This window comes from Myotis nattereri (genome assembly GCF_964212035.1).
Source record: "Myotis nattereri genome assembly, chromosome: 6".
Lineage (NCBI taxonomy): Eukaryota > Metazoa > Chordata > Mammalia > Chiroptera > Vespertilionidae > Myotis > Myotis nattereri.
In genome coordinates this window covers 41,216,415-41,504,772 of record NC_138081.1, presented here as the reverse complement: position 1 = coordinate 41,504,772, position 288,358 = coordinate 41,216,415, and the positions used below count along the sequence as shown (strand labels likewise).

At 39.7% G+C, this 288,358-nt stretch overlaps 1 protein-coding gene and 2 pseudogenes across 6 annotated transcripts; 2 read left to right on the top strand and 1 right to left on the bottom strand.

Moving 5' to 3' along the window:
* Positions 1-55,346: 55,346 nt before the first annotated feature.
* On the bottom strand, positions 55,347-274,713 carry BCKDHB (branched chain keto acid dehydrogenase E1 subunit beta). 4 transcript variants are annotated; one of them, XM_081095089.1, is made up of 11 exons: positions 274,476-274,713; positions 258,780-258,857; positions 257,785-257,853; positions 222,490-222,623; positions 222,105-222,260; positions 219,818-219,926; positions 194,918-195,015; positions 192,362-192,472; positions 116,085-116,171; positions 57,070-57,218; positions 55,347-55,631 (listed from the first exon to the last, which is right to left on the bottom strand). In XM_081095089.1, exons 1-10 carry the CDS (start codon positions 274,666-274,668, stop codon positions 57,078-57,080), a joined length of 1,176 nt encoding a protein of 391 aa, XP_080951215.1. In that variant the 5' UTR covers positions 274,669-274,713; the 3' UTR covers positions 55,347-55,631; positions 57,070-57,077. The 4 variants fall into 4 exon arrangements, with proteins under 4 accessions (XP_080951215.1, XP_080951212.1, XP_080951213.1 ...); XM_081095086.1 differs by lacking the exons at positions 55,347-55,631; positions 57,070-57,218; positions 116,085-116,171 and adding an exon at positions 174,849-176,283 and having other exon boundaries at positions 274,476-274,704; XM_081095087.1 differs by lacking the exons at positions 55,347-55,631; positions 57,070-57,218; positions 116,085-116,171 and adding an exon at positions 182,845-184,204.
* LOC308521918 (adenylosuccinate synthetase isozyme 2-like) lies at positions 57,329-58,697 on the top strand (annotated as a pseudogene). The gene has a single exon. The product of its transcript is annotated as an adenylosuccinate synthetase isozyme 2-like (transcript).
* On the top strand, positions 147,089-147,665 carry LOC308521632 (large ribosomal subunit protein uL22-like; annotated as a pseudogene). The gene has a single exon. The product of its transcript is annotated as a large ribosomal subunit protein uL22-like (transcript).
* Positions 274,714-288,358: the final 13,645 nt, after the last annotated feature.

The following is a 288,358-nucleotide window of genomic DNA, read 5'->3' as shown; positions in this document are numbered from 1 at the left end:
ATTTTTTACAGAGAGGAAGGGAGAGAGATAGAGAGTTAGAAACATCAATGAGAGAGAGAAACATCGATCAGCTGCCTCCTGCACATCTCCTACTGGGGATATGCCCACAACCCAGGTACATGCCCTTGACCGGAATCGAACCTGGGACCTTTCAGTCCGCAGGCCGACGCGCTATCCACTGAGCCAAACCGGTTTCGGCGGTATAACTTTTTAAAACAGCAAAGGGTTGAGTTTTGTTTTTACAGTCTCCTCTATACTACTATTTATCCATTAATTGGAATATTTCATGTAAACATTGGTATGTTTTATTTTAAACCCAGCCTATTTTTTTTTCCATTTGTTCCACCTGTTTTGTGTTCCTCTTTTATTTATTTACTTATTTTTTTTGCCTCTTTGGATTAATAAAATATTTTCCATTTCCCTTTCTCTATTAGCTTCTTGGTAACTCATTTATTTACTATTCTTTTAATAAATATTTTAAGGTATGCAATTTTCGTATCCCCAGAGATAAACAAAATCTCTGATCAACCGCTAGCCTGGCAACATTAAGAATCAGCAAATGTATTGGGGAAAAAGCACTAGCTAATGTTTGGCTCACCTTTTTATCAATTTCATCCTCTTCGGGATCTTGACCACACTCATTATGGCTGCCTCCGACTTCACCATGGCCTTCAAACAGATGTTTCACATTTACCCCGCTTTTTTAGTTATTCTCAGAGAAAAGATTGGTCTGTTACAATCTCATCCATAATTCTTAGAAACAGAAGCTTCAATCTTGTATTGTAGAACCAGTAAAAGTATACTTTAAAAACAATTTTTTAACTATAAGCAAGCAAAATCTGAGAGCATTTACTCTAAGAGATCTTTCTTAAAGGAAATTCTAAAGGATGAATTACAGGCAGAAGAAAAGTAATACTCTTTATAAATTAAAAGAAATTGACTGAGAAGAAACATTTAGTCTATTTCTAAAGACAGTAAAGAATTTATTAAAATCTCAGAAAAGGGAAAAAGTCAAATAAAAACTCAGTAAAAGGGAACTACATTTTTAAAAATTAAGGTACTCTAAATAAATACAAATTTATCTAAAACCACAGTAAGCATAAATGTGCTCATTAAATGTAACATTTAGACAAAAGTAGTTGACTAGATTTTTATGCATCTATATGCTGAAGAGACACATCTAAAAGATACAGATACAGAATAAATAAAAGTTAAAGCACAGAAAAAGATACCATAGCCAAATAATAACCAAATAAAATGGGAGTAATTATATTTAAATCAAACAATAAAGACTCTAAGTCAAGGAGTATTATTGGAAATAAAAAGTCACTCAATAATAATAGAAGACTCACTGTAGTAGGAAAATAAACTACTCTAAACTTGTATGTACCTAATAATATAAAAAGACAACAAAAATATAAAAAGAAAAACAACAATACAAGCATAAATTCACAAATCCACTATCAGATTGGAGTATTTTAACATATATTTTTTCAGTAATTGCTGGATTAAACAGACAAAATGCCATTGCGGACACAGAAGACTCAAACAGCCTGTATCCATCAGGCTGTGCTACATCACAGTGCCCAAGCAGGTACAGCTTGAAGCCCCAGTGACTTAACACAATAGAAGTTTGTTTCTCCTTATATCACAGTCACCAAGGATTCAGGGGTTATGACTCATTCAGTTTTGTGGCATTGTAATCTCCTAGAACAGACTGGAATTCCATTGAGCCTACTGGATCCTCTGCATTTAATGGCCAAAAAGAGAGGCGAGAGAAGGCAGGACTTTCTTGACAATGTAAAGGCCAGGACAAAAGTACCTTATATTATTTAACTCATTTTCATCATGCTTAATCAGCCAAGCATTCACCTTAAGGTGTGAGAATAAAAACAGAATCCCCTTCCCCAAAAAAACATAACGAAGGAGAAAAATAAAGATAGGTATAGAAATTAATGGATTATTAAATATACATACAATGCAAAAATTGAACCAAATCAGAAGATAGTTCTTCAAAAAGACAAATACAATCAACAAGTTTCTGGCAAGACTGATGAAAATAGGAAGGACACAAAAAAATATGGCCTTTCCATGACAGCCAGAGAGGGGTTCATACCACATTGTCCTGGTTTTCTGTCATAATTTAAGGGGAACATTTCACAATGTCCAAAACACTTGATGTCCTAGATGAAGGAGATTGTGCTCACATTCCTGGCAGCAAGAACCCACTTAGGTGGCACCAACCTTGACTTTCAAATGGAACAGTACATCCACCAAAGGAAAAGAGCTGGAATCTACATCAGAATTCTGAGGAGGACCTGGGAAGGCTCATGCTGGCTGTTGCTGTCATTGCTGCTATTGAAATCTGTTGCTTGTGAAAGGCCAGACACTAATCTACAACATTTAGAAAGCATGTCCCCACCTCCATAGTGTTTGAAACTATATACACTTTCAGGGACGTAAATGTATGTTTTAAAATAATAAATCAAAGCTTGTGAATGATGTAAAGAAAATTTCAAGTAGTTCTAACTATTGGGAACTAGCATGGGTTCTATTTCTGAAGCTGGTGTTAGAATAAAAACAGATTTCACAGTATTGTTAGAAATATATGTTTCTATATAACTAAAACTATTCAATATTCAATGTTTATATTTTAAAAATAATAAACTTTATTAAGACATACAGATTCAACTGTATTAAAAAGTGCCGGGGAAGAATATTTAATAATATGGAAAAATGCTCAAGATATCTTTTAAGAGACTATAAAGATTACCATTGTATCATAATGTGGTGACACTTAAATTTCTTTATAAGAAACAATAAAACAATAAGCCTCCAAAATTCAACAAGATGGTGGTAATTTCAATGGAGGCCAAGAATAAGAAGGGAAAAGGTATCCATTCATTGCAGGATTAATGTATCCTTGACTTCTATAAAGTCTCAAGTAAACATATTCATCCTGATCCTTAAAGGAGACATTGGGCAAGACTGAGCAGGCTCTGTAAGTTCCCTTTGGCAGATTCCTGTAGTCCTAACAGGGAAAGAAGAAAGAAATTAGAAACCATAGGGGATCATTTACTCCCTGACCCTTCCCTCTGAAGTTCGAGTCCTTAGAGAAAAAACTTCAGATCTGTGCCACCTCTGTTCAATTCAGCCGACATTTGTACTCTCCCTACCTACACAGAATGGTGGAATTCTATTTTTACAAAAATAGATAACATCATGTTGGCCTCAAAGAGGTGACAGTCTAGATAGAAAGGCAATGCTGATGCAAATTTAAATCTCCTCAAAGTGATGCATTTAAATTGGGGCAATTGCAGATCACTTTGTATCTTAGTTGGTTCAAGTACCCTAGACAGTAAATTAGGACAACTGAAACAAACAGAATTGAAGGCAAATTGAAAATATAATCAAAAAAACCCCACACAAAACAACAACTGTGGTCCATCTACACAATGGAATACTACACTGCGGTAAAAAAGGAGTTCTTAGCATTTGCAACAGCATGGATGGAACTGGAGAGCATTATGGTAAGTGAAATAAGTCAGTCAGAGAAAGATAAATATCACATGATCTCACTCATTTGTGGAATATAATGAACAACATAAACTGATGAACAAAAATGATCCAGAGACTGAGAAGCATCGATCAGACCGTCAAACCTCAGAGGGAAGGTAGGGGAGGGTGGGGGTAAGGAGGAGAGATCAACCAAAGGATTTATATGCAAGCATATAGGCCTAACCAATGGACACAGACAACAGGGGGGTGAGGGCATGAGTGGGGAGGATGGGGGGTAATGTGGGGATAATGACACATATGTAATAACATAATAAAAAATTTAAAAAAAGAAAATATAATCAAAAGTATTGTCAGCTGCTGAGCAAGGTGTCACATTTCAGATTCTCTGTAGAACTTTCTGGTAATGGAGACTAACTTGCTTCCTAAGCAATGTGTGCAGTATAATGTACCTTTTATTTTATCCACTTATCTGTACAAGTCTCTGACCCTCGAATCTAAGTCCAAAAATATTTAGCTGGTGAGTCTGAGGAAACTTCGTTGAGAAAACCTCTCCTAACATGACATACCCATGACAGTACCTCAGATTCTCCCTGGCGGTTGATCTTTTCAAAGATTCCTTATACCACTGACTTGTTTGCCACAATTCTGAGAAGCTATTTTGATCTTCTGATCTTGGAATCAAATAACTAGAGAACATTAGAGTTTTAGGGGTCCTCAGATATGATATTCTCTCTTTTGAAGATAATTTTCCTCAGTATCCCTACATTTCCAATCTTGCCCATTCTTCAAGGACCAGAGCAAATGCTACTACCTTCACAAAGTCTTAATTTCCAACCACATGCTTGTAGATACTATATCCTGTGAATACCCACTATGCGTGACCTGTTCCTCATTCACAGCTTATTACTTTATATCAGGCCTTGTATTCAGCACTTGAAAGGATGTATGCCATGTACTACTGTATCTCCCAGAGTCTACCCCAGTAGATGAAACATGCTCAGGAAGTGTTTGTTGAATGGACAAACCATGGCCATGTTTTAGCATCCTTAAGGGCAAATGACACTGTTATCTTTGTACCTGTAGAGTTCATATACTTGACCCAAGTGCTGAGTAAATGAATTGAGTCCAACTATGCTGATTTTGATTCTGAAGAAACAACTTAGCTTCCCCTAAAATATCAGCTTCAGATGCTGGGCATGGTTCTAATGCCGGTAATTCTCATACATTTCCCCACTCCCCCACTCCACCCGCCTACTCTCCCTAATTTCACTAACAAGGCCTGTATAAGTAACCAGTTAGGCATCTTGCTACAAAAGGAAAAAATTAAAGGCATCAAGTCTACTTGGTGACAGGTTCACTGGTAACATATATTTGGATGAGGTAATACTCACGCGAAGTACAATTTCCATGAGAGACCAGGGGCCTAACACCTTCTTGGTAGAGAAAATTGGATTTTAATGGGAAGTGAATACATTACATAGAAAAATTATGAAGCAAACCTGACCCTAAAATGCCCTGATGTTTAACATCTGAGCAAGATATATTTAAACACAGCCAAAAAAAATTCTTGGTTTATTAGTTGATAAGTCCATTTGAAGCACATTTCTGAAGCTGACCCAAGATAGGAAATGAGAATTTCCATAGCTACCATGAGTTCATCAGGCAGATGAAAAGGCCATTAGACATGATGCTGGAAAATATCACTTCTGGAGTCTAATTTTCTTTTGCACTAAAGGCAGTTTTTCTATAGAGGGAAGATTCCATAACAATATGACAGGATGGTGACTCCCTCAGACCCAGCCCCTGATTAGCAGGTTTGACAATTGAAATGGGGAGCCCTTTCTATTATGTTCAAGGTGAAAGCTTTCACTCACCATTTTTTACAACATGTCTAAACTTCTGCCCGGCCAGCGTGGCTAAGTGGTTGAGCATCAACATATGAACCAGAAGGTCACGGTTGGGTTTGATTCCTGGTCAGGGCACATGCTGGGTTGTGGGCTCAATCCCCATTGTGGGGCATACAGGAGACAGCCTATCAATGATTCTCATCCTTGATGTTTCTATCTCTCTCTTTCCCTCTCTCTTCCTCTCTGAAATCAAAATATATTAAAAAAATAAATAAATAAAACTTCTGAGCTCCCATATCTGACATGCACTTTCTCATAAAATTCCAATTTTAATCTAAAATTATTTCATTAATAATACATGTAAAGAGGCAAAACAGATAGTGAGCCTTGAAAGAGAGGTACTTGATTTCCTCCTAGAACTTGTCTTCTGCTTTACGGAGAGCCATAACTTACCTAGTAGAAACAAGACATTTTGTAGGGACTCGGCACTTGATTGAAGGTCCAGTAACTTACGTCTGAGATTCTTCCATTGAAAGCAGGCAATTATGACAAAATAATACATCTGCTATTTATTTATTTTTTTGGGGAACCCTCCTGTTCATTCCCATATAAGCTGATAGTGCCAACCCCTGCGGTTGGTGATGATGTGGTGGCCGCAGGAAGCAATGGAGACCTGGTGCACCTTGGCTTCTCAATCTCTCAGCAAAAGCTTCTGTGTTGGATGTGGCTGGTTCAATGCAAAACTGTACCTGGTTTATAGATTCTTCTATTTCCTCTCCTCCTTCCCCACCAGTTAACAGCATTTTCTGCACAAATACAAACTGAAAACCAAAGACATCAATTCATTTTATCCATATACCCGCTGAATGTGTAATTTGTGCCAGAGAGTGTCCTTGTCACTGTTGGGGAATTGCTGACATGTTTATATTATGGGCCCTTCCTGAAAGAAAAAGGACAGATGTAACCAGAGATAACTGAAGTTTCGAACTTCATGACTTTAGACAACACATTATAAATTATTTTCGGGCTAAGTGAACCACCGAAGATGTACAAATGGTATAGCTCCATTTGTGACTGGAGTTGACATCCAGAGGACGAGACTGACTGAAGAGACCCTATACCAGGGGTGGGCAACCCCTGGCATGCATGCCAAACATGGCACACCAGTAACTTTTGTTGGCACGTGAAACCCTCTCTTTAATCTTCCATTTACAATTTTTTCTTAATATCAACTTTTTTATTTTTCAGATAAATTCAGTGTAGGTGCATCTTAGATAAATAAATAATTTTACATAACAAGTTATCTTAAAGGCCATAGACATGGGTTGACGAGAGAGGGGAAGAGCAATTTCTATGCCTCTGCCTTAACTCTCCCTGCCTTTCTAGATCCGACCAGTGTTTTGGTTTCATCCACATACGCTTGTGAATCTTTGTTCTCAGTGATGAATTTTGTTAAGTCTCATAATAGGAGTAGCCTGACGAATGAAAGTAGTAGCTCGTGCATATCTCTGAAGGTCACGAAATATAAACCTGATGTAAAATCTCTGTTATCAGTGATGCAGCAGCAAAAGTCCCACTGATAATATCAAACAGTGTCATAAAGTTTTCTATCAGACTATCAGTGTACAGGTATACATTAAAAAATAAATGTATTTTTCATCATCATATACTGTGTTTTTGTCGCTCAAATGAATTTTATTATTTCTTTAAGGTTCTTCACATATATACACCTTAAGAGATATCAAGTAGGCGTAACATGTTCTCAAAAAATTTTGAGTCAGAGATTTTGCTGGTTTTGGCATGCACTCACAAAAAGGTTGCCCACCCCTCTCTATACACTTGTAATAAATACTTGGTGGAGGCAGGTTTACAGACTGGTAGAACCCAGGAGGGCACTTCTCTAAGGCTGGGGTGGTGGGTAGTGAACTAGAAAAGGTTCCTGAAAGGGCTGGGCTTTAAAAAAGACATAAGAATTGTTCAGAGAAAGTAGAGAATATAGGACATTTCTAAGGGAGGCAATTGGACCAAGGAGTACTGGGCGGAGTGGTCCAGGTACAGAAAACAACAATTGGGAAGGGCCTGTCTTTGAGCACATCACTTGACCTGTCTGAGCCTCAATGTTTCCATCTGTAAAATGGAGAAAATAGTACTTTTGTAGGGAATTTGTGAATGTGAATGAGACACTGTGTGTTCAATGTTATGATAAATAACACATAGGTGGTCGTTTTTAATTTTAAGCCTTGAAAAAAGCTAAATCCCTGTCTTTCTACTCTTTATGAAGAGGAATTTGAAACAAACCGCTAAAAAATCCAGTCAATTTCAGAATTTAAAACATATTGAAAATCAAAAACAAGTTCAAAATTTCAAAGCTTTTGATTAAAAATTTTTATTAAAAATTTCTATCTTTTAAAATCCTCAGTTGTTTGCTTCACTTAGAGGCAAACTTTGCTCACATCTATTGATTTCCTCCACATCTGCATCACAAGGACTACAGCTTGTGTGTGAGCCTGTTTGAGGTCTACCAAGTCATAAGAATCAAACATTCTTTTCATTGCCAAAGAAAAATATGTTGCCAAACCCAAACACAGCTTGAATTCAGATGGAGTATCCTTTAAATTCAGAGAGCAATTTTTCAATTTGGCTAAAAAGATTAGTATTCCCTCAAAATTCAAAGCTTATCAAAGTGAAAAATCCAGCAAAAACAAGTCTCTTTTTTACTTCACACATAAGAACAAAGCAAAATGGCTTTTTGATAACAAAACCATAATTCTTACCAGATCATTCAAAATATGTTTGCACATATTTAAATCTTACAGATAAATCTAATTTAGAAAAATATGTGGTTCTCAGTTCCTTCCTTACTCATCCTTCTTTTCTGCTTTAATTGTGCATGTGTGTCATTCCTAGCCCTCTGAACAGTCCTGTAGAATTCAGAAACTTTGGCTTTGCTACATGTTTGATAAGTTCCATTTCTCATGCAATGACAGGAAGATGGAGACCTGAGAACAATGTCCATGGTGACTTATTCTCAACGAATCACAGTCTGAAGAGGCCCCTGGCAGAACAATAGATAAATAATCTCAAGATTTATTTGGAAGAAGAAAACTTTATGGAAATATCAAGCCCTCTTGGCAGTCTTTAGCCACTGACAATCTTGATTTGATTCCCACCGACTCATAGAGCATAAGGTCCAAAATTCTGGATTCCACATGAGTTCCCAAAAACATGAATGTGGAGTTAAATATTTCCCTGGCTTCAAAAACTATGGGGCACCTTCAAAAGGCATAGAGAAGACTCCTGGAGTTCTGGTTAAGGACTTGGAGCACATTTGGGGGCTACTAAGCTTTAGTTCAGTTGTTAATTATCTCTTTAGTGTTCTCCTGTCTAGACTGTGAATGGGGGTATACCAGCTATGGAAAGCTGCCAAGAGAGCTTTAGCTGATGCTTGATCACTGCAAAATAAGGCAAAGTCTTTGAATCATGTTCTTCTCCTTGAGTTGTAATTCAACAATTAAGTAGTTAGTTCTAAGGCATATCTACTGAGTGCTTACTATAGACCAAGTACTGGCGAAGGCATTAGGGATACAATGTTGAAAAGATATAGCTCCTGACCTCAAATAGCTCTTGGAGAAAACAAATAAGTAAATAGGCATTGAGAATATTTTTTTGGTAAGTGTCATGAAATGTAAATACATCAGGTATTGCAGAGGTAACAAGGGGGAGCATCTGGCTCAGATCTGGAATTGCAAAGAGGATCAGGGAAGGTTTCCCAGATGAAATCCCTCTCAGGTGCAAAGATGGGTCGGTGTGAGCCAAATAAGGAAAAATTGTTCCAGGCAGAGAGGAAAACATGCAAAAGCTCAGAGGAAAGATAAAAAAAAAAAATGATCCTTTCAGTAACTTCAAGAACTTCAATATGGCTGAGATTAAGAGGGGGTGGAAGGCTCGGTGAAAGAGATTAAGAAGTACAAATTGGTAGTTACAGAATAGTCACAGGGATGTTAAGTACAGCACAGGGAATATAGTCAATAATATTGTAATAACTATGTATGGTACTCGGTGGGTACTAGACTTTTCTTGAGGATCACCTCATAAGTTATATAAATGTCTAACTACGATGATGTACACCCAAAACTAATATAGTATTGAATGTCAACTGCAATTGAAAATAGTAAAAATGAAAAAAATGCTACAGTGTACAGTATGAGGAGAAATCTCAAGAGCTGAACCTAGAGAGGTTAAAAAAAAAACGGGGGTGGGGGAGTCAGAGTATGATTATTTTTGCTAATGCTTGCAAGTTTGAAATTTATCATAAGGACCATGGTAAATTTTTGAAGAGTTTTAGTCAGGGAAATAAATGATCAAATTCTACTTTGTGACACTTCAGAAAAGTCTGGACCATAGAGGAATGAATCAGGGAAAATCAGTTGGGAGTCAGAGTTTGGGATCAATGACAGGAACCTGAACTGAAGCCTTAGCAGTGAATATGGATGGAAATAGATGCACATGAGAGATGAGTCATTGTAGATACAGCAGGTCTTGGAGATTGATTATTTGTGGGGAATAATAGGGGTAGAGGAGTCAAAGATGACACCTAGGTTTTTTAAATTGGGCAATGAAGTAATAGTGTTCATTGAGATCAGAAATAAAAGGGAAAGCAGGACAGAAAAGACTAGATTATTTTGGGGGTATCAGAAGAACATTCAAGTGAAAAATTCTACTAAGAAGGTATAAATACAGAATTCAATTTTAGAAAATTTTGGAAATCAATTTTAGTAGATTTTTGGTTCTCCACCTGATGTGTAATAAGGGATGTGAGTATGTTATGAAACAAGATCCTAACAAATAACACAGGAAGCCCCACTAACTATTAAGGGATCAACTGAGAAAGAAGAGCTATTACCAGGCAGAATGGAGAATTGCCCTGAGAATGAAGGATCTCAGAAGCCAAGGAAGAGTGTTTCATGGAGGAGATTCCAGTGAATAATGTCAAAGGTTATAGAGCAGTCAACTAAGATAAGCCTGAAAAGTGTCCATCTGACTTGGTTTAATTTCAAGCCAAGAAGGCTTGGTTGGTCCAAAAGTAGTATCTCAGCAGAGTTTTGTCTCATTCTGTCTTAGAGCTCACCAGCTTTTTTACAATAGCAACCAATTCTTTATAGTTTTTATTATTCACAGATGAAATATCCCACTGGGACACAGAACTCCAAGTTCCTTCCGCTTTAATGTATTGAGGATAAACCTGAACACTCAACTTTTCCTAAACAAAACAGTTTAGAAGTATTTTTGTTTTTCTTCCTCTATCAAGTAGTGAGACAGTAATTGGTAGTATTCACTCAAGGATGTACTAAATTTATCCTCTGTTTAGGGTGGGGAATTCCAGATTGCTTTCCTGCTGTGTGTCCTCGAAATAAAAGTCAAATAGAGTTTATGGGAAATATAAATTAAGCAAGTGCTTCCACATCACATATTTGTTCCAGAAATATTCATTTTTAATGAAAAAATTTCTCTCCAAGTTTGCTTTTAGAGGATATTGTGGGTAATTTTATTATTTGTTAAAGTATGTGGTCATTGATTCACATTGTATAATACATACTATTATTTGTGATATTTCAATTAAAGAAATAAAACATTTTTCCCCATAAAGTTCAAAGCTTCTGCTATCAATATCTCCCCATCGTTTAGCTAATTTTGAAGACTTAAAATATATAAGTGGTGAGTGTTTCTAATATGAAAGCCACTGGGGTAAAATCATTGTTCTCTGAGAGCTCAGTACAGAACCGCCCTCAAAAACTGTGGGAGCGTATCACAAACATACCTCCTGCCAATTTTTTAAAAAAACTTAAATCCCAGTTCTGTTGATAGTAGATGATCTTTATCTATTTGGGATGGCTTGGGAAATGGCTTATGAGTCCAAGTTGTCACAATGAATTGGAATCACTCAAATCACCGGGTAGTTCCATGCAGTTACATAAACTTGAAATTTAATCTTTGAAAGAGTAGGAACACTAGTTACATATTTGGAAATAAAAGTGATGGAACAATTCTGTCTTCCACGTAGTCAGCTTTCCACAAGGCAAAGCATTGTCAACAGGCCAATAAGAGTGCACCAAACACTTCCATTTAATACAGTTTTGTTCTTTATGAGAGTGATAATTTTCCCTTTTTCTCTCAGAGTGAGCTACTCAGGAACTGAGGTCAGCATTAGGAATAAACCAAAAGATAGGTTATCAGCCTTAACTGTCCCATCCCTCAAAGCCTGCATTTAATCGAGCACCATTAATAACAGCCATCGTCTAATGATCATATCAGTTACTTGGTTAGGTACTTGGTGTTAATAATCTCATTGAATTCTAACCACAACTCCATGGGAATTTCAGTTGCACACATTTGATAAATGAAGCACCTGCAGCTCAAAGTGGTTGAGTGATGTCACACGGACTCACTCAGCTAATATGTAGCCTAGCCAGGGTTCAATCGCTGACTCCACTGTACACACTCCCTGCATCTACAGAACCCCTCATGTCTCTTCTAGCCACTGAACAACAGCTGGAAAATTTAGACATTCATTCACATGCACAAATTCATGTAAAATGCCCAGCCTCTGCAGTGTGCCCAGATGCCTACAAATACTTTTTCTTCAAAACTTCATTCTGGCCATTTGCTTGACCCAGGAGGTGAAATTAGGTTACTGCCGACTAATTTACTATGCATTTTTTTCCTATCCAAGAATAAGAGGCTCCTTCCTTTGATGGTGTAGAAAGTGTGTGGAAAAAATTAATATAACTGGCAAAACAGTCGTTCCTTCAACAGGCTTGGCTTTTCCGGGGGAGTGTGCCCCATTCATTCTTTCAGCAAGCCTGGTCTCTAAGGCTGCATTCAACTCAACCGAAACGAGGCTCTGGGGCAGACACAGAAGAGGCCAGAGACTGGATCCCTGCTCTTAAGGAAGAGTGCAGACCCCTGGGAAGATAGTTGACTTATATCCAATCTATGTTGATATACAAGCCCCAGATAATGCACTCCAAACTACATGCAAGTGCTGAGGACAGCAGAGAGGGGGAAAGGGCTCATATTCCCAGATATATAAGCCTTCTTTTCTCATCTTAAGACTCAGATGAAAGGGATACATTTGCCTTTGATTTCCTGACCATGGGCACTTTCATGTCTTTGCAGTTTGTGAGATGTCTATACCCTGGGAAGCTATAAGAGGGCCGTGAATAGGACTAATAAGTAGCAAGAGGTAGAAAATGGTAAGGATCCATGTCTGGTGTTCTGGTAGATATGACCGATCCCCAGCCTTCAGCCTCATGGTAAACAGGGTTTTCTGCTTTTCTGCAGGACTCTATACACAATTGCACATCAGTTCAAGCGGCTACATTAATACAGGAGTGCTGAGTTGTTCCAAAGAGAGAATGCGGGAGCCAATAGCTACAGCTGGCAGCCAGGAAAGGGAAAATGTACTGTGAACACTCAGTGAGTCACCCCAACAGACAGGAGGGAATATGTGCCAATTCAGCCTGGATGCTGTGCCAAAGCTCACATGCTCGAGGGGGTCAGGATTTGCATGGGAGGTGAGTTCTCCAGAGTCAGGCAGTAGCTGGGGGTGACTGGTGGGTGGGATTTTCCCTAATGTTGCCAGCACTAATTTCCCACTAGTTCTGAGGGTCCAAGGGCTTGCTTTCAAAGAAGGCATAAGGCCCAAGTCCAGCAGAGGTGTCTGGTCATTGAAGGCCCCACTCCCATGTCCCAAATACACACAGGTGTACCACATTCATATACCTCTGGTTGTAAATCACATTCCAGCTGAGGTTACTTCTTCCTGGCTCATTTCCTCCTGTGGTTTAAAATGCCACGAAATGCATCCATATGCTTCATGTCTGCTCTCTAGCTACTTGTTTGAAAGAGGAGTGTGTTGGATAAGTCTACAGTGCAAGAGGTGTGTACAGCCATCTGTTTTTGATGAATAAATCTAATTAAATTATTCTCAAGGAAAATTAAAAAAGAGTTTATCATGGCCAACGTGGACAGTGTATGACTGTCAACACAGCATAATGAACCCATTATGCTTCCCGTGGGAAGGAAGGTGGATCCTGATGGAAGAAGCACTTGGCCTAAGAAGGGAAGAATTCTTTTCTCTCCAACACACAGATGAGAAGATAATACATTTACACTACAGTTTTCACTCTTTTAAGGATCAGAATCCCCTTATGATGATGATGATGATAAGGGAACTTATTATTAAGGCAGTAAGAACCTTCATAGATTCTGATTCAATAAGATTCTATATTTTTAACAAGTACCCACAGTGGTTTTCATGCAGGTCTGAGAACCCATTTGGAAAAATACTGAGTTACAGAATATGGGGCCACTAAGGAGGTAGCATTTAAGGGACATTTGACCGGGCCTTCTACCCAAATATTATCTTTATACTTAAGTGCTTAGCTGATTTACTTTGGCTCTTGGAGACAATTCTGTTTTCTGGTGCGTAATGGAGAAGTGAAGGGAGTGGTCAACGTGGCTTGAGCCATTACAAATAGACTGTATAATATTTAAGAAATTAAATATTTTAATCTTTTAATGAAGAGATTAGGATGGCAATCAGCTGACAGGCTGCAGACAGGAATATGGAGGCTGGAAAGGAAGTGGGGATGATGAGGGAGGTGAGAGAGACATGACACTGTCAGAACCACAGCCTTTTACCTGAGCAGGGAGGTACCTCGGGTTTTTGTTGTTTTCATTACTTTTTCATTCAACTTATAGGCATCAAATATGCCATGAAAAGCACTATGGTTGGTGATCCAAAAGGATACCAAAACAAACCACAAAGTTGGATATGATTATACCACAATGAATAGAAAACTTGCTACTTAAATAACAGCTTGAGCAGCTCCTGCCCCTGAGGGCGTAAGGAGTGTGCCTGATCTCCAGCGTGATGATCTTCTCTTCAGCTTGACACCTTGACTGACTATTTTGCTTTGCGTGTGATGGATGAGGCATTTAGCATGTGGTTGGAAATGTGCAGGTAAGAAAATAGATAGCTAAATTAGTTTGATAAGAAATTAAGGAGAATTGGCCGGGGCAGGGGAGGCGGGGGGGGGGGGGGGGATTTCTGTGCCACTGGAGACATGCAGAGAGGAAAAGTGTAGGGACCATCTCATTGCACAGGGAAGGTCTTGTGGAGAAATGTTAGCTCATGGGAAATCCCTCAACTGAAGGAATAATGCTGAAGGAAAGCAATATCAAATATCCCATGTTTTACTACATGGTGCCAAAAGGAGTCTAGGTACTATTGTGATTTCAATATAGTCGGCTACTGCACATGCTTTATCCCGGTACTATCACGGAAACCAATGCAAAGAAGCAGTTTCCAAGTCTAGGTGAGCAGAGCTGATAAGGAAGTTTTTAGGAGATAAGAAATGTAGGAGATTCAGATAAATAGGAAAATGAGAATGAGAGTAACTAATTATGAGAATGAGGTTATAAACCTCCCACATTTGTACAAATCATAGGGAAGGCCCTGGGCTTCCCAGAGGATGTGAGACAATTTTATGTATGTTTTTAGTAAGTGTAGTAATCCCAGCTGACAACCAAGATACATAAAAGAATGTAATATATCTTTGCACCTCTGCGCTTTCCCTCCCGCTTCCTACACATATAACCCTGATCTTTAAGGATATTATTCTTAGCGGTGTAAAATATATTTACAATGTTAAGTGCAAGATGGCTCAATGTGCATGAGATGAATGGGGATGGGTGGGAGGTGGGGAGAGTTCTGGTCTATGTGTAATATAAGAAATAAGAGGCAAATGCCTTCCAGCCTGAGCAGGAGTGATTAAGGCTGTTCATGGATGAAGTGAGGTCTGAGCTCAATCTTAAAAATGATTAGAATCAACACGGTCTATTAAAGTTGAGGGGATAATGTATATGCATAACAGGAATACTAAAACCACAGTGGAGAGTCATTTACAAGAACAACTTGGGCACAAATGAGGAAAGACAAGCCAGGGCCAGATTGCAGAATGAACTTCAAATGCTTCTAAAAAGTATGGAAAGGTATGAGTCAACCTTGGCGGACCTGGCTGGACAAGGCTGGAGACGTGCAGAGTGGGGCTGCTGACTCAGTGTGTGGTCTTGCAGACAAACCCAGATACTGTACACACTCCAAGGGTCTTCTGGGTCTTAATCTCCTGAGGTTCCATCTGGAAAGATAGTTATGCATCCAGTGTCTTGCAAACAGTACTCAGCTCCATCCAGGTCTCTATGGATGAGCGTTGGCTGTGAGGTCTACAGTCCTGACTTCTATTAGTTAAGAGACTTAGCAACACTCAGCCTATTATCCCACAAACGTTTCATGCCTGAGATTCCTACAGCCTTATTGTTTTATTAAACAAAGTGTAGATTCTCAAGAGTGGAGTGGGTCGTGCATGTGAGCAGCAGTAGCCTCGAGCTCTGTGAGGCCATGAACCGTAGTAGTGTGTGGACAGTAGTTCTTTCTGTCTGTGACTAATTGCAGCTGGAAAGAACAATGATCCAGAAACAGCCTTTGTGGAAGACCAGAGCTGACTGTGAGGTCAAGAGACAGAGGGTAGTCCCAGTCTCCTCATTGCGGTAGGCTTCTGGGGAGCCAGGAGCTTGTCACCAGGGACTCTGCTTCTTGACTTCTCCTCTGTGCTTGTAGAACTGTTCTTTCCCCTTCCTATGTTCACACTGTTGGCCTCTAGGATACCCCTTTACCCAATTCTGATCTCACAGCCACCCTTCCTAAAGTTAAAAGGAAATTGGTCAGGGAGAATATATGCAACAGATTCCTTTAGGAGTCCGTGTTGCATAAATTCATGCTCATCTAAGAAAAGCCCAAATGTTCGCATTACAGAGCTCTACAGAAAGAAGAGGTGAAATGCTAAGCAGAATCTTTCTTAGATTTCTGTTTGTGGTGTGTCAGAGTGAGGAGCCAATTAATCTATTGAAAAAGAATGGAAGTGATGGGAAAGGAGGAGATCAAAGTAACTCTCAGGGTGAAAGAGGAAGAACAGGGAGGGATTGAGAAAAGGTTTGAAAGCACGAAAATCTTTGACGCTTTGAGCAGACGTTGCTCTCTTCTCAAGTCTGAGGTTGTCCTCCGGCTTCCTCTTTGCACCACTTCCTGCTATTCCTTTTCTTCTGTCATGTTCCATCAAACCCACCATCCCAGGGTCCCCCTCCCTCAGGGACTTGCATCTTTCTTCAACTATGTTGTAGTATATTTCTAGCAGGCCCAGACACATAGGACCTCATTGTGTTGGTTCCTAACACCATTCACTGAATACTATGTCTAATTCTTCCCCTTGGGCGAGAAAGCATGAAAAAGAAATAAACCTGTTATTTTCACCCACCAAAATTTTGGGAGTTGTTACTGCAGCCTAACTGGGCCTGTCCAAATTAATATACATATGTATTATAATAGTGATTTTTCTAAAAACAGGAGCAAAATGTATGTGATTTTTATGTAATGGGACTATAGGTTCATGTTTGTGTTTATGTCTGTGTTTTGTGGGGAAAGAAATGTACTTTGAGATAAAATAAGAAGACAGAGCACTGACAGTAAGAGAGAGAGTTAGTTGTATGCTAACGGGTATCATGTTGTGCAAGATTGTTTTTCTCTAAGTCATCCCAAATAATTCTGGTTCTTGAAATTTCTTTTGTACTTGATTTATTCTTAGGACTTCCTTTGCTGCCCACTGTCCCTCCTTTCTTTTGTCATTGCTTGCCTTCAGAGTGCTCCGGGCCCACCACAAGCTACAACTTTCTACTTCTAATTTGTTCCTTAGAATTGAGAGTAAATTAAAAGCAATTAGATTTTAAATGAAGGACTAAAGGAGACCTCTGTGAATAAATAAGGTATCACATATAAACACTTCAAAATAATAAAATTAACATTTCATAATTATTTTTGGTATATTAAGCACTTTTACATTTGTGACCACTTTCAATTCTTACATCCACTGTATGATCTTGACTGTTTAGCAAATGTTTGCATAATGCCATATTCATGTTTCTAGCCCTAGTATGAAGGTTACCGGATAATGGCAATTTATGATAACTGTAATCTTTTCTCAACTATTTGCACCATCCACTTCTCTGTAAAAAAACTTTAACTCCTCACCTTTGCTATGTGGTTTTCAGTGTTTCCTACTGGAGAAACAGCAGTGTCCCAAAAGATGTATACACATTTTGAATAGTTATTAATTCCAATGGGTTAAATTTGAAAAGAAAGAAACATGAATTGAGCTACCAGCTGTTAAGTGTGTATACATGTTTGGGGGGACGCCCTATATTCATCCCTACCCCGTTGATATGGGGCTTGACCGTATGACATGCTTCCACCTATGGAATGTGAGCAGATGTGGCGTAAACCACAGCTGGAAGATTTAAGAGACTTTATCATTTTCCTCCAACTCTTGCACTCTTTCACTTCTACCACCAGACTGTACCAAACTGTGACTATTCCAGTAGCCTGGGTTCCAGAAGGAAAAAACTCGTGGAGTATGGCCCAGCAACCATAGCCAATTTGTAGTCAAAGACCATATTATGAGCAAGGAATAAATGTTTGTTTTTTTAATCCACTGAGAGTTGGAAATTGTTTGCTATAACAGCAAAAGCTGAATATATATATATATATATATATATATATATATATATATACACATACATACTTTAAGCAGGATATTACTAAAGAGCAATATGGTTAACTTTTAAAATACTTTTACATTTCACTTTAAAAAGGGCTGGAAGCAGTGGAAGGAGTAGGCCCTTTGGCATCAAGTACACCTGCCACTTTATGAACTGCTTCACCATGACTAATATCAAACACTCTCCCAACAATGTTTTCTCCTCTTCAGCTATTTCTGCCAAAGGTAACTTTTCCCTTGCATCCCACTCAGACTCTTGTTAACCAACTTGAACATTATTATATTAAAATACATGAGTTCATTATAATACTCCAAAATAGGAGAGCCAAAAATAAACTCATTAGTCACCATTGAAATAGTTTTGGCACTAACTTCTTATTGGAAATTAATGGAGAAAAGTGAAATGCTTAAATGTTTCAATATGAACTGTATGAACTGTTTTTACAGTAAAAAAAAATAGTACTGGTTGATGAGGGGATGTTCTTTTTTACAGAAGAATTTTAGGTAATAAATCACGAATAAACAATTATTTATTAATATTATACAATCACAATTTTAAAACCACTAATGAAATCACCATTTCAGGAAATGATTCTAAAACCATTTGGTGAAAGATTGGTGGGGAGCTGGATATTTATTCGCAGGATGACAAATCATTACTATATAGACTGATGGCTAGTGATAAAGAAAATAACAACTTCACCCTGGAGGGGTCAGGCTGTTCATGTCATGATCTCTAAATGTGGAACAACTAGCTATGATGAGCCCCTGATGTGATGTAAACGAAGTCCACAAACCAGTGATGAAGGATTTTTGTCAGAAAAGTAAACCTAAGTCTAATCAAGCCTCTGAATATAAATAAGTTCATAGAATATGGGGAATAGTAAGTCCCATTTGATATAGGCTTATCTTAGTTTTCTGTATTCGTTAATATTATTAAGTTTTATTTGTTTATTTTTACTATCCATCTTCCCCTATGAAATATAAGCTCTGAGAGCACAGGGACCTAGTAAAGCCAATTTACCATTCTATTCCCAGGTCTATTATCCTGTTGGTACATCTTAGGTGTTCAGTACAAATGTGTGAAACACACAAATGAATGAACAAGTAACTTTAACCTTGTCAAACTTGTTTCCACATCTGTAAAATGAAGATGACAGCTTGCCTTAGAGGGTTCTTGTAAGGGATAAATGAGGTAATGAACAGGTGCCTGGTCCAGTTCCCGGGGCACTGCAGATGTTCAAGAAGTGCCATCTATTTGTCTCACATATTTCACGCATGTAATGCTCACAATAACAGTATGTTATAGGGCAGGAATTTTTGCTCTCATCTGGCAGATGAGAAAATTGAGGCAAGAAACACAGGTCAGAAAGATAGCTCTCCCTTGGACTTCAGTGGACAGCCAACCACACCCAGAAAAACTTGGCTTTTATTTTTCAACACCTGCAATGACCCTCACCCAGGTTTGCAAGATTCATCACCCATCCTCCTCCCTTCCACTCAGCCCTGTGCATTCCTGGGGTGGGAGGTGCTGGGCCGGTTGCTACCTGGAGGGCTGCCTCTCAGCACAGAGTTAATGCTCCACACATTCCAAGGGCCCCGCTGAGTGCTGCCTACGGAGCCACACAGGTTTTTTTTATAAGTTTTTTTATAAGTCGTCCTTGCGCCAATATGCTGCTTTACAAATACAGGAAACCATGTAAATGTGTTCTGTACCTTCTTGGGAAGGGCTGTGGGGGAGAGCCCAGTTACCCCACCACAGCAGACAACGCCCAGAGTCCAGGCTGTGGAGCTGAACGCAGGTGCACATGTGCTCACACACAGTTCCAAAGCCCAGCAACAATGTCAACTTTTTATGCAGTGTGGCCTTCATGATCCATCTCAACTGCCTTAACCTATATAGATAGTGGTCCTTTCACTTACATTGGGTTTGGAGGGAGTGAGTCCATGTTTAATTTCTTCCACAGTCACTTTAAAAAAAAATACATTTTTATTGATTTCAGAGAGGAAGGGAGAGGGAGAGAGAGAAACATCAATGACAAGAGAGAACCACTGATTGGCTGCCTCCTGCATGCCCCCCACTGGGGATGGAGCACGACCCAGGTATGTGCTCTTGACCAGAATCGGGGACCCTTCAGTCCACAGGCCGATGCTCTATGCACTGAGCCAAAGCGGCTAGGGCTCAACAGTCACCTTTATGCCATGAATTCCAGAGGTTATTTTCACTCCTAGTGCCTCCTTGATTCTGGTGCAACCTCGGCCACTGAAATTCCACGGAATCCATTTTTCCTAATAAGCTTGTTCTCCGGATCCCCATACGTCTCACACTTGAGTCTTGCTGCACCATCACCATTTCCTGGACATTCTTCCGAGCAGTCCCTTTCCAAACCTGTGTCTGTGTTCTCTGTCTCCTCCCTCTCAAAGTGCTTGCCTGTAGTCAGAAAAGTTAAGATACTTTTCCCCTTCCTCCAGGCCTCACCTTCCCTCTTCCAAACTCCATTCTCATGGCTAACTTCAATAACGGTCAATGTTAGCTCTTGTGCACAGAGAAAAACCTATGAAATCCCTAGGCTCAGTTCTTGATGTTGAATGAGAAGAGAATCCTAAAAATCCTTATTCTCTCAAACCTATTGCCTGCCGGCAGATTCCTTTTTTGAATGTCTAAAGCTGAATATTAACTTTATGGGATTCAAATAAGATTGCTACAAAATGTCCCAAAATGCCCTGTTATAAATGTCATGTTCTTCTCTACAGTTGTGTATTTAAGACAGGCTACTTATACATGCGATGGCCATCACTCCACTGCTCCTTTCCATATTTGGAGATAATCCTAGGCAACCCCTAACGACTCTTTAATATGTCACTTCCTCTGTGAAACTATTTACAACTTAGAGGGATTTTTCTGCCCTTACTTGGGACCCAAAGCATTTTGAGAGTATCACTTATAGTGCTTTCACATTATAAGTATTATAATGTGATTAATACTCTCTTTCCCTTTAAGGGAAATCTGCTGCTTATTTAACTTTCTCTCTCTAAATACATGTTGGGATCCATGAGTAGGTGTTGAATGAATGCCTGAGAGCATGGTTGCTTTTCCTAAGCTGTATTACTGTTCAGTGCTGGGTTCATTGTCACTGCTCTCCTGGGTGCTTTGGCAGAACTGTCCGAACCACACGTGCCGAGCACTGGCATTTCCCAGCGGAGTCTGTGGAATAACCTTTGGGTGGAAGCTTCATGGTAGCTTATTTCAATTATTTTGAAATGCCCACTAGTAATATCACTAGATGAGAAGAGGAAGGTTTGGGTATTGTTTTATTTTACTTCATAGTTAAGAGCATTTAAAATAATATTTGAGTTGATATAACTGAATTTGAACTTCTGACTCTTCCTGTTGCAGTTGAGACCTACCCAAGTGCTCACACTAAAGCTGGCCCTGGATACGATATGGAAAACCAACACAAGGTTCAATTAAAAAAAAAAAAATTTCCTTAAGCAATTAAAACCACAGTTCAAGGTGTTACACTTTAATTTTTGTTTCTGAAAAGGAAGCTTCTAAATAGTATCTGTTCTTTGTGAACCTAACAAGAGATGTATGTCTACCTCCCTTTTTGCAAAGGGACTTCCTTTTAAAAAGCCTCTTTAGAGGGCTTGCCTGCTCCTTGACCGGGTGTTGCATTCAACTCCCTTTGGAACAGCCGTCTCCCAGCTGGAGCCCAGGAGCCTCTCCCCAGTATTCCCAAATTCACCAACAAGGAAGCTACTCTGTTCTCACAGAAAAGGCCAAAAGCTGCTTGAAGAGCTCCAATATAAGTCATATTTTCCATTTTTATTTCAATTTCTTTCTGACCCGGACTCGTCCTCTTTGATCGACTGCTTTCCTAGAAGCCCGTGGTTTGGAGATATTAAATCCCACTGCAGCATTAGCACCGACACTTTAAAAAGCTCCTATGGTGCGTACATTTTCGCCGAACACTTTAAATATTTTGTGGTTTTTAATGTCATGCTATATTGGAGTCAAGGAGCCATGGGACTTATTTAAAAAGTCAAAGAATAGAGGAGTATATAGAATGGAAAAAACGATAGCTCCCCTGTGCGGTCCAATCCAGCCGCAAATCCCCTTGGCCCTGTGCGAGGTAACCTTGCCGCCTCATCTTCCTATGCTCTTCCTGTGCAACCACAGATGTATTTACTCATGTGGATGCGGCTTTTTACACGTTGGATGAAAGCAAGGGTGAGGTGTGTTATATATAGGTCAACATCTGGCTTCTATTATGTGTTGGATGCTGCAGACAATGAAGGAGCACAAATGCCAACTGCATTATCTCTGCCTCTCGTTCTTCCTCGGATCACACACTCTCAGAAACACACACATACACGCACAGGCGTTGTTCACTTAAGTGGTGTCTAATATGCACACTGTGTGTGACACGCTGATCTGCTCCCCCGTCGTCTTCCCTGTCAGAGCATGCGATCATTCCTCGTGATTTCTGGAAGGCAGGTTTCCAGAAGGAACCCAAAATGATGCGTGCTTTTGTTTCCGATTGATACCACCAAATAGCTTCCAAAAGACCACAACAACTGCATTCCATTTTGTGTATGAAAGTCCAAGATTCCTTACACTCTCATCAACACTGGGTGAGGGAGAAATCCTTATGTTACGTATGTATGGAGAAGTAAATTTATGAAAAATAGACACTGGTGTTTGTATCTCCAATCAGAGAAGAAACACTTTCAAAGTCTATTTGTTTCTTAAGTTTTAAAGCCACACATAAACTTTCACATAACCAGTACACATCATTTTCTGATTAAATGGAGTTATAACAGTGTTAGTTATAGTAAATGATGCGCTCCTCTAATAAAGAGGATCCAAAATACAGTGGCTTAGAGAATATGGGCATTTCTTTCTCGTGTAACAGAACTGAAATGTGTCGTTTAGCTGGGCACAGATCTGCCACATGCGGTCACTCAGAGACCAGGTTCCTGCCACCCTACTGCTTGTGTTCCAGATGTGTTCCACCATCTGGAACACAAAAGAAGCTATATCTCCATCACATCCAGCGAGAGTCTGGAGGTGTTCTGCCCAAATTTTAATTTCTAGACCCAGACACTTCATTGACTGCAAGGCGGGGCGGGGGGGTGGGGGGTGGCGGGTGTCTAACAAAGAGGCTTGGATTCAACCTCAACTCTATGCTATGTTTCATAACATAAGAACAGATTCGGTGGAATTATCAGTCTTACCACACTAAATTCTCAAATATCATAGTAATGATCCAGGTAACTGAACTCAGTGAAGGAGGTAGCGTTTCCTCAAGTCAAAACCCAGAGAGTATTGCAAGTATTCAAAAGGCAATGTTTTTACATAACATGTGCTTTAAATTACACAGAAACTTTCTTCCAAAGATACCTTTTTAAAGTGTTTACTCCTATTTGGTCTATTCTAGGGCATCTACAGTAACTGGTCCTTTCTCCTTATCTGCGGAAATGTCCTATAAAACTTGCCATGACTTAGAACAAAGTTCCCAGGACACACCGCTTGTTAGGGTTGTGTTGTTGTTGTTTTACCTTCAATTTGTGGCAATTTCATCCCATGTTCCATTATGGGCCACTTTTCAAAAGGCTAGACCAAAATCAATTTGTAATGACATTTTGAAAGTATACACAAATAAGCTTAAAGAGAATTTGGTGTCTAGAATAAAATTCACCAAATGCATGCTTCACAGCAAGAAGTCCATTTGAACACTGGGCCTGAGACAGCGGGTGGAGGAGCCATAAAGCCCTCTGGTTGGACTCCAGCCCGCACTGGAGGACATGCCTAACTTCTGTCTCGCTGGCACAATGAACATATTTAACTAAATGCATACAAAAGGGCCTTTATTGTTTTCTGGAAGATGATAAGACCAGCTGAATAGTTTAATGCCTTTTTTGGCACTGAGAGATGGAGTCAGAGAACTTTGGCAACTCAAGGGGAGCAATAAAATGGCCACGTGAAAAGGGCACTTTGGAAATACAGTAATGACAGCAATATGAGATGCATTTGCTGTCAAGATTTACTGCTGGAGATGTTACCACAGCGTCTGATGTGCTGTCATTCTCTACTGAAGCAGGCAGTTTGCTGTTAGAGGAGAAGGGGGTCTATCATTAAATACCAATAAAGGTGACTTCAGGACTGCAGCTTGCAGCCTACTTCATTCTGACCTCATAAATAAGGTATTCTGTGGAATGTCCGCCTGAGCCAAGGACTGTATAAAAGGTGATACAATGACTAAGTACTCGACATAAAACAGAAGAGCAGGTAGTTTACCGTTCACTTTACCAGATGGCTTCTTTAAGCACATCATAAATAATAAGTGAATGCTATATAAAAAGAATCAAAGGAAGAGAACGGGTGGACAAGTTTTTGTTGTTGCTTTTTTAGCATGTGCATTTTACAAGATTTCTAATGTTTTAAAGAAACTTTGCTCGTTTTTCTGCAGAAGGTCACACCTCAATCCTGTGTCCCATCTAGATGACATTGATTGGTCTCTTCCATGCCCATAAATGCTCCGCGTGCCCATGCTTGTGACCTAAACATACATTTTACTTCTGGTTTAAGCTTGGTACAGTTTCCTTTCCCAAATAGTGTGCCTTGGACTTTCCTTCATTGGTAATTGTTCTTTCAGTTGAATACCACTCACCCATGACCAAGGACTCATTCGCTACTTAATGGGAAACAATATCTATAAAGAAAACTGTGCCCAGGCCAACTGCCTGCTCCAGGGCCTGGCTTTAATTTCTTGCCACCTCAACCTCCATCGCTCTTTAGGAGACGGATGACAGGGCTCCAAGTAGATTGTTTGTTTGATGGCTTTCTGATAGGGAGACAGTTCCGAGAGAGTCAGGAGTGAGATGGCTCATCTTATGCACACGTGTGACCCAAGCCAAATGACGGTCCAGATGGCTGGTGGTGTAGGACAACACATTAACCTGCGGTGACATTTGTTCAGCCGACACACCTCTTCCTGAACTGGAAAGGGCTGTTTCCTTTGAAATATTTATGGCCCTGAAACTAAAGGTCATTCAATTCTTGTCTTTAACTTTACATGTTGATGAAAACTGACACAAAATAATGAAATCACTTTCCAAAGCAGAGAGTAAACTCACAAAGACGGGCCCTTTCTGCCATGAGAGAAGTAAAGGAAAGGAACATACAGGATCCTGAAAGATTAATCTTCACCCGATATTAATGGGAGTTTTATTCCAATACCCAAGTGGGAGTTAATCCATAGAAACCGTTGAACGTATTGCCTTTTTCTATTCTGTATGTGTCCTTTTAATTGTCAAACTCTGGAGCCCTGAAACAAGTGTGCCAGTAAAACTGAAAGAGGTAAATATCACAAGAGCGCCTGCCACGAATAAAGGTCCTCTGTGTGCTCATCCTCACAGGCATGGTGATGGCCAAATTACTTATAAAAAAGTGTAATTGTTTTACCTGACACTTTAGATTTATTTTTTTTAATTTATAAGAAAAAGTGATCAAGCGTTAAAAGGATTTTTCATATTAAAATAAAGTTAGTAACTTAAACGTGGGTTTCTTTTTTATTTTCTCTGCCCTTTTTGCAGTATTTACTCCCCTGGGGCTCTACTGTCTTTCCCCATCAATCCATTGAAATTGCTGTCAACGTGTGTGTAAATGGCTCATTTGCTATTCAATCTAAGTGACCTTTCTCAGTCCTTAACCCATTTTACCTCTTATACATCCAAAAATACTTATCAAATATCTAATAAGTGCCGCCATTGCATTAAATGCCAGGAAGAAATGTTGAGGTGAAATCTATTGTGGAATAGAGGAGATGAATATTAAACAGTTACAGAAACAATTATTTTATTATAGTTGACTAATAACAGAATGGATATAGTATGTCCTTAGAGTGTTTAACTTGGAAAATATAATTTAATCTGAGTTGCCAATATCAGAAAAGTTTCCCCGAGAAAATGACTTCAAAGTTGAAATCTAAAGCTTTACTTATTCACCCAAAAATAGCTGTGCACAACTATGTAGCTTACTGACCTTCCATTCAACCCGTCAAAAACATCCACTCGCCTACATATCACACAGTACGTTAATATTTATAATGATAATCTTGGATGATAGAAAAACCTCCAGTACCCTCTGGATTATCAAAGTTGAATCACACTTGGCTAATATAGTTTTATTGTTTAGTGTATTTTAATGTTCAAAACTTTTGAAAAAATTTATTCGCATGCAGACTATATGATATTTACATTATTATTAGTCCACCCTATTTCTTAACCAGCTTGTACAACAGTATACTGAATTATCATATCAGTTTTTTTATGTAAGAGTTAATATATGTGTATAGATGTCAGTGTATGTGTGTCTGGTGTGTGTGTGTGTGTATGTACAGACACACACACATCAACTATACAGTTGAAGCTATGCATGTAAAGAATTCAGAATAAGAAAACATTCACAGGTCTCAAATAAATTCTACTTACCAATATGACATGCTAATGATGTTAAAATAATTACAATGGTGTTAAAAATAGCCATTCTAAACACTTGTTGCATTCCTACCACATATCAGGCACTGTGCTAAGAATTTTATGCATATTACTTTTTAATCTCCACCATGACCTGGTAGAGTTTATCTGTTAGCTTTTTCTTATAACAAACTACCCTAAAACAGGGGTGGTACAGAGACTTAAAACAATAGACATTAAATTTAATCCTCAGTTCTGCAGGTTGACAATTTAGATTAAGCTCAAGTATGCATTTCGTCTGGTGTGAGCTAGGCTCAGTAGATCTTACGGTAGCTGGGTTCACTTAGCTCAACAAGCAGAGGCTAGAATATAGTATAGTACCTGGTACATAATAGGCTGCTGGGCAGGCTGGGGCTGGCTGGTTTACAGTGACCTTGACGAGCAGGTTGAGATAACTGATGCTTTTTTCCATTGAGTCTCTCATGCTTCAGCAAGCCAATGGGGGCCTTTTCACTTGGCAGGCACAAGGTTTCAAGAAAGAAAGGGGAAACCTGCAAAGTCTCTTAAGATCCAGGCTCAGAATTCATGCACATCACTTCCACCACAGTATATACACCAAAGTGAGTCATGAGGCCAGCCCAGATGTAATAGGTAAAGAAGAGTCTACCTGTTGATAGGAGAAGCTACAAGTTCACACTGCAAGATCATGCAAAAAGCATGAAGGAACTTGTGGCCATTTTTGCAATCTATCACAATGAGGTAAGTATTATTTCTCCCTGTTTTATAGATTATAATATAAAACCGCAATGTAGCACAATGCCTGGCACAAACTAGACACTCAATAAACACTATAAAAATTAAAAAAGGAAGTCATGAATAAATTAAAAAATTAAATTAATGCATATTTTAAACAGAGCTATGAATCAGGTCTGGGTTGTCTGTTTCCCTGGCCTGATTCTTTCTCATTACTCTATACTGGCTCCTATATATAAACAATAAAATGACAAATACAAGTTGAGGAACGACATGACAAATTTTAGTAGAATCAGACTGTGCCCAGCTGGAGAGTCCTGTTGCTAGCCATGAGAGAGCTACATATAAACCAGTGACTTTAAAACATTGGGTAACAGTGCAGGACCATGATCCCCGAGAGAAGAGGAATGCATGAGGAAAACTCTACACGTGTTCTGAGTTGTTGCCCAGAAGTTTCCAGACTGCAATGCAGAATGGGGAAACCCAAATAGAACCTCCCCAAGTTTGAGGTTAGAGTTCAAAAAGGCCAAGATAGTTGGAATTTGTAGAAAAGAGTACTGGAGAGGAAAGAGCTGCACAGCAGAAAGCTCCAAAGATCTATAGAAAAATCCCCTGGTTGAGTACACATCTGTGAATGCGAAAGAAAATACCCAAAGCCAGAAAAAGAAACACTGAAAAGCGTAGGCTGAACAAGTTGTAAAGCTCAAATAGAGCTGAGAATAGTTCAAACTCCCACCAGCCAGAGTAGAGAGATTTTGTAATACACAGGAAAATGAATAGAGTACCCAGACGGGTATTGCCTTAGTGGTGGAGCTAAATTAGCTTGAGAAAATAGGCTTCTCGGGATGGAAGTCTGAGAAGAATCAAACTGGTTTCAAAAACCGTACATGTACACCAGAACGAACCAACCCTCTAGAAAACCCAACAAAATAATCACAATATCAAACATCCAATAAAAAATCACCAGCACACAAGAATCAGAAAAATATATACCCCATAATCAAATAAAAATCAATCACCAAAAACAGACACATATATGACAGAGGTAATGAAATTACAAAGACTTTAAACGAGTTACTATGAATACGATAAGTATGTTGTATGTATTCAAGAATTAGAGAAAAACATTAAAATATAAGAGAAAAATGAAAGACATAAAAGAGAGAGTCAAATGTAAGTTTGTGAGATGAATACAGCAATATTTAAAATTGAAAATAGATATTGGATATAATTAAAAACAGATTTTTTTTTTAGTTGCACACAATACATTTACAAAATATATATATTCCAGGCCATAAAAATCTCAATAAATTTCCTAAAAATAGATTTCTTACAAAGTATGTTCTCTTGCCACAAGATTGGTAAACTAGAAATTAAAAACAGAAAGATATTTGAAAACTCTCCCAAATTTTTGAAAATTTAAAAACATGCCTCTAGATAACCCAAGGGTCAAAGAAGACATTCCATGAAAAATTTAAAAACATTTTGAACTTAATGAAAATTAAAATACAACATACTAAATGGTAGGAGGCAGCTAAAGCAGTGCTTAGAGGAAACTTTATAGCTTTATATGAATATATTGCAAAAGAAGTTCTCAAATCAATTATCTGAGCTTGCCCCTTAATAAGCTAAAAGAGCAAATTAAACAGAAGAAAGCAAGTAATAAGGGTAAGACCAGAGGAAAACAGAAAAACAATAGAGAAAAGAATTGAAACTAATCTAGTTTTTAGAAATGATTTTGTCCATCCAAGGAGGCAAAATGGATTCAACAGATAATAGGAAGCAGTATCAAATCATCTCCCTATACAAATATTATCGCTAATTACAGGAAAAAACCTCAGCTCCCAGAAGACAACATTTACTGTTCCTCCTTGTTACTAAAAAGCATTTTTTTCTTCCTGTTTTCCAGAAAGTCTGGTATAGATATAAGTAGCCCTTTATCTTGCCTGGTATCAAACTGGGGTGATTATACATGTAGGAGCTGCATTTAGAATACTATTCTGCTAAAGTATAACCTGGGAGGAAAATACCAGCCTGTACCAGACCCATGTCTGCAGTAAGCCTTTGCCAAGAAGATCTGAAGTGAAACAGAAAGTAGGTTTTGTTTTTCTCAGATAAAAGTTGAAGAAAACATTCCCCTCAGCCTCTAAGTGTGCAAATCCTCTTACTTTGGAAGCCACTTGCCTGTCACACTTATCTCATTTGATTTTCAAACCAAGAGAAAGAGGTTTCAACTCACAACACTATCCCCCTTCCCATTTACAGTACACAGTGCTGTGGACATTTTTAAATTTTACTGGAATGTGGCCACCTGAGATGGTAGGAGTAAGATCTTGCAGAAGATCGTGTTGAAATGATTAGCTTTCTTAGGTTTCATTGTCATCACTGCCGTGGTATCTAAGTGTCCAAAGTTGCTGGTGCTTTCTTGGGAATAAACTAACCTATCTTCGTGCATGCTATTTTAAGTCTTTCTACTTAATACTGCTTTTGAAATGACTTATATTTTCACGCCAGATGTAATCCCTTCTCTGACCGCACAGTGGTTTATTTTGAAAAGGCTGTAAAGAGCAAATTCTTTGAATCCATAATTTCTCAGTTGACACGACCAAGCTGTTACAATCTCAGTGACATGTGACAGTTGCATCTGTAACAAGTCATAACCGAAGGAAACTCTGGCAGCTCAGTGGTAGCACAATTTATATTCCACCATTGGAGGAATTAAGTATTTGGGTCTTGAATCCCAGTGTGGCCTGAGGAATGTTAGCCGTCTCTTTTTCCAGAGCTGCGGTGTGCACACAACCCAGTTAAGTCCTTACACCGGGCTTAGTCATGATCCACTGTATACTGGGAGAATGTTTTGTGTGTGGCAAATAAGTGTAAACTCATCCTTGTTTGGCTTCTTCCAAGCTGTAATCCATTAAATTCTCGATCAGTGAGTTGTCCCACTTTTTTAGTTTGGGAAAAGTCTTTTCCAGACAGCAATGTTGGCCATTCTTCTTTGCATAAGTACGTTTTAATTAGTCATAAAACACCACAGAGAGGCCCTTCCAGGCTCACTCAGAGGCTTCAAAGCCAGGAAAACACAAGCTTTCCTTGAGCTTCTTTTCGTTCTCCACTCCAGAGCCCAAAGCCCCCCATGTTAGGGACCCAAAAACGAATCAAGTCCTGAGTCCTCCAGACAACCTGAGAACTGCCCCTAAACACACCCGTTACTAAAAATCCTAATTGCTTCCAATAGACCAAGATGTTTATTGGACTTACTAGAAATAATGCTGGCCAAGAGGCTACCAAACAAAGATACCTCCTGTCCCAGGAAACTGGTAGAAGTCGCAAATGGAATTTCCAGAACTAGCCTTCCATAGCAACCATCAGTCACAAGATCACTTAGAACTTAAAATATGGTGTTCTGGTAAATACAACCAAGATTTATAACTAATATATCTCTGTTACTCACTTGCTGGCTGTATATAAATCTCTATCTTTCAGGGTCTCACATCTTTAAGATCTTTCTGGCTCTCAAAATCTATGGTTCTAATAATATAAATATTCAAGGAGTAGGTTGAGAGAATTTAATTATTTTCTACTTATTTTATTTTTAAATCAGTAAAATTTACATAAAAATTTCCACTTTATTTTAAGTGTACATTTCAAGTATTAAATACATCTGCATTATTGTGCAACCATCACCATCATTCACCTCCAGAACTTTTTTCGTCTTCCAAAACTAAAACTGTATTCATTATACATTACCTCTTCATTTTTCTCTGCTGCAGTTCCTTGCAAACACCATTCTACTTTCTGTCGCTATGAATTTGATTACTCTGGGTATCTCATCTAAGCAAAATAATACAGCATTTGTCCTTTTTTGACCAGTGTATTTTAGCATAATGTCTTCAAGGTTCATTCATGTTGTAGTATGTGTCAGAAACTTCTTCCTCTTTTAAAGCTGAATAATATCCTATGTATATATAAATACCACATTTTGTTTATCACTTGTTGATGGAAACTTAGGTTGTAAGAAAAAAATTGTTAATTACTTGCTATAGTGTTAATTTCCTTTCAGATTAGGTTCTTAACTACATGTCAAAATCACCTAGGAGTTTTTAAAACTACGGAGTCCTGGGTTTACCCCTAGAATTGCTAGATCAAAATTTCCAGAGTGGGGCCTAGGAATCTGTGTCTTAAGAAAACCAAGGGACTAGGTTCTCATAAAAAAGTAACTGCAGGGCTGTCCCTCCTACAAAGGAATTTTGTGTGGGGTGATGTGCATATGGATCTCTATAGCACACCCAATGTACTCTCAGCCAGTTGTAGTTACAACTTAAACATGAAACAAATCAAGAAGAAATACATGTGTGGAGGTGATAAGTGACTCATTCTTCTACCCAGAGGACAAATGCTGGAGTTGCAGCAAAAACAGAAAAACCCTGGCAGCAGTACATGATGGAAGACTGGCTTTTACTTCACTTTTTTGGTTCATGGTATTAAGGGACCAAATCGTGGAGGTAGAATAGAATTGCACTTTAATGCATCAAAGCAGCTCCATATGGATGCTGACCAGATAATGAAAACCTTCCAATAACTGAGAATTCTAGAAAGTGATTCCTCCATAAAAATAAGTGTAGAGTTAGCATAGCCAAGGGGAAAAAAAGCACACAGCCTGTCTTTTGACATTACACATTTTAATGCATGAGTAAGAGACAAAAATTAACATGGAACTAATAAATATGACAACACAGGGGAATAACAACATCATATGAAGACAGACAATAGAGAGAATTAAAAAAAGCTGGCCATTCTCAAAAAGGATGTCAAAGACATGACTTACAAAAGAGAGGCAAAAAACTAGTGTAATGAGCAAATACCAGATAGGCTCTGAATATTAGTTAAGATAATACTTACTGCTCTGGCAAATAAAGAACCCACATTTCAGTGGATCAAAAATTAGTTTATTTCTCTAGAATGTGAAGTCCCTGATTAGCAGATGGCTCTTCTCCAATTGGCAATTCAGGGAACCAGGATCTTTCTACCATGTGGCTCCATCATCTTCAACACACGCTTTTAAGGTTGCCATGGAATGGGAAATAGCATGGAAGATTGCATGTGGAAGCTTTTATGGGCCAGATCTGGAAGTGGTTTAGATTGGTTCTTCATATATTCCCTTGGCAAAAATTGATGATAGAGACATACCTAACTTCAAGAGGGGCTGGTGAATGTTGTCTAGTGGATGCCAGGAGGAAGGCAAAGCAGGTTAGGTGACTAGCTAGTCAGTCTCTAGCACTGTGACTACAAAAAGCCTATACAATAAAATGCACATATAAGAACCCAAGGGGAAGCAAGTGCTCAGTGAGATAAGGAAAGATCATGTGGAAATAACAGAGAGCAAAAACAGAAATGAAACCCAGTTCAGGAAGAAAAGAGCAAAACAGAAATGGCAGGGTATGGAACAAGCTTATGAAGCTTTCCCAGAACATGAAAGAAAATGAAAAGGATCTAAAAATACTAAGAGAATATGATAGATATGTGAAGAGTAAAGAAGTGAGAACAGAAATTTTAATCTGAAGATACTCCAAAAGAAGAAACCAGAACAAAGAATAGATAGAAGTAACAGAGACATAACTGAAGAAAATTTTTAACACAAGAGACCCAGCTCTGCATCTATGAATAACCAACCATGGCCAGGTAAATGAAATGAAGAGCTATGCATGCCAAACTCATTGCTTTTATGATGTGTAAATATCTTCCAATTGACTAAGATAGTAAAATCACAAGTTTATGAATGAGAAAACAGTGATATAAAAGTATTGGCAAATAAAATATGATTTTTCTAAATTATTCCAAATCTATATTCTTTACAAGTAAATACAGAAAAAATAATTTTCAAGGTAGAATGTGTATAAAAAAACATAATTCTCTCTACATTAAGCCCATATTAACCTATACCTTTTGAATTTTGAACCAAATGAGTGTACTACCCATCCAAAAATCATTAGAATTTTTTTTTTAAAAAAGACAATAGAGATGAATATTTTGAAAAAAGGATGCTAACATCACAAAGACAAATTTTAAGTGAGTTAAATAATTAAATGTAAAATTTAAATCTATGAAACACTTGAAAGTTATTGGTAAATTAACTAATTTTATTATGCATAAGGGTATAAATATAATCATTTGTAGAATGAAGTATTTATATATAATTTATATAATTGGTTATATAAAAAGATTAAGTTTTATATGCATTTAATACCAAATTGCAATTGAAAGCAAACTAGGAAAATGCTTATAAAGATTATGGAATATAATGCTAATATTCTTATTATATGCCAGGAACTCATAATAAATCAGTGAGAGAAATATCCTACATTCTTTTAGAAGAGTTAGTAAAAAAATAAAAAAAGAAAGAAACAATAATTCATTAAAGAAAAAAATGAACAGGAACCTATGCTAAATAGTGGACCACATTTTAAATTTAAGATGTGCCTAAGTAAAAAGATGCCATTTTCAACCTGTCAGGCTAATGTAGGTTATAAAATGGGCAATCTTATAAACTGTTTGTTGGTGAGATCATAAAGCAATTTTCCAGTATCTGTTAGCATATTTTAAAGGGCACGCTCAGGTTGCTGTCTGTAAGTAATAAGCACTATGCATCACTAGTTTAAGCAACAGAAATTTTTTTCTTATACGGCCAGAATTCAAAGATGTGGTAGACTCTAAGTTGGGTGCATTCAATATCCCAAACACAATATTAAGAACCCGATTTCTTTTCACCTGTCCATTGTTTTGTTCCCAGTGCGTCAAAGAGAGCTGAGCCTTTCCAAACATCAGAGCCACAGGGAGAAAGGGGATTGCTCTTCAGTAGGAGCGAGAAAATAATCTTCCCAATAAATGGCACTGAGACGAATGGATAAGCATATGTACCAGTGAGAGAATGAAGTTGAACTCTTCACACCATATACAAAAATTAGCTCAAAATGGATCAGACTTAAATGTAAGAACTAAAACTGTAAAACTCTTGGAAGAAAACACAGGAGTAAATCTTTGTGACCTTGGATTTGTCAAATGATACCAAAAGCATGAGCAACAAAAGAAAATATAAACTGGACTTCAAAATTAAAAACTTTTGTGCTACATAGTACATAATAAAAAAGTGAAGAAAATCCACAAAATGGGAGAAATCTAATTTGCAAATCATATATCTGATAAAGGAATTCTATGTATCAAGAATAGGAAGAACTCCTCCAAATCAATATTTTAAAAAACAACCCAATTAAAAATGGACAAAGGATCTAAATAGACCTTTCTTTTTTATAGTTTTTATTTTGTTTTTTAATTTCTTTATTGATTGAGGTATTACATGTGTCCTTATCCCCACATTGTAGACTTTTCTTATTTCCTTCCACCACTCCACTACCAGTAAGAAGTAATTTCTTACTCTATCAAGACAAGCTACCCTTTCGAGCTCTTAAATTCCTCCATAATCACACTTCAACTCTTCAATATGCCACATTGCTCAGTCTTTAGAAATGTCATGTCCTTTCACAACTAAAGAAATGCAAAATGCCAATGTTCAAAACCCATTAGCTATTTTGTTTTTCACAGGTCCTCTGAGGATGTCTTCTTCAGTCCTCACCAATTTCCAGAGTGACAATTTAAGCCTCACTTTCTCCTCCCCAGAGGGTTCTAGTTTCTGACCATTTCCTTTAAGAGAACTATATGCTATATTGAACTGGCCTCTAATTATTCATATACCTATGTTAGTAACCTCAAAAAATCATTTTTTTGAAAGTAGGAATTATTCATCTTATTACATCTTATTCATCTTATTAAAAATTCAATCAATGTTTTTTTTTATTGATATTTTGCTTTATCATCTCTGAAGTTGAAGACTGAAATGTCACAGAACTGTTTAGATTGTTTAAGGGAATAGTTTAAAATTATCCAGGTTATCTCCAAATTAAGTATTACTGTAATGTGCTATAAATCAATATAGCATAGAACAGCCTAGAAGTCTTATTTAAAATTTTATTTTCAAGTTTCACAAATAACTAGCACTTTAATTTCCCCCAGAACACAGATTTTGAGGCTGATCTTTGATTTTAAGCTGGCTTCCTCTTTCTTGTGCCTAACAGCTCTGTGGGCCACTTTTGGAAGCCACATGTTATTTTGGCATTTCTCTGGATTCATTATACAAGTAACACATTATTTCCAGTTCCTGGGCCATCTGAAATAAGTAAAAATTCTACCTTGTTGCAGGCAGTTAATGACTGGATGAGCCCCAGTCAGGCAAAAAGGCAGTCTGGTCTCTCCACATGTCAAACCTAAAGCAAAGATGGCTAGAAACAGGCTTGAAGAGTCCCAAAAAAACAGGAACTGAGTTGAACCTCACTTAAATATAAACCAAATACCATAATGAGGTTTGAAATAATTCAAACCCCCATCTTTATTAGTTCTGTTTGTCTTTTTCTGCTGGTGGTGGTGGTGTTTTTAGCACTCTTGAACCTTTCTTGGGTTCTAGTCTGAGCTGAAAGTGCCAGAAAAACAACAAAAATACTGTGATTGTATTTATGGCCTAACCAGAGTGGGAAGCACTGGAAATATCAAGACACCATAATTAAAATCCATCCAATTGCAATTCTTTCAACAAAAAAGAATTCAAATAACAAGACCATAGCCAATGTGGCTTTGAAAGGGGCTAAGTCTGAGGCCCACTGACAGAGTTTTTAAAAAGTACATATATATATAAATCTGGAAATAGAAAAGAAGAAGTGAAACTGTTTTTTTGGGAGCAATGGAAAGGCAAAGGTGTGAGCATATGTAAGTGAAATCTACTCAACTCCCAGTATCCATTTTGACTGTTAATATCAATGCCTTGCTTAGTGCTAAGTAGAAATGGATGGTTATATTTATATTAATTACTTGCTTCTGTACAATGTCTTGAAGATATATTGTAAGAATTATTTTTTTATTTTCTTAAAATATATTTTATTGATTTTTTACAGAGAGGAAGGGAGAGGGATAGAGAGTTAGAAACATTGATGAGAGAGAAACACAGATCAGCTGCCTCCTGCATACCCCCTACTGGGGATATGCCTGCAACCAAGGTACATGCCCTTGACCAGAATTGAACCTGGGACCCTTCAGTCCGCAGGCCGGCGCTCTATCCACTAAGCCAAACTGGTTAGGGCCGTAAGAATAATTTTTAAAGGAAAAGAAATAAAGATATGGGTCAAATACAACCAGAACAACCAACTTCTGAATGACTGAGACTGAATCTTACAAAATTGTAACTGGAGGTAGATTTTCAATATGAGTAATAAATCCGTATATATTGGGCAACTACCATGTTCTCAGCCTTGTATAGACTGCAGACGGAGTGACTGAGAATTTTGGCTCCAGTAACTGAACCAGGGAAAAACAGCTTTAGGAGGAAAATGATGGATTCTAGCTTAGACATGTTACATGTTGAGGTATATGAAGCAGGCACTTGGATGGTCAGAGCCTGGGGAAAAGCTGGGAGCTAGAAACAGGTGTTGAGTGATCTGTAAGGTGAATATAGTCTAGAAAGAGAAGAAGATGATGACAGAGCTACATATGGCACTTAATGGGTGGACAAGATGAAACAGAGAAACCAGAGAGTCCAGGGCCAGCTTCATGGGTGTGTGACCCGGACATTCCTACTCCATGCTCAGAGGTCTCCAAGCCTCATGAAATGTTCTACTTCTATAGTCTAACATTCTCCATCATTTTATCTCTGAACCTGTGTTTTCTAACTGAAGTTGGATAGGACACTGGACATGTGTATGAGCAGAGGAAATGTGTGCACCATGCGTGTCCAACAGGCCTTGCCTCCCTATGCACAGGCAACATCTGCGTGTCTCCTGAGCACAGACTTCCAGAGCCCACAATGTGCAGGGCTCAGCAAGTCTCAAGGTGAGTGCAGGTAAGCGTGTTCCATCTTCAATTCAGTTGGGGGAGTGGGGACGCCTGAAAGTCCCGAAAGGCCACGATTTCTGTTCAAACCAGAATTTGCTGTTTTGAAAGAAATCAATGACATTCTAGGAAACATAAAATGAAAAAAACCAACAACAACAAAAAATCCACCCTCTTCTGTCCTTTCTTCCCAGCAAGGAGAACACTTATACTAAAAATGATGACACAGAAGGAAATAAAAAAAAAAGGGAGCAACCCACATTTCCTTTTCCTTTCAATCCTGCCTTATTCATCTGTGGCCCATGGTTGAGAGTGGTGGCAGGATGTGTGCATGGAATTTTAAAAGTCTGTTTTATGTAGTGATTCCACGATTCTGGTAAGAATAAGATACATATGTGTATAAGCCACAAAATACTGATTATGTCATTTCAGTAAGTCTACATATAAACTAAATGCTCTTAAATGTGCACTTAAAATTAGTATTGTACAATGTAAAGTTTACACTAATAATTTAAATTTAAATTTTTCTTTACTTAGAATGACATTAAATAGCAAATAGATAAACAGCATCACAGTGAAGAGAAACCGCAAGAGAAATAAAAAACCTTTATGTGAGTATCTAGTGGTACTTTTTCCTGCGTTTTGAACAAGGGAACCCACACTTTCATTTTGCAGTGGGCCGTACCTGAGAGCATCATTAGGTTGAAGTGAAACCAGGATAATCAGAGTCAGGAAGACAAAGAAGTATTTAGGAGAGAGGACGTTTGGTATTTGCTCAAACACAGCCCTGGAGCAGCCCTCTTGCTGGCAGGTGGGGAGGAGACAAGACTCTCCATGTCTGCCCTCGCAGCTGACATAGGCCAGGGCTCCGGGGAGATGGTTCATCTCTGACATCTGCCTTCCTCCCCTCCTGTGCCCAGGCTGGGGATTGAGAATAGACATTGAACATGGAGGTTAACCTGGTAACCTTTGAGAGAGGAATATGGGGAGATTCCCTAGACTGAAAGTTAGATTTAAAAGGATTAAGGAGCCAGCAAAGAGAACATCATTGCAGCAAAGATAAGTTATACTTCAGAAGCATATAGGAAATCTAGATGGATAAATGGATGAGGAGTGGGTGGATGGATAAGTGGAAGGATAGATAAACTGACTTATGTACCTTCCCTTTTACTTTTTATAGATTAGGCAATATATTATGAGCTGGGAAAATGGGAGATGTTGGTAATAAGATATATGAAAACCAAGAACAACACTGAAAATACTGTGTAAAACATGCTATGCAGAACAAAATATACTTTTAGGCCAATACAGCACTTGGGTTAGAAGTCAAAAATGTGTTTTCATATATAGGTAACTTTATTTATTTTTTTAAATGTTTTGTCTCACCATTAAAGGAAAAGATGCTATGTCTATGAAAAGGATGCTAGGGGTACTCTAGACATTAGGCCCTATTTGGCACTTTTTCCCCATTGATAAGTACGGGTTATAGTATGCTAAACATCTATACCAGCCGTGGGCAAACTACGGCCCGCGGGCTGGATCCGGCCCGTTTGAAATGAATAAAACTAAAAAAAAAAAAAAAAAAGGCCGTACCCTTTTATGTAATGATGTTTACTTTGAATTTATATTAGTTCACACAAACACTCCATCCATGCTTTTGTTCTGGCCCTCCGGTCCAGTTTAAGAACCCATTGTGGCCCTCAAGTCAAAAAGTTTGCCCACCCCTGATACTCTCTCCTCATGTGTCGCATGATAGGCATCTGCCTGGTGTTGCCTAGAGATGGGAATTCAATCTGTGCCTTTGAAAGATGTTTCTCTCAATATGAAGCCAACTGCCCCACATGGGACTTGGCTCTACAACTTCTGCCTCATTAACATCTAATGAGTAGAGTTCAAAGCCAAATGGAGAAATTCCTGCTTTGATTATTCCAGATCCAAGGGTATGGCATTGATCTAGGGAATGAAAATGACTCGCAGAAAATTGAAACACACCCTTCACTTATAAAAACACAAACTGCATATCACATAAGTCTGCTTTGCGTGTTTATACCTAAAAGACTAATACCAGTTGTAGTGAGATCGTTTGCTTTTCAAATATTTCCAAAAGTGTCATATTCTAGCCTCCTGCTCAGAACGAATTCCTGGCCCCAAGTGTGCTTTCAACAGGTTCAAGGACTGTACAGGGAAAGCCAAAGTAGGAGCAAATCTATCTTTCTATGAATTGCCAACACTCGTTCCTGTTATCACAAGCCTGTTTTTACAGTGTGAACAAGTTTGGGTTTTAATCTCAGCTGAGAGGCGCAGAGCTTGAGGTTCCCTCACTTGGGTGTAAGAGGCCGTAACAAAGGATCTTGAAGAAAACATGTGGGAAAAGAGGCTCTCCTAACCTCTGAAACAAATTGGAAAATGCAGTTTACTTGTAAAATAATACTCGTTTGAAAATTAATTTGAACAATCAGAGAGCAGGGCTTTCCTCTCATTTCATGGCTCAGGACCTCCCCACCCCACATCAAGACAGGAACCGACCCAGATCTCCTGTCTCCCACTATCCATCAAATACCGGCTTCAGACTCAATAGCAATGCCTAAGCCAATCATCTGTGCATGCCTTCTAGGTGCCAGCAGTCCCTTTCAGAGCCCTGATCATTTGTGGTGTGTCTTGAGGATGCTAGCTAACTGTTCTTTCTTTCCTGGGGTAATTGCATGTTTGAGTTCAGAGCAAAAATACAAATAGCCAAGTGACAAACATTCTATAAGTCCACATGATTCACATACGCACGATATTAGAAAGGAAGAAGCTACAGAATCTCACTGGAGGGCTGTTGTTAGTCTTCCAAATTTTATAAGGAAGAAAGGGTGTTGTGGGCTGGTTGGAAGTATCTGTGAATTATTTGTAACTTTTACTCACTGCCTCAAATATCTGTGAGTCAGTGGCATAAATAACAGGGATTCTGTTGTCTTCAGTGGTAGCCCAGAGCTCACTATGAAATTGTAAGACTATAAATAAGCTTAGGGTTGTCCAGATGTTAGTCACCTACAAACCACTCCACAATGGCCATAGATTAACATACTCTCTGTACTCTTAATCTCTTCATATTTTTATGTAGACTTTCTTGGACTTTTAGAGAGTCAAGTTTATCTATTTTAAAGAAAAACTTTAAAAGACTGATATACTTCTGCTTAACTGGATTGTATGTTCTAAGGAGTATGAACTTGATCCTATATTTCTTCTGTAATCTCCTTGGCCCACAGCCCTGGGCTATGCTTATAATAACACAGTTCGTTTGACAATGCTCAAAAATGAGGTCAGCTTTTCTAACTTCAAGGAATTCAGCACATGAATAATTTTCTACACACAAAGCATAGAAAATTCAAAATATTAATTTCCATGTGTGATGGAAAGGGAATGAGAAAAAAAAATTACATACAAGACTCAGGACCTCAGAGTTGACATTCTGTATGATCTTTTATTCAAAGAGACAAGAAAATAAATGTCTACTAAAGATAGGCTCTTGTGAAAACAGTTTCTTGTAATCAAAAACATATTAGCCCTTGGAATTGCATTGTAGTCTCAGCCATTTTAGAAAGACTCATGTCAATATTCTCAATCAAATCCTCACTGATGAAAAGGATAGAGAAGTGGAAAAGGTGGGTCAAAAGCGGAAATAAAAGCCACTGTTTGCTTCACTGTTTGTGCCCAGATTTGAAGAGCACTCACTATTTTCTTTGCTAAAAATTTTCTGAGTGTCATCAAACTGAGAACTTGGGGCATCTTGTCTGGTTTTGGGTAGAGAGTAATTACCATCTGCACCCTACAAATGTGGGCAAGCTTGCACTGAAATAAACCATCCAAATCTATGACGAACATCAAAATTGTAGACATAAGGAGCAAAGCGGAAAATTGTAGTATGACAAAATAGCTACATTTAATTATGTAAAATTACATAGAATTTTCTTCTTCTTTAGAGGTGCTTTATTTAAACTTACAACAAAAGGCACGTCTCTGGTTAATGCAGCTTTTATTTCAAGTCAGGGAGCTGACAGAACATTTATTAAGTTTGAAATTCAAGCAGGTTGCAATTTCTAAGGTTTTAAGTCCTTTTTTTTTTTTTTAGCAAATTCTTTAAATCTATAAAGTAAAAAAAATAAATAAATAAAATAAAGCAAAACTGTGAGCCCAACGTGATCTCTTTTTTCACATCAAATCTTGCATGTGCCCTTCCCTGTACAGGCTTCTCGGCTCTCTTCCACAGTATAAATACCCCCTTTAGGTTCCAGACTCTACTACAAACTTTCTCTTCTAGGGAGCATCCCAAGACACTGTTCTTCCACACAAAACTTGGCAGGTCCGGCAACAGTCCTTAGCTGCCTTATCCCTGCTCATCCTGAGAAGGTGCAATAGTGACACAGCACTAGGTAGCACCAGGAGGGGTACTCTGGGTAGCTTGCTGGATTGCTGGAGGAACAAAAAATCAATGTCAACCTCTCATTCCACTGGGAAGTCATTAGGCATCATCATGCCCATTATGTTCATTGACCTTTACAGCTCCTTTCCTAGGTAAGCATCCATGCATCTTCTTAAAACACAAAACAAAACAAAAAACAAAACAACAACAACAACAGTTCTATCATGGCTATAAGAAACTGATTGAACCAGGGACTGGGGGCTAAAGAGGTCACTCTGCCTTAAATAATAAGATCAGATTCCCTTGACCTAGGGCAGGGGTGGGGAATGTCTGGCATACGGGCCACATAAGGCCCCCAAAATCATTTGGTCTGGCCCTGCCAAGGCATTAGGGGTGATTTAATTGTTTGACCAAATATAACTGGTTAATTTTTAAGTTGATAATTTTGTATGGCCTAAGAATTATGTTATAAATACCCAAATGATCCTTGGCAGTAAAAAGGTTCCCTGCCCCTGGCCTAAGGGATTGAAAAAAAGAAAGGAAATTACCACGGAAAGCATGAAGCAAGGTTGGGCTGACCACATGAGGAAGAAATAGGAAGTCCATTTCTTTGTGTGGCTTCAGAGCCCGGATAAGTCCCTGTTGCAGCCCATGCCTATCCTTGCAATGGATCAGTATTTCCTGGAGACATCCTGGCACATGCTTGGCAAATATAATGACACAATACATAAATGCTCGCTTTAAGTATGTAACTCTCAGGACCACTGTTTCCACACAAACCGTGACCTTCAGTCCTTGAACAGTTTCTCTCAGAATCTGCCTTCTCCTTCAGTCCCTTTTCAACCTATAACGCGTGACCTCTGTGTGCAAAGACAACATTTAGAGAATCAAAGATATAGGAAGTTGCCAACCTTCTCTCCACACGTGGCTTCTTGGCCTTCATGCCACAGAGGCTCCATGTCCCCAAACCATGCACCGATTCCTTTACCAGCTGCCAATGTCATTTCCTCTGGGGGTGGGTGCTCCTAGTTGATCACAGGAAGAGCAGCACCAGGAAGGACTTCCTAAGAGAATACCCCACCCCCAGGTGCTCCTCTGCCACACAAAATCTTCTAAAGGAGAACATGTCCATTCACCGTTCACTGGCTAAGCTCTGGATAAGATACCTTTGTTATGAAGAAATAACAACAATAACCAACTCCTTCTGAGAGAGGGGCCTGCCCCGCACATGCTGGTAGAGATGCCGTCTTTCCCCGCCCTATCCCAGCTGTGGACTGAGGGGACACCTGACTCCAGCCAGGCCAATCAGTCTGTCTTCTAGAAACTGGAATTAGCACGAACAAATACTGAGTCTGTTAATTATGAAAAGCCAAGCTAGAGAGCCCGGTAGAGGCTGCCGTTTTAAGGCAGCCAAACATAAGGTGGTGAGTGCCTTGACAAGGTCAGCAGGGAGAAGAGAATGAAGCTGGCACACAGCACAGAGGAGGCACCCAAAGGCCGCAGGGAGAGGTGGAGAGAGAGATGTGGACATTAAAAAACAAAACAAAACACAAAAAAAGGTGGATGATAACTTTTTAATTATTGTAAGTCCTAGAATTCTCCCTGGGATCCATCCCACCTAGCATAAGCACAGATCAATGAGTAGACCTCTGGTCCTTGCAACAAATGGACATGCACCAGTGGGTTTCCTAACACGAGAAATAGTGTCATTAAAATAGCAATCTGTGTACACAAGGCTCCTAGTTTTAGACATAGCTAATTCTAAATTCAAAGATCACTTTACATTTATCAATGTGTTTTCTTCCATTTAAATCACTATTCCTGTAACAGAAACGCCGTATATTGTACAATTATTCATTGAGCTGCTTCGTGCACAGCGATGAATAAGGCGGGATTCTCCCTGCTGCGGGTCAAAGGTGCAAACAATGCCAATGGCCTGTGTGGAGCCTGGAGCAGAGGCGCAGACGGATGCTCCAGGCCTCCAGAGACAGTAACTTACTTAATTTTCACCTACTTCAAAGAGGTTGTGAAAATTGATACTTTGCAAAGACAATCACACAAGACAGGTAAACATTAGTTTAATTTCAGTAATTTGCACTTAATGCCTGAGGAGGTAAAGTGTTGTTCTCTGGGCACAGAACTGGCATTTCATGAAATGGGTCCCTGCATGTCCCATCATGCCTCACCCGCTCCCATCGCCACTTTAACGGTTAAAAACCAGGCACAAGAGAAGTCTGGGTACTTGGTGAGTTTGCCTGAGAACACAGCTTGCTGTAGAGCTGACAACTGGGCAGCATTCTTTTCACCCTGAGGTAGTATTTCCCTGATAGGTTTTCAAAGAAAGTGTACAGGCCTCAGGTTAAACCCACATATTGAACAACAAACAGGTTTATATCCTCTCCTTCCTGAGATGGCATTAAGATAATGTTTAAAAAGTGTTTTTAAAGTACAAACCCTAATGACAAAGACAACAGAAGAGGGGACATAAACATATCGTTGGAAGAGTGAGTTAATGAGAGAAAGGAGCTGTGCAGAAGAGGGAGCCTGGACCATGACAGGTAGGTCAACGGAGGAAGAACCATCTACAGGAAGAAGCTGACTGGCTGCACCTAGACCCCCCGGAGCGTCTCGGTGTGGCCCACAGCAGGCCTGAGGCCAGGGGAGGGAAACTGGGGACTCCCCCACCACTCCCATGAGGAGAACCAGGCATCTATGTGTATATAGAGGTTTAGTCCCTGGACAAGTTGAGGAGAACCTTTGGGATCAGAAAAACCTGGTGCAGAGCAATAGATGATGCACAAGGTGGGAAATGGAATTTAATGTTACATCCAGTTCCCAAAATCCAAGCAGAACTTAATAAATCAGGCTGCCACCTTGAGATGTGAGATTAGAACATTTTTCTTGGCAAAAGCCCCTGAGGAAGTCCTTTTCTGTGCTAACAATGCTGGAGCCTCCCCAAGTGGCAGCTCCCTGGCTAATCACCCAGAATTGAAGGGCACTGCCTGTCATGCCAGACACACAGACACATCCTGGGTTCTCCCGCTCAGCTTTTAAAAGAAATAAGGTACTGAGGTGATATTCATATAATATAAAATTAACCGTTCTAAAGTGAACAACTCAGTGGCACTTAGTACATTCACAGTGTTGTACAACTACCACCTCTGTCTAGTTCCAAAACACTTCCATCGCTCAAAGTCAGACCCCTCACCCATTAAGCACTTCCTTCCCCTACTTCCCTCCCCCAGGCCCTAGCAGCCACCAAACTGCATCTGTCTCCATGGATTTATCCGTTCTGGATACATCACATACATGGAACCATGTAATATGTGACTTTTTGTATCTTACTTAGTATGCTGTTTTGGAGGTTCATCAGGTTACTACATACGTATATCAGGACTTCATTTATTTTTATGGTTGAATAATATTCCACTGTATGTATATACCACAATCCAAATCAGCTGTTGATATCTCAATCTTGGGGGGTGGGGGGTGGGGAGGGGGGATTGGTAATCATCTTATAAAAGACCAAAAAAACCCCAACAACGCTAAAATAAACAGAAAAATGGAAACAATATAATTCAGAAAGCACAATCAAGTTTCTAAAAAAGCCATAAGCTCTAATATATATCCTGAGAGATTAAGAAAAACACACATATATATTTACGTGTGTGTGCATATATACATACACATATACACTTAATGACAGCCTTAAATTAAGAAAAGGATTATGTGAGAAAAATACAAAGATTTAAAAAAAAAGTTGGCCACAATAAAAATAACATATAAAAGGTTAAGAGATTAGGTTAAGGAAATATTCCAAGAAGCCTGATGAAGGGACAAATTCTGAGAGAAATAGTAAGAGACAAGTGTGAAAAGAAAAGTATGCAATGTCTTAACTATCCTGAGACAAAAATGCTTCTTAGCCTAAAATTTTACACTCAGCCAAACTATTAGTCACGGGTGAGAGTACGGCCATTTTCTGACATGAAAGGGCTCAGAAAATAAGTGTCCCATGAAGGCCTTCCAAGTAATCTCCTGGAGGGTGTGCTCCAACAACACGAAAGACTACAGGGAAAAGCGTGGACCCAGGAGAGAGAGGGAGCTGGCCAAGAGCACAGAGAGCAGCCGCCGGGCCTGGGCACAGGCTGAGAGCACAGCCAGCCCATGTTCTGCAGGGAGACTGAGGACGCACAGAGCATCGCTGCAAATACAGGGCACAGACGCTCGGCCGTAACTTTTCCTAAAAGGTACCTACACTTTTCACTGGCTCAAAAAATAGTAAGCTTGCGGTCAAACAAGTATCTCCCTGGTGGCCTGCTATGACATGGGGCTCCTTGTGCTGGTTATTCTCCATTCGCCCTCTAAAACCATGCTGCACTCTTCTTTGCCCTGCTCCGTCTCGGGAGAGGCTGACTTCTAGGGACTGCCTCACCAGGCTACCTTGGCCTATGGGCTTGAAATAGAGTTTGGTCAATGGGCCAACTCCCCTCCCTCCTCATGCTGGTCCAGCCACTCTTCTGTTTCTCTGTGGCCACACCTGTCAGGCAGTCCCGCCTCCATGGCCGCCACGGCTGTCCCCAGGCTCCAGACCACACCTCCCCACCTTTGCTCCTTCAGGTGAGGGGCGGCTATGCATTCCCACAGTTGCCAGTTCCTCGGTGCTCCACCCTTCCTTCCCAGTCCTCTACATCTGCCCAGACCTTTGTAAATTGTTGCTTTGTTAAACTCCATTCAGTTGAAACCTTTAAATGTGACATCTTACTAGTACTTTCTGCTGTGACCCTCATAAATGTATGTCTTAATAGAAAGAGTCAAACTTTTACAAAGGCATTAGTACAGTGCTGCAGAAGATGAATTATTTCTTTTTAACCTCCCCTTCTGAGATTATCTAACAAATCATTCAGTGTGTGTGTGTGTGTGTGCGTGTGTGTGTGTGTGTGTGTGTGTGTGTGTGTGTGTGAGAGAGAGAGAGAGAGAGAGAGAGAGAGAGAGAGAGAGAGAGAGGAAGAATGTATGGGGAAGAGTTTAAGAGGGAGAAAGAAACATTTTATTTCGGGTTCTTGCAGATATACAAAAAGATTCTTTACTGCTGGTGCTTAGGGGCTGTTTTAAAGAATAGGCAGGTTATGCAACGCTTAACACTTGCTAACAGTTAAGTATATATTCAGTTTTTTATTACTTTGCAAAAAAACATGCTAAGGAAGACAATCTTTTATTATAACATGTCCTCTAACAGTGCTATCATGGTCTCTATTCCTATACAAGAAAAATCATAAGTAATAATAAACAGAAAATGGAAACAATATAATTCAGAAAGCACAATCAAACTTCTAAAAAGGCAATAGCTCTAATATATATGTAATTATAGACATATAATTTTGCATCCTGATTTTTCCACTTAAAAGTATATAATGAGCATGTTGCTAAATATTTTCATATAATCATTACTTGCATATTCTGCACTGTATCTGATCATATGGATGAACCATTAATTACAAATCACAGCTGTTCCATTTTCTCTAGGCAATTTTCTCGTAATCTATATGAAAATGTTTACTGTGCACAAAATAACATCAGAAAATCTGACAGCCATGAGGTCTTTCTCTAGAAGAGTAAACCGAGTTAGGACTAACATGCGCTTGCTGGAAGAGGAGCCTGGCCTGCAGGATCGGCTGGAGTTGGCCAGGGGTCTGTGTGCTGAGAAAGAGAGGAGCCCGTGGAGAAGCCATCCCCAAGAAGGTGGAGCGGGGTCCCTGGCTCAGCCCCAGGCAGGGACAGAGGCTTTGGGTACAACTGGTCTTCACTGTGGCCTGTTTCACCAGATATCCAGGAGATGCTGGGGGCACACAGCCATACTATTTGGGGATCCACAGATCTCAATAGCAGATAAAGGTTTCCTGCTTCCAGGGAGGACACAGGGCACAGTCACCGCTCCAGGGGCCCCAACACAAAGAGCATCAATGGCATCCACACCTACACCCAGTCCCTGTGGGAGCAGAGGGCTTCAGGGCAGGTGCCTCCAGAGCTGCTGGCAGCAGACACATCTACAGGGACCTTGAGCTGCAGCCAAGCACCCTGGACTCCCTGTGGCTATTTAAATGACTGTTCAAAAATAACCAATGGACACAGACAGTAAGGGGGGTGAGGGCATGTGCTGAGAGGTGAGAGCGGCTGGGGAGAGGTCAATGGGGGGAAAAGGAGACATATGTAATACTTTAAACCATAAAGAATTTAAATCAAAAAAGAAGCAACCCTCCAGTAATTCCCCCAAATAATTAGGGAAACCCTGTGAGGCTGTCTAGCAATTGGGACAGGATTTTTTCCGAAAACACTACTTGTTACTATTAATGGAGCTTTTCATTTTTCCTCTGGGTGAGGGTAGTCTAGGCAAGATAAATTGTGTATCACAATGTTCGTTAGGTACACAGACAGTCATATTGTTCTCTAACTTCTTTGAAACCTATATATATAAAAGCCTAAGCGACCATTCGACCATTCAACCAGTCACTATGATGCACTCTGACCACCAGGGGGCAGCTGCTCAACGCAGGAGCTGCCCCCTGGTGGTCAGTGTGACCCCACAGCAGGAGTGCCACTCAGCTGACCAATGGGTGCCAGACACCGGGCTTACGGCTGGCAAGTGCAGCTGCGGCAGCGCAAGCCTCTCCTACAGACACACCCCCTGCACGCCTCTCCCCCATCCAGACCGGACCAGGACCGGGATCGGAACCGGCATCAGGACTGACTGGGCGTGAGCCCGTGGCCGCTTCTTGGTCATGGGCACACCGGTCTCACCCTAGGATGGGTGTGCGGAGACCACAGCGGAGCGGCAGAGAGCCTACCAAGTGGTGGCAGGCGCAGCAGGGCCCGGATGAGCAGTAGCAGTGCCCCGGCCCAGGCTCGGGCTCCTCCCTGGCCACCTGCCGCTTCAGGCACTACTACATCTCTCCGGGGATGCTGGACTGCCAATTTGGGCCTGATCCCCACAGGCCATGCCGAGTGCATGAATCCATGCACTGACCCTAGTAGTTCACATAAAAGATAAATTAAGGGTGAAAGTAAATATATGCTTCAACAGAAGGAGGGTAAATATGGGGAATTTACACGAAGTATTCTCAAGAAAAACTTGCTATTGGACTGAAAACAGGCATATTAAACTTCTTTGAAAAAGAAACTCCCAAGGGCTGCTGTTAAGCTACATGGGGAAGTTTAACAACAGTTGTAAGGTCTTAGGACTTCAGTAAAGAACGTTATAGGAACAAGCCCCCAAGAGGCACCTGGCTTCTAAAAAACAGATACTGTGGAACTGTTTGTTTTCCTGCCCTGGGAGGAGGTTGCCAGCATTCAACGTTCAGGCAGAAAGTCTGAATTCATTTTTTTGATGGCTAAGACAGTTGACATTAACCCAATATCTGTAGCTAATATGCATATCATAGATAAGAAAAAAATCAAGCATAATATCTAGAACAATCTCAAAGGTGAAGGGTTTTCCTTGAGTATATTAAAAACAGGCGGATTTTCTTCTTTCAAATTGAATATATTCGTAAGCATTTAGAATAATTGAATTACGATGCTTTGGGTTGCAACAGAAATCCAACTTGAACTAAGAAAAAAGGTAGTTTATTGGAAGGATCCTGGGGGTAGTTCCTCAGAGAATGAAATGGAGAATGAACAGATGAGGTTTCCCGTGGCAGACCTGGAGCTGTTTCGTGGTGACTGACTCCAGAGACTGGAACCAGGACTGACTCCATCCTGCACTTGTTATCCTCTTTCCTCGGTGCACTGGGTCCGCTCTTTTCCAGAAAAAGGTGGCCTTCCTTAGTAGGACAGGTCGCCATAGCTCTCTCCACAATAGCATTTTTAAAAATCTATTTGTTTGAAAAATCCTGAAGAAGGATTCTGATTGAGCCAATTTTGGTAACCTTCCATCAACCAGTCATTGTGGCCAAGGGGATGGAGTCCTACCTCTGGCCCAGTCTTTAGTCTGCACATTCTACCAATTGGGGAAGTAGCACAGATAGGGCCACTAGGAGGTTACTTTGAGCCAGGCTGGCTCTCCATTGGTGACTAAGAACAGAGATTAGGAGGATAATGAGAAATGACCACCAATTGCACCAGCCTCAAATTAACAGTTTTGAATAAGCATTCTTGCTGGGTTTGTCCATTTGCATATACATACATATTAACGTACAATATTGTCATAGAGCCACTTTAAAAAATACATGGTTTTGAAATCTATTTGAAGAAAGAGGCCTAAAAACACAAAAACAATGCTCATCTCTTGGGACCCCTAGCCCTACATAAAGGGCTGTTTCTGTTCCTGATATCAATTACTATCAAAGCACCACTTTAAATATCTACAAAGTGGGCACTATCTACTTGCTTTTCTGGTACAAGGTCTGATTTAAGTACAGGCCTGCATTTCCTTTCACCAACACAGAGAAAGTCTCTATGGACCAGGCACTATACCAGGCTCTGCAGAATTAATAGCAGACAAACAGACCAAAACCCCCTGCCTTTGTGGAATCAGTAAAACATTGTGGATGAAGGAAAAACAATTTCAGGATAGTAATAAGTATGCAGATGATCCAAGTGATCAACGTGACATTTTAAACCTCATTATTCTAATTCTTTAAAGTCACCAAATCTTATGAAAACTCATAAGCAAAATATTTAGAGTAGCCAAGTAAGCCTCAGAAAGAAAACGTAGGATTTTTAGCAAAACGAGACCTTAATAATTATTTCTTAAAATGATGTAATAAAATATCCTAATAATAAAGACCTCTGCTTATCAATACTTGCAGTAAATGTTTAGGTTTTGTTAAATAACTTCCTCCCCTCAAACAAAGGGACCTTAATGGTATGAGCTGATGCCATCATTGAGGCATCAGCTAATATCACATAAAAGCATAGCTCCATTCTCACAGGACACAGGCATCCTATGTAATAAAAGACTAATATGCAAATTGACCAAATGGTGAAATGACCAATCACTAAGATACGCACTGACCACCAGGGGCAGATGCTCAGTGCAGGAGCTGCCCCCTGGTGGTCAGTGCGCTCCCACAGGGGGAGCGCCACTCAGCCAGAAGCCAGGCTCATGGCTGGGAGCACAGCCTCCATGGCTGCACTAAGGACATCCAACTGATGGCTTAGGCCCGCTCCCCTTAGATAAGCGGGCATAAGCTGTCAGTTGGCCATCCCCCAAGGGATCCCAAACTGCAAGAGGGCGCAGACCAGGCGGAGGGATGCCACCCCCCCCATGCATGGATTTCATGCACCAGGCCTCTAGCTATAAAATAAAAGTTTTCATTTTTATAAAAATATTGAGCTTATAGTGTTTTCTCATTTGGAACTTTCTGCTTTTAACTTTTTTTTTCTTCTTGTGCTTCCTCATCTTTATTCTTACATTCTTGTATTTTCAGTTTTTATTTTTACAAGATTTAAAATCAAAGTCTATGAATTTACCTCTGAGGAAAACCCTGGCAAAGGCACATCAGTGATCTTATGTTCTAAATATTCTGTAATTGTTTTACATTTCCTCCGTGGCTCCACAGTTATGAAGCTGGGTGTTTTTTTACTTCTAAGTAGTTAAAATATTTGTCATTAATTTGGGATGTGGTCAGAAAACATGCCTTGTAATACTCTCTGAGGAATTTACTGGGTTTTTTGGGGAGGGGGTTTTGGTGCCTTAGTATATGATCATTTTTTAACTGCTCATGCATACTTTAAAATGTAATTATTCTATGTTCATGGAGGCACAAAGTTTAAAATACATTTCTATTGAGCCAACCCTATTACTTATGATTGTGACTTTGTCTAGAAAAGTGAAAGTAGGATGACAAAGCCTTGTACAAGTTTTCTGTACATATCTTCTGTATTCATAAGTTTTGTTTACATTTTACTCTTACACATTTACAATATAAAGAATTTACGTCACATTCCTTTGCCAAATGTGGAACATTTGTTACATAAAAGTGTATATATGGAATTTAATGAAAAAACTGAACTACCAAATAATAGAGACAGACTCAGAGCAGGCTGACAGCTCTGGTGGGTGGGGGGAGTTGGGGGAAGTGGAGGGAGAGGTAGAAAGGTTGAGCAAAAAAGAAAAAAAAGAGAATTCATGGACACAGATAACAGTGTGGTGATTGTGGGGTACAGGGGAGCCGGGGGGAAGGGGGAGAGGTGGAGGAGGGCATATAGAGGATAAATGCTGAAGGAAAAAATAAAAATAAATAAATAAATTTTCAAAAAGTGTATTTAAGGTAATTATTTAGATGTATCATTTTATTTAATCTGTTTCCATTCTTACCTCTGATCCTTTCCAGCTGTGATTTCCTCATCCTTGTTCTAATTTTATTTCTCATTTTCCAGGCAAATATCTTTAATTACCATATTCATAGAGGTATCAGATATCAGGGTTTCAAAATCTTTGTCCACATATGAATATTTTATATTTCTTTCCAAACTAGGTGGGCTAACAAAGCATATCAGTCTCCAAACTTCACATCTCTCTGGAAATTCCAACATGTCAGCCCTGGGGTCATGTTCCTGACCCCAAAGCATTTCTGCTGTAGGTAATGCTGTGTGACTAGCTGGTTAACACCTATCAGTTGTATTCTTAGGTGACCTTGGAACAGGTAGAAGTTTGAGGACCAGTCTTGTAGAATGCAGTGTTGTTGACAAGACTGAGGCTACATCTTGGGTCTGCACCGGCCACCTGACTTTCTATTCTGAGGTCCCCACTGGAGCCTGGGCCAGGGCCATGCCTGTGGCCAGTGCTGGTCGGCACTGGGGTTGGCAGCCCCTCCAGAGCCACATGTGGTGGGGAGAGGGGGTTCTCTAAACAAACTGCAGCGCTGTTACTAGAAGGTGGGGGCAGGGATGCCAGGCAGCCAGAGACCACACGTGTCCACCACAGGCAAGCTGATGGGAAAGGGATTTCACTGAACCGAATGGAATGTCTACGGGATTCTCACCAAGACTTTGTAGATTATGTGACTTAACCCTGAGGGACTGGATTGAGGTCATTTCTGGACCCTGTGCATTTCTTTTGCTAATGTACACAGGTCTGTTTACTACGCGTGGATATCTATCAGTTGTACAGAATGTGAACGTTATATTTTTTTCCAAACAAAACTGGGTAACTTTGAGCTACAGAAGATTATATTCACTTTTGTATCCACGTTGTCACAGGGAGCAGACTTATTACTCAGCCGAGCGTGGGGGATTCTGGCTTTGGCGTTCATTTAACATCTCTGATGTGTCTTCTCATCAGAAGAAGACACATCAGAGATTTTCTTATTTTCACAATATGGAACATTTGTTTCAAGTAAATAAATGTATTTGACACAGTTTCTTAGGTGCATATGCACATCTTGTGCAGACTGAGCTCAGAATTAACCAGAAGGGAAGGAGTATTTGCTGCTGGGGACTGTAGGGCTAACTGGAGGGGAAAATGCTTTCAAATTCAGGCAATTACTGCATAGATTATCCCCACAGTTGTCTCATGCTTGCTATTTCAAGAACAATGTTAAAATAAAATTGAAATACCTACAGGAAAATTGTACAATACCAAATAAGTAAAAAAAAAGTATTAAAAAATTACCAATGGCAACACAATTTAAAATAAGTAACTTCAACTAAAATCATAAATAATAGCCACTAAAAAAAATAAGTTCAGCTAAAACAAATATGTTCAAACAGAACCCACTGTAGGCCAAGATGTGGTTGACTACCGCACATTTTCTGCTCTGTGGGCTGACCATGTGAGTGCGGACTTCCCAGTGAGGGTGCCTGGAGCCTTCCGCGGGAACAAAGGCCAAAGCCAAAGTCCATACTGAGTTGTGGTGCCTTACCCTCAGAAAGTCCTGGACAGTGAGCCAACATGTTGCTGACAAGTACATCTTTCCCATCCTACACTACACAGGTGTTCTTCTTTTTAAACCAAGGGCAGGGCTGTATATTTACCCCTAACAAACGCTTTGGTTCTTTATTTCAGCCCACTGCGATCCGGAATCTGTGTTTAAGTGCCTTCCTCTATCTCCAAACTTGTGGCAATTGATAAATGTTACTTTTGTATTCTCCTCCAAATATCTGATGGACACACTTTTTAAATTGCAGTTTTAGTATGGCATATACATTGGTAAGCCTAAGAAAACGTTCACCTTTTTCAGTGTTTGTAGAGAAAGAAAACACTCTACCACCGTTTCTCTGCTGTTTGGGAGGGCGGAGCTTTTTGCTGGGCCTATGGTAATGGGGCGAGCTAACAGCATACCCCTGAGGGCAGGGTCAAGGCTGAGGGTTTTACAAAGGGACTCCTTGGCAGGTCAGGCCTAAAACTATGGAGAAAGGCAGAAGAGGCAAAAGAAGATACAAGGGGACCTGGCAAAGTCCCCAACAAGGCTTCCTTCAGCTTGAGCCCTTTGTTGCTCCTAATGTTTTTCTTTATAGCTATATCCTATATAATAAAAGCCTAATATGCAAACTGACCAAATGGTGGAAGGACAAAATGACCGGTCGCTATGATGCGCACTGACCACTAGGAAGCAGATGCTCAACACGGGAACTGCCCCCTGGTGGTCAGTGCGCCACAGGGGGAGCGCTGCTCAACCAGAAACTGGGTTCACGGCTGGCGAGCGCAGCAGCAGCAGTGCCAAGGAGCAGCAGCGAGCAGGTGGATGGACACCCCCGACTGGGGACCCGGACTGCCAGAAGGCGCAGGCCGGGCTGAGGGAACCCCCTGCCTCAGCCTGGGCCTCTAGTAATAATACAAAGAACAGGGAAAACAATATTTACTTTGTAACATCATGGCAAAAAAATACAACTACAGCTAAAGCTTGGCTCCTTTATAACTAAGGCTTATGCTGTCCATGAAGAGAGGCAGCAAGGCTAATCCTACCTCCATGCTCGGGGAAGAGTGAGCACACCCATCCGTGCCTTGTGAGGCAAGACAGAAGGATGAGGAAAAACATCCCAGAAGTGTTATCAATATACACCCATCCATCTTAGCCATAAAAAACTAAACCAGATACAATGAAGTTGAAAATTCAGCATTTCCAAGCATTTTATTTTACTCAGATCTAATTAGCAGGTTAACGATTAGTCTGTACTGGGGCTAAAAAAATATTAATACTTTTCCTCCCATCTTATAAGTTCTTCTGGCTGGGCTAATAATCAAATGAACAGAAACAGATTAACAGGAGAAAAATCAAAGTTTTAATACACATGCCTGGGAAATTCACATAGGCATGAAGATTCCATGAGATTTCAAAGACAGTGAGGCAACATTGGGTATATAAAACATTTTTGGACAAAGGGGAAAAGGGAGGAACTGGGTCTTAGATTTCAGAAGTGACAAAGGGCAACCTGCAGGTAGTTGAGGAAGTGGGGAACATACATGGCAGAAAAATCCTTGCTAGGCAACTCAGAAACAATGGGACACAGGGGTATCTAGCTAACAGGCACCTGCCTGAAGCCTTCTTGTTTACCACATTAATTCCTGTTAGGCTTCGGGAACATCCCAAGGTCTTTCTGAAGCAGGTTTCTCTGTCTGAATCTCTTAGGCAGGAGGAAGGAGAATGGGGAGAATCAAAAGCTCCCTGAGTCTTATTTCTTAATAAATGGTTTAACCTCAATTTCTCAAAAGAGCAATTTCACAGTAGCATAATTTTGGTCCCCTTCATTTGCAACAAAAATTCTTTTTACTAATGAAAAAAAAGACACACAACCTGAAGACCAATGTGATTTTGCTTTATTGACTACTTTCCCCACACCCAATATTTACAGATGTAATAAGTGGAATTAAAAGACTATCATACGAACATTTAAAAAAGTCCATCTGAAACACTCTTAATGGAAATCAATTCATGTGTGTCAATACAATAACTAATTTATAATTTTCAGCCAATATCCATCATGCTTCATTTCATAAAAATTCTATTTTCAAGGAGAGATAAATCTGAGAAAATATAAAAAATTCAGAAAAATATTTCCGTATCTAGTCACAATCTTCCAGTTTTTCTGTAAAAGAAATCAATGACAATTATAGACATATGGGCCACTGTGAATTAAATAAAAATTTTTCTTAATTGCATAACTACTTTCTCTAATGTCATATTTAACTTTTAGTATAGAAAAACCTATGCATCTTTTATCATATTTTCATAATAGACTAATATCTTTTGTTGTTTATAAGGAAATATATATCCAAATTTAAAATCATCACCTAAATATTACCTTCAAATTAGCTACAAGGTATATGGCCACATGTTATTACCTTGACTCTCCATTATGATGGTCCATAGATGGACAACAAAATGAGGAAGTCCCCTAACCAGTCCTCATGCTACGTGCTCTAGAGGCCAGCTGCTTTCACAGACATTAAGAGGACATCAGAAATAAAGCATTTACCTCTGCATGTCTGAGAGATGCCAGGGACATGTGGACTAATGGACCTAACTCCACAGTATTCTCAGAATAGAACTCCAAACACTCTGGTGTGGAGATCAGTGGGGAAGAAGGAGGGCATTATTTTCTCTATCTGCACAAATTAAGGTTTCTCTCGCTGGTTCAGGAGAGCTAGCTGACTTTACTACCCATTCAAAGAATGCAGGAATATAGTGTCTCTTATCTTTAAAAAGTATGGCTGTGTTATTACGGCATTTAATTCCTTCCTACGCATTTTTGAATAATTTCAAAATTGCCAAAGACAAAATAAGTCAGCGTGTCAGTGACAGCAACTTCTATAGTATTAAAACGCTAAAAACTCACTTAGCAGTGTTTAATGGTATTCCTGTTGCTAGCCTAACATGCTGAAGGGGCATATAAGCACAACTTAGGAAATCATAGTGAATAAATATCGTTTATTATCCACAATGTAAAAACATCCACTTGCCAAAAAAATCCTTGTAATGGTGGTTGCACTGGATATTTTATTGTTGTTTTTTTTTTTAAAGTAAAAATTTACCTTATACACAATTCATAGGTTTCCTACTCAACAAAGTTATTTTTTCAAGTAATATAAAGGCAAATTTCAGAATGTTATGTATGGATCATCACAGAGGCGAAACCACTAGAGTCCAAATTGATGGTGCTTAAAGGGCAATTTTAAAATAACAAAAATTACCCCTATTGGTTAAGAGTTTAAATAGCTGATAAAAAATATAATAGAAATGAGGGTAAAAATTGGAATACAGGGTGTATTTGCAATTAAACCATGGCAGAAAACACCCTCATCTAGTGACTATTCAATGTTAACAAATGCAAGCATCTGTTTTAGAGAAATCAGACAATACACATGCTTATTATGTCTCTATTAAATGCAAATATACTATGAATTTTTTTTTAAGTCCACATTTTGTTCTGAAACTTGCCATTTACCAAAACACAACACAATGGTGGCCATTGTTCCTTGGGCAACAGAACATGCTAGCTTGCTCAAAATGCAGGGCCGACTTACCCGTGTGGTCAATAATTGATCATCTTTCGAAGGGCATCATAGCATTTCCATTTGTCTGGGATGTAGAATGGCTCAAAAATGTGAGGAAAGGGTGTGTCATACCCACATACTCTGGATATAGGAGCCTCCAGGTTCAGGAAGCATTCTTCCTGCAGATATGAATACAGGTGGTTAACTTCAAGAAGATATCTTTCGAGTTCCTTTCGTGCACTTGCTGCTGTCCACCTCTCCCTGGGGCTCTCCTCGTGTCACTGGAGCCATGGTGTTGGCTGAGACCCACCTGGCAGCATCCTCCCTGCCCAACGGTGACTGCGGCCGCCCCCGGGTGCAGCCTGGAGGGAACCGGGTGACAGTGGTACTCCGCACACAGTGGGGCGACAAAGGCAAAGGGAAGGTGGTGGATCTGCTGGCACAGGACGCGGACAGCGTGTGCCGCTGCCAGGGAGGAAATAATGCCAGCCACACAGTTGTTATAGATTCCGTGGAATATGATTTTCATCTTTTACCCAGTGGAATAATTAATCTAAATGTTCCTGCATTCATTGGAAATGGTGTGGTAATTCATCTACCGGGATTATTTGAGGAAGCAGAAAAAAATGTTAAAAAAGGAAAAGGTCTGGAAGGCTGGGAAAAAAGGCTTATCATATCTGACAGAGCTCATAATGTGTTTGATTTTCAGCAAGCCACTGATGGCATCCAGGAACAGCAGAGACAAGAACAAGCAGGAAAGAATTTGGGTACCACAAAAAAGGGCATCGGCCCAGTTTATTCTTCCAAAGCTGCTCGGAGTGGACTCAGGATGTACGTCTGGTTTCTGATTTCGATGGCTTTTCTGAGAGGTTCAAAGTTCTGGCAAACCAGTACAAATCTATATACCCCACTTTGGAAATAGACATCGAAGGTGAATTACAAAACTCAAGGGTTATATGGAAAGAATTTAACCAATGGTGAGAGATGGAGTGTATTTTCTATATGAGGCCCTACATAGACCACCAAAGAAAATCTTGGTAGAAGGTGCAAATGCAGCACTTCTAGATATTGATTTTGAAACTTACCCTTTTGTAACTTCCTCAAATTGTACAATTGGAGGTGTTTGTACTGGATTGGGTATGACCCCTCAGAATGTGGGAGAAGTGTGTGGGGTTGTGAAAGCTTACACAACTAGAGTTGGTATCTGTGCCTTTCCTACAGAGCAAGACAATGAAATTGGAGAATTATTACAGACAAGGGGTGGAGAGTTTGGTGTGACTACTGGAAGGAAAAGAAGATGTGGCTGGTTGGATCTTGTTTTGCTTAAATATGTTCATATGATTAATGGATTTACTGCACTGGCACTTACCAAATTGAATATTTTGGACACCTTTACAGAAATTAAAGTTGGAGTTGCTTACAAGTTAGATGGAGAAATTATACCTCATTTCCCAGCAAACCAAGAGATCTTAAATAAAGTTTAAGTTCAATATAAGACTCTTCCAGGATGGAACACAGACATATCAAATGCAAGGACGTTTAAAGAACTGCCAGTTAACGCACAAAATTACATTCAATTTATTGAAGATGAGATTCAGATTCCAGTTAAATGGATTGGAGTAGGGAAGACCAGAGAGTCTATGATTCAACTTTTCTAAGGATTTCCAGTGACACAAGAAACACTCCTTGAGAAGGGGGGAAGGACTTTCTTAACTATGTCTATGATCTACAAATTTCAAGAATAAAGACATTAACGTGAGATGTAAGCCCTATAGTTGTTTCCAGTCTTTAAGATGGATGGCTGGTGTGAAGGTAAGCTTCGGCATATTCCAGTGTCAACTTCCTTGGCTGGCACAACAGCCGAAATCATTTGTTGCTCCTGCTGCTCATGGTGCCACATTTTCTTTAATGTTTAGTAATAGTATAATCCATGTTGTTTGAAACCCAAAATAGAATGATTTTCAATATAGTTTGTTTTTATTATCGTCCTTGTGTGTTCATAGGTTTAACCTCTATTAAATGCTAAGAACAATTAATGCAGTTACGCACAAATATTTTTACATTCTGATCTTCCAGTGCTGTCATTGTAATCTTTGCTGTTAGAAAAAATGATAAGAGAGGAGTTCTGTAAACTTCTGTAATGCTATGAATTCTGTTTAAATTGTGAACTGTTTATTTTCTGCTGAGACCATTGCGAATTCGAGCTTTGGCGGGGGGAGGGCGATATATTCATGGGTCCTTTAATTTGTACAGAACACAAAACTTATTTCTCTCTATAAATTATTTAATACATTGAACAAATGTTCAAAGAGATAAGGTGTTCACTAATACAATACTCTTAATGTTAAAAAATAGTCATTAAAAGATCTATTGTGAAAAAAAAAGAAGATATCTTTCTTTTTCTCACAGAAATGAAACATTCCAACTTAAAATACAATTACATCCAAGGGCATTAAAATAAGTCTATTGTAATGTGAACATAGCAGGTTAAAAAAAGCAGGTAACAAACAGCATGTTTGGCATGATCCAAGTTTTACTTAAAATGTTTTCATATATGTATATGCATTTTATGCCTACATACATATCTACTGTTCAAGCCAAACCCGGACTATACCAAACATGCTGTTCTACAAATACAAATGTAACGCATGACAATCATAACAATATGTTCACAGTAAACTCTGTGGCTTGAAATTAGTGATAGTATGCTTTCTTGTTTCCAGTATTTTTCAAGTTTTATATACAATAAACATATTATCATAATAAATGTTTATAATTACTCTATGCAGCCACACTGAACTTCTACCAGTTACTTGACTATGTTCCAGTCTCTCACCACCAGGCTTCTGTAGATCCCTTGACTCTTGGCCACTGATCTCCCAGGACCATTGCTCTTTGCCTGACTAATGAGCAAACATTCTCAGGCATCACTTAAAGAGCCGTATCTTCTGGGAAGTCTTTCTGACACCCCGTCCCCCCCGCCCCCACCCCACCAGGTCCTGCACCACCACCAACAAAGAAAGGACTTCTGCCTGGACTACAGCGCTGCACTCAGCACAGTCCACTGTAGCTGCCTAACTATCTGTCTCCTCTGAGACACCATGGACTCTGTGAGGCTAGCAACCTAGTGAAAAACTACAGAATCTCAACTACAGAAAAATCCCGTAGTAAATTATCTTCAGAGGAAAAAACATGTTATAACATGTTAAATTTGAAAACATAATTTTTAGATCATTAAAATATCTAAAAAAGAGAGAGATGTGATTAAAATATTCTTAGAAATATATCAATTTTCTCATTCACAGCTATTACCTGAAATAAAACCTTTGTTTTTTTTAATATACTTGATTTCTACATTGCTTTGCTTCACGAAGGATTTGAGGAGATCCACATTTTCTTACATATTTTACCAACTGTATTTTCACATTAAATTTGAGGGGAAATTTTTACATGAAAGAATCCTGATGCTTGATGCATAATCCCTACCCTCTGTGCATATTTCTTCTAGTGACAAGTATATCAGAACAGAAAGGACACAGAAACAGGGCAAATTAGCTCCAAAGGGCACCAACTGGACATTTATACACACCTCCCCCACCTCCAATAAGCACTATGACTTACAGTATCCAACACCAAATAAGTGTTAGCTTCTCCTAGCAACAGGAAGTCTCAGTATCAACTTGAGAACCTTGCATACATATGATTTAAAGAGTCACCTAAGAAATTCCACTACTAATAAGCTTAAAAGAAATGACAGATTGAGTGGATTGTTTCTTGATTTCGACAAGTAATTTTAAAGGGATTTAAATTGTCAATTTGGGATTAACTCAGTTTTATTATGTTAGTTGACACGGGCTGATTTTCCATCATACATGAACTATCCATGGACACTGCAAAATACAGAAAATCAAGGGACTACTCCTAGAAGCTGGCTTATAACAAAATAATCTGTATTTGTGAAAATCACTCCTTTTAGCAAAATGACTAAAATCATCAAACCAATTTTTTTTCCAAATAGCAATGCTTCTAATTCCTCAAGAATGAGAATCACTTTTTACAAGGGTGCATCTATGATTGCACGGGCATAGAAAAAGGTCTGTAAGGTCATACTTCAACTATAAACAGTGGTTACCCTCTGATACTGGGAATGGCAGGAGGTGAGAAAGGACTCCACTTCGTACTTTATAAGTATTGCTGGAGATTTTATGACACAGTATTATTTTTGTAATTAAAAGGACTAAAATAAAGGGAAAGAGTAAAGTGATGAGTTAGCTTTTTATGTGTATAGTTCCTATTTTATGTAATTAACAAACACATTTGTTATTTTATATACAGCACTTCCTTAATTTGAAAACAATTACTGTAAATTATATAGAATTAAATGATTATAACATACTATATAGAAGTATATAAAATATACTGTAAAAGTTATGGAAGATAATTCAAGGACTTAGAAGACTGTGATTAATTTTATAAGGCTATTCCCTGAACAAAAGTTTGAAATTTTAACACTTTGCTAACTAAACTGTATTGAAGAAATTTAAATGTTTCCTTCCATGGACTTCTGTTAAACTTCCTTTAAAGCAATTGGAAATAAGATGTTTGGTCAGCAGCTGTACACAGTTACTTCCCAATGAACTGGTTCATGGACAAATGATTTATGTGTGGGTAGTCTTTCTTTGCTCTGCATCAGTTTTTGTCTTCATACAGAAGCTGTACACACAGGAAAACACACACACTTACACACTCTTAGAAAAGTATTGGATCTCCATGCATATAAGCATAACCAATGGACATAAGACACTGGGGGATAGGGGAGGCTGGGGGACTGTCTAGGGCGGGGGGATAAAATGGACACATATGTAATACCCTTTGTAATACTTTAAGCAATAAAAAAAAAGAAAAGTATTGAATCTCATTGGCAGATTTGTAGATAAATGTACCCGATTAATCCTCCACAAAGTATCTCTCTCTCTTATTATACACCACAGTATGACACCGTAACTATAGAAACCATGTGCTCTATAGTTTCCAAACAATTCAGATTAATTGTTCTTCTTTTCCATTAATCATACTCTTCTTTGTATTCAATAACACATTCATATTTTAAAAACTGCATTTGATGATTTTTGATTCAGACATAGTAATCCATAGAAAACTAGGAAGAAATAATTACCTAACCTACCAGTTACTGTGAGGATTACAGGTAGTATCCAGCACAGGAGTTAAGATGGGAATTATCAGTTGCTGGGTTGTCTCCCCGGGGAGCTTGACATGGAAAACACTGACAGATGTGACGGCGAGGTTCCAAAGCAGATCATAGTGTAACATGTAACTAGGGGCAACAGAAGAGAACCCAGACAGGTGCCAAGAGGAACTTCTCTCCTGCCACTTGTGGTTCAAAGTTTCACCCTGAATCCAGTTACAAGGACTGAAAGTGAACCCTAAACCAGTTATGTAGTAACACCTACATATATTTTGTTGTGGTGCATGTGCATGTAAATGCACCCATATGAGGGTTTCCGTGGGATCACTCAGGATCACTCAGCACTTAACCCCATTTCACCATTGAAGTTTGAAGTACATCAACCCTAAATTCTCCTGTCACCACATCACAGGAGTTACATCACTGAAATCAGTCTCAGGCATTCCACACTGTGGCTTCAGTCACTCTCAACAAATCTTTTTGTTTTTATGGCAGGGCTGATAATATAATTGATACAGCATGGGATTTGGAATCCTGTTTGAAGGGAATCTATGCTCTGCTGTGATTTAACCTCTCCTAGCCTCGGATTACTCAACAGCAAAATAGAAGTATTAAAAATTCTGCTATAGTATTTTCTTACTGTTTTGTAACGCTATTGTTCCCTTGCCTGTCTGCTTCCCTAGATTGTGAAGTAGCCTATGAGAAGTACCTAGTTTCATGCTTGACACATCACAGTGGCTCAATAACTGTGAGGTGTTGGTTTTCCTTCTAAGATTTTCCAAGTTATAATAAACACAAGGTATCTGAAATGATAGAACAAATCATCATTAAAGACAAGATTCTGGTACACGGAAGAATCAACGGTGAGAAATAATATCCCTTATAAGCACAGGGCCTGAACAGCTACCATTTACTGGACACTTCCTAAGCCTTTTTAAAATGTAAGGAAACACCAAAACTAAATGTAAGTGCTGTGTGAGGAAGGAGGGCGGCAATCACTGAGAGGGAGTCTGTGGGGCTGCTCGCAGGCCCAGTGCTGCTCCCTGGTGGGAAGCAGGGACCTAGACACTAATGGCCAGTTCCTAAGGCTATAGTCAAGAGCTATGGAAACGGTTTTAAAATTTCCTCTAAAAAAACATCATTTCCAAGCAGTGCTACTATAGAAAAGTAGCCTCTCAGTAAGCTACTGGAAGGTTACAAGTAAAAGTAGATAAATGAATGTAATCAAGACATACATACTTCAAAAAAATTGGGTCAAGAATAAAGACCATATAAAATTACTTGGTTTATTTTTAAAGCAATCATTTCACTTTTGTTTTTTAATTCAAGGCAATTCCAGACTCATATTTCTTTCTAAGGACAATTTTGGAATAATTTTTATTCAGGTCTTCAATGACATAAAGTTGCATATAGCCCACTGTGCAAGAATATATGCATATGATCGTAAGTTGAAGTTACGAAGTTTAAAGTGAGATGAAAAAATTTAGGTCTTTTATAAGTGTTCCTATTTTCTTAGAGATGATATTGGCTAATGAAACCTTTCCCTGAAAAAATATTGAAGGAAATTTCCTAAACATTTAATGGAAAAACAGAAAAGCAGGACACTGTAATGAGAAACACATCACAAATCAAAATAGACATGCACTGCCTATGGGATTATTGGATAAATCAGGATTTTATGTTCCTCCTTGGATCAATGAGAAACATCAGTCCACAACTTATTCTTAAAGTAATAACTCAAAAACTGATTTTTAAATTACTTTTCAAACAAAAAGACCAAGGTTATACCACATAATTGTTATTATGCCACCATAAACTATGAGAATATATTTTTGTTTCCAAGGGGGGGGGGGTATGGGAGGGTAAATTAAGCTGTAAATGTAATGAGCATTGAACAAGATATATAAATTATAAAGTTATTTCTTCTCTAGGAGAAAACATTAAGAGCTTTCAATTACTTGTGAAAGTGCTGAATTTTAAAATTAAATTTCAATACCGCTTGGTCCTTGTCTATTATTATTAATAAAACAATAGAGACTTTGCTTCTAAATGTAATTAGATGTCCAGATGTCATAATGAGCATTGAAAGAGGTAAACTCTAAAACTATGAGAAAAACGAATATACCAAAATGATGTATATTTGATAGCTTTAAAGTCCATGAACTTAGAAACTTATTTTTGATTATAAGTTGATTAGTCCTAATTATTTATGTAAGGTTAGACTTTCCCCAGCTTCCAAATATTATCAGAGAATATTTGTTTTAAATCGGTTTTAAATCTGTCATGAAAACGTGCCCATAGCCTAAACATGAGTTGTAGCAGATGAGAAAAAATGATTCTGGTGTCTTAAATCATACTTTCTCAGCAAAGGAGTCAAAGAAACCTGGAAAGGCACTATGTCAGCAATTCCAAACTACTTTCATTTACTGAACTAAATAAATATAATTTTATTAATGTAAAATATTTTTCATTTAAGCAAATGATTTAAATATTATGTATCATATTTTGAAAAAGCTTAAAACATATATTAGTTCATACTGATTTTCTCTGGAGCACAAATTTATGAAATTAATTCTTCAGACAACAGAGTCCCTAATCTACCCCCAAACTAACAGAATGCTCCCCCAAACATTAAAAATATGTTTATCTTATTTTTCTAATACCACTTACATGAGATACCTTCAGCAAACACTTGCTGACATGAGGTATCTCACTTTTAAAACACAAATGAACCTATATAACCAAATAAAACAGTATGTGACTAATGTAATTTTATCCAGATTTGTAGAACACCTGAAACATTACAGTCAAATCCAACTATTTCAGCAAAACTGCCATGTAAAATCATAATCCTGACTAATTAAAAGCTGAGATCTCTATTACTCAACTTCACTGGAATGTATTCAATGCCTGCTGATTTTTTTTAAAAAAAAATTCCATTTTTTTCCTCTTCAATGCAAATTATTGACAAATTGGGTACAATTGTTGTTTTCTAAGGTTTTTTCCAGCTACTTAAAGAATGAAACTGAATTCTAAATAGGATTTTCATTTAAATTCCAATTCCATTTTTAAAATGGAAGCTTATTTTCTGAAGTTAGAAATACTATTTCTGATCTAAACAGGTTTCCCTGGATACAGTCTAGCTATCTAAAACAAAGTTGGAATATGATATTAAAATATGTGTAGAAATGATTTGTGGTTCAAATTCAATCGTCATGTCAGAAGACAAGCATATTAATGTAGACTTATCTATGAATCTCGATATATTAACTTCAAATTGAAGTAGAACAAATTTCAGTATCAAAATTTAACATTAAAATCAGTAATTTACTATATAATATAGATTGCTTTCTTTTCACAATGATAGTTTTATAAATTTCATTATTTTTAAAATCAGAAATAAATGAAAGCAAGTGATAAGTTTCTAGATTTTATCTTACCTAAAATCACTTAAAAATAATAGTGTTCATTATGGTCTAGCGATGATAGTGAATGTTTTATAAATATTAATTCATTTTAATTTTCATAAAAACTAAACTAGCAATCACAAAGGTAAAACCAGCACCCCATCCAAACCACTATGGTTTTCCAGGTAAACCTATAAAAGTTTGGTTCTGCTTTCAAAGGTTCCCCTAGCTACAGCCTTGAGCTATGATCCAAAGCTGCCTCACCATTTTCACCTGAAGAGCACAGTGAGAAACGTGGCTAAAATAATCATTTCTTCATTAAATCTTTCTACAACACATTCTGTTTATTTGCTGCAATCAGTCTCCAAAAATATTCTGAGGTTTTAAAAGTTCGAAGTCTAAAGTTTATATTTTTTTGAGATATACCATGTGCAGATCTTGACATTTAAAATGTACTGTGGCTCCACTGCTTTTGTTAAAACAATTTATATTCAATAGAGTAGAAAAAAAGGGCAATGCTCTCAAATTTCCACAGACCCTGAAGCTTCTTAACTTTTACAGTTCAAAGTCTTCCTATAGAAACAGCAAGAACGGCAGCAAAGCTCGAAAGTGAAATTGCTTTCGAATGTGGATGCATAACGATAAACATAAGCGACTTGCAGCCTTGAGTCATCGTATGAACAAATCGCTCTCTGTAAGGTAGGATTTTTTCTTGGCTTGGCCCCAGGAAATTCAAAATACTCCGGCAGAGCAACATTTGAGGATCCTACAAAGCACTCACTTTTTCTGTTTTGTTTTTTTTTTTCCACGAAATTCTTCATTTAGCATTCCAACACCACTTACATGGTGCTCGGAAGGCAGAAATGAATCCTGGCTAAAGCAACCTGACGATTCCTTTGTCTCATGACATGGAAAATATATTCTCTTAGAATTTGGGAACTGAACCTGCACTAAATGTTTCTGTTAGGATTTGTCAGTTTCCCAATTTTGCAACCTGTTTTTAAGTTTCAAGGCTAATTGCAAAACGAAACTACTAGAACTGTGATTTCCCCCTATCGGGCACCATCTTTCTACAAAGTTTGAGAAGCTGAATTTAAAACATAATGCTAAAAATTTTCTATTTTAAAAATGATATGTTTTTGTAATAATATAGAAGGCTTTTTAATTGCTTTTTCCTTCTATTTAAGTGTTTGAGTTCAAGTTTGTCTTTTAGTTTATGTTTAATAGAATGCTTGTTAAATAAGGGAAGAAAAGGGGGGAAATCAACTTAATGCCAAAAGAGATGTGTCAATGTTTTTACTGAAATTAAACATTTTTTTAAGTTAATCTTGGGTGTCATAGCAACACAATCTTTAAGCTTGATTTTGCTGAGTGAATAAATCATATTAAGTTATTTTTCAGCAGTTTAATTCGGTCACTGGATCACTGCAATTTTACTAGGAAAAGCACAGCAGAAATAAATGTCCTAGGCTACCATCAATAATTGGAGATGTGGTCAAAACCTGTTAATTGAATCCCAGTAGTAGTTGCACTTACAAAGTTTAATAATGGAACAAATTAACAATGCAAACAAGTTTCTGGCAGCAACCTGATATGAGTAAGGAAAGGCCTGTAAATGCTCTCATTATTTATATGAGGATGGCGTTTGCTAACATAATGAATTTGACCTATTCATTAAATCTTGCAATTGTAATTACTGTCTGTATCAAATTAAAATAAAATGCAGAATCCCAAGTAAAATTTCTTCTTACTATATTTACATATCTATGTTTCTACCTGCAAAGGTGGTTAATATTTCTTACAAAGAATTTGTTCAGATTGAATGTCAATACATTTGCATACATACATTTTCATATTAGAATTTCAAGAATGGAGAGATATTTCAGAATTAGGGGGTTAAATCTAGATGCCTCCCTTTTTGCTCCCAATATTGGGTACACTGTGTACTAATCAGAGGAATCCAAGTCTCCAAGTATTGAATGCTGGGTATGGACAAATTTCTAATAAGTCTGATAAAACCACAGATACACTTGTGAGGGGTGGTTAGGGGCTGGGACCTAGCTCTGGATATTTTATACTTAAGTGTAAAAATATAATATTAGAACTGCCCAAAAGAACTATTTATTAATAAATTTAGATGAGCTAAATTTATAGTTCATATAAAATGGTAATGTTCACATAATTTATTTAGATGGACCAGAGCATTGACTTACTATTCTCTATCTACTTATTTGAGTCTGAACTATATCAATTCAATCAACTCCCACAATTAGGAATCAGAGGCTAACACACAGCACTGACTCTCTGAAAGAGATTGCAGAAGTTTCCCTGTGTCATATATCACACACAATGATGTGCATAACATACACGGACACAAACAAGCAATTCTGTGTTTAATCAACACATTCTGGCGAATATCCACATGGCCTATAGGAAAAGAAATGTTTGTCCATATGCCTATGGGTTCAGAAAAAGGAGTATGGACATGCATACAAGAGAACAGAAAAGCCAGATTCACTAAATAGTAACCAAGGAGATGTTCTTACTTAGTAATAAACAATTGTAATTATTTGTATAGTCTCACTTAATCCTTTCAACAACTCTGTGGTGGCACAAGTGAGGTGCTGAGGCTGGCTAAATTTAAGGTGCTCCCAGTTTTGTTGGTATTTAAACCAGCTCTCCTCTTTAATCTCTAGTGTACTGAGAAAGATTTAAGATGAAACAGTGGACCAAAGAGTCTTTCTTGGATACATGGCAATATTTGTATCTAGCATTATCATTATATCTGTGAAAGAAAAACTGGTTGAACTGTCTGCTTATATTTGTCAAGTCCAATCAAAACTTTAAAAAACTTTAATAAAAAGCTGTAAAAACCTTTGCTACATCGCTGGTTATGCTGTGTGCTGTGTAGGCTAGACTGGAAATAGCTTACAGGCTATAAAAAAATGAGGGGTGGGCTAAATTTGGGCCATGGCCAGAATTTGCTAACCCTTGCCTTTCAATAATCTCATAAAAGTATGACTTACTAGTCTCCTTTTTCAGAAGGCATGGACTAGGAGAATTAAGGTGAAAGTAACAGCTTTAAATATATTTCTAGAATTTTTTTCTCTTATTTCACAGGAGCCATGGAGCTCTCCCTTTCTCTGCTGTGTAGGTTTTCCAGGAGGGGGGGGTGGGGGGGAACTAAACAGATTAGTGCCTCTTTCTTGGGGTGGGGCAGAGCACAGATGGGTCTTTTAAATTAGAATTACAGTAGGTTAGGCTCGGATTTATGTTTGCTCCTTTTAGGTACCTGCTGGGAGAAGATGTGCCAATGAGGGAAGGATGGACACGAGTGGACTTGTTTCTGTTTTATTACTAGCAGCTTGCTGGAGTGCAGGGGGTGAGCTGTTACTTTGAGTCCTGAAGCAGTGAAGTCTCAGGAAAACTGGTTGTTCAACCTATTGTGCGCTGTAAATTTAAATAAAAGAATCAAAGTGCTTCACCAGGAAATTTAATTTGCTCCCTTTCATTTATTTCCTTATCTATGATAGAAACTACATGATCTTAGACAGTGATGTAATCTGTTAAGAATGTGACACCTTTTTGATAGATTAAAAAAATATTTTAAATGAATATAGGTTACAAATTTTATCCTAACCTTAACTTAAATGGGAATATGAAACTCAATCCTCTCCTCACAGCAAATACTTTTTGCTATTCCTATAGTTAACTCACTTTGTAGAAATCTGAAACTACAGAAGAAAATTTCTGAAGTATTTCAATAAATGTCTTTTAAGAATAAAATTCTTTTTATGCAGTTAAAACAACAGATAAGACATTGCAATTAAATTAATCTTAAATTAAAATGTACATATAAGTGCGGTATGGATTCCTGTCTCAGACTGTGCTTGCCAGCTTCGATTAGTGGTTATTGGCACAGTCTCCACAGCTGAACTGGGGTGTTTATTAATAGCTGTGGGCTCTCACATTATAAGTGCAAAGCTAGTTACACACATATAAGTGCGGTCATGGCTGTGCGCACATGAGCCCATCCCCGTGGACGGAAACAGATGGGTCCCAGTTGTTTGGACAAGCATTTCAGTCATCCCTGGGAAAGTATTGCTTTTAAAAGCGTGATTTTAAAAAATATGCAATATATCTGGGTTACGATGCATTAGAATTTCATTTTCAATTTCCGGTTCCCTAAATGAGCATGCATATATTTATTTGACATACAAATCACCAACCCACAAGGATTTTCCTTGGGTTCCCACATATACTAATTATGTAGCAAATCTAATAAGTACATATGATTCACTTCAGCAGTAGGTGCTTTGGTTACCTCAGAATTGCCAAAAGGGATCTAAAGTGTCTACTAGTATTCTCTCTCCAAAACAATCATGCTGCGCGCCAAACTGATACCGTTCAACACAGCTGCAGAGCAAATGTGCAGTCTCGGTCCTGTAAACACAGTGTTCGCGCATCAAGCCACCTGCGAGTAATTTAAAGTTCAGAACTACCGATGGCAGGTTTATGTTACTGTTGTACAATTATTATACATGAGTATTAAGTCACTTAGCATGGCTTGCGCACATTTCTTTCATGCCACGACTTCCCTCCCCACCTCAGAACACTTGCTGAACTCTGAAACCCCAAATATTGATAAATACATTTGATAGACATCTTGTTGGTTTTCAAGTCTATAGATCACATGAGAAAGAGTAAAGGTTGTTTGAGTGTTTGCGAACATATTTATGAAATAATTAACATGCAATATATTTAACCTCATTCTTGAAGAGAACCAAATAGATTGTGTTTCTTATAAATGCTTTTCTTTTCATTACAGAAGGTGATTGTGCAAAACAAACCTATGGACAAATCTGAGCTACAGAAATTTAACTACTTTTATTTCAGTAAATCAATTTCCATGGAAGGAAATTCTTTTCAGAGGGGCTTTCCAAACAGGGTGGGTTGCCGGATGCTTAAGGCCATGACCGCATTCCCTTGGAGACTATTAGATTACTATGGCAACTCCCTTTTCCTATCAATAAGCAACAGCTCTGAGCACTAATATTCGGGGGAGGTGACCTTTTCTGTGGCAATAACAATATGAACTAGTTTCAAGACTAAAACATACCACTTTTTGTGCAAAACAAACAATATCTTTGCTAACTGAATTATTTCACTAGAACTCAGCTTTATAACAAATGCAAAATTAGTGAAATAAGCCATTGTACTCCAGTTTCAAAACAAGATAAAATGTGTGATGCAAGGAATCTAAGAATGTTACAGCCAGAGTGGGCTATGTGTGTAGGTCCAGGCAGAAGAAGAAAATCTATCTCCAGGGAGCAAATGACACATAAGAAGCAAAACTGACAAGAAAACAACATATGCTTCCACGCAGCTCTTGGAGTTTCTTAAAAGAAATATTTTCAATGATTATATTTCTTATCTGTGGTTGTTTCCAGATATCTAAGTATTACTGTGCAGAGTAATGAAGAAATTGATTACATTTATTAACTTAAATACATCCCTCCCCCCGCTCCCCCATTTAGGATGGCTTTTTTGCCAGCTTTGTCTTCAGGGGCTCAAGTATCAATAGGCAAATCTTTTGAGTTGTGTCTTAAGTTAGGTGTGCAAAACCAACATTGCAAAGTGTCATGTACACTGATTTTCACAGTCCACTGTGTTAGGGGTACAATGCCTGACACAGAGTAGGCATCAGTAAGCAATTGCTGACCAAATAACTCCAGTTTTGACTTCTGTTCTGATTCACTCTGGGGCATTAATGAGCTGAGTCACTGATGAGGCAAAAAATCAGCAAGACAGAAAGTGGGGTGTGGAGATTTTTACTACTTAGCAATTACTGCACACTGTCTTATTCATCTACCAGACTCCACACTGTTACCAGTGTGATCACTTCCCTCCCCTAGTTAGAAGGTTTTCCTGGCTCCCCAAAGCTTATTCTTTATTTATCCCTACTTCCCTCAGAACCCAGTACAGACATGCACAGGCCTACCGCCATTGCAAAGCTTACTATTTTATAACATAAGCCTCTCTTCTCAAACTCTGTTTTCCTATGCCCTGCTATCTTCACAGGGTCCACTTTTCAAATTTAGCTCAAATGTCCTTTTCCAGGAAGCCTTCAGGACCTTAATATTGATTTTTCAAAATTCACTTATTCAATCATTTGCCAATCAAATATTTCAGAGCCCACAATGTCCCTACCTCCACAGAGTTCTATATTATAGTGGGGGAAATACATATGAGGAAGTCGTAGAAAGGACATCCACAGAGGTTTGCAGGAGACATAACAGCGAGCTCTAAGTAGTACAGAGTGCTCAGGGAAGGGTTTCCTTGAGAAGGTGGCTTGGCCAGGAGTTAAAATAAGTAGAAACACATGGAGGCAGAAAAGAGCCTGGTGTGATCTAAAGGTGGAGAGAAAGTCCTTGGGCCTCAGCACAGACAGGAGGGGAGAGTGGACGGACAAGGAGCAACGAAAGGGAGGAGGGACAGCCAGGTGGCCAAATGGCCAACAGACCAGCCTGACAGGGACAAATGGTTTTCATATTTTATATATCCGTATGTTACAGAGCACATGCAAGAGTGCCTACTACGAATTACAAGATTCTTCGGGTGAATCAGGTTCATTTACAGGAAACCCGATATCTCATTAGAGATGAATACCAGGGTTACTGAGGATCTCAGTGAGACGAGAAACAACGTGGGGATGAGGGTACTAAGTTACCAAGATGAGTGGATCACTTTTTTGTGTAATTTAGGGGAAATTATCATTGCATTCAGTACAAAACGTTTTAAGGATCAACACCGAAGTGCCCACCTCTGAGGAAGTTAGAAAAATAAAAATTGGGGCTTTGAAATTGGAAGTAGTTTACTATAGTTTGTAATTACCTGGAATCCTTTCTTGGCTAGTGTTCAAATGTCTTTCCTCTTTTAGTAATCTATTTATTACCATATCCAGTGTCTTAATGATAACAACAATTTCCCATATACTCAGACTACTGATTTCCTCTTCTTATTTCTTATCTCTGCATCTCTCTGAGTTTTTTTTTGATTATGTATTGTAAAGAAAAAGGCTCAAAATTGAGTAACCTAGCAACGTGCACAAATATCCTATTTTTATAAATGGTATCTATTGTTCCTTTGGTAAGGAGTAGGAATTCACTGCAGACAGAAACAGATTTTCATATGCTTTATCTAGGGGCAGTAGAGAAAAACCTCTCTCTCCCCCACCCTCAATATAGCAAATTCTGAGCTAGTCCCATAATAATCTTGCCACCCAGCAACTCGGGGTGATTGTCAGGGTAATCTAAAAATGAAGGCAAAATTTAACTAGAAAATGTTCTAGGTACCCAGTTATACAAAGTGCAAATATTTATATTTGCTTAGCATTTATTATAATACTAATTTATAAAACTTTGGATTGTTTGACAATTCTATCATATGGGATCATTAATTGAAATCTCTACGTACAGACTAATTACTTAGAAAGTTTAAGTAAATTCCATTTAGTTATCTTTTCATGCTGTGAAAAAAATGTTTCCTTTGTGAAATAAACAATGACAAAACATCTCAGTTTCTTTGGTTTTCAGACTCATGCTATACAGGAAAGTGGAGGATGTGGGTCCTTGCCTGACTCTGTTACCAGCAGGGTAAGTGACAGGACAGCATGGCTCTAGCTTCCATTCAATCACCCTCACTGCCAGTGTGCCCTCAGCAGCATGATAACGAAGGAAATCAAACCCCAGTTGCTGAAAAAGTAAATGCCTTCTGACTCCTGAGAGCAGAAGTCATTGGAGGATACAATGTCTGGCACAGCAGTAAGTCTGAGGTTGACCTGAAAACTTCCAGTTTTCACTTATCTTCATATTTCTCAAGCTGGTAGGAAGGCAAGGGTTTAATAATCGTAGCCCTTCATACTGATAACAGAAGCCAGCAGATTTTGAACAAAAAGATTTTACCTCTGAATTCCTGGCAAAGCTTGAACTCAGGCGGCTGTCAGCTGATCAATTTGACACACAAATGAAAAAAAAAAAGACTAAATATAGATGATCACAGAACCAAAACAAAATAAACTCACAATAACAACACAAAAACAAAAAGAGAGCGAAACAAATTGTTTTAACAAAGAAACAAAAGAAAGCCAAGGACCTTAAGAAGTCACAAAATGCTTTTTGTTTAAGGTTAATTATGAATACACTAGGGGCCCGATGCACGAAATTCGTGCACTGGGGGGGGAGGGGGGGCGGTGTCCCTCAGCCCAGCCTGCCCCCTCTCACATACTGGGAGCCCTCAGGGGATGTCCTACTGATGATTTAGGCCTGCTCCCTGCTCCCCTTCGGGAGCGGGCATAAGCCGCAGTCTGGCCTCCCTTTGTGGGAGGCGACCGGGCTGATCTGGGGAAGGCACCAGCCCCATCGCCCTGCTGCTGCAGCCACTGCCAGTTATCACAGCCACCAAGATTTTTTCATCAACACGGACTCCAGTCCCTTCATGAAAAATGACAACTTTCTTTAGGCATTTTCAAGATGTGTCTTTCATAGGATATGACATTTCTTTATTATTTTTTTTTATCCTCACCTGAGGATATGTTTCCATTGATTTTTAGAGAATGTGGAAGAGAAACGGAAAGACAGAGAGAAACATCACAGTGAGAGGAACACTTTGATTGGTTACCTCCTGCATGAGCCCTGACCTGGGCCCTGGCCAGGAAGGAGCCTGCAACCTAGGTACATGCCCATGGTCAGAATTGAACACAGATCATGCTGTGGGCAGGCCAAGGCATTTTCCACTGAGCCAAACCGGCTAGGGCAGGATATGACATTTCTTAGCCCTCCAGCAGCGGACCTTTGTTTTTTTCACCAGGAGTGTGGTGAAAAACCCTAGATCACCTTTTTGGATTCTTATTACCCAAGTCACTAAGAATATTACCAGTGGCATACAGGGAGCTTAGCCAATGAGCGGTCAGAAAAGGTGTTTCCTCTGTAATTCACACCAATCGCCGGCTCGGCCCCTGCCCAGGCCTAACGCCTTGGCCAGAGGCATCGACCCCCATTACCCTCTGATAGCCGGATCGGCCCCTCGCCCAGGCCTGACACTTCTGCCAGAGGCGTCAGGCCTGGGCAGGGGACCCCCATCTCCCTCCGATCGCTGGATAGGCCCCTCGCCCAGGCCTGACGCCTCAGCCAGAGGCATCAGGCCTGGGCAAGGGACCCCCAAACACCTCTGATTTCTGGTTCCGCCCCCGCCCAGGCTTGACGCCTCTGGCCCAGGCTTCAGGCCTGGGCAGGGGACCCCCATCTCCCTCCGATCGCCAGCTCTGCCCCCCACCCAGGCCTGACGCCTCGGCCAGAGGTGTCAGGCCTGGGAAGGAGACCGCTAGACCCCTCCGATTGCTGGCTCCACCCCCCCGCCCAGGCCTAACGCCTCTGCCGAGGCTTTTGGCTTGGGCAGCCCCCTGCAGCTCCGATGGCGGCTCCACCCCTGCCCAGGAGCCCCCTGGCTCAGGCCCTTCCTGCACTGCTCAGGGCCCACATGGGGCCTACCTTGGAGTGACCTGGGTTAAACAAATGGTGAAAAGTGTTGTAGTGTAGTTAATAGTACTGTACCAATGTCAAATTCCTGGTTTGACATTGTACTAGAGCAGTGGTCGGCAAACTGTGGCTCACAAGCCACATGCAGCTCTTTGGCCCCTTGAGTGTGGCTCTTCCACAAAATACCGACTTCTGCACATGGGCCATGAACTTTCAATCACACTGTACATGTGCGCCCACACGTGGTATTTCGTGGAAGAGCCACACTCAAGGGGCCAAAGAGCCGCATGTGGCTCCTGAGCCACAGTTTGCCGACCACTGTACTAGAGTTATGTAAGATGTCACCATGGAGAGAAGCTGGGTAAAGGGTACACAGGACTGTAATTAATATTTCTGAAACTTCATGAGTGCTTATAGTTATTTCAAAAAGTTTAAAAATTAAAAAAGAAAACAGGTTAAAAATATCTTGATGTGCATCTTCTCATAACAAAGATGACAGAGACATAAGGATGCAGAGAGTCCTGGAATTGATATGATAACCAGGCTCTAGTGCACAGTCTGTTAGGAGGCATCTCCATGGTTCTGGGCAATTCATTTAGTCTTCTGTATCTCAGTTTTCCTCAGTTTATCTCACAGCCTTCTAAAAATTGGAAGTGTTAATTTGAGAGAAATCCAGTACATGCCTGGCACATTGTAAATATTAGTTTCCTTGTTTCTTAACCTACATTCACTATAGTGAAACAGACATGGCAACAGACTGTCAAACAGGAGGTCAAAGACTCAAAATAAGGGTGTAAAAAGGCCAGATCTAAGGAGCACTACAGAGAGGACCTTAAAGAACACAGGACTTCTGGCTTTAGTAGGCGGTAGCACTGAGGTTCTGCACCAGTTACTTTGTGGTAGAAACTCTATTTTCTGCAAAATTTATTTGCAAATTTATAAAAATTACTTTAAAGATACCATTGGATTTATAGAAAAATTATGAAGACAGTAGAGAGTTCTCATATATCCTATGCCAGTTTCCACTGTTATTAACATCTCACATTAGTATGATACATTTATCAAATTCACAAGCCAATCCTATATAATAAAAGCCTAATATGCTAAGTGTTCGGTCATCTGGTTGTCAGTTCAACCAATGAAACTGTAATATGCTAATGATATGCTAAGGCCGCTCAAATGCTCACTATGATGTGCACTGACCACCAGGGGCAGACAGTGACCGGTAGGTTAGCTTGCTGCTGAGGTCCAGCTGATCAGGACTGAGTGAGATGAGCCGGACACACCCTAGAGCCCTCCCTCGTTCCCGCCCTGGCTGGCCAACCTCCGGTGTCCCTCCCTGGCTCCGATCGTGCGCCGGTGGGGTCCCTCTGCCTGGCTTGCGCCCTCTCACAATCTGGGACCCCTTCGGGGATGTCGGAGAGCCTGTTTCCAGCCAATCCCGCAGGCCAGGCCAAGGGACGCCACTGGTGCACAAATATGTGCACTGGGCCTCTAGTAATGATATAATATCACTAACTAAAGTCCATCTTTTATTCACATTTCTTCAGTTTTCCCCCAATGTCCTCTTTTCTTTCCAGAACTGCCCTTCAGGATCACACATTACATTTAGTCATCCTATTTCCTTAGGATCTCCTTGGCTGTGACAGCTGCTTAGACTTGCATTGTTTTGTATGACCCTGACAGTTAAGGAGTACTGGTCAGGTATTCTGTAGACTATCCCTCTTTTGGGATTTGTCTAATGATTCTCTCATGATTAGATTCAAGTTATAGGGTTTTTTTCCTCAAGTATTTTTAATCCCAAACTTTAATTCTAAATTGAAGAGAGGAGACTGAAGTCTAACAATTTAAACTTCCAGAAACTAACAAGTAGTTTTCTATTCACTCTCCTGTTAAAAAACTGTTCCGTTTCTTCTTATGGACATAATTATCACCATTAAATAGTTCAACTCAAACGTGTATCAATTATGACTATACACAAAATAATCCTAAGACTGGTAGGAGCTTTCTCTTAATCTTCAAACATCTTATGGACAACCTCCTTTAATTCCATTTTGCAGGTGTATTTGACAGTCCTTTAAAAATCTGATTAGCATTTGTTCCATTTTCTAGACAAAGAGTTTGCAGACTCTTAAAATGATACAACCAGTAACCACATTTTCCCATAAAACAGTAACCAGAAAAAGGACAGCTATGCATTTGCCTGATGATTTCCAGAAATACAATGACAGAAGGCCAGATTCTGCCACAAGACCAATGTTGTCAAGTAGTAGGGTTTTCACAAAAAGAATCAGTAAGACATGATGCAGATTGCTATATGTTCAGTGTTTAAGTGAATAAATGATTTTGTTATATCAAATTGTTATTTGATATATATCACATGTTCTAATCACCACAGAAAGATTATTTTTTCCTGAGATATCTGATGCTCAGCAAAATACTATCACTATAGTAGTTTCCATATGCCATTCAAAATGTCCCCATAAAACAGTATCAATAATTTGCATATGTAAAATAATTCATTATACATATGTGGCATCTATCCATGCAGTGGGCAGTACTGGCTATCTATCCAGCACTCCTTCCCATTTTCTCCCTTCTAATATATTTAGATTTCCCTTTAGGTATCCACTCTTCTTCCTCTGCCTCTCTTCCAAGTATTTTGAGAGAAGCCAACACTTTCCCCAGTTCAAAGGTGGGCCTCCATTGACTTAGCAAATTGCATATTCTATTCCCTTGCCTTCAGTTACTAGCTCAGGAAATAGGACCTTTATGGTCTAAAGAAAGTGAATCTAGAATTCTTTCTTAGAAATGCAAAAGCCATATGGCCACCATGAGGGAAGCCAGCTCTGAGATTAAGCATATGATACCCAGCCCCCTCCCACCTGACTTAAGACAGAAAAGGACAGGTGACCACAGGCAAGGAAGGAGGATGGAATGAGAAAGATGGCCAGAGAAGGGAGGGTAGTGGGGAATGGACAAGTGTATCAAAATTACAAGGAATCTTTTTGGAACTGCAGGTTCACTGATTCACAACCATAAAGGAGTGGCTGAGATTACTGCTATATTTGCTTAATATATATATATATATATATATATATATATATATATATATATATATATTAGAGGCCCAGTGCACAAAAATGTGTGCACTCAGGGGGGGTCCCTTAGCCCGGCCTGTGCCCTCTCGCAGTCTGGGACCCCTCGGGGGATGTCCACCTGCTGGCTTAGGCCCGCTCCCCAGGGGATCAGGTCTAAGCTGGCAGTCAGCCATCCCTCTGGCAACCCGGCAGCCCTTGGGGGATGTCCACTTGCCAGCGGGGAGCAGGCCTAAACTGCAGTGGGACATCCTTAGCGCTGCTGAGGAGTCGGGAGAAGCTCCCGCCACCACCGCTGTGCTGGCAGCCATCAGCCTGGCTTGTGGCTGAGTGGAGCTCCCCCTTTGGGAGTGCATTGACTACCAGGGGGCATCTCCTGCATTGAGTGTCTGCGCCCTGGTGGTCAGTGTGTGTCATAGTCATAGTCATTCCCAGTCATTCTGCTGTTAGGGTCAATTTGCATATTACCCTTTTATTATGGGTAATAATAACAACATATGCTAATATGTTGTTACTGATATGAGTGTGTTCTATCTCCTGCTATAGTTCCTTAAATTATCATCCCATCTCTCTTCTTTCTTTCACCATGAAAACGTATCAAATGGCAGTCTACATTTCCCATCTCAGTCCCCTCACCCTACCTTCATGTTCCCTGATGATTTCAACCTTAATACACTCTTAGTATACCTTAGCAGGGCTCACACTTGACTGCATAGTAAAATCATGAAAGAGCTTTAAAAACTGATGCCTTGGTCCTACGCAAAAGCTCTGACTTAATTATTCGAGGGTATGGTCAAGACATCAGGTTTCTTTAAAGCCCTAAGAGGTTCTAATGTACAAGCAGGGTTGAGAACTGGTGCACTGGGGGACAGCTACTACAAATAACCTTTGAATCACTGAAGTCAATGCATTTTTTTCAGCTATCTCTATCTTAGGCTGAATTGGTGGGGAAAATAGTCACCCAATAGAAAAATCCATTAAAGAAGAGTTTGGGACAGGGCTATGCACTAGATTATAAAACCATTTTATAAACTCTTATTAAGAGGGATCGTACTGCAACAAAATAAACGACAATTTGTATTATGTGTTCACAAGCAACACAGTACTTCAAAAGGCATTATTAGCAGAAAAAAATTAAGAAGGTGGGCTTCTGTAACTAAATTAACACTAATAATATTGTTATAAATAGGTAGCTTACACCTACTGAGCATACTAGGAGCCAGTATTCAGCATTTGAGTTGCATTATCTTCCTAATGTAAGTTAAACATTATAAATTATCTTGTAGGAAACTGACAGTTCCTAAACCTAAATTAAACACATTCCCTCTGCGGGCAGTTGTATTCTCATGGCTTCACCACATACCCAATTGTGCAATATAACCAGAAGGCTACAAGCTTCTTTCAACAACTAGAGGCAACTCCAGGACCCTAAATAAGAGAAAAGACAGTCGTAATCAAGACATTTGTTACATATAATGATAGCATAAAAGTGATGAGTAATTCAAGACAGATCATGATGATAAATGGTGACAGTGATACATCATGATATTATTAAATGTTTTCTGTATGCTGCACACCATTCTAAAAGTTTAACATTATTAGCTCATTCAAACATCACAAAAGTCTGGGATATGGGTACCACCAGTGGAAAAATTGAGGCTAGAGAGATAAGAAATGTGTGCAAGATCACACTCTCAGTGGGGTGTCAGCCAGTATTCTGATTCCTGTTGGTTCCTTTTAAAAGCAAGGAGTGAGAAAGAGAAGAAAAATGCAGACTGTGACATGTAATTCTTTTCCACATAAAAAAATTCCACAAGCACAGCTCTTTCCATACCAACTGAGTGAAAGCAGACAAGTTCTCAGGTTAGTACATTCATGCACTAGGCTGCCTGGCTCCAGTGCTTCTTGGGCAACTTTCCCTGAATACTCAGGGAGACCTGAGGGTTCTCTTTCCTGCACTCTCATTATCACATACACACATACATATATAAACACTAGAGGCCCAGTGCACGAAATTTCTGTATGCTGCACACCATTCTAAAAGTTTAACATTATTAGCTCATTGCACCCTCAGCTCAGCTTGCACCCTCAGCTTAACATTATTAGCTCATTGCCCTCAGCTCAGCTTGCACCCTCTACAATCTGGGACCCCTCGAGGGATGTCCAACTGACGGTTTAGGCCCGATCCTGGCCTAAACCGTCAGTTGGACATCCCTCTCACAATCCAGGACCACTGGCTCCTAACTGCTCACCTGCCTGCCTGCCTGATCATCCCTAACTGCACCCCCTGCTGGCCTGGTCACCACCTACTGACCCCCCGGCTGGCCTAGTCACTCCTCACTGCCCCCCTCTGCTGGCCTGATTGCCCCTCATTGCCTCCCCCTGCTGGCCTGGTCGCCCTCAACTCCCCCGCATGCCCCCCGCCCATGGGCCTGGTCGCCCTATGCAGCCTGCTGTTCGGTCATTTGGTTGCCTCTCACTAACCCCCCTGCTGGCCTGGTTGCCCCATGTAGCCTGCTGTTCGGTCATTTGGTTGCCCCTCACTAACCCCCCTGCCAGCCTGGTTGCCCCACACAGCCTGCTGCTCAGTCGTTTGGTTGCCCCTCACTAAGCCCACTGCCGGCCTGGTCACCTCACACAGGCTGCTGTTCAGTCGTCCCTCACTAACCCCCCTGCTGGCCTGGTCGCCCCATGCAGCCTGCTTGTTCAGTCATTTGGTTGTCTCTCACTAACCCCCTACCAGCCTGGTCGCCCCACACAGCCTGTTCGGTCGTCCGTTCGGTTGTGATGGTCACTTAGGCTTTTTATTTTTTAAAAAATATATTTCTTTATTGATTTCAGAGAGGAAGGGAGAAGGAGAGAGAGAGAAACATCAATGATGAGAGAGAATCATTGATTGGCTGCCTCCTGCACAATCCCCACTGGGGATCGAGCCCGCAACCCAGGCATGTGCCCTTGGCTGGAATCGAACCTGGGACCCTTCAGTCTGCAGGCCGACGCTCTATCCACTGAGCCAAGCCAGCTAGGGCTAGGCTTTTATTCTTATAGATAGCAATGATCATACTGCATGTTTCACTCCCTATTAGACTGTTAGATTCTTGAGAACAAGGGGCCATATCTTTTTTTTTTATTATCCTTACACCTTGTACATTTAAATGATTAATTAAATTTCTTGTCTGGTTTTAGGAGCCCCAAACTGAACTGTACAGAGAAAAGCTGCAACAGAAAGGGATAGAGGGTGACAGGGTGGTGGATTACTGCCCACACAACCACAACTGATGGGATTCGACTGTCATTTCTACAAAGTACAGTGTATGCCTTGACATGGGGATGAAGAAAGTTGCAGGAAGGACACTGGCCAGCTGACTGAGGACTCAGTGTGTCAAACATCTCAAAACAAATCCCAGAGTTGCTGGAGGAAAGTAGAGGGAGAGCTAGCCAAAAGCCCAGTCTTATTAAATAGAAGGGGAACAATCAGGTTGAGAAGCCTTGGTCTGGAGTGAGAGGCACTGGGTTGTGTGCCTTTAAAATGACTATATCCTGGGCCCATTGTAATGAGGAAGAGGGATGGGTGGTCTCCTCCAAACCCTCAGAATAATAGAAAAAATCTCCATTCAAAAAAGAGGAAATTGTGGTAGGAAGAATATTTGCCCTGAAAAATGCCTATGTCCTAATTCCCAGAAACTGAATATGTTACCTTTAATGGCAAAGAGACTTTGCAAAAATGATTAAGATTACAAACCTTAAAATGGGAAAATTACCCAGGATTATTCAGGTGGGCTCAATCTAATTACATGAACCTTTAATTTGGAAGCTCCCAACTGTGGTAGGTAAAGAAGGCAGAGAGATGCAGTAGTGCTGGCTTTGAAGATGAAGGAGGTGCCATGAACCAAGGAATGTAGGCTGACTCTATCTAGAAGCTAGAAAAGGCCAGGAAGATCCCCTGGAGAGTCCTCCAAAAAGGATCTCAGGCCTGGGACACCTTGGTATTAGCCCAGTGAGACAAGTGTCAGACTCCAGACCTACAGAACTGTCAAATAATGAGTCTGTGCTGTGTTAAGCCACCAAGTTTGTGGTAACTTATTGAGGCAGCAATAGAAAATTAATACAGGAAAATTCAAATTCTAGGTCAATTCTTCCCCCTGGAGGGTGGAGGGAAAAAAACTAAAGAGGCACACTGTGTGTGTGTGTGTGTGTGTGTGTGTGTGTGTTAAAAGCCCAGAACGAGAGGAAGGTCAGCTCAAGGAAAGCTGAACGGAATGAAAAGACAACTTTTTAAAGAATTTAGAGCAAGTAGAGAGAGAATGCCTAACATAAAAGGTTGATATGGTAAATCTTGTTTATCTTTGGAGGAACGCTGTTCTAATTCTAAACCTCACCCCAAGATTCTCTTCTGGGAAGCCTAATTTGAGCTTACATTAGAATGTCTAAAAGCAAACAGAATAAAAGACACACTGTTCTGTGCTCCTAAATGGTGTCTGCCCTAGATTGCAAGCCAAGGTCACGAGCAGCCTGTGCTTGAGATAGGGAGGCAGTCTACAAAGCATTCTGCAACAAAGCTCCCAGCTGGGCTGCAGAGAGATGATAGCTAGCCACTGAGGGGTTAATAAGATCACTTTCCTCTCATTTCTGCCAGTACTTCTAGGCAAAGAAAGCAGAAATCACAAGACAACAGTTAGTGATACGAAGCACTGTATTTTAAGAACTCGTTGTGGGAAGTATCTTGATTTCATAACTTTCTCATTGATTAAAGAGTAAGTTAAAGGAAGAATGGACGTCACAAACACGTTAGCGTACGTTGTTACCCAGCCTATGGTCAGGAGGCATAAACCTAGTTGTTGTTTGGGAAGAAGAGTGCTGATGGGAAAGAATTAGAATAGTGACCAGGCAATGTGGAAACAGAGGCTGATGCAGGATGAAAGAACAAACAAACAACAACAAAAAACAGTTTGTGTTCGTTTCACTGAATATGTTGTCACAGAGTGGTACAGAACTAAAATTACATTTTTATATATAAACTACAGGCCCAGCGCGCACGAAATCATGCGCGGTTAGGGTGGTCTCCGTCACATGGCCTCTGCCGCCCTGTGACGCTATGTGAAGCTCCCCGCCCCAGGGCGCTCCAAGAACCCTCCACGAGGCTCCCCCCGCTCCTCGACTGCTCCGCAAAACTTGCTGCCGCCCCACAAAGCTTGCCGCTGGACGTTCTGCAAAACTTACCCCCACCCCACGACTGCTCCGAGAAACTCCCCTGCCCCGCGAATGCTTCCTGAAACTCCACTCGCTGCCGCCCGGGTGACTGCTCCGCTAAGCTCACCGCCAGCCCGCGAAGCAGCCTGCCACCACTGCTCAACAGTCCCCAGTCCCACCCTGCCGCCACCCGCCCCCTCATGGTGGGCAGCTCGGGGGTGTGCGAGGGGGGAACCGAGAGGTGCTCCATGCACTTCATGGTGACCGGTCGCCCATTCGGTCATGACAGTACCTAGCTCTTTATATATATTAGGATTAAATCATTATGATTTGAGGAAAATCTAGGATAAATATAGCTTATGTTCTTAAAATGACTGAACTCAATTAAAATATAGTTCATTGAGGTTTGTAAATGTTTTAACATCTGTTTTATAATTCAACTGTCAAACTAAATTATCCTAAACTTGAGACTGTACTGGCTAACCAAGCAGACCAGTTATTTTTACTGTTTCAGAATCTTGAAATTGCAGAACGTGAATAAAACCTTAGAAGTCACCCTGGTCCAACAACTTGCCTGATGGGAGTGATATCCTTAAAAGACACTTTCATTTTTCATTTCATTTTTCCTGATAGAATCTTCTACAGACCAGTTTATGCTCTAGTGCATGAGAGAGAGAGAGAGAGAGAGAGAGAGAGAGAGAGAGAGAGAGAATATGATGTGGTCATTTATTGTGTACCTACTTTATGTCAGATGTTGTGATAGGGGCTTTAGATATTTTTAAATAATTTACTCTTTATATCATCCCAGTAAAATACTATGAGCTAAATTTTATAGATCTGAAAAAAAGGCCAAAATAGAGAATACTACTACTTCTTCTCTAACTAAAATAACTAAAAGTCAATGTTATAGAACAAGTAAATATTTTAAAATATATATTTTAATAAAGGTAATGAGGCTAAAAATGTATGAGACAAAAACAGATTAAATGCATTCTTGCTATTCAAATTTACTGTCAATAATCTATATTTAAATACTAGACCAAAAGAAGTATTTTAAAAAATAATGAAATAATAGTAAGATAAATAGCAGGTTCACATTAAATTATCTTAATTTGGGTAAAATTATGAAAATCGTGTTGGTATATATATGTATATATGTGAATGGCAAGCTAAATTATAAAATCTACCTTTTTTCATTTAATTTAAATAGTACTCTTTAACATTAATATGTTAATATAATATTAAACAGTACAATATAAAGGTCTAACTTTGATAGCAACAAGTATATTTAAATATATTCCATATTAAAAATCAATGTTAGTGAAGTTTGCCCTTTCATTTCTGCTGAGGCTTGAAGTAGTAAATACATAAACTAAATGGTCAACAACAGAAGAATATTTAAACTACTGGCATATGATGGCCATTAAACACAATTTCTTGAACATAATTAAGATATGAGACATGCTCATGACATAATTAATGCTAAATGAAAAAAAGGAGGAAACAAACACACACATACAAAGCATAATTGCAAAAGTGTAAAAATAAAATGATACACATATACACAGGTACACAGGGACAAATATGATAACAGCCAATGCTTTATACACTTTATAGTTTTAGTGTAACCCTTTTTTTTTTAATTTGGTTCATCTTATTCTACTTCATATTTGATTTAATTTGTGTATTTATTTTATTTTATTTCTATTAGATTGTAAGATTTTAGGGGCCAGGGACCATCCCTTATTTGAAATTATAGAGACCTTTGCTGTATTGGCATTCAAAAATTTTGCTAGGCTAAATTGAATGAAGTATAAGGTAGTCTATGATTTTACGTTGGGAATAGTTTCTATATTTTTTAAGTTTTTTTTTTTGTTTGAAGTCACATTTACAGTGCTATGTAGTCTAAAATATATATGGAGTATCTCTGCCTTGAGTAAATTTCCTCTTTAAATGGGTCTACATCCTAATTTTTAAAAATTCTACTCCATTGTAAAATGTACATGTGCTTTAGCCCTAGCCAGTTTGGCTCAGTGGGTAGAGCACTGGCCTGCAGAATAAAGGGTCCCGGGTTCAATTCTGGTCAAGGGCATATACCTGGGTTGTGGACTCCATCCCCAGTGGAGGGTGTGCAAGAAGCAGCCACTCAATGATTCTCTCTCATCATTGATGTTTTTTTCTCTCTCTCTCCCTCTCCCTTCCTCTCTGAAATCAGTAAAAATATATTAAAGAAAAAGTGTGTGCTTCACATTGCTAAAAGAATGAGAACTAACAAACATCAGCTTGGACATTTAGATCATGTTCCATATGAAAATAAAATATGCCTAATGTGAATATAAATAATTTATAAATATTCTAAACTATATATATTATAGTTTTGTTATCTTTTCAAGTATGATATTGTTCATTATAAGTATTTTGGACACATTTGGAGACTTATGTTTCATTTTACTGAAAATTTAAAAGAGGCATGCTCCTTTTGTGATGTGTGTGGAAAAAAATGTAATGGAAAGTCATTAGCACAGAACACCACAGAAAGGGTATAGGGACATTTAATATTAATATAGTCCAATTTTAGAATATGGACAAAAATAAACAATTTGCTGCATTCCTATTATGTATATGGCAATGCACTGGGCACTTTGCATAATATCTTATGTAATCCTTTATGTTAGATTGTTGTCCCCATTTTACAGATAAGGAAAATACTAATAAAGGAGAATAATTTTCCTAAGTAAATATAGCTATTACATACTAGAGTCTAACCTCAATCTGTCTAATTAAGTAAAGCCTTTTTCTCCAAGGCCATTATGCCTCTTGGGAAAGAAAAGTTGGTGGTGAAGACTAGTTGAAGGACTGAGAAGCCAGTCTCAGGACAAGCTGCTAGGTATGTAATTTTAAGGTTCCGCTTCAAGGGCAGAGATGTTTTTTCATGAAAAGACCTCAGATGGGTGGAGCTTGGCCTGATGAGAAATGCTTCTGGAAAATGACCTTCACCTCACTCAGTCTCAAGTAAACACCATTCAGAAATGTGTTGTGTTCACCTGTGCCAGCCACTCACTCTGATTAGCAGGTGGACCTGGGGCCAGTCTCCAGAAGGAGAATCTCCAGTTGACATGGAGCCAGCTCCCAGGAGGAAGCTGGGTCAGGACAAAGAGAAGGGTCAGGACAAAGAGAGCACTCATGCCTGCAATCAGTCCCCAGTTGCATGACTCCATGGGAAATTCAAAGCTCTACTTCCATGTGAGAGCATGCTATGTCATCACCTGATTTATTTGTTTCCGTAAGTTCCTGTATCATTTCCATTAATTCTTTATGTGTCGGATGGTGTCTTTCCATCATCACATATTCTGTTGCCACAACCAGTAACTTCCTATGAATGGAATTCCAGTCCTATCAGCCCTGCTGGTGTCTCTGCTTACATGCTGAAGACACTTTTACTCAGTCTTCAGACCTCAGAGAAAGCCCCACATTCTTCATGAGTCTTTCAGACTTGATTTTCTTAGAATCAGGTGCCTTTTCTCCACGCTTATATTGTAGTGTGCACACATTCCCATTGTACTGGTGTCTCAGTAATCATGTTGTTCATTGATAAATGTCTCTTTCCACTAGAATGATACCTTTGACGTGACAGTTCTTTAAACTCCAGCCCATAGTACACTAGGTGCAGTGCTCATTTGTTAACTAAACCTGCTATTTGTTGGTTTTATCACGTAAGATATATATTGGTACCAGCAATTTAACATTGAATTAAACCTAATACAAAGTATTTTCAAAAGATGACACAGGGATGAAAGCATTTTTAGAAAAAGAGTAATAGAAAAAGTAATAGCTAATACTTCCTAAGTACTGTGTGTCCTAGTTTTACAAGTATTAATTCATTTGATCTTCACCATAACATTTTGCAGAATGTACTACCATTTCCCATATTTTCCAGGTGAGAAAACTGAAGCAGAGGAAGATTAAATAACCAACCAGATCATACAGCAACTAAGAGGTGGAGCTGTGCCGGGAGCTGGTCCATCCTTGTTGTTTCAAGGGACCTGGCATATATGGCATACTGTTCTTAATATGTTTGCTCACCTTCTTGGCACTATGTGTTTTAACCAAGGTCACCTCTCTGAGAAAGGTTGTTTCCCCAGGTAGGGATTTTCCCCTGAAGTTAGGGAGGGAATAAAACCCCTTAACTAAGTGCCAGGTGGGTAATTAATCACTTTAACTACGAACAATCATGCTTAAGCTACATAATCTTTACTCCCTGGAATGGAGATAAGAAATGCCCTAACCTTTGGAATAGAGATTGATAGGATTGGAATCAACTGGTATAAATACAGATGTAACAAGACAACAACACACAGAACCTAGACAACAGAACCTAGACACAGAACCTAGACACAGAACCTACACAGAACCTAGAGACAGAAGAACTTCGCTGGAGAGAACATGGCAAAAGATCCTGGACAGAAACTGGCCACAGAACCTAGAGACTGAACATGGCAAAAGATCCTGGACAGAAACTGGCAACAGAACCTAGAGACAGAAGAACTTCGCTGGAGAGAACATGGCAAAAGATCCTGGACAGAAACTGGCCACAGAACCTAGAGACAGAACCTAGAGACTGAACATGGCAAAAGGTCCTGGACAGAAACTGGCAACAGAACCTAGAGACAGAACCTAGTGAGAGAACCTGGCTGGAGAACCTAGAGAAAGAACCTGGCTACGGAACCTGGATAGAACATGGCAAGAGAACCTGACTAGAACCTGGTGACTGAACCTGGCTGAAGAACCTAGAGACAGAACCTGGCTACAGAACCTGGATAGAACATGGCAAGAGGACCTGACTAGAACATGGCTACAGAACCTGGCTGGAGAACCTGGAGAACCTGGCTGGAGAACCCAGCAAGAGAACATGGACACAGAACCTGGCTGGAGATCCTAACCAGAACTTCGCTGGAGATCCTGACCAGAACATGGCTAGAGAACCCAACCATGCTGATCAACTGAACGCTGCCTCTGAGTCTTTCCCTCTTCGCTGACTCCATCCACACCTTTGGGGAACCCTGGACCTGCTGGGGTTGGACCCCAGCAGAGCTGGGATTTGAATCCAGGCATTCTGTCTCTAGAGTAGTTTCTCTTACCTACTGCCAGTCATAGCTCTTCCTGTGCTAGTGATTTCTTTTCATTCCAGGAGTGGAGAACATCTGGGCCCTTGGGCCATATCATTTGGTCTGGCCTTGCCAAGGCAACTGCAGGCAGGACTCAAAGCTCAATAAATCTGGAAGCTTTTTTCATAGCAACATCATTTTTAAGTTGATAATTTTCTATGGCCCGCAAATGATGTTATAAATGTGTAAATGGCCCTTGGCAGATAAAAGGTTCCCCACCCCTGACAGCAGTTCTGTAAGACAGAAGGAATATACTAGGAGGACAAGTTGAACTGACTTGGTCTGGTCCCTGGGCTCTGCAGGTGAGTGAGCAGCAGGGCAGGTGCGATCAGTGCTGTGTGTCTGAGTGCTTTGTGATAAGCACAAAGACAGAGACATGGATGCCAGCATTATCTACACTGGGATGCTCCTACTGCACCAACATGTAACACATTATCCCTCATCTAATCCTTCCTGATTGGAGTATTTTGAGCTCTTACTCTTCCACAACATTTTAGAATCAGCTTGTCAAATTTCACGGAAAAAAAGCCTGCTTGGACTTTGTTTAAAGTTGGACTGAATCTACAGATCAGTTAGACAACAACTTGCTATTGTAGTGAATTTCCCTATCTATGAACACAGTCTTTTTAAAATAATCATTTTTTTTTTCATGATTTTAAGTTTTGTAATTTTTCCATAAAGGTCTCAAATTGGCCTACAGTTTTCTGTTCTTGAATTGGTCTATAGTTTTCTGTTCTTGAATTGTCTTTGTCTGGTTTTGAAGTTATAATAACTTCATAAAATGAGATGGGCCAGGTTCTCTCTTCTGTTTTACATAAGCATTTATATATAAAATATTTAACTCCAGAAAAATTTGCCTATAAAATAAATTGGGCCCAATGCTTCTTTAAAAGAAAATAAAGTTACTGGTTTAATTTCTTTCATATGAAACCATATTTAGTTTGGTTCCATTTCTTATTTGTTCCCCTTTAAATTATTATTCCAACTTAAAGAAGATGTTAATCAAATTGGGTGAAACAATACACTAAGTAAAGTTTGGTTGTGCCTATCTTAACTGAAATTGAGCATTAGATTTTCATAAATGTCAATCAGAAATAAAATAAATCTATAATGTATGTGTCTGATATGCTTTAGTGCCAGCATCTCCTTGAAATTCTTGAAGAGAAGTGGGGTAGAGTAAATAGACCTTCACCTAAGAAACGTACATTAAAAAATTTTACACAGCATCACTCATGACACCTCCAATTAACTCCCTCCCCGCTCCAAGTCTCACACTAGAGAATAGATCTGTTACTTTAACCATTTGTACACCCTAAGCGTCTATAGACACAATCAGCAGATCTTTTTTAATTAAATTCAAAATATTGTGGCAGTTAACCGATTAAAGACTCATTTAGAATCTTGGAAGACAAAAATTACTGCTTGCTATGTTTTCACAATAGCTTACTTTAAAACCCAGTAGTCACAATGTACTCACAAACTTCTAAAGCAACTAAGAAGTCCCCACAATGATACTTAACAATGGCCTATAAAATAATTACATTTTAAAGGCATATGGGAGAAAAGTCAATGTCTAGAAGGCTGCCAGTAAGGAAAGCATTGTTGAGAGAGATCGTGAATAGGGAGAAAAGAGGAAGAATAGTAAAAAAAGAATATATGACTGAGCCTCAAAAGCATTCACAGATGGTGTTAAACTTCATCCAATTTTTCTTGAGCTGGAGGTCATGTCCAATTTTCTCACTCTGACATCTTAGATGTTCCTGCAACCTCCATCATCATGGTGTAGTTGAAAAGGTTAGCTGATAACCCTAAGTCATCAGCCAAGGCAAACAACCTAATCTAAGAACCACTATTTCCACACTTTCTTCTCTTCACTTGCACAATAAATAGAAAATATAAATATGGTACAATAACAAGAGAATTAGGACAATGGGAAGCTAAAAATAAAGCTGAGAATAAAAAGGACCTGACGCAAGGAGCCAACTAGCTTCTTCCATGCCTAGAAGGAAATTTATCACTTCAGGCTGTAACAAGATCTTTTCCTTAAGAATCAAGTTATAAGCTCTCCCTGGGCCCACAAATCACCAACCCCAATGAATACAGTGCCCCAAATAAAGTGAGATGCAATTTTACTAAAGGTTTTATGACACTTCAAGTCAATTCAACAACTAATTCAAATAAAATGATCACTACTAAAAACTAAAACCAGACACATAATAGAAATCAGTTAGTGACTAGAAGCTACTTGGCACAGAATAGACAGTTTGCTTTCTAAATGTTATTGTTACCTGGGTACTTTTAACTGAGTTAACAAAAGTAAAAAAAAAAAAAATTCTATATTCCTTTCCAAAGTATGATCATCACAATGAATCTTATCTGTCTGGTAGCTTTTGTTCATGGTTGTTGATAATGTAAAAGCAATTTTTTAAAAAGGAGTAGTCAATTAACTTGCTATGTATTTCATCTTTATATTTAATGTTGATTTTTAAATGTCTGCTTTTTCATTCTTCCAGAGCAAAGTAAAATAAAATTTTAAAGGATATTAAAATATAGAAAAGATTCCTTCAGTTATGTTTCTATTTTTTAAGTGAAGATCTGGTTATCTTATAAGATAAGGTTATTATCCAATGCTGGGAAATGGCATTACAAGTTGAACATCAAACTAAAGATCAAAACTTTCACTCCTAAAGCTCACAACATATAGACATGTCATCTAACAATTAGTTATCTATATTCTTTGAAAAACTATAAACTAAGAACTTATGTGCCAAATATTTTTATGAATAATATAAAAGTTTGCTGGTATTTGAAAACTTACATTACAGACCTTTAAAAATTACTCTAGTTCTTAGAGAACAAAACAATGATATCACAAATATGATGTTACAAATTATGCCTACTTATGTTTTAAAAACTGGCCAAAATTTATGATAAATAAAATATGGCACAATTTGATAATTGTATAAAGCTTGCAAAATTATTTTGCTGCTTAAAAAAAAAATCATTATTCAACTAGGGTTATTTAAGTATTTGTTTTTCTATCAGTAAAGCTTGTATTAGTCATGCATTAAAACAAACTAAAAAGAAATTTTAACACTAATTCCAATGGTCCCTAAATATTCCCACAAATATTTTTAAACGTTTTTATTGACTTTTTTTTTTAGGAGAGAAAAAGAAAGAAACATCAATGAGAGAAAAACATTGATTGGCTGCCTCTGACATCCCCCCTACTGGGGATTGAACCTGAAACCCAGGCATGTACCCTGACTGGGAATTGAACCAGTGACTGCTCGGTAATTTGGGACAATGCTCAACTAACTGAGCTATAGCAGCCAGAACTCTCGCAAATATTTAACAGAAGTGTCTTAAACTTATTAGAGATACTTTATTTGTTTTTCTATCACAGACAAATGTTAGGAGAACTTAGTCTGGAAACAGATGACCAAGGTTCAAATCTGCTACCTACTAACTGTGTGATATTAATCAAATTGCTAAACTTTTCTGTGCCTGTTTCTCCATCTGTAAAATGAAGATGACAGTGGTTCCTATTTTATAGTATCATTCTGTTAATAGTTTTGTGTTAATAGTAAATATTTATGTTAATATGTCAATATGTAAATTAAATAACCCAGGTAAAGATATTAGAATGCTGTCTGGCATAATAAATGTTGGCTCTGTGTCCTTTACCATATTTCCACTTTTTATATTCCCTATTTTCCCTAAATAAAACCAGTAACAAATAGTTAAAAAATGAACAAAAGAAAAAAATAAAACAGTTTAGACAAAAATGTATCTCTTTCAAATTAATTACCTAACTTAGACTTCAATGGCCCAATATTAGTTGTAATTTAATTCCTTGATTACTTAGCTACAACATTTTTAAAACTTGAAATGTATACCATTTTTTAAAAATTATTGAAAAACTTGAACATTCTTAGAACACTCCTTTTAGGATAGGCTGCTCCTACTAATAATTTCTGGGAGACACACCTAAATGGACCTGTTATTTGTGTAATAAAAAGCAGAGACAAAATAGAGACACAGCCTTAAGAAGCTAAAACATCTTTGTAATAATGAAAAAATTGGCCCATGCCACCTTCTTATGAATTGGTGCAATTTCCTAAATAAAGGCAAAGGAAGGGGTGATGGACATCAGGTTGACTTATTAACAAAAACATTAAAACAAAAGCCAATTAACATCATCAATTGATAATAAAAGAAGATGAGCAAAATTACAGAATGAAAGATGTGGATGTTTGAAGAGTTTCTATTTCCATTAAATAAGGGAGGGAAAGAGGAAAGTAGCAGAAGGGGAGGGGAGAGAGACAGCACTCTTACTGTTCTCATTCTATTGTGGACTAGTTCTGTGAAAAAGAGACCTTGGTACAGGCAGCCTTGACTCTGTAGAGTCTTTTCGTAACTTGCTCTAGGCCTTGCTGATCCTTATGTAAAAGCCGGGGTCTGTCCCATGGTAGGTTTACGTGGCACACTCACTGGTATGCAAGACATCAGAACAGAGGAAGTAGGAAGTTGGATTGGACAGTCTCTTAAGATTTTTTTTCTTTATTATTTCAAATGCTTTGCCCTAATTCTTAGTTCCTTTTGTCTCTCTATCATCTATTTTGATCAGACTTATTCAGTTATAACTCATAAGTGGACTTAGCCAGTTTTGAAAATGCTTTCTTTTCTCCATCTGTCTGCTAGATTTATTACAGTAGCATTACCTCAATACTACAGGATCTTGACATAGGATTATGTAAATCACACTAACTGAAGCCATAAGATACAGCAGAACTCCCCTCTGAGTTTAGGTAATATCATGTGGAGACTTTTTCCCTGAATGACTTGTATTTCCTACTTTTAATAAAATAAAGAGCTATCCACATTTCTTGCCATGCGCACTAGAAATTCTGCCCTTTTAAGAGTGCCATCATCCCATTTACACTAACACTGTGAATCTCAAACATAAATAGTGCTGCCACCTAACAGATGGTTTTTCTAAAAAAGACTGCTTCGTTCCATATGTTCCCATTACAATCTTTGTTTCACAGCATAGCTCATATTTCACTTTATTCCAGAATTTTGTTCCAGCACAACTTCATGTATTTTCCGTTATTCCTTTACACTGTCACTGAAAACAGTAAATCTACGCTATAGTTTAAAGCTAAACAAATGTAAAAGCACAATTAATGATAGAACTAGTTATTTTTTCAAGGTCTGACTAGCTAGAAAATCCAAATAGGTTTACACTGACATATAACAGACAGGCCTGTGCTAGCTAGCTGTGCACACTGTAGGGAAAAATGCTTCTATTACCTGCTTGGCAACATATGGCTTTGCCAGAAAAGTCAGCATGTCAAACATTTAGTCCTCAACATGCTTCATGATGATTACATCATGATTACAGAACTAAACATTTTGCAAAATAAAAAGGTGTGTAATACGTTTTTGGCATTTACAAGAGATCATTTACATAACTCCTTAGAAAAATTCTAGGATTTGTTCTCAAAAATAAGTACACTCTGTCTTTATGACAAGCTTCCTTTTCAGGTAATGGGAATTGTTCAAAATGGAAATAACTTTTCTTAACAGTTGGACAAACAAAGTGGGTCTAACTTCCTACTCCCTATAGATCATTTCTCCTTAGCCTGACATGGAAGCTGAAACTCTATGGTCACTTACTATACATATCTGAATATTTCTCCTTTAGATAAATGTATTCTAAGATGTCAGCTCTATTTGCATACATATGGCCAAAAGCTTCATGAAAACCAATGCAAATATGAAATCACACTTAAAATATGATCATACTCTACCTCTATGACAGCCAAAGGCAAAAGGAACCTTCACTAATAAATAAGGACTTTAGATTTTATCTATGAAATCGTTATCAGTTTTAAAATATTATAGACAGTAGAGAGACTTGGTTTCATAGTTGTAAAGAAAAAGGCTTCCAACAAACAAAATAGCTTTCACCTGATAGGCCCACCACCTACCCTTTCCAATATCTCAAGAGAAGCGCCTCTATTTCTACAACATGAAATTCTATCCTCTTGGAAAACATTACTTTAGAGGCTGTGTCCCCCCAAAAAAACAAATTATTAGCTGGTAGGAAGTGAGCCAAGCTTTGATTCTTAAGTAACCTATTTTAATAGAGGTAACACAATGCTAATGTTAGAAACAACTCTGTTTCAGACCATTAACTAAATGCTTCTTCACTGATGGGCAAATAATATTATATTCCAATTTTTAGTAACAAAGAAAGTAGTAAGAAAAGTCATACAAAATAAACTTTTCAAGTACCTAGAAAGTTTCTTCAAATAGCATAACATTTCAAAATGGGATTTCTTTTTTTCTTTTTCTTTTTTAGGACATTTGTTCTGAAAGAAAAAAATGAAAATTGGACTTATTCTTAGGGGAAATCATTTAAAGCTGTTTTATGGACCCCACTTGCTTTGCGTCTTCATTTCAGATTTGGAGAACGTCTTTTAATTATGTGTCATAATAATCCCACTCTTTCCAATTTTAGCAAATTAACCTCTAACAGCACCATTAAAACCACGGTTAGCTATGATATTCCTGAAAGCAATTAATAGCATAGCAGAAGGTCCATGTGTAACACCTTATACCATTATGCCATTTCAAAAAACCATCAGTAAAAAAGTTAATTATTTTGAGGGAAACACAAACACACACACTTCATACTGATAAATCATACACTTTAAAAATGCTTTTCAAATGGTATTAAGTGATTCTATAAAACTTTTGATCAACCATGTGAAAAAGAAAATATTTGCCTACATCTAACCTCATTCCTTTGCCTTCTTCCAGTATTACAGGGCACTTCTAATTCTTGCCTACTAGAATGGAGAAGGCTTTCATAAACACAGACTACCTCGAATAATGCTTAGTTTGTCCACGGTGAGAAGAATTATAGTTTTGTTGCCAAGATCCACATGTTTGCTGATACTAGCATAGAGAAAACTGTTAAGAAAGGTGAAGAAAAAGAGGGAGGAAAGTGAAGAAGGAAAGGAGGAAAAACATACCGTGGTTCTCTGAAGCTAAAAAGGTATCCAAGCTGCATGATCACTAATAGGAGGACTTAGCTTCATCTATCGCTACTGTGGCTCCCATGACTCCGTAAAAACACAAGTTAGTCAAGGTCCCAGTTTTATAAAATATATGGGTTTTATTAAAATAAATACTGAATTTAATTTAGCTGCATACATAATAAAACATTCCATCATATCAAAAAACTATTTTATCAACAATTATATAGAGTACTTCATTATTTTATTATACCTGAACTATGTTTTTGGAACTCCCACAGGAAAGCTGGTTTTAATAAACTATAGGATTGTGTCATGTTGGAATATTATTCACAAAATACATTCAAGTTGGTCTGCTATGCATACTTAATAGAACTCTATGCCCAGAAAAGTTCCTGGTTAAAAAAATAATGCATAAATTTATTGTCAGGGTGCAGAGGCAGGATATTCTTCAGGGAGGAGCTATAAAGGTAAGAGTAAGTTTTGATTTACCTGCTAATATAGAGCTAAATATTGGTATTTTAAAAGACTTTTGGAGTAAAGGAAAAAATGGTGCTAGAAATGATAAAAATACAAGCCATCTCAGGGAAAACTGAGATTCTGTCTGACTGGTTCAGACAGCACACAGGACACAAGCATGGTGAGTGTTTTATACTACTCAGATTCTAAGGTGCAAATGTAAAATCAATCCAAGAAAGAAATTCAGAAATGTAGCAAGGAAAAGGCAAACCAATCCTTTCAATAGATAGGAGATAATCAGGACTTGTTTTAAACAATGACACAACTATAACTGTGGATGATATAAATGTGGATTTTAAAATGTTAGTCATCTCAAAGCCCTTCTTGAAACATAAATATGTATTTAGATGCTCTTAAAAGAATAGTCATGAATTATACTTTTCACCTAATAGTTTTGATACAGACAAATAGATTCTTAGTGCCATCAACAATAGAACTATCTTAATAAATACTATATGATACTCTTAAGGATTGAAACAGAGAGAGTCTCTTCAAATGGACAAAGAATTAAAAATAAAGTGCCTTCTTCAGAGCGCCACTCCCCATGGCCAGGCTGCTACCCGGAGGGGCCTGTGGGAGCCAGGCAGCCTTCGGAACCCTCGACTCAGGTCTCACGCTGTAGAAAGGAGAGCTAGCTATACTCCAGGGCAGCGGTTCTCAACCTGTGGGTCGCGACCCCTTTGGGGGTCAAACTACCCTTTCACAGGGGTCGCCTAAATACATCCTGCATATCAGATATTTACATTACGATTCATAACAGTAGCAAAATTACAGTTATGAAATAGCAACAAAAATAATTTTATGGTTGGGGGTCACCACAACATGAGGAACTGTATTAAAGGGTTGCGGCATTAGGACGGTTGAGAACCACTGCTCCAGCGTTTGTCCCACCTTCTTTCTCAGTAGCAAGACCCCTTATTTTAATCTTGGTACAGGGCCACCCAGAAGAAAGACTACATTTTTTATATCTTCTTTTGAGACTAGGTGCAGCTTTGTGACCAAATTCTGCCCAATAGGGTCCATAAGAAGTATCCTGTATGGCTTCAATGCTGGGGTGGGGGGGGGGGGGAGGAAGGGGAAGCTGTAGGGAGCGGCTCTAGGGTCAAGCCTCGGGCTGACCTGTGGCAGGCCACAAACAAGTCCCAGCCCGGAAGGCAGAGCTCTCCTAGCATAATTAAGCCTGACCTTGTAGCCCTCCCTAATTCCTTCCTAAGAAGCTAATGGGCTGTGGGAGGTGCAGCAAGTGTTGGCAAAACAAGAACATTTGTATACACATACACGTTAATCCACCCTTGTTTTAATCAGAATATAAAATAAAGCATCGGCTTGCAAAATAAAATTAAATTAAAATAAAGTGCCATCTTTAACATAAACTTGAAAGAAAAACAAATATTCAACACTTCTCCAATCAAATGCAAATTTTCAGACATTTCTGCAAACTAAAACATCTTGAACACTTTGTTAATATTGATAGATTTTAAAAACCAAAACAATTATAAACTATATGATTTCTGCTTATAGCTTTCATTTTCAATTGTTTATTTCTGCAGTTAAGTGCTGATTGTAACTTGTCTTAATTTTCATAAGTGTTTAGATTCAAACGGAGTAGAAAATTCATTAGCAGTAGATAATCTCTATTTTAATGTCTGTTTTCAACTCAATAGTGCTTTGGTGACCTGTGAACTCATTCATGAAAACAGATGATGACCCTTTAACACAGTGGTTCTCAACCTTCCTAATGGCGCGACCCTTTAATATAGTTCCTCATGTTGTGGTGACCCCCAACCATAAAATTATTTTTGTTGCTACTTCATAACTGTAATTTTGCTACTGTTCTGTATCGTAATGTAAATATCTGATATGCAGAATGTATTTTCATTGTTACAAATTGAACATAATTAAAGCATAGTGATTAATCACAAAAACAATATGTAATTATATATGTGTTTTCCGATGGGCTTAGGCCAGTCGTCGGCAAGCCACAGCTCGTGAGACACATGCGGCTCTTTGGCCCCTTGAGTGTGGCTCTTCCAAAAAAATACCACGTGCGGGCGCGCACGTACAGTGCGATTGAAACTTCGTGGCCCATGCGCAGAAGTCGGTTTTCGGCCTGGGCGAGTCTATTTTGAAGAAGTGGTGTTAGAACTGGGGGGTGTGGGTCGGTCAGTTGGGTGATGGGAGACATGGCGCAGGCGGGCCGAGGGATACGCAGCGCGGGGGAGGTACACTGTTTTGAGGTGCGTTCACTGAGGTCGACCCCTTCCAACTCTCCCATCCACACTCGTCTATCTGAAACAAGTGTACAAGAAGAGTGTGGATGGGAGAGTTGGAAGGGGTCGACCTCAGCGAACTGTACCTCAATCAGATTGAGGACGTTTTAGCAAAGGCCAGTTTAGGAGTACCCTAATTAAGTTAATAACAATGTACCTACCTATATAGTTTAAGTTTAAAAGATTTCAATCGTTGTACTGTTGATATTTGGCTCTGTTGGCTGAAAGGACGAGGGCTACGCCCTCCATCTTGCCCCAGGGTAAGGGCTACGCCCTCCATCTTACCCTGGATCCTCCATTTTTGGGCAGCCATGTGATCAGCAAGGAGCTTCTTCCCGGAAGCCCAAGCCTCTGCTAGCCACACCCAGGATTTCTTTAAACTAACCAATGACAATCAAGGAAAGTGTGTGCCATAGATATGACCACATCCTGTGTAACAAGACACCGACTTGTGCCTGGCCAATCGGCAGGGCCCACAGTACTCTCTCCTCCCCTTACTCCACCCCCCTATAAAACCCCTCTTCTCACAGGGCTAGCTCTCTCTCTGCTGCTTGCCACTGCGTCGGTGAGTGTGGTCGGGGAGCCGAGCTAGCTCAAATAAAGACTCTTTGCTTTTGCATCAGACTCAGCTGGCTCCCTGGTGGTCTTTTGGGGATCTTGAAATCTGGGCATGAGTTTGCTGACCACTGTCTTAGGTGACCCCTGTGAAAGGGTTGTTCGACCCCCAAAGGGGTCATGACCCACAGGTTGAGAACCGCTGATTTAACAAAACCTAAACTAAATTGGGATCTAAATCTAATTACACTAAATTATCAAAATAAAATGTGCTTTCACCAGCAGCAACTTTAATGCCCACCAAGCTGCTGATAAAATTTAACTCTTGTTTCCAGGAGGCCAACCCAGTCACTCACTGATTGTGAATACAACACTGACAATACATGCCTACCATTTCTTTATGAATTTAATGTGCTTCTCCATATTTGCCTAAGATGTTGCCTAAGGTATGTACTTTGACTAAGGTGGCCAAGAGGATTTGAAGGAGAATATAGGGGGCAACCTGGGGGGAGGAGGGGTAGCAATCTGAATCTATGCCAGTAACCAGTATCCTAATACACATTCTTGTTAGCCTATAATTAAGTCACTGTCCCCTTCCTTAGGCAATAATCTGTTTTCCTTATCAGCGGTTCTCAACATGTGGGTCACGACCCCTTTGGCAGTCGAACGACCCTTTCACAGGGGTCACCTAAGACCATCCTGCATATCAGATGTTTACATTACGATTCATAACAGTAGCAACATTACAGTTATGAATTAGCAATGAAAATAATTTTATGGTTGGGTCACAACTACTGTTGAGAACTACTGTTACTGCCAGTTTACAAGGGCCACAAACCAAGAATTTAACAGCTTAGCCAGAGGGGAGGTCACTGGCACCACCCAGGCCAGGCCTTTAGCTATAATCTCACTTCCCCATTTTAACTAACTTAGGTAGGGCTGCAAATGCCCACCACAAAAGCCCAAAAGTTAGGAAACAAAGAATTTTAGGAATATATATATATATATATATATATATATATATATATATATAGAGAGAGAGAGAGAGAGAGAGAGAGAGAGAGAGAGAGAAATCTCATTGTATAAGGGGTTCAGGTTTTGGATCTTCGAATTCCCTGAGCCAGCAGTGATCCTTTGAATAAAGGTTTCTTTTTTTCCCCCCTGAATCTTCTGAGTAACCCTTGTGTGTTTTCCCGTCGCCTGGTATATTCTGCCACAGATTGGCCACTTCATGGACACAGGCTCTTTCATTTACAATATTTTAAATAACTTATTATAGTTTGAAAAACTTTAAGACAAGGTTATACATTTTTTAAAAATATTTTGAAATATTTCACACCAAATAAGAGAATGAAATATTTTAAACCAATTATACTAATTTTCTTTCAGGATACAACCAGATGTTCAAGAACTATTACTCTGAGAGAAAACTACAACTCTACAGATACTAAAATACAATTTAAAGGTATCAAATTACAGAAACCACTAACTTTTTAAAGAAAATGGTATTTTCCTTCATAGAAACCATTTTACTCATTCATTCTATGAAACTTCATTGGCAACTATAGAAGTGTCTATGTCTCACTAGAGAATTATGAGGAGGGAAAAAGCAATAAACACTTTGAAAGAAATAACACTTTGTCAAAATGTAAAGGATAACAGCATATAATATCATTAACTTCACAAAGAAAATAAATCTTTTTATTTTTGGTAAACAAATTGAAGTGGTGGTGTATAAAGGGCAGCACTGCAACCTATCTGTCTTTATGACTAGGAACATCTATATACAACATAAACCAGCAAGAATATCACTCTCTTTCCAAGAAATGGCTAATAACAGTGATGTTTGGGGAGCAAACAATTCATTTAAATTGCTCAGTGCCTGCTTAGTGCAAGGCATGATTCTGGGCCCCAGGATTGTAGGGATGAACAAGTCAGACATGGTGTTCAAACTGACGAAGCTTGCCTTCTATTGAGGGAAGAAGGACATTTCAAGGGCTTGAGGGCAGTTGGACAGAGTCATATTAGGGAGGAAGGCTCTGGGCAGAGGAGCTACTGTAGACGGGGCATCAAGAAGAGCCTTTCTGAGGAGGTGCTATTTCAAAACAGGTTAGTGGAGAACCCACATTCTCCTGTCTCCCTTGTGATGAAGGACCACATTTTCCTATCATAAGTTTTAGTTGAGCACATTTCCTTTCAAACATTCCAGCAGAATTCATCTTTCCCATCCAACTGGCAGACCAGTCAGTCGTAAGTAAGATGGACAGGAGTGGTCTTGGCACATCGCCAAAGGGACATAACAAAATGCTAATCAGAGGTTACAAAGAAAGGGAGAAAAATAGGGGGATGGGGTGTGTTAGTATGAATGCACCTCTGAATTCAAAGGGGACTATATCTGATTAGAAAAATACCAAGGATTGTGTGAGAGAAACTGGGGCACTTTATCATTACCCAGACACATGAAATGTGGACAATTTTCTTTCTGACTGGCTTATGTCCAGGAGATTTCAGAAAGAATGATGGCCATCCATCATAAAGCTACTACCAAAAGGAGGAAGGGAAAATAAGAAGGGATCCAATGTTCATATCATTACACGCTAGTATTATTAGTCTCAGCATCACTGACCAATTAATAAAGGAAAATTAAATAATCTGACTATCCCATCTAATGCTGTTTTCACTTTTACAATGAGGGCAATGAATCAAATACACCATGGGTATAGGGGGCAGCACTAACCTACAGAATAACAAGATCTATGCATGGGGTTTCACTGCTTTTAAAACTATACCACATCACAAATCTGAGTAACTAGTATCACTATGAATGACAATTCACAAAGCTCAAATGTACATGATTAAAAATTCGTGTCAAAACAAAATATAAAATTTTTAAATAAACTTTATGAACAAAATGGGCTTTAATTTTTAAAATAATTTAGAAAAAGCTATAAGATTTATCATGCCACGTGGAGGGACAGCTAATTATAATAAAACTTTTAATTATTATGCTGTATGTTCATAGAAAATACAGAAATAATTAGAAAGAAAATATAAATCTATAGAAGTCTTATTTTCCTAGACATAGGAAAAAAACCTATATGTATATGGTTTATCTCTTTTCAAAAAATTGGGCAAGTAAAATACCTGTAGACTTACATAGTGAGTTCTTCATTTAATAGTATATGTATCCAAATGTGTCGACTATTCTTTTAATGTTTTTTGTGAATCCACAGCATTCATAATTGTTCAACTATATTCCTATTGCCAGTAATACTGTTTCAAATATTTTCTTATCAAATGAATGACACTGAGAAAATGTCCTTATGCATTCTTGTGTGCAATGCCAAAGTGACAATTGCTAGAATTCCTGAATCAGAGGAAGTCTTGATACACATTTCTAAACTGGTTTCCTGAAAAAAGGAATCAATTTCTACATTCACTCTGCACCACCTCAATACGACATGTAATTAAGTTTTAAGTAGTACCACTCTTATGTGTAACAAATGATACTGATACCTCAACTTTAAAATGTGCATTTTTAGTCTTAAGAAATGGCATTTGGTCTCCTGTTTACTGGTCATTAATAGTTTTAAAATTAATCTGACTCTGACCTTTTAAATAAAGGAGCTATTAATTTCCTTATCAATATTTAAGGATGCTTAATATAGTTCACATATTAATCTTTTGTCATGTGTTCCAACAATTTCCCAGTTGTCATTTTCCTATTAATTGTACTTGTTTTGACCACTCTAAATTTTTCATTTTGTGAAAATATATTAATCTTTGACAATATGACTGATCCTGTTGCTTTCTTTATTTTTTGCTCAAAAATTTCATACCTATCTCAACATCAGTTATTTCCTACATTTTCTTTTAGATTGGGGGGTTGGGTTTTCTTTTCTTTTTTTCTCTTTTTCCCCAGTTCATTTAGAGTTTATTAGGAGAATGGAAGGCAAAGGACAGATTTGAGAGATATTTAAAACTCAACTGCTAGATGGGCTGGAGGTAGAAGGGAAAAGGCTAGGTGAGAGAGAGATTAGGGAGGTTACCAAGAAGAGGTTCATATTGAGAGAATGGCATTCCATGCTGAGTAAATAGCATTAAGAGATTGAATCCATTTCTAACTACTTTATTTCTTTCCTTTCCTTAAAACTCATGTTTCTTGAAATAGTAGTCTATATTCATTACAAATTTTCACCATTCATTAGCTCACCAGCCCAAATAAAATGTGGCTCCCAACCTGGCTACTCCTCTGCTTCATCAAAGCCACCAATGTCTTCCAGTTGCCATGTACAAGGTACAAGCATCAGTATTTAGTCGACAAACTCTGGAAGCACATAGTATTGTTGCCTGTATACTCCATGGTAAAACTCTCCCTACTTGTCCTCTGTAATGGCTCCCTCCTCCTTCCTGCCTACTCTCTGCTACTCCATCTCACTCTTCTTCACAGTTCTCCTTTCTCTCTTTCTCCTAAATGTTGGTATACCTAGGAACTTCTTCAGAAAAAACTTCTAAAGACTATCCTTTTCTGTGTGACCATCCCCAGCGCCATGGCCTCAGCCATCACAAGATGATTCATTCCATAATCTTTTCCTATACCTTAGGTTCTCTTCTGAGCTGCACATTTTCATCCTCATTTCAAATCCTACAAGTCTAAAATGAAGTCATCATCTTCCATAAAAGATGTGCTTAAACCTATTTTCCAATTACATGTCCCAGATCAGTGAAACTGCACCTCCACTCAAAAATCATCTAACCTGAAACCAAGGTAAGCCTTATTCTGCATTTCTGCCTGCCTCTGTCACCCATTTCAGTCCCTGCCCTACTGTACCTAATCAGTCAGCAAGCCTTCCAGATTCTCCCTCCTAGTTTAAAACTCACTTTTCTCCCCAACCCCAATCCCATGTCCTCGGTTTAGGAGACACTTAAGTCCCTCACCTAAACTACTCAAATAGTTTCTTAACTAATCTCTAGAACTTCCTGCCTCTCCCTTCCCAATCCTCAACTTAGTGCCAGAGTTTTTCTAAGCTGTAAATCTTTCAGTGTTATCCTCCAGCTTAAAATCTTTTAATTACACCCTTTTGCCTTAAATGATAAATATTGTGACCACTGTTTTTTTATTTTCTACTACTTCCTATTTGGCAAGAACTTTATAAACTGTATTTTAATGCATTCAGGGGTGGGCAAACTTTTTGACTCGAGGGCCACAATGGGTTCTTAAACTGGACCGGAGGGCTGGAACAAAAGCATGGATGGAGTGTTTGTGTGAACTAATATAAATTCAAAGTAAACATCATTACATAAAAGGGTACAGTCTCTTTTTTTTTTTAGTTTTATTCATTTATTCATTTCAAATGGGCCGGATCCAGCCCACGGGCCGTAGTTTGCCCACAGCTGCATTAGATGGAAGAACTGGATTTATTTCTTTGTGAGCTGATTCTACTTCTTCCATACAAAAACAAATTCCTCAGTATCCTATATAATAAAAGGGTAATATGCAAATAGACCAAGAGGCAGAACAACTGAACAACCAATCAAAGCGTAATATGCTAATGATAGGCTAAGGTTGCTCAACTGCTCACTATAATGTGCACTGACCACCAGAGGGCAGATGCTCCAACCGGTAGGTTAGCTTGCTGCTGGGGTCCGGCTGATTGGGACTGAGCAAGACAGGCTGGACATGCCCTGGAGCCCTCCCACAGTCCCACCCCAGCTGGCCAACCTCCCGCATCCCTCCCTGGCCCTGATCGTGTATGGGTGGGGTCCCTCAGCCTGGCCTGCACCCTCTCACAATCCAGAACCCCTTGGGGGATGTCAGAAAGCCAGTTTCAGCCCAATCCTGCAGGCCACTCCCCTTGGGAGGGCGCTCATGGCTGGTGAGCACTGCTGTGGCAGCGCGACCCTCTCCAGATAGGGACTTATTGGGCACAAGCCCGCAGCAGGCACGAGCCCGCAGCAGGCACAGTGGGGCCGGGATAAGCAGGAGCGGCAGGAAGGAGCTGCAGGCAGTGTTGGACTGCTGGTTTCGGCCCAATCCCTACAGGCCACCCACAGGGACCCCACCCATGCACAAATTCGTGCACTGGGCCTCGAGTTACATATAAGATTCTTAGGATTTAATTCTTACCTACTTGTGGATCCTTACCTTGTGCTACAAGCTTCACATGCTGCTCTTCAATTGTACCAAAACCTCTTTAAAGCCTAGAATAGCAAATATTTTTCTTGCCTTTTTATTCGTATTGTTCCTTCCGCCTGGAATTCCCACCCACTTTCCTTCCCCACCCACAGAATCATATTTATCCTCCAAGTGTTAACTCAGCTGTCACACCTGTGTTAGATGATTAAGTAATTTATAATTACCCAGACTTCTGAATATTTCTCCATCCTGGCATAAGATTGCTATCTGTTTACCACAGCATCTATTTCTTCTATTAAATTTTCAAGTATGTCAAAACAAGGACTATTTCTTGAGTGAAATGCCCAAATTTAAACCTGTGCCCAAAATACTCAATAAAGGTTGACTGAAAGAATAAGTGGGGGCAGCATACTGGAGTCATAAAAGCATGTGAGAAATAACACTGGAAACCTTAGTTTGGACAGATGAGGATCTTAAAGGTTAACATAAACATCTATTTCTACAGCCAAAGAAGATCTATTGAAGGTTTTCAAACAGAGAATGGACAAGATTTGATGTATGTGTCTTTTTATTTTATTTTTTCCTCTTGATTTTATTTTATTATTTTTTTACATGCAATAAACATTAGGATTTCAAGGAAAACATTCTAAGTATAATAATGTTACATGCAATAAACATTAATATTTCAAGGAAAACTTTTAAATATAATAATGTTACTTGCAATAAACATTAACAGTTCAAAAAAATGATTTTAAATATAAGTTTACATGCAATAAAAATTAATATTTCAAGAAAAAATATTTTAAATATAATATTACCAAAATTGTACTAACATAGTGTATCACAAAAGTTGTAGGAAATATTAAAAATCTGCAAATAACAGGGTTACATCTATTATATTCTAAAATATTTTTATCCTCTGGCTCTATTTTAGTCCATCAATTTAAGTTGCTCATTATATTCCATAAATGAGTGAGATCATCTGATATTTATCTTTCTCTGACTTATTTCGCTTAGCATAATGCTCTCCAGTTCCATCCATGCTGTTGCAAATGGTAAGAATTCTTTCTTTTTTAAGCAGTGTATTATTCCATTGTATAGATGTACCACAGTTTTTTAATCCACTCATCTGCTGATGGGCACTTAAACTGTTTCCAAATCTTAGCTATTGTAAATTGTGCTGATATGAACATAGGGATGCATATATCCTTTCTGATTGATGTTTCTGATTTCTTGGGTCATCCCCTTTGTTTCTTGATGAGTCTGGCTAACAGTTTATCAATTTTGTTTATCCTTTCAAAGAATCAGCTCTTGGTTTCACTGTTGTTGTTTTTTTGTTGTTGTTTTTTTTTTTTTTTTTTAGTCTCTATGTTATTTATTTCTGCTCTGATCTTCATTATTTCCTTCCTTCTATTTATTCTGGGCTTTTCTTGTTCTCTTTCTAGTTCTTTAAGTTGTAGGGTTAAATAACTTTTTGCTGATTTTTCTTGTTTTTTGAGGTATGCCTATAGTGCTATGAACTTCCCTCTCAGGGCTGCTTTTGGCTTACTGTGTCCCAGAGATTTTGGGTTGTTGTGTGTTCACTTTCATTTGTTTCCAGGAAGTTTCTGATTTCTTTCTTGATCTTGTTGGTAAACCATTCATTGTTTAATAACATACTATTTAGCCTCCATGCATTTGAATGTTTTTGGGTGCTTTTACTGTAGTTGATTTCTAATTTCATTCCACTGTGATCTGAGAAGATGTTTTATATGATTTCAATCTTCTTGAATTTGTAGAGACTTGCTTTTTGTCCTAATACATGGTCTATCTTTGTGAATGATTCATGTGCACTTGAGAAGAATGTATATTCTGCTGCATTGGGGTGAAATGTTCTATAAATGTTAATTAAATCCATCTGATCCAGTGTGTCCTTTAGAATCTTTTCCCTTGTTAAGTTTTTGTCTGGAAGATCTATCCAGTGAAGTCAGAGTGATGTTAAAGTCTCCTACTATGACAGTATTGTTGTCGATCTCTCCGTTAAGGTACTCTAAAAATTTTAAAAATATATTTAGTTGCTCCTATTTTGGGTGCATATATGCTTACCAGGGTTATATCCTCTTTTTGGATCTATCCCTTTAGTTTTATGTAGTGATCTTTGTTGTCTCTTGTGATGGCCATCATTTTAAAATCTATTTTGTTGAATATGAGTATTTCTACTCCAGTGTTTTTTTTCTTTTCCATTTGCATGGAAAAATTTTTTCCACTCCTTCACTTTCATCCTGTGTGTGTCTTTTGTTTTGAAGTGGGTCTCTTGTAGACAGCATATATTTGGGTCATGTTTTTCTATTCTGCTACCTTACACCTTTTAATTGGAGCATTTAGTCCATTTACATTTAGGGTTATTATTGAGAGATACTTATTTATTGCCATTATATTTCTGCATGGCTAGGTTTCTCTGTTTCTTCTTCTCATTACAGCAATCCCTTTAGCATTTCTTGTAATGCTGGCTTGGTGGTGATGTGCTCCTTTAGCTTTTTTTTATCTGGGAAGTTCTTTATTTGACCATCTATTTTGAATGCTAGCCTGGCTGAATATAGTAATCTTGTTCTCAGATCCTTGCTTTCCATTACCTTGAAACTCTACAGGCCTTTCTCTTCTAGCATTGTAGAGTTTCTGATGAGAAATCAGGTGTCAGCCTTATGGGAACTCCTTTGTAGGTAACAGTTTTCTTTTCTCTTGCTGCCTTTAAGATTCTCTCTTTGCTTTTAATTTTTGGCATTTTAATTATGATGTGTCTGGGCGTGGGTCTGTTTGGGTTCTTCTTGTTTGGGGTTCTCTATGCCTCCTGAACTTGTGTGACTTTTTCCTTTACCAGGTTAGGAAAGTTTTCTGCCATTATTTCTTCAAATACCTTCTCTATGCCTTTCTTCCTTTCTACCTCTTCAGGCACACCTGCTATTCCAATATTGTTACAATTCACATTGTCCCACAGCTCCCTTAAGCTGTCCTCCTGTTTTTTAATTGTTTTTACTTTCTGGTTTTCTGATTGATATTTTCAACATTGTCTTCTAATTCACTGATTCGATCCTCAGCCCACCCCCCTAGTCTGCTGTGTATTCCTTCCAATGTGTTCTTTATTTGTGTTGTGACATTCTTTATCTCAGACTATTCTTTATTCATAGTTACTATATCTTTCTTCATGCTGTTGAGCATCTTTACCATCATTACTCTGAACTCTCAGATAAATTTCTTATCTCTGCTTCATTTATCTCTTCTTCTGGAGGATTCTCTAGTTCTTTCATTAGAGGGTTGTTTTGTTTTCTCCTCATTTTGGCTTTCTGTTTGGGTTTGTGACTATGTATTAGGTAGAACCTCTACACTTCTTAATCTCTAGTGCAGGACAGTGTTAAAGGCTGTTTCTGACTAATTAGATCAGGCATAGACTCAAAGCCTCCAGAGAGGGCCCCTCTGCCTACAGACTGATAGGATTCAGATTTGAATTGCCCCCCCAGGCAATTGTCCTCAAGTGTGGTGAGAGTTTTTTCAATAGGGTTGGGCAGTTACTACTGCCTGGAGGCTAATTGTTATTTTTAATCTCTTAAGTGTCTTCAGAGTAAGGTGTTTTCCAATAGGGTGTACCTACTGTCTTCCCCAGAGGCAAGGCAGATGCCTATGTGGGAAAGATGTCCTCAGCTGCAAGAGACAATGACTCAGCCCAGGAAACTTGGGGTGTCTGCCTTCTAAGCTCTATCCCCCAAGTCCCCAGTCCTGTCTTCTGCCCTCACAGCTCCAGTCCACTTCATCCTCCCCGTGCCATAACACAAGGTAGGTGGCTCCACAGGGAATTTTGTGCATTGGCCCTTTAAGAGGGTGCCTGAATTTTCAGCTGTTATTCCCTGGCAGATAGCACCCCACTGCTTTTCATAGCTATATGTTATATGGGTACCCTCCTCTGTTTGGTGTTCTCTGCTGGGGAGTCCAGCTTGGGGATTAGATCTCAGAGTTTTCAGTGGCAACCCCCCACAGCTGAGATATCTCTCCAGGACTTCAGTTGCTGTCTATGGGCCAGCCATTTCACGCCTCCGCTCCTCCTACCAGTTTCTATGTCAGTGATGGCGAACCTTTTGAGCTCAGCGTGTCAGCATTTTGAAAAACCCTAACTTAACTCTGGTGCTGTGTCACATATAGAAATTTTTTGATATTTGCAACCATAGTAAAACAAAGACTTATATTTTTGATATTTATTTTATATATTTAAATGCCATTTAACAAAGAAAAATCAACCAAAAAAATGAGTTCACATGTCACCTCTAACACGCGTGTCATAGGTTCGCCATCACTGTTCTATGTGGTCTCCACTTTCGATGCTCGGGTGTCAGGATTCTCTCCTGTGAGTTTTCTGTTGATTATTCAGGAAGCTTTTCTATATTTTAGTTTTAATACCAGTTTGTTCCTGGGAGCATGTCCATGCAGCATCCACTTACTCTGCCACCATTTTTAATCCTCTCTTGATGTGTGTTTTAAGAAAACAATGCATAGTAATGTGATAAGATGTGAGAGACTAAAGAAGACAATTTAAAGGGTCCAGAAAAAGTTGAGAAATAGAGCTGGTCTTGATATAAGCTGATTTCTACAAACTGGCAGACAGGCAAACCATGTGCTGATACCTACCTTTTTTCACTGTTTCATGTGAAAATCCTTCCTTCCATATAAACTATTTTATCATACCAAATTTCTTTTTTTTTTTTTCACTGTATTCCCCCATTCAATCTTGGCTGCCACAATCAGACAGACAGAAAGTGCGAGGACCCTTTTTTCTTGCATCTGCACTGGAACCTTGTCATACCAAATTTCTTATCACTGCCAAACTTAGCATGAATTTGGCATTTTGAATCTAACACTCAAGAGCAAATTCTGAAAGTTTCGAATTTAAACGTTTCAAGAATAGCCATGCAGATGATTGAGCTTTCCCAAGAAAAAATGGGGAGAATTAAAGGGCTGGTGGTAGAACCTTGGCATTTATACTAATGAACAAAGAAGAAAGAGACATGGTGTGGTCAGGGCAAGTAGGAAGACCAAGGGAGTATAAGAGGGGTTGAACTACAGTGATATTAGTAGCCCCACCCATGATGCATCCCTGAAAGATTTTAGTCTATAGTTCAGATCTATGGCTACAAACCCCATTTGTTTAATGAACATTCAACAGGCTTTAGGGCAAAATGCCATTTTAAAGGCCAATCTATATCTGAACACTCTGTGTTAAACTGCTTTTCTAATGCTCTGGCTCTGTCTAAATAGATTTTAGTACAGAAGCATACTTTTCCTGATTATTATAGCTGTTGTTGTCGGCAAATGCTTCCCATCACTAGTTTAAAAAATTTAACATCACAAAATTGCAGTAAATTATTCATCAGATTACTACTCTGATAGTTTTCTCTTGATGACTCTCACTTTACCAACAGAGTAATTTTAATTAAACATATTTCCACAATGGTAAAAACTCAAGACTACTTAGGACCTTTTCCCTCTTCTTCAAATTGATGCTTTTAAGAATGCTTGTAAATTTGGTAGTAATATTAAATTCACTAGATAAAATCTTCTGTATAATCCTGTCTAACATGAAAGAGTAAGAAAAGAACAATTCCTTTACTTGAAATTATGAAAATTTGCTTTTCACAATGATTTATATAGACCCTAAAAAATCTTTTCAAACTATTAGAATATTATTTCCTTTAAAAATATATGTTGGTGTGTATAATTTCTGCATTCTTATTCTATGAAAAGAGACCGCACAGAAAGGATGAAACAATGGTATGGAAACTTACCATCCTCTCCAAATGGACTCTTTATTACAGACTTATTGCTTCCATGTGTTTAAAAAAAAGAAAGAAGGAAACCTTTAAGCCAATCCCAATCCCTAAAATTTTTGGCATTCTTATTAAGCATTGAATCCAGAAAAAACAGTTTTTTATTATCATAGTCTATCAGAGTCAAAATTTATTTCATTATGAGAATGTGTTAGAAATTAAAAATAAAGGTTGGATTCTATATGGCTTAAAGAGAGTATACTATTTAAAGCTTAAACCTATTAAAATATCACAAATAATTTGGTCTCAACATTTAAATAAATAATGCCTATTTTGAATATTGCATTCTAGAACATATAAATTCATTTGGAGGAATATTAAAATAGATGACATTAACACTTTATTAGCACAATAAAGATTTTTATTTTTTACAGCCGTGGTTACATAAAGCTGAGGAATACAAACACCACATAAAATTAATTCAGATACTTTTCTGAAACAATGAAATATTTGCTCAAATTATACACCGAGGTCAGTGAACTGCCTAAACTCTCGTCTTTGCACTTTTCCACAGGGTGCACAATGGGAATGCATAACTCCCTAAAAGAAACACATCTCCAAGTTTTGTGTGTGGGTCAAATGTAAGAAGGAAAAAGTTCCCTCACCCCAAAATGAGAACAGATGGGAATGTAAAATTAGGTGGGAAGAGACAGTGAAGCTTTGGATGACCGACCAAGAAATCTCCCCTTGAGGGGAGCCAAATATACCAGACCTCAGCTTACTCTGCTTCCAGTTGACTTTCAAATTAAATCTAGTAGGAATGTAAAGCAGTTTGTAGATTCAATGTATTAGCTTTGATTTTTGTAAGCACATATTTTATAAAGAAACTACTGATAAATATAAATAAAAATATTTTTATATTCAATATAAAGTAATCTCCTAATCACTTGTGAATTTAACATACCTTCAAACTTAGAATGTTAACAATAACATTTTTTAAAATAATAAATGGCTTTATGAAAAACAGGCAACAGGCATGAACAAACTTAAGATGTTGATATTGAGCTCCTTGTATAATGGAAATGATATCTGCTGTAAGTTGAAAAACTATGTAAGTAAAATATAAATATATTTTTAGTCTTTTCATATTTTATCTGTATAACAAAATAATCTTAATAGTAATGCCAGCAATATTTCCTATACCTACCAAAAAAGCCCCTTTACTTTATATGGCATGACAATTTTTCTATCTAAAAATGCCAACTATAGCATTAAAAGAATACCCTCGATAGTGCTGCATTCACCTCCAATTTTTTAATTTTTAATATGGGTAATAATTTAGAATTTTAGAAAAACAAAAAATCATGCTATCAGATTTTAATGCATTTAAAAATAGTTTTATCATTAATAATCATTATATTATTAAACTATGATAAAATATTATTTATACTTTATTTGATAATAAAATAATAACCATTAAAATATAATTTTAAGAGCAACTTTCTAAGATTAGTCTTGAGCTGCTTTTTTAAAAAAATATATATTTTATTCATTTTTCACAGAGAGGAAGGGAGAGGGACAGGGAGTCAGAAACATCGATGAGAGAGAAACATCGATCAGCTGCCTCCCGCACGCCCCCCCCACCCACCCCCCCCCGGGGATGTGCCTGCAACCAAGATACATGCCCTTGACTGGAATCGAACCTGGAACCCTTCAGTCCACAGGCCGACACTCTACCCACTGGCCAAACCGGTCAGGGCTAGTCTTGAGCTTTTAAAGAGGTACCAAATATCGTCCACAAAATAGTGTTTGTCAAGATTATTTTGTATATGCTCACTTTCATATGGGATTTACATGCACTGATACAAGGAGAATAATTCAGTCTTTTAATCAATAGTGCTCAAATTTATAGATCATTCTCATCCATAATTTCAAAGTCCTTTTCCAAGACAACAGTTAAAAGTTCTCTCTGTACCTTTTCCCTGCCATCCCAGAAAATTGGCTTTCAATTTCTTAACCCTGTTTTATCTTTTTTAATCTTACTAAGTATACACAACAAAAAGAAATATAGAAATGACTCGTTCCAAGACATGAAAGCATCTGCACTTTACACTCAAGTGAATTCAGTTTAAATCCAAGGCACTGGTAATTTGACACAGGCTTCACTTTTCATAAGGTTTGAGGCCTTCCATGAAGAAGATGCTTAATATAGTGCATTGCATTTAGTTGAAGATGTTCATGAAATAATTACTGAAAAGTAGATTTTTCTTATTCAGAATACTCTAAATTATATGAAATCATTATTACCAAAAAAGAAGAACATCTCTCAAATTATCTAGCTTTCCTTCTTTTGTTTTCTCCCTTATCAATACATTAAAGCCAACAGGCAAACTTTTGGGAATACTATGTTGATTATATTTTATTAAAATTCATTTTCCATACTTTCCATTTGTGCAAATAAAATTTGAATTAAGCAATAACTGTAAACATTTTCAAAATCATTTGCATATTAATAAAGCAAATTCTAATTCCCCAAAATATCAAATGCAGATCTCCCTATAAATTTTACATTATTGTCTTAATTCATTTTCCTGTTATTTGGTTGAATGATAAAAGAAAAAACAGAACATTTTATAATGAATCCAAAACTGCTATCTTCCCCTAGGACAGTGATGGCGAACCTTTTTAGCTCGGCGTGTCAGCATTTTGAAAAACCCTAACTTAACTCTGGTGCCATGTCACATATATAATTTTTTTGATATTTGCAACCATAGTAAAACAAAGACTTATATTTTTGATATTTATTTTATATATTTAAATGCCATTTAACAAAGAAAAATCAACCAAAAAAATGAGTTCGCGTGTCACCTCTGACACGTGTGTCATAGGTTCACCATCACTGCCCTAGGAGGTGGGGGCTTTGAATAAAGAATGCACATGCATACACATAATATTTACTCAATATTCCTGTCCAAGTCCCAGAGCTTCCACTGTCCTTTTAAACCAGGTATGTCACAAGCACTCTGGATGACAAACACTTAACTATAAAAGGAACATGGTTGACTTAGGTGTCAGGATTAGTCTAAAACAACAGATACCTGAGGATCTCAGGGCATATTCTCGGGAGTGTAAGAGTATTACAAAGTGTCTTTTTTTGTTTTGCCTTCATATTATGATCCTACATAATAAAAGGCTAATATGCAAATTGTCCCCGCCACCGGGAACTCAACGGGAGCTCAACCAGGGGGCAGGGCCCCCCACCTATGCATGAATTTGTGCACCGGACCTCTAGTAAAAATATAATTACATTCTGGGTAATCTCTTTCATAACCTTTAGCACCTATCAATATTACATAATTTCAGGATCTGATCTTGATACAGTGTTATGATCTTGTTGGTGTTAGCTTTTTATACTGACTGTGTCTAATTCACAATACAGTGTTCCTCAAACTGGAATTCATACATGTATTCTTGGAGCTCAGAAACATTTTTCTGTCAACACAAGTCCACATATTATTCAAGACAAAGAAACACTAAATGAGATAATCTTCCTAATTCCTTCCCAGTTTAAAAAATACATTTCATCCTATTGCAGCTTACTAATAATTTATGGAGATCAAATTTAAGAAATGCACAGAGAAAGGTAACTTCACAGGAGGAGTTGTACACGTGCTACTTGTTTTCCTTTTATATTCAAATGCAAATGAATTTTTTGAGCTAAGAATAAGATGGCATTCAGATAACAAAATAAAAGGAGGCTGTCAGATAAAGATTCTATGAGCAACAGTCACTATCATTTCAAATGGATTAGTGGACCACATGTTAACTAGGAATCAGAAAATCCCAGTTTCTTTTTTCAGTTTTGTCTCTAACTTGAAATAACATCATGATGTTGAAATAATTCATCCCTGCAATCTTCATTTTTTACAAAGTTAGAACAGTATGCTACTCAATTAATAATATGCACAATAAATACGGGGTACTTGTGTTATATGATAAGCAGTATGTTTCAAATTTTAATTTATATAATAATAGGAAAACAACAAATCTATAAACTCAATTTTCTTAAGTTTGTTACTATCTATATAACATGTAAAAATAACAGCATATTTTGTTTCTGAATGTACTTATGGATTACTTTGATCTAGATTTAAAATTTATGTTTAAATTTGCTTCATCTAATTTAAAAATATTTAGAGTGTTGTCAATTAGAACTTAAAGATATTTCATTGGTAGAAATCATTTACTAGTTAAATGTTTAAAAATAAAAACTTATCATTTCTCATATATCACAATCTTATTAACAATCAAGTTAGTAAACCATATACTCTTAAAGAAATTCTCAATTTGTATGTATTAACAACAAAATCATCTTAACACCCATCAAGTAAAATGTTTGCAAACTGCAAAGATATTCTAAATTTAAAAGGCATATATTTTACATTCAAAATATAGTTACATAATTTTTAATTTTAAAAATGAGGAAAAATGAAACTCATTTAAATCATCTTATTCATATCTATGATACAAATGGAAATAAATGTTTTAAATAAAAATTTTCCAGAAGTAGCTAGAAAGTTTTCCTGATATGCAGCATTTTAACTAAACATTTTTAAAAGAGAAATACATTTTTTTAACCATTTCTAGAGCATTACCAATAACATAACAAAAAATTACTAATTTAATAAATTAAATTATTGATTTTGAAATTATTTATTGAATTTACATTATTACATTTTGAGAGGTGCATTTTTTGTTAGGTGAAGGCAGGAGAATCTAAAATCAATTTTATAACAACACATTTCATAATAAGCTTAAGTTTTATCATGAAAAAAATGTCACATTCAAATTTAAAGTTCTGATATCCTAGCAAACATAAGTGACATTAGTTTATTAAACTCATTTGAAACTTTCTTCTTTCTATAAAGGAATTTTCAGCTTTTATTATTTTAAGATTTCTAGATGATATAATTAGACCATTACTAAGACAGGGAGGTAGAGTCAAATGAAAAATGTGCATTTCCAAAAAAGTGCATATTTTTATATATTGTGACGTGATTTTTTTCTTGGAATAGACATGTGCAATTGCACAAATGTTAAAATCAATGCCAAGAAGTTACTGTACCTGAACTGTAGAGCTGATCTCCGACGCAAAGCCGCCCGTCAAGGGAGCTTCGTGACTGATTAGCAGTCGCCCTGTTTTGATCACAGACTGAAAAAGAAAAGGAAAACCTAATGTTGAACAGAATACATATTTTCAAGTATATGACTGCAGTTTTAAGTAATAAAATACATTATTTAATTTCAATAAATAAAAAATTAGTAATTCAATTCTATGTCAAATAAGTTATAGCACAAATCTTTCAACAAGACAGTCATTTGATTTTTACCCTGCTAAAGAATTTTCAATATAGTTTATAATCCTACTACAAAATAGAAATGAGATTTGTAATTCTATGTATGTCATCAAAAATGCATTTCATTATAAAATATTCTTGTTATAAACTGAATTACTGTATTCAAATTTTTATATCTCAACCTTTTTTATTCTTCAAATTATGTTAAGAATAAAAGTATTTTTAACACTTTTTGAGGTATATTTGCATATAAACAAATAGTCTTAAGAAATACTGTTTTAGAGAGAAGAAAAACACAAAAATATGAAAACTCTGTAGCAAAGTAAAAGTTCATGGAGAGCTAGAAAGAAGAAATCACTGCAGAAGTAAAAGGTTTACAACCCTCTTTGACCATGTGCATTAAAATCTGGTTAAGAACCTCAACTCCATTTTAACATAGAAAATGTCACAAATAATAAAGATGTATTCTCAATACTGGCTCAGTGTGGTTGTTCACAGAATATGCATGACATACTCTGTGCAATAATAAATCAAAACGTATAGCTATGGCATCATAGCAGAATACCAACTTTGTTGAAAGGTAAAAAATATTAAAGTCAACAGCTGGTTATTACTTAAAATATGTTGAACAATTACCATATTATCAAAGAGAAGTGGTAATTCTTCCTCTACATGTCTAATAATGGATCGCCTTCCTTAAATTCTACATTACTATTTTACAAGTATGAAATAAAATCTCCCAAGCAAAAATATGCATATAAATCAATTCTTTTCCTTCATTCTAGGCAATTAGAGTTGAGAATTTTAAAAATATGCAGTATTTTAAACCAGCAGATGTTAAACTCCAAGATATAGCCAGTAGCCACAACAAAAATAAATTACTACTGTATCTATTAAATAAATAGTGACTGAAGAACATAAAATTTTATGAACACCATACCCATCCCCAATGAAGTGCTAACCATGGAATATTGATGTTTGAATTTTTAGAACTGTGATTAATTATGCTATTTATGATGGTCACAAATTAAATTTTTTTCCATGAGTTCTTTTTTTTTCTTTTTTGCTCAATCCCTCCACCCCCAATCAACAGCCTCCCCACCAGAAATATCACAAATTAAACTTTAATACACCTGGTTAGACATATAAAGAAACAAAAATATTCCACAATTGCAAGAAAACAAATGTATTCTCAAAAAAATTCTCCAAAAGATGCCATGATCTAAAGAATTCTTAATTTTTAAAAAATGATTGGACAGATTTTCTTTATAGCTCAAAAGCCCAGACCGCTGTCAATATAATAGTATCTAAAGATAACAGCTAACCCCCTCCCCCTCAATTACGCAATGCATCTTAAATTTTTAAGAGGTAAGAATGAGAAACTTCCATAAAACTGCTACTGATACCTTAAAACTCCATACAACAAAATTGGTACTCTGAACTGAGGCCTATCCAAGATCAAATGACAATCTTTAGAATGACCCCTGAAGGCCAATAAGCAACCTAGACTTCCTATAGCCTGCACAGTGTAGTTGGGAAACTAAGCACGGATGTATCCAGGACCAAAGCTTTCAACCTTGGAGTTCATACAACATGATGTGCAAGCAGATGGAATCCAGAGACCCGGAGTGTCTTACCACAGGAGAGGGCTAAATAAACTGAGATATATCAATATAGTCAAGTATTACACAGACATGAAAAAGGCTGAGAAGACTGAGTATATAAAATGATGCCCATATGTATGACAAAATGAGAAAATTACAGGACAATACAATCTCATTTTTGTGAAAAACAACCAGTGAAAAACAACAGTGGGGAAACAAAAAACACAACCATATATACACTGAGCCACAGGTGTAAATAGTCTGGAAGGATTCATTCCAAACTATCAAAACTTCTTTCTCCTGAAAAAATGACAGTATAGGAATTGGAGGGAAAGGGACTTGTTTTTTTACTTTACATAAAAGAGATTTTTATATTACTAAAAGTATTTTCAATAGGTCTAAAATAAATACAAATAAAAGTAATGCATTTGAATATATTTTATATTGCAGTCATAATTTCCTCAGAAAAACATATAATGTTTTTCTTGTTATTATAGGACTAGTTTAAGATACAAGAGAACCCAAACTCCCACAGCAAATAAACACATTAAAACACAGGCAATCAGCCTTCCCATGCCAGTGTCTTTATCATCTGCTGTACTTTTCAGATATCAGAGTTGATTTTAAGAAGCAAAAATAAAACTTAGGTACTTTCCAAATTAAATGAAGTGATCAATGTAAAGTGCTGAACTCAAAGCCTAACATATAGCAATTCCTGTGACAATCAGTTTATGATTATGATCATTATTTCTGACTCCTATCTCCTTGCCACAGTCTCTCACGGGTTTGTATACCTGACAATTTCCATAAACTCACAGTATTATTACTTTTCATTGTGTCTACCTTCTAGCTCTTGATGTTTAAGAAATTTCTGGAATTACTTCTTTAACTGTCAGTACATAACTCTTGTTCAAGAACACACACGTTTATATAACACACACATATGTGTTAAAGAACTTCACTTTCTCTAATACCATAAGCTTATTTCCCATTTGTCTAGGATCCAAGAGCTTGTGGGTCAAGAGATGAGCTGGATATGATCCTGACGTATTAAAATATATAAAACAAATTACATCAAAATTCTGAAAAATGCCAAAAGTAACACTGATATTTCAAAGTCACACCCTCAAATATAATTAACATATATCATTAAAAGGTTGAGTCTATGAATACAGTTCAATGATTTTGTAAGGTATAATATAAATTCAACTTGGTATATGCTTTTTATCCTTCACAACTTTAATTTACTAAAATTTCTGAAGATGGCTCCCTTATGATTTTGGAAATCATGAACACTCTGATGATATTATAATGAGATTGTACAAATCTACAACTTTGGAGAGAGTGTTAGTCTTTCTATTTTCTGTGATTAAATAAAATATTTTTATTAAACTATATATTTTTGTCAACTGTAATAAGCAATTAATTTTTATACACTGAGGCACAATGATATATAACTGCTAGGAAATTTTTTAAGTCAAATTTAGCATTTTGATGTACTTACTTAAAAATTAATATTGTGCCTGTCAATGAAAATGGCTGTTAAGTTTTCTTAAAAATAATAACTACTAGTATAGATATAAATATATATAATACTTTAAAATTGATTTTACTAATTTTAAAGTTTCAAGTTTACTTTTGAGATAAATATATATCACAACTTGAAAAAATTTTAAAGGTTTAAACAACTTTTCAATATGAAAGCTGAACTTATCAAAGACAGGAAAGATCACATAAGCCTGGATTTTCCAGTATCTGCTTCTTCAACTTCATGCCACTAAAACCTGCTCCAAGGACCCTGGCCATTGGCAGACAGAGCACCAGTAAGTTAGAAGGGACAGAAGTACCAGGGAAAGCTGTGCCAATAAAAGGTTGGACTGTGAGTAATTGTTCTCCTTGTCCTCTACCACAAAATAAAAGGTCTTTGTTCCTTAGAGGATCTCAAGAAAAAGTGCCAAGAAAACTTAAAAAAGCAATTCTAAAAGGCAAGCAGTGAAACAGACTGTGGGCTGCTAAGTCAGTCAGTACTGGTCTGCCCTGCATTTGTCCCAAGGAATCTCATTCTTTCTCATTATTTCAGTTAGTCACTCCCTTCTCCAGGTCAACAACAGAATACTATAACAAGAGGAGCTATCAAAATCTAGATTTTGCCAAGAATAGACAGATCACAATACCTGTTCTGATAAAACCCTAAAAATACCTTGGTTCCTGGTTGGGCCACTTCACGACTGTTTCTCACTGTTCATCTTCTACCTAGATGCCATTACTAATAGCCATAACTTCAAGTTATCCAGGCAGGATATCTAGCATAATGCTCAAAATATAGTAGACATTCAAGAAACTTAGTTAAAAATCTCTTAAAATAATTAAACTATGTTAAGCAAGTTCTTTTTTAACTTACGAAACTATTGCTTTCTTGGAAAAATCCACTTTAAAATAGTGCAAAAGTATGGGTCAGCACATCCCATAACAATTTAAATATGAACGAAACTCAAAGTTGGGGATATTTTAATGTAGCTCTAACAATAAGATATCTGTGATAATAGCAGAGTTGCTAAGTTATACTCCATTAAAAAGATTGCACAGATTTTGGCTGTCTAAACATTGGAAATATGTTTTAGTTAATGTAGCATTTAAAGAATTTAATATAATCCAACAAGGAAAACTGTTAAACTGTCATTCCAGGAGAAAGTAAAACAGACAGACAGACCATTAAGCCTGCATATGCCTGAAAGTGCAACAGTGACATTCAAAAAGCAAATATATAGATATATATTACTTATTGCTTACTCAAAATCTATAGCAAGACTTTTCCCCCTATAGAGCCATTCAGTCTGACTAACACCAAGTTCAGCCACCTTTTTTGACTGCTGTAAGTAGAAAACTAACACTTTGGATAGGCAATTTATAGCTCTTTTAACACTTTCTGCTAAATATAAAGCTAATGAAAAGAAAAAAAAATCACAACTGACCTTTTCCTCTTCCTTTTAAAATCAAATCTGCTTATAAATACATATTAGCAGAAGTAATAGTAAAATCATACACTTGTGTATCATTAATCAAATAAACTAATTAATATTTACTTATATAACTTACAATCATTAAAGACCTGATTTAAATTAGCTTCAAATATCATTGCAAATGAATTAAGTTTTTGAAATGGTCTCTTGTTTAGAAACCAAATTCATTAGAAAAATTAACCAGAAAAACCTCACAATCAATCCCAGGCTAACAATTAACATATTAATATATGCCTAAGTAATCATTATTAACCAGCATGATCTTCACACATAATCAGACCACAAGCTGATATTCTACTGGAGAGATCGCAATGCTAAAAGAGAAAGAACAGTCACGAATTCCAGAGAAAGTTCAGAAAAGTCTATTTTGGCAAGGATATTAGTGATGGAGTTACGAATGTTTTGGTATTGTAGGAAAGTGGTGTAAATTGAGAAAAACCTAAATCCTGAGAGCTTTATCACCATGTGAAAAAAGTAGGTAAGGGAGCAAACAGAGCATAAAGAGAACTGAATAAAGTCAACAGAAGAATGAGCAAATAATACTGAAAAGGCATGAAATGTTTGGGGAAATTTCAGACATCCTCACTGATTCATTATTGCCTGAATTATTTGTATGATCAGAACTGTAACACTTTTGCAAAAATTAAAAGTGGACATATTTCTGAATGCTACATCCAAACATGTCAGATAAACATGTTCTGTCAATCAGCCTTACCTTTCCAGCCTGTTTCCTCACTGTCTCTCCACACTCCAGTCATGTTAGGCTGCTCTGTGAATGTGACCCATGCTCTCTCTCCTCTGACTTCCTTCCCCAAATTGGTAGGCCTTCATTCCCTCCCTCTATACCCACTTCATTCAACCCCTTCTCCAAGGTCCCCCCAGCTGCCTAGGCTTAAACCCCATGGTAACTTTTTCCTTCGTTTCTTTCCATGATTCTAGCAGCCATTTCCTGATAGAATTTGAGGTAGGTGACAATGCAGAGATTCTATGAAACCTAAAGCCAGGGTACAAGGGCAAGAGTCAAGTACTAGGATCAAGGCAGCACTCACTGCTATACCTCTGGTTAGGAACACTACTAATTTACCTCATGGACAGCCCTGTGGACATCTGTCTTATTAACCCTTTCAACTACACTCAAAATCATAAATCTGAAGGCCGGAACTCTGTGTTATTTATACCTGTATCTACTGCAGGATATAGCATATGACAAATATACATTAAGTTGAGCAAATTATGCTCATTTTATTATTGTGGAGCAACTTTACATATTAGCTATAATAATAATAAAAGCATAATATTAGACCTGACAGCCAAACAACAATCTAGATGAAGCCAGGGCTGCGAGGACTGAGGCAAGCCGCCGAGGCTGTGAGGGCCGAGCCCCTTGAACAAATTTTATGCATCAGGCCTCTAGTTAAAATATAAACAGTTTGAAAAAGTTCTTATGTATCTCCTCTTTCTTTGTTTTGGAGGATATTCTTTTTTGTAGGGTATGTGTGCATTTGTCTATACTGTCTCCTCCAGCAAATTCTAAATCATAAGCACAAATTCAGAAAGTATCAAGTATTTAGTAGCTAATCACAATACCTAATACATGGTTGTCGATGCTCAACAAATGTTCCTAACATTATTTTTTAGAAAGCATATAGTGATTAAAATGAATCACTGACAAGCCTCCAATTTTCTGATGTGTTAAAGCTCTTAAGAAGGACTAATAATGCTATGAAAGGCATTAAAAGGGAAGTCCTAAAAACTAAACTCTAATCATTGTTCTAATTCTAATAGAGAACTATGCTGGACCAACGCTTTTCACCTACATCTCCTACTCTAGCTTGTTTTTAGAATAAGGAGTTAACAGTACAAAACACGTCTCCAGTTTTATGTACATATTTAAGAGCATGATTGCAAGGCACAAACATAAAAAAATGCTCTTCCCTTCCTACTGAGCACGAAGTTTCCTTTCCTATTGACAAACGGTCACGTCTCTGTGATGATAAGGGTATTGAACTGGCCTGGTGGGCATTTATTAGATATGTAGTGAAACATGGCATGGGTAAGTATATAAATAAATCTGTCTTAAAAGATTTTTTTCCACATCTCCCATTAGTTTAAACATCATGCAAAGCATAACCATTTCTAGGAGTCAATATAATATTTTGATTGCCAAAACAATTTTTTAAGGATTGAAATAGCCACTTTAAGTTGTTTTTGTATTTTCATTCTTATTACCACTCTATCATTTTTCAGCAGCACTTAAAATATTTTCATAATACCTGTATCCAATTTCTGCTTCAACTTTATCAATTTGTCTTTTTGTGATTGACTTATTTCACTTAGCACAATGTCTTCAAGGGTCATCCTTATAGGATATGTCAAAATGTCTCTCCTTAAGATAATGGCTATTTGAATCTTTGAAAAATTGTTTTGGCACATAAAAAATTATACTGGCTCCTAAAAGTGGTTATGCTTTACATAATATTCCATTGTATGTATATACATCTTTTTTATCCATTCATCTCTTGAATAAGTGGATTACTTCTACCTTTTGGCTATTGTGAATAATGACACTATGAACTTATTCGAATCTCTACTTTCACTTCTACTGGGTATATATTCAAAAGTGGAATTGCTGGACACTTGGCAATACTATGTTTAATTTTTTTCAGAAATAGCCATACCATTTCCACAGCAGTTGCACCATTTTGTATGCCCACCACCAATACCTCAGGAGTTCCAATTTCCCTATGGTCTCACCAACATTTGTTATTCTCTCTCTCTCTCTCTCTCTCTCTCTCTCTCTCTCTCTAGTAGTAGACAACCTACTAATGGGTGTGGGTTATATCTTGTGGTTTTGATTTACATTTCTCTAATGATTACTGATGTGTAATCACTAATCATTTTTCAATCTTTTTCTTCTCAATTTTTAATCGGGCTCTTTGAATTTTGTTCTTATACAAAAAGTGCTTTAAGAGTGCTAATGCATCTAATTTCTTAATATGATCCCCTATCATATCAGAACATGATATCCCTTATGGAAACAGATATAATCAAGCTCAGTGGTTCACCATGTCCTTCTTCCTGCAAAAAGCTTCACATCTGGTTTCCTCACCATTCTCCTTTCCAAAACAGACACAAGGAAATTTCTCCTCTCCTGAGAAATCTTCAGTGGTAAATCAGCTAGCCAGAATCACAAAGATAACTTATAAACAGCAATAGTAGCGGTAGTCCACTGCCCAAGGAAACAACTGAGTCTAGTTACATACTACAGAACCTTCTGAGCCCTGTATCTTTGTTCCACACATACTCTGCCAAAAATTAGGACAGAATAATGACAACAAAAAAAGTTTGGAACACTGGCACAAACCAGAAAATCACCTTCGCCATCTTGAGTATTATATGCTATTTCCCAATTAATGTTTAATGTTATAGGGGACTCTTTCCCCTCCCCACATAGGAGTCTGTACTTGTTCTTCAATAAATTTCTATCTTTGCTCTAATGTTATATAAATTCCAACGGTCATTGGTTCATATCAAAACCAGTATCGTGAGCCACTCACATGTGCCAATATTGGGGAAACAAAGATGAGTTAACTAAGGTTCTTAAAAGCTTCTAATATGGGTTCCCACATGTCCTAGGGCAGTGGTCAGCAAACTCATTAGTCAACAGAGCCAAATACCAACAGTACAATGATTGAAATTTCTTTTGAGAGCCAAATTTTTTAAACTTAAACTATATAGGTAGGTACATTATTATTATTATTAACTTAATTAGGGTACTCCTAAACTGGCCTTTGCTAAAAACGTCCTCAATCTGATTGAGGTACGTTCGCTGAGGTCGACCACTTCCAACTCTCCCATCCACACTCGTCTTGTATACTTGTTTTGTCTATCTCCTTTCATTCATCCTCTCTATATGTCCAAACCATCTCAACATACCTTTCTCAATCCTCGACACTACATCTTCTCTCACTCACCTCCACAACGTTCCCTAAAATTAACTAACCACTGCACAATGAGACTGCTGGCTGACTGGCTCACTCAACTCATGCAGGAATCACCCGCGCCTTCCTGTGCCGCATCTCCCGTCGCCCGACCGACCGACACCCCCACTTCTAACGCCACTTCAAAATAGACTCAGCCAGGCCAAAAACCCACTTCTGCGCATGGGCCATGAAGTTTCAATCGCACTGTACATGCACGCCTGCATGTGGTATTTTGTGGAAGAGCCACACTCAAGGGGCCAAAGAGCCGCATGTGGCTCGTGAGCCGCGGTTTGCTGACCACTGTCCTAGGGCAAAGCATATTCAAACAGAAGAAAAGTACTAGGTGTACCAGTTAATAATGGGGACTTTGTAATCAAAGAAAGCACGATAATTTCAAGAGAAACATCAAAAGTGCTTTATTCAAAGTAATACCCACCGCTAGCTACACATTTCCCCCTTCTTTCAGGTAATTTGTGGATACCATCCCAATAGAACTTTTCTTGTTTTGAGGCAAAACATTCAGAGACCCAATTTTCCACTTCTTTGTATGTTTTGAAGTGCTGCTCAGAAAGTGCATGTACCATCGATCAGAACAAGTAGTAATCCGAAGGAGCAAGGTCTGGTAAATATAGCGGGTGGATTAATACTTCCCAGGCAAGATCTTTTAACGTGTCTTTAACTGGTTTCGAAGTGTGTGATGGTGAGTCATCATGAAGCAAAATTACTTTGCTGTGTCTTCTGGCCCATTCTGGTCATTTTATGATCAAAGCATGGTTGAAATTGATTATTTGTTGTCGGTAGCGATCAGTATTAATGGTTTCACCTGGTTTTAGAAGCTCATAACACACCACACCTTCCTGATCCCACCAAACACAGAGCATTGTCTTCTTTCCAAAGCGATTTGGCCTTGCAGTCAATGTTGATGGTTGACCTGGATCAACCCATGATTTTGTGCACTTGGGATTCTCAAAATAAATCCACTTTTCGTCGCCAGTCATAATTCAATGCAAAAAAGACTTTCTTTCATGCCGGTGAAGCAATATTTTACTGATGACTTTTCGATTTCCCATTTGTCTTTCGTTCAGTTGATGTAGCACCCATTTTCCCTCCTTTAAAATCTTTCCCATTGCTTTTAAACAATTGGAAATTGTTTGCTGAACAATGTTTAATCTTTCTGCAAGTTGTTTTTGAGTGTGACACGCATCTTCATCCAATAATGCTTGTAACTGTTGGTCTTCAAACTTTTCCGGTTGACCTGGACATTCTTTGTCTTTCACATCGAAATCATTACCTTTAAAGCGTTTAAACCAGCGTTCACAAGCATCTTGAGATGGAGCATGTTCACCATAAGCTTCCCGAAGTAAACGATAACTTTTTTTCCAAAATAAAGTAACGAACTAAAACTTCCCGCAAATGCTCTATTTCTGGCATGAAATTCGACATTTTTAAGCATAAAAGTATCTATGATGTTAACACCTTCAGCAAATTTGACATATGAAGTTTTGAAGTTTGCTGTCAATACAACAAAATAGCATACATATCAAATCGCATATATACCAGCATATGTGTAACTCCATCTAATGAAAAAAATCCACATTATTAACTGGTACACCTAGTAGTTTAAAGATTGTTAAGGCAGAATACTGGAATTAAAAATTAAGTTTCTGCCCCCCTCCCCGCCGCCCCCCATCCCCCGCTTCCTCTAAAATTGATTTTTAGGAAAAGTATTGAAAAACAAAAAAGCCCTTGCCAGTGTAGCTCAGTTGGAATACTGTCCTATACATCTAAAGGTGGCGGGTTCAATTCCTGGTCAGGGCACATACTCAGGTTGTGGATCCAATCCCGAGTCAGGGAGCTTGCAGGAAGCAACTAATCAATGTTTCTCTCCCAAACTTTTGTGTTTCTCTTTCTCTCCCTCCCTCTCTTTTCCTCCCTCTCTTTTCCTCCCTCCCTCCCTCCCTCCCTCCTTCTAAAATCATTTTTTTAAAGTATTTAAAAAATCAAGTTATAATAATTAAAAACAATGTTTTTTAGAATTTTAAATTTCAACTCCTGAGGTCTTTTCCAAATAACATTGAAAAATGAATTTTTCTTTTCATAAATAATTACTAATATTTTCTCCTTTACCAATCGTGAGTCTCCATTTGGCAAATTTTTCTCAAGTGTTGACAACAGAGGGAAATGCTATGTCTGGCCATCATAAGAGTTCTAAAGGGTAGAAACTGACATCATCCCCTGTGCTTCCAACATACTGTGTAATAAGAAAGTGACTTTAACCAAAAACCAAGATTGTCAGCAGTTACATTTTACACTGCTGTTTTAAGCACATATCAAGGGTACAATTTTGCCTAAAGCCAGCTGGTTGTCTACCAAGGTAATTCCTCTCTAAGGAATGATCAAAAGTATAAACACTGCTACACTGCGGAATCACCATGGATAAAAGCTTTTATTTTCTAAAGCCTGGTCCAATTCTGTTGGAGTAAATGGATTTTTAGTGCATTATGAAACAAAAAAATCCTGTGTAGTTCATAATACATGGGCAAAGCTTAAAATCTTTTGGGTCTTTTTGGGGTATGACTCAAAAAAGTAAAACTCAAAAGATGTTTCTGTAAAAGTTACACATATGTTTTTGAGTATATATAACTAAGGTAGTATGAAGAGAAAGTACATAACTTTCTTGCTCTTATTAAAACCAAGGTGATGAGGAGAAATTATTATATGACAGATGGTTTCAAGGGAAGAATTCCTTTAGCATAAAGGAATTTGTCTACAAAACATTCATTGATTATTTGATAGAGGCGGTAAGGGGCAGAGACTAGATCTCAGGGTCAAGAATTACTGTATCAAAGTCATTACCAATGGAATAATAGTGATGAATTAAGATGCAATAGTATTAGTTGAACAGAAATATATTCAATATTTAAAAATCAATTTATATTTATAGTTAAAAGCCCCTTCTTTGTTCTCAGGGAAAAATTCTGAAATATTCTTTCCTTATAAACAACGTCTCAGCGCCCAAAGTAATGTGAATAGTAGAGGCAGTAACAAGTGGCACATAATGTGAACAACCAGGGAACACAGTCTCTCATGTAGGTGGTCAAACTCCTATTCTTTTTATTTTTAAATCTGTGAAAGCCAAGACATGTATTCAGGCTAGATTCTACCCAAGACTTTACAACATATACTTTAAGGAAACATCTTTCTGGCAAAACAATGCATTTTTTTCAAATGCCAAGATGTACTTTCTGCCATGTTATCTTTACCCACAAAATTATACACTGAATACAGAGCTTTCCATTCTGGCCTTCCCAAACATTTTGCGGATATTTACCAATATAAACATCCATTTCGTTGAACAGTACATTTAGCAGAGCAGACCCAGTTTCAAAAGAAAGATATTTGAGCCATTTCTTCACCACGTGTTTCAAAACCCCAGAAAAACAAAAAGCTATCCAAGATCGCTTTAAGTTCCCAGTAGTCCTGTTGTACTAGTATGTTCCAAAATGACATCATAAGTGGAAATTACAGCATTTGAAATTTTAAATGTACAGGAAGAAAAGTAGCCTACTGCTCTTGAATTCTAGCTCGAAGGCAATGGGCAACACTGTACTCCTGAGGTCTTCACAGTGCCTTTCAAGTCCAACCAGGAGGCCTCCAATGTGTTATACGCTAGTGAAAGTGAAAATCAGCTTGCCAATTATTTTTAGTCCTTCATAGGAGAAATATGGTACCATATTTCTCTGTTTTATTTCGTTTCAGTCAAATAAGGAAAAGGAAAAAGTCTGTAGCCCTGCTGGCTTGGCTCAGTTGTTGAGCATCGACCTATGAACCAGGAGGTCATGGTTCCATTCCTAGTCAGGGTTGCGAGCTTCATCCCAGTGGGGGGCAGGTAGGAGGCATCCAATCAATGATTCTCTCTCATCATTGATGTTTCTATCTCTCTCTCACCTTCCGTTCCTCTCTGAAATCAATCATATCCTATATAATAAAAGCCTAATATTCTAAGTGTCCAGTCGACAGATTGGCCGTTCAACCAATCAAAGTGTAATATGCTAATGATATGCTAAGACCACTCAACCACTCGCTATGATGTGCACTGACCACCAGGGAGCAGTCAACCAAACAGTCACTATGACATATACTGACTACCAGGGGGAAGACACTACGACCAGTAGGTTAGCTTGCTGCTGGGGTCCCTCCCCAGCTGGCCAACCTCCCACATCTCTCCCTGGCCCTGATCCTGCACTGGTGGGGTCCCTCTGCCTGGCCTGTGCCCTCTCACAATCTGGGACCCCTCGGAGGATGTCGGAGAGCCAGTTTCGATCCAATCCTGCAGGCCAGGCCAAGGGACCCCACTGGTGCATGAATTCATGCACCGGGCCTCTAGTGTGTGTGTGTGTGTGTGTGTGTGTGTGTGTGTGTGTGTGTCTGTAAACAAATTAATGTGGAAAATATACATATTATAGAGCCAGAACATTAAGTGGGACATTTGGAATAGATGGTAAGAAATATTTAAAGGCAGAATTCAAATTTTTAAAATGTACATTATTGGGACACTCCTGGGCAGCCAGCACGGGCACAGCGACCACGCCATCTTGGGAAACAGAGCTGCTTGAGGCTAGGATCCTGGCCTCAGCACCACCCAGTCTGACCTCAGATGCATACCCAGACCCTGCAGCCACTGGGTACAGACCTGTGACCACAGCTACAGACCTGCGGACACCAAAAGTCCAGAAATCCCTGTGGCAGATCCGTGAGTAACAGAGCCCATCCCCCTCCCCGCAGGCTCGCGGGCAGCGCCATAGTAACTGATAGACCCACCCCTTGCCCAGGCCTCAGTGCTACTACAGGAACTTAAGCCTGGAAGTGCGCGAGCACTTTGGAACTGGACCCGCGCAGTGCTGGGTTCAGGAGTCCTGGGCTGGGAGCAAACGAGCAAACACAGGGAACTGATTCTGCGTGCAGTGATGGGCTTCAGGAGCCCTGGGCTGGGAGCAAACCACCGGGAATTTGTCCCACGTAGCGCAGGCCCAGGGATCCTGATTCTCTGAGCAGGAGGCAGCACCAAGCACCAGTGACTTGACTGTGTTTCTTATCACCTGCACCTGAGATCCTGATTCCCTGTGCATTCATACTAAGAGCCAGTGACTCCAATTTTTGGTGCAAGGGCACACAGGGACCCTGATTCTCAATGCGAGGTCGTGCGAAGCAACACAGACTCTGATACTGGATTCTTGGGGAACTCTGACTCCTGGCGCATGCTAGGAGGAGCTGATTTTCAACACGCTCCGGGGGGTCTCTGTTTCAGCACGGTGCAGGCAGGGTCCCTGATTCTAAGGGTGCGCACAAGGCCACATTGAGCGCTGGCAACACTGACTCTGAGCGAACCTGGTTCTCACCTACCCACAACAACAACACACCTTAGTGTCAGAGCTCTTCAGTGACACTAGGGTGGTGTGAGGCTCCCACTGCACACGGCCCAGGCCCACGCAACTTGAAGTTTGAACCATCGGGAGATAATCAGAATGAAGAGACGACACAACACCCAGAGGAAAGACAATGAGGAGTCACCAAGAAAGGAAATTAATGAAGTTGAAGCATGCAATGTGACAGAAAAAGAATTCAGAATAATGGTTGTACAATTCATTCACCGGATGGATGAGAAAATCAACAACCTATGCAAGAATCAGGAAGAACTGAAAAGTGATATAGCTACAATCGAAAACACTATGGGAAGTTTCAACAGCAGACTAGAAGAAGCAGAGGAATGAATTAGTGAGTTAGAAGATAAGGCAGAGAAACAAGCTCAATCTGAACAGCAACTGGAGAAAAAAATTAAAAAGCAGGAGAGCCTAAGGGAGCTTTGGGACAACATGAAACGAAGTAACATACGCATAATAGGGCTGCAAGAAGGACAAGAAGAGCAGCAAGGATTAGAAAATCTATTTGAAGAAATAATGACAGAAAACTTCCCAGATATGGGGAAGAAAAAAGTTACACAAGTACAAAGAGTCCCAAGCAAGATGAACCCCAAAAGACCCACACCAAGACACGTCATAATAATGATGGCAAATGTACAAGACAAAGAGAGAATCTTAAAGGCTGCAAGAGAGAAACAGAGAGTTATCTACAAAGGATCCCCCATCAGATTATCAAATGATTTCTCAACAGAAACACATCAAGCTAGAAGAGAATGGAAGGAGGTATACAAAGTGTTGCAAAGCAAAGGACTGAATCCAAGAATACTATATCCAGCGACACTATCAATCAAAATTGAAGGGGAAATCAGGAGCTTCACAGACAAAAAAAAGGCTGAGGGAGTTTATCACTACCAAGCCAGCAATGCAAGAATTGCTAAAAGGAATTCTGTAAAAAGAAGAAATAAAAAGGTAAGAAAGAACACAGGCACGAAAATAGAAATGAATCCAAGGACGTACCTTTCAATAATAACTTTAAATGTAAACAGACTAAATGCTCCAATCAAAAGACATCGAGTGGCTGAATGGATAAAAAGACATGACCCATATATATGCTGTCTACAAGAGACCCACCTCAGAAAAAGGGACCCACACAGACTGAAAGTGAAGGGATGGAAAAACATCTTTCAGGCAAATGGAAATGAAAAAAAAGCTGGGGTAGCAACACTTATATCTGACAAAATAGACCTCGAAGTGAAGGCCATAACAAGAGATAAGGCCACTTCATAATATTAAAGGGATGAATAGAACAAGAAGATATAACCCTTATAAACATAAATGCACCCAATGCAGGAGCACCCAAATACATAAAAAACCTCCAGGAAAATAACAAGGGAGAGATCAACAACAACACAATCATAGGGGACTTAAACACACCACTGACATCACTGGATAAATCCTCTAGACAAAGAATCAGCAAAGAAACAGCAATCCTAAATGACTCACTAGATCAGATGGACTTAATTGACATCCTCAGAACATTTCACCCCAAAGCCACGGAATATATGTTCTTCTCAAGTGCACATGGGACATCTTCACAAATAGACCACATATTGGGTCACAAGCAAAGTCTCCCCAAATACAAGAAGACTGAAATCATACCAAACATCTTCTCAGATCACAAGGGCATAATATTAGAAATAAACCACAATAAAAACAATCCAAAAAAATCAAACGCTTGGAAGCTGAATAGCATGTAACTAAATAATGATTGGGTTACCAGTGAGATCAAAGCAGAAATTAAAAACACCCTGGAAAATAATTACAATAACAGTAAAACAACCTCAAATCTATGGGACACAATGAAAGCAGTCCTGAGAGGGAAGTTTATAGCACTACAGGCCTACGTCAAAAAACAAGAAAAAATGATAGTAAATCCTTTAACTCTACAACTCAAAGACTTAGAAAGAGAACAACAAAAAAAGCCCAGAGTGAGCAGAAGAAAGGAGATAATAAAGATCAGAGTAGAAATAAATGACATAGAGACCAAAAGAACAGTACAAAAGATCAATGAAAGCAAGAGCTGGTTCTTTGAAAGGATAAACAAGATTGATGAGCCTCTAGCCAGGCTCACCAAGAAGCAAAGAGAGAGGACTCAAATAAACAAAATCAGAAATGAAAGAGGCGAAATAACAACAGACCCCTCAGAAATTCAAAGAATTGTTAAAAAATACTATGAACAACTCTACTCTAAAAAACTAGACAACCTGGAGGAAATGGACATATTCCTAGAAAAATACAACATTCCAAAACTCAATCCAGAAGATTCTAAAAATCATAACAGGCCAATAACGATGGAAGAAATTGAAGCAGTCATCAAAATGCTCCCAGCAAACAAAAGCCCGGGGCCAGACAGCTTCACAGGGGAGTTTTACCAAACATTCAAGGCAGAACTAAAACCTATCCTCCTCAGACTATTCCACAAAATTCAAGAAGGAACACTTCCCAGCTCATTCTATGAAGCCAGCATCACCCTAAACCAAAACCAGATAGAGACAACACAATGAAAGAGAATTATAGGCCAATATCCCTCATGAACATAGATGCCAAAATGCTCAACAAAATTCTAGCAAATCGGATCCAGCAATACATCATAAAGATCATACACCATGACCAAGTAGGATTCATCTCAGGGATGCAAGGATGGTACAATATCCGCAAATCAATAAATGTGATTCATCACATAAACAAATTGAGAGATAAAAACCACATAGTCATATCAATTGATGCAGAAAAAGCTTTCGACAAAATTCAACACCCTTTCTTGATAAAAACTCTCAGCAAGGTAGGAATAGAAGGATCATACCTCAACATAATAAAAGCCATATATGACAAACCCACAGCCAACATCATAATCAATGGACAAAAACTAAAACCATTTCCCCTGAGAACAGGAACAAGACAGGGATGCCCCTCTCACCACTCCTGTTCAACATAGTACTGGAAGTACTAGCCATTGCAATCAGACAAGAAGAAGAAATAAAAGGCATCCAAATTGGAAAAGAAGTAAAACCGTCCTTATTTGCAGATGACATGATACTGTACATAGAAAACCCTAAAGACACCATCAAAAAATTATTAGAGTTAATAAATGAATTCGGCAATGTAGCAGGATACAAAATTAATGCCAAGAAATCTAAGGCATTTCTTTACACCAATAGTGAACTTACAGAAAGGGAGACTAAAAGAGCAATCCCATTTTCCATTGCACCAAAAAAAAAATTAAGAAACCTAGGAATAAACTTAAGTAAAGAAGTAAAAGACTTCTATGCGAAAAACTATAGGACACTGAAAAAAGAGATAGAGGAAGACATAAACAGATGGAAGAACATACCGTGTTCATGGATTGGTAGAATCAACATCATCAAAATGTCCATATTACCCAAAGCAATCTATAGATTCAATGCAATACCCATTAAATTACCAACGGCATATTTGACAAATCTAGAACGAACATTCCAAAAATTCATCTGGAATAAAAAAAGACCTCGAATAGCTGCAGCAATCCTGAGAAAGAAGAACAAAGTAGGTGGGATCTCAATACCGGATATCAAACTGTATTACAAAGCCACTGTCCTTAAAACAGCTTGGTATTGGCACAACAACAGACATATAGATCAATGGAATAGAATAGAGAACCCAGAAATTGACCCAAAGCACTATGCCCAATTAATATTCGACAAAGGAGGCAAGAGCATACAATGGAGTCAAGACAGTCTCTTCAATAAATGGTGTTGGGAAAATTGGACAAATACATGCAAAAAGATGAAACTAGACCACCAACTCACACCATACACAAAAATAAACTCAAAATGGATAAAAGACTTAAACGTAAGACAGGAAACCATAAAAATACTAGAGGAATCCATAGGCAGCGAAATAGCAAACATTATGTTGAAGGAATTTCTTCTCTGATAATGCTCCTAGGGCAATGAAAATTAAAGAGAAAATAAACAAATGGGACTATATTAAAATGAAAAGCTTTTGCACAGCAAAGGAAACCATCAACGAAACAACAAAAAGACCCACTACATGGGAGAACATATTTGCCATGATATCACCGATAAGGGTTTAATCTCCAACATTTACAAGGAACTTATGAAACTTAATAATAGGAAGATAAACAGCCCAATCAAAAAATGGGCAATGGACCTAGATAGACACTTTTCGAAAGAGGACATACAGAGGGCCGAAAGACATATGGAAACATGCTCAAAGTCACTAATTATATGAGAGATGCAAATCAAAACGACAATGCAGTATCACTTCACACCTGTCAGAATGGCTATCATCAACAAACCAACAAACAACAAGTGTTGGAGAGGATGTGGAGAAAAAGGACCCCTTCTGCACTGCTGGTGGGAATGCAGACTGGTGCAGCCACTGTGGAGAACAGTATGGAGCTTCCTCAAAAAACTAAAAATGGAACTCCCATTTGACCCAGTGATCCCACTTCTAAGAATATATCCCAAGAAGCCAGAAACAGCAATCAGAAAGGATATATGCACCCCAATGTTCATAGCAGCACAGTTCACCATTGCTAAGATCTGGAAACAGCCTAAGTGCCCATCAGCAGATGAATGGATTAGAAAACTGTGGTACATCTACACAATGGAATACTACGCTGTGGTAAAAAAGAAGGAATTCTTACCATTTGCAACAGCATGGATGGAACTGGAGAGCATTATGCTAAGTGAAATAAGCAGTCAGAGAAAGATAAATACCACATGATCTCACTCATTTGTGGAATATAGAGAACAACATAGACGGATGAACAGGGACAGATCCAAAGACAGAGAAACAGCAATCAGACTATTAACCCCCAGAGAGAAAGTAGGGGATGGTGGGGGCAAGGGGAAGAGATCAACCAAAGGACTTGTATGCATGCATATAAGCCAAACCAATGGACATGGAAAACAGGGGGATGATAGCATGAGTGGGGGGGAGAGGGGGGAATGGAGGTTAATGGGGGGGGGGGGGAATGAGGACACATTTGTAATTCCATTACCTAATAAAGAATTTACAGATTACAAAATAAATAAATAAATAAAATGTACATTATCCTATCTAATAAAAGGGAAACATGGTAATTGGTGTACAACCGCTACCCTTCCCACTGGCTAATCAGGGTGATATGCAAATTAACTGCCAGCCAAGATGGCGGCCTGCAGCCAGGCAGCTTAAACTGAACATGAGGCTTGCTTGCTTCAGTGACGGAGGACTGCAACGTTCCCCGCCTGCCTTGCCGGCCTCGGAGCCTGCAGTTTGAAACATAGTTACAAATATAGAAGCTAAACAAAACCCCAGAAACCTGCTTTCAGCGAGCTGAACCGGGATCTCAGAGGTGGAGTTGATACAGAGTTTCGATTATAGAACCAAAACAAACCAGATACCTTCTTTCAGCAGTGGAGGCCTAAGAGCTGGAGCCTCAGAGTTAAAGCTGGCCCAGAATAAAAAAGAAAAAATAAAGAAAAAAAGGAGAAGTTGGGAGCTTCCGTCACCCGCCAGCCTGAAAACAGCCCTCAGCCCCTAACCCAGACTGGCCAGGCACCCCAGTGGGGACCCCCACCCTGATCCAGGACACCCTTCATGGCAAACCAGCAGGCCACCACCCGTGCACCAGGCCTCTATATAGTAAAAGGGTAATATGCCTCCCAGCACTGGGATCAGCGTGACAGGGGGCAATGTCCAAACCCCATGATCGCCCTGCAGCTCTGTGTGTGACTGGGGGTGGGGCCACAACCTCCCTATCCGCCCTGTTCTCTTTGTGACAGGGGAAGGCGCCCCAACCCCCTGATCAGCCCTGCTCTGTGCCTGAAAGGGGGGAGCTCCCCAACCCCCGATCACTCTGCGGCTCTGTGTGTGACAGGGTGCGGTGCCCCAACCCCCCCACCCCACGGGCCCTGCTATGTGTGTGACGGGGTAGAGCCATAACCTCCCCATCGGCCCTGCCCTGAGTGTGAGAGTGGTGGCGCCCCAACCCCCTGATCGGCCCTGCTCTGTGGGTGATAGAGGGTGGTGCCCCAACCCCTCCCCCCCCACCGGCCCTGCTCTGTGTGTGATGGGGTAGAGCCATAACCTCCCCATCAGCCCTGCCCTAAGTGTGACAGTGGCGGCGCCCCAACCCCCTGATCCACCCTGCTCTGTGGGTGATAGAGGGCGGCACCCAACACCCAGATCCGCCTTGCTCTGTGTGTGACAGGGGGCGGTGCCCCAACTCCCCTATCAGCCCTACTCTGTGAGTGACAGGGGGGAGCTCCTCAACCCCCTGATGGGCCCTGCTCTGTGCGTTACAGGGGGGAGTTCCCCAACCCCCTGATTGACCCTGCTCTGTGTGTGACAGGGGGAGCTCCCCAACCCCGATAGGCCCTGCTCTGTGCGTGACAGGGGGGAGCTCCCCAACCCCCTGATCGACCCTGCTCTGTGGGTGACAGGGGGTGGCGCCGCAACCTCCCCATCGACCCTGCCTTGAGTGTGACAGGGGACGGTGCCCCAACCCCCCAATCGGTCCTACCCTGAGCGTGACTGAGGGTGGCATTGCAACCTCCCGATCCGCCCTGCTCTGTGCATGACAGGGGGCGGCACCCCAACTCCCCAATAGGCCCTGCTCTGAGCCCAACCAGGGGCTGCACCTAGGGATTGGGCCTGCCCTCTGCCACCCGGGAGCAGGCCTAACCAGCAGGTCGTTATCTCCCGAAGGGTCCCAGACTGCGAGAGGGCACAGGCCGGGCTGAGGGACGCCTCCCCCCCCACAGTGCACAAATTTTTGTGCACTGGGCCTCTAGTTGTTATGTATAATTAATTTCCTGATTTGTCGTTTTTACCATAAAAACAGAGAAATAGATGTTGTTACACCACACAAGATAGTTATAGTTACATTATATATATTATCTGCATATACATACATATATGTGTATAATATCATATGTATAATGTGTATGCATGTGTATGTATATTTTGGGGGTGGGTATACAGGTGTGTGTGGACAGCGGGAAAGAGATATTAAAGACAAGAGAAACCAGAATTTTAAACCAAAAGCAGTCATTCAGCCCATTGTAAAAATTTAAGCTCTAAGACAGGAGGCACTTTGTTTTTTCACCTCTGTACTTTGGTGCCTCAGGACATAGTAGATGCTCAATAAATTCATTTGCTGAAGGGCTAAACATTAAGATTGTTTTCCTTTTTAAAAGAGTCTCATAAATACTTTAAAGGAACTATAACACTAATCAGCAAATTTATTCTTTTCCCCTAGCTTTATTCAGACACTAGAGGCCATGTGCACAAATTTGTGCACAATGAAAGGAAATTAAATTAGAAGATGGCTGGCATGGTGAGACTGGGAGAGAAAGGCCAGACACGCCCAAGAGCCAACCACCCGAAGTCCCTCCCTGGCCAGCTGCACCTGAGGTGGCGATAGGGCTCAAAGGGCTTCCGCGGAATGAGCATGGTCCCTATGACAGGCGGGGTCCCTTGGCCTGTCCTATGGCGACTTGGCCAAAACCGGCAGTCCGATATCCCCCGAGGGGTCCCAGAGTACGAGAGAGCACTATGCAAAGTTACTGTTGGTCAGCAGCTCCTACGTTAAGCATCTGCCCCCTGGTGATCAGTGCACGTCATAGCTACCAGCTGGTCAGCCGGTCAGCTGGTCAACCAGTCACTTCGGCTTTTATATATATAGACTAGAGACCCGGTGCACAAAATTTGTGCACTTGGGGGGGGGGGGTCCCTCCGCCCGGCCTGTGCCCTCTCGCAGTCTGGGACCCCTCGGGAGATAACGACCTGCTGGCTTAGGCATGCTCCCGGGTGGCAGAGGGCAGGCCCAATCCCTAGGTGCAGCCCCTGGTCGGGCTCAGAGCAGGGCCAATTTGGAGAGTTGGGGCGCTGCCTCCTGTCATGCACAGAGCAGGGCGGATCGGGAGGTTGCAATGCCACCCTCAGTCACGCTCAGGGTAGGGCCGATTGGGGGGTTGGGGCACCGCCCCCTGTCACACTCAAGGCAGGGTTGATGGGGAGGTTGCGGCGCCACCCTGTCACGCACAGAGCAGGGCCAATCAGGGGGTTGAGGAGCTCCCCCCTGTCACTCACAGAGCAGGAGGGCCCATCAGGGGGTTGGGGCTCCGTACCCTGTCACACACAGAGCAGGGTCAATCAGGGGGTTGGGGAGCTCCCCCCTGTCACGCACAGAGCAGGGCCGATCAGGGGGTTGAGGAGCTCCCCCCTGTCACTCACAGAGTAGGGCCGATAGGGGAGTTGGGGCACCACCCCCTGTCACACACAGAGCAGGGCAGATCGGGGGTTGGGGTGCTGCCCTCTATCACCCACAGAGCAGGGTGGATCAGGGGGTTGCGGCGCCGCCACTGTAAAACTCAGGGCAGGGCTGATGGGGAGGTTATGGCTCCACCCCATCACACACAGAGCAGGGCCCGTGGGGGGGTGGGGGGTGTTTGGGCGCTGCACCCTGTCACACACAGAGCCGCAGGGCAATCAGGGGGTTTGGGCGCTGCCCCCTGTCACGCTGATCCTGGTGCTGGGAGGCCTCGCGGCTCCGCTGATCCCGGTGCTGGGAGGCATATTACCCTTTTACTATATAAGATAGAGGCCTGGTGCACGGGTGGGGGCCGGCTGGTTTGCCCTGAAGGGTGTCCTGGATCAGGGTGGGGGTCCCCACTGGGGTACCTGGCCAGCCTGGATGAGGGGATGATGGCTATTTGAAGCTGGTCACACACCCTTCAGGGTGGCGGTCCCGCTTGGGTGCCTGGCCAGCCTGGGTGAGGGGATGATGGCTGTTTGCAGCTGGTCACACACCCTTCAGGGTGGGGGTCCCCACTGGGGTGCCTGGCCAGTCTGGGTGAGGGGCTGAGGGCTGTTTTCAGGCTGGCGGGTGACTGAAGCTCCCAACTGCTCCTTTTTTTTCTTTATTTTTTCTTTTTTATTCTGGGCCAGCTTTAGCTCTGAGGCTCCAGCTCTTAGGCCTCCACTGCTGAAAGCAGGTATATGGTTTGTTTGGGTTCTATAATCGAAACATTGTATCAACTCTACCTCTGAGATCCCGGGCCAGCTGAAAGCAGGTTTCTGGGGTTTTGTTTAGCTTCTATATTTGTAACAATGTTTCAAACTGCAAGCTCAGAGGCCGGCAAGGCAGGCAGGGAAGGTTGGATTCCTCCATCATTGAAGCAAGCAAGCCTCATGTCAGCTTCAAGCTGCCTGGCTGCCAGCCGCCATCTTGGCTGGCAGTTAATTTGCATATCACCCCGATTAGCCAATGGGAAGGGTAGCGGATGTACGGCTAATTACCATGTTTCTCTTTTATTAGATGGGATAATTGACATATAACATTGGATAAGTTTAAGGCATGTAAGGTAATGATTTGATATATGTATATGTGGTGATGACCAGAACAACCAGTCGCTATGACGTGCATGTAGCCAGCCAACTAACCCAACTGGGGGTGGAGCCAGCCGGCCAACTCCTGTGCCCCCTTTCCTCCAGGCCAGCCAGCCCCCATCAGCCAGCCGCCATCGGCCCTAATCGGGGCAAGCTGGCCAGACCCTATCCGTGCACAAATTCATGCACCGGGCCTCTAGTATATCCATAAATAAGTAACAATCTAAGATGATAGATATATATTGCCCTAGTTTTATGCAAAGTACGTAGATTTATTTTGACTTCAATTCATTTGATGCTTTTAAAAAATAATTTAAATTTTTGCTCACTTTCTATTCAGAAAATTTGCTGAAATAACTTATGACCAATAACCTTGTCAAAATACAATTTTACAATTGAGATTGACAGTGAGCGGGAAATTAAGGTACTCAATTCATTTGACTTAAACAGAAATAAATCCCAGTGTTTTACCGAAGGAAATTTAGGAAATTTTATTTTAAAATGCCACTTTAGCATGGCCTTTGGACTTGGGCCACCTGATCAACCCCTAGCTCTATTGTTCACTTGTATGAACATGGGCAAGTTTCTTTACCTGAGCGTCATTTCTTTGTCTATAAAATGGATGGAGTGATAACACCTACCTAGGAGTATTGTTGGAGTGTTTAAATGAAAGAGTGCATGTCAAGTTTTTTAACATAATGCCTAGCACCACAGTGAGCATTCTACTGTAACTATCATCGCATAAAATTTAGTTTTTGTTCTGTCAATTCATATTCTGTGTCAATTTTGTTCTGTGTCAATTCATATTCTGAAATAGTTTTGAAATATTTATATTATGTCTCCACTCACTTTTATTTAGCAGCAGAGTCCAATAAGTTAATAACTCAATCAAAATTCTGTGCACAGCTTATGTTGAAAATATTTTGGAGGTTAGATTTGAGGGTTAATAACTCCCTATCATTACCTTAAAAAATTATACATGAGAGCACAAACCATCTGTTGATGTTGGTTGCTACAAACACTATAAACAAATAGAAATACATAACAGAAAAATATGGTCTTTAAGACACTAAGAGTAGTTTTCCATGAGAATAGAGAATGTGAGTGATGCTTGAGAACTGAGGCCTGGAGTGAGAGTTGTCTCTTAATTGTACATAATCTCCTTGGTTTATACAATAAACATATGGCAGAAAGAAAAAAATCTAAACACAGAAAGGACACATGATTCACCTCCCTACAGTAACAGATTGCTTGGAAATTATGAGCATTTGGTTACAAATATTATCTTAATAGAATTTTGCATTAGTCATATATCTTAGTGACAGGCCGGGTGTTCTGGAGACATTTTAAATAAGTTTAAACTATCCCTTAACCTTGAATAGGACTCATTAATACATAATTAACTTGCAAAACATCAATTAAGCTATTTGTTCTATTTGCACACACTTACCTGAAACTGGCAGGATTATTTGTAAAAGACTCACAGTTACCATGGCTATATAAATATAGCAGATGAATCTAACTCAAATTAGTTGATAGATATATTTTTAACAAAAGGAGAGCTAGGTTTTTAAATAGTAAAATAAAATAGAATTTCAGAGCTTAGAAAATGAAAGACCATCAGTTTCAATAGTTTTGAATACAAGGACTCCACAAAGTTAAAAGACCTAAGCAACAATACTACTTAGTTCGTGGTGAAACCAAAACAATTCTTGTAATCTCCTCCTCCAACAGTGGTTCTCAACCTGTGGGTCGCGACCCCTTTGGCGGTCAAATGACCCTTTCACAGGGGTCGCCTAAGACCATCCTGCATGTCAGATGTTTACATTACGATTCATAACAGTAGCAAAATTACAGTTATGAAGTAGCAATGAAAATAAATTTATGGTTGGGGTCACAACATGAGGAACCGTATTTAAAAGGCCAGAAGGTTGAGAACCACTGTCCTAAAACAACCAGGAAACAATTCTTAAATAGTTATCACATAATTCCTGAGCAAATAAACAATCTATACATTCACTATTTAAAACTAAAAAATGCTGCTACAACTACTTCTTTACACAATGATCACATGAAATCCTCACAACTCTAAGTGGGCTTCATGGACGAGAGGTCAGGAGCAGAGAGGTTAGGTCACCCAAGTACACACAGGGAGCCAGCACTTACTCTTGGATAAGCACACTCTACACACTGCACCACAGACTCTCGTGGGGTGAGACTCAGAGTTGTCATATTGTATTCACTCCATTTTCCCTGTACTGTACATGACTAAATGAACCCAGATCCAATTCAGCTTCAGATGATAAAATATAGTCCCAAAGTGATCTTGTCATTCCAGTCAAATAGCCGTAGTAAGTATACAGAAAAGGTCTCACCATTCTCGCTGTCCAGATACCACTATCCTTGTCTTCAAGATGAAAAGCAGTATAATGACTTCCAAATTCTGCTATTCTCTCCCTTTCCCACTTTCCTCCCACTTCCATCAATCAAGTGCTGTGATCAGATTTTGAGGAAGTAGGTATGGGCCTCTGAATAAAGGCTGAACACATGTTGTAAAGGCTAGAATCCTTTCTCCCCCCACCCCACCCCACCCGTTTCTTCACTGGTAGAACAAGATTAAAATAGGGGCTGTAAGTCAACAGCCACAATTTTATGACAGCTTATAAAGAAATGCTGTAAGATCTGTGAGGAAAGTTGATGACACCATGGTCTAAAGTTTTAACCTCAGCTCTCTCCCCAAATGGAGTGTCAAGGATAATAGGCTGTGAGGAAGGGGACCAGTGGTCATAAACAGAGCCAAACAAACAAGATGCTGAAATACCCACTGAGGTTGCTTCCTGAGCCACTCTCTGCACTACTGTGAACTGTAACATGGAGGTAAGCGGGAGGTGTGAAGAAAGAAAAGCTTAAAAAAAGAAGATGAAATCCCGGCCCTTACAGAATTTACACTCTAATAAAATAATTAATAGCATCAGTTCAGAGCAAGTGCTTGCAATTAACGTATCTTATAAATGTTTCTGTAAACTTGAGTAATTCTAAGAGGAGTGTTTCAAGCTATAAGTTAATTCAGCTACCACGGCAGGTCATTTATTAAGTTACTTTCTTATATTCTTTTTCTTTGGAACTATAAAAAGTGTAAGTTTAAAAATATTAAGTACTAGTTCTTGTGTGTTTGTTTTTTTAAATTACTATAACGAAGTTCATGTTTTCTTAACTTGAACCCCACTCTCTTACCTGCATCCCTAAGAGTATTCTATGGTAACTCTTTTGGATGGTCTGCCTTAAATGTTTGACACGTAAGGAACTGAAAGCCATTCTTGTGAAATAGCTGCCACAGGCCATTTTGTTATTTGGAGTAAAGCACCCCCTTCATTCACATATGATACACACACAGGAAACAAGATTTAATTTGAAATTAGCAGTTATCTGTGCTTTTACGTGCAGATGTTTTTAACTATAAAATTACTTAATCAATCCTCCCAAATGAATAAGCTGCAGAAGCGTGTGTGTGTGTGTGTGTGTGTGTGTGTGTGTGTGTATTTTGGAACAAAAAAGCTAACATGGCTCCTCCCAAAATGCTTTACATAAACAGAGAAGAACTTGCTCTGGTGGCATTATCTAGCCCAGGGGTGGGCAAACTTTTTGTCTCGAGGGCCACAATGGGTTCTTAAACTGGACCGGAGGGCCGGAACAAAAGCATGGATGGAGTGTTTGTGTGAACTAATATAAATTCAAAGTAAACATCATTACATAAAAGGGTACGGTCTTTTTTTTTTTTAGCTTTATTCATTTCAAACGGGCCGAATCCGGCCCGCGGGCTGTAGTTTGCCCACGGCTGGTCTAGCCCATGGGACACTTAGCAATGTCTGCAGACAATTTTGGCTGTCACAACTAGGGTGGGAGAGCAGAGATGCTGTAAACAATCTTTAATGCACAGGACAGCTTTTACAAAAAAGAATTATCTCTATATATAAAAGGCTAAGTGTCTGACCATTTGACCTGTAGCTATGATATGCACTGATCACCAGGGGGCAGACGCTCAATGCACAGGCATGGAAATATGGAACAGACTGATGAATCTCAGAGGAAAAGGGGAATGGGGGAGGGTGGGAAGAGATTAACCAAAGATCTTATATGTATACTGGCCTGTGGGGATCAGGCCAATTCCGTGTACCAGGCCTCCAACATCCCCCCAGGGATCCCAATTGCGAAAGGGCGCAGGCCAGGCTGAGGGACCCCACCGGTGCACCAGGTCTCTAGTCTGAAATAAAATTCAAACAGTGCCCAGGTTGAGACACTCTACTCTAAGAGTGTCACTGATTGTTAAACTGTAGGTTCCAGAAAGCCTATCAAGGACACTCAGCAAATAAATATCTTGACATCACCATAACTATTTGAATGGTCCTCCCCCACCAGGATATCTGTTTATAGAAGAATAACCAAACTCCCCAAAAGGGAATTTATCTCTCTTTTCTTTCATTCACTCTCTTCTTTCAATCACAGTCTTTAAGTTAATGACTCTCAGATCTGCCACTGGGAGTCAGAGCTCCTCCCAGGTATCACATCGTGGACACTTCCTGCTTTCCCCATATCCAAAGCTAGCAGCAATCTCTCATCACCCCAACTCTGCCCCATCTCCCCTCCTTCTCCACTCCACCTCTTGTATTCCCAACCTTGGTGAATGCACCACCATTGAATGGTACTCAAACAGGAAGCCTGGGTACTGTGGGTTCATCCCCCTCCCCAGTACTATCACTGTATTGTGCACATAATTGGCACTTGATCCAAATGTTAAATGAGTAAATTTTTTTCAAACCAATAGATAATTGATAAACCCAGAGAAGACTAGAGTTAAAAAACAGAACAACAAAAACATACGCAAAGAATGTAGCACAGTATAAAATAGCAGCACATTTGGAAATGTATCCATGCTAAAAAAAAAAAAAAAAAAAATCACAGGCTCCAAAAGAGCCAAAGCCCCAGGACAGTGAAAAAGATGCTGAGAGCCAGAACCGGTTTGGCTCAGTGGATAGAGCGTCGGCCTGCGGACTCAAGGGTCCCAGGTTCGATTCCGGTCAAGGGCCTGTACCTTGGTTGCGGGTACATCCCCTGTGGGGGTCGTGCAGGAGGCGGCTGATCGGTGTTTCTCTCTCATCGATGTTTCTAACTCTCTATCCCTCTCCCTTCCTCTCTGTAGAAAATCAATAAAACATAGTAAAAAAAAAAAAAAAAAAGATGCTGAGATGACAGATAATACTGACCAGCTAGGCTGCTGACTCTAAGAAAAGATTACTTTCTTTAAAAATCAACCTTTACAGGCAAGGCTATCCCAAAGTACTAAAAATAAAAAATCAATATATATAAAATAAAAACAGAGTACAATGGGACAGTTAGTAAAAATTAGCAATAACAGCCAACACTTGCATTGAGTTGAAGTTTGCAGTGTTCACATATTTTATCTAATTTTATTCTTTAAAAAACCTTGAGGCAAGTAGGTCTTATAATTACTGGGCAATGCTACTAGTACTTGAAACCCCACTGATAAAACACTGGAGTATTTAATAGCAATTTAAGAAGAGCTGTAGGTCATTATGAATGTTAAGTAGCAGAAAGCATCAAAACTACCCTGACACGACCAGTGTTCAAGTGGTCCTCATCACCCCAGACTTCCACTAACACAGCCGTGAGCAGCAATCCACAGTGGTGATTATCCAAGAAGCTGCTATTTCGGGAACTGAACAGGGGTCACTTCAAGAACCATTTCTAGTCATTCTGCATGTTTAACAATAGAATTTGGTCATCTGCTGACATCCTTCCATGGAGATTTCAAAAGTGCAGACAGTCTTCTTTATTGTTATAAGTGAGTCACTGTCTGTTTGAGATAAGATTCCGGAAGGTTTAATAAATGTAAAGATATCCAAGTGAATCAGAGAGGAGTCAGTATGTAAATTTTGACCAACAGTTTCCCCTCTATATCTAATTAACATCAGCTTACCTATAACACACCTGTGACAAACTAACAATTCTCTTTATAAATATGCACGGATATCAGCCTGACTCATTACCACAGTTAGGGCTGTGAATGACTGAGTACTCCTCTCCTGTGATGTAGCATCTCAGGTCTAGGCAATACAATTCATAAACAGTATTTCTGAAATAGTATTTGATTTCATTCCTACTGAGACAGCTTCTGCTTTGGCAGACAGGCAGATACAACCAAGAACAAAGACTTTGTTGTTCAGTTCTAACTTTCCAAATAAAAGTTAGAATTTTTAAAATTAGATAAGTAGAAGCAATTGTTTTAAAACCCACTTTCTCTATTGCAAGAATTTGAGAGAAAGATGGTATGTTTTGATGTTCCAAAAGCATTTGGTTTGGAACATTTAGAATTGAGAGTTTATACGCAAGTTACTCAGATTATGGCAATCTATATAATAAAAGCCTAAATGACTGTTACGGTAGAACGACCAGTCGCTATGATTTGCACTGACCACCAGGGGGCAGAAACTCAACACAGGAGCTGCCCCCTCCTGGTCAGTGTGCTTCCACAAAGGGAGCACCGCTAAGCCAGAAGCCGGGCTCACGGCTGGCAAGTGCAGCGTCAGTGGCGGGAGCCTCTCCTGCCTCTGTGGCAGTGCTAAGGAGCAGCAAGCCAAGTACTAAGGAGGGAGCGGGCAGTAAGGAGTGACAGCTCCCAGATTGAAAGAGGGATGTCCAACTGCCGGCTTAGGCCTGATCTCTGGGGGAGATTGAGCCTAAGCGAGCAGTCGGACATCCCTGAGGGGTTCCAGACTGTGAGAGGATGCAGGCCAGGCTGAGTGGCCCCCTTCCCCCCCGCCACTCCAGTTCATGAGTTTCGTGCACGGGGCCTCTAGTAACACAATATGATATTAGAGCAGTTTTCCTGGCTCTGGGAAAAGAGACGAATGTCTGATTTGCTGGTAGAAAGAGGTAAGGACAAAAGTATCTAACTAGAGTTTAGACACTGTCTGGTCCTTGAAGGGGTGTGGTGCGCACACATGCACAGGCGCAAGTGTGTGTCTGGAGTGGGATGAACAGGAGACAGGGTAACAAATTTAAATGGACTGAGGGTAGCCACAAATATTAGGGGCTTGTGCCTGTTTCCTATATAAACCCTCTGGGAGCTCTTCCCCAAAGCGCCCATAGGACACCTTTGGATTCACCGTGAAAACAGCGGTTCTCTGAGCAGCTGCTGGCAGCACTTGGTGTAGATTGAGGCTGTAGGTGACTGTGCGTTCACGTCCTGACAGTTGCTCTGTCCTCCCTCCCAGGTGACCCCTGAAGATGGTTCGCTATTCGCTAGACCCAGAAAACCCCACGAAATCATGCAAATCAAGGGGCTCCAAACTCCACGTTCACTTCAAGAACACGCGTGAAACTGCCCAGGCCATCAAGGGCATGCACATTCGAAAGGCCACCAAGTACCTGAAGGACGTCACTCTGAAGAAGCAGTGCGTGCCATTCCGCCGCTACAACGGTGGCGTTGGTAGGTGTGCCCAGGCAAAACACAGGGTCGCTGGCCCAAAAAGAGTGCTGAATTTTTGCTGCACATGCTTAAAAATGCCGAGAACAATGCTGAACTTAAGGGTTTAGATGTAGACTCTCTGGTCATTGAGCACATTCAGGTGAACAAAGCTCCTAAGATGTGGCACAGAATCTACAGAGCTCATGGGCGGATTAACCCATACATGAGCTCTCCCTGCCACATTGAGATGATCCTCACCGAAAAGGAGCAGATTGTTCCTAAACCAGAAGAGGAGGTTGCACAGAAGAAAAAGATATCTCAGAAGAAACTGAAGAAACAAAAACTTATGGCCCGGGAGTAAATTCAGCATAAAATAAATCTAAGTAAAAGTTAAAAATAAATAAATAAATAAATAAATAAATAAATAAATAAATAAACCCTCTGGAAGAACCATGTTGATGGGTCCTCTAGTCAGTGCTGGGTAGATACAACACAGCAGCAATGGTGGGGAAGTTTGTCAGGAAGAATAGGATTGAGAGCTCCAAGCCTCCCTGTCTTCCTGGCTCCAGTGGGGTGTCAAGGGATCCGAAATAGTTCCATGGCCCCTCTCAGGGCAGTCTGATAAAGCTTTTCTTGCAGTAGTGCAGGTAGGGGATGGGCTGAGCAGGGAGAACTATGGGGCCAGTTGATGGATCAGCAAGCAATCAACATTTTATCTTACTTCCCAAAATCACAAGAAGATGCTTTAGCTTTTGATACAGCAATAGGGGGTAACATGAAGGCAAAGGCCAAAGCCCAAGGAGGATGACATACACAGGAAAGACCAGGAGGCCCAGGAACAATGGATTACATGGATGCCTCCCTTCTCAAAAAGTTCCCCTACACTGAGACCCCATCTGGAGTATGTTGTGGTGGTAGTGAGGGTAGGGATGGAGAAAGAATGAGCACAACAACCCTAAGAAGGACTATGAATTTTAAAGACTGTTACAGCTTGCATTTGACTGAATATTTACCTCTAAATGCTAACAAAATGGTAACTTAAAGTAGCAATATATAACCCTAGAGGCCCGGTGCACAAATTCATGCGTATGTATGGACCCTAGGCCTGGCCTGTGTTCAGGGCCATCTTCCCCAGCTGCCTGCAGCCGGCCCTGCCCCCCCGCTGCCACCTATCCCCGGTTCCCCATTCGCCATCAGGCAATCGGAGCCTGCAGTTGAGGGGAGGGACCAAGAGGTCGGCCATTCCGCCCACTCCCTGGCCCTGCCCCCCACCCCAGTTCCCCATTTTCCATTGGGCGATCAGAGCCTGCCGGCCAGGGAAAAGGACCAAGAGGTGGTCAGTGCGCCTCATAGTGACTGGCCAACCGAGGCTTGCCTGCGCCTCAGGCCAGCCCTGGGCAGCTGGGGGGCTGAGGGAACTGGGGGACTCAGGAGGCAGGTGCGCGGAGAGGCCAGGCCCAGTGGGGCCGGCCTTGCCGTGCATCTGCCACCCCAGCAGGGCTGAGGGGACTGGGCACCGCCATCTTTGAGGGCATGGCAATGAATTAGCATATTCCCTCCTTATTGGCTGTGGATGCCGCCATCTTTGAGGGCAGGGCAGTCAATTAGCATAGTCCCTCCTTATTGGCTGTGGGCGCCGCCATCTTTGCAATGGCATGAGGGTCAATTAGCATATTACCCTTTTATTATATAGGATGTTTCCTCAGTATGAGCAGAAAAGGAGGTTCCAGGTTCAGTTACAAAGAAAGAAAGTCACATTTCTGCACATATTGCTTAACAATGTACAGTTTTCACAGTTTAGAGAATCCCAACTTATTTTGATGTCAAAATTATTTTAAAGCATGATTCCCACATTCTTTATACTTGACGAGATATACTCACCTCTTTTCCTCTTCATTCATTACAACTGACAAAGAAGGGCCATGACATCCAAGTGCTGTTCCTTTTTCATGGCATTCTTCTAACCCAACCCAGAAGCCAATACTTTATCCAGAGTATGGAGAACTCTACACTAAGGAAATGTCATCTGCCATTCCAATTATTCCAATTCTATTAGACTCAACTAGACTCTGTAATTAACAGTACAAATAAAGAGGGAATCAAAGGTAAAATTATCTCCATCATGCTGTTACCAAGTATCTAAGTGGTGCTCACATGCAGTGGTAGACACTGCAAGAAAGGAAGCGCAAAATGCCACAAACGAGTGTGTCCCAGCCTCCGGCTTCATCTACATTTTGTTTACTGGACTTCCTGGAGGAATCTTTTCTCCTTTCCTACAGAAAATGATTCTTGATTTTACTCCAGAAAACTATCTCACTAAAATTGTTATTTATTCCACCTCTATGTCACCACAGCAACCTTTTTTAAAATATATTTTTATTGATTTCAGAGAGGAAGGGAGAGGGAGAGAGATAGAAACATCAATGATGACAGAGAATCATTGATCGGCTGCCTCCTGCATGCCTCACACTAGGGATCGAGCTGATAACCTGGGCATGTGCCCTGATTGGGAATTGAACCATGAACTCCTGGTTCATAGGTCAACACTCAACCACTGACCCATAACGGTCGGGCCCCACACAACCTTTTGATAAACATTTTCTTGGCATCATCAGTAAAATACTGAAACTATTGGGTCTCTTGACTATTTCTCCCACTAAGACAGTGTTAACATCTTTAAATTGCCAGACTCTAATTGGTTGACCTTCTATGTTAATATTGCAGGCAAGCATGGTTCTAAGTACTTTACATACATTATAATTCAGTTCATCCTGAAAATAATCAGAGGATAAGGACTATTATCATCTTTATTTCAGAAATGAGAATATGTATACACAGAGATAGAATAATAGAACTGAGAATCAGACTTGGGCTGTTTGAGTCCAGAGTAGATGCTCAATAAAGTTTGTTAAATTAAATTGAACCCAAGCTATAAAAAATTTGATTCAGAAATTCAAAGTTCCTTTCTTCCAGATACTGCCTTTGGTCAGCACATTTAGTAGTCCATGAGAATCCAATTAAAGGAACACTGTATCTTTTGTTTAAATAATTTGTCTGTTGTAGTACAGATGTCTTTCTTCCATTGCCATACTCTTTCACTTTTTCCAAGATTTCATTATTTTCTTGAGCCAAAAATCATAATGTAATGACTTTTGTCAGCTTCCACAAGGCTAGCTTTTTGGTAGAGAAAAAAACTAATTCTTTCCATGAGCTGTTAAAAGACATTATCTGTTACTATTAGAGTCGATGCACACACATAAAGTACAAACCACACAAACAAAAGGCCTGTTATCCATTTATCCCTCAGAACAAAGACAAATCTGTTCTCTATTTAGATAGTAACAAAACAAAAAGATTTATGCCTAATTCTTTTAATGGTAATTTTACCAGAGCTATTTTTTTTTTTATAATTACGTTGGAGCCCTTCAGAGTTTGATTTATGAGCAACCCCTTTTAGAATCGCTATAGGGTATTACCTCAAAAGGAAGCTTAATTTTCAAACCATGTTTTTGAAACCACTCATTGCCTTGCTATTTCTTCTTATCATAACATATACCATTAGTTATGCTATTTCATGGTTCAAGATATAAAATTACACACATGCCAAAATAACCTCAAAACTCGGTCCTTCCCTCTCTACATCTCTCGTCTCCACTTTCATCTGTCATCCAACACCTCAGTCTTCCCCAAATATCCATACTGCACATGTGTTTTCCAATTAGTTTCTCCAACATAAAAACCCAGTAGTTTCTATCATTTGATCGACTCAGGTTGACAGAAGCACTCATCAGAAAATAGTGTTCTTTTTTCATAGACACTTTGCTTATTATAGTTAGAGCTTATGACTTCTCTCTGTCACACTATACTAAAAAAACTGAGTTGTTCATTCTTATACAAATTTATCAAAATAGGCAAATATAAACATACTAGAGGCCTGGTGCACAAAAATTTGTGCAATTGGGGGGAAGTGGGGGTCCCTCAGCCTGGCTTGTGCCCTCTCACAGTCTGGGACCCCTTGGGGGATGACCACCTGCTGGCTTAGGCCCGCTCCCTGGGGGAATTGGGCCTAAGATGGCAGTCAGACATCCCTCTGGCAGTCCGAGAGCCCTCGGGAGATGTCCACTTGCCAGCAGGGAGCAGGCCTAAGCTGCAGTCGGACATCCTTAGCACTGCTGAGGAGGCGGGAGGGGCTCCCACCACCACCACTGTACTGGCAGCCATCAGCCTGGCTTGTGGCTGAGCAGAGCTCCCCGTGTGGGAGCGCACTGACCACCAGGGGGCAGCTCCTGCATTGAGCATCTGCTCCCTGGTGGTCAGTATGTGTCATAGTGACCAGTCATTCCCAGTCGTTCTGCTGTTAGGGTCAATTTGCATATTACCCTTTTATTATATAGGAGTGCCTGGCCAGCCTGGGTGAGGGGCTAATGGCTGTTTGCAGGCTGGCCACAGCCCCTTCAGAGTCGGGGTTCCCCCTGGGGTGCCTGGTCAGTCTGGGTGAGTGGCTGATGGCAGTTTGCAGGCTGGCCAAGCCCCCCAGCAAGGACCCTCACCCCATGAGGGTGTGGCCATCCTGGGTGAGGGGCTGATGGCCGTTTGCAGGCTGGCCACAGCTCCCAGCCACCCAAGCTCCCAGTGGAGGCTGGCTAGAAGCAGGTATCTGGGATTTATTTGTCTTCTATAATTGAAACTTTGTTGCCATGAGCGGAGGCCACAGCCAGCTCAGAGCAGGCGGGAAGCTTGGCTTCCTCCATCACCCGGGCAACCAAGCCTCCTGCTTGCTCCAGCTCCGTAGCTGCCAGCTGCCAACTTGGTTGGGTTAATTTGCATATAGTCGCTCTGATTGGCTTGTGGGCATGGCTTGGGCATAGCAAAGGTACGGTCGATTAGTATCTTTGTCTTTTATTAGTGTAGATGCTTCATAATTCTATTACCCTATACTTACATTGAGATCCATTTAAAGTAAGATTTTTAAAAATATAGATACTTGAGAACTTGTCTCACTAATTGCTATCTACTGACAGGCAATGCTTAATTTAGCCTGTTGTTATCCAGACATGAGGTTAAACTATTCTTCCTATGCACCCTGAATCTTCCCATATCAGATATATACAGATTTACAGATTCCCCTCCTACCACCTCATCAATGAGCAAAGTCTGTCATGAACCACGGGCTCCAAATCCTTATCCCTTCCCAAGTGGGATACTCCTATCTTTGGGGTTATATCCACTGACATTCCAGCCTTCATGTTCATGCTGAAGATCAAAACAATAACTTTTGCCTGGTAATCAGCAGGCTCACTCTAATATCCCTGTACTTCTAGTTGGGAGTCAGTGCTCAGTCATGCTTCCTTTTGCTTTGTCTCTTTGTAGCTATATTTTATCTTGTTATCTAGTCCTTTAGTGACTAGAGCCTGCCTAGTTAGTCTGGTATATGGTATTAGAGCCCTGAGGTACCATGACTGAGTCCTTTCCCTTTAACCCCTGATCAAGAGATAGAATGCTCTGCCTGTTAAAGAGATGCCAATCTCAGGCCTGGCTGGGTATCTCAGTTGGTGTGAGCATCGTTGCATGACATACCAACATTGTGGATTCAATCCCTGGTCAGGGCACCTACAAGAATCAACCAATGAATGCATAAATAAGTGGAACAACAAATCAGTGTTTTCTCTCTCAAATCAATAAAATTTTTAAAAGATGCCGATCTCTTTCACCTGCCAAACCATTCTCTACTGACCCTTAGCTGAATACTCAAGACTCCAGATCTGTCTTTATCCCTGTATGACTTGGGTCTCTGGACACCTACCCAAATGGCATACTTTATGTGTCCTCTTCCTTTTAGTATGAGACCTCATTACCAGTGGACTATCTCTGGACATCACACAGGTTCTTTTTTTAATATTTTTTATTGATTTTAGAGAGGAAGGGAGAGGGGGAGAGAGAGATAGGAACATCAATGATGAGAGAGAATCACTGATCAGCTGCCTCCTGCACACCCCATACTGGGGATCAAGCTCACCACCCAGGCATGTGCCCTTGGCTGGAATTGAACCTGGGATCCTTCAGTCTGCAGGCAGATGCTCTATCCACTGAGCCAAACCAGCTAGGGTATACAGGTTTTCAAGTCTAAAATTACTATACCTTCGATCTACTAGAGGTGCTATTTACCCCTTAGCCTAGTTGATCATCACCACACATCACTCATAGTATCTGTTTTCAGAAAAAGCAGCCTCATTCTGTAGGCCTGGGTGACTAATGAGCAGTGAAACCAAGTACTGTACTGTCCAAATTCAGTTTTGAGAATGGGGTTATTATTTGAGAAGCTGGTAAGTGGAAAATGGAGAAACAAATGAACATCAGCAAGAATTAAAACCAGCTTGACAAAGATTCCTAATACCTGGCTTGACTCCTCCCCAGACTCCCATTTGATCATGCAATGCTATCTGGACCACTACTGAGCTAGCTCTCCTGAATTCCAGTTTTTAGCATCAAAGTTGACTGAACAAAATGTAGTCCTCAAATGAACTTTCAATTATCCTTCTTGAACACTTGTTCTAATGCACCCAATTCCATTTAACAGGACCATCATCTAATTATCATTGTGTTCTCAAGCCTCTTTTCCTTCATGTTACCTCACTTGCCTCAGTCACCAAATTCTGGGGCCTGCTTCACACAGCTATAAAACCAGGCTCTCTTCTCCATTCTTACTGATGCTATTTAGTTCAGTCCCTCAGTATGGTCTCCCCATTTTAGGAGCCTCTGCCTTCCCCAAATTGCCCTTTCATTACTAATCCCTTCAAACTCTATATAACTAAGTATTCAATGATAATGTTCCTCTGGACCAGTAACAGCAAAAGAAAACATAGTAGGAAAATACAGGTCCTATTCATCACAGTAATTAAACCTTTAAGGTATCTGTGAATAAATCTAACCAAACATGACCAAGGAGTTTATGGGGAAATATGGAAAAGATTATTACAGAACAAAGGAAGGCTTGAATAAATGAAGAGATAAAACATATTCATAGAAAGAAAGAATCATATTGCCAAAATGTCAGATTCCCAAAATTATCTACAAACTAAATGTAATTCCCATCAAAATGTCAATAAGTTGTGTGTATTTGTGTGTGTGTAACCTGACAAGTTAATCATCAAATTCCTTTAGAAAATACAAAGGACAAAAAATAGCCAAGAAAATATGCAAAGAAGAGCAAGGTGGGAAAATTTGTCTTACCAGATATTAGACTTATTATAAGGCTATATTGTTAAAACAGTAAAGTATTAGTGAAAGACTTTTAAGAGATGCAAAGAAGCAAAACAAAGAGCCCATAAACAAACCCATGCATACATGAAATTTAGATACTAACAGAAGGTGTATCACAAATCCCTGAAAAAGAACAGACTATTCAAAAAATAGTGCCGGGTCAAGAATAAAACAGGGTTCCCATTGTAAAACCCACTAAAAATATCAGATGTGATTAAAGGTGATTAGAAACCTAAGCATGAAAGGTAAAACTTTAAAACTGTTCAAAGAAATATAAAAAATATATATTTAAACTTGTGATAGGAAGGATGTGAGACAGAAGAATCACAAACTATAAAAAAAAAAGTTGAATGAATCTGACCACAACAAAATTTAAAACTTTTGTACATTAAAAGATACCATTAAAAATTTGAAAATTCAACCCACAGACTGAGAAAAGATACTTGTAATATACATAACTTCTAAAGATTTCTTATCAAGACAATATTCAGTTTCATCAGGACAGGACATTTCACATGCTGCTGGTGAGTGTGTAAATGGTACCACCATATTGCAGAACAATTTGAAAATATCTATTAAAGTTGAAAACACAGATAAAATATGACCAAGAAGATTCATTTCCAGGCATCTATAAGAAAGAAATAGTGCAAATATGAACAAGGAAACACAAACAAAAATATTCCCTGAAACACTGTACATAATAGAGAAAACTAGAAGACAACTTAAATATCCATTAATGAGAGAACAGATAAATCAATTTTGAGATATGCAAACAATAAAACACTAGTATTACAATAAATTAGAAAAGGTATATACATATATGTGAGCAAATTACTCAAAAGTGTACTCGTACTGGACCATTCCCATTAGCTCTTATTTATCAACCACCTCTTTAAAATAAAGAAAACAACATTCTCTTGAGCCTATTTCTGCCATCCTATATACTATTTATCTTCACCTCTGCTTTGCCAAAAAAAACTCCTTGACAATTTTCTACATTAGCAATTTTCAATTCTTCTCCTTTTATTTCCCTTCAACACACCCCAGTCAGGTTTTCTCCCTAACATTTCACTAACATTGTTTTCAAATGCACCAATGGTCTCAGTACTCATCTACAGATCCTATCAGCATCATTTGACACAGCTGACCACATGCTCTTCTTCATTTGGCTCCCAGGATTTCGTACTGCCTGGTGTATCCTACCTCACTGATCACTCCTCAGTCTCCTCTGCTGGTGCCTTCTCTTGCCCCCTAAAGGCTGGAGGGTTCCAAGGCTGCCTCTTCTATCTGATCTCTATATACATTCAACCCCTTGGTGATTGTATCCAGTCTCATGGATTATACCACCTATATGCTGATGACTCTCATCTCAAATGTTAATTCCCAGCTCAGAACTCTTTCCCAAACTTCAGACTCATATAAGACATATGAAACACAACACAGTCAAAACTCAGTTCCTCATCTTCCCTCCACAAAGCATATCCTTGCAATCATCTCATTTCAGTTGACAGCAACTCCACCCTCCAAAAGCTCTGGTCAAAAAATTTGAGTCATCCTTGACTCTTCTTTCCCAATTCTTACAGCCAATCTGTCAGTAAATTATTGTCTCTGCTTTAAAAACCACCCAGAATCTGACTACTTCTCTCACCACCTCTACTCTTACCCACCATGGTCCAAGCCACCATCATGTCTCTTCCAAGTTGCCACAACAATCTCCAAATTGATCTTGCTGACTCTGTCCAGTGCATTCCAACACAGCAACGTGATCAAGCCTTTTGCAATATTTCACTTCACAATAGGCCGCCTTTCACTCAGAGTAGAAGCCAAAGGACTAACACTCCACTCTCCAACCTCACCGCTGACTATACTTGCTGTCACTATCAATGCTCCAGCCACATGAACTTCTTTGGCGTTTCCTAAGTACACCAGGCACAATTCCGCCTTACAGCGCTTGCACTGACTTTTCCTCTGTGTGGAACAGTCTCCCTCCAGGAGTGACATTCTGAGATGTACACTGCCTCTACACCCTGGCATCAACATCCAGGACTGCAGATTCACCACAGAGGAACCAATTTCCTTTCTCAAAGGTGGACCATAATTACCTGTTGTTTACTGAATAATTTAGAGATAATCTGAACACCCATTTAGTATTTTTTTTAAAGAGTTTATAAAAACATACCAACCAAAACAGAACTTTAAAAAATACACTTAAGTTTTATAATATACTTCATCTCAATACAAAAAGGTTTCTAGCAAATGCTTTCCTTTCCCCCATTTTCCTGTCTGAATTATTCCTTCCTTTCCTTACAGCAATCTCCTCCAATTGATGGAGATGATCCGAACCTTTTCTCCTGATATAAACAATTATAGACAACATATTCCAAGAACTTTAGCTTACTAATTACCTGGATTTTCAATTTCTGATCTGTGCTAGGAAGCTGAAAGGTTTCATTGTGGTTAAGCATATGACTTTAGACTATGAAAGCCTTAAGTTCAAGTTCTAAGGAAGCCAATTTACTGGCTTATGGGAACATGGGCAAATTATTTACCCTTTCAGCTATACACGGGGCACAGACAATATAGGTTTTTCCCCACATATCCAAAAGAAGAGTGTTCCTATGAAAAACCTTTTGTAAGCTGAAATGGTGTAAAACAAAGAAGCATTTAGCATTAATTTATATGAAAACGTTTTCATGTTCCCAAACCCAAAGTATAACCTACCAAATCATACCAAATACCCTTAATTACATTCAGTTTTACCCTAATACCTTTATGAGCTCTCTTAAGTTTTTCTGATACCTCAGTATACATCTTGCTAACAGCTGCACAAAATAAATCGAGATAAAGCACAGATGCGCACAAATTTCAAAGCTATGGTGGGTGGATGCTGAGTATGGTCCCGGGGAAGAAGCTTGGTGGTACACCCTGGCAGCTCAGGGTGCATACCGCCCCTATTACAGTTCACTGAAAAACACTCTGAACACTATTTTGGCTTTTCACTTCTTGTCAAAATAAAAAAAAAAAGCCTCTTCAGATTTCTTTTGGATAGCAAAAACAGGTACTAATTTTACAAAAGCAAAGTGGCATAATGCAAACTTTTGGAAAGCAGGGAATAGCTGTAATAACCTGTAATAGTCCTTACCCTAGAGGGTGACTGTGAAGAGTAAATAAGGTAATAAATATAAGGCGCTTAACAAAATTCCTGACACATAATAAACACTAAGGAAATATAAGCAACAATTATCACTAAATTTCATGAATGATTTTTCATGAACTTGATACTATGAATAACTTTGTGACAGGCACTATTTTCTACAACCACTGGGATTAATGAGCAAGGGTTCACTAGAACTCACTTACACAGATCTTTTCCAAGTGATATGGTGTATGATTAGAGTAAATTTAATAGAATATCTTCTGTCCCAAATTGTTAGAATCACTAAATTGCAGTGCAAGTTTAGAAGGAACTTTACACCTGGTCACCTAGTTCAATTATTCAATCAGCCAAATACTTGATTATCTTTAGTAACAGTCCAGTTTCCAGCCGATCTCTGAGCATTCTGGTATGAAGAAACTCATTATTTCCTTAAGCAGCCCATCTGTGCAGAAGATTCCTACTTACCCTGGGCAAAAACCTATTGCTCTAAATCCTCTACTAAGCATTCCTAGATTTATCTGCCCAAACTATAAAGAAAAAAAATTAACTATCCACCAACTAAAATCTTCAAATATTTGTAAAAACATTTCAATTCCCTTATAAAACATTCTCAAGATGAAATATCTACAATGCTTTAAACAATAACATGCCTTGAATTTTTTCACTTTTCTGTTGGTTTTCTCCAAAACCCATTCCAATGCATCATAATTCCTCTTAGAGTAAATGTATATGAAAAAATATATATTTTATTCCATGTTAAATGTTGACCTTAGAGAAAGATAGATTTGGTTGCAAAATATTATATATTTTCCAAGAAATGTTAATGACGTCCATTACAAAATGCCAAATAGAGAGTGTGTCTTTTAATCTTTCTCTTTCTAGATACAGACTCACAAACATGCATGCAATACATACAGATAAATGAAACAGCACAGATACTGGAGCTGGACTAACTGGGTTCAAAGCCTGGCTCAATTTGTATGTGAGTTGGGCCAGTTATTTGATCTCTCTGTACCTCAGTATTTTCACTACAGCTCCCCAATGCTGATGTGGTAAGGAATAAATGTAAAATGCTTGAAACAGTCATACAGTGAGAGCGTTAGCTTTTTCTTCCCATATAAAGAACAGAGAGCCTTGGGCTATATATGGAAATATGAAAGACCAGGAGACCTAAAATTACATTTACATTCATAGATGAAATTATTTTTCCAGCTAAACTGAGACCTATAGTTTAAATTAAGTTTAAGTAAATGTATATTCTGAACAGTGGACTCTGATTTTATACTTCAAATCAGTTCAACACTAACTGATCACCCAAAAGTCTGTCACCTGTTCAAGTACAAATTTGTATAAAACAGCCCTTCTTACAAATACTTCTTGGTTAAGCTGGGAATATGCATGTAAACAAATCACTATAATATGAATAATGCATTAGTTGCATGGATAAAGTGCTGTAGGAACACAGCAACACAGCATTAGAGATATAAGGCAATAATTCACAGCCTAATTTTTATTTAAAACAACATCTAAATGGCTGGAGAACAACTGTTTTGAACATTTTTAATAAACTAGTATTAATAAGTTAGTTTTACATTTCACATCCGAACTGGAACGGCTGCAAAACCAGCCATTCCACATGGAGCACAGGTTAGTTGTCTGGCTAACCAGCACAGTCTGATCTTACTCTCAATTGGACACTGATACCAGTTTCCATGGCTAAACAAAGCCATTCCATCTGCATGGCATGGCTGACCAGTGGTTCCCAATGCCAGTGCTCATGGAAGCATCAACTCCCAACACAGAATCACAATTAGTTTTTTAGTTGCAAGCAATGCCTACTTTTCTCTGTTTACAGATCAATGTAACTAGTTAGTCACCATCCTATATAATGAGAGGAATATGCTAATTAGCCTTTACGCCCTGAGGCGTAATGACCAAGCGCATCACTACCAGATCACAGATCAGCAGGAGCATGGGCCAGCGAGGTACAAGCTACAAGCTGGCTGCAGAGAGCTACAGGAGCGGGCAGGGCAGCAAGCTATGAGAAGCGGGGAGGGGAGTGGGGGGAGCTACAGGAGGGCGGCAGCGACCTACTGGCCCATGGATTCATGTGCAGTGCTACTAGTTATGATATAAAATCTCTGGTTGATGCAAGGGTATAAATAACCTTTGCTGCTCATGTTAGTGTGTTATCAGTGTGGTAACTCAATAAAAAAATATGCTTTTGAAATTCAGTAACAATTATGATTCTAGTTATATTTACTTCTAATTAAGTGCCTCAATATTTGGGTACATATTATAGATAAGAGCTGTGCTAGATACTAGAAAAGATTTTATTTTTTTCTTCCTGAGGTATAGATTCCACAAAAATAGTCATGTCACTGATTTGCAATTAAATACAAATTTTAGTTGAACTAAATTAATGTTTACTTTGCATTACTCTGCAAGGTTTAAGATTCCTTAAGTGCCTTGAAAATAGTTCAATAGTTTTGTCCCCATTATAAATTTACTTTGCTATGATATTTGTTTGCTTTGATTAATGACTCTTATTGGTGTATAATCTTTGTGAAGGCAAAAGTCATGTTTATTCTGCTTACCACAATACCCCCATTGGCCAGGTGCCTAGAACATAGCAGATCCACAATATATATGTGTTGACTAAACAAATGAGTAATTCATATTGTGCTAGGGGCAGGGGCCTGACAAAAAAGAATTACTGAGTAGACTGAGGGACAGGGACCATGGGAAAGAAAAATGGCTAATTACCTCGCTAGAAAAGCAATGTGTTATGATTGAACCCAGGCAGATGTGACCCTGCTCGTAAATTTTATGTAAACTTTTTACCCTGCCAGTACCAGGAACGGCTAAGGAACCACTTTGCAGTTTTTTTCTTTTTAAAAAAATATACTTTGTAGTGTTGCAGATAAAAGGTCTTGCTGTACTCTTGGTCTGCACTGCAAGCTGTGGGCTCTTATGGGAAGGACACGGCTAGCAATCAGCTGGTCAGCTTAATAAAGGCTCTTAAAATTTAAATTCTGAGTCGGTGGTCTATCTCGCTGAGCTAACCCATAACAATATTATGTGCTCAAACTGTAATATCTTAGATTATAAAGTTAATAAAGAGCATGGAATATCCATAGTTAGTATCATCTTCCTTCCACTCCTTAAGGATTGTCAGTTATTCGGAACACAACTGACTGTAGAAGAAAATATTGAATATATTAAAGCCAAAAGATATTGTAATGTCCATATTCTAAAGCTCACTCACATTGCTCTTACAAAAGTCCTCTCCCATCAGGCCTATGGGATCTCAATTTGTATACAATACCAACTCCAGGTCTCTCTTTCCTAATTAGAAGCCGAGATACAAAGAGAAAGAAAGAAATATAGTGAGAAAAAGCTATTGCTTGACAACAAAGGAGAAAACAGACCAGTATAAAAAGCATTTTACCCACACATCACTGAATTCCTGCACTCTGACATTCAGAGTACTAGGCAGAAATCAGTGTCAACACACAGCCTATTCAGGATGCTCCTTTTTAATTACGCTGTCAGATTCCTCTAATCTGCACCAGTTCCAAACCAGCTGCTAGGCACCTTGGGTTGTGGGGAAGTGAAATTGGTGGCATTGTAGATAAAACACCAAAGACACAATCCATGAAAGAAATAACTGATAAGCTGAACTTTATTAATATTTAAAACTTCTGCTCTGCTGCATAGTGTATCAAGAGAATGAGAAGACAAACCACAAATGGAGAAAATATTTACAAGATACATCTGATAAAAAGACAGTTATACAAACAACTCTCAGAACTCAACAATAAGAAACAATCCAATGAAAAATGGGTCAAAGATCTTAACAGACATCAAAAAAGATATGCAAATGCCAAATAAGCATATAAAAGATGTTCCACGTCACGTCATCGGAGAAATGCAAACTAAAACAACAATAAGATACCACTGCATACCTATTAGAGTGACCAAAATCCAGAAACTGGCAATTAATGCTTGCGAAGACTTGGAGCAACAAGAACTCTTTCATTCGTTGCTGGTAGGAATGCAAAATGGTACAGCCACTTTGGTAGATGGAAGTTTCTTACAAAACTAAACCTCCTCATACAATCCAACACTCATGCTCCTTGGAATTGACCTAAAGGAGCTGAAAACTTATGCCCACAAGAAAACCTGCACACACAGGTTTATAGCAGCTTTATTCTTAATGCCAAAATGTCTTTGATTATGCAAATGTATAAACAAAGTGTGGCACATCCAGACAATGGAATATTTGGTGCTCAAAAGAAATGAGCTATGAAGCCATGAAAAGAAGTAATGTATAGTACTACGTGAAAGCAGCCAATCTAAAAAGTTTACATAATATATTATTCTAACTTTATGACATTGTGGAAAAGACAAAACTATAGAGACGGTAAAATAGGTAAAAGTTCAGTGGTTGTGGGAGTGGGGAGAAGGGATGAATAAACTGAGCACTGAGTATTTTTAGGGCAGTGAAAATACTCTAGGGCAGTGAAAAATACTATAGGGCAGTGAAAATACCCTATATCAGCTATTTTCACTGGTATGTCACAAAAATTTTTTAAACATGCAATATTACTGTAAGGAGCATTCACCTCTTTTCCCATAGATTGTCAAATAAGAAAATGACAATAGCCAACAAAATACTAGCCATCTGGTGTGAATGAATCAAAATACCTTTTTTTCTGTCAGATCAGCAAAAAATACTATATACTTTTTGGTGTGCTGCAGAATTTTAGCAATTAGTTTATGTGTGCCATAAGATGAAAAAGATTGAAAATTGTTGCTCTATATAATACTATTACGATGGATATATAACATTATATATTTGTCCAAATCCACAGAATGTACAATACCAAGAGTGACTTTTACAGTAAACTATAGACTTTGGGTGCTGCAATGTATCAATGTAGTTTATCCTTGATTTAAAAATTCTCTGAAAAAAATTCTCTGAAAACATTCTGGTATTTTAACCTAGGACAAGAATTTATGGTTTAATGACTTTGAGTTTAAAAAAAGAGATCAGTATTGAAAGGTGTAGAAGAAGGCAGTGACATATGTAGTGCGTTTTTAGAATGTCGTGCATCAAAATGGTGATTTTTAAAAAGTATGTTTTTATTGATTTTAGAGAAAGAGAGGAAGGAGGGAAACATTGATTCGATACCTCCTGCACAGCCCCCAGTGGGGATCAAGCCCGTAACCTGGGCATATGCCCTAACCCAGAATCTAACTGGCAACCTCTCAGCACTTGGAACAAAAGTCAGCCTCCTGAGCCACACTAGCCAGACCAAAATGTTGATTTTTAAGTGTAGAAATTTAATAGCTCAGTACCATATAAAAACATTTCAAAGGATATTTGCCCTATCATTCTATAAAACTGAAACCATCATAAACCAGTTTCTAACCTATGGATAGTTTCTCGCCCTGACCAGTGTGGCTCAGTTGGTTGAGCATTGTCCTGTGCACCAAAAGGTCACTGGTTTGATTCCTATTCAGGGTACATGCCTGGTTGTTAGTTCAATCCCGGTCAGGGAGTGGACAGGAGGCAACTGATCTGTCCCTCTCCCTTCCTCTTACTCCAAAAACAATTCTTTTTTTTAATTAAACCTATGGATATAATTTAAACTATTTATTTTTAACAACGGCATAACTTATCCGATTATTTCCTATTTATGGGCCATTCAGTTTGTTTCCACTTATTCTAAACTACAACCCTACTACAATAGCTGTCCTTTCACAACAATCCTTGCCTACTCATGCTTTTATTTCTACAGGGCAATAAACTAACATTTAACGAGCACATATGTGTGCCAAGCACTGTAATACCTTACTTGTAATATCTGATTTATTCCTGCCAGCTACAGCATGAGGTGGGTACTATAATTATCCTGTTTTACAGGAGAACACAGATGCTGTGATGTCGAGCATCTTTAACTATAGCCACGGGCTATTTGGTTTCTCTTTTCAAGAACTGTCCTTTTTGTCTTTTTTTCTACTGTGACAACTGTAGAGGTACTTTGCATGTTATGGATATTAGGCCTTTTTCTTTATATATGTCACAAACTGCCATTTTTATTTCTTTGTTGTCAAATTTTGTCTATAAGCTATCAATTCTGTAACTTTGCCATAAACAAATTTCACATATATTTAGTCAAATATCTTTTTTCTTTATAGCTTCTATATTTTCTCTTGTTTAAAACTATATCCTCCAGTCTTAGATTTTACAATATTCTCTTATTATTTTCTTATATTTTATTGTTTCATTTTTATATTTAAATCTTTATATGCCAAGAAATAATTTTTATGTATTAGGTAGGAATGTAATGTTATTTTTTCAGATTAATTACACTTTGTCAGCATCTGTTATTAAATAAGTTGAATTTTCCAAGTAATGTGAAATATCACCTTTGTTGCATATTGTGTTATCTTTTTCTGAGCACTATTTTAATATCTGTATCATTAATTGGCAAACCAGTTTAAAAAATAAATCCATCATATCCATATAGTTGCTTTCATGCTGTAAAGATCAAGGCAAGAGACCATGTGGCCCACAAAGTTGAAAATATTTACTTAGTATCAGATCCGTTACAGAAAAAGTTTGCTAGCCCCTGGCCTATATGTTAATTGTGAAGCAGAGAGTTTTCACATGACTTTGAAGTAAATTTTAATTTTGATTAATAGAAAATCCCTTTCACTGTTCTTTCTTGGTTATTTTTGGACATTCATTTATTCTTTACACAGTGAAAAAGTTTAAAACTCTAGTAGGGTTGAAATTGGTATTGTATCAAATGGTGTTTATGTGATATTGCTTTGCCATCCAAGAACACAGTATGTTCAAGTCTTGTTTTAAGGCCTTCCATAAGATTTTATTATTTTCTGCATAATGAATGTATGTATTCCTTAGCAATATATAGTCTACGAGAAGCCCGGTGCATATGCACTAGAGGGGTTCCTTGGCCTGGCCTGCAGGGATTGGGCCAAAACCGGCTCTCTGACATTTCCCGAGAGATCCCGGATTGCAAGAGGGCACAGGCCAGGCCGAGGGACCCCACTGGTGCACGAATCCATGCACCAGACCTCTAGTATGCATATAAGATCTTTGGTTAATCTCTTCCCACCCTACCCCCTACCCCCTACGCCCTCCCCTCTGAGATTCATCAGTCTGTTCCATGTTTCCATGCCTGTGTGTTGAGCACCTGCCCCCGGTGATCAGTGTGTGTCATAGCTACTGGTCGAACAAACAGTCAATTACGCTTTTATATATATACTAGAGGCCCAGTGCACAAAAATTTGTACACTCAGGGGGGTGGGGGGGCCCCTCAGCCCGGCCTGTGCCCTCTCACAGTCTGGGACCCCTCGGGAGATAACGACCTGCTGGTTTAGGCCTGCTCCCGGGTGGCAGAGGGCAGGCCCAATCCCTAGGTGCCGCCCCTGGACGGGCTCAGAGCAGGGCTGATTGGGGAGTTGGGGCGCCACCCCCTGTCATGCACAGAGCAGGGCGGATCGGGAGGTTGCGATGCCACCCTCAGTCACGCTCAGTGTAGGGCCGATTGAGGGGTTGGAGCACTGCCCCCGTCACACTCAAGGCAGGGTCGAACAGCGTCACCCCCTGTCATGCACAGAGCAGGGCCAATCAGGAAGTTGGGGCGCTGCCCCCTGTCACTCACAGAGCAGGGCCCATCAGGGGGCTGGGGAGCTCCCACCTGTCACGCACAGAGCAGGGCCGATCAGGGGGTTGAGGAGCTCCCCCGTGTCACTCACAGAGTAGGGCTGATAAGGGAGTTGGGGCACCACCCGTCACACACAGAGCAGGGAGGATCAGGGGGTTGGGGCGCCACACCCTGTCACACTCAGGGCAGGGCCGATGGGGAGGTTATGGCTCTACCCCATCATACACAGAGCAGGCCTGTGGGGGGCGGTTGGGGCGCCACCCTCTATTACCCACAGAGCAGGGCGAATCAGGGGGTTGAGGCGCCGCCACTGTCACACTCAGGGCAGGGCTGATGCGGAGGTTATGGCTCTACCCCATCACACACAGAGCAGGGCCCATGGAGGGGGGGTGGAGGAGGTTGGGGCGCCGCACCCTGTCGCACACAGAGTAGGGCCGATCAGGGGGTTGGGGCGCCACACCCTGTCACACACAGAGCCACAGGGCGATCAGGGGGTTGGGGAGCTCCCCCCTATCAGGCACAGAGCAGGGCTGATCAGGGGGTTGGGGCGCCTTCCCCTGTCACGAACAGAGCAGGGTGGATAGGAAGGTTGTGGCCCCACCCCGTCACACACAGAGCCGCAGGGCGATCAGGGGCTTTGGGCACTGCCCCCTGTCACGCTAATCCCAGTGCCAGGAGGCCTCACAGCTCCACTGATCCCGGTGCTGGGAGGCATATTACCCTTTTACTATATAGGATAGAGGCCTGGTGCATGGGTGGGGGCCAGCTGGTTTGTCCTGAAGGGTGTCCTGGATCAGGGTGGGGGTCCCACTTGGGTGCCTGGCCAGCCTGGGTGAGGGGATGATGGCTGTTTGCAGCTGGTCACACACCCTTTAGGGTGGTGGTCCCCACTGGGGTTCCTGGCCAGTCTGAGTGAGGGGCTGAGGGCTGTTTTCAGGCTTGCGGGTGACTGAAGCTCCCAACCGCTCCTTTTATTCTTTTTTTTTTTTTATTCTGGGCCAGCTTTAGCTCTGAGGCTTGTCTCCAGCTCTGAGGCCTCGGCTGCTGAAAGCAGGTATCTGGTTTGTTTGGGTTCTATAATCGAAACACTGTTTCAACTCCAGTTCTGAGATCTCGGCTGGCTGAAAGCAGGTTTCTGGAGTTTGTTTAGATTCTATATTTGTAACAATGTTTCTTAAACTGCAAGCTCAGAGGCCGACAAGGCAGGCGGGGAACATTAGCTTCCTCTGTCACTGAAGCAAGCAAGCCTCCTGTTCGCTTCAAGCTGCCTGGCTGCCAGCCGCCATCTTGGCTGGCAGTTAATTTGCATATTGCCTGATTAGCCAATGGGAAGGGTAGCAGAGGTACGGCTAATTACCATGTTTCTCTTTTATTAGATAGGATGTATGTGTGTGTATATATACACACACACACACACACACACACAAACCTGTTTGGATAATGAATAGTGTCTTTTGGTTATTTTCCATTCCTGCCTATTTATCAATAATATAGGAAAAACTATTAATTTTTTAAAATATTCATTATATATCATTTCCTTTTTCAACTAGAGGCCTGATGCATGAAATTCATGCAAGAGTAGGTTTTCCTTCCCCCAGCTGCTGGCACCAGCTTCCCTCCGGCACCCAGGACCCGGGCTTCCTTCCGGCCACCGACACTTGGGACCTGGGCTTCCCTCCAGCCGCCGGCACCCGGGACCTGGGCTTCCCTCCGGTTGCTGGCACCCAGGACCCGGGCTTCCCTTGCAGAGGGAGGCCTCGCCCACCCGCTGCAGCCCGCCAGTCAGTGGCCTGGGCCTCCTTCTTTGGGGCGATCGTGGAGCCCCCCAATTGACTGCCCCACCGGCTGGTGGCCTGGGCCTCCCTCTGCAGAGTGATCATAGGGCAATGGCTGGACCCCTGACCAATCGCATCGCACCCACCTTGGCTGGCCTGGCACCAGTGGGTGTCGTAGTGTGGTCTCAGATGGTCATCCAGATGGTCATTCCACTGTTCGGCCGTTTGGTCAATTTGCATATTATGCTTTTATTATATAGGATTCTTTTACTCTCAACTGTTTACTTAAAGTCTTCTGAGTTTCACTGTACAAAGATGTCATCTAAAATACAAGTAATTATTTTTCTTTTCTACATTTACAACAATTTTTTAAAATTTTTCTAGTCTTATATCATTATTTAACACTCCAGAAAAGGTGTTGATAAATAATGGTGAGAGCAGACATCCATATTTTGTTCCTGACCTGGCTGCTGGTTACTTCAACAAACTCATCTCCTACAACCACACCCACCTTGTTCCTGTTACTCCATCAGGCCATGCATATTCCTGCCTTAGGCCTTTTGCACATGCTATTATTATCTTCCTCACCAGATACAGGCACACCTTGTTTTATTGCTCTTCTTTTTATTGTGCTTAACATATGTTGCATTTTTTAAATATAAACTGAAGGCAAGTCCCCCCACCAGCAGAAAGATTGAGACTTGCTTTCTTGTTGTGGTATGGAACCAAACTTGCAATATCTCCAATGTATACCTATATTTACACAGATTTCTTCTTTTAGTCAAATATCTTTTCAAAAAAAGCCACCTGAGTGGTCATCCCTGTGTAACATAGTACCTCCCTTTACCTCGCTATCCCTTTAAACTTCATAATTTTTCATAAAACTTATTGTGACCTGATATAGATATAGTGATATACAGATTTGCTGATTGTCTCCCAGTAGAGGATAAACTATTGTCTGTTCTGTTTGCTGCTATGCCCTCAATTTCTAGCATAGCTATACAGTGCTAGAAGATGCTCAATGAATATTTGTACAAGAAATAAACTGAATGAATAGATAATTTTAACAAGCCTTTAGCACATCCTAGTTTGACATGATGTGTTCCATAGTATTTTAGTGAAGAGTCTTTGACATAGGATTACTGGGCAGGTGCCAGGCTCCCCTGAGGAGTTCTCAGGCTCCAGGGCAGCTTTGAGGTCCAGGCACTCACACAAGGTCTCTCCACTGCTGGAATTTTTCCCTCCCATCATCCAGAGAGAAGAATAAAGTTCTGAAGCCTTAAGAGCCCAGGCTGGTCATTACCTGAGTCAGAAGAGCACCTGAATCTCTCACACATGCCTGTTCTGGCTTGGGTCTGATCTGAAGAGAAGTGAGGCATCAGAGGCTGGCTATGACAGATGCACAGCGCCCTACCCTAATGGTGCACAAAGAAAACACCATTTCAGGGCAAGTCCATAAGGTGTTCCCTACTTAACCCCCAAGTTCCTTCTTCTAGAAATTCTGAAGTTGCTGTTTTAGGTGGTTGGATGGGATTTCTGAAGCACAGGTTTAGATGCCACCTACCCAGAATTCCCTTAGGAACTGGATTTCACTCTACTGTATGTAAAATACAATTTAACTTACAAAATTCGATCAGTTACTAAGAATTCTGGGAAAATAAGCCACACCAAAGTGCATGACCTGCTTAAATGTTTTTGAATACTGGAAACAAAGACTCTATACTAGCTCAAATAGACTAGTAGTTCACTAAAGTTTCTTTTTTAATATATTTTATTGATTTTTTTTTTTTTTTTTTTTTACAGAGAGGAAGGGAGAGGGATAGAGAGTTAGGAACATCGATCAGCTGCCTCTTGCACGCCCCCACACTGGGGATGTGCCCACAACCAAGGTACATGCCCTTGACCAGAATCGAACCTGGGACCCTTCAGTCCACAGGCCGACGCTCTATCCACTGAGCCAAACCGGTTAGGGCTCACTAAAGTTTTTAGGTTTTATCAATCAATGCATTTTCTAATTAATTTCAGAAATCATGAAAACAAAATTTAAATGTATATTTAAATCATATATTCTCACCTGAAAATGGGAAAGGAGTTTGCTTATTTCTAACAGGAGTGCTTTCTTATCCATCTAGGCATTTCCCAAATTTTCCTGTAGGAGTTCATTTTACATTATTCCTCTACTATTACACATTACATCTGGCGAGGGAAAATGTCTTACATTCGTTATTTATTGTACATTCCTTGGAATGCTGTTGCTGTTTGTTCAGAGAGTGCCCCATGTCATTCCAAAGAGCAGAATCACCACATGTGGTGGTTGGAAAAAGCAACCACTGTGTCATCCACAATCAGATGAAAGACTATTTCCAACCCCCTACAGTGGGTTTCTTCAATTGCTCACGAGGATAAAAAGCAAGGAAAGCTACAATGAGTCACAGACTTATTCTTATTAGATAGCATTTCTACCATTAGTAGAGTGATTTATAATTTTTAAAGCCCTTCTCACATTATACTTTAGCTTGTTACCCCAAGTACAACACTTTTTAGGTTCATAAACGGAAGATTTACTTCAAGGAGTTTTATGGTCATACAACTAAAACAAGGTTGCATTAATAACTGCAGATTAGAGTTCAGGTTACTGAAGTTTATATGTTTACAGGGCACCCAGATATGAGAAGAGTATTAATGAACTAATAGGATTTTAAAAACATAATAGAAATAGACTTCTAGGATACAAAAACTGACGTGAAATTTATGTAAACTGGAACACAAATATTTTCCAAGGATGAGCTTACTAGTATATCATCCACTGGTCTGTTTGTGTGTGTGCTTGTTTGTTTGTTTGTTTGTTTAAGCAAAATTAAATTAAAAAGTGAGAACACTAAAGAGATCAAATAATCTTGATGCAATTTAAAATTTTGGTTAACTAGATGACTTTGAAGGGTCCACATGAATGTCCACAAGGAGACTTCATGAAGGGACTTGAAGGATTTAAATGACTAAACCCTGCTGTATCTTGTGAAGTTCTTTAATGTTATAATACAATTTACATGGACAACATAAATAACTACATTGCCTTTCCTAAGAAATTAAAATTATTTATACAAACTAAACCAAACTTACATCTTTCATTTCACATAGACAATCTGGGATACATATTAAACACATTTGGAGCATTTTGTTTAATTTATTCTACAAACCTGAAAAGTCATCCTATCTATAGTAACTAATCTATCCAGATAAGTGTTAATTCACTCAAGAGACTCTTATTACCTTTTCTGTAATTGTTGTGACCTTTTGTTTAAGACTAAGGACTAAGAGAAAGTCTCAATTTTATAAAGTTAGGAAAGAAAACAGAGAAGAGGTTGACTCACTTGCCCAAGGTTATCCAGCAACCAGTGGAAAACCCAGGCCTCAGATCCCTCCCTCTTCATGCCACCAAGTTCTGTGTACTAACAGACCAAGCAGTTGGCCTTATAGCCTGGGGCTACAAAAGCCAGGACAGAGCACTTCCTGGTAGCAAAATAAGGAAGGAGTATATCAGGTTATCCTTACAAAAGGCTAAAAGCAGGCGCCTACTATAGGAAAAAACCAACAGCTCCAGCTGGAAGCCTTTCTCAACCATTCTCCAACACAAGTTCAGTGAGCCAAGCAAATTCAACTTCTTACTGTATATTTCTGGTGAGTGTCTTTAGGGAGACAATTGGTAAAATCAAGAAAAGTAAACTGGTTATAACTCATGCCTACACATACTTGTCAAAAGACCTAACATACCATCCATGTATACCAACCATCTTCATTTTGATTACCAGGCCAAAAAGAAATTTAAATTGACCCTACTTGTGTAGCCCTGGCTTGATAAGATGGCTAGAGGCTTTGGTCCAACAAGATGATACATGTTCTTTCTCAAGATTAATAGTCATGGAAGTTTCAACAAGCCTCCCTTCCCCAAGGGTGGAACTGTTACAGACCACAATTTACTTGAGAGATTTTGGTTTTTAACATCCTTTCCTTGTAACACAAGAACCCTCTCATTGAATGTCTTTATATGCAACATATTATTGGACTAAATATCTCAGAGCAGCCACACATTTTAAAAATTACTTCATGGAAAAAAATAAATCAGACTATACAGTGGAATGTTGTTATCACAGTCACTAAAGAACTATTTGTCCTAAAACAGACTCCACAAAAATTGTCACTACCATAGGATCTGACAAAATCTACCAGCTACACAGCCTGAATTTATAGTAAGGTCAATATATATTTCAATAACTTAATATTTGGATTAAGAGTAAATAATACTCCATTTACAAAAATGTCATTGATAAATGGCTGAGATAATCTAATGAAGCATAGTTAACATTATCCTAGCAAAGGAATAGCTAAGTAGGTAGTAATGGATAAAACAATGATAGTAACAATATTAAGGTATGTTTTTTAAAGTATGTAACAACCTAGTTGTTTTCCCCCAAATGTTGACTCTATAAAGAACAATTAAACAATGTGGGCAAATATGGAGAAAACTAAAGTGGTGTATGTTGATATGAAAGAGAAATGTTGATGAAATTTTTGTGAACTAAAAGTATTGACAAAAGATACAGTGTTTCACAGATGCAAAATATCCTCACAAGTTCATTTGGTGGTTGGTCAAAGGACAAAAGTATCTAAATGCTCTTCTAAGAGAAGAATATTCACTCAAGCATTATTCCCAATATTATACATTCTACTACACCCTATATTGTATAGTTGGTTGTTCCACAAAGGTGTTTCTTTTTCTGGTTTATTTATTTATTTTTTTATATGGAATGCTTCACGAATTTGTGTGTCATCCTTGTGCAGAAGCCATGCTAATCTTCTCTGTATCATTCCAACTTTAGTATATGTGCTGCCAAAGCAAGCACTCACGGTGTTTTGTTTTGTTTTTTAAACAGCAATTTATTTTGTAAGGACACCACACACCCAATACCCTTTCTATTAGTTTTTATCTAAAACATCCCTGACATATACATATAGCATCAGCTTAACATATCCAATGACATGAAAACTCACTACCTTTTCAGGTACTCCAGAACTAAAACATAAACAGATCTTCTAGGTCACGACAGAGTCATCCCTGAGGAGAAAACAAGTCCTACTGAGCATCTGACTAACTGACAATATCTCAAGTATCATTTCAAGTTATTTGAAGTTAAAAGAGTCATTGGCCAATGAGAGTATGTCCAGAGAATATCGGTATGATGAGGAATTTGGAAAGCAAAAGATTTAGTAACAGTTGAAAAGACTGAATGAAATATTTAGCCTAGAGATGAGAAACTACAATGAAGCTTGGAAGGTATCCAAATATTTGAAGACAAGTTTGTAGAAGTAGATACAAACGGTCTTTTAAAAGAATCAGAATCAAAAGGTGGACGTTACAGAAAAGCAAATTTCAGCTAAAACCTTCCTAACAACCAGAACTTCACAACATGAGAACTGGCTGCCTTATTTCAGAGGAAGGCTCTACTGGGAGTTTGATGACTGTCTGTCAGGGTGTTACAACACAGTGCACAGGGAGCTGAACTCGGGGACTTTCAAAGTCTGTTCACTTTTGATTACTTCTCTTTTTCCCTATAGGAACTTGAGCAAAACAACCAATTTCTCTGCCTCTCAAGTTGTAAAACTGTGGTAATACAGCAGCATTATAATTTTACTAGAGGCCCAGTGCATGAAATTCGTGCATGGCAGGGGGAGGGTCCCTCAGCTCAGCCTGTACCCTCTTGCAATCTGGGACAGCTGGCTCCTAACCACTCTGCCTGCCTGCCTGATGCCCCTAACCACTTGCCTGCCTGTCTGATCACCCCTAACCACTTGCTTGCCTGCCTGCCTGATCGCCCTTAACCACTCACCTGCCTGCCTGATCTCCCTTAACTGCTCACCTGCCTGCCTGATTGCCCCTAACCGACTATGCCTGCTTGCCTAACCACCCCTAACCATTGCCTACCTGATCGCCCTTAACCACTTGCCTGCCTTCCTGATCACCCCTAACCGTCTCTGCCTGCCTGCCTGATAGCCCCTAACCACTTGTATGCCTGCCTGATTGCCCCTAATTGCTCGCCTGCCTGCCTGATCACCCCTAACCACTTCTGCCTCAGCCCCCACTGCTGTGGCTTCATCTGGAAGGATGTCCGAAATGACGTCCAGAAAGTCATTCAGCTGCCCAGTCTAATTAGCACATTATGCTTTTATTATTATAAACTAGAGGCCTGGTGCATGAAAATTCATGCACTGGGGGCGAGGGGTCCCTCAGCCTGGTCTGCCCCCTCTCACAGTCCGGGAGCCCTCAGGGGATGTCCTGATTGCTTAGGCCCGCTCCGTGCAGCCAATCAGGGGAAGGCATCGCCCTTATCACCCCCTCACTGCTGCTACCACTGGCCTCCCTCTGCGGGAGGTGACCTGGCAATCGGGAAGGCGATGCCCCCATCACTCCTCTGCTGCTGCCACTGCCAGCCACGCAGCTGCCTGAGCCTTGGCCCTCGCAACCACCGCAGTTTGCCTGAGCCTCAGCCCAGCCCTCGTTGCCTGAGCCTCGGGCCCTGGGCAGGGGCAGGCCTTATCCGTGGCTTGTCTAAGCCTTGGGCCGGCCCTGGGCAGCGGCAGCCGCCATCCGTGGCTTACCTGAGGCTCAGGCAGCCGCTGCGGCTTTGTCTGGAAGAATGCAGCGTCAAGTTCCTGCCCACCCGTGCGTGCCTTGCTGAACACTCAGTCCCACCCACACGCATGCACCTGTCGTGCATGCAGCCTCCTTCCGATCGGTTGTTATGGTGTGATGGCATGGTGACAATTAGCATATTCGCTCTTTATTATATAGGCTTGTGGTATAAGAGAAGAGGAAAATACCTTTGAGAGATAATGAAGCATTAAGCAGCCCTATGCCTGTGGCAGTTAGTAACTGATCTGATTAAAACACATGAAACAGAATGGTACTGAAGAGCTTTATAATGTACAGGATGAAAGGATAAACCCTGTGAAAGCCTTTGGAGCCATTAGGGAGGAAAGAGCATAAAGGTCCCCTGAGCAGCACCCTAAGGGAACCACTGTAAACTGAAAGTAGGGTTGCAGGTTACGTATTATTCTAACTCCCAAAGAGCAGCTTAGCCACGGGAAAATCTGGCTCTAATTCCTGTTTGTGAAATCTTTTCAACTGCCAATGTTTTCAGTCACATGGGAAGTGAGCATGTCAGGCTTCCTTCAAATTCCATTCTTCAAAAATAATCCTCTCTTCCATAGAGAAACTAATTAAAAACAAAAATCCATATTTCCAACCATTTCCCTTTTGGTCAGAAACACCAATGAGATACTAGACTCTCAGATAAAAGGCTACTTAGCAGATTAGTCAAAATGCACCCCACCCTTTGGCACCACCAGCCCAACCTGCCCTAAAATAGTGTAACCACACTGGAAGACAACAAACACGTCTTAAGTGATTCACACCAAGAAGATTAATAGTCCCAAGCCCCAGCACAGGGACTTTATATTGTTACTATACAATATGCCACACCTCAATGTCTCAATCCACAAAAATGTAGGATTAATCTCTCCCCATTTTTTCCTCCTGCCAATCCACTTACAGTTTGGAAAATGTCAGAGGGAGTTCATGCAAACTAGTATCAGTTCGGTGATTAAAAGAACTAAAGAATAATAAGAGCCAAGAGAAAAGGATCATTTTATTAGATTCCAAATATGACATGTGAATCAGAAATTAATAGAAAAATGCCCTAACAAAAAATTGCTACATATTATTAATGTGAATATAACCAAAGGAAAATTAATGATTAGAAGCAAAGCACTGGTACCCTGCAGCGTTTAGAGAGAAAATCAGCAAGAACTCATTTATTTAGCACTATAGGGGCTGAGTTATTCAACATATTTGAGAGTTCACCCCACTCATACCTTTAAGCAATAATATTGTATTTCAAACACAGTATACAGAACAGAAATTAATCTATTCATGATGACAGGTAGAATTTGGAGGACCAATTATAATACCACTAGAGGCCCGGTGCACGAAATTCATGCACAGGAGGAGGGTCTCAGCCTGGCCTGCACCCTCTCACAATCCGGGACCCCTGCCTAAATGATCACCCCTAATCACCTCTGCTTGCTTGCCTGATCACCCCTGAAAACTTGCCTGCCTGCCTGATCATCCCTAACCACTTGCCTGACTGCCTGATCATCCCTAACCCCTCTGCCTACCTGCCCGATTGTCCCTAACTGCTCACCTGCCTGCCTGATCACCCCTAACCATTCTGCCTGCCTGCCTGATCACCCCTAACCAGTCTGCCTGCCTGATCGCCCCTAACCACTCACCTGCCTGCCTGATTTGCCCCTAACTGCCCCTGCCTGCCTGCCTGATTGCCCCTAACCACTCACCTGCCTGCCTGATTGCCCCTAACTGCCCCTGCCTGCCTGATCATCCCTAACCACTTGCCTGACTGCCTGATCATCCCTAACCCCTCTGCCTACCTGCCCGATCGTCCCTAACTGCTCGCCTGCCTGCCTGATCACCCCTAACTGCTCGCCTGCCTGCCTGATCACCTCTAACTGCTTGCCTGATCACCCCTAACTGCCTCTGCCTCGGCCCCCGCCACCAAGGTTTCGACAGGAAGGACACCCGGAATGTCGTTCAGCTGTCCGGTCTAATTAGCATATTACACTTTTATTATTATAGATGGGATCAAGGTAGATGTCTACCTTGTTTCTATATTAAATGGCTAAAAACTGCTGTGATTTTTAAAAAAATATTCTTATGCACTTTTTATTGTTTTTCTTTTCTCATAGAGTGCCTTTTTCTCAGGCTATCAATATATCAGCTTTAGTCTTACCAATATCCTTATCTCTGTCAACATAACTTTTCCCCATCTTCTAAAGTGTTGCTTCTAAATCTAATAATGTGAGATATGGCACTAAGTAAAGAAGTTTGTTAGAATTCTGTGCAAAGCAAAAGTTGAAGAGATATGATTAAGGGCCTCATAGACACTCCTACAGAATTTGTGTTCGTGTACTTTTATATGTGGGTTTTACAGCAACCACCTCAGCTACTGAGAATCCGATTCTACCTGCTTCAGTACTCAGCCACAACCTGGAAAAAAAAATGAGATTCTAAGAAGCCTAATCTCTGATAAGTGGAAAGTTCATATGTTACAGCACAAGAAATAATTTTTTTTTTCATATCCACTTATATGCCGCTACACATTCTAGTAGTTGTGAAGATACAGATACAAAAGGCAGGGTCTACTGAGAGAACTAGACCAGGACATTAAGGACAACATGAAAGGAAACCTGCTCTGAGCAAGCTGGGTATAAAGCGCCTGCCCTGCAAACACTGAGAAAACAATGCCAGTTTGGAATTGCGGATTTGGAAGGCAGGTCAGAGAAAGCTTCCTGGAGGGAAATACTGTAAACTGATTGTTGAAAGATTACACAGATCTCGGGTCCACCCAGGAAGACGAGGCAGAGGAGCCAGCATGTGCCAAGGAACTGCAGTAACAAAGAACAGGGTGTTTTCTGGGAACCACAAACAATTTTGTATGGCTAGACTATCACATATGTGTCGAGAAAATGATATGAGATAGTAGACATGGGTCAGGTAATGGAGGACCAAATATATAACAATAAGATTTTACATTTTGTCTTGAGGGCAATCCAAAACCATCGGCAGAACTGAACTGTAAGTGTAGGAATCCAGTTCTTCCATGTATAAAACATTACTTTGGCAAGAAAGAAAGGCTTAAAAGGAGCAAGAGGACACTATGTCCTAAGGAATCACTATGGCTTGAATAGGCAATGAGAATGGAAAGGAACAAATGGCTCAAGGGGTTCTGCAGGTGGTCCAGTGTAAATCAAAATGGGTTTAAACCTCTGGGCGAGGGGACATCGTAGATAGTAGCAACTATGGAAAGTTAAAAAGGCATATGCCAGAGGTGTTATAAAAAAAAAAGCTATAAAACTTGGCTAATGGATGTCTGTTCTACTCACAAAATTGGATCAATAATTTACCATCTGAAAAAGAAGATAAAGCTAGCAAAAGAGCCCTAGCTGGTTTGGCTCAGTGGGGACCGCGGACTGAAAGGTCCGGTGATCCATTCCAGGCAAGAGCACATGCCCAGGTTGAGAGCTCGATTCCCAGTGTAGGGCGTGCAGGAAGCAGCTGATCAATGATTCTCTCTCATCATTGATGTTTCTATCTCTCTCTCCCTCTCCCTTCCTCTCTGAAATCAATAAAAAACATTAAAAAAAAAAAAAGCTAGCAAAAGAAAAGTTTAAAGACACAAGCCATTTTACCAGAAATGTGAAAGATAAATCCTGTATAAAAATACATGGTAAATGAATAACTTCTTATAATATCTGTATTATCTTATTACAGTATTTAATTTAATACTTATTATATTCTAAAATATAAAGGATCGTTTTCCTTTATTTCACACAACCTTTGATGTAGAAGGCACTATGTAGGCTATCCTCCCCAATCCTTCTCTTTTTTTTTTTTTTTTTTTTTTTTTAATTGGTTTTTTACAGAGAGGAAGGGAGAGAGATAGAGAGTTAGAAACATCGATGAGAGAGAAGCATCGATCAGCTGCCTCCTGCACATCTCCCACCGGGGATGTGCCCACAACCCAGGTACATGCCCTTGACCGGAATCGAACCTGGGACCCTTCAGTCCGCAGGCCGACGCTCTATCCACTGAGCCAAACCGGTTTCGGCCCCAATCCTTCTCTTAATGTCTCTGCCAGATGATCATTACATTTCTCCCGTTAATGAGGGTCTCATGAACACAAGAGGCCGCTTATTTCATTTTTTGACAATCCCAACAGATATAAAGTCCCTTTATGGATACATCTGATATACAATCTTTTCTCTTTGACATAAAATCTCTTCTCTACAACTCCACCAAGTTTTCCAAATACTATACTCAGGACTTTCACATCATGAATCTGTTTTGATATCTACAAGGCGATTCTTAAAGCACCTTTAAAAAATAAAAATAAATCAAGGAGTTAATTTCTTCTACATGAAGCCAATAACCAGATGTTTTTGTCCTTGCAACAACCCATAGTCAGTCAGGTGGGTTTTATTTATCACATGCAGGTATCTCTCCAGTGATGGCTGTTTCACTAGGTGCTCATTCACTCCAGAGTAGAAGATCCATTGTAACTACCCCTAAGTGACTTGTTTTTCTTGATTTACTGTCAAGAAGTAAGATTAATTTTGCTGCCCAAAAATGATTTACCGAGTCATCTAAAATTTGATTAACTCTACTGAGAGAATTTATTATTTGACAAAGCTGACTTTCCCTTCTTTTCCATCTCCAATTCTGAATTGTGGTTATTTGGCATAAGAAGTATAACAGGCATTCAGGCCATAAGTGCCAAATCCACTCACTCAAAAACACTACCTGTGCAGGAAATTCTGATACTTTTCTCAATAAGCCAGAAACCCATATAATGTACTTTCCATTTTCTACTTAATAATTCAATAAGTTCAAGATGGTGCTTAAGAAATATCCCATTCAATGTCTATTATCATCCCTGTCATTTAACATTGTTCAGTGGTTCTCACCAAATAAGAATATAGACTAAGAGATAAAATTGGTCTTACTTGACGAATAAGATTACCAATTTAGAAATCTGAGAAAATCAACTAAAAAACTATTGAAATAGATGAGATTTTGGTAAAATAACAATACATAGATGGAAATATACGAATCATCCTGCTTTCTATTAAAAAAATAAAAATATGTAATAGAGAAGTTTTCCAACTCAAAATGATGGACTGACCATATATGCTTTGTTTCCCTTTCTTTCCCAAGACAGAAAATTACTACAAAAGGGAAAAAACCCAGAAGAGCCAAAGCATCTTAAGCTGGAGAGAGGCAGTGATTATTAGACAAAAGAGACTAAAATAGGTCTCCTGTGAATGTGTGATAAAAATGTAGACCAAAGAGAGGAAGCTAAAGCCCAGGCACATGAGGGGTAGGAAAGGGGGGGTGTGCACAGGGGAAGAGGAAGCTAATCTCCCCCAGAGACCCGAGATGGGCTCAGCAGCAGGTGTGGAAAGTGGGTATAAGAATTGGGAATGAAAATTAAATAAAGCAGCTGTACCAACTGTCCCACTTTCTCCAATGAAATATCTATCTAACCCTGATCCCAGAGACAATCCAGGCAAAGAAACAAGTTGCTGAAAAAACCATTCAAATAGCCTACAAAGATAGGCCTATAGTGGTCGGCAAACTCATTAGTCAACAGAGCCAAATATCAACAGTACAACGATTGAAATTTCTTTTGAGAGCCAAATTTTTTAAACTTAAACTATATAGGTAAGTACACTGGTATTAACTTAATTAGGGTACTCCTAAGGCTTAGGAAGAGCCACACGCAAGGGGCCAAAGAGCCGCAGGTGGTTCGCGAGCCGCAGTCTGTCGACCACGGGCCTATACCATGAGGACTGATATCAAAGAGGCAAACCTAGCTCATTTGCACATCTAGAGGCAACCCCTCCTGCCTACAGACAGACCTCTCTCTCATTTACTCACCCTAAAGCAAAGTCTCACCCATGTGCGCAGATCTGCTAAATTTTTTCCATAATGGAGATGCCTACTGCAGACTTTACTGTAAAACTGCACCAGTCAGCTATCCAGAATAATCATAAAAAAGAAAAACTATTACAAAAGAAATAAACTATTGAAAAAACAGTGGTAATTTATAGAACAGAACTTTTTAAAATTATTGTTCTTTTATTTTATAATATATATAAGCATAATTTATATTATATTCACATACCCAGAATAATTGAAGAGAACACAACATAAAACAAACAGCATGTTACAAAAAGAATTAAGCATAAGAAAATAACATTTGTTTGCTGAAATTAAAATATTCAGAATAAGAATTAAAAGATAAAATAGAGAAAATGTCCCAAACATTGCAAGAACACAACTGGACAACAACTAGCACAGAAAAGATGTGAAACAAAGAATCAATATAGGTCTATTATTCAACTAATATGAGTGTATTTTTCTAAATATACAAAAGGGAAAGGATATAGTTATTTTTAAATCAGTAATACATTCCTAGAGGAAAGTCACACCTGTGGCATTTCACCATAAAAGAACCAAAATAATCATAAAAATTTCCAGAAAAACAAACAAAAATCACCTATAAAAGAATGAGAACCACACTGATATCAAATTTTTTTACCCCATGAAGATAATGAAGCATTATCTTCAAAATCCTAAGTGAAAGTTACTGTGAAACTAGAATTCTATATCCAGCCAAATATTAATCAAGCGTGACTGCAAAATAAATACATGTTCTCCAAATAAAAGTGTTGAAAGCCTCCCTCGTCTATACACGTTTTACTTGAAGAAGTTATGTACATCCCTCATCAAAATAAGGGAGAAAACCATGAAAGAGAAAGTCATAGGACCCAGAAAATGTCTTTAAGAGTGAAATGGAGAAACATCCTTGAAGACTGTTGTGCAGCAGATTTAGAGAATGGTAGTCAAGACTGGAACAGGGAGGGTTCCTGGGGGCTCAAAAAGAAGATTCCAGGTCATACATAGTATTAATCTTCAAGATAATGTTAATGACTGGTTGTGTTTTTTTCAAGGAGAAAAGGAAAGGTTATTAAAAACTCTAGAGAATCCAAAAGAATGCCATGCCCAAGTATGAAGCATCCGAAATGTGCCAAGATATTATGGAACTGACACACTATAAGAAAAGGCAAACCATTTGATCTAGACGCCAAGAACATCTCCTTTAAGGGGCTTATGGGCTGACACACTTGGCCTGCAATAAAAAACAAATGAAATTTTAGCCACCCTCCGCCGCCCCCCCCCCGCCCCAGGCCATCTCAGTGGTGAAAACTATTTATTTTATCATAATAATATCAAGAGTGTCATTGATTTTTAACTTTTAGAATCAACCTATAGAAAAAAAGCTGGAGGATTTAAATGTGGTTACAGAACAAAATTTATTGTTATCAGTCTTGGCATTGTAAAAATAAATAACAGAAAATAGGAATGGGCAGGGAAAAAAGGAAGTGAAGACGGGTAGAGGGCATTAATGTCACTTTCTTACACAGTGAAAGGTTGAGACATACTGAGAAAAGTTAACAGAATAAGATAATAGAGTTTTAAATAATTAAAAATCAAAAGGCAATCCATTAAAGGAAGCGAAATAACATAACTCAAAATTGGGGAAATGATGAAGGGAAAGTAACAGGTAATGTAAGCACATTTTGGTACTTCATTATCAAAGTGGGAAATAAATGATGTTCAAATCTGATAAATGAAGATATATGTACAATGATACACAAACAGGTATCACATATGTGCGCTGAGCCTTGTATTCCTGAATAACCCAAATTTTTTTAAATATATTCTCCACATTTTCATAGTTACCCTAATTATTAATCCCACTTTCTCAAGGTAGAATGTAAAAAACTGTTTTCCAGTCTCAATCATAGCTGAAATAAAGATGGGACCTAGGCTTTGTCAATCAAACCTAATTCAGCACTGAGTCACATGAATGAATGGACTGGGCAAGGGGAGTCCATTTTTTGGCACAAGTATAAAATGTTTTAGGGTCAAAGGAAGCAGCAACTGACTTAATCATATTGGCGTATATGCAATTTGTTCCAGCACATTAGTGTTTCATGTAACTAAGAAACAATAAAAGGCAAGGCATAACCGCAGAGCTGAGAGTCTCAGAGAAATTCAGTTCCATACACTATGCCTTTTGCCTCAGGCTGGTCCATCTGCTCCCTTTCAAATGTGTTTATTAAATGGTCCTCCCCAACTTTTATGCATTTTGCTCTTAACTCTATTAACTCAGCAGGTTCAATCCTTCCTGACTCTAATTGCAAACCCTTACAAAGTTGTATAACTGGTCCGCCCAACCTACTTTTTCCATAAACCCTGTTTGTTTTAGTGAGTATTTCTGTAGAATGAAGGACATTGCATAAATGAATAAATTGTGTTACAGCCAAAATAGCTGTACCAAGTTTTACTTAAAGATACAGAAATAGCCATCAGAAGAACAAAATAGAGAAACTGTTAAAAGTGACCATGTTTAGGGAGTGAACCCCTTAGGGACAGGGATGAAAAATGTTGCTTTGCATTATAAGCTAAACTGAACATGTGTCAACATGTTTACGTATTACTCTAATTTTTAGAATCTCTTCTACTGCCACACATAGAAAGGAAACAATAGGAGGTGGAGAACTATAATAACAATGATACTATTAACAATAACAACAAAAATACATAAAATATTAAAAAAATAAACTTAAGATGTGGAACAGCTATGAAAGAAACTATATAACATAATCAAAGCTGTAAAATAAAAAAAGACAAATAGAAAGAAAACCAAGTTCGTGGAAAAAACAGCAACAGAAGTGGCAGGGAGTGTATAAGTTTGCAAAGGCTGATTATCCATGACTGATAAAAGTGCTGAAATTTTGGAGTAGATAAATTACATAGGTAAAATGGTATACTTCCTAATTTCATTTTTCAAAAACCTTTGTAGACCACAGTTTCAATAAATTTTAAGTTAAGTTAAAATAGCTAGATACCACAAAACCACAGTATTATAGAAAAGACAAGAAAATATTACCAGTTATAGCAAAAAACACTACAATTTTGTAAGTGTAAGTACCATTTAATGAGAAAGTAAGTTACATGACCATCAAAGTGAAGAACAGAAAGTCAACAAATGTAGATTTCTTACTTTACACTGAAAATGTTAAACTAGGGACACAATGTACCTATAATCTTTTTCATCATGAAATGAGGTAATGATTTCTTTCTTTTCACTACTGTTGCTAATAGCAAAAGCACAAGTTTAAACAAAAGGAAAATCTTGAGTGAAACTCAAATAATTTAAGTGTATAAGGGGGCACATCAAAAAGAATTAGGAACAGAAAAACATAATTATATAATTTAATCTTGCTTTCTCCAGTTCAATGTAGAAGAAAAAAGAGCCAAATGAAATGAAATATGAGTATAATTTACAAGGTGTGTACAGTATTTAGGAATATTATATGTTTTTTAAAAGTGTTATACAGGTGGGCAAATGTGAAAGTAAATTCCTGAAATGTTATAAAATATGTTGTAAGCTCAAATTTAGAAGCATATCATCAGCAAAATTCACAATAATTATTAAGGCATGAAGTTAATTAACTGCAAAATAACTATTCTAACATGAGGCCCTGTTGTACTATGAAAATATCAGGGTTCAAGAATTTAAGATGTGAGATTGAACTGCAGTTCTGCCACTTAGCTGAGGGACGTAAGAGAAGTTCCTAATCTTTATGAGACTCGGTTTTTCTCATCTCTAAAACAGGAGCAATAATTCTTAGCACACAAGGCAACTAAAAGGATTAAACCAGAACACATACAGTTGTGACAGAAAGCCCTACCCAAAATAAACATGAACATAAGTAGTAGTACCCTTCCCCATAAATACATTCCTATTGCCAATATCTTTTTTACTTCCAAGTTATTTTCAGATCACACCACAAATTAGTTATTAAAAATCACATCTGAAAATTATTTACAAATTGTGTGCGAACTCTGCTTGAGAAGCTGCACGCTTCTCAATAAAAGCAATAAAATAAAAAAGCAAAGGTTCTGGAGCCCAGCGATCTGGAGCCAGCTCTGTGAGCTGTGAGGCCTGGGACAATTACTCTGCTTTCTCCCAACCTCCGTTTTCTCACCTATAATCAATGACATGGATGTCTAATTCAAAGAAAGGCTATGAACACTAAAAGAGATATGCATAAAACGTGTCATTTCACTTTTTTATTTACCATACACTATGCTAAGCTTTGTTATACAAAATATATTACACAAAATTAGATCAGAACCCATTATTTTAATCTCCTTCGAAGCATATCTAAAACATAAGTCACAGCAAAAATAGACCAGGTAGCAGGAGTGACACATCAGCTCAGTGTATTTTCTTTTCGACAGGAATTATCAGTTTCTCCTTTAATTTCTTTCACTGAAAAAACAAATTACTATTACATATTATTTTTGAAATTCAATAAGATCATTCAATAAATATTTATGAGTATCTTCTACATATCAGACATCTTCATGATTTTTCGAGATACCGCAATAAAAATATACAAATGCCCTGCCCTCATGGAATTCAGAGGAACTGGCCAAAGGTCACCACGCAGAGCAATAGTGTAGTAGTCACATCCCAAATACAGCGTTCGAGAATTTAAAACTCGTTCCAGTTAGTACAATTAAATAGTGTGGTCATGACAAAAATCCTATGGGAACAATGACTTAGCAAAAGTGGAACCAGGTTCCTTGCTGTCAGTTTTCCTCATTTGGGGCAGGACAACTGTCTATCAGACAGGACAACATTGCTCTGTCTGCCTGCTGTCTCAGCAAAGTCAACCTGGATCCAAAACAACCCCAAACTAAAAGAGGCTTATTTTCATTACTCCTAAAAAAATAACAAATAAAAGTGTTTCATTTTACCCCAGATATGATATTAAGTCTAAAAGGAATTTTGACTCATTTTTTAAATAGGTTTTCATTATTAGAAGCTTATTATAATCATGAGTGAAGTACACAATTTTTAACATACAATTTAAAGTAACTCTACTTTTAGTTTACCATCATAAAACTATAAACTATTCTCAACAATTAAACACATGTTAAATCAGTAATTTTAAAACCAAATATACTTGTATGTTCAAAGAGACATAATTTTCACCTAGCCATATTCTTTGACTACATATTTTTACTAAAAGCTTATTTAGAGAAGGAGGACAGACAGCAGAGATTTCCAATTTGTTTTCAGTCCAATAGGTAATCAGTTATTCTGATATATACATTAAATAAAACATTTAGGTTACATTATAATATATGCTCTAGAACAAAAACACTTTCATACTACTTCAGAACTATAACATAAAAAATGCTTAATTTACAATGACACAGCCAGACCCCACTATGGAAAACTGGTGATATTAGCCTTGAAACTTGGCTTAAGAGAGGCCTCTAGTGGTTGTCTGTAGTTATTAACTCCCCTTCCCACCACCAACCTCCACCTTCTGATAAAGCTGTTGTTCTCATTCTTTCAGTCATTCTCTCTCTCCTCTCCCTCACCAATTAAAAACCTCAAGCAAAATAGCTAGTATTTTATCATTGAATGTATATAACTGGTGGCATTAAACCATATGGATTTTCTAAAGGTAAATTCTCCAACTTTCCCATAAAACCAATTTAGAGAATACAGTAAAATACAGACACTAAACATTACCTTCCTAGTGTTAGCAATCTTAATAAAAATGAAATCTATGATAGTCTAAAAAAAACAAAACCTATGAAAATAAAAAACAAACTCAAAGTCTACAAATTAGAATCAAGACATAAAATATAACATGTTTTTATGTTTACCTTCAGTGGTACTACGGGTCTTCTAAACATGTTTTGCACTATTCACAAATACTTAACACTACTTAATACTTAACACTACTTAATACTTAACAGATGCAAATCCAAGTCTAAACTTGGTTCTCTCTATATAAATGATTACCCACATTCAGATGACTATGATATAACTCCTTTCCAGTTCCATTCCTACAATATCCCTTTCCTTTATTTTTGAAGACCACTCAGCTTCCAGAACCACCACACACCCACCCCACGCTGCTAGCCTTAGGAACTGCCTTATCTTTATCCAGGGCCCCAGTGAAGTCTTTTGAAGCAAGAATGGAAACAGCCTGGGTGCAAGGGTAGAAGGATGTTAAATCTAGGAATGCTGAACCCTCACTCCCAACTATCTTCACTCCCTCATGCCACAGTGAATCACTCCAGCCTTGTCCCACACTGAGCTACTGTTGAGGACTTGTCCTGCTCCAGTGATAGCCTACCCCACAAATACTCTGAGGCAACGGATACCTCAACATGTAGCCAAAGAACAACCATTTGCATCTATGGGCACAGCATCTTTTGCAACATAACTTAGGTTTACAAGAGAAAAAAGGGAAACAAGAGGGCAAGGTGGAGAGAAGAGTGGAGGGAGTAGAGAGAAGATCCTTTCCATGACATTTCCTAACTTTGTTTAAAAATTGAAAAGAGAAAAAAAAATACCTCCCATGTACCTCAAAAGAAATAGATTACTCATGTGTAAGGAGCTTTGAGACAGTATTTTGTACCACAGATATTGAAACAGATAAAAATCCTGATAAAGCACTACATAATAGTGACGGATGAAAAAGTCACAGGTCACTCCTGGGACCAACAAGAAGGCTAAAAGGAACAGGCCCAGGCTGTCCTCTTCCAGCTCTAAATTCCATGACAATGGCCCAACTGCATTGCAGACAAGGAAATGAGAGGAGAAAGGTTCTGGAAAGCCCAAATTGTTATCATAGGTTTGAAGGGTAAAGCATTTGTTCTTGATTCATAAGAAAATATTACAGGCCCTTGTTGGCCAATGTAGGTGTCTCAGTTACAAAGTCTGGCCATCTAGATTCCATGCACAGCTGGCAAGGTGACAGCAAGAAGTAAGGTAGCATTTAAATTTAAAAATGCTTAAAACCACAAAAATTATGCACAGAAATGTACCAAAGAAGTAAATGTAAATGTCTTACTACAGTATAACAATCCATGTTCATTCGGATTAATTATTTTTAAAAGATAAAATTACTGGTATATGCAAAAGGTTCTGGAAATATTGACATCCAAAAGGTTAAGTATTTAAAGCTGTACACAAGAATAGTAACTCTCACTATGCAGAAAATGGAATTATCAGAAGAACTTCTAAAAAAATATAGATAGCTGAGGTTTACTGTAGTCAATTTCACTTTGCCTTTTAGAATAGATAAATTGGCCCTATTCTAATGAAAATTCAAATTTTATATACCATTATGAAAAATGGACAACTTAAGCAAAATAATAACATAAGATCAAACTAAAAAAACTTTTAAATGTTTCAACTTAGAATACATTAGGGGATTTATTCAGAGCAATATTCTAAAGTTACTTTTTAAACCTTTGTATAAGTACCAAGAATTTAAAAAGCTCCGAAACATTTTAATATTATAAGTTTTCATAACCTATTCTCAAGCTTTTCTCTTGTTGGTATTCAAAATAATTTTTCAGCATTGTTTCAGATACTGAGAATTCAGAAGTGATCCAAAAGACAAAAATCCCTGCCCTCATAGAACTCATCTTCTAATAGGGCAGTAATGGCGAACCTTTTGAGCTCGGCGTGTCAGCATTTTGAAAACCCTAATTTAACTCTGGTGCAGTGTCACATATAGAAATTTTTTGATATTTGAAACCATAGTGAAACAAAGATTTATATTTTTGATATTTATTTTATATATTTAAATGCCATTTAACAAAGAAAAATCAACCAAAAAAATGAGTTCGTGTGTCACCTCTGACACACGTGTCATAGGTTCGCCATCACTGTAATAGGGGAAGAAAGATCAACAATATAAATAATAACATACTATGATAGATGGTGTTCATCTCTCTAGAGAAAAAGAAAGAAGCAAAAGTGGGTCCCAGTAAGAGGGATGGGATTCCATATAAATAAACTGATCAGGGAATGCCTCAATGGCAAAATGGTATTTGAGCAGTGACCTAACAGAGTCAACCAAGAGCACTTGCTGAAGGGTGGATGGTGGGCTGTGAAATATGGTGAGGTCAGGTGAACCCCTGTAGGAATTTGACTTTCCCACTGGGTTTAATGAGAAACCATTGAGGCCTTTCAAGACTAGAAGAGATCTGATGTTGATCCACTTTTGAAAGCATCAACTCTGCCTCTGGCACTGAAAGGTTAGAAGTGCAGACAGTAGATAGGAGGCTCTGGCTGCAACCCAGGTGAGAAAGGCAAGTGATTTGGACCAGGATCAGAGGTAATAGCAGTGGAAGAGGCCTGATTCTGGACATACGGTGTATGCAATGCCTGACAATCTGTTTTGGAATTGAATGTGGGAAGGCAGAGCCTGAGAGAAAGAAAGAAAACAAGGACTCCAAGGTGGAAAGGCAAACTCTTATTTATTTCAGTAATTAGCCTAATTTAATCTTCAATTAAAGTGTAAGCACGTCAAAACTGTATCAATTTTCTCTATAAACTTGTGAAGATCATCTAGTAAAATGTTTTGGTTTTTGTTTTGGTTTTTTTTTTTGCAGCGTTGTATGTAGTTGATTCTAAGTTGCATGATTCTTGAAATCCTGAATTTCTTTCACAGCCTATCATCCTACTGCCAAAATCAAGTTCTTATTTTCCATAGATAGCTTCTTTGGATTTCTACTCATTTAAAAATATGTATTTCAAGCTAGGCAGCACCTCAAGACCTAACTCTGCCTTGTCACTTTAACATTATAGTTCACTTTTTAACTCATTTTTTATTGTGGTCTGTGTCTCAGCAGGAAAGCCCAGTCAAGCCCCTCTTAACCACTGTTCTTACTCCCAGAAAGACTCTGGAAAGGCAGCCCCACTTATGAGCTCCTATTTTGCATCAGTGGGACAGCTGAGCTGGGTTATGAAAAATGGAACAAGGGGCATGGACAGAGTTGAATAAGAAAAGAAACGCTTCCAGGTCAGAGTGCAAGCAAGGCTCTCCTAGAACCTAGGCCCATGAGAATAGGAATCTAAGAAAATTAATTAAGTAATCAACAGGAGCATGGAAACATGGTTCTTTCTTTCTGTTAAAAGCGTAACAATATACAAAAAAGAGCACAAAATGAGTGTTCTGCTCAATTTTCAACAATAGAACCTATGTAATCAGCACTTAGAATAAGAACTTATCAGCATCCCATACCCCTCCCTTACACCCTCTTCCAACTTTTAAGCACCATATTAACCACTAACTTGACACCTAACACAACAGATTAGTCTTATCTAATTTTGTACTTGAATCATACACTATGTACTCATTTGAATCTGGCTTTTTAAAGTCAAATTGTGGCCCTGACCGGTTTGGCTCAGTGGATAGAGCGTCGGCCTACGGACTCAAGGGTCCCAGGTTCGATTCCGGTCGGGGGCATATGCCTTGGTTGCGGGCACATCCCCAGTAGGGGGTATGCAGGAGGCAGCTGATCAATGTTTCTCTCTCATCGATGTTTCTAACTTTCTATCTCTCTCCCTTCCTCTCTGTAAAAAAATCAATAAAATATATTTTAAAAAAAAAGTCAAATTGTATTTGTGAGATGAAAACACATTGTTCCATTAAATTTTTGGTTCATTCCCCTTGCCAAACAATATTCTATTTACTTATTTTTCCAATTCTCTGGCTGATGAGCATTCAAGTAGGTTACAGTGTGAGGCTATTAGAAATAGTGCTTCTAGAAACATTATTGAACTTATCTTTTGTACATTTCTGTTGGTATATATACACAGGAGTGGAATTACTGGGAGTATAGGATTCAGGTAGATAATGCCAAACAATTTTTTAAATGGTTGTACCAATTTATATTTCCAACAGTAGCACATGAGAGATGTGTTGATCCACATCCTCAGCAGTACTTGGTATTTGTGTATTTTTCATTCTAGCCAGAATGATGTCTTTAGTGATATCACACTGTGGTTTTAATTTGTATGTCCTGATGACTAAAAAAACTGAACATTTTTTTCATATTTTTATTAGCCATTTCATTATCTTCCTTTGTGAAGTGCCTTTTCAAGACTTCTATTCATAATTCTATTGGGATGTCCTTTTTATCTTTAATTGTAAGAGTATTTTATATTTCTAAGTATAAATTTTGATGAGTTTCCCCAAATCTGTAGGTTATCTATTTAACTCTCTTACTGGGGCTTCTTGAAGAATACACGTTTAAAATTTTAATGAAGTCAAATTTTATCATCCTTTTAAAAATGTCAGTGTTCCTGACTTTTTCTTTTGTTTTGTTTTATTTAAGAAACTAGAGGCCCGGTGCACGACATTTGTGCACAGGTGGGCAGGGAGTCCCTCAGCCTGGCCAGTGCCCTCTCGTAATCGAGGACCCCTCAGGGAATGTCCACCTGCTGGCTTAGGCCTGCTCCCCACAGGCAGACATCCCCGAAGGGGTCCTTAGCGTTGCCACTGAGGCAGGAGAGGCTCCCGCCAGCGCTGCTGTGCTCGCCAGCCGAGAGCCTGGCTTCTGACTGAGGGGCACTCCCCTTGTGGGAGTGCACTGACCACCAAGAGGCAGCTCCTGCATTGAGTGTTTGCCCCCTGGTGGTCAGTGCGTGTCATAGCGACCAGTCATTCCGCTGGTCGATAAATTTGCATATTAGCCTTTTATTATATAAGATCTTTGTCCTAGCTGGTTTGGCTCTGTAGATGGAGCATCGGACTGCAGACTGAAGGGTCAAGGGCACACACCCAGGTTGCGGGCTCAATCCCCAGTAGGGGAAGTGCAGGAGGCAGCCAGTCAATGATTCTCTGTCATCATTGATGTTTCTATCTCTCTCTCCCTCTCCCTTCCTCTCTGAAATCAATACAAATATATATTTTTTTTAAAAAAGAAATCTTTGCCTGCACAAGACCATAGAGCTATTCACCTATGCTTTTTCCCAAGAGCTTCATCATTTTTTTTCTTTGACAGAACTGGAATTCCATCTGGAATTGACATTTGTGTGATACTTTCCATGGTACATAACTAAACCAGCATCATTTATTAAAAAGGCCACCTTTTCCACTCTGAATGCAATTTCACCTTTTTCCTGAATCAGATGACACAACAGTCTGTTTATGGACTCTTTATTCTGTTCCATTGGTCTATTTGTCTGTCTTTACACTAATACAAATTATGATTACTATAGCCTTATAAAACATTTTGGCACCTAATAATCACATCCTCTGGCTTTATTCTTCAAAATTGCCTTGGCTATTCTTGGCTTTACAATCATTAACATGGTATGTGGTTCAGTTAGTTTGGATCTTCTCTATCCTCACTAAGTAATATTTTGTGACTTTTCTATATAAAGTTCTTATACACGCATCACAATCTTCACCTAAAAACACTCTATACACCCTAACTGGTTTGGCTCAGTGGATAGAGTGTCCACTCACGGACTGAAGGGTCCTGGGTTCAATTCTAGGCAAGGGCATGTACCTTTGTTGCAGGCTCGATCTCTGGCCCGTGAGGGAGAGCAACCAATCAATGTGTCTCTTTCACAACTATGTTTCCCTCTCTCTGTCTCTCCCCCTTCCTTCCATTCTCTCTAAACATCAATGGAAAAATATCCTCATGTGAGGATTAACAATAAATAAATGAATGAATAAATTAATAAATCCACTCTATGCTATACTTTTATAGCATGAGTAACTGCATATTATTTTCATGTAACTAACCTATGAAACAGCCTGTAAAGCTATGATAATGCCAAAGTTCTTTAAAATAGTAAATGTAAAATACCCCAAGGTCATAGGACTTATTTGCTATAGCAATAAATCAAGAAAAGAAGAACACATGCAATGTTACCCAAGCTTTAGTAGATAAAACCATCACAAAAAAGAGCTTAACCTTACTTATGTACCAATAAAGGAGTAGATGATATTGGTTACAGCCCAGTAAATGAGAACTAAGCTGTACCCTTGAGAATGGACTATGTGAATCGTATGAATAATAAGCAACAAGATCAATCTAATCAGGCCAAAGTTTAAGAGGAAGCTTAGATGATAGAAAACTATAGATTAGAGCAGCCAGAATACCACAACATAACATTCAAACTGTGATCCATAGTATTAAGGTTATATAAAGAGTTAGTTTTTTTACATAATCCATCTCCATTTCTTTTAGAGAAGAGACAAAAGACAATTTAGCCAAACTATTTCTGACTATATTAAACCTAGCTTATTAAATTATAACTAACCAGAAGTTAACAACTCAGATGACCTTCCTGTGTTTATTTACACGACTCCATTACTCACACAATTCAACCCAAGCTGGCCTTATGAAGGACACAGTTATACAGTATTTTCAAATCAACATAGAGAACTATGGGAAGAAAAACAACTAAGTGATTTGTTTTCTTGAGTGTTTGGCTTATTATATAGCATACATTTCTTTCATGGTATAAATTTTTTAAATTTAAAATCAGTCCAAAATGCTACAATGCTCAAAATCTCAAAACAATTCTTTGCAAATATTCAACAAATTTTGCCCAAGATTTTAAGGAAATGACATTCTATAGTCTCACCTTGCAAACTGTATCCACATCCCAAGGTAGTATAGTCCTCAGATCAATGACTTCACAAGACACTCCAAGCTTTTCTTGAGCCATGGAAGCCACCTCCCGGATCACATGAACCTGAAATAAGGAGAAAAATATGTAGAGAATGAATTCAGAAATTCAGGCCTAAAACATTAGTTGAGTTCTGACATCATTAATAGAAGTACTACTTAAAGTCGGAGGAATTGATCTTCACGGAGAATTAATAAATTTGTTCTAGACATGTTGAACTCAATATTCCACCAAAATAATGAAGTACAAATGTCTAGAAAACAGGTGGAAAGAGGTTCCTAGAGAAAGTGAGAGAAGTCATTACTGGAGATACCAGTTCCAAAGACATCAGCCACAGAGGACAAGTCACAGGAGTAAGTGGAGTTTCTAGGGAAAGCATTTAAAGGGAAGAGTCAAAAGCAGAATCATGGAACCCTGCAGATGATCAACAAGTAAAGGGAAAACAGATGAAAGGAGCTCAAAAACAAAACAAAAACAACAACAAAACAAAACAAACAAAGAAAGAAACAGAAGAAAATAAGGAGACTGTGTATTCCAGAAGCTAAATAAGAGAGTAGCAAGTGCCATATACCATAGAAATATGGGATAGAGTTAGATTTAACAATTAAAAGTTTAGTAATGTTAGCAGAAATAGTTTTAGTGATTTAGTGGGAACAGAATTCATAAGGTGAAAAATCATAAGGAAGTTAACAAATAAAATACTTGGGGAGAAATTGTTCAAGATTGGTAAAGAAAAAAGGAAGCTATACTAGTACTGAAAAGAAAAATAGGATGAAAAAAATGTATTTTTTAGATAATGAAGAGATATACACCTTTTTAATAAAATGGACATGGAAAGAAGAAACTGAAGATGAGGAGAAAGAGGGACCAATTGATCTATCACAGGACTAAAAAAAAAAAAAAAGGAATATAATCTGAAACAGTTTTGGAGAAGTAGCTATGACAGATACCCCCCCCTTTGAAGACAAAGAAAACAGGAAAGCACTGAAAGAAGTGATAGGTGTAAAGGGAAAACAAGTAAGGGAAGTTACTATCTAATACATCCTAATTTCCCTATTTAAAAGGGAGGCAAGGCCTGGCAGGTGTGGCTCAGTGGTTGAGCATCAAACCGTGAACCAGGAGATCATGGTTTGATTTCAGGTCAGGGCACATGCCCAGGTTGGAGGCTCGATCCCCAGAAGAGGGCATGCAGTAGGCAGCCAATCAATGATTCTCTGTCATCATTGATGTTTCTATCCTTCTCTCTCTTTCCCTTCTCTCTGAAATCAATAAAAAATGTATATTTTTAAAAAAGAGAGATAGAGAGAGAAGGACACATGTTGAGAGTGACAGGGATGTGGATAAAAAGGGTTCCCACTGGAGGCAAGAAATCATGAGGACTGTAGCTATCCAAGCCAAAAATCAAATGAAGAAGAAAGGAGGAGGTTGTGATACTACAAATGAGTTGCATTATCTTCTTTATACTACCATATTACAGTCTAAAACAAACAAATATTTCCTTTACACAGAAAAAAAGAGCGCTCCTATAAACGGTGATTAAGAAGTGTACAAGAGAGATGTCTATGACCAGAGAAAGAGTTCTGAGCTTAAATGCTTGGAGATAGAGCAATGAGACAACAAGCACTGGGGAAAGTGGGTACAGATTATGGTGATGTTTACTGGAAAAGAGAACAATATGGAATTCTGAGGCTGGACCAGTCAATGGTCCACATGGTCAGCAAAGTAGCTGTGATAGATGGCAGCAGATGAGATGAAAAAGAAAATAGTAAAGTGAAACAACAAGTAGTGAATAGGTAAAATGTACTTCAAAAGAAACAAGGGTTTTAATTAATACATTTTTATAAATACAACCTATTTTTAATGGCTTCACAATCCTATATAATAAAAGCCTAATATGCTAAGTGTCCGGTCGTCCATTCAACCAATCAAAGTGTAATATGCTAATGAATGCTAAGGCCGCTCAACCACTATGACGTGCACTGACCACCAGGGGGCAGACAGTCAACTGGTCAACCAGTCACTATGATGTGCACTGACCACCAGGGGGCAGACGTTCCAACCGGTAGGTTAGCTTGCTGCTGGGATCTGGCTGATCAGGACTGAGCCAGATGGGGTGGACACACCTGGAGCCCTCCCGTGGTCCTTCTCCAGCTGGCCAACTTCCCCTGTCTCTTCCTGGCCATGATCGTGCTCCGGTGGAGTCCCTCTGCCTGGCCTGAACCCTCTTGCAATCCAGGACCCCTCGGGATATGTCAGAGAGCCGGTTTCGGCCCAATCCCACAGACCAGGTCAAGGGACCCCACTGGTGTATGAATTCATGCACCAGGCTTCTAGTATGCATACATATTTTAATGACTGAATAAGCATCTGACCTTCCATCAAAAATCAGTACCAGCAAAAAGTCAAATTTGACAAAAGGAAAGCATTGTTTTTAATTCTTCTTAGTATCAGGATTAAAAGTAAGCGCTTCCAAGCACATGAACCTTACCAGTTGGTATAAATATTACTCACCTGAGTGCCCCAGGCAACTAGAGTAACATCACTCCCTTCCTGTATGACCTCGGCCTGGGACAGGGGGATGTTGTATGGTTCCACAGGAACCTGTTCCACTGAATATGAAATGGGGGAAAATGAAAGGTTAATTAGTTTCTCTTGTGTGACATTTGTACATAAAAGAATATAAGAAACTCATTGTGGCAAAGCTTTATTTATTTTTCCATAAATGTCAGGTTACTTATAACAGGAATGGCATTTACCATACAGCTTCATGATATGACTATACAGATGAAAAATACAATATAAATGTATGAAATATATCAGCTATCCTAGAACAGAAAAAGCACATTAGGTAAAAACTAAGACAATAAAGTGTAGGCTTTACACAATAATAATGTATCAAACTGTAACATACTAATGTAAGATGTTAGTATCATGGAAAACTGGGTGTACTACCTTCATACTTTTTTTTATAAATCTAAAACTGTTCTGAACAATAAAGCTAATTTTTTTTTAATATATCTGCTAAAACTTTATTGGACTCAATTAAGTTCCCAGACACGTTTTCTATCAAGGAGCAAATTTATAAAAGTTTGGGGGAAGGGATAAAACCACATAGCAGGGCCCAATATTTTATTTTTACATTTTGCAATTATGAACACTTTGTCAACCTGACAACACCTTAATTTTCAAGACTGAATCCTGTGGTACTCAAAGAGAGAAACTGAATCAGCTCCACCAGGCCAAAATGAATAGCCACTGGCATCACAGAGAAAAGCATTTAATGATTTCTCTGCCCAACCAAGAACAAGCAATAGAGAGTTGACTGAATTCGTGAGGAAATCATAAGGCAAATTTCTTAAAATTAAATTAAGTAATAAGTTAACAGAATTACCCAATTATATTTGGAGGCCTTCCTGAATTCCTATGTGAGAGCATTACCGTGGAACTTGCTGGGGGGAGGGAGGGGTGGAAAAAGCTCTCTTTTGTTCATTTTTCCCCATGGTTATATTATCATTGCTACATAATTTTTTTTTTTATTCAAGGAGCACTACAGAATGAAGTAAAAAGTTCTCTCTGCAACCCAGTTAGCCCTTCCAAATCCATTGGGTAAAGGTAATCAATGCCAACGATTTCCTGGATGTCTGCAGTGGACAGCTTTTTCTCTGTGGCATTCAGGTTTCTTAATCCTATTGCTACAATTTGGGAAATGCCCCATCTTATGAGGTAGGACCCTTTCTCCACGACAAAAGTGAAGTCCATGTATTCAGTTTCTCAGCTTCTCTTGTGGCTAGGGCACAAAACGGGCTCTGCCAATCAAATGCACCCATGCCAAACTCTGAATTGGAAACTGATAACACACAGGAACAGCAAGTGTCCAGAGTCTATTCCAGAACAGTGGAGGCAGACCTGTTATCCAGGCTCAGAGGTATTCATGATTCAGACTGCAGTTCCATGCCCACTGACAATTGCTGGGGAATATTTGCAAAGCCAATTATGCAGTGGAATCGGGGGCATTGCTTCTAGATACATATACAGCCTCTAAGCCAGGTTCTCAGGCACATATAAAGACATATGTAATGTTTTTCTTTTCACAGAATCACATCATACATGCTGTTAAGAACTCTTCTACACATTAAGAACCCTTCTATAATCTCTCTTTTTTCCCCACTTAGCAATATAACTTGACCATGTTTTCAGGTCAAAAATAAAGGTTTTTTTAAAAATCATATTTATAAGTAAAACCTATCCAATTCAATGGTGCTGTTATCAGTGATGTGGCAGAAAATTTTATTCCTTGTATTTTTGTATATTTTCAATCCAATGACATTTCTATAACCAATGCTAGAGAGAGACCATATTTTTTCAATCACCAATATCCTATATAATAAAAGGCTAATATGCAAATAGACCAAAAAGGGGGACAACCGAACAACCAGACAACAGGTTGCTATGATGTGCACTGACCACCAGGGGGCACGCAGAACATGTTAAGTATTGGCAGCAGGTGGCAGAGTGCGGAACATGGCAGGTGTTGGCTGCGGCGGGAAGGTGGAGCAGGTGAGCAGGGACACCAGACCAAGGCAGGGCAACAGTCGCTGTCATCGGGACGAGCCTCTGATGGTTACTGAAAATTCTTTGCTCCCGCGCATCGTGGTCCCACCCAGCATTCACACCTGCTGCTGGTGCCGGCCCCGCTTGCACCCACAGCCAGCGCAGAGCTGCCACTCGCACCCGCTGCTGGCACCTGGCACCGGCCCCAATCACTAGGCACCATCAGCGGGTGTGTGCGGTAGCTGTCAGCCCCAATCGCCCCTGAGGGCTTCTCCACCTCCCCCCGCTCCAGAGGGGTGATCAGGGCAGCAGCCACCGCTCGCACCCACTGACAGCACCAGCCCCACTCGCACCTGCTGCTGGCACTGGCCCTAATCACTCCACACTGTCAGCGGGTGTGAGCAGGGCCAGCACCATTAGCATGTGGGAGTGGTGGCAGTGGCGGTGGGAGTAGAGCTGCTGGCAGATAGGGGATCAGGGGCCGCGACAGGAAGGGTCAGGCAGAGGCACGAAGGATGGACCAAGACCTGCCCCTGTGCCCACCGCAACCTCATTGCCCACAGTTCCTTTCAAGGTGCATGAATTCATGCACTAGGCCCCTAGTCTACATATATAAAAGCCTAAGTGAACGTTCGACTGGCCAACTGGTGGTCAGGGAGCTCCCACAGCGAGAGTGCCGCTCAGCTGACCGATGGGTGCCAGATGCCGGGCTCATGGCAGGCGAGCACCACTGTGGTGGTGCAAGCCTCTCCCATGAACACTCCCCCTGAACACCCCTCCCCTATCTAGATCAGGACTGGCATTGGGACTGACTGGACGCAAGCCTGCGGCCACTTGTCGGTCAAGGGCAAACAAGTATCACCCAGGACAGGCACGCAGAGACTGTAGCAGAGCAGCAGCAAGCCTACCAAGTGGCAGCGGCAGGCGCAGTGGGGCCAGGATGAGCAGGAGCGGTAGGTGGCATTGGACTGCTGGTTTGGGCCCTATCCCCACAGGCCATGCGGAGGGACCCCGCTGGTGCACGAATCCGTGCACTGGGCCTCTAGTGTTTAAATAAAATAACAAAATGGTAAAACCTATAAAACTACTTTTGTAGGTAAACCTCAAAATAGATGACAAGCTAACCATCCTATGAGATAAGCTATGTTAGAAAAGTATAAGCATTAAAGGCATATTTTAAACTTTTTGTATAGCACACAAATTATGCTGAGTCAGATACTTCCACTCTCTACACCAGGGGTGGGCATCCCATAACATGTATTTTTTTGTAAACAATGTTTTCCAATAAAACACAGCCATACACATTTATTTACATATTGTCTATGGCTGTTTGCCTACAACAGCAGAGCTGAGCAGTTGCAAGAGATGGCATGGCCTGCAAGCCTAATATATTACTGTCTATCCCTTTACAGGAAAGGTTTGCCAACCTCAATTCTAAGCAATGCTTTCAGAGGTTAATTCCAGCCCATACTTCCAGCCCATACATTGACAGCTTAAATACCATATCAGGTGGATGGATAGACAGATGGCTATATGGATGGCTGGATAATGAATGCGTGGATGACTGGATGAATAGACAAAAGAAGAGACAAACAGGAAGACAGATATATTCAACTGTAGTATATTCTACATGGCAGTTCTCAGTGGCTAAATCAAAGTGAGGGTTAAGAACAACACGATGACATCTGGCAAAGATGCCAAAGGTAGCATATAGGCTCTTTGACAACATCAAGTCTTTCCCAGCAGCAAGATCTGCAAGCCAATAGACAAGGCTTGAAGCCAGGACACACTCTGTCTTACTGGTAAGTCAGTGGCCACCATTCAGGAGTTCCTGTCTTTCCTGCCTTATATATCAGTCGCCAGCTGGTGATTAGCAAATCCCTGAAACACACAACTCTAAAGGCTGGCACACCGAAAAAGTTGTGCGCACCTCCTTTGGAAAGTTCCAATGATAGACTGTTCCAAAGTATCAAATTACCCAAAATAGTAAGACCTCATTACTTTATCAATTAATTAAGGACCAAAATGGCAAGCAAAGTTTAATCCTCCATCAAGAAAATATCATGCAGAGAATTAGATTCAAGAAGAATCTTCTATAAAAAAACAACCCAAAAATCTCTTAAATTTTGCATAAATTTAATCCTGAGAGGAAAGAATTTTAATGTGTTCATTTATTTAAAACTTCACAAACAGGCAACCTAGAGAGCAAGCTATAATTCAAAGGTACTTTTTAGTTACATTAATTTAAAAGATGTTTATTCTAAAAGAAAGTTATTATTTCAAATCAACCTTCTTGCATTCCTATCCTATGGCAATGTGCTTTTTGAAAGAGAGCAGGTAAAAGGAGTTAGAGCATAAAACTTCAGGAAGTGAGGAGCACCCTATACAATCATATTACAGATTCCTGTCTTCACAGCAGTGGTACAGAGACCTCTCCTTTTTACCACATACTGATTATATTTTGATCCATGAACTAACGAGTGGTCCACAGAGAAATCCTTCAGCATCAAGTATATGTTGACAAAAAATGTAACCTAGAAAATAAGAAATTGAGCAATGGCCAGGTAGCTCGGCTGATTAGAGCCTCATCCCAATATGCCAGTTGTAGGTTCTATCCCCAGTCAGGCTACACACAAAGAATCAACCAAAGAATGCATAACTAAGTGGGACAACAAAATGATGTCTCTGTCTCTCTCTCTAATAAAAATTCTTTCCAAGGCCAAAATAAAAGAGATGCAATATTTTGCTCAACTATCAGACAAGATAGCTTTCCATGTATTTTGTAAGTTCCATATATATGCTCCCTCTGTAACTGCAAATGTACTTATATTCATATTAGTTATATACTTATATATTCATGGCATTAGTTAGTTCATGCCTAGTCCCATTTTATTTACCATCCTCCTCCTTTTTCCTTCTATTTTTCTTCTAAATTATTGTATTGCTTTGACATCTTAAACACATTTTTAAAATAAGGAAGAGTGTATAAATATAAGTACTATTATATACATTTATTCATTTAATAGTTATTGCATAACCAATATATGCAGACATAATGCAAGATGCTAGACTATGAAATTATAAGAGGCAGTCCCTGTCCTTGACAAACACACACTCAACTGGGAGTAAACAGGATGGAAAGAGATGATCAGGAAACAAACAAGAACATGAGATATAGTAAAGACACACGGCTCTAGGAATACAGAGGGAAACAACAACCTGGTTAAAAGGATCAAGGAGGCTTTCCACCAAGGAGGGCACAAGCAATAGGGGTCTTAGAGATAAAGAGAAAATAAAAAAGATATTCCATGTAGAAACAAAAGACATATACAAAGACATGGTGGTGTGAAATTGTGTGTGTGTGTGTGCACACATCTACAAACACATGTAAACACAGATTTACATGATGTTTCAAGTAAAGATCAATACTCCCATGTTCCTAAAAAAAACTTTCCAATTCCTTCTGATTTCATGTATTAACAACTCATGTAGAAAGCATCTGCAAGAGAACAATTCCTTCTTAATGCTGTAAGTTCCCCTGTGAGGCAAATTTCTTACCATTACAGAGATAATAGGGTCATTTTTCTGCCCTGGCACTAATCTACCATTAATGTTCATGAATGTGAAACTCGGTAGGGCTTTATTCATGTTGCATTATACATGAATGTGGTGATCAAACATAACTGTTCTTTTTAAAGAGAGTATATTTCTAAAATATACATTACTTCATGCTGCATGATTATGAACAGCACAGTCCAAGTCGCCATATCTGAGAGAGCCTATCTTACTCATCAGAATTTACAGTGCAGTGGCAGAGAGCCCAGTCCTGTCTCTGCCTCTGTATCTCTGCATCTAATTAACTTGATGATCTCTGACAAAGCATTATATTGTTTTTGCGCCCCAGTATCTCACCTGTAAACTGTGAAAGCAGCATGTGTCTATCTGCCACACCACAGGGACAAAATGAGAACATATTAAGTTAATTGATGTAGATATCTTTCCATTCTTAGAAGACCAGCTTCGTAAGTTAAAATAATTCAACGGTACAGTTATCAAGACTCTAAAAGAAAGTTTTCATTCTAGAAACAATTATTCTGACTCCAATTACCATTTGCTGTGTAAAACTATCATTTAACCTATATTAGCTGTTATTTTTCTGAATAATCTCCTTTCAGATTTGAGGTTATTAATCATGGTCATAACTTTTTTATAATTCTCACTTCTATACCAAAAATTACTTTTACCACTGATGTTAAAAAGTATACAAACAGCCCTAGCTGGTTTGGCTCAGTGGATAGAGCATTGGCTTGTGGACTCAAGAGTCCCAGGTCCAAGTCTAGTCAAAGGCACATGCCTGGGTTGCAGGCTCAATCCCCAATTGGGTGTGTGCAGGTAGCAGTCGATCAATGATTCTCTCTCATCATTGACGTTTCTATTCTCTCTCCCTCTCCCTTCCTCTCTGAAATCAATAAAAATATATGAAAAAAGTATATAAACAATAAAACTAAGTGAAATTTCTTCTAGTAATTACTTTTAAATTATTCCTCAAATATAGCTGTACACAATCTTCCCCTCATCTCTTTGCCTCAAATTACTGAAAATTCAAAGATTGACAGTCTAGGCCTAGACAGTTTGGCTCATTGGATAGAGTGTCAGCCTGCAGACAGAAGAATCATGGGTTCGATTCCAGTCAAGGGTACGTACCTCAGTGCAGGCTCAATACCTGGCCCTAGAATGGGCGAGTGCGGGAGGCAACCAATCGATGTGTCTTTCTCACATTGATGTTTCACTCTCTATCTCTGCCCCTCCCTCCCACTCTCTCTAAAAATCAATGAAAAATATCGTCAGGTGAGGGTTAATAAAAAGATTGACAGTCTATTTTAGAAAAATTGTATCAACATACTGTTAACAATATTATATATATTTGTCTATATCTGTCATTATAATAGTTACTAGAGGCCCGGTGCACAAAAATTTGTGCACTCGGATGGGGGTTCCCTCAGCCTGGCCTATGCCCTCTCACAGTCTGGGACCCCTCGGAGGATGTCCACCTGCTGGCTTAGGCCCGCTCCCTGGGGGCGGGCCTAAGCTGGCAGTCAGACATCCTCTGGCAGCCCTCAGGGGATGTCCACTTGCCAGCGGGGAGCAGGCCTAAGCTGCAGTCAGACATCCTTAGTGCTGCTGAGGAGGCGGGAGAGGCTCCTACCACCACCGCTGTACTGGCAGCCATCAGCCTGGCTTGGGGCTAAGCAAAGCTCCCGCTGTGGGAGCACACTGACCACCAGGGGGGAGCTCCTGCATCGAGAGTCTGCCCCCTGGTGGTCAGTGTGTGTCATAGTGACCAGTCATTACCAGTCTTTCTGCTGTTAGGATCAGTTTGCATATTACCCTTTATTATATAGGATAGAGGCCTTGTGCACAGGTGGGGGCAGTTGGTTTGCCCTGAAGGGTGTCCCGGATCAGGGTGGGGGTCCCGCTAGGGTGCCTGGCCAGCCTGGGTGAGGGGCTGATGGCTGTTTGCAGCTGGTCACACCCCCTTCAGTGTGGGGGTCCGCAGTGGGGTGCCTGGCCAGCCTGTGTGCATTGCTGATGGCTGTTTGCAGGCTGGTCAAGCCCCCCACAGTGGGGACCCTCACCCCATGGAGGTTTTGCCAGCCTGGGTGAGGGGCTGATGGCTGTTTTCAGGCTGGCCACACCACCTTTAGGGTGGGGGGGGTCCCCACTGGGGTGCCTGGCCAGTCTGGGTGAGGGGTTGAGGGCCGTTTTTAGGCTGGCCAAGCCCCCCGGTGAATGGAAGCTCCCAGCCTCTTTTTTTCTTTTTTCTTTTTTATTCTGGGATTTATTTACCTTCTATAACTGAAACTTTGTTGCCTTCAGTGGAGCTCAGAGCCAGCTCCTGCTCGCTCCAGCTCCATGGCCACGGCCAGCTGAAAGCAGGTATCTGGGGTTTATTTATCTTCTATAATTGAAACTTTGTTGCTTTGAGTGGAGCTCAGAGGCAGTTGGGAAGCTTGGCTTCCTCCATCACTGGAAAAACCAAGCCTCCTGCTCGCTTCAGCTCCGTGGCTGCCGGCTGCCATCTCGGTTGGGTTAATTTGCATATAGTCGCTCTGATTGGCTGGTGGGCATGGCTTAAGGCGTAGCAAAGGTACAGTCAATTTACATGTTTGTCTTTTATTAGATTAGATCATACTGGCATCACTGTCTAATTAGAAGATAAAATTAACTTTCAATAAATAAGAATAATTAAGTGTTAAACTTTGATACTACTTAGCTCATGGTAAATACTGGAAACAAGGGTAGACAGCATAAATAGGTATATTAGGTCTAGACCTAGAACTCTGTTTATTAAATATAAGTCAATCGATCGTTAACTTTCTGACATCTAATTTGTACACATCTTGAGGAAAAACATTAGGAACTGCCTGTAATCAAAAAAGAAGACTGGCTTGACTTATGACACAATGCACACCTGAATATGCTAGACTATGTTGTAAATCTTAAATAATGTTTGTAAGAGTCCCTGACAGACTAAAAATACCCCACAATGGCTCTCATCCTACCATAGACCAGCAACTTTTCTTCCTCTCTTTCCTGCTAAATCTGAATTGCACAACCAACAGATACTATTCTTCCCCTTCTGAAAATCAACTATTCCTGAAGCAGGCTGAATGTTGTCTGACCTTTCTTGCTAAAGCTCTATAAAATCCTTACTCCCCCATCTCTCCTGGATTAGAACACTCTTTTGAATTATGCTCAGGGCCTAACATTCTGAATAAAGATTCATGCTGAATGGTGTGATTATTAAAAGAAATAACTAAAGATTTTTAAATAATAGGAACAGTTAAATACACTACTTACACTTACTGAGCATTTATTATGTATCAAGCACCAACTAAATATTTTATATATGTAAACATATTTAATCAAATGATACTATGGAAAAAAATTTTATACGACTAAATTTGCAAATCAGGAAAGATATGATATTATACAAAGATATAGGTGACCAACATTTACTCAATAATAGATTGTAGATCAACAACCAAAAAATATTTTTAAAAAGTCAAAGATTTTTCCCAAAAGGCACCAGAATCAGGCAATTTTATGAGCAAAAAACTTATCAACCGATAATTCTTAGTTACCCAAACAGGTCTAGAGCATAGAAAAAATAAATTAGCCCAGTTCATTCTATAAGACTAGCATAGCTTGGCCCGTGTGGTTCAGAGATTAAACATCAACCTATGATGGTTGATTCCCGGGTTTTGAGCTCGATCCCCAGTGGGAGGCAGTCAATCAATGATTCTCTCATCATTGATGTTTCTATCTTTCTCTCCCTTCTTCTCTGAAATCAATAAAAATATATATTAAAAAAACAAGCAAAAAGATAGCATAATTCTGGGTCTCATACCTAACCAGGATGGTGAAGAAAGGATAAACTATAGACCAATTGTATATATATAAATATATATACATGTAAAGAGGTAACCATAGTCCAGTTTTATTTATGAACATAAATATCCTTTTAAAAATCTTCTAATTGAATCCAGCAAAATGCTGAAAGAATTAAACATCATGATTAAGTAGAATTTACCCCAGGTATAAAAGAATTACTCATTATGATATTAGAAAATATGTTAATGAAATTCACCTCATCAAGAGATCAAAGAAGAAAAATCATATAATCATCTCACCAGATACCTAAAAACAATTTGATAAAATTCAACATCTTGGGAGAGGTGGGAGGAAAGAGCCTTCTACTAAGTTAAAAATAAAGATAATTTCCTTAACCTGATAAAAACTACTGATCAGGATCCAAGTTAAGAAAACATGAGATATTCCTAACAAAGGGAAAAAATTAAAATGTCTCATCAACTCTTGGGAAAAAAATGAATTATAACTATCACTAGCTATAGAGGGTAAGAACATCTAAAATAATTAACTGAAATATTATTAGAGAATTGCATTAGATATCCAAGTGCATTATTAACATACAAAATTAAAAGCTGTGGGTGGGAAGAGATCAACCAAAGAACTTGTATGCATATATGCATAACCCATAGACACAGACAAGAGGGTGGTGAAGGCCTGGGGAGGGGGTCAATGGGGGGGAAACGGGGATATATGTAATACTTTCAACAATAAAGATTTTAAAAAATAAAAAATAAATTTAAAGCTTTTCTGTAAACCAGTGATAACCATTTAGAAAACAGTAAGAAAAAATATCCTATATAAATAGCAAAAAAAAAACCAAAAAAACAAAAAAAAACAACATGAAACATCTAGTAATAACCTTAACAACAAATGTATCAAACCTAATGGAAATACCTACACAAGTTATTCATGGACATAAAGAAGTCTGAATAAATGGAGATAGCCATGATCTTGGAAATGAAGAATCATTACAGTGAAGATGAAAAATAGGGGGGGAAAAAACTTTAAAAACTATGTGTGTCTGTGTATTTATATTTATATTTATATTTATATTTATATTTATATTTATACAAATAGGTTGAACGCTGTTCTCAATGACAACCAGTACATGGGCATAGATATAGTTGTGACATTTTCAGAAGGCAGCATTAAATTGTTGAGATCTAGTTGTTTCAAGGTGGACTTCTATTAAACATACTAGTGAAGAACTTTATGACAAAATTCAGGAAAAAAAATGTTTGCAAAATTCAACAACAGGCAAAATTCTGATACACAAGAAAATAAAAATGCAAGGCTTTTTATGCTTAGTATTCCCAAGTGACATGTGTTACAAACATTTCCAGCTTTCCTTTTTAGCTTGTAGACTATAAATACTTACGTATTGGGTCTTGTCTCTGCCTAGTAACTGCGTCAATAATACCCTATCCTTCCAGTTTTTCACTAACTGCTATTTAGAGACTTGCAGTGTTTGGCTTCATCAATCATTTATTGTGCAGGGTTTAATCAAAGAACAGGAAGAAACAAGGATGGAATTAAAATATATAGGTTTATAGTTTTACTGTAAGAAACAGTGATCTATAATTTTCTCCTTCCGCATGCCTATATATATATATATATATATATATATATATATATGGATATTTACTCCAACATAGTTTAGAATAGGCAGAATTTAGATGCAATTCAAAATTCCATAATAGGGGAAAGGATAAATTATGGTACATCCCTCAAAATTGTATGAGCTAAAAATTAGCTAAATCTTTGTGCACTGAATTAAAATATGTCCAAAATGAATTGGTAAGAAAAGAAAGTTACAAAATAGTGTTTACAGTATGATTTTATATAACTCAGTTTATATGTAAATGTGTTCTATACATTCACATACTTATATCAATGCAAATGCAGGGAACAGGTCTAGGGACAGGAGTAGAATAGAGAAAAGGAACTTCACTTTTCATTTTATAGTTCTATGATACTTGAAGCTTTTACAAAGAGTGCATATGATTCATGACATTAAATTTTATTAAAACAAAAAATAAAACACTCTTTTCCATGTAGTATAAACTTAGTCATTGAGAATGCATCCAGTTAAATTAAGACAACGATCAAAAATAGACATCAGACTAATGCCCCTAATTAGTCTGAAAGTGCATGTGAATAATATAAGGAATATGCCAGAAGCACACAAAAATTCTACTGTGTCATATTCCACAAATATTTCAGTCTATCAGGTCAATCACAGAAGATACATGAATAAATTCAAAGGCAATTCTGCACTTCAAGTTAATTGAAAACCTTCTGATTCTTCTTGCTACTAGATCAGGCCTTTTCATCACAAAGTAGAATAATAATCTGCATCCCCTGCCTGTTTTAGGTTTACAATAAATGCCACTCAACAAGGTTAAGGCAGAAGACACATGTACAATGTAAACATAGAAGTGAAAGGACAAGTATGAAAAAAACAAACTGTAAAAAGTCTGTAATCAAATAAATGGAAACAAATTGACAGTAATAACATGTTTAAAAATATAGATAAAAGTCTGGTAGTATATACAACAAAAAGTCAACAGTAGCTAGGGGATAGATTTATGAGCTCTTTTTGTCATCTCTTTTGTGCTTTGCAAGAGTTCAACAAGCGTACATAAGAGACTGAAAAATAGCCATAATCTTTTAAACCTTCCTTGTATCCACAATCTTTCACAATGCGACTTGCCCATCCTTTGAAGTTGGACTGACCTGTGACTTGCTTTGGCCAACACTTTATTAACAAGTGATGCGTGCTAGTTTCTAGCCTGTGCTTCAAGAACCTTGGATGCTGCTACTTGCCCCTGTGAAACCTCTGCTTCCACCATGTGAACAAGACCAAGCTAGCCTGCTGGAGGATTAGAGACAAGTAGGCTACAGTTTTACCAGCTACAGCCCCAGATATTTGAGACAGCGCAGCTGAGACCAACAAATCCAACCCACATAACCTGCAATTGACAACTGATCTATGAGGAGCCTAGATGAAATCTGAGCTGGCCAGCTGAGCTCAGCCTAAACTGCAGGCCTGCACGTGAGCTATATAAAAAAGTTGTTGATTTAATCCAGTAAATGTTAGGGGTGGCTTGTTTAGTATCAATAGCTTGCTGATAGAATATGACTTTTATAAGAAAAATAAGTGTGTTTAAAAAACAAAAGGCATTGTTAATTTCTAATTATAACATTGTTTACTCCACAATATTAAAATATCATATTTTCAGGTGTATATCTTCTTCTTTTCTTTATTTAAAATAACATTTTATTTTATTTTATTTCTTTTAATTAAATGTATTGGGGTGACATTGGCTAGTAAGATTATGTAGGTTTCAAGTGTACATTTCTATGACACATGACCTGTGTATATTGCATTGTGCGCCCACCACCCAAAGTTAAATCACCATATATTTGACCCCATTAACACTTTACTACCCTTCAACCCCGTTCCCTCTGGTAACCACCATACTGCTGTCTATGAGTTTCAGTTTTGTTTTGTTTTTAATCATCATGTTGTCTTGCTACCATGTGTTTTTTGTGTGTTTTTCTTCTTTATTGATTAAGGTATTACATATGTGCCCTTATCCCCCCACAGATCCACCCCCACTTGTGCCCTCAACCCCTGGTGTCTGTGTCCATTGGTTAGGCTTATATGCATGCATACAAGTCCTTTGGTTGATCTCCCCCCCTTCCCCCACCCTCCCCTGCCTTCCCTCTGAAGTTTGACAGTCTGATCGATGCTTCTCTGTCTCTGGATCTGTTTTTGTTCATCAGTTTATGTTGTTCATTATATTCCACAAATGAGTGAGATCATATGTTTATCTTTCTCTGATTGACTTATTTCTTTTAGTATAATGCTCTCCAGGTCCATCCATGATGTTGCAAATGGTAGGAGTTCCTTCCTTTTTACAGCAGCGAAGTATTCCATTGTGTAGATGTACCACAGAATATTAAATTATCTCAATAGTGCAATGGAACTACTTTATATTGAAGAATCCAAGTTCACATTTAGCAAACCTTTTCACTCCATCTATATATATAAAAGGTTAAGTGACCGTCCAACCAGAGCTACGATGATGCGCACTGACCACCAGGGGTCAAATGCTCAACACAGGAGCTGCTGAGCTGCGGTGACTTGGCAGCGGTGGTTCTCAGGTGATGCAACCCGGAACCAAAGAGGAGGGAGCCTAATTCTGGGGTGCGTCACCCAAGAACCCCCTCTTGCAACCTGGGACCCCTTGGGGAATGTCGGAGAGCCAGTTTTGGCGGATCCCTGCAGACCAGGCTGAGGGACCCTACCTGCCAGAGGGACCCTGCTCACTCTTCAGACACCCTTTGAGCTGCAGCACTGCCCCAGGTGCAGCCGACCCAGGGAGGGACCATGGAATGTTGGATCCAGGGAATATCCAGCCTGTCTCACCCAGTCCCACTCTGCTGGCTACCTTATAATTAATTTCCTTTCAATGTCCACAAATCTATGCACCGGGGCACTAGTCCTATTAACAAGTTAAGCACCCAGCCTGTTTCGTCTTCCAGACAGAAAGTATAGTGTCAGTCACCTGTGATTGACTGGGCACTTAATGTGTTAATAAAAGTGTATGTGGTTGTCACGCCCTCAAGCTGTGACGCCCTCACGCCACGAGGGATCCCCAGGAGGCTGTGTGCACAGTGGGCGCGAGTGGGTGGGTGGGGCTGCGTGCGAGCGCAGGTGGGCTGGGACTTGACGTTGCATGCGAGGCACAGAGGCAGGGCCCATGGCTTGGCGCGGCGAGGCCTGGGGGTCCCGCAGCTCCGTGCGGCGCAGAGGTAGGACCCCCAGCTCCAGCCTACCTCTTTGGGGCAATCCATCGCAGGGCTCCCGCACTGTGAGAGGGCACAGGCCAGGCTGGGGGACCCCCCCATGAGTACATGAATTTCATGCACCGGGCCTCTGGTATATAGATAAAAGAACTGGTGTGTGACAAGATTTGTTTTAATTACCTATCAAAGATTAATGATAGAACTAACTTATCCCTGGAAAGAACAGTCACCTCAAGCACCAAAGGCATTAAGAAATTTCTCTGTGTCAGGTTGGATACTCAGTGCCTTTAAATCTACTCATTCATCCATTTCATCTTTAAATCAATTTGATGAGATAAGTATTGTCATTGTCCTGGTGGTACAGGTGTGAAAACTAAAGCACAGAAAGGTTAAGCTGCTTGCCAAAGTCACCTAGCTAGTAACTAATAGAGCAGTCTTTCAAATTCAAGCAATCAGGATCCAGAACCCATGTTCTTAATCATGTTATTAAACTGAGGGCATAGGGATGAAGATGAGGAAAAGAGCTGACTGGCTACTTGATGTGTCCAAACATAATGAAAATAGATCATCTTAAGGAAATTAGGAACCATGTGAAATTAAGCAAATAAAAACAGAAAAATGCATTGTATTCAGAGAAAACAATTGCATACCAAAGGGGAGATGAAAAAATGCTTTATTTATTTATTTTGTTGTGAATCATACTGTTATGTAACAGCAATGTGAACACTAAATAATGGTCTGAAAAATTTACACTGTAACTCTAGGAAGATATTAGAGAAAATCTGCATATGTTGAGGCAAGGACAGCAGCTGCTGGGGAAAAGGTGAGACAAAATAACTAATAGAAAGATAAAATGTTAACAAGCAGTTTAAGCATATTATTTACAAATATGATAATTTACTAAGAGAATTGAAAAGGCTTGCCTATGAGGAAGAAGCATGCATTTGATACAAGATATATTACTTGGCTGTTTAAAATCTGTAAAAGTATTATTTCAATTTAAAAACTAATTAAAAAATATAACATAAACTAAATTCCCTCTCATTACTGGATCAAACAATTCTCATCATGAGTGTACCTACTATTAATGTATCAGCCTGCATAAAAATAATCAGCTTAATGATGCCAACCAAAACAAATTTAAATGTGAAATACTAATTCCTCACTTTTGTGTATACTGCTATTGGGCAAAAATACCTTCAAAGTCATCTACAATTTATACATAATTAGTGTATCTGCTAATAAGAAAAAAGGAATCAGCATCATTATGACCTATTTTTGCCTGAAAGGATAATTTAAATGCTGGAAATAAAGCAGCAAGAGGCTTTTAGTCTTACTTTTTTTTTCTCTCTAGAATAACCATGGATAAAAACCATGGTTACTTCAATATCACAGGTGTCATCAATCATTCAATTAAATAACCAAAGAGTTCAAGACATGCAAGAACAGCTTCTCCACAAGAATGCATATATCTCATAATGACTCACTGACTCACTCTTTTTGAATCATAACTATTTTGTACATTTTGACACTGTCTTCCTTATCTATCTTTACTAAGCATCCCGCTGCCATTTTTAAGTTTATTTGTATTTAAATGCCATAAACATAAATAATCCAGAAATATAAGCTATAGTCTGTCTAAATTTAGAAGATAAATTTTATATCTATGATATATTCAAAATAAGTAGAAGAAAATAGCTGCATTACCTATTTTCACTTCATCTTTATAGTTTATAAAGTTAATGGCTGAACTAAAAGTTGTAGACCAGACCTGTGAGTCGCCACAGCACAGATGTTTGAATATAGAACACTACATGGAGACCAGGTCCAAAAATGAGAGAGTCAGAGAGGTCTGGAACAGCTGCAATGGGCAGTACTGTCCATTCGTCAGTTTTATCCCTCTCCCCCAAATGTAGGAAGGCTACATTTCTCAGCTGCCTTTGCTTCTAGATGGGGACATGTGACTAGGCCCCGAAAAGCAGCATGGAGCAGACATTCCCAAACCCCATCTGTGACTGCACAAGACTTGTGGCATGTATAGTTTTTATAACTCTCGAAGAAGCGAATTAATCCTATGCATATACACTGTAATATAAGGGATATACTTCCTTAATGAAGAGCTACTGATAGTATATATTTTCATTCAATTAAAAGTAAATCATTTTAATTGTGGGAGAATAGCACAGGTTTTGACATGAAACTAGACCACTGGAAGAATTTGTTTCACTTATGCCCACCACTCAATAAATGTTTAAATACGTTGCAACATATTGTAATGTTAGAAAGAGAGCAGCTTTGGGTCAGAACATATTTATTTAACCCTCACTCTATCACTTAGTTCTCTACGAGCAGGTATTTTAAGTTCTCTGAACTTCAGTTTCAGGGTCCCACCACCTCATGAGGCTTTTGTGAAGATTAAATGGAACCATTTTCACCATACGTGCCCAATACCTGGGTTTGAAAATGGGCTTTGAGCAAGTTGCTTAACTTTCCTAATGCTCAGGTCCCTATGGCAGTGACAGAATTTTTCTGATGAGGTTGTTGTGAGAATTAATTGAAATAGTCTAATTGTCTACACAACATAGCACTGTGTCTAGTACATAAGTGTCCAAGCAGTGCTTAAAGATGAGGCAGATACACACATGGTTTATCTCAAGCCCCTCAACGACATTGTGAGCACCATTATGTACTATTAAGTACTATCCTATCTGATAAAACAGAAACATGGTAATTGGCATACGACCGCTACCCTTCCCATTGGCTAATCAGCGAGATATGCAAATTAACTGCCAGCCAACATGGCGGCCGGCAGCCAGGCAGCTTGAAACTAACATGAGGCTTGCTTGCTTCAGTGACGGGGGAAACCAACGTTCCCCGCCTGCCTTGCCGGCCTCTGAGCCTGCAGTTTAAAAAACATTGTAACAAATATAGAAGCTAAACAAACCCCAGAAACCTGCTTTCAGCGAGCCCGGGATCTCAGAGCTGGAATTGATACAGAGTTTCGATTATAGAACCGAAACAAACCAGATACCTGCTTTCAGCAGCGGATGCCTAAGAGCTGGAGCCTCAAGCTAAAGATGGCCCAGAATAAAAAAAAAAAAGAAAAGAAAAAAGGAGCAGTTGGGAGCTTCAGTCCCAGCCTGAAAACAGCCCTCAGCCCCTCACCCAGACTGGCCAGGCACCCCAGTGGGGACCCCCACCCTGAAGGGTGTGTGACCAGCTGCAAACAGCCATCATCCCCTCACCCAGGCTGGCCAGGCACCCCAGTGGGGACACCCACCCTGATCCAGGACACCCTTCAAGGCAAACCAGCCAGCCCCCACACGTGCACCAGGCCTCTACCCTATATAGTAAAAGGGTAATATGCCTCCCAGCACCGGGATCAGCGGATCCGCAAGGCCTCCCAGCACCGGGAGCAGCGTGACAGGGGGCAGCGCCCAAACCCCGATTGCCCTGCGGCTCTGTGTATGACAGGGGGCGGGGCCACAACCTCCCTATCCGCCCTGCTCTGCTCGTGACAGGGGAAGGCACCCCAACCCCCTGATCAGCCCTGCTCTGTGCCTGATAGGGGGGAGCTCCCCAACTCCCTGATCGCCCTGCGGCTCTGTGTGTGACAGGGTGCGGTGCCCCAACCCCCTGATCGGCCCTGCTCTGTGGGTGATACAGGGCGGCGTCCCAACCCCCCCCCCCATGGGCCCTGCTCTGTGTGTGACGGGGTAGAGCCATAACCTCCCCATCGGCCCTGCCCTCAGTGTGAGAGTGGCGGCGCCCCAACCCCCTGATTGGCCCTGCTCTGTGGGTGATACAGGGCGGCGCCCCAACCCCGATTGGTCCTGCTCTGTGCATGACAGGGGCAGCCCCCCAAACCCCTGATTGGCCCTGCTCTGTGCATGACAGGGTACAGAGCCCCAAGCCCCCTGATGGGCCCTGCTCTGTGAGTGACAGAGGGCAGTGCCCCAACCCCCTGATTGGCCCTGCTCTGTGCGTGACAGGGGGGGGCGCCGCAACCTGCCCATTGACCCTGCCTTGAGGGTGACAGGGGACGGTGCCCCAACCCCCCAATCAGCCCTACCCTGAGCGTGACTGAGGGTGGCATCACAACCTCCTGATCGCCCTGTTCTGTGCATGACAGGGGGCGGCGCCCCAACTCCCCAATCGGCCCTGCTCTGAGCCTGACCAGGGGCTGCACCTAGGGATTGGGCCTGCCCTCTGCCACCCGGGGGCAGGCCTAAGCCAGCAGGTCATTATCTCCCGAGGGGTCCCAGACTGCGAGAGGCACAGGCCGGGCTGAGGGACCCCCCTCCCCCCCGAGTGCACAAATTTTTGTGCACCGGGCCTCTAGTCCTATATAATAAAAGGCTAATATTGCAAGTAGACTGAACGGCAGAACAACTGAATACCTGGTCGCTATGACGTGCGCTGACCACCAGGAAGCGCACGGAACATGGCAGGTGTCAGCTGAGGCGGGATGGTGGAGCAGGTGAGTGAGGGTGAGAAGGGCCAGGCCAAAGGGGGGGGGGGGGGGGGTGCCAGTCGCTGTCATCAGGGCAAGCCTCTGGTTGTTACTGAAAATTCTTTGCTCCTGTGCGCTCCAGTCCCGCCTGGCACTTGCACCTGCTGCTGCCCTGCTCGTACCCACTGCTGGCACCAGAGCTGCCACTTGCACCCGGCGCCAGGCACCAGCCCCAATTGCCCCTGAGGGCTTCTCCACCTCCCTTGCTCCTGAGGGGCAATTGGGGCAGCAGCCACCACTTGCACCCACTGCTGGTGCCAGCTGTCAGCGGGTGCGAGCAGGACTGGCAACATCAGTGCGTGGGAGCAGCGGTGGCGGGATTGGGGCTGCCAGCAGATAGGGGACTGGGGGCAGTGGCAGGAGGGACCAGGCGGAGGCACAGAGGATGGACCGAGACCTGTCCCTGTGCCCACCACAGCCTTTCAAGGTGCATGAATTTGTGCACTGGGCCCCTAGTTAAGTATAAGTAGATGGGGTTCCGAACGCAGCTATTAGGACAAAGATAGCATTTATATTATGTTTATAAAAGACTGCCATTTATCGTACTAGTCAAACTGGAGATATTTTCATCTTAAGAGAGAAGCATCTTTGCTCTAACCAAGATTATGTATTTTATCAATCAAGATTATTAAATTTAGTAAAGTCTACAGGGGACTGAAACTCAAAGGAAGTTGAACCTAAAATGTGATAAGTTTCCCCCAGAATCTTCCATTTATCAAAGGAAGATTAAAGGAATAAGAATAACAAGGAACTTTAATAACTAATCTAATGAAATGGTGAAAATTTTCACTTTTGATTTCTATTTCCCTCCTTCCCTCCCATCTTCAATAAACATATCTGCTTGGCCTCACAATCTTCCACTAGCGACTCTCATTAAGTGACAGGGGACTTGACTTCAGTCTCACGTTATCCCAGGCAAACCACACATAGAATGACAGCTCTATGTACATGTATAAAATCCCAAAGAAGTCATAAAGCTGGGCTTGAGTCACATGTCCATTACATAACATCATACAGGATGACTAGCAGCCCCTTAAAGACCACATGGAGAGGGGCAAGAGTAGTGGCCATGGGAAAAATATGACCTACAAGGAAAATAATGGATCAATAGATGCCAAAAGATAAACTAATGAGAGAAAGATGTGCACTACAACTATAAGCTAAAGCCTTGAATAACTATAACGGAATCAATCTTGAACAGTATTTACTGACATAAATTATATAGACATAGATAAAAATTATACATTAGAGGAAAATTCTTTGAGTTAGCAAGTTAACTTTTATGGATGCCTTATACTTTAGCTTCCTAAGGAACTCTTTATCTAATATCCTATTTATTTCAGGAATTATGTATAGAATCGACTCTAGACTTGGGAAAATCACATCTTACCTAATGATGCTGGAGAGAAAAGCAGTTAATAGTTGATACTTTCCTAAAATATTTCCTACTGTATCACTCCAGTCCTGATGAAGCAGAATGGCAAACATATGACAGAGAATTACTTTTCTGTCCACAAAATTCTGTTAATGAACATTATTAGAAAATGCACTCATCTCTGTTCCTTAAGTATATTTACTCACTCCCCCTCCATACTCAACATCTTTCATATTTTCCTTCTCTTTATTTCTCTAGACTATATTCTGGTCATTTCTTTGGCTTTATCTTCCAGTGTACTAATTCTCCCCTTATCTGTTTAAAATGTCTGGTTAAACTATCAAAGATTATCTTTTCCCTTCACTAATATTTTTCTTTTAATAGACAGAAGAGTCCTGGTACTCTGACAACTGAGGAGCTACCGCCTCAGCCATGGACTGGCAATCTGGATATTCATGTGAGAGAAATAAAATGTCCATTTAATTTACAGCCTTATTATGGGGTAAGCCTAACTAATATATCTAATTGTTTTGGGATTGTCTAATTCATGAATATTTCTATATCATCCCACAAATAAAATGTAAGGGCTTTATGTGCATCGATTTTATAAACATTGCCTTGAACTACTCAAAAGTTATCTTTACTTATACTCAACTACTTTCCATTTAGTTAACATTACTGAATAATTAACCTAACTGAGCTATTATGCAATGAACACCACTCCCAATTATTTTCACAAAGAATTATCAGCCTGGTATTTATAATATAATAAACATCTACATTTATTATTCTATGAGCCTTCACATTCTGAACCCTTTTTTCAAAAATATAAATGTAAACAGCCGTATCTTTAGTCCCAAAGATTTTAACTATTTCCAAGTGTATGTTGGAAATTCAAGAAGAAAGACTGTCAGAAAAAGGTCCATTAAATGATTATTTACAGACTGGAGGCCTGGACCATGAAGGCGCAGACCAGGCTGGGAGGTACCCTCAGCCCGGTCCACACTCTCTCACAGTCCGAGAGACCTTGAGGGATGTCCGGCTGACGGCCATCCTTAGCTGCCACAGAAGCGGGAGAAGCTCCCCCCAGCTGAGAGCCATGAGCCCGGCTTCTGGCTGAGCAGCGCTCCCCCTTTGGGAGTACACTGACAACCAGGGAGCAGCTTCTGCATTGAGCGTCTGCCCCCTGGTGGTCAGGGCACATCATAGTGACTGGTTGTTCCACCATTCAGTCAATTTGCATATTACCCTTTTATTATATAGGATACCAAAAGTTCTCCTATTGCTACTACTTAGAAATCATCAAGCTACTCTGGTCTTTGAAATTAAAGCACCTTCTCTTATAGATCCATTTGATTGTCAATACAGACATGTATGTCTTCCATGAGGTACCTCAGATACCTGAATCACAATGCTGCATTTCTTTACATATCATTCCAAACAAGTGGAAGTTTGGCATTTACTTCACTGTGAAGCAGAGCTGAGAGATTAGCTCACACAGGTAAAGAAGAGCTGGCTGCATGTAGACAGCAATTGAACAATCAATGTCAGACCAGTCAGAGCTCCCCTCTACCACACCCTACCCAAAAAAAGCAAAAACCAGAATATGGTCAGCTGCAAGATACTGATTCAAACCAGAGGCAACTCAAAGAAAACCATGGGTTAAAAGCATCCCCACAGATTGGCCCTGATCGCTGGCCAGGTCTAGGGACCCTACCCAGCCACAAATTTCAGGCACCAGGTCTCTAGTCTATATATATAAAAGCCTAAGCAACTGTTCGATCATTTGACCATTCAACCGGTAGGTATGATGCACACTGACCACCAGGAATAGACACTCCAACCAGTAGGTTACCTTGCTGCTGGGGTCCAGCCGATTAGGACTGGGCAAGATGGGCCAGACACACCCTGGAGCCCTCCCGTGGTCCCTCCCTGGCCCTGATCATGCACCAGTAGGGTCCCTCAGCCTGGCTTGCGCCCTCTCGCAATCCAAGACCCCAGGCCTCTTGTAATAAAATAAAGTAAATGTAGATAAGCAACTGACCTTAAGCAGTGGTTCTCAAAATTTAGTATGAGTCAGAATCATCAGGAGAACTACTAAGATAGAGACAGCTGGGCCTCACTCCCAGAGTCTCTAATTCAGTAGGTCATGAAGGAAGACTGACAATGTGCATTTCTAATAAACTCTCAGGAATCTTATGCTGCTGGCCCTGGGATCAACTTTGATCACATTCATTGAGAACATTCAAATGAAGACTTTGGTGGGTAACATTTTTTTTTCCTTTCTTCTGCAGAGAAGCTCTCTAGTTGTGAAAAAACTAGAGCCTTTGTGGTCTCTACTGAACCACTGGGGGGTCAAGAAAACATTCAGTGAGTGTCCTTGAAATAGCACATAATCATGGGGAAACTTCTGATCCATGATCCTCATCAGAGATTTTTATAATCTCCCTCAGGACCAAACGTACAACAAATTTCTCAAGCTCATTCACTTAACTGGAATCTTATAGCATTAAACATTTCCCTAACCAATCCTGATTTCAAAATTTCAGCAAAGTGAATTACTTTTTCAAATGTTTCTTTTGCAGTTTCCATTTATGAAACACTGAAAACAAATCTTCATTAACTGATTAGTTATAACTGGTTGGCCTTACAAATATAATTCCCATAAGGGTATCCAAATTATTACAAATCAAATAGCTACTCTGTGTATACCATCGATTTCCTATTCACCTAAAGATTTTAAATTCTTACATTAATTATTTTTTATCCCATAATAGGATATTGATGATAATACAGTTTCTAAAAATTAGAGATTCAATTTAAAGTGTTTAACTTAAGACCAAGTTACGTTTAACTTAGAACTCTGATAAATTTCTAATGGAAGTATAAAATGGCACAATCACTTCGAAAAACTCAGACAGGTTCTTTAAAGCTAAATTTACATCTACCTTGTGACACAATGACTCTATTCCTGGATGTTTATTACCCAAAAGAAATTGTAAAATGTTCACAAAAACATATGTACAGCCCTAGCCAGTTTGACTCAGTGGATAGAGCACTGGCCCTATCCACTGAGGGTTTCGGATTTGATTCCAGTCAAGGGCACAAACCTTGGTTGCAGGCTTGATCCCTGGCCCAGGAGGGGCAAGTGTGAGAGGTAACCAATCGATGTGTCTATCTCATATCAATGTTTCTGTCTCTCCCCCTCCTTTCCACTCTCTCTAAAAATCAATGGAAAAATATCCTCAGGTGAGGATTAACAAAACAAAAAAATCATATATACAGGAATGTCCCTAGCTTAACTCAAGCTCTGAGGCAGGCTACACACACACACACACACACACACCCTCACATTCACACAAAAAGTCCTTGTACAAAATAGTCAAAAACTAACAAAGTATGATCTATTCATACTTAGCAATGAAAAAGGAATAAACTACTGATATAAGCACCAATATGAATGAATCTCAAAAGCATTAAGTTGAACAAAGGAAGTCAAACACAAAAGAACATATCATATATAGCACTGTGTGATTTCATTTATATAAAGCCCCAAAATGTGCAACCTATGGTAATAGCAAGCAGAAAGTGGCTAAGTTTGGGATAGGGATAATGGACTGGCAGGGAAGATGAATTAATTCATTATTTCTGAAATGATGGAAATGCTCTATGTCAGTGGTTCTCAACCTTCCTAATGCCGTGACCCTTTAATATAGTTCCTCATGTTGTGGTGGCCCCCAACCATAAAATTATTTTCGTTGCTACTTCATAACTGTAATTTTGCTACTGTTATGAATCGTAATGTAAATATCTGATATGCAGGATGTATTTTCATTGTTACAAATTGAACATAATTAAAGCATAGTGATTAATCACAAAAACAATATGTAATTATACATGTGTTTTCTGATAGTCTTAGGCGACCCCTGTGAAAGGGTAGTTCGACCCCCCAAAGGGGTCGCGACCCACAGGTTGAGAACCGCTTCTCTATGTCATATTTTGCAAAGTGGTAACATTGATGTATAAGATTGTCAAAAAATTTATCAAATTGAACACTTAATATCTATGCATTTTATTATATATAAATCACATTGCACTAAAACAAAATACTTTTAAGCTTATCTATTCAAAGAAAAGAATGATTTGCCGAAGCAATGTTTCCTGGACTCAAAATATACATTAAACAGAACAAATCATTTGATGTTAAAATTTCTAGTCACAGATGAGTGTTTACAGAATCATAATTTTAAGCTAAAAGGAGCATGAGTGTACACCAGTTTTCCTTAGACAGTCATCCCAATGTAGTCCTGATGTCACAGCATTAATAGTGCCTCCTTCACCTTCAAAGTATTCTAATTTAGATTAACACCTATATAGACACTTCAGCTATAAGGGTATTTAATGTTATTTAGTATAATAAGCTCATTCACTTTTTCATTCAACCCACATTTACTAAGCAACTATTTAGATGACCATAGTCCCTATGTTCTCAAATAATTCACATTGCTTCTTTCTCCACAATCAAAATATAAAATGGCTAGATAGATTTCCCCTAAACTTAACATAAAATATACAACTGAGAAAAAACTAAATATGGAACAAATCAGAATTTTTCTACAAGGTAAGTATTAACCAAACTTACAAGGAAAAATAATTTTTTTGAATTGTAAGAAAACAAAAAATATGAAGATATTCACAAATATAAAATAAAGAAAACCTTTACCTGCTGCCCTGTAAAGTATTTTAGGTTCAAAAAATATACAAGGATTTTTATCCTCTATGCATGACAAAAGAAGTCCCTTGGCCTGGAAAGGGCTTCTGGGTACAACCACCTGCAAAAACAGATTTTTTTAAAGACAATTTCAGTAAAAATGTATCCCAGAAAATTCATTATAAGAAGAGTTGACATTTAAATAACCAATTGTTACTAATTAAAAATAGAAATCTGGCATTTTTAGCCTAATTATAATTTTTAATAAAAATTTACATTCTGTCCCAAAATAGCTCACATGTTCAACATTTTTTAGATGCCCATCATATTCTGGTGATTAAAAATGCTCTTCTCTTAATGAGCTAAACTTGCATATACATAAAAAATAAAAGGATTCTACAAAAAGCATTCATCAAAACAAAAAAGTAAAGTTGTCAGTATCTTTCTGTATTTATCTATAAATAAATAAATATTTTCTACTAATACTCTACAGCTAATTCCAAAGGGTATGCAACTCTCTTCTCCAATTTTAAATATCAAAATCTCCTCTTCCATGAAAAACATGGTCTGCATTTCCTACAGGAAAGAGTAATCCATGGAACTTTACAATCAAGCACTATAACATTGTTAATGCAAAGCTAGAGAAAAGTGTGGATACTGCACACTTCCAGCTAACAGGAAAAGATTCCAGAACCTTCCTGGGAATAAGGTTGATAATGAAGAAAATGGTAATGACAGGAGGTAGCACATGTGTTAACTGGGTCAAGAACACTATGTGGACTAATTCATCTACTGTTCACAGCAACTCGCCAAGGTAGCTATTATTATTTTCCCCAATTTAGAAATGCAGACTAAAGCTTAAAGAGAGGTCAAATAGCTTGCCCAAGGTTACATCACTTGCTACACCAGGAATTCTCACCCCTTTCTGACTGATACATGGCTCAAGTTTGTACACCATTTTACCTCAAACCATAAACTCGCATCTAATTTTCAATGATTACTAAATAACTGCATAAAGACAAGAGTTATATGAAAAAGTTACTATTAAAATAAACCTGAATTTGTCACAAAGGCTTAAATAAGGTTCCTTGAAGCAAGCTATATTTGGCTTTCAAAAACCATTTTCATACCACTTTTATTGAAGGGCACTATTCCATTTTCTGTAAACTAACTCCTGGACACAGTGCTCACCACAACACACTGTCTTCATCTTATGTTCCCACTTTATTTTTTCTTCTTCTGCTTTCTACATGTGTTTATTTTTAACATTTTGTACTATATGTACAATTTTCACTTTGGATTAAAGAAAGAGAAAGGAGGAGAGGGTAGAGAAAGTAGAGCATTGAGAGAAAAGATGTGTTCTTAAAAATACTGGGTAACATCATAAACATTAAATGTGAATCAATGTTCAGCTCAAGCACAAAAATAACTATTTCCTCAACTGTGGCTTCTGTCCCAACTTACCACTTCCAGCTTACATCGAAAAGTTATGCAACCTGTACTCTACTGAGAAAACTTTAAGACTTTGCTTTAGGAGGAAAAAAAACAAATAAAAAAAACATAAAAACATGTTCACAACCAGTTCATGTTATCAAAAAACAGACACACAGCCGTGGGTGAACATATCTATGAGTTTTTATAATGATTCCCAAGGAAGCTCTCTAGTAAATAGAACTAGAAAAGAAGATAATGTAAAAAATGAAAAGAAAATATGCAAAATGTTTTTATTAAAAGACCCAAGTTATTGTAGAAATTGAAGACTGTTGTGGAAGGCAAAGAAAGATGCTTCAACTTTCACTGTTAGAGCAAATATTACCTTCCCCGGAGTGAAAAGCACACCTGGGTAACAGAGGCCTCTGTCAGTCTGTTTAAAAACATACAGACTAAAAGCAAAAGTCTATCCCTCTGACTAGGAATTAAAGAGTAGATTTATTAATTTACCCCAGAAAAAGATTTATTAATTTAAATGAAAAAGACCTATTAGAAGGAAACAGAGCTTTGAAACAGAGGAAGATAAACCAACTATGTTCTCAGTCTTATTCTTTGAAGCCTAAAATTAATATCAGGTACTATTAATATCAAGCCAGGTACTACTTCAAAAAGAATACTCTATAAATCTGAGCAATGGATTAATGAATATAAAAAACAAAACAAAACTACGCCCTCTTTTTAAAAGGTTTACATGAATTCCCAAAATCCTGTTTGCTTTCCTCTGATAAGCATTTTAGTTAATATTAATAGAATGAACCAAAATGAAAACCTCAAATGGAGATCAAATAAAGTACATAAATGAGTATACCTTAATTCCTGGGCAGTGGGCAAAAAAAGCTTCAGGACTCTGAGAATGGTAGAGAGCCCCATGGCCAACACAGCCCCAAGGGGAACGGATGGTGAGGCTTCCACAATTAAAAAGATCCCCAGAGCGATATCGATACTTGGCGGCTTCATTAACAATCTGAGAAGGGAGAAGAAAAGGGACATGTCACAGGGAGTCCTTCATTCCCATCCATTTTCTTCGACACTTTATTAGATCTTTACATATATGCCATAACAACATACCTTGTAATGCACTAGCTCAAAGGTAGCACAAAGTTCTTAAGATAGGGAGGATAGAGACAAAACTTTAATACTTCATGGACTTAACCTTAGAAATGACCAATTATAGTAAACTGCAATCTTCCTACCTGATCAAAAGCTGGGTAAATATAATCTGCAAACTGAATTTCTGCAATGGCAGTAGCACCAGTGACTGCAATTCCAATCCCAAATCCAACAATTCCTTGTTCACACAAAGGGGTATTAAAAACTCTATCTTTTCCTAAAATAAGAAAATAAAATCATTTTATTATGACAAATGAGAGTAATGTAGTGCACAATACAACTGAAAAGTCAATGAGTTGGTAATAGTGAGATGGAGAAAAAAAGCAAGAGACAGGTGAAGGAAATAGAAAATAACTAGTATGATAGCTGTTTTAAATGCAAACATAGTAATTATATTAACTAAGTAATTGAAATGTTACAATTAAAAGACAGGGTGTCACACTGAGATTTAAAAAAAGCAAAATCCAGCTACTTAAAATAAAATAAATAATAAAGATATCAGAAAGTTATAAATAAAAAGAAAAATATATATACAATAAAAAACAACAACAAAGAAAGTTGCTACATTAATAGCAGACAAAGTAGACTTTAAAGGAAAAGGTATTACCAGAGATAAAGAGGGAAAATTCATTCTTTAAAAGAGTTCAAGTCACAAGGAGGACATAATTCTAAATTTAAACTCTTATGACAACATGGGCTCCAAATAAATAAATAAACAAACAAACAGAACTGAAAAAAGAAATGGATAAATTCCCAAGATAGTGGGAAATTTTAACATACCAATCTCAGTAACTAATAGATAAAGCACACCAAAATAAAAGTAAAAACTATGTAAGATTTGAACACCATCAACAAACATGATTTAACTGATAAAGACACTATACACCTAACAGAGAACGCTGGTATTAATTAACCATATACTGGGTTATAAATCTAATCTCAACAATTTTCAAAGAATTAAAGTAATATAGAATATATTCTCTGACCATTATGGAATTAAGCTAGAAATTATAAACAAAAAGATAATTAGAAAATCCTTATGTTAGACAAAGTTTTAAACATATGTCTAAGTATCTCATGTCTCAAAGATTAAGTTATAATGAAAATGAGAAAGTATTTTGACCGGAATGATAATGAGAACTCTATGTATCCCAAGTTATTGAGGTTCCAATTTCAATAATGGCAGAGTAAACCTCACACATCTAATGAACAAAATATATAAACAACTACTTACAGGCACTGAAGAGGCAAAAAAAAAAAAAAAAAAAAAAAAAAGGCCTAAACTGAAAGAGATTGGATCCTTAGAAGAACTGAATTGCAGTGGATGAGCATGACATATATAAGGCATATCCCTTGAGGTGATTCCCCAGTTTCTGAGACATGAGACAGCTAGAATTCAGACAGACAGACAGTCTTATCGGCATGGGGTGTCAGAGAATGGAGTCTGGAACTGCTAGTGGCTGGAAATTGAGGCACTAGTCCCTAAAAGAAGGGCATTACATGAGGGCACCCCAAAATGTATGCATTAAATCTTCTTAAATGCTTGGTTGACCCCTGTGCCTATGAGAGACTCCAAAAGCACAGCAGGTAACTGGAAGCTCACAAAGAGCTGAGCATAGATTTCAGCTATGCCCACTAAAAAGGAGGTAGAATTTGGAGTTTGAGATTCTTTCAAATTAAAGGAGCTTGACAAACAAACACCTTAGGCTTTCCACTGAAACCACAAGGTATAATGTTACTAGCATACACAACTCATTTCTTATCTGAAATTTTACCACCTCTCAAACCATATTAGCATTTCATGAAAAATTCTAATTTCAGGAACTTGGATGGATAGACACAAGCAATAGCCACAGTCTGAAAGTCTGGGGACAGATCTATGATTCATATTTCAGTTCCATAATACAGGGACACCAGTTCTTCTTGGCACATAGAATTTACTTTCAGCTCAATCAGTCCTTTTGAATACGAACCATAAATAGAGCAGGTGCTAGAAAATGCCAACTAGACACATCCTACAGTTTGCACTCTAGAAGCAGCTGCAAAAACTTAAAGCATGATTCTTACTCATCCCGATCTGTGACTACCTTCTGACTGTGACCTCTATCCCTCACCAGTTCCCTATTTGACTGTGAGCTGCTTGATAATTTCTGAAAATTTATGATTCCATTGAATTAAGAACAATTCACTGGCAGAAAATGAACACAGATTCCGATGCCACCTGTGGAATCCACACCTGTGGAATACCTGAACCATCTGAACCAGAGGAACAGTGTTATTATTTATTCCTTACTACTTCTGGTTCCCTGGATTCAGATATTTTTCATCTCAGTAAATATAGCCCGTTTTGCTCCTAAAAGGCAGAAAAGTTGAGTTTATCAGAATTCTTACTTCAAAAGATGCTTAATTTGAGGAAATAGCTTAACTCTCTTCATGTTTCTATGATCTAAAAAACAAAACAAAACCTGCTTCAACATGAATTAAATCTTAAAAATCTGTTTCTATTTTCTCCCAAACAGGTAATGATTGAGGGAAGAGCACACATAAAAGGTAAAATACTGACGACTTTCTGTGTTATAATGCAATTAACCTGATATAAAATTCATACACACAGTGTCCCAATGGGTAAATTAATAATACATACAGTGATTACACCATTAGCCAAGACAGCTGTGGGCCTTAAGTGTCATCTCCACAAATTACTAACTCCTAAGGCTGAATTTCTATTTGTACCAGAAGAATCATGATACTGAAGACTAAAAATTCACACGTATTCAAAAATTTACAAAGTACCTAATACTATATAGACACTATTCTAGATGCAGAAGATACAGCAGGAAAATAATTCTTTCCTTATGGAATTTATATTCCAATCTGGAAAAGGACAAAAACAAAATAAATGAGTAAAATATATAGTGTGTTAAATGATAACAAGTGCTATGGAGAATAGTAAAGCAGGAAGTAGGTGACTAGGGGAGCAGGTGGAACTACTATGATTTTAAATAGGATGATGGGGAAAGACCTACTGAGATGTGACATTTAAAGGAAGAGATGAAGGGTGAGGAAGTATACCATGCATACACCCAAGGGAATGTATGTTCCAGACAGGGGGATCAGCTAGTGCAAAGGTCCTGAGGTATGAGCATGTTTTAGCACATCAGGGAAAGACAAAAAGTTCAGAATGGTCTGGAGTAAGAAATAGTGAGAGAAGACAAAGTTGAAGAGTTAATAGAAAGGTATGGGAAGATGGCACAGAGAGAGGGCCTTGTAGGTCACTGTAAACTTTAACTATGAGAATGAGTCAAGTAGGTAAGCTTGACAGGAAGCCAGTGAGCAAAATCATGGCATTCTCTGAAATGGCACTTCAACAGGATCCCTCTGGCAGATATTTGGTGAATAGCCTATAAATAGGCAAAGATGGACACAGCAAAATTGATTACAGGATATCACAATAATCCCAGTAAGAATGATGAATCATAACAGCAGAAAAGGTATGAGGTTTTGGATATAGTCTAAAGATAGAGTCTAAAAGATTTGCTGATGAAATGGATGTGGAGAATGAGTCAGAGAAATGCTAAAGATGATTCAAAGGCTTTTGCCCTGAGCAGCTTGAAGAGAGTTGCCATTAACTAAAAAAGAGGAAACCACAAAGAAGCATGTTAAGATATCAGAAGTTCAGTTTTGGAGATATTATGTTTGAAATACCTCCAGGTATTAAGATAAAGCTATTAATTTGACTGTTGGATATATGAAAGTCTTATGCATAAAAATAGCATTAAAGAAAACACAGAACTAGATGAGATTACCATATAAATTTAAATGAACACATAGAGAGAAAAAATTCAATGTTACAAAGGCAAGAAGTAAGAAATAAATCAGAAAAATTGAGAAGAAAAAAAAAAAAAAGCCAAAGAGTTTGCATGAAAACTAGGAGAATGTGCTGGCCTAGAAGAAAGTGCTTCTAAGAGAGTGTAATCAACTTATGCTATATGCTACCAGAAGGTAAGATGAGGCTGAAAATGTTACAACTGGTGACCTCAACATAATAGTGTCTGCAAGTAGGAAGGAGGGAGAAAACAAAAGCCCATTTCAAGAGGGAATAGAAGAGAAATTGAAGACCATGAGTAATGGCAATTATTTGCAGAAATTTTGCTGTAAAGCAGGGAGAGGGGGAAGAGAGGAGCAACAACCAGTAGAGAAGGGAAAATTGATGATTTCGAGAAAAATTAATGAAATAGAGAGAGAAGAAACTAAGATGGCGGCATAGGTAAACACCGGGAAATTGCTGCCTCCCACAACAACTTCAAAAATACAATGAAAAGACAAAACGGACATCATCCAGAACTACAGGAAGGCTGGCTGAGTGGAAATTATACAACTAGAAGAAAAGAGAAAAGCACACTGAGACTCAGAGGAGGTGCGGAAGTAAAGTGCAAAGGTACGGAAGCTCGAGCGAGCACGCACGGGGAAAGGGGCTGGTACCTGAGGACGCAGCTGTCTTTTTGAATCAGGAGGGAGTCACAAGCTCCCAACTGCTCTGAACTCCAGTTCCGGGAAGTCTCTGGGGACCCAGGACTCATACAGGGAGAAACTGGACTGTCTGGCAGCAGGCAGAACTCTGAACTTGAGGGCGGCTTTCCCTCAGAGGTGCTTGCAGCAATTATCGGGACACTGAGACGCGCGGCCCCTTAGGGCAGGGCTGAAGACCAGTCATAGCTGCCTGCTCCGCCCTTTGATTCCCTGAGACCCCGCCCCACCCAGGCTGTGGCAGAGGCTTTTGCATATGAATGCCCTGGCCTTTTGCAACCTGAAAATTACCTAACAAATTGCAGCTGGGCCAGACAGACCCAGAACTTCCAAGAGAAGGCCCAACACCCCACAGCAGCTTGCATTGCTTCACAGATGGGCCTCATCTGGGCACCTCCAAACTCCAAAAAAGGAAGGGGAATCTGCAGTTCTCTTCGTAGCTCCTGCTGGGTAACCTCAGGCAGAGGCTAAATTAGCACCTCCTTAGATCCAAGAGCCAGTGTACCCAGTGGTCAGAGGGGGACCATCCAGATTACAACTCCTCAGATCCATAAGGGACACACTCAGGGCGCAGACTCAGTGAGCACCAAAGCCCCACTGAAGCAAGTCTTGCCCCAGAAGGGTGTCTTCAGCACAGAAGTTCTCCCACTGCAGACACAGCTGATTCTCACTGCCAATTGGCCTGGAGGTCAATTCCACCCAGTGATCCTAACACAATCAAGGCATAACTACAACAAGACTGTGCACAAAGCCCACAAGGGGGTGCACCAGGAGTGTCCACCTCAGGTAACTGGGGAGGCTGAGCCACTGGGCCCTACAGGACACCTAGCACACAAAACCACTCTACCAACACAGGGAAGCATAAAAAATGTGGAGACAAAGAAACAGGTCACAAATGACAGAAATGGAGGAAAGCAAATGACTGGATATAGAGTTCAAAACCACGTTTATAAGGTTTTTCAAGAATTTTATGGAAACTGCCGATAAATTTAGTGAGACCCTGGAGGATATGAAAAAAGACCAACTAGAAATTAAGCATACACTGACTGAAATAAAGAATAATATACAGAGATCCAACAGCAGACAAGAGGATCCCAAGAATCACGTCAAAGATTTGAAATACAAAAAAACAAAAAATACCCAACCGAAAAAGAAAAAAGAAAAAAGATTCCAAAAATATGAAGATAGTGTAAGGAGCCTCTGGGACAACTTCAAGCGTACCAACATCAGAATTATAGGGGTACCAGAAGAAGAGAGAGGGCAAGATATTGAAAACCTATTTGAAGAAATAATGACAGAAAACTTCCCCTACCTGGTCAAAGAAATAGACTTACAAGTCCAGGAAGCTCAGAGAACCCGAAACAAAAGGAACCCAAAGAGGACCACACCAAGACACATCATAATTAAAATGCCAAGAGCAAAAGACAAAGAGAGAACAAACGACAAGTGCTGGAGAGGATGTGGAGAAAAAGGAACACTTGTGCACTGCTGGTGGGAATGCAGACTGGTGCAGCCACTATGGAAGACAGTATGGAGTTTCCTTAAAAAACTGAAAATGGAACTCCCATTTGACCCTGTGATCCCACTTCTAGGAATATATCCCAAGAAACCAGAAACACCAATCAGAAAAGATATATGCAACCCTATGTTCATAGCAGCACAATTCACCATAGCTAAGATCTGGAAACAGCCTAAGTGTCCATCAGTAGATGAATGGATTAGAAAACTGTGGTACATCTACACGATGGAATACTATGCTGCTCTAAAAAGGAAGGAACTCTTACCATTTGCAACAGCATGGATCGAACTGGAGAGCATTATGCTAAGTGAAATAAGCCAGTCAATGAAGGAAAAATACCACATGATCTCACTCATTCATGGATAATAGAGACCATTATAAACTTTTGAACAATAATAGATACAGAGGCAGAGCTGCCTCAAACAGATTGTCAAACTGCAGCGGGAAGGTCGGGGAGGGTTGGGGGGCAGGAGGTAGGGGGGTAAGAGATCAACTAAAGGACTTGTATGCATGCATATAAGCATAACCAATGGACATAAGACACTGGGGGATAGGGGAGGCTGGGGGACTGTCTAGGGCGGGGGGATAAAATGGACACATATGTAATACCTTTTGTAATACTTTAAGCAATAAAAAGAAAGAAAAAAAAAAGACAAAGAGAGAATCTTAAAACCAGCAAGAGAAAGAAAGTCAGTTACCTACAAGGGAGTACCCATATGACTGTCAGCTGATTTCTCAACAGAAACCATGCAGGCCAGAAGAGAGTGGCAAGAAATATTCAAAGTGATGAATAGCAAGAACCTACAACCAAGATTACTTTATCCAGCAAAGCTATCATTCAGAATAGAAGGTCAGATAAAGAGCTTCACAGATAAGAAAAAGCTAAAGGAGTTCATCACCACCAAACCAGCATTATATGAAATGCTGAAAGGTATTCTTTAAGAAGAGGAAGAAGAAAAAGGAACTCTTACCATTTGCCACAGCATGGATGGAACTGGAGAGCGGATGATCTCACTCATTTGTGGAATATAATGAACAACATAAACTGATGAACAAGGACTGATCCAGAGACAGAGAGGCATTGACTGGACTGTTGGGCCTTGGAGGGAAGGTAGGGGAGAGTGGGGGTAAGGGGGAAAGATCAACCAAAGGACTTATATGCAAGCATATAGGCCTAACCAATGGACACGGACAACTGGGGGGGGGGGCGGGGGGGGGGTAGGGGGTAACGTGGGGATAAGGACACATATGTAATATCTTAATCAATAAAAAATATATTTTAAAAAAAAGAAATAGAGAGAGGAAAAAAAGAATGACTAGAAAGAACCATGTCTTTTAAAAGGTGACAAAAAAGGAAGGAGTCTAGTGTGGAGATGTTGACAGGAAACCTTACATTCATTCAAACAAGAATAAAGAATGCGAGCACTGATGCTGGAACATGTATATACTGCATACGGTGGTGAGAGCTGATCAAAGTTCTATTAGTTGCATCTATGTTCTTAATAAAATATGAAATTAGAGTATTATCAAGAGTAAGAATAGAGAAGACAGTGCAAGAGGAAATAAAAGTATAAAAGAGAGAATAGCCCAGAACATGTAGCATGATGGTAGACAGCATGAGCCAGCCTTGGAGAATACTAGTCTTGAAATTAAAGTGATATCAGTTGACAAGATGACATGTGTTGCTCCAACAATATTCAGCTCAGGGATTTAAGATTTAGACAGAGAGATAGACTGAATTAGAATTGGATTTTGCCAAGCAAATAATAACATGAAATATAAACTAGGTATAAAGGGAAGAGAGGCCATTAGGAGAGTAAGAAATTGTGACATGTCAGTAGATTTCATGAATTATAAGAATCAATATGGTCAAAAGATTGGTGGGATGGAGGTACTAGAAGCAGTTAGCTGGAGAGGTTTGAAATGGAGGTCAGAGTTGGAGATGCTTATAAGCAACTGCAGTTACTGGAAATGACAAAGTCAGGGGTATGACTACGAGTGAGAAGGTGAGGTAGGATGGAGGACAAGACCACTACAAGAGAGAAGCCAGAAATAAAACACTGAGAAGCCAGAATATTGAGAAGACCATCCATGTGGGTACTGAAAGGAGTAGTAAAGACACTGCCAGTGAGCCAGCCTAGGAACAGAGGACTGGCCTGGGGTCAACAGATGATGGGGAAGGATAGTGTGGCAATTGTTTAAAAGCCCTACCATTAGGAACCAAAAGTTAAAAAAAATTACATGATTAATTGGAAAAGAAAGTATCATGGGGTAAATTAACCTTTCATTTAAATAAAGATTTCTAAATTAAAAAGAATATAGGGGCACTCCAAATTGTATCAACTGGGGGGTGGGGAAGGAAACTCAAAGTTATACCAGAAGGCATACAAAAGTGATTAAAATATGTTCTTTATGTAAATCAAAAGGAAAAATTAAGTAGGGAATCCATGAGATAATGATCATGTAAAATTTACAGCTGGGTATGAAAAATTAATTACAGAATTAAAAAACCCTAGCATTACTGAAGAGCTGACCATCAGACCCACATTCTTCAAATAGGGAAACCAAGTCTTGTTTTAAGTGACTTACCCAAAGTCAACAGCCAGTAACTGACAGCCCAGGTACTCTAATCAAGGCTTGTTCCATTGTACTAGAGGAATTTCTTTCCTAAATTGGCTGTTGCAAACTACTCAACTCATAAGTGCTAAAATATATCAAATTAGACCTAAATTATATGGCACCACAGCCAAAGATGAAAAAAAAAAAATAGTTCTGAACATTTAATCTGAATATAGTAAGTCTTTATGGACAATTCCTAAAATCCCCTCAAATGACACATGGAAGAGACTGGCTAGTGCTCAAGGAATAGGGGTGGGGATGACTAGGTAAGAAGGTGAAGGAATTAGGTAAAAAACATATATGCATACCCTATGGACACAGACAATAGTTTGATGAAGGCCAAGGGAGGAGGAAGTGGCTGTGGGTGGTGGTGAGCAAATGGGGGGAGGAAGGGGAGAAGGGAACACCTGCAATAATGTCAACATTAAGACTTTTTCATTAAAACAAACACTGAATCAAATAAGAAAGTTCGGTTAAATCTTCACAAAAAATGGCCTAGTTACCAACACTTAAATAAAATAAAAAGCATCTTTAAAACATGATATAAAAAAATTGGACAATACTTGAGAATTTTTTAAAAGAACTTTTAAAAGGGCTGCTTCAAACATTGATTAAATAATTAATTGTATAGCAAGATAGCACTATCCTATATATAATAAAAGTCTAATATGCTAAGTGTCCAGTCGTCCAGTAGGCCATTCAACCAATCAAAGCATAATATGCTAATGATATGCTAAGGCCGCTCAACTACTTGCTCTGATGTGCACTGACAACCAAGGGGCAGATGCTCTGACCATAGGTTAGCTTGCTGCTGGGGTCTGGCTTATCGGGACTGAGTGAGACGGGCCGGACACACCCTGGAGCCCTCCCATGGTCCCTCCCCATTTGGCCAACCTCCCACATCCCTCCCCAACCCCAATCGTGCACCAGTGGGGTCCCTCAGCCTGGCCTGTGCTCTCTTGCAATCTGGGACCCCTCAGAGGATGTCGGAGAGCCGGTTTCGGCCTGATCCCGCAGGCCAGGCCAAGGGACCCCACTGGTGCATGAATTTGTGCACTGGGCCTCTAGTTACTCTATATAAGTATATACATGTTTCTATTTCCAAAAGTTAGTATAAAATTGCCAAACTTGTGCATAAAACGATGATGTCACTGATACTGAAGTGACATAGTTCTCACACTGTCCACTCTTATGGAAAAGGGGGTGAAAGAAAAGAGAAGCAATTAAATATATATGAGGGAAAATTCTCATATCAATTCGGATTCAAGTAAGTATCTCCAACTGACTATATCAATTTCACAGTTCAGATGATCTTAATTATTATCAAGGTATTCAAAAAAATTTTAATTACATTCAACATTTCTTTCTTGCTATCCTCTTAAAGTTAGGCAAAAACTTTAAATAGATTTTTACTTTGTAATGAATTACAAAGAGATCTTGAAGGGTAAAATAAAAATTATTTTGGTACTAAAAGTAAGATCTTCTTTTGTTTGCCAAGAAATTCAATTACTACTAGCAAATACCACATTAGAGACTGCTAAAAACATGAAATATTGGAATGAAATTATTTTCATATGAACAAAGTACTCAATTTGTCACAACTTAGATGAAATCTTTAACGAATACGTTATATCCTAAGAGGTAGAGCAAACTGAGGACATGATGAGAAAGATGCCTCAAATATACCTTCCTAAGCTCATTGGGTAGATGTGGCAAAGGATAATACTGAACCTTCCCATTCCCTTTTGACACCATCAGAGGTTTTAATTCTGACCTACCAAAAATATAACTTGATATTATTTGTTTTCAACCAATGAAATAGTTATGTACTTGACCATCTACAAGGCACTGTAGTTGGATGCTACAAATGATATAAAGGTGAGATACCATTTAAACAACTTTAAACATTCAAACAACTTACATAATAAGGAGGTAAGTCAGATATAAATAACTATAACACAAGAAAGTGTCATAAAAATAAAAGGCTGTTAGAGAAGAGGAAATTATTTCAGGCTTGGAGGAATCCTGAAAAGTTTCATGGAAGAGAAGGCACTGGAATTGAGCACTAAAGAATGGGCAGAATTTTGACACTCCAGTTGTTTCCATGTCTTGGCCACCCTGATATAGGGGTGCATATATCTTTGCAAATGATATAGGGGTGCATATATCTTTGCAAATAAACATTTTCAAATTCTTCAGGGAGATACCCAGGATAGGTCTGCAACAACATGGATGAATCTTGATAATATCACCTCAGTGAAATGTCAGACAAAGAAAGTTAAGAACCATATGATTTCACTCATTGTGGGATATAAAGCTGAGAGAAACAAATGAACAAACAAGAAAAACAAATAAACAAAAACTCATAGACACAGACAATACTATGGTGTTTATCAGAGAGAAGAGGGTGGGTGGGTTGTAATGAGTAATGGGGGTCAAATATGTGGTGATAGGAGAAGTCTGGACTTTGGGTGGTGGACACGCAATGCAATATACAGATCATGTATCACAGAATTATACACTTGAAACCTATATAATCTTATTAATCAACTAGAGGCCCGGGTGGGGCCCCTCTGAGTAGCCTGCAGGGATAGGGCTGAAACCCTCAGTCCAACGCCACCTGCAGCTCCTACCTGCCACTCCTGCTCATCCGGGTCCACTGTGCCTGCAGTGGACTCTCGCCCAATCAGTCCCAATCAGGAGAGGCTCGAGCTGCAGCCATGAGCCCTGCGTCTACCACCTTCCCAAGTGGAGTGGCCTCAGGATCAGGCTGAAACCAGCTCTCTGACATCCCCCGAGAGATCTCAGATTGTGAGAGGGCACAGGCCAGACCGAGGGACCCCACTGGTGCATGATCAGGCCAGGGAGGGACACGGATGGTTGCCCAGTCGGGGAGGGACCGCGGGAGGGCTCCAGGGCATTTCCAGCCCATCTCTCTCAGTCCCGATCTGTCAAACCCCAGCAGCAAGCTAACCTACCAGATGGAGCGTCTGCCCCCTGGTGGTCATTGCACATCATAGCGAGAAGTTGAGCATCCTTAGCATATCATTAGCATATTACACTTTGATTGGTTGCTCAGTTGTTCTGCCATTCAGTCTATTTTCATATTACCCTTTTATTATATAGGATGTCACCCCAATAAATTCAATTTAAAAAAGCAGAATGGGCAGACTTTTTTTTTTAATATATTTTATTGATTTTTTTACAGAGAGGAAGGGAGACAGATAGTTAGAAACATCGATGGAGAGAAACATCGATCAGCTGCCTCCTGCACACTCCCTACTGGGGATGTTCCTGCAACCAAGGTACATGCCCTTGACTGGAATCGAACCTGGGACCCTTGAGTCCGCAGGCTGATGCTCTATCCACTCAGCCAAACCAGTTAGGGCATGGGCAGACTTTTGAAAGGCACTTGTGGAAATGGGAATAATAAATATGACCAAAGGCACAGAGGCAGGAAATGAAGTGCAAATTCAAGTTGGGAACTGAACCAAGGAAGCTGAAGCATAAAGGGATTAAAAACAAGTGGAATACAAAGGCAAGAAGGCCAGTGTCTATATGCAAGTTAGCATAGTGGTTAAAAGTCTGGGCTCTAGAGTCAGAACACCTGGATTTAAATGTAGTTCCTCCACTTTGGGTGTGTGGTCTTGGATCATGCTTGTTTTTACATTCACAAAATTAGGATAAAAATAACTAACCAGGATTGACCTGAGGCTGTCAAATAAGATAATGCATGTATAATTTTGTAAACCATAAAGCATTATAGAAAGTAAAGAATTATTATCAGGATAGTGATAAGAAAAATAAAATGGAGAAAGGGTTTAAAACACAGTACAGAATTAAAGAGACTGAAGAGTTGTTAGCTGACAGAAACATGAAAGCAGAGAATGCCCTGAGGGTTGGTAATGAGAGGTACTGAGGCCCACATGTGGTCTTCGAGACTCCTATTAGCTGGAGAAGCCCACTCAGCACTGTACCCTGCCCACCCTCTCCCTCAGTCCACCTCAGCTAGAAGATGTCAAGGCCATTTTGACACTCTGCAAGAAGCTCTCTCTCCATCTGGGGTGAAGGGTGGTGTAGCAAAGGCAAATCAGTCATGGTGGCAGGATTGTGACAAGCAGATCTAAACTATGACTCAAAATCTTGTTCCAAATAGCAAGAATATGAAGAGGCAGAGCAGGAAGCTAGCATGCACGTTTACACAAAGATCCTGAGGTTTACCACTGAGCAGAGCACAGCTATAAACTGGAGGCCCAGCCACTGCTAACCTGCAAGAGATATCCCCCAAGTGAGACTGAAAAGTTGATGACCTAGAGCAGGGGTGGGCAAACTTTTTGACTCGAGGGCCACAATGGGTTCTTAAACTGGACCGGAGGGCCGGAACAAAAGCATGGCTGGAGTGTTTGTGTGAACTAATATAAATTCAAAGTAAACATCATTACATTAAAGGGTACGGTCTTTTTTTTTTTTTTAGTTTTATTCATTTCAAGCGGGCCGTAGTTTGCCCATGGCTGACCTAGAGCAATAGTCGGCAAACTGCGGCTCGCGAGCCACATGCAGCTCTTTGGCCCCTTGAGTGTGGCTCTTCCACAAACTACTGACTTCTGCGCATGGGCCACAAAGTTTCAATCGCATTGTACATGCGCGCCTGCACGTGGTATTTTGTGGAAGAGCCACAATCAAGGGGCCAAAGAGCCACATGTGGCTCGCGAGCCGCAGTTTGCCAACCACTGACCTAGAGCAACTCCTGGGTTAAGGAACAAATGCTTGAGGCCTGAAGACTGTGCAGGCCAAGGGCTAAACATAGGGAGCCCAAACCTTTCCAATGTACTCCTTGGAAAGGAGGGTGATTTGATCCTAATAGACTACATTTCTACTCAAGCCATGGCTCTAACACTACTCCCCCGATCCCAAGGGTACCCAAGCAAACCAATGCCTGGTCCCTGAACTATTTGCAGTGTGCTGTTCACCATACACTTGAGTAAGGCCTTTAAGATGTGACTAGAGACCCGGTGCACAAAACTTTGTGTGCTGGCGGGGGAGCGGGGGGGTATCCTTCAGCCTGACCTGTGTCCTCTCACAGTCTGGGACCCCTTGGGAGATAACCACCTGCTGGCTTAGGCCCACTCCCCGAGTGTCAGATGGCAGGCCCGATCCCGCGGTGCCTGCCCCGCCTCCCCAGGTCGCAAATGGCAGGCCCAGATCCCGCGCTGGGTCGCGCCGCCCGGGTCACACACAGCAGGCCCGGATGGTGGCCAGGCGGGTGGCGGATGGCGCTGCCCCGCCCCACCTGCAGTATGCAAATTTAATGGCCATCTTTGTTTGGTTAATTTGCATACTCTTCTGATTGGCTGATGGTTGTAGCGAAGGTATGGTCAATTAGCATCTTTGTCTTTTATTAGTGTAGATGATCCACAAAGGCATGATCCTGGCGGTACGGAACCAATTCAGCATTCCCAGAGCCCAGACATCTTCAAGAATTACCCAGCACTGGCTTTGAGGAGGGCTATGGGCCCAGAGAAGACATTATAACTAGTAATAAAAGCAACCATTGGTGTTTTGACACTTGTATGCAAACTGAAATTATTTCTGAGCATAATCAATGTGATTTAAGGAGATAAAATTCCCACTTATGAAATCACCTTATCTGGAATGAAATGGAATTTAAACAAGTGTAATCTGAATATTTGGGTTCCAGGGAACATGTACCATATAATGACTTAAGTTAGACTCTTCTTTAACTGGCACTCGGAAATTAAAAAAACAAAACAAAACAAAACAAAAAACAGAAACCCATTTCAATCAAATTGATATTTACTATGTCTTTTAAATAGAGAACCACAGTATTCTCATGGAAGATGAACTCTTGGGGTCTTCTTTCATTAAAATCAAATTGACAAGGTTATTGACATGACTGTAAAACTTTCTAGAGTGTAGATATCTATAAAACTAATTAAGAGATTAAAGTTGGAATTTAGAGAAATGTACACTGAAAATGTAATTTTTTAAATAAATGTACACATGGCTGATACTAAAAAATGATTCAAAAAATGAACACAAAAGTATTTCTGAATAAACCTGTAATGACTTCACTTTGCTTGAACACAACCAAAGCTGTTTTTCCAGAAAGTCAAAAGAAATATTTTCATCATCCTTTGTGATACCAGCTGGAATTTAAGGGCAAGCCTTCTAAATTCTTTTTTAATCTTCCTTCATTTATATGGAAATGAGATGTTTCCTAAATCATATCTGTACCAAGTACCTACGTCAACTCCAAAGCCCAAAGCACACAAATTCCTCCAGCTAATTCCTAACTATAAGTGAAAACAGCACGTTAACATCATCTAAAGCCCATGTGCGTCATTCACCAAGGAGGACATTACCACGCTGTCAACTTAAATTAACCTGCCTCGCTTTATAAATAGCCTAAATTTCCCTATCTAAATAGGTTGTTGCCCTTTTCTCAGAAGCAAAGGAACAACATGACAAAGTATGAAAAATAAATGAGCTTTCCCCTTTGCAAACAGGAGAAAGTTGACATTAAACTAATCCTAAGTCCAAATTGAAGAGCTATTAATAAAATAAAGCTCAAAAGAATAAAAAACCAATTTTAACAGAAAATAAACAACATTCACTAAATATCTTCTTTTTAAAATATCTATGAGTTTCACTGATTTTTGAACAAATTCAAGGCCCACGTATAAGCAGAGCTAAACACAAATACCATAAAATCTGATCCTTAATATGGTCCTAAAAGTTACAGAGTTTGAATGTCCCAAGTTATTGATGCTTGGTCAAAAAGAAGACACGTTTTAAAAAAATTAGTTTTGAAAATTCAATTGTATCATTCTATGATAAATCTGAAATGTTTTATAATTTTTATAACTTATAGCACTATAAATTTTTGTGCTAAAGTTAGATATTTCTTCCTCTAAAATCAATTATAACCAACTAATCCTTCGCATCACTTCTACAGTCTGACTACTGGCATTTTTCCAGTTCACACTCCAATTAGTAACCAAAAGCAAAATTGGAAAATACATCAACAGAATTTATCAAAAGGCAGAAAATAACTGGTACAGATCATTGATCTGACTAGTGAAGCGATTCATAACATCTAACTAATAACCATTGTGTGGGAAAACACTGTTGTCCACCATATTAATCTCAGGTAAAATATGTGTGAATCCATGTCTGTGTGTATATGTGTACTTGTACACACATATCATCTAAGTGGTGCTTAACAAGCTTGCCATAAACATCATAATATAATACCTCACAATAAGGACAATATTCAGGCCACAATCAAATACAAAGAAGTTAAAATAAAAAGATTTCTGACCCAGCTGGTGTAGCTCAATGGTTGAGCATCAACCTATGAACCAGGAGGTCAGGATTCAGTTCCGGGTCAGGACACATGCCCAGATTGTGGGCTCGATCTCCAGTAGGGGGCATGAAGAAATCATTGATGTTTCTATCTCTCCCTCTCCCTGCCTCTCTGAAATAAATAAAAATATACATATATATATCCAAAAAAAAGATTTATAAACAATCAAATGATATATGACAAAGCTAATAGACTATACTTAGAAGAGGTCTCTTAAACACTCACAGCAGCATTAGAAAATTCCAATAGAAGTCATTCACTGATACACAATACTCTAACTGTGTCAGTTAAATGAATCATCACTTTATTTGCACTAAATCATGAGCACTAGCTTCCCATTCTTCCATTCATTCAACCAATTTTTGTGTTTGGGATTATTATGGGCATCATTGGAAATATGAAGATGAATTTTATATTTTAGTAAAATATGGGGACAAAATAAGTATAATGAGTTATAGATGTAGTGCCAGATGGAAACTCTCAAGAACAATTGGGAGAAAAGAAAGGAAATTCTGAGAGGCAGAAGCTGTAAGGAAAGCAGAAGGGCAGGGAAGCTTTGGTGCAATTGCTGAGTAGTGTTGACTCGATGCAGAATATGGGGTTAAAAACTAAAGTCAGAAAGAAAAGTGAAAGCCAGTTCACTTAAGATCTTAAATGCTAAGCTAAGAAAACTGGACTTTACTATTAAGCATGGGGAAGGTTTTAAACAAGTAAGTATTGTGATAGAAGCTGTATTCCGGGAAAATTAATCTCACAGATATATATAATGTGAACTAGAGTAGGAAAGAGTGAGAATACTCTTATCACGAATACATAATCATTCAGGTCAAAAAATTGAGGGCATGAACTATGATAGTGACAATAGGACAGCAGTGAGAGAAACCACAAGGTCAGTCCAACAGAACTTGACAACTCTGAGGTTTTTAATGACTTCTCTTGAGCATTCATAAGCAGGATCAACAGGCAGACAAAGCTTGAAAGCCACTGTGCACAACAAAATGCAAGGAAAACGGTTGCTACATGGGTGTAAAACTAATGCATATATGCAGAAGGATGAATTTCACTTGAAATAAACTGGATATAGAAACTTTATATAAAAATGTCAGGTCCATTTTTAAGCAGAGCTAAACACAAATACCATAAATCTGATCCTTAATATGGTCCCAAAAGTTACAGAGTCTAAATGTCCCAAGTTATTGATGGTTGGGGAAAGCCAGAAAGTATCATGATGCATAACAAGATGGAACCCTTTAGTCTGGTCCAATGCATATAGCCAGCTAAAATGAGCAATGGTACAGAGTATAATCTAGTGTTTCAAAGTAAAGAAATCCATATTTATATGCTACTATAGGGTAATCAGATTCCCTCAAAGATTCAGTCATCGAATCTATTTCTGACCCCACTTATCTATGAAAATTGCTTCTAATTAGGTCAGCAAGTCACCAATGGCCTCCTAATTACATACCTATTTTTCAGTCTATCTTTCACTCAATATTTAACTCCTGACAATTGCCCTAGATCCTTTCCTCTCCATTTGCCTCAACTTCCAAAGAATCACAAGTTCTCCAAATTCTCCATGATTGACTCTCAATTGACCCTTTCCTGACTCCACCTTCCCTCCACTGCCATAGTTTAGATTCTCATAACCTTTCAGCTAGATGCAATGGTTCTGAAACTGTGGTTCTTGGACCATCAGCAGCAACAACACCTGAAAACTTGCTAGAAGTAAAAGTTCTTGGGCCTCACCTCAGACCTACTAAATCAGAAACTCTGGGGATAGAGCCCAGCAATCTCTGATTGGGCAAGTCTTCCAGGTAATTCTGATGGGTGCTCAAGTTTAAGAACCTCTGGACTTAACAATTATCTCAATCCTGTGGTCAGAGCTATGTTCTAAGTTACCAATTTAATTATGTCATTCACCACCTTCTACAACAGTATTCAAAATACTATACGTACTCATTTTAAACAGAAAAAAAATTAATACACTTCAAATGTTAAGCTATTTGTACTGTTACTTAAATTTGTACAAATGAAATTGTTTTTTATAAAACTGGCAATAATTCCTTATATTTATCAAGCATATGTATCAGTATAATCATTTTTTTCCAAAGAGAACACAAAACCAACGCATTAGACAACTTTAATTAGAAATCAGGTTTTTCTGAAACTTAATCATAATGTCAGGTTGAATCAGAGAAAGATAGGGTCTTGGGCCTGGTTCTGGTATGAAACTTTAGAGAAGTTATTTATCTGCCTCACTTTCTACATCTGAAAAATGGGATAACAGAACCAATGTCACAGGATTATGAGGGTTAGGTGAGGTTATACACATAAAGTTTCTAGAAGAGTGCTGAGCAAGTAGAAAGCACTACAAGAGTTTGATGCTACTATTGTCATTACCATTATTATTGTCATTAATGTTATTATACTAATGTAGCAAATGCCTGTATATGTAAGCATAAGTACTGACTGCTAATTATCCCCCATTATTCATTCTCTCTTGTACAGTAACAGAACCCAAAAGTTTTAGCTGAGCACATATCCACACAAAATAAAGACTACATTTCCCAGCCATCCCCACCCCTATTCCCACCCCCGCCCCTTACCTCTATATCTGCCCTCTCCATGAAGAATTAACCTCAGGATTCTTCCAGACCAGTGGTTGGCAAACTGCGGCCCCTTGAGTGTGGCTCTTCCACAAAATACCAAGTGCGGGTGCGCACGTACAGTGCGATTGAAACTTCGTGGCCACACTCAAGGGGCCAAAGAGCTGCATATGGCTCGTGAGCCGCAGTTTGCAGACCACTATTCCAGACGATAGAAAAAAAGTTGGAGATCTGAGGGCTTCTTAAAAAGACTTTCAACCAATTCTCCTTATTCTGAAGCGAACCCTCTTCACAGCTATTCCCAGAGGTACTTGATGTTGCCAAATCCTGAGCCTTTGGGTTATTCTGTGACATAAACCAGACTGGTTCTTGGCTGCCCCACCGCCCATTCCAGGTTCTGATTTTCCAAGCCTAAGCCCTTTGCCCTCCAACTTCCAGCACTTTGTTCATATTGTTGCCAGTCCCAGTCTCCCATCCTTGTGGATTTAGACCTTTACAAAAGAAGATCCCTGGACATTTTAGTGGAGAGTTTTTGGAGAAAAGTGTTCAATTGTTTCTTTTTCCACAAGTCTCAGATGTCGTTTTCTATCAAAACTGTCAGCACACAATTTAGTTCACCCTCTGTCATTTAAATTCTGGCCTAAATAAAAGCAGCAAAGTTTTGGGCACTTCTTACATTGTTTTCATGTTATTTCATTCTTACACTTTTATTTTACTTACCATGTAATTACTATACTTTGGCCTATCAAGTGTATTGGGATTTCCTTGAAGGCAGGGTCCACATCTTAAAATTTCTAGTAACTTCTAGAGCAGTTCTCAAACTTGGCTGCATATTTGAATCACCTGGGGACCTTTTAAAACTCCAACAGCTAGCCATGTCCCAGACCAGTAACTTAGAACCTCTGAGGAGAGACCTAAGCATCTGTACTGCAACATGCAGGCAAGGGTGAGAAGCAGTGCTATGAAGTGAATCCTGGTGTCACTGTCTGGAGACCGATTTCAAACTCATCCCAACTCAACACACAACTGAAAAGCATCTTCCTCAGACAGCATCTCCACAAGCACCCACACCTAGTAAGTTGGTCTCCGTAACCTGAAAAATAACCTGAGTAATCCCAGGACATATTAAAGAAGTGCCTTAGCCCAAGATCAAATTCAGGGACACTTTTTCTGCTTGTCAGATGACACTTTAATATTAATCACCTACTTCCTTGTGTCCACTGGTCAATGTGGCAATGGTTACAGTCAATGCCAGCCTTTCTCTATTGAGAGCATTTCAAACTATCACTGCCTTCATATGCATCATTACTTGCAGCAGTTGGCCTACAGGTCATATCACATGCTTGAATGGACCCGGGACTATTTTGAGTGGCAACCTTCCAGTTCTGCAGAAACTAAAAAATGACCCAAACAGAAACTGATGGAGTTGCCAGGCAGCAGAAACTCCAGAATATCTATCTATGTAGGAGGCGCTTAGGAGAAGCATTCTAGTTGGAGACTAAAGTCAGATGGCTTGTCTTAATCTTACATTTTCATAGCAAGCCCATTGTTTTGATTTAGAAATTCGTGTACTAGGCAGGGGGTTTCCCTCAGCTGGGCCTGCACCCTCTCACAGTCAGGGAACCATCAGGGGATGTCCACCTGCCGGCTAAGGGGATCGGGACTAAGCCGGCAGGTGGACATCCCTCTTGCAGTCCGGGATCCCTCACTCCTTACCACTCCGCTCGCTGCTCCTTAGTGGCAGGATCCTTACCACTCAGCTCACTGCTCCTTAGCATTGCCACAGAGGTGGGAGAGGCTCCCACCGCCGCTGCTACACTCACCAGCTTCTGGCTGAGAGGCACTCCTGCTGTGGGAGTGCAATGACCACCAGGAACAGCTCCTGCATTGAACGTCTGCTCCCTGGTGGTCAGTGCACGTCATAGCAACCGGTCATTCTGCTGTTTGGTCGATTGGCATATTAGGGTTTTATTATATAGGATTATGTATGCATGAGGTGGTTTGGGGGAATTAATGGAAATTAAAGTCATCTTGAGCACCCGATACCACAAAGTTAGCAAAGGAAGGGTTCATAGATCCTTATCTTGATACCTCCCTCTCTCCTTCTCTCTCTCTCTCTCTCTCTCTCTCTCTCTCTCTCTCTCTCTCTCTTTGCCTGTTCTCTAGAGGATAGACAATATACCACTTAAGGATGCATACACAGTGAAGGCAAGGAGAAACAGGAAAAAATTGTTAAAGACTCCACAAAAGAGACCCACAAGGGCAAAATAGTATCATGTGGTCCAGAAGGAAGAAAATACATCAAATGCTAACTATTGGACTTAATCTTTTAGCAGTCCACCAGAAATTAGGGAGAAAAGGCTCAAGCTGTTGAACAAAACCCCAATAGAGAGCAAATAGAAAATACTACCAGAAGGTACCTATGAAAATAAAACTTAGGGAGAACCAAGATGGCGGCATAGGTTAACGCTGGAGTTTGCTGCTTTGAACAACTACTTCAAAAGTGAAACTAAAAGACGGAACGGACATCACCCAGAACCACTGGAACGCTGGCTGAGTGGAAGTCCTACAACTAGGAGGAAAGAGAAACGCATACGGACACTCAGAGGAGGTGCAGTGCTGAAGTCAAATTCTGAGGTGCGGAGTGCGCGGAGCGGGCTGGCGGCGGAGGGCGCGGTTGGCGTTTTCAATCGGGAGGGAGTCGCAGACTCTGAGCTCCAGATACAGGCGAGTCTTTAGGGACCCAGACTCAAACGGGAGAAGCGGGACTGCCTGGCTTCGGTCAGAACGAGTGCAGCTTTCTCTCCGAGCTTTGCAACGGGTGCTGGGACTCAGAGAGGCAGAGCCCCTGGGGACAGGACTGAGAGCCACCATAACTGCTCTCTCCGGCCCACCCTGTTGATCCTGTGCAACCAGCCCCACCCAAGCCCTGCACAGAGGCATTTGCCGGATAGCCTCAGGCAAATGCCAGATTAGCACCTCCCTAGAGGACAGAAGTTCTCTCACTGCTGACACAGCTGATTCTCATAGCCACTTGGCCTGGAGGTCAAACCCTCCCTGGAATTAGCTACAACAATCAAGATTTAACTATAAGACCACGAACAAAGACCACTAGGGGGTGCACCAAGGAAGCATAACAAAATGCGGAGACAAAGAAACAGGACAAAATTGTCAATGGAAGATATAGAGTTCAGAACCACACTTTTAAGGTCTCTCAAGAACTGTTTAGAAGCCGCCGATAAACTTAATGAGATCTACAAGAAAACTAATGAGACCCTCGATGTTATATTGGGGAACCAACTAGAAATTAAGCATACACTGACTGAAATAAAGAATATTATACAGACTCCCGACAGCAGAACAGAGGAGCGCAAGAATCAAGTCAATGATTTGAAATGCGAGGAAGCAAAAAACACCCAACCGGAGAAGCAAAAAACACCCAACCGGAAAAGCAAAATGAAAAAAGAATCCAAAAATGCGAGGATAGTGTAAGGAGCCTCTGGGACAGCTTCAAGCGTACCAACATCAGAATTATAGGGGTGCCAGAAGATGAGAGAGAGCAAGATATTGAAAACCTATTTGAAGAAATTATGACAGAAAACTTCCCTCACCTGGTGAAAGAAATGGACTTACAGGTCCAAGAAGCGCGGAGAACCCCAAACAAAAGGAATCCAAAGAGGACCACACCAAGACACATCATCATTAAAATGCCAAGAGCAAAAGATAAAGAGAGAATCTTAAAAACAGCAAGAGAAAGAAACTCAGTTACCTACAAGGGAATACCCATACGACTGTCAGCTGATTTCTCAACAGAAACTTTGCAGGCCAGAAGGGAGTGGCAAGAAATATTCAAAGTGATGAATACCAAGAACCTACAACCAAGATTACTTTATCCAGCAAAGCTATCATTCAGAATTGAAGGTCAGATAAAGAACTTCACAGATAAGGAAAAGCTAAAGGAGTTCATCACCACCAAACCAGGATTATATGAAATGCTGAAAGGTATCCTTTAAGAAGAGGAAGAGGAAGAAAAAGGTAAAGATACAAATTATGAACAACAAATATGCATCTATCAACAAGTGAATCTAAGAATCAAGTGAATAATCCGATGAACAGAATGAACTGGTGATTATAATAGAATCAAGGACATAGAAAGGGAATGGACTGACTATTCTTGGGGGGGAAAGGGGTGTGGGAGATGCGGGAAGAGACTGGACAAAAATCGTGCACCTATGGATGAGGACAGTGGGTGGGGAGTGAGGGCGGAGGGTGGGGCGGGAACTGGGAGGAGGGGAGTTATGGGGGAAAAAAGAGGAACAAATGTAATAATCTGAACAATAAAGATTTAATTAAAAAAAAAAAAGAAAAGAAAACTTAGCAGGAAATCCTGATATGTTAGACTCTTCTCCCCTTGAAAATCATGGACCTATCTACAACTCTTACAAAGAACAATGTCTTTCCTCTGATCTTGTAATTCCTGGCAACACAGAGATTATTCTGAGAGAAATGGGTAGAGTGGAAATAAGTGCAGCAGCACTATACAGATACAAGAAAATTTAAACAGTGAAAGATAGTGCAGTAACTTGCCTATTGATCCCTGAGTAAAATAAACATTGACAGCTAAGAATCACCTAGCCTAGGAAACACATTTTACTGAAATTGCACTTTACTGAAATTTTTAGGTGAAATGGGTGCTAAAGCTGAGTGGTCAGCTGCCCCAGGCCTGAAGAAATAGCATGCTTTCAACAATAAAGATAAATTTTTTAAAAAAAATAAGAAAATAAAAAAATAGAAAGATAATAGCATGAATTAGATATGAGAGCAAATAAAGGTAATTTGACAAAAACTGAATGAGGGAGATACTTCATGGAGACTATCTGGCTCAAATTCCACTTACAAGTATCTGAGAGAAATCAAGAGAGACTGGGTAGGCTAGAGGCGCACAATGGATCCTGGTTCCCCACCTGATTCACTTTCAATAGATTCTTGGGTGAATGAAGCCATTTAAGAGAACACAATTCGTGCAATAATTGTAATCCATGATATATAACTTTTCTCTTTTCATATAGCGTTAAACATTATGACCAGCGCTATAAACATAAAACCATATAACCATATACACACAGAATAACTAAAAGCTAAGTGGCTAAATGATCCATGGGCATAAAATCCACAGACTCTGTACTTAACAAAAGAAAAGGTGCCTTTGCCCAGCTGGTATAGGGTCACGGGTTTGATTCCCGTCAGGGTACATGCCCAGGTTGAGGGCTCGGTTCCCTGTAGGAAGCATGCAAGAGCCAATCGATGCTTCTCTCTCATTGATGTTTCTATCTCTCTATCCCTCTGCCTTCCTCTCTCTCTAAAACCAATAAAAACAAATTTTTTTAAAAGAAATAAAAAGAAAAGGTGCCTTCTTCAGCAAAGGATCCAGGTGACCTACTGGACTAAGGAATTTGTGAAAATGTTGTGGAACTTTTTAATGTCTATCCTATCGCTATTTAATTTAGATTTGAATAGATATAATGGGTTTATGCCACTTAATATGTTCTTTCTTCCTTTAAGAATTAACATGTTCCTAAAGTGATGTAAAAGTTTCCTTTTGAGTTTTGAGGAACCTCCACTTTTTAAGAACGAAATGCTCAAATTCACCGTCAACAGGATCTTGATTAATTAAGAATGTAATACTGTGTTTGTGTGTTTCCTTTTGGCTTAGAAATAAGTATCTTTGTTTGTGCTGGACTCCAAGCTGGCAGACACGAGAAGAGAAAAAGAAGAGGGTTAAATGAGCAGCCTGCCCAGAGACTGCGATGAGGAGAAATCCTTTATTACCAATGATGCTTGAGTGTCTGGGAGCCAAAACTACAGAAAAAGAATCTTTTGAGTAATTTAAGGTTGGCCAGATGCCACCACTTCTGGCTGATGGCCAGAGGACCTGGGGGGGGGGGGGGGAGGGTGGAATGGCAGGGTGCCACTGGAGAAGGACACGCACTTCATTGCTAAAGCTGCCTTTGGGTGTAGCTGCTCACTAAGAAACTGAAAACTTTTTGTCCAACAAACTTCCCAAGTGATTCCTTAGCACATGATATTTGCCAACCTTTACCTAACTCACCCCTCATCCCCTCTGCCAATCAAAGCAACTGAGAACCTCATCAAAGCTAAACAGGGACAGAAAACAAAAGCACTGTGCTCCAATGCTCTAAGACTTTACATGGGTCTTGCTCAACAAATATCTGGCAAATGGCATGAATGCTGTCGTCCATGCAGGACTGTTTTTACTGGCTACTCCCAATTTGACTGGAAAAGTCATTTTTCCTGGTGAATTCAATTATTATGTGACTTTAAAACTGTATTAAAGGTGTTACCTAATGGAATTCCAAGTTAGAATTAAAGCACAGAATGTCTAGCTTGTAATAACCTATGCATTTAGATTTAAATCTCTTGCGACAGGTACGTGATTTCAGGTAAGTGACAACATCAGTTCAATATCTGAGCACAATGTCAACATAAAGCTACCAGTAAGCTGCCACAGACATCAGGCATGTAACTTCTAGAAGGAACAGCATCCTTAGTTGTAATTTAACAAACTGTGTGATGTTTCCACAAGATGAACAAAATAGGATGGGTGAATCCAGGGATTCAGATACTGAGCAATCTCAATTGTCTATGTAAAAATTGTTATACTGATCTCCTTTCAGCCCTGACAATTTCTGGGATCTAAAAAGAAAAGCCTCTTAATTCAAAATTATATTTGAATCAAATAAGCAACTGTAAATACAAAAAAAGTATTTTTTTAAAAAAAGAAAGAAATCACTGGCTTCAATGTATAAAAATTATAAAATGAGCTGTCCAAAATACAGCTAAATATGTCTAATGCATTCTAAGTTAAGAAATACTAAATACTGAAGAAAACACACGTGTTCTTCCCTCTGTTAAAAGTGCCATTCTGGCCCTGGCCAGTGTGGCTCAGTTGGTTGGGTGTTCTTCCGTGCACCAAAGGTGGCTGGTTCGATCTCCCTGTTTCCGTCAGGCACATGCCCAGGTTGTAGGCTCAATCCCCCGTGGGGAGTGTGCAGATGGCAGCCAACTGATGTTTTGTTCTCACATCTGTTTCTTTCTCTCTTTCTCTCTTTCTTTCTTTCTCTCTCTCTCTCTCTCTCTCTCTCTCTCTCTCTCTCTCTCTCCCCCCCCTTCCTCTCTTTCTAAGTATCAATTAAAAAATAATAATAAAGTACCAGTCTGAAAGAAAATTTTCATATAATTCAGCACCGGATTTGGGAAGCTAACTTATCATTATCATACCTAATAGTAAATGGACATGTGATATATGTCACAATTGACAATGAAAATATAACACAAAAAGATCTTTTATACTCTCTTTATATTTTCTTAATAAAATACAATTTCATTTTTCTAATTCTTAATTGTGATGTTTAAAAAGATAAGCCAGTTTTATACTTTCTGACAATAATGATCTATAGTCCCATTTTTCCCAGTCCAGTAGTCCTAGCCTATCTCCTAAGCCCCTGTATACACATTTAATAATTCTAAAAGCCTGCCTTTGTCGAATAAGGTTGAGAAAAACTGGCTTGAGGACATTACATTGATGCTTAAAATGTCAGGGAGATCACATGTGGACAGCTCTAACATTCATTGTTTTATCATTTAAGGAAAAAATATTGTCAAAGCAGCAGCTGCCACCTCAAAACAACTTAATACACTAATTAAAACACTTGTTCACAAAAGAATCACAGAAAGAGAATTTTTTACAACTTAAACATTAGTTACTAGCTTCTTTTCATTCCATGAATAATCAAAACCCTTGAGCTTTGTTTATTAAAATTCTTTATATATTCTTTATATAGCTCATTTTTTATATAAATGAGTTGTTCACTTATATATAAGAAGGAAACCCAATGTAGTTCAAAAAACTCAGAACTGTGCTGTAGGAAGCTTGAGCTCAGGATCTGGCTCACCCACTTCCCAATGGGTAAACTGGTAATATTTCACCTCTCAGAACTTCAGTTTCCAATCCCATGGAGAGGGACTAGATCAAGTTTTCTCAACCCGGACACTGTTGGCATTTTGGGTCATATAATTCTTTGATGGGAGAGGGCTGCCCTGTGCATCATGGGTCAGTAGTCCTGACATGCACCCACTAGATGTCAATTGGCAAGCCCCAGTTATGACAACCAAAAATGTCTCTAGACATGGCCAGATGTCCCCAAGAGGGCAAAATCACCCCCAGCTGAGATCCACAGGACTAGATATATCCTCAATTTCTCTCCCATTCTGATATTCTACAAAATATAGTAAATATCTTTTTTTTTCTTAAATGTTATTTGTTAAGCTACAATGTTTAGAGGAATTGAAATACAGTGACCACTTATACCAATTCTAATTTTAGTAGATTCTAAAATCTTTTCTTGGAATGAAAATTCACAAAAGGACATCAAAGCAATATACAAGGGAAACTAACATAGCTCATGCGGTGCATGTCAATGTTTTTATCCCATTTTCTAGGGTAACTCTTTCAATTGAATAAAAAAGAAGAGAGAAAAAGAAGGGCACATTAAACATGTTCTTTAATTCTACCACATGTGTACTTTTAGAAAACAAAGGGGCCTTGTACTATTAGGAGCAATTTAAAGTGCCTCAGTTTGGGGAAGTAAAAAAACACTTGAAGCTACCAGCAATTCAATGATTCTCTCTCATCACTGATGTTTCCATCTCTCTCTCCCTCTCTCTTCCTCTCTGAAATCAATAAAAAAAAAATTTTTTTTTAAAAGTGGTTATATTCATTTTCCCAAGTTGCTTTGAGAGCCCGCAGCTGGTATAAAGGAATGAATACAGTAATGGAAACACCTCAGATCCCATAAAAAGTCAGATGTTTAGGCCTGGAGACTAATTCAGTAAGTCCTTTGCTGTTCATTTTCTCACCTAAGTCTCCTTCAATGAGTGGACCAAAATACAGCCCTAGGAATCACAGCCCAGTTGTGTTCATATCAGCACAGAATCCTATCTAATAAAAGACAAAAAGGGTAACTGACCGTACCTTAGCTACGCTTCCCATTGGCTAATCAGGGAGATATGCAAATTAACTGCCAACAAAGATGGCGGCCAGCAGCCATGCAGCTGAAGCAAGCAGGAGGCTTGCTTGTTCCAGTGATGGAGGAAGCCAAGGTTCCCCACCTGCCGCAGCCCGGCTCTGAGCTCTGAAAGCAACAAAGTTTCAATTATAGAAGCTAAACAAACCCCAGATACCTACTTTCAGCCGGCCCTGGCCACAGAGCTGGAGCCGGCTCTTAGCTCCAGTGACGGCAACAAAGTTTCAATTATAGAAGCTAAACAAACCCCAGATACTTGCTTTCAGCAGGCCGTGGCCTCAGAGCTGAAGCGAGCAAGAGCCGGTTCTCAGCTCCAGTGATGGCAACAAAGTTTCAATTATAGAAGGTAAATAAATCCCAGAATAAAAAAAGAAAAAGAAAAAAAGGAGAGGCTGGGAGCTTCAGTCGCCAGCCAGCCAGAAAACGGCCCTCAGCCCCTCAACCCAGACTGGCCAGGCATCCCAGTGGGGACCCCCACCCTTAAGGGGGTGTGGCCAGCCTGAAAACGGCCATCAGCCCCTCATCCAGGCTGGCCAGGCACCCCAGTGGGGACCCCCACCCTGAAGGGGGTGTGACCAGCTGCAAACAGCCATCAGCCCCTAACCCAGGCTGGTCCGGCACCCAAACGGGACCCCCATCCTGATCTGGGACAGCCTTCAGGGCAAACCAGCCAGCCCCCACCCGTGCACCAGGCCTCTATCCTATATAATAAAAGGGTAATATGCAAACTGACCCTAACAGCAGAAAGACTGGGAATGACTGGTCACTGTGACACACACTGACCACCAGGGGGCAGACACTCAATGCAGTGCGCTCCCACAGAGGGGAGCTCTGCTCAGCCACAAGCCAGGCTGACGGCTGCCAGTACAGCGGTGGTGGTGGGAGCCTCTCCTGCCTCCTCAGCAGCGCTAAGGATGTCCGACTGTAGCTTAGGTCTGCTCCCCGCAGGCAAGTGGACATCTCCCGAGGGCTGCCGGGCTGCCAGAGGGATGTCTGATTGCCAGCTTAGGCCCAATCCCCCGGGGAGCAGGCCTACGCCAGCAGGTGGTCATCCCCCAAGGGGTCCCAGACTGCAAGAGGGCACAGGCCGGGCTGAGGAACGCCCCCTCTCCCCCCGTGCACAAATAAAATAGTCCAATAATAAAAGCGTAATATGCAAATTGTCCGAACGGTGGAAAGACCAGTCAGTAGGGGGCTGGTGAGCATGCAGCGCCAGGCCAGCCAAGGCGCATGCCAGTGGACAGGAGGGGAGGGCAATGAGGGGGAGCAGGGGAGGCAGCAGAGACCAGAGTCAGCAGAGGAGCGATGAGGGAGGTGGGGTGATGGGGGGGTGGGGCCATGCCAGTAGGCGCCATCCCTTGATCAGCAGCCCAGTCGCCTCCTGCAGAGGGAGGCCAGTGGTAGCAGCAGCAGCAGCAGCAGCAGCAGGGTGATGGGGGCAGTGGATTCCCCTTATTGGCCTGGTCGCCTCCTGCAGAGGGAGGCCAGCAGCAGGGTGATGGGGGTGGTGCAGTCACCTGATCGCCTGCCTGCCTGGTCACCTCCTGCAGAGGGAGGCTGGCTGTGGCAGGGCAGCAGCAGCGGGGTGATGGGGGAGGCACCATCCCCTGACCACCTGCCCGGTCACCTCCTGCAGAGGAAGGCCAGACCATGGCTTAGGCCATCAGTAGTACATCCCCTGAGGGCTCCTGGACAGTGAGAGGGCGCAGACAGGGCTAAGGGACAAGCCCTCCCCGCAGGGCACGAATTTTCGTGCACTGGGCCTCTAGTGTGTAAAATAAAAACACACCCTGAACCTGACATATCAAAGTCTTATTTGACTAAAGCACACGCACGCTCTATCAAGGACAAATTTTGCATATGGCATGTGGAATCTGTCTCAAACATAAATGAAAGAATGTGTGGTACTCAACATAAAAATCACACACACCCTAAAATCAACTACCTTTAATTGTCCTCTTCTACTCAGTGCTTCCCTAGAATTCTCCAAATTCCAACTTTTGCTCCTATTCAAGGGATCTCCTTGCCTAAAGAGTTTAAAATTGCCATTTGGTATGGAATGTGTTGATGAGGTTATACTAGTCAATTTTAAGTCTTCAAAGCACTCCTATTATTTTGTTCTATCAAAGGACAAGGAAGGAGAAAGGCAGTTTATTGGTACTAAACCCACACTCACCTAGATTATCTGGAATACAATAGAATTCTATCTACCTCTTTCATAGCATTGTCCTTACTCATACAATTCCTTTTTATATTAAGTAGTATTCAGCTTTACAGTATTATGTCAGTAACCCCCAATACTTCAAATTCTCCCTCTTGATGGAATTTAAAACGCTTCTCCACAGTTCCAGAACATTGGTAAAATGCCAACACAGACAGTCTCATTTCAAAGTGTAGGCTGCCACCTACTGACTGACTGTGATTCGTTCCCACTCCACACTCCACCTTCCCCAGAGAGCTAATCAATCCCTCATAAAACATTGTCTTTGCTGTCATTTAATGCTGTCTTCGCTATGTCATTTCATACAATGCATTCAATATATCAATATAATATTTTAATTAATTAACTTAGGGGAAAAACCACTAAGCAGACATGTTTCCATATAACTGAAAATTCCCACTCAAAAGGGCAGAGGAGTATTTTTAAAAGGCAAGTGATACTTTTTAATATGCAGAAAGCATTTTTAATAACATATTTCTCTTCTTAATTTTCTTTATTCTTCACTTCCGACACTGAAGCTCATCTCTTCTCATTAGAGACAGTAGTTGTGACTTAATCGTTCCTATTAATCAACCTGGAATCATAGTCCTAAAGCTGTTATGAAAATTCACAGCAGTTGTTGACAATAAAGCTAAGAGAGCCATTCATTAGCTCAGCCCCTTGTCATATAAACATAAATCTGCAGTGCCCTCTAAAAGCAGTGGACTTAGTTTCTCCCTTTTTTTAACCAATTTTTTAAGAAAGAGAATCAGACTAACAAATAATCATTAAAGGAAGATAAACAAATCCCCTTTTTGAGGCCATAGGCCACTGTCTCAATATTCACCATCACTATGTTAAGAGCTAGGAATACACAATTTAAATACTTGTTGCCTTTAAGAAATTGTCTGGTGCACAGATTTGGTGGAAAGACAATTACAACATAACTTGCAAGATGTAAAATCTGAGCAGTGATTAAGTAGTGCCTTGGTCTTCTTGAGGGTCAGAGGACCCATCTCAACATGAAATAGAATTTACCAGGTAATCAGATGAGAGAGAGGAACTCAAATGGCATGCGAAAAGGAAGAGAGATGAAAAGAAACAGGGGCTTAGGGAATATTAGTAATATTGACTGCATCTGCGGTCAGGTAGGTACGTAGGGGGCAGGTCACAAAGTCTTTTATATATCCCACCAAGAAATGTATGTTTCAGAATGATCACACTGGCAAGAAGGTAGGGGATTAGAGCGTAATTACTAAGAAAAATGAAACTGTCCAAGCAGAAATGATTAAGAATCTAAAGTGAGACTCCAGGGCAGTGAGAATGGGAAAAAAAAGAGACTATTTTCAAGACAAACTATGAAGATAATAGTGTAGGTAGGACTTGACTGGAGGTAGGGAATGCGACAAAAGGAAGAGACCAGGATCTCCCTGGTTTCTGGCTTAGGTAACCAAATAGATGGTGGCATGAGTCTGCTGGTTGGAGACAATAAATTCAACTAAATTTGAAAATATGAGTTTGAAAATGCTGAATTGGAAGTGACTGGAACACTGAGGTGATGATGTGCAGTGATACATAAAGTACTGAATATTCAGATCTGAAGTGAAGCTCAAGCTAGAGGTCTAGACTAGAGATGGAAATTCGGAAGTTGCTAGTGCATGACCTGAAGGTGGCATGGATGAAATGCCCCGGTCAGAATGGATACAGTAAGAAGAGGAGCCGCAAGGATGAAAACCTGGGCAGAGAGCCACGAGAAGACTTATCAGCTTGAACAAGCATATGACAGGCTACCACACACGGGCTCAGGGAAGATGGAACAGTGAAGGCTAGAAATTGCTCAGCAATATAACTAGACAGATACAGACAAGACAATAATTCTGAGAAAAATAAGAGGTAACAGAAAAAAGACAAATATGAAGCCATGGGCATGAGTCGTCTACAAGAACTGAGCAGGGCTGCTGAGGACTGGACATTGTGGGCCTCACTCGTTCACAGGGTCACCAGAAGTTACAAAAATGTTTTTCAACTTCTGGTTCTCAGTTCCACATGCAAGAAGCTCAGAAGTTGACACTTTGTCCTAACAAGAAGGAAAATAGACTGAAAAATCTTCTTAGACCCATAAGAGAAGGGAGGACACAGAGCAGGACACTGCCCCCAAGATGAGAGTGACAGACACTTGAATACAGGGAATCTCAACTTAAAGGAGCAGAGACCCAGGAGCTGAAACCACCACAGGAACCAGTGCCCAAGTAGGAAAACCTGAACTGTAACTGCCAAATTTTTGGAGACTCAGTGTGGACAAGTCTGAGAGTTAAAAACGCCAAGAGACTCGTCAATGGGGAGGCCCCACTGCGAGGTTTACCTCCAGGAGCTGGACTAGGTTCCCACAGTAAATACTGGAGAAAAAATCCCCTGCTGGAAGCAGACAAGGAACAATTTTGAAACACACTAGATTACAGCGGTTCTGAACCTGTGGGTCGCGACCCCTTTGGCAATCAAACGACCCTTTCACAGGGGTCGCCTAAGACCATCCTGCATATCAGATATTTACATTACGATTCATAATAGTACCAACATTACAGTTATGAAGTAGCAACGAAAATAATTTTATGGTTGGGTCACAACATGAGGAACTGTATTTAAAGGGCCAGAAGGTTGAAAACCACTGCACTAGATCACCCCTTTTTTTTTTTTTAACCTCATTAAAGGAGGATATGTTTTTATTGATTTTTAGAGAGAGAAGGAAGAGAGAAACATTGATCAGTTGCCTCCCATATGTGCCCTGACCAGGGCTCGAACCGGAACCCTTTTGGTGTATGGGATGACACTTCAACCAACTAAGCCACCCAGCCAGGGCCAAAGCACTACCTTCTTAAGAAGGTCTGCCTTCAGGTGAAACTAGTTAACCAGAGCCTCGGCTGCTGGATTATCAGAGCTAACTAACCTGGGGGAAGGAAAATAACTAACTCTAACCCACTCTAGCCATCCTGTCTCACCTGCGAGGGGGAAAAAATTAAGAAACACTTGTAAAGTTCATAGTCCACAGGCACAGGTTCACCAAAAGAGTGAGGACCTACTCATAAGACTATAGCAGCGGTCGCCAACCGGTGGTCCGCGGACCACTGATGATATGTAAGGTCTGAAAGGTTGGCGACTGCTGGACTATAGAATGCTTCCCCTCCCTGCCCCATTTCTTCACCACGTCCTTAAAGGCCTACTTACAATAGTTCCTTTTACCCAGTAAATCGCCTTGCTCTATATCAAGAAAAATTATGAGGCATCACAAAAGGCAAAAAAGAAATAATTAGAAGAGACAGAGCAAGCATCAGAACTAGACACTGTAGGGATATTAGAATTATCAGACCAGAATTTAAAACAACTATGGTTAATTTAATATGCTAAAGGCTCTAAAAGATAAAACAGACAGCATACAAGAACAGACGGGCAATGTAAGCAGAGATGAAGATCCTAAGGAAAAAAAAAGTGTAATTCGGTGTTTTAAATATTAGTTAATACATGCAAATATATTTAAATACAGTCTAGAAGTGTACAAGCTAAGCTATGTACAGTGGTTTTCTCGAGGTTGTCTCTGGAAGTATGGACAATTTTTTCCTTCTTCTTTATACTTTTCTATATTTCCCAAATTGTCTTCAATGCATATGTATTGTTTTTTTAAATCAAATGTATAAAGGCTTTTATTTTTTTTTAAGACCTAAAGTTTATAGGTGTCTAAATTAGCTGGAACTAACTGAAATAGTTTGAGATAGTTGAGATTGGCCCAACCATGTCAAACTCTAAACAGTTGTTAGAAATAGACAACTAGGCAAAAGCAGAGGGACAGGACCCAGGAAGTCAGCCTGCTATTAAAGAGAAGAGAGAAGAACAACTGGTAAGTGATATGGAATAAGCTATGGTTTCTTGAATTCAGAGAAGAATGGAATAAGAAGAAACAACAATTAGAAAAAAAATATCTTAGAGACCCTCACCCTTTACTCTGCTAGCACACAGGAGCCTTACAGGGCATTGTCAATGGTAAGAAGAAAGATAGATGTCAACTCTCCCACCCCATCTTAACTGCTTTGCCAGATTAGATAAAACCGAGAGAGGAAATAAACGGTCAAAGGCATCCCTCACAGTAGGTGCAGGTGAAACATTCCTCACTTAAAAAGTCAGGAGTGGGAAGGCGGGGGATGGGCCACAATGCATTCTGAGAGTCTGAGTCAAATGAAATGAATGAAAGCAGAGGTAGAAATCAATCTCATGCTAACAAAAGACACCCATCAGCTGGGATGAAAGGTAATGTAATGGTTCATTTTATGTATCCACTTGGTTAGGCAATGGTGCCCAGTTGTTTGATCAAATGCCAGTCTATATATTGCTGTGAAGGTATTTTTTAGATGTGATTAACATTTAAGTCAGACTTTAAGTAAAGAGGATTACCCTTCATAATGTGGCTGGACCTCATCCAATCACTTGAAGGCCTTAGGAGAAAAGACTGTGATTTCCCACAGAAGAAATTTTGCCTGGAAACTGCAATATAGAAACTATGCCTGGGTTTCCAGCTTGTTGACTTGCCCTATTTCAGACTTGCCAGTCCCCACAATTGTGTGTAAATCTCTCTATTACCCATTCATATTCTCTCTCTCTCTCTCTCTCTCTTTCGATACATAGATCTATCTATCCATATAGAAAGATAGATACACAAATACATATATAGATATAGATATAGATATATACATATACACACAGAAATATAGACATATCCTAATACTTCTATTTCCTGAAGAACCCTGACTAACACAGGTAATAAAAGATGAACTCTAGCCCTAACCGGTTTGGCTCAGTGGATAGAGCATCAGCCTGCGGACTGAAAGGTCCCAGGTTCAATTCCAGTCAAGGGCATGTACCTTGGTTGCGGGCACATCCCCAGTAGGGGGTGTGTGCAGGAGGCAGCTGATCAATGTTTCTTTCTCATCAATGTTTCTAACTCTCTATCCCTCTCCCTTCCTCTCTGTAAAAAATCAATAAAAATATATTTAAAAAAAAAAAAAGAGGAACTCTGTTAACAGAGACTAATAGGGCAGAATCTTAAACTAGAGGCAATGGAATTGAAATTGGCTAAGGCAGGCAGCAATAATATCAAAGATTCCTGGACAGATGAATGAAGTAATAAGCAACACATTTAATGAAGATTATTTTGAAATCTATAATATGTGTAACATGAACCAGACGAAAGGGATGCTACATTTGGAGAAATCTAGGCCAAAGGATTCTATGGGTGGCTATGGAAATGAAAAAGAAACCCATTCATATAATAAGGATATAGCAATAATATAACAGGTATATTTTATATTCTCAAGGTCTTTAAGTAAAAGTTCTACAGGAATACTGTTCATATATAAAGATATTAACTTACCATACTTGTCTCGCAAGCCAACGGTACATCTAAAGACTCCACCAAAGGCAACATCTTCACCAAATATTACTGAAAAACAATGTTTAAAGAACACGTTTTATTTAATAATCCCTAAGTAATAGTAACAATGATAAGTAATATAAACAAAAAACAAGACAATAAATTTAAAAAAAAACCAGAAAACAGATCTGGACCATAGATCCAAATCAAAGTTTCTCAATTGTGACATTATGGACATTTTGGACTGGATAATTCTTTTGCTGTAGCAGCATGCTCTGTGCATTGTAGACATACAGAAGCATATCATATTTCTGATCTCTACCCAGTGGATGACAGTTGCCCCCAAACACACAGCTGCAGGCCAGGCCGAGGGAACCCACCGGTACATGATCAGGGACGGGGAGGGACGCAGGAGGTTGGCCAGCCAGGTAAGGGACCAGAGGAGGACTCCAGGGTGTGTCCAGCCCATCTCACTCAGTCCCAATCTGCCAGACCCCAGCAATAAGCTAACCTACCAGTCGGAGCATCTGCCCCCTGGTGGTCAGTGCACATCAGAGCCAGCAGTTGAGCGGCCTTAGCATATCATTAGCATATTACACTTTGACTGGTTGACCAGACACTTAGCATATTAGGCTTTTATTATATAGGAAGGATGGCTGAACAAAGTGGTACTTTCCATTTTTTCTATATGCTAGAGAAACAGGAGTGCACAGTAGGTATTAATCCAGAAGGTGTTAGTATAGTATCGGAACCATACATACTATGAGAGACAGTTAATGTGATGATGTTAGAGATAAATGAGAACTAATTCTTAATGAGTAGATTAAAATGGGTTAGCATCATGAATAGACTATTGGACCTTAACCATTTGGTCAGGTGTTTTATAAATTTCAGGTACATATAATGTTAACCATTGACCTCCAGACAAATATTTCCGGTAAATCTTCAATTCTGAAGCAACACAGCAACCACAAGCAAACACAAAGGAAGTTTACCTGCAGTAGGATCTTTGGCCAATGAGTTATCCAAAGCACTTGTTATTGCCTGGAAAAGGTTCATTTTCTGAGTTTGTCCTGTAAAAATAAAAATTTTAAATTACGTTTCATACATAGTAAAATATATAAAAATAACTCATTTCTTAACAGTTGATTACAACTTGATTAAAATCAAAGTAGAAAGGAAGGTAGAGAACACATTACATTAATTTATTGGATTATTTAAAATGATGGTAGCTCTATAGAAGATAAAAAAGCAACACAGACTTCAAGAGGGCTGTTGAAGAGGCAAAATTTACACATATTAAACAATTAAAAAACAAGTATAAAAAAAAGGAAGAAGGCATATAATCAAGTGACCAAATGTGTGTACAAAATAAATAAAGGCTAAGGAAAGTTTACCAGCCAGAGTGAGAGTGGCCTGGGAAGACGCCCTAAGGGGTGTTGGGAACACAAGTCATAGGAATGCACATGCCCACAGTGGCATGTGTTAATTATGCCAATGAAAGCAAATGGTCATGGGCATAGAAAAAATAAGGAACACTAACAAAACACTTTAGTACCCAGAACTGCTGGTGTTTGGAAAATATAGAATCCCAGGCCTAAACAAACCACACTTGGTTCTTCCTTTTATCTTATTGCTCCAGTCAGAATCTCTGCAAGACAACCTCCATCTCCCTAAATGGGTTAAATGGATCAGTACATGTAAAGCACAAAGAACAATACCTGACACAGTGAGTGCTGAATAAATATTAGTTATTTATTATTAGATTCTGGACTTTGTCCATGTCCTTCATCTTGGCCTGGGCATTATTCTGAAGGGTACAAAGCTTTATTTGACAAAGTTCCAAATGTTGAAATTCAAAAACATTATGACTTCAGAGCTATGATTTAAGCCTTGATGCTGCCCAGTGACCATAGTCATCCTATAACTTTGGGTCCACTCCTCTCCAAAACCACTATTCAGAGCAGAGAATGGCTTCTGCCTAAATCTTCTCTGATCCACAGGCCCAGTCTTCATTTTAGTGCCCATCTATGCACTGGTGCTCACTTTAGCCCATAGCCATGCTGATATCAAATCCCTTCAACACCTGTTGCCTACCCTGACTACTGCCCCATCTAATCTCTGTGCTCCTCAGTAGCCTGGTGTGTTCCAAAATCCAGGTTCTAATTCCCACATTGGGACACAACGGCTACTGCTATTGCCTTCAGCCCTCTAGGCACTGATCACTCATTTTTTTCCTAGAAAAAATTTTTTCTATGCCAGGCTCTCATCTATGACATCTTGAATCTTCCATTATCTACTGACACACGGCCTACTGTTTCTCTATGTAATCTAACCCCATCAACACCGCTACGTGCAGGTCTTGTTGATCCCCAATCAGATTTTCCCTACTGCCCTCCTGGCCAGAATAAAGGCCTGTTTCTACTCTTATTTTTGATAGAGATAACAGGAATTTATTAAAGAAAATATTGTTATATCAACTATGTCAAAGAAAAAACGATCACACCACCTGTCCATAATTTATTTTTCTTCAGGCTAAGGCTATCCTATTTAATAGATACTTTCCTTAAAGTATCTATTAGTGCAGGACACTAATAATAAAGTATTTATTAGTGTCCTGCACCAGATAATAATAGTTTAGGTTAAATTTTTTTCCCAACCACCATGGCATTCCCAATCTTTCTCCTATTTCATACATTTCCTAAAGCAAGATTTTTATTTGTCAATTAGGATTTTCATAGGTAATACCTAGGAAGATGAAAAATGCCTAAACATCTACGCTGCTATTTATTTCAAGTCTGCTAACCATTAAAATTAATATTGAATGTTTCATTGCTGCTCAGCAAATTTCCAGTGCGAAGAAAGCAAAGATTTTAATAGTAAAAATCATACCAAGGAAATTTAGAAAGTATTGCTTAATAGCCACAAAGAATTTACTCACCTTATATGAAAATAATTTATAAGGTTATTTAAAGGTTATATTTCCACGTAAGCACATAAACTTTCACTCCTGAATACTTTTTTCAAATAAATTCAAAATTTTAGGGTTTTTGGATTAACTGCTATTCTACCAGATGCTTTTAAAAGTTTTAAATGTCAATATTTTACTGATTTTTGAGAGAGAGAGAGATTTGTTGTTCCACTTATTTATGCATTCACTGGTTGATCCTTGTATGTGCCCTGACTGAGGATTGAATCCACAACCTTGGAGTATTGAGACATTCTAAACACAGAGCTGCCTGGCCAGGGCAGACAATTTAAAAAAAAATTTAAATAACTTATTTTTAGAGTTGTACAATATTATATTAGTTTCCGGTGTTCAACCCAGTGATTAAACATCTATATAACTGAAGAGTGATCACCCCAGAGTGGCACCATACATCGTTATTAAAATATTATTGACTATATGTTACATCCCATGACTATTTTATAGCAACCAATTTGAACTTCTTAATCCCTTCATCTTTTCCACCCATCTGCTCCAATATCTCGCCCACCTGGCAACTATCAACATGTTATTAAATAACAATTTTTAATACAGCAACATCTACTTTCAATTCTTTTTAAAGTTGTAGTATGTTTTGTGGATGGGTCAGGAAGAAATGACAAGTTATTCACAGGTAAGATCATTTTAAATATCTAATGTCCTTATAACTACTTATTCTCCTACTGGTGGCCCAGTGCATGATTCGTGCACATTGAAAGGAAAATAATTAGAAGAAATATTTTAATATTGCTATTTGCCTTTTCTCTGTAATGGGCACTGGTTACCACCTGCGGGGTGATCGGCGGGGCAATCATCAGGCTCCCATCTGGCTCCCTCAGCGCCTGCGAGCCTGGTGGCGGCCCCACCCCACACCCCCACACCCCCACCCCCTCCCCCACTGATTGCTGTCTGTGGGGCGATCAGCGGGATGATCAGCCTCCGCTCGCACGCTCCTTGGCCTGGCGCTGCCCGCTCACCTGCTCCACCATCCCGCCACAGTCCCACTCTCGTTGGGGCCCATTAGGGCCGGCAGCGCCTCCACAGCCACCTGCTGCCAGGGCCTCGTCACCAACGCCCGCCATGTTCTGTGCCACCCCCTGGTGGTCAGCGCACATCATAGCGAGTTGTCGAACTCCCAGTTGAACTCCCAGTTGAAGGGACAATTTGCATATTAGGCTTTTATTATATAGGATAGGTTATATCAAAGACCATTGATAAAATATGCCTGTGTTCCCCCATAATAAGATAAATGCACCTGTAGCACATCTAACCAAAGTTTTGCCACTGGCAAGACATTTCAAAAGAAAAAAGGCCTGGTTGGTGTAGCTTAGTGAATGAGCGTCATCCTATGAACCAGGAGGTCACAGTTGGATTCCCAGTCAAAGCACATGCCCAGGTTGTGGGCTCATTCCCTAGTATGGACCATGCAGGTGGCAACCGATCAATGATTCTCTCTCATCATTGATGTTTCTATCTCTGTCTCCCTCTTCCTTCCTCTCTGAAATAAATTTAAAAAATTTTTTTTTAAAAAAAAGGTGGTCTATGAACACCACTAAAACTGTTATCCACAGCATCATGAATAATGATCATCACTGCTACAAAGAAAAGTGGCATGTGGGCAGGATGGAAGGGACACAATAGAACATAAGTTCTAAGAGGTCAGGGATTCTTATCTGCCTTTGACCAGAGCTATATGCTGTGTTTACAATAATGTCTGACATGCAGTCGATGACTGAACAAATAAATACAAGCAGCTATTTCCATAAGACAAAATATACACAAAGCAAATTGTTAAACACCCTATTCCTTAGAAATCTCAGCATTTAGCACAGTGCCTACCACATATATGACAATCAGCATATGATTGTGAAGCATGATGAATGACTAATTCAGTGGCTTACAATGGCACTAACCACACTGTGAAATGGGAAGATGCCTAAGAAACTACCTATTTTTCCCCAACAAAAACTCTTCCACCTCTCTGGAGACCCTACTGTCCAGGAATCCCTTTCTATGTGCTAGGTATGTACTCTACCCCATTCTAAGCTCTATTGAGGGGTGTTGCAATCTCTACTCTATATACTAGCAGTAAGTTTCAGAGAGAGTCCAATATCAGGGACAAAACATGTAATATTAAAATGTAAATAAAGGATCTGTAAACACAGATGTCTTTTTAAGGTGCTAGTGTATATTGCATAACCAGTAAAAGGAAGAAAGTGAACAATACTGGGGGTGGCAAGAAGGAGAGTGAGGGGGTAACCAAATAGGGAGGCCCTAAGTTTCTTAAAGTTGAAGAGACTGTGACTAGAGTCCCTAAGTTGCCCCTCTCAGGACTCCTGGTAACTTCAGTCATGATATGACAAGCGATGACACTTCCCTTTGTTTTGCTGGCTCCTTCTCTACTCAACTTCTAAATGGTTTCTAAACCCATCTACATGCTGGTGACTCCCAGACGGATATCTACAATCCAGATCTCTCCTCTGAGCTCCTGATTTTATATCTGTGAACGAATAAAAGAGGTTCTTTGAAAAGGTGATCTGATCATAAATTCCTAACTGGGAAGGTGATGGTGGGTAGTCACAGCCCAGGCATATAACTTCTTTACTAAAAGGCTTATTTTGGCTTTAAGCAAGTCCTGTCTGTTGTTTTTGTGCACCTAGGTTCATATGTCTTTGAAATGCCCTCTAGACCCCTCCTTCTAATACCACCCTTTCAAACCCCTCCTTCCAAAGCAGCAATTTTCAACTGATGTGTCTCAAGACCTTTTAACACATGCAATACTTGACTAATCAAAACATGCACTAACCTTTTTCCCTTAGATTGTCAAATTAAAAAATGACAATAGCCAACACAATGATAGCCAGCCAGTGTGAATGAATCAAAATTATACCTATTTTGTCAGATTGACAAAAAATATAACACATTTTTCAGTGTACCATAGAATTTTAGTAATTAGTTTATGTGTGCCATGAGATGAAAAAGGTTGAAAATCGCTGTTCTAAAGCATGCAAGAGAGCACATAATCTTAACTCTCCTGTAATTCCCATCATGTTGCTTTCTCCCACCTTTATGTAATATTCCTTAGTTCCCTCTTTAATCTCAAATGCAGAAAAGGAACTGCAAACTATTATTCTCCAAAGCATTCATCTGTCTGTTGATATGTTGCTTCCAGATGTATCCTTTGTGGATCAAATAAATTTTTATAAAAATTATCTACAGGTTTGGATGTGCTTACATCAACATATCCAATAGTTAGCAGTTCTCCACTTGGGTATCTTGGGCTTTTGTTTGTTTGGTTTTTTGTGGGGTTTTTTGGTGTGTTTTTTTGTTGTTGTTGTTGTTAAACCTCACCCCAGGATATTTTCCATTGATTTTAGATAGAGTAGTAGGGAGGAAGGGAGGGAGGGAGAAAGGGAGGTAGGGAGGAAGGGGAGAGAGAAAGAAACATCAATATTGGGGGGGAAAAGAGACATGTAATATTTTCAACAATAAAGAATTTAAATTTAAAAAACAAAAAAAAAAAAAGAAAGAAACATCAATGTGAGAGAGACACATCTATCAGTTGCCCAAATGCCCCCAACCAGGGCCAGGGATCGAACCTGAGACCCTTCTGTGTACAGGCCAATGCTCTAATCATTTAACAACACCAGCCAAAGCATCTAGGGCTTTTTTAACTCAATAAGCACAAAATTTATCTAGGCCCAAGATGCTACTTTCACATTTTAGCAAAAAGCACTACCCTCCCCAGGTGCCCAAACCAGAAACCAAGGAGGCATCCTTGAATGTCTTCCTTTGATACATTACTGGCATCCAACCCATCAAATCCTACTTCCAGATACATTACTTCCAAAACATAGCTTGAAATGTGGCACTACGGTGTTATATTTCCAGAACTTACCATCTCTTTACTGTTCCAGAAAACCACATCCTAACTGCCTTCTTTAGCTCTGGCTACTATAACAAAATACCCTAGATTGGGTGGCTTAAACAACAGAAATATATTTCTCGCAGTTATGGAGGTTGGGGAGGTTGGGAAGTCCAAACCAAGGTGAGTTCCTGGTGAGGGTCTTCACATGGTGGAGAAAGAGATACTCTCTCTTCTTTTAAGGGCTCTAATCCCATTCATAAAGACTCCACCCTCATGACCAAATTACATCCCAGTGGCCCCATCTCCAAATACCATTACATCAGGGATTACGGTATGAACAGGGAGGGGGTCCATAGTACTGCTTCCTCACTTGTACCTTTTCATCACTCCAAATCATTCATGACAAAGCTGCTATAACCAGAGTCCTAAAAGCAACGCAGGTCATATTACTCTGCTCAAAATCCTTCAAAGCCTTTGACTGTACCTAGAAAGAAGCCCATTTCTCACCACTTCCACAAGGCCATGCTTGATCTCATGGCTGCCCACCTCAATAGTTCCATTTTGCACCACTGTTCCCCAGGCTCTCCCCTCAAGTCTTTTCTCAGTACTGAACCAAGTTCCCTGCCACCTCAGGACCTTCATCCTTGAATATTCCTTTCTGGATCCCTTAGACCTTGGTTAAGTGTTACCTCCTCTTAGGGCCTGCGAGGTCTCTATTATTATTTGTCCTAGCACCTGAACATTTCACTTACTGTAACTAGGATTGGTTTAAGTAGGTATCTGCTTGCTACTTTTTGTCCATCTCCTCCACTAGACAGGCTCATCTCCATATCCCTAAGCACCTAGCACAGTTTTGTGTCCAGGAGAAAATTTAAATGTATAGAATGAATAAAACAAACCTACACATGCACACAATGCCTGAAACCAGGGGCAGCAAAAGGCCTGGATGTGCTGTTCCTGGGGAGCAACCTAGGATGATGAAGGGAGCAAACACACTGATGGAGCCTGTGATGCCATTTACACCCTGTGTGACTTTGGGAAAGATACTTAACCACTGACATTCAGCTTCCTCCTCTATAAAACAGAGATAATATCTAATGTATAGAGCTATTGTGAGAATTCAGTGAGGTGATTACTATCAAATGTCCAATATTCATGAAGCATCTATTCTGTGCTGGTTACCTTGAATTTTTCCCTAGTTAGGGAGACTGACTAGTACAACAGGTGCCAGGCACTGGTAATTACATGGATTATCGCACTGAGTCCCCACAGCAACAACTGAGCAGTACAGATCAGGAAAACAAAGCTTATGAAGACTAATAAACTTGGGCAATGTCTCAACGCTAAGTTGGAAAGTGGGACTCAGACTTTGGCATGTCCAGCTCAAGAACCCCAGCTCTAAGCTTCTTTGCAATATTGCCTCTAGAGTGCTGCAATATTCCACAATGATAGCAAAAATGGGGTGGAAAACTATGAATCAAGTTCCCCGATGACACGTAAATAGGGAAGAAACTTGAAGGTGGGTAAATTACAATGAAAGAGAAGGCTGGCAGTCTCTGCTCAAATGAGATGTAAAAGAAGCGGCATATTTGGGGAAAGCCAGGATTGGGAAAGCCAGGATTGAGGTAGAGTTAAGAGGGAACCAAGTGGTAGGTGAAGAAACTTAAGGATGTGCAAAAAAATGCAAGACAACAAAGCAAAGTGCCTAGGACAGCCGTGGGCAAACTACAGCCCGCGGGCCGGATCCGGCCCGTTTGAAATGAATAAAACTAAAAAAAAAAAAAAAAAAAAGACCGTACCCTTTTATGTAATGATGTTTACTTTGAATTTATATTAGTTCACACAAACACTCCAGCCATGCTTTTGTTCCGGCCCTCCGGTCCAGTTTAAGAACCCATTGTGGCCCTCGAGTCAAAAAGTTTGCCCACCCCTGGCCTAGGAGCATGGCCTCTTAGAGCCACACTGAGCCAAACTACTTAAAAATGGGGCCTGGCTCCAACTCTTACAAGGGGTATGACTGGAAAAGTTTAAAAATAAAAAAAGTAGAAGTTTAACCTCTTTATGTCTTGGTTACTTCATTCATAAAATGTGGATCATAATAGGATCTCTATCATAGCACTGTTATATGAGGATTATATACATTGATACACGCAAGACACCCAGAATAGTGTCTGGGACATAGCGAGCACTGATAAAATACATGCTACCATCACTATTATCATTCTGTGGGGTACCATGGAAAGGTTTGTATGACAAATAATAAAGTGAGTCAGAACACAGAAGCAGAGTAGGGAAAGGAAGGACACACATTTGGAGTTAAGTCTGAAGAAAATGAGGAAAGGTGCCATGGAGAGAATTATCTAGTCTCAAGGGTTCCCAACTCTGACATAGTAGTTTTGGCGTCACTCTACGAAAACTAGATTGCCTCATAGCAATATACTCTACCAACACTTCCAATGCTATAGATGGAATGCTTGTGGTCCCCATTCACCTACCCCAATTTCATGTTGAAACCTAATCCCTAATATGATGGTGATAGGAAGTGGGACATTTGGGAGTTGAAAGGTCATGAGAGTAGAACCCTCATGAATGGGATTTAGTGCCCTTATAAAAGTGACTTCAGAGAGAGAGAGAGCTCTCTCTCTCTCTCACACACACACACACACACACACACAAACACATCTAGCTTCCCTGGCTGCTCCCCAATAAATACCAGTAGTGTCTCCCCTCCTGAGACAACCAAAAATACCTGCACAAATTTCCAAATTGCTCCCTAAAAGGTTTTGCTGCCATCATTAAGAACCACTACTCAGCTATTCTAGAAAACAGAATGTGTGGGTTTTCTTTTATTTTTAAATCTTTATTGTTAAAAGTATTACAGATGTCCCCTTTTCCACTCTGTGAGGACACAGTGAGAAGACTACAGTCTATGATCCCCAAGGAAGGGAGCTCTCACAAACAATTCTGACACCAACTTCAATGTGTGTGTGTGTGTGTGTGTGTGTGTGTGTGCGTTTAACATACCACCAAGCAATTCTGTGACACCAGCTAGGTGTCCTATAATTCAACCCAATTCTAACACAATCTACCTGGAGGTAGCACTGAGACATGCTAGTAAGCCAGGACAAGCAAAACAGGGAAACTGAGACAGTTAGTTAACACATTGCACACCAGTAGTTTTACTGCTAGCTTTACCCAGTGGCCAGGTAATTTTCTATTGAACGAGTACAAAAAATGTTTTACGAAGTATCATACTTTAAAAAGATATTAGCTTGTAAGAACATGTAATAAGTAACTTCAAAATGCAACAGGTATTTAATTTTAAGGTGTGCCTTTAACATTTATGTAAAACACCATGTAATATGAAAACATGAGAATGCTCGTGATCTGCATGCAATGTGTTAACCAGCCAAGGAGTTTATAGCCATCTAGTAAATTGCATCCTATCCTATATTATAAAAGACTAATATGCAAATCGACAGAATGGCGGATGACCGGTCGCTATGACACACACTGACCACCAGGGGGCAGTTACTCAATGCAGGAGCTGCCCCCTGGTGGTCAGTGCGCTCCCACAGGGGTGCGCCTCTCAGCCAGACACCCTGAGCTGGGCTCCCAGCTGGTGAGCGCAGAGGCAGTGGCAGGAGCCTCTCCTGCCTCCTCGGCAGTGCTAAGGATGTCTGACTGACGCAGTCGGACATCTCCTGAAGGCTCCCAGACTGCGAGAGGGTGAAGGCCGGGCTGAGGGACCCCCTCCCCCAGTGCAAGAATTTTGTGCATCGGGCCTCTAGTATTCTATAACCAAGAACACTTAAAAGTAAATGGTTTACACTTCTTACCACCCAGAGAGTAAATAGCTTATAGCAGAAATCAAATTAATGCCATTTACCAACCACACCCAAGAACAGATGAAGGGAATAAATCTCAGGTTGGCACATCAGCATAAAACTGATGAGTATTCTAGTGAGATCCTTCCCTTAAGACCTTCCATAACCTCCCAGCTGTAGAGAGCGCCTGGGAAGGCACATTGAGCATTTCTTTAATTATTGTCAGCTGTCCAGTGGCGTTGGCAGAGCCAAGTCCTGGAAACACACCATGCCAGAGGCAGGTACGTTGTCAGCCTGACCCTTAGCTCAGGTGCCAGTGGGTGGGTTTCATTATCTAAGTTCAGCCAGGCACAAGGAACAGACGCAATTATCCGGGCTTAGCCAAGAGTGACTATTACAAAGAAGCCACAAGAATGAAGTATTACAGCTTGATCTTTAACCATGACTATAGCTTGATCTTTAACCATGATTTCACATAATTTCCTTTGTTTTAAACTCTAGTAAAACTTCCTGGAATTATACTGTATAAAATAAATGCGCTACACCGGCTCTGGGTCACTGCCTCTCCATCAGAGGACGGCTGTCCCACGCGGTCCCTGCTTTCCCTACTGTTTCTGCATCTGTCTTTCATTTTCTCAATCCCCCATCGCCCCTACTCAGGACTCGTGTCTGCTCTCTAGCCGTGCTGGTCATGGTCCAAGAGAGAAATAATAATACCCAGCCTTTAAAAACCCTCAAAACAAAAGTCCCAACATGCTCTCTCCCTCCAAGGAGCACGCTGGCCTCTTTCCCTTCCCCCTCTTCTTCCCCCACAGGCGTGCATCTCCTAAACTCTAAGGGACTTGCAACCAGGAAGCAATGGCAGTGGCAGCTCGTCCCAGGCTAACCCCCTGAACTGATCCCTAAGGCCCCCTTTTCTCTGACTTCTTAGTGAGCCTAAGCAGCCCAGCCTTGGCTCATTTTCCCACCTAGTCTTTCTCATGCTGCTTCTTCTATCCTGAGCCCTCCCTTGTTTCGCTGTCCCCAGTTTTAATAAACATTCTCTAAAAATCATCTGGACACACCCGGCCTATGTGGCTCAATGATTGTCAATCCATCAACGAGGAGGTCATGGTTTGATTCCCAGTCAGGGTACATGCCTGAGTTTGGGGTTCCATCCCCTTAGGGGGCATGCAGGAGGCAGCCGGTAGATTGATTCTCTCCCATCATTCTCTCTCTCTCTCTCCTTCTCCCTTCCTCTCTCTGAAATCAATAAAAACATATTTTTTTTAAAATCACCTGGACTCATGTTATAAAATCTTTCCTGCATGAAATCAAGAACCAACAGACTGCAAAATGGCAGCAGAGTAGGAGGATGCTACAAGGACATGCTCCCAGGAACACGATGGAATTACAATTGAAATATGGAAAGGGTTCCTAAATAATCAATGGAAAACTCACAGGAGAGAAGCCTGATACCCAAGGGCCGAAGGTGGAGACTGGTAGGAGGGGCTGGCTGAACACCCACAGACAGCAACTGAAGTCCCAGAGAGATATCTCAGCTGTGGGGGGTTGCCACTGAGAACTCTGAGATCTAATCCCCAAGCTGGGCTCCCCAGCAGAGAGCACCAAACTGAGGAGGGAACCCACATAACATCTAGCTGTGAAAAGCAGTGGGGTGCTGTCTGTCAGGGAGTGGCAGCTGAAAGTTCAAGCACCCTCTTAAAGGGCCAACACACAAAAATTCCCTGTGGAGCCACCCACCTTGTGCTCTGGCAGAGGGATGGTGAAGTGGATTAGAGCTGTGAGAGCAGAACCCAGGACTGGGGACTTGGGGGATAGAGCTCAGAAGGCAGACACCCCAAGTTTCCTGGGCTGAGTCATCCCCTCACACAGTGGAGAACATCTTTCCCACATAGACATCTGCCTTGCCTGGGGGGAAGACAGTGGACACAGCCTATTGGAAAAAGCCTTGCCCTGAGGCCACTTAAGAGATTAAAATTAACAATTAGCCTCCAGGCAGAAGCAATTGCCCCATCCTGTTGAAAAACCTCTCGCCACACCTGAGGACAATTGCCTGGGGTCTGTAGACAGAGGCAGTCTCTGGAGGCTTTGAGTATTTGCCTGATCCAATTAGTCAGAAACAGCCTTTAACACTGTCCTGCACTAGATTGAGAGGTATAGAGGATCTACCTAAAACATAGTCACAAACCCAAACAGACGACCAAAATGAGGAAACAAAGAAACAACCCCCAAATGAATGAACTAAAGAATTCTCCAGAAGAAGAGATAAATGAAGCAGAGATAAAAAATTTATCTGAAACAGAGTTCAGAGTAATGATGTTAAAAACGCTCAACAGTATGTAAAAAGACATAGTAATTAAGAAAAAAGAACAGTCTGAGATAAAGAATGACATAACACAAATAAAGAACACATTGGAAAGAATATACAGCAGATTAGGGGACGCTGAGGATCGAATCAGTGAATTAGAAGACAGAGTTGAAAATATCACTCAATTAGAGAACCAAAAAGAAAAAAACAATTAAAAAACAGGAGGACAACTTAAGGGAGCTGTGGGACAATGTGAAATGTAACAATATTAGAATAGTGGGTGTGCCAGAAGAGGCAAAAAGGGAGAAAGGAATAAAGAAGGTGTTTGAAGAAATAATGGTAGAAAACTTCCCTAACCTGGTAAAGGAAAAAGTCACACACGTTCAGGAGGCACAGAGAAACCCAAACAAACGAACCCAAACAGACTCACGCCCAGACACATAATTAAAATGCCAAAAATTAAAGGCAAAGAGAGAATCTTAAAGGCAGCAAGAGAAAAGAAAACTTTTACCTACAAAGGAGTTCCCATAAGGCTGACACCTGACTTCTCATCAGAAACTCTACAGGCCAGAAGGGAATGGCATGAAGTACTCAAGGTAATGGAAAGTAAGGATCTGAGACCAAGATTACTATATCCAACAAGACTATCATTCAAAATAGACAGTCAAAGAGCTTCCCAGACAAAAAAAGACTAAAGGAGTTCATCACCACCAAGCCAGCATTACAAGAAATGCTAAAGGGATTGTTGTAAGGGAATGCTGAGAAGAAACAGAGAAACCTAGCCATACAGAATTAAAATGGCTATAAATAAGTACCTCTCAATAATGACCCTAAATGTAAATGGATTAAATGCTCCAATCAAAAGGTGTAGGGTAGCTGAATGGATGCAAAAACATGACCCAACTATATGCTGTCTACAAGAGACCCACCTCAAAACAAAAGACACACACAGGATGAAAGTGAAGGGATGGGAAAAAATTTTTCCATGCAAATGAAAAGAAAAAAAAAACTGGAGTAGCAATACTCATATCAGACAAAATAGACTTTAAAAGCATCATGCTAATCGAAATAAGCAAGTTGGAGAAAGATAAATATCAAATGATCTCACTCATTTGTGGAATATAATGAATAACATAAACTGATGAACAAAAATAGAGCCAGAGGGGGAAAAAATATTCTAGAATATAATAGAAGTAATCCTGTTATTTGCAGATTTTTAATATTTCCTACAACTTTTATGCTATCATACTATGTTAGTACAGTTTTGGTAATATTATTATACTTAAAATCTTTTATTCTTGAAATATTAATGTTTATTACATGTAATATTATTATATGTAAGATCATTTTTCTTAAATAATTGGTGTCTATTGCATGTAACATCATATTTAAAATTGTTTTTGTTGAGATATTAATGTTTATTGCATGTAACATTATTATATTTAAGATCGTTTTTCTTGAAACTGAAAAAAAAATAATAATAAACAGACTACCGGCTGACCCTAGGCAGACACACTCAGGGCCAGGTCCCCTTTCCAATAACTGCATCAGATTCCACAGCCTAAGGGCTCAGTCCTATAAGACCATCATCCCCACTGGCCAATTCAGATGCCAATGGCAAATCCAGGTTGTTTCCTATGCTTCTTCTGACTGACCCGATAAAGATTGGAGGTTCAAACAAACCCCTTCTTTGGTTCAATTAATTTGTTAAAGCAGCTCACAGGACTCAGATAAACAGTTTACTTACTAGATTGCCGGTTTATTATAAAAGAATATAACTCAGGAACAGCTAGATGAAAGAGATGCATAGGGCAATGTATATAGGAAGAGGCAAGGAGCTTCCAGTCGCCCTGAGCACACCCTCTCCCCAAATCTCCACCTATTCGCCAACCTAGAAGCTCTCTGAACCCTGGCCTTTTGGGTTCCTATGGAGGCTTCATTACATAGGCAGAATTGATTAAATCATGGGCCTCTGACAATTCATTCTATCTCCAGTCCCTCTCCCTCCCCAGAGGTCAGGTGGGTGGGAGTGAAAATTCCAACTCTCTAATCACATGGTTGGTTCCTCTAGTGACCAGCTCCCATTCTTAACAGACTTAGGGGCTTTGCAAAAGTCAACATTAACATAACAAGACACCTTTATTGCTCCCATCACAAGAAATTTCAAAGGTTTTAGGAGCTCAGTGCCAGGAATGGAACAAAGACTGAATATGTAGCCTTTATTATAAGTCACAATATCACAGTACACCTGTGATTTCAGCATGATACCCAACACTCGCCCTCATACATACAAATGGGAGTATAAAATGGAAATCTGAGCTATGCATTAAAATCCATTAAAGTGTTCATTTTTTCAAGTCAGAAATATCCTCCCTGGGACTTTATCCTAAAGAAATAATGTCACATAAATGACACATGAAATGTTTCTATCTGCATTATTTATAACACTGCAAAAGTGTAATATCTAAAGCATAATGGTAATTATTTAAAGTTCCCATTTATTGCTGAGTGTAGTCGGAGACTGTATCAAGTATACCATACACATCATCTTTACTTAGTCCTCATAACAAAATCCTCTGAAGTAGGCATTATTATTAACTCGTTACTTATAAAGAAACTGAGGCTTACAGAGAGTAAGTGATGAGTCCAAACTAAACAGAACCTAGGACAATCTGATTCTAGGACCAAGATTTTAACCATTCAATCAGTGTTTCTACTCCAGAGGATATGTCTTCTAAAGAAGGTCACAAAAACTATATAACAACATGGGAGATGCTTCTGATTAAATGATGCAGATTATACTTATATTGAAACTACAATTATGGAGAGATATAATCCCACTAATGTGTCTGTGTAACCTTGGGCAAACTATCTCAAGCCCTCAAATAACCTAACTGAAAATGGGAATTTCAACATGACCAGCCTCTCTAAGGTTGTCCTAAGCATCAAAGGAGTGCCTGCCCCTGGTAAGCCCTCAATAAAAGTTCATTCTTACTTATTCACAAGTAAACACACACACTTCAGCTCTAGCCCCGGACAAGTTTTTAGACAAGGAAAAGGGAACCGTTTTGTTCCCGATGATCTGATGACAGACACTGGACGTTTGAAGATTACACAGAACTTGCAGAAGAAATCGTAAAAGTCCTGCCATACTGTGAGGTGTGCTCTATGTCCTTCCCACCTCGGGCAGCACTGGAGGCCGTCCTCCTCCCCTCACCTGCAGCCTAGCCCAGCACAGGCTCGGTACTAGGCTTAGCTAGGAGCCTGGGTCTCTCCCGTCTCTAGAAAGAACCTATTCTGTGACCTTGGGAAAATCAAATCAATTACTTCCTCTGTTTTCTCTAATCTGCCAAAGGAAAAAATAAAAATAAAGAACCTCCCTTGTAAACACCGCAGCCTGTTGTGAGTGGCCCGGGTCCGGGCAAGCTGAACAGTATCTAAGCCCAGGGAAGGGAAAGCCGGGATGGGGAGCGGAGAAAGGGGGTGAACCCTCGGCGACACCCTTCACCCTCAGGCCCTTCCAGACTCCCACCCGTGTCGAGGGTGCAGAAGGGCTGCCTCCCAAGAGTGAAGCTGTCACCAAAACAGGGCCAGGAGGAGACCACCGTCGGCCCCAAAGGCGGGACGAGGCTCCAGGGAGCAGGGCTCGGGTTACACGCGTGGGTGGCAGCGGAGCGCCCAGGGCAGCCCCCAGCTCACCGTACTCCTGGGGCTCCGGGTCGGGCTGGAAGGTGAAGTGAGCCACCTGCCGCCTCGGGGCCGCGTCCCCGCCGGCCGAGGCGGGCTGCAGGAAGCCCCGCAGCCCCGCACCACACAGCCGACGCCAGTGTCCCTCGGCCCTGGCCGCACGCAGCCTCCACAGGCGGCCCGCACTCGCCGCTACGGCAGCCATCCCCGCACGCCGCCGGGTTTGCGAGCTGCGCCGCCGTACCCCGGCCGCAGGAGGGCGGAGCCCCAGGGCAGCTTCCACATTGGTGCGGCCGAAGGGGCGGTTCCGTGGAACAAGCCAATCGGAGCTCGGAGCTCGGAGGTGGGAAAGGCAAGGAGCAAAGCCAAGCGGCGTCCGCCCGCGGTGCGCACGCGGAAGAGGGTCTGGGCGTGTGCTAGTGGCTTGATGCGCGCCAATGAACTTGTCCCTGAAGGTGGAGGCAAACTCCACCCAAAGTCAGCTCAGCGGGCCGGACCCGGACGCGCTTCGGCTGTGTGCCAGCCTATCCCTGGATTTATTCTTTTCCAATGTCATTTACTTTGTCAGTTTCGATGGCTTTTTCATTTTAACATTTATCCTTCCTTTCTGAAATGTAGCCCTTGTTTATTCTCTCCAATTCTTTACCTCTGTATCCTATAAGTAAGGGATTGAAAGGTTGCTGATTGGCATTATTTACTGGTTTTGAGTTTCAAACCCTCCTTGAATGTTTGATAATTCTCTATAGGATATTGATTATTTTATTTAGGTGACAGTTTAAAGAGATAAACTTGGATTGCATTCTGAAAATCCAATTAATAGAGATATTGGATGCATTTTTGCCCAGGTGCAGGGAAAATGACTGGTTTATTCTAATGAGCTGAAAAACCTGAAGAATTTGAGTCATTAATTTACATTTAAAATAATCAGTTTTGTAAATTTTCTTTTTCAAAATCCAGATGTTTCAAAGGATACTTTCTCTGTCCATGAATTTACAAGTCATAGTAAAATATGACCGAAACAAGAGTGAAAGTGTTTCCATCAGATAAAGAAAGGAGGGTGGGAAAGGACAGGCCCAAATTTTTTAAAATATATATTTTATTGATTTTTTTTACAGAGAGGAAGGGAGAGAAATAGAGAGTTAGAAACATCAATGGGTGAAAAACATTGATCAACTGCCTCCTGCACACCCCCCACTGGGAATGTGCCCACAACGAAGGTACATGCCCTTGACCTGAATCGAACCGGGGACCCTTCAGTCCGAAGGCCAGTGCTCTCTCCATTGAGCCAAACCGGTTAGGTCAGGCCCAAATTTTTGAAGGTCTTCATATACTAGTTAAGAAGTTGCATGTCCAACTATGTGCAGTCAAGAACAGCAAGGAGCCCTAGCGGGTTTGGCTCAGTGGATAGAACGTCAGCTTGCAGACTAAAGGGTCCCAGGTTTGATTCTGGCCAGGGGCATATGCCTGGGTTGCGGGCTTGATTCCCCCTCACCCCCCTGTAGGGGGCACACAGAAGGCAGCCAGTCGGTGATACTTTGTCATCACTGATGTTTCTATCTCTCTACCTCTATTTCTCTCCCTTCCTCTCTGAAATCAAAAAAAAAAATTAAAAAAAAATAAAGAACATTGAGAGATTCAACAAGATGGCGGCGATATAGGCAGATGCATCCCAGGTCTTGTCCCGGAGCAGATGGAGTAAGCAGATGAAACTAATAACACCCACCCTGAATTGGTGAAATTACTCAGCTGGTGAGACGGTTTGCAGCCGGGAAGGGCAGACCTCCCCTGGAAAGGTAAAAGAACCAGGGATCTGGGCAGGAAAGTTTGCCAGACCTCTGAGCCCAGAGAGTCAGAGGGAGACCATGTGGCAGACAGCCGTGTCCCTTGGGACAGGCACAGCCCCTGACGGGGGAAAGGAGAACCGCGGGATTCCTGGCACTGCCGGGGGAATTGAGAGCTGGGTTCTGTGATCACAGAGGACTGAGCCTAAAGGGGGCAGCCTGAAGAGCTGACCAGACCATGCAGTCCCGGTAAGAGAAGAGCTTTTAGAAACTAAGCCTTCCCCGTTTCCGAGGCCGGCGTTTGTTTGTTTTCACTGAACCCTGTTCATAAGACATTTCGGATACAGACACTCACCTGTGCTGAAGAGAGGGAGAAGGTGCGGACGAGTGGAATCTGGGGAGAGGCTGGGGAGAGAGGGGGGGCCGGGAGAGGTGCCAGCGAATTGAGTGCTGAGACACCCCTGGGCCCAGGACTGGGGCAGCCATTCTCTCCAGAGGGTGGGACTCCTCCACCTAGCTCCCAGGCAAGGAGCACAGCCACACCCAGATTCCACCCTGAACGAGATGAAGGATTAAAATAATCTGATCAGTCCCTGGGAGTTAACAGGATCTGGCGGATAGAGGGACTTTCAGTCCCAGCAATAACACAGAGCAGGGTAACAATTAAAGAACCAGCTCTGGGCAGTTGACCTCCACAAACCAGTTTTAAGTTCAATAGAGAAAATAAACCCTTGCTACTGGATAGATAAGCCGTATAGCCTCAGAGGCCAACCCAAAAACACTGCCACCCAGAGGCTGAGCCACAAACTGACTCTTAGCTAAACACAAATTAAGGCAGTCTGGGAAACAAATACGGCCTGCTTTAAAATCAGGACTGTGGTTTACAACACGGAGGAACAGTGTATCGCAGGGAAATTCAACACTCTCCTGAATACCTGGCAAGACCAAGGCGAGCCAGACTGAAGAGTAGAAGAACCGAAGGACCTTCACTACTGCAATTTTTTTTCTTTTTTCACCTTTTAACTAAGAAACCATTTTTTTTTCTTCTTTTTCCATCACCTGATTTTACCCTTTTAATTACTACATTTTTATTTTTAACTAGTATTATTACTGCTACCATTTTACCATTTTTTAAAGTGCCATTTTGTTTTCTCTTTATTTTGGGATTAGTGTTCTCCATTCTATTTTCATCGTTCCTTTAGCATCAATTTACCCTACCTCAATTTTACCTCTATGCTAAAACCCTCTTCTTCACTTTTCCCCTTTTGTTGTCCTGTTTCTCTTACCCTATTCCTGCTTTAGATTTTCCCGATTCCTTCTTTTTTCTCCCTATCAAAATTTCACCCTACTTATATATCCTATTTCCACTCCAATGCTCTAAATCCTTATACACCTATCCTTTATCTTTCTTCACTATCCAAAATTTTTTGTTCTCTTCTTTTATCTTTCTATTGTTTTGTTCCTGTTTGCTTGATTGTTGAGTATATTGTTTTGTGTGTGTGTGTGTGTGTGTGTGTGTGTGTTTTGTTTTGTTTTTAGGACTGGTTGTGAGGTTGTTTTTCTTTTTCTTTTTTTTTCTGCTGTTTTTTCCCCTCTCTCCACCCCCCCACCCACCCTGGTTATTTTTGTGCTTCTGTTTTCCCTTGCCTCTCTTGATATTATTGGTTATTTGTAGTTTGCATTCATCTCCAGACATCTGTTGCTGGAATTTGTTGGGATTAGTGGCGATTCTATCGGAGTTTTCTCCTCATATAGTCTCTTCCCCTCTTCTACTTCATTCTCTCTCTTCACTCTTTTTTTTTCTTCTTTTTCCCCCCTCCTTTTTCCCAATTTCATTTTTGCACTCCTTTTTTTTCTTACTTTTCTTTTCTTTTTTCTCTTTTATCTTTTTCTCTTCTTTCTTCCTTATCCCCTAATCCTCTTAATTCAGGTCGTCACCTTTATTTGGGGTTATTAATATCATAAATATATTTGTGTTCAGTGCCTGCTACGTTATGCCTTGTTGTGTTGTATTATGTGCCCTTAAATCAACGCAGCAGATCCAAACAACAGCAGCCTCCTGATCACCACACCCTCTGAGGAACAGCAGCTGTACGTGAAGCCTCCCCCCACCAGCCAGAAGAGCCACCAAAGCTGTGAACAGAACCCACCAGAGGAGCTGCTGCCAACTGGGGAGCAGCTACTACCACAACCGCCCGAGGAGCAACCACAGCCCAAGGAGCCACTGCTACCCAGGGAGCAGCCACTAAACGACTCAACATCTAGATATGTCAGTGAGATCAAACATCGGTAGACAAAGAAACCCCCTAAGGAAAGAAAAGGAGGACTCGCCAGAAAAGCAGCTAAGTGATACAGAGGCATGCAACATGACAGAAAAAGAATTCAGAATAAGGGTCCTAGAGTGCATAAACCGGATGGAGGAAAAAATCAACAACATATACAAGAAGCAAGAAGAAACACATGAAAAAATCAACAACTTAAGTAAGACCCAAGAAGAAATGAAGAGCAATATAGCTGCAATAAAAAACACCATTGAAAGTATCAACAGTAGGCGAGGAGAAGCGGAGGACCGAATTAGTGAATTAGAAGACCAGAAACACCAGTCAGAAAGGATATATGCGCCCGTATGTTCATAGTAGCACAATTCACCATAGCTAAGATCTGGAAACAGCCTAAGCGCCCATCAGTAGATGAATGGATTAGAAAACTGTGGTACATCTACATGATGGAATACTATTCTGCTATAAAAAAGAAGGAACTCTTACCATTTGCAACAGCATGGATCGAACTGGAGAGCATTATGCTAAGTGAAATAAGCCAGTCAATGAAGGAAAAATACCACATGATCTCACTCATTCATGGATAATAAAGACCATTATAAACTTATGAACAATAATAGATACAGAGGCAGAGCTGCCTCAAACAGATTTTCAAACTGCAGCAGGAAGGCCAGGGAGGGTTGAGGGGCAGGAGGGAGGGGGGTAAGAGATCAACCAAAGGACTTGTATAAATGCATATAAGCATAACCAATGGACATAAGATACTGGCGGGTAGGGGAGGCCAGGGGATTGTCAAGGGCGGGGGGAAAAAAGGACACATATGTAATACACTTTGTAATACTTTAAGCAATAAAATAAATAAAATTTTAAAAAAATAAAGAACAGCAAGGAGAGCACCAACAGATTTGTCTGCCTGACAAATCACTTAAAAAAAAAAAATCGCAATCTCCACCACACCATCTGCCTAGTACTATGTAAATGTATATAATTAAAGTAGGACCCACCCTGGCCACATTTCATTGATATTAGGTTGGGGAACTGTCATTTTCAGGGAATTTTGGAAGTATAGTTTAGAAAGATAGGCAAAGTTGCTGTTCATTCTTCAGAATAACTCTTGGCTCACTTTCTGTCACTGAGCTTCACTACCTGTGCAACCTGTACTTGTTTAGACTCAGCTTTTAGACACCCCTCTCATCTAGCAACATAATATCTTATCCTTATATCCTGTTATCTGCTCCCATTCAAACTCAAGCAGAGACATCAAGAGGCAAGTAACAAAGGAGTCAGATTCTTGCTTTTGAATTACAAAATAGATCTTTAAGCCAATGGCAGAGACAATTTTTGGAGAAAAGAGTTTGGCCTTTAAAGACTGGCCTCTGAGTACTAAACCTCAAGAACCTGAATGACTTAGGGTACAAAACGTGTGAGTTAAACAAAAGTTTATAAAAAGCATGCTAATTTAAGAGCCAGTTTTTTCCACCTTCCATAAAAGTAGAGCCATCAAACATAAAGAACTGTAGGTACCTTTATTTGTAGATGGGCCTAGAAGAATATCACAGATCCTCCAACTCATGACCATAGCATGGCATTTGGAATAGAAAAATGCTTCTCTCATATGCCAAGGGAGATGCAGATATGGTATCAAGGTTTAGGAAAAATGCCCTAAAAATAAAGTCCATTATTTTAAATGGGCAAAGCTTTTGAATAGACATTTCTCCAAAGAAAATATACAAGTGGCCAATAAAAACATGAAAATATGTTCAACATTTTTAGAGAAATGCAAATCAAAACCACAATGAGATGCTACTTCACATTCACTAAGATAGCCAAAATAAGACACCTATAACACGTGTTGGTTAGGATAAGGAGCATTGGAACCCTTGTACATTGCTGATGGGAATATAAAATAGTGCAGCTGCAATGGAAAATCACTTATCACTTCCCTAGATGTTAAACAGATCTATCATATGACCCAGAAATTCCACTCCTAAGTACACACCCAAGAGAAATGAAAACTATGTACACACAGAAACCTGTACACAAATGTTCATAGCAGCATTGTTTATAGTAGCCAAAAGATGGAAACAATTCAAATGTCCATCTACGGATGTGGATGAACAAAATATATCACTATGATGAAATATTACTTAATAATAAAATTAATGGAGTAATGTTACATCAATGAACCTTGAAAACATTATACTAAGTAATAGGAGCCAGTCACAGGAGACCACTTATTTTACAATTCCATTTATTCAAAATGTCCAGAAAAGTCAAATCAATGGAAACAGAAAGTCAATTAGTGGTTGCCAGGGTCTGGGGTAAAGATGTAATGGGGAGTGACTGTTACTGGGTATGGAATTCTTTGGGGGAGTGAGGAAAATGTACTAAAATTAAAGCATGGTAATGGTTGCACAACTTTGTAAAAATGGTATATAAAGTAAAAACATGAAAAGTGTGAATTTATTGCCATAAAAATTATATCTCATCAAAGCTGCTGTTTAAAAATCAAGTTATGGAAAAATAAAGACGTTACATTTGTACTCCTAAATAAGTGGGTTAGAAGATTTATCCCCCACAGCATGTGTTTGACAGCATGTATGTTAGTTCACAGATTCTGTTTGAAACTGGTTTCAGTTCAGGACTGGGAATATTTAGACAGAAGAACTCCATGATTTTCCTTGCTTCGTTGATTACTATATGGAATGATCCTTCTGAAAAGAAAGTCCAAAATATAGTCAAAGCCAGCGTATTAGTTTCATTGGGCAGCAGTAACAAAGTACCTCTGGGTACGGAAATATATTGTCCCATAATTCTGGAGACTAGATGTCCAAAATGAAAGTGTTGGCAAAGTCATGCTCCCCCTTAAACCTGTGGAGGAATCCTTCCCTACCTCTTCCTACCTACTGCTGGTTAGTGGGCAATCTTTGGTGTTCTTTGGCCTGCAGCTGCCTTGATTCAGTCTCTCCCTTTGTCATCACATGATGTTCTTACTCTGCTTTCTTTCTTGTCTCTGGTATCTTCTTATAAGGACATCAGTCTCGTCAAATTAGGAGCCCAGCCTGCTCCTGTCTGATCTCATCCTAACTTAACTAATTACACACACAACTCCATTTCCCAATAAGGTCACATTCTGCGGCACTAGGTGTCAGTGGCTGGGATTAGAGTTAACATATCTTTTGAGGGATGGATACAACTCAACCCACAACAGCCAAAGACTCAGTGGCAGAACACAACTGGATGCTTTTATGAACTTTCTGGAGATGCTTGCATTATTCAAGAGTTTTTATATACTGTCTAATAGATTTCTTTCAATATGATATTCTAAGATTTTGGGAAGAGTTACATAAACAAGATACTTGGTCTACAAATCTATATATATAAAAGCCTAAGCAACCAGAACAACTTGAACAACCGGTCACTATGATGTGCACTGACCACCAGGGGGCAGATGCTCAATGCAGAAGCTGCCCCCTGGTGGTCAGTGTGCTCCCACAGCCAACCTCCCCCGGCTGGCCAACCTTCTGTGGTCCCTCTCCTCTCCGCAGCCGGCAGGCCCGATCATCCAATCAGGACTGGCACCAGGGCTGGGACAAGGAACTGGGACTGGGTGGCAGCAGATAGGGCCCCTTTCTCAGGGAGGCCAAGGGCCAGCTCCCTCCTCAGGGCCAGCAGCCAACCTCCCATGCTCTGTCCCTCCCCCTAGCCAGCAGGCCCCAATCGGCCCACCACCCACCCACTGCAGTGGCGGCACAGCGGTGAAGGAAGGAGGAGGGGAGGAGGCGGGGAACTGCACGGTGATGGGGTGCCGATGATGGCAGTGTCGGCGTCTGGCGTCTGTTCCTTCTTTGTCTGGCCAGGTGATCGTCACCTCCTCTCCAGACCGGCCTGGCCCTGATCAGTCCTGATCACTTGCCCGGCCTAGGGACTCCACCTGTGCATGAATTTCATGCACCAGGCCTCTATTCTAATATATTAGATTTTTAAAGTAATATGTTAGTTCTCTTTAAATGCTTGATGGGCACTCTTGTGGAAAAAGGATTAAATTTGCTGTTTGGTTCCAGAGGGAAGAACAAGAAACAGAAAAAGCAAATTCCAACTCAGTATAAAGAACTTCTTACCAAGTTGACTGTCTTGGTAAATAATGAATTCTCTGTCATTGGAGATAGTCAAGTACAAGGTGGATGAACACTATTGGAGGAGCTTCTTGAGAGGATGTATCCTTCGTTTAGGAGTTGTTTAGGATCTTTCTAATTTTAAGACTCTGATTCTACTGTTCACTAGTGTGTATTGAGAGCCTTGCAAGAGCAAGGCACTATGTTTTAATGAACATTGTTTTAAGCCAATCCATGGATCTGTCACCTGTACCATTCAGCATGTGAATTATCCCTCTTTCTCCACTTCTTGATCATCCAGGCAACTTCTCTCCGGACTCTCATCTCCTGCAAGGGCTTGAGGTACCCTGTGATCAGCCTTTAGGAGCCTGAACCATCCTACGTGGACAGAAAACCTGTGAGCTGTCGCTGCAGACAGGGCATCCTTCGAAGTGATCTTATCTGGCATTTGTATACAGCCTGGTGGAAGGGTTACATACAAATGACGGCTCAGAACTCTGCTCCGAATATTGATATCTGCCCGTATGTATAATGTTTCAGAAAGAGCCTCTTATCTGTAAACAAAAATACATGCCAGTCTGGCAGTAGTGATTTTTTTCTTTATTCCCAAGATAATCTATGAGTATTTCCAGGTTTCAAAAAGCCTAATTAACATTGTGGCTTACATAGTCATGAGTACTGGGACAAAAAAGAAATTTTTGAGAATTATATGTTAACTCACCTCCATTTCTTTTCTGTTGTGACTTATTCATTTATCTCATTTCAAAACCTTGAACAACTGGCATTCCTGAAGGCATCAGAGATTTTGTGAGGATACTGGGAATGCTTGATGATGGCCAGTGTGGAAAAGGACGTAAGAGAACAGCCCAGCCAGTGTTGCTCAATGGCTGAGCATCAACCTATGAACCAGGAGGAGACAGTTGGATTCCCAGTCAGGGCACATGCCCAGGATCCCCATTAGGGGGCGTGCAGGAGGCAGCAGATCAACAATTCTCTCTCATTGATGTTTCTATCTCTCTCTGTTACTCCCTTCCTCCCTGAAATCAATAAAAAAAAATATATTTAAAAAAAAAAGAAGGTAAGAGAACAGGGGCAAGAAGTCATCAACAATGACCCATGACCATTTGTTCTCTGCACCATGTAAAGCCACCCCAAGGCACAGGAAAAATAGGAATCCACCTGTGTCATATCATGCACACACTTAACCTACACAAATTAATATGAGACTTGAAGGAGAGCAGGTCATTCTTCCCCCTCCTCCATTCAAAAATGTAAACCCTAGACCAGTGATGTGCAACCTTGACTTCACATTAGAATCACCAATGACATCCAGGCCCCATGTGGTAAACATTAGCGACACTCACAAGTATTTCCATTCCTTCTGCTTCTGAGATCTCGGGAAGATTGCTCGTCCCCAGCCACCTGGAATTAGGCAGGGCAATGTGATTTGCTTTGTCAATGAATTTGAGCACAAATTTAGATGGCTACTACTGGGTGGTAGAATTTAAGAACTGCTGGCCAGTTCTTTATGTGTCTTGCTCGGCTTCATCGACTAGCGGCATTCCAGGCATTAGAGCAGTCATCAGCCTGTTCCTGGAGTGACACTATCCCCCATCCACTCTTGTTTGACATAGAGCATGAGAATGTACAGTGTTTTTTAAATTTTTTTAATAGAACATGACTTCTAAGCACAAGCTAGTTACCTTACATGGTGTTCAGCTATTCTAACCTGTTCTAACTCATCAGGGAAATTATCAGTTGTATGCTTACTGAAAGACAGTATATTTATCCACAACATGATGCATAAATGTGGCCAAATGTTATTATTGTCTATTAAATTATTTTCAATCACAGTTTTGGCTATTCATAAATTTTACCTTAGACATACTAGATTTTGGAATCGAAACACCTACAAATGATGCAACTGTTCTCTATTGAGGCAACATGAAAATTCTTTATATACATATTTAATATTTCAAAACAGTTTCATGAATAAGTTCTTGCTATCCTCGTTTTGTGGATGAGAAAATAGGATCAGAGAAGGTACATGACTAACCTCAGTTTAAATATCTTAAATCATTCTGATACACATTTTTAAAATTTAAGAACCTATGCCATTATACCATGTTTCTCAAATGTATTTTGTAAAATAATCCCTGAGAAATTTGTTCAAATATCAGATTTCCTAGACCCTACACTGAGAAATTCTTATTCTTTAGGCCTGGGGTAGAGCATCTGCTCTTTTAATAAGCTCCCCAACCCAGTGTCTTTGATAAAATGGTCTACATATCATATGGACAAACCTTATAAATACTATAGAGCCTTTCTGAACACTATGTTCTGTCTAGAGAAGAACTGCCACCACCTCAACCCACTCACATTTTTATCAGTTACAGTTACTTAGTTACAAGCTACTAAAATCACCTCTGGTTAATTTAGGCAGATCTCTAATTACTTTAGAAGCCATGGGATGGCCCACAGAAATTGAAGAAACAAACAGCTCAGAAATAGCAGAAACCAGAGCAGACCTAGAGACCCAGGGAATTGAGACTTATAGGGATATTTAAACCCATGGGATAAATTGACTCCAATCATTTTTATCCGTTTTTTAAATAATTTTGTTCAGGATTCAGTTCCTGAGAAAGAGAATCTGGTTAGCCTAGCTTAGTTCGTTGCCATCTTATTTTATACATATACTAGAGGCCCAGTGCATGAATTCATGCATGGATGGAGTCACTCAGCCTGGCCAGCAATCGGGGCCAATCGGGGCTGTGGGAGGTTGGCTGGCTGGCTGGGGGAGGTGGGGAGGGGCCGAGGGAGGTTCTGCTCAGGGCCATCAGGGCCAGCTGGCCGGGGGGTTGGGAGGGTGAAGGAAGGGACTGTGGGAGTTGGCTAGACGCCTGATCAGGGCCATCAGGGCTGACTGGCTGGGGGGAGAGACCATGGGAGGTTGGCCAACAACAGGAGGTTGACTGTGGGAGGGCACTGACCACCAGGAGGCAGCTCCTACATTGAGCGTCTGCCCCCTGGTGGTCAGTGCACATCATAGTGACTGGTTGACCAGTCGTTCAGTGGTTCAGTTGTTCAGTCTCTTAGGCTTTTATATATATATATATATATATATATATATATATATATATATATATTGCACGAAATTTGTGCACATTAAAAGGGAATTAATTAGCAGAGATATTTTAAAATTGCTATTTGCCCTTTCTCTATAATAGAAATGTGAGAGATGAAAGGAAATTAGTAAAATGTATATGAAAATAATATATAAATTTATTAATAAATAAACAGTAACAAAAGGATATAATAACAACAGAGGCATGATATAAAAATGACAAAAACATGATATAAAAACAACAGTGATGCAAACAATGACTGATAAAGTGATTAAACTTATTCTAATATCTCCCCATACACCACATTAAGAGTGAAAACACTTTCAGAGTGCTTGACTAATTTCCCTTGTGATGAAATATTTAGAACTTTAACTGTAACATCACATGCTCTTCAAACTCGAGAGAAAGCAACATATAACTGACCATGTGCGAAAACGGGTTCAGATAGGAATATGCCTACACTGTCTAGAGTTTATCCTTTTGATTTATTAATAGTCATCACAAATGCTGGCATCACAGGAAACCATCATCGAATCAATTTAAATGGGAGGCCAGTATCAGATGGGGACAAATTAATTCTTGGAATCAGAACAACCTCTCCCTCTGCAGATCCTGTTAATACTTCAGCTTCGATAATGTTAGGTCATAATCTTTTGATAATAAATCTGGTACCATCACAAAGACCCCATTTACTATTGAGATTTCTCAATAGCATGATGATTGCACCCACTTTCAATTTTAATTTGACACGGCATTCCCAAAAGAGTAATACTATTAAGAAATTCGATGGCAAAATTTTCCTTTTCAGCATCATCTGTGGAGTCAATGGAATCATCACTCAAATATGTGTGAAATTCTCCAACAAGTATATCCAAAATTTCTTCATTTAATTTTTGAACATGCTCATTTTTTGGACAAAGAATTGCACATTTAGAAATATTTTTAATATTATCTATAGATATAGTATTTCCAAAGGTAGCTTCAATAATAGATCCATTACAAATCATTTCACAAGGGATTTCAATAATATCCATTCCTAAATGAAAACTGCTATCAAGTTTGCCATCTCCAAGTTTTACTAACCATCCACTATAAGCAGAATTCTCTGATCTCATATTTGTTGTAAGAGACAACTTTCTAAAACATCCCCAAACATTGCAGTACTTTAAACTTGTTTGTACTATGGCCGATCACATAGCATGTGGTACAATGCTGAGACATTGTCGAAAATCCCCTCCAAGAGGGAGAACTTTCCCACCAAATACAACATTCAGACTCATAATTTCTCTTAGTAATCTGTCTATGGCGTTTATAGCATAACTGGATGCCATGGTGCATTCATCACTAATGAGAAGTTGGGCCGTTTTAATAGTTTTAGTAACTTCACTCTTTATATTGAGTCTAGAAATTGAAGTTTCATTTAATGGAATCGGTAATTTATATTGGGAATGAAAGGTGCTTCCACTGAGAAGTCAATTTGCAGCAATTCCTGTAGATGCTGTGGGTAAAACAGTACCACCACGACCTCTAATATAATGTATTAAAACTTTATACAGATATGCAGGTGAATAGGATTCCTAGCTGGCAGGCCCCTGACAGCAAGCTGGCCACCTGTCAATTCCGTGAGGAATGGGGCTCCCTCCTCCCTCCTGTCAGGGTCTGGGGTGCAGGTGAATTGGGTTCATGGCTGGCAGGCCACTGGCAGAAGCTATCCAACAGCAGATTCTGTGAGGAATGGGGCTGCCTCCTCCCTACTGTCAGGGTCTGGTTTGAAGGCCGGACTCAGTACTTCTATGCTCTGCTCCGAGGGTGGGTTCCTGACTGAAACCTCACCCTCCGGGAAACAGCTGGGGAAGGGCGCAGCAGTTTCCAAGACGACCCCTGCAGGACTGACTTCCTTCCAGTTGGTTGAGCTTCTGGATGTGATGTTACACCCAGGGTTTTTATATAAATAGATAGATGATATAGATTATAGATGATATAGATATAGATATAGATATAGATATAGATATAGAGATAGAGATAGATATAGAGATAGAGATATATGATATATATTTTTATTGATTTTAGAGAGGAAGAGAGAGGGAGGGAGAGATAGAAACATCAATGATGAGAGAGAATCATTGACTGGCTGCCTCCTGCACACCCCCTACTGGGGATCAAGCCAGCAACCCAGGCATGTGCCCTTGACAGGAATCTAACCTGGGACACTTCAGTCCACAGGCCAACGGTTTATCCACCGAGCTAAACCAGTGAGGGCTCATTGCTATCTCTTGACTAAGAAAGAAAGGGGTATCATATAAACCACAATTATATACAAAGTAAAAGAGATTACTCAAACGTAAATCAAGGAGCTGCTACCAACCAAAGGGGGGATTGGTGCTTGGAAGCCAAAAGAAAACCTAATGACCATACAGTCATCCTGCCTGGGAGGTGCATGTCTGGTCCCTCCAGTCACAAAAATGTCACCATGAAAGTCCTTCCTCGGGCTTCTAACAGACATTGATGGTCTCTCCCCCTGACAACACAGCAGACTATGCATTCTTCTCAAGTGCATGTGGAACATTCACCAGGATACACCATGTGTTAGGCCAC

Coding starts and splice junctions, on each gene's coding strand:
- BCKDHB (XM_081095089.1), bottom strand. CDS start 274,668: ATGGCTGCCGTAGCGGCGAGTGCGGGCCGCCTGTGGAGGCTGCGTGCG. Junction 222,261..222,489: donor TTTACCCAGCTTTTGATCAG/GTAGGAAGATTG, acceptor CTCCCTTCTCAG/ATTGTTAATGAAGCCGCCAA. Junction 195,016..219,817: donor AATACTTTACAGGGCAGCAG/GTAAAGGTTTTC, acceptor TTTCATATTCAG/TGGAACAGGTTCCTGTGGAA.